This window comes from Schistocerca piceifrons, chromosome X (assembly GCF_021461385.2).
Source record: "Schistocerca piceifrons isolate TAMUIC-IGC-003096 chromosome X, iqSchPice1.1, whole genome shotgun sequence".
Lineage (NCBI taxonomy): Eukaryota > Metazoa > Arthropoda > Insecta > Orthoptera > Acrididae > Schistocerca > Schistocerca piceifrons.
In genome coordinates this window covers 707,237,445-707,525,802 of record NC_060149.1, presented here as the reverse complement: position 1 = coordinate 707,525,802, position 288,358 = coordinate 707,237,445, and the positions used below count along the sequence as shown (strand labels likewise).

Genomic DNA, 288,358 nt, shown 5'->3' with positions numbered 1-288,358 from the left:
ACCATAAAAAAATAATAAATAAATTAAAAAAAAAACACCTCTGTATCAGGTCAATGTTATTTTTATTTGTAGAGTGCTTCAGAAATTATCTGTTTATCACAATACTCACTGAACACACCTTAATATAAAACTGCTGAGGCTAGACCTCTAGTATAAAATAAGCCATAGTTCTCCCTTTGTGTTATCACCACAGTGGCAGCTGACCATTTTGCAGTTGAAAGTACTGACAACAATGCAGTCTAGTTTCTTAACAGCATCGTAATCATCATCTTAAGTTAGTTTAATTTGGATTTAGTGTATTAAACAGAAACTGTGTATTGTTCTGGCACTTGAGTTGGTTTAACACTTTGTCTTATGCCTAATCATTATTTCCTGAATGATACATTGGACATCAGAGACAGTACCTTTGCATACTGATGAACTACAGTTTAAAAATTTATGTTTCTATCAGTAAATAACAACTCAAACAGGAATTTTGAATTAGATTAGAGGGTCTGTAATGCAGCAGTTTCTGTCCTCAAAGAAGCAAGACCAAATGCTATAGAATCAAGTAGTGATTTATAAGTGAAGCATCAGGTGCTAAGTTTAGTTGGTGTTAATAGGGCATTTATAAATTATGTGCTGTTCACACATGTAATTTCATTTGAAGGCCACTAAAATTTTTTTATAAAAGTCTTGTACTACTGTTTTTATGCATATTGTTGTTTGATAGCTCTATTTTTTTAATCGTTCAGTGATTCAGTATTAGGGGAACAACCCGGGCAATATTGCAGTTTGCAAATGCCCCACAAGTGCTGAAGTGGAGATCCCCTGAATGTCAATGTGGCATGGTGTGCTATCTGTGTACAGTGTGTTTGCTTTGTGTGCTCCTTGCTTAGTGTGCTATGTACTGGTAAAACAAACTTTCAGCTTGCTCAGTACAGCTTCCATACGCTTCGATCGAAAGTATCTGAACACTCATATGTAAAGCAAAACTGACCACTAGATGTCATGAGAGGTGGGCCCACCAGTATGATGAGACAGGTATACAGTGTGTTAGTAGAGAAGCAGTAACTGCAAAATAGGACAGTCAGGAGAGCTCAGTGACTTCGAATGTGTACTAATCATTGGATTTGACACGAGTATCAAATTCATCAGACACTTAAATCCTTCTAAAGCTACCCTAGTCAACTTTTAATTTGAAATGGGAATGCGAAGGAACAACCACAGCTAAACCAAGACCAGGCAGACCTCTTGTATTGACAGGCAGGAGCCATAGAGCATTGTGGAGGATGTTTGTAAATTGTTAAATAACATTGGTGGAAGGAATCACTCGGGTGTTCCCAAACTTTACCAGTTAGCACAGTGACTGTGTAAGAAGTTAAAAAGAACGGGGTGCAGTGATCGAGCAGCTCCTCATAAGCCGTATACTTCTGTAGTCACTGCTAAGTGACGTTTAAGGTGATATAGTGTGTGATGTCCCTGGGTAAAGGATGACTGGAAATGAGTGATTTGAAGTGATGACTTGTGCTATACGCTGTATCAATCCAGTGGAACGGTGTGATTTTGGCAACTGCCTATAGAACGTTACCTGCCATCATTTGTAGTGAAGTTCGGATGAGTTGGTGTTACTGTGTGGTTTTTTGTGGTTGGTGTTTTCACCTTATTGCACGTAAAGCACTAAATATGGCGGGATTTTATGGTATTATTTACTGTGCACAGCACTGTAGAGGAACAGTTTGGAGATGATGATTGTATCAGCATGACAGTGCACCCTGTCATAAAGCAGCATGTTTGTGGTAACGGTTGGTGACTAACATCATTTCTGAAATGGCTGGCATGCCCAGAATCCCGACACCTATGGAATGACTTATGTCAATTTCTGCTCCAGACCCCAGTGTTCAACTTTACTACCTTCTCTGGTTTCAGCTCTTGTAGAAGAAAGAGCTACCATTTATCCACAGACATTAAGACACTTCATTGAAAGTGTCCCCAAAAAAGTTAGTTGACAGAAAAGGTGAAGGGTGTAGACACCCTGTATTAATGTCCACTAATAGGTTTCTGGATACATCTATTCAGATAGTTTGTCGTTATGTTCTTAAGAGGTACAACAGGTTGGTATGGAAACGTGATGACTGTCACAGGGTGAATATGAGGTAAATATTGACACAGTTGCTCCGCTAAAATATGAAAATTATTTTTCTATTTATATTAAAAGTGCATAATCCAGTAAGTCATAAATTGGCTTGAACACCATAGACCATTAGTTGTTCCTTTCATAACTGGTATGTCTGTGCTGTCTTATCACTACCGCCCTTATCCACCCCTCAAAATAAAATAATAATAAAAAACCTGTATTTATGGTGAGTGTTCAGTATGTTGATGTGGTGCAGTGAATCCAAATGCGAAGTAAATATATATTCCCACAACAATCCATTAAATGTTTCCTGGCTTAAGCAACGGCGTCTGTATTCGGAAAATATCTTTGTTTGCTCTCTCTCTCTCTCTCTCTCTCTCTCTCTCTCTCTCTCTCTCTCTACATGTTGGCCGGTAGTAAATTGTCAAGATTTGTTGTGCCCATTTCTATTTTTCCTTCCTGTCTTTTACCTGGTTTTCTTTTAGATTGTTGTTGTTTTTTGTGCTTTAATATTAGAAACACTAAATTTTACACCACCAGAATTGTTTTACATGAACAGCTGGCACTCAGATTTTAACAGGAATTGTATTACTTCTGTGGATATGCACCAGTGTGGCTGGTAAAGTCGGTAACAAGATTTCAGATCATTCTCAAAAATTGCTGGATACAATATTCCCTTCAATGGCCATAGTTTGATATTTAATGTTTCTTTTTCTTTTGGCTTCTAATTTATTTGTTGTCCTGCTCTGCAGGTTTGTATCACTCTTGGAGTATGCAGAGGAGGTCTTAAAGTGCACACAGGTCATCGTATGTTTCAAAAAGGAACGCAGTGACAGGGGTAAGCCAAAAATTTATGTTAAAGTTGCACATATTGCCGAGATCTGAAGACAGCAGATTTTCTCATTTTGTCATTGTTAATATCTGGAAACAAAAAAACTTTCACAATGTTTCATTGGGAGTATTTTTACTTGCATGGTCAAAATCTGACTCGAAATATGATTTTTGTTTCTCCTAAATTTATTATTGAATGTTCTGTGGTTGGTTTTGTTTCAGCTCTCTTAATTCGGACCTTCATGTTCCTGGGCTTCTCAACATTGGCACCTGGACATCCACTGATTCCTAATGCATCTGATACAACCAATCTCTACATGTTATATTCTATTGACTAGAAATATTTTATTCTGGTGACTGCTGCCTGTAGCTTGCCCAGCCATACCTGTAATTTTTAATTCCAGTTGTTATGCCCTGAGATTGGATAAGTGAAACAGTAATACAGCTTGAAATTGTTACACCCATTAATTTCCCTGTAGTGGTAAATTGAAATTGTGTTTGTATATTGTTAGAAAGAAGATGCTGACAATGAACGGAAGTAACTGCGTATCTTTATAATGAAAGATTTTTATTGGACATGGCTCGGAAAGTGTGTTAACATATATAGATTAAACTTAACATTTTTATTTTTAAAGCTGGTTGACAAAAATCTTTAAGTGGTCTACACCAAAATGTTTACATTCTTGACTATGCATTTCATTTGCAATAATATTAGGTTTCTCATTTGCACACTTAATAAGTTAAAAGTTAAATGTCTGGATAGCACTAATGTTAGCAGTTGTAGTCGCTGTGTAGCCCTAATTCCTTATATTTATGTAATGGCTCTTATTCTTTTTGAGGCTGATTTTAATTAAGGAAAAATTTTTGGTAAACATCTCAGGATACAAACAGCAACTTTGGTGGCTGGTAAATAAAATGTTCATTGCTATTTGTTATAAACTTTCAACAAAAATGAGTTTTATGTATAGCATGTGAATTGTGATATTATTTATATTTGTTATACTGAGGCTCTTCCTTATTATATTTTGAAAGATCAGTTTTGTCTGATCATTTCTTAACGTTGTTTTACTTTTGTGTTGTTTTTTCTCCATTTATTTGGTAATTCAGGGAATGTTTTGCATAGACGAGGGCATGAAGGTGTAACAGAATTAATGAGGTTTAATAACAAGGTGTTCAGTTAACAGGGTGTAATAATTGTGGAGTTGAATCTTGACACATTTGTCTGGCAAGCATAGGTGCTCATCTGTGATTCCATTCCAGAAATTTGTTAGTTTCTTTTAGTATCTCAAGAAAGAGCTTTTAAAAGTTGGATTAGTTAGGAAGTGTTGCAGTTAATTTGTTTGTTTCAAAAATGTGCACCGTCGGTTTAATGGCAACAATGCTCTCGTGAACAACTGCACGGAATCTCATATATACAATATTCCAATATTGTTCTCTCTGCTGTTATAGTGACAGGCAGGAGAGGTATTTAAGATGTTAATACATTATCAGCCCTTTCACCCACTCTGCTTCGTTTGATGACACTTAAAAGCAAAATTAAATAACTGTGTAGTTCAGTATTTACAACACTCTCTGTTTTATGTCGAAATACATATAAAGTTACAGAATGTTGATATGCTGCCCCCGTGCTGATTGGAACTTAGTGTAGTAATTACTATATCATCAAAGTTAACAAAAGTATCTTGTCCTCCATTCCACTTTTATTTTGGAAGTTATATTTTCTTATTCTACCCTTGTAATGGCCTGGACCTTTATCTCAATATCCACATCTTGCATCTTGTTTAATTTACTACTTCAGATATACTTTCTAAAAGGTTTTAATTGTAACTTTTTATTACTATTATAATTACTACTGTTACTGCTATTATATGATAATGTAATATCTCATTTATTACTTGGGCGCAGATGTGTATTGTTTCTGTTGGTATAGTTTTAGTGCAATAAACTTGTGCCACCTAGCAGAATTTTTCTCCTAAAGTTCAATCATTGTACACCAGCATTATTTTGTAGATGTTACTGTGGCTTACTGTCAATATGATTTACATTTTCTTATGATTGCACTGTATGAGTTACATTAAATTTTGCAAAAAAAATTATTTTTTAAATTATTGTGTGATGTTGGAGTCAGTAATTCTTTGGTTATATAATGATAAGAATTAGTACTAATTACACTCTTTCAACTAAAAAGGTTTCTGACAATGTCAACTGGTGTTTTTTTTTTTTTAAAGTCCTGTTGCTTTGTATGTAGAGCAACTGATTTATCGTATTGCTTCAACTGTGTTATTCTCAAACCATAATTAACTGTATGGAGGAAGGTACTTAGTGCCAATATAATTTTTCCCGTCTATCCCAGTCATGAATAAATTGTGGGAAAAACAGTTACATTGTTTCAATTTGTGGTGATATCATTTCTATATACCTGTAACCACCATCGTAACAGACGAAGAATAAGAGTTTTGCTGTTGTGTGATATTAGTTTCATTTTATTTCCTCTTCAGTGAAATATTTCATTAGTATCTTAGCTCCACAAAGCAGTTTTAAGACCATAAGAAATGGGGTGCAGTTACTAGTTGTACTGGTCTTTTATAGTTATTATTGCTGTCAAGACATTTCTCCCTGAATTCTATAAACAGTGAGAACTATATTGTCATTCAGCTTCAGTGCAGCAAATTGTTGTAACAAACAATTAAGTGAACTTAAAACAGAAGTTTGCAACTACTTAATGAACCCAGCTTACATTTTATGATGACTATTGTTTCATTCATTGGTATTGTAACTAAGGCAGTCTGGATTTTATTGTTTCATTGTAATGTAGTATTGTCATACAGAATTGTTAGAGGTATCAAGAATATTAAAACTGGTTTGCTCTGTCAGTTTTATACTTCAGGTAATGGCAATTGTGCAACTTTCCAGTTGAGATTTAAAAACAAAATAATGCACAAAGTATCTTGAGAGTTTGAATATTTCATTTGTAGTCACTTGAAAATATATGTGAAAAGATTAAAAATATGCCTTCCTGCTAGCGACTGCATTCCCAGGGCCAGTAATAGGTATTTTGGTACCCAAGGCAAGTAACTTAATTTCCCTGCTCTCCCCAACACCGTCTTTCCCTCAACCACCCCCCTAATACACCTAAAATTCAATGTTACATTATTTTTAATGGTTAAAATCATAATGTATGAGAAGTTGGTTTAGCAACAATCTGAGGAATTAGGTTAAAAAAGAAGTGTCTGTAGACAGCTGAACAAAATCAAAATACATGTCCAAATTTTGGGAAGTAAATGCTCAGTTCGGCTGACATAGAATAAACTGATTGTTACCCTTACTGTTTGACTGACTAGCTAAATGTCCACAAAAAATTTTATACATATCATTGATTGGAATGTGTGTCAAAATTCTTACATGAACAAGAGTGCATGGTCAGGTAAGTATGGTATGGTTTGGTATGGTATGGTATGGTATGAAGCGAGTGTCAACATGCACTTGCAGAAAGATTCTTTATTATCTAAATATCATTCTTCTTATGGTGAATTCTTGTAGCAGCTGGTGGCAGTGGAGTTTGTTGACCAGCATGCATAATTGTTGAACGGGTCAGGTGCTTGTGTGTATCCGCAAGAGTAATGCTTTTATATTCTACTGACTGGTAAAACCACTAAGAACATAGTTACCTTGTATTGTAGCTCTGGCTATTTGTGCTAAAAGAACTTGTACTTTCTAAAGGCATGGCTCATTCAAGATAATAGGTAGTATCTGTTCTTGCATTTGGTTGCCATAAATAATTCTTCCAGCCATGTAAGTTGTCAATGTATCCCACCATGGGCTAAGTTTGCCTGGTAGTTCGTAACTTACAAATGCCCTCGGGATCATGTAAACGGGGAGTGCTGCAAGGAACTTTGCCAATAACAACTGACTTGTGGTATGGTGAACCCAGAGTTGGGAAGTTCATCAGTGCATAATAATGTATTATCACAAAATATGAGAATATATCATCTGAAATAGTGCTTAATGCATTCTCTGAAAATTATTTCGAGCAGTTAGTTCATGAGCCCATGTGAATAGTAAAGTTGTGAAAACACCCTTGACCTCTTAGCAACAAATAATCCTGAGTTAATAATGAGCATCAAAACAAATTCAGGGATTAGTGAACACAGGGTTGTTGTAGCAAGATTGAATATTTTAATCCCCAAATCCTTGGAAATAAGTGAAAAATATACCTATTAAAAAAAATAGATAAAAATTCACTTAACACTTCCTGAGAGACAATCTCCACTCATTCCAAATTAATAATATAAGTGTAGACCAGATGTGGCTTAAATTCAAAGAAGTAGTATCGGTAGCAATTCAGAGATTTATACCAAATAAATTAACAAATGACGGAGCTGATCCACCTTGGTACACAAAACGGCAGTTGCAGAAACAACCAAAAAAAAAATGCCAAATTTAAACAGACAAAAAATCCCCAACATTGGCGATCTTTTACAGATGCTCAAAATTTAGCGTGGACTTCAATGCGAGATACCCAAATGAAACCTTGTCTTGAAACCTGGCAGAAAAACCAAAGAGATTCTGATCGTATGTTAGCGGCAAGAAACAATTGATGCCTTCTCTGCATGATAGTAATGGAGATACTATCGAAGACAGTGCTGTCAATGCAGAGTTACTAAACACAGCTTTCCGAAATGCCTTCACAAAATAAGGTGAAGTAAATATTCCAGAATTCGAATTGATAACAGCTGCCAACATGAGTAACGTAGAAGTAAATATCCTCGGAGTAGTGAAACAACTTAAATCACTTGATAAAAGCAAGTCTTCTGGTCCAGACTGTATACTAAGTAGGTTCCTTTTGGAGTATGCTGATGCATTATCTCCATACTTAACAATCATATACAACCATTCGTTCAACGAAAGATGCGTACCCAAAGACTGGAAAGTTGCACAGGTTACACCAATATTCAAGAAAGGTAGTAGGAGTAATCCACTAAATTACAGGCCCATATTGCTAATGTCGATATGCAGCAGGATTTTGGAACACACATTGTGTTCGAACATTATGAATTACCTCGAAGAAAACTGTCAATTGACACAGTCAACATGGGTTTAGAAAACATCGTTCCTGTGAAACACAACTAGCTCTTTATTCACATGAAGTGTTGAGTGCTATTGACAAGGGATTTCAGATCAATTCCGTATTTCTGGATTTCCAGAAGGCTTTTACACTGTACCACACAAGCGGCTCATAGTGAAATTGCATGCTTATGAATATCGTCTCAGTTATGTGACTGGATTTGTGATTTCCTGTCAGAGGGGTCACAGTCTGTAGTAACTGACGGAAAGTCATGGAGTAAAACAAGTGATTTCTGGCGTTCCCCAAGGTAAGTGTTATAGGCCGTTTGCTGTTCCTTATCGATATAAACGATTTGGGAGACAATCTGAGCAGCCGTCTTCGGTTGTTTGCAGATGACGCTGTCGTTTATTGAGTAATAAAGTCATCAGAAGATCAAAACAAACTGCAAAATGATTTAGAAAAGATATCTGAATGGTGCGAAAAGTGGCAGTTGACTCTAAATAACGAAAAGTGTGAGGGCATCCACATGAGTGCTAAAAGGAACTCGTTAAAATTTGGTTACATGATAAATCAGTCTAATCTAAAAGCTGTAAATTCAACTAAATACCTAGGTATTACAATCACAAACAACTTAAATTGGAAGGAACACACAGAAATTTTGTGGGGAAGGCTAAGCAAAGACTGCGTTTTATTGGCAAGACACTTAGAAAATGTAACAGACCTACAAAGAGACTGCCTACACTACACTTGTCCATCCTCTTTTAGAATACTGCTGCGTGATGCGGGATCCTTACCAGATAGGACTGAAAGAGTACATCGAAAAAGTTCAAAGAAAAGCACCACATTTTGTATTATTACGAAATATGGGAGAGAGTGTCACAGAAATGATACAGGATTTGGGCTGGACATCATTAAAAGAAAGGTGTTTTTCGTTGCGACGGGATCTTCTCACGAAATCCCAATCACTAACTTTCTCCTCAGAGTGCGAAAATATTTTGTTGACACCGACCTACGTAGGGAGGGATGATCACCACGATAAAATAAGGGAAATCAGAGCTTGTAAGGAAAGATATATGTGTTCATTCTTTCTGTGCGCTATAAGAGATTGGAATAATAGAGGATTGTGATGGTGGTTCGATGAACCCTCTGCCAGGTACCTTAATGTGATTTCCAGAGTATTGATGTAGATGTAGAATATTTAATGGCCCCAATGTGGTGTGATGTCCCAACACTCCTTTTAGACCTGCCCACTGTTTTAAGTCTATGCTTGAATAAGCAACATCATCAAAATGAGCTTTGCTCTAAAGCAGTTGGTAGCTGTTGAAGCAAGTTTGTCAGCAATTGGCAACACATGCGGCACTTGTATCCAAGTTGTACTGTGCTTGATTTTGATTCTGGTAAAATACTCAAGTTTTTAATGAGGTATTCATGGAATGTATATCTCACAAACACACAACTCTTTACATGTTTCATTGGTTTTACACTCACCCAATCAAAAAATCTGGACAGTCTTCTACATCTGAAGAAGTTAGTAGTAGTTGCAGAATCCGTGCAATGGTAAACAGTGTAATTGCCTTCAAAAGGCACAATTTCTAATACTGATGATTCCAAGAGGATTAATCTAATGTTATGAGTTACCTAACTGCTTATACTAGTCTTCATAACTTTCTTCCAACTAATCTCTTTCCATCCTTAAGAAAGAACAATCATTCATAAGCAACAGCCAAATGAAAATGAGAGAGAAGAAAAAAGTAAATAAACTGTTTAGTATTTCAAAAGTAACAGCTGTAACTGTTAACATGTATCGACAAGACGGTCAGTGCCTTTCTGGAAAAGTGTTTGCAGTAGCCAAGGAACCATGGTTTTACCCAGGCGTGCACCTCTTTGTCCAGCGCAGATCGACAGCCATGAATGTCTTTCTTCGGGCCTTCAAAAATATGGGGAGAGATCAGGACTGTATGGAGGATATATAAGGGCTTCACAGTAAAACTGCAGCATAATCAAAATAACCTTGGCAATATGTGGCCGGCTAAGTCACACAATGTGACTTGTTGGGTTTGCCTTCAGAAAGGCCATTATGCCAGCCAGTGCTCAGATTGTGCCTGGCTTAGTTGTGGGGAAACTGTGGGTTCTAAGACTTCGGAATAGGCCAAAGTAACCTTAAGTTTTGTTTTTATTAAGTAAAACGATTAACTGCAAATAATTAAAGTTTAGGTGACAAGTTAGAGAAGCTTTTAGATTATACTTGGATTACGTGGAATATGTGTGTTTTTGGAACCAAGCATGTTCAGTAATAAGGTTGATGTAACCAGTGGTAACCCAGCTTGTACGAAGTATGGCATGGTGTGTTGCAGCTGAGTAGGGTGGTTCAGAATTCATGTCTTTACATTATGGTGATTGACCCACAGCAGCAATGTTCAGAGGTGCCATACACATGCGAGATGATCATCAGGTGAGGCACCAGTTCATTCCAGGTTTGCCAGGAGACAGTGCACATAATAGCAGTAAATCTGCCAATGGTGTCTGTAGAAATTTGTGACAGAATAGTTTTACGAAGTTTCTTAAAGGTGTGTTATGGGCAGAGTAGATGGAAAGCAACTGTGACGCAAGAAGTAAGTCTGTGGTATTGGAGATCTCAATAAAGGGGGGCCACTGGAATACTTGTTTTCTGTTGGAATGAGAGGTATCTGTGGAGATACTGAGGTTTACTATGAAGTATTGGAGAGTTATTGTGAAGCTAAGAAGTTAGAATTATGAGTATGACGGAAGTATTGTGTACGTTTATTGATGTATTGTGAGTTTGAAGTTTGTGAATTATGTTCATTAAGAGTTCTGCCCGGTCAATACATATAGAATGCGTCAATGGAAAAGCTACCACAGATATCTTTATTTTGTAGAAAGTTTTCATTACTGATTTAGATTCACAATGGTAAGACGACAAAATAGTACACATATAGATAAATGTAAAAGAATGCCTGGTTTCATTTTGGTCTCAGCGTCAGAATGCGTATAATGTTGTTTTGTAAATGCAGGATGTATCTTAATGTGATACATGAGAACTTTTCTAAATGTTTTTCTCTGTGATTGGTAGATGTCAGTGAGGGGAAATGAGAATTTTAGCATGTTAATATTAAGTGGGGAGGATAGTGAGTTTACACAGATAAGACATTTCTCCTGAACCCCATTCCTTTCCCATGATGTGAAGTGACGTAGCTGCTAATGGAACTCAGAAAGTGAGTCGAAGTGAAGAGTGTGTAAATGAGGACATATGGACTCAAGTGTGAGCCAAGTGCTAACATTACCAACAAGGAAAAGAAGTATAAAATAGTGATAAACTGTCACTGGGAATTGAACCATGAAAAGTATGTAATTAAATTTGTGCCTGTTTTCAGCCAGAATTCGAGGGTGAATTTTCTTCAAAAAAGGCAAGAAATGTAATGGGATAAAACTCTAGGAGACCTTGGAGCAGAAGGTGGAGTCCAGAACAGTAATGAGGCCACAGCCAGACAGCAAGTCCTGATCAGTGAATGAGTGATCAGCCCACGTGTGCCGGAACCAGCCACATTCACCCTGTCGAACAATGCCCCTGCCGATTAGTGCAATTCAACAGATACCACCATGCCTTCATGCCAATGACCTGGGAGTGGAACAGCTTTCAGGAAGCTTTGGCAATTTTGCTGACTTCCACATTAAAAACACGTGGACCCTCGTCTTAAGCTTCCGCTGCAGTTGTTTTCCCATGATAACAAACACATAGGCTCTTCTGCAAACTCAGTGCTGAGCCACAATGTTAAAATCCCCCAGCTCCAACACATAGGCACAGCTAGGCCCTACCGTGACATTTAGCCCTTGCCAGTTGTCACTTTACGTAATGATGTCACTACACTTGCTATCTCTAGGCTATGAAACAGCAGCATCCATCTGACTGCCTCAGTTCAGGGCTGCCTGCTACTGTAGCTCAATGATCCAGGCTAAGTTGTGGATTCCAGGGAGAAGTGAGGGGCAACATGTTGTGGTTAGTGAAAGTGCGGTTGGAGGAGGGATTCTTTGTAGGACAGAGAGAGAATGAAGTCACAACCAACCATTTCTGTGCACGACACTGTCCTTTGGCACATGGCTTAAAATTTGGTGAATGGACACGTGCCAGGAGCATACACTTTTCATTATACATAGTTTATCAGTGTATATTTCCTATTCTGATGAGAGCAGCCATCAATTTAAGTTTCTGCACTCTATTTTGGCAATAATAAGACAAACATGGAATACATTTTAAAACTATATGTGCTGTGGAAGCTAAAGGTCAGCTTTGCACACTTCAGGGCTTTTTGATATGTATGTATTTATATTAGTCTTGATCATTCCCATTTAGGAAAGGGTGAACTTGAGCCAGTCAGAGCCTCATTTCAATTTCTTCCCAAAACTCTTCATTAATTCACTGTGTTTTTTCCTTCCTGTCATCTGTCTATTTGTTGCCTGTTGTTTCTTTCATTGAGGCTTGTTATAGTTTCTTATTTATGATTTTACTTCTGAATCATTTTATTTCCTCAATTTCTTTTTCTGAAATTTTCAGTTGTTGTAGGTCTTGTGATCAATCTTACATAGATGTCTGTAGAACTGAAGTACCTGTTCCTACATTTATCTATGATGATGTCTGTGTGTTCGTAGAGTTCCCTTGTAGATCATCGGACCTAGGTTCCATCTTGGAGAATTGTACCATAGATTTTTCAGAGAATTTTTCATTCTTGTTTCTTTATGTCATGAATTTTTATCATCCCTCTCATTACCGTGGTTTCTGCTGCATACAAGTCTTCTGGTAAAACAACCATGTTGTAGTTTTCGTTACAAGATACTGCTTTTTTGTTGTAGTGAGTCCATGTCAGTTTGTATGCCTTTTGCAGTTTGAATATTCATTCTGTATTGGAGATTGTGTTCAATCCTGTGAGTTGGATGGTTTCTCCTTAGCACCTGTGAGATTTTTCCATACTGTGTTTTCAGTGAGAGTTTTCCAGTTGATGTGGCATGAGTTGTTTCGTAGTAAATTTGTATTCCAGTTTTATAGGAGATTTCGTGTAGTTTATCGATTGCTAGTTTGGCTTCATTTATAAGTTACTTTAAGAAGTGAGATTCCCCTGTAATTGTGAAGTAGGTGTATCAAGGCAGTCCTTCATTCTTTTGGGATTTTCTCAGTTGATACATTTTTGTGATCCAATCTGCACAAATTTACAATAATTCCATCTTTGCCAGGTGCTCCATTGTTTTTCAGTGATCTGATTATTTTCGCTATTTCTTCATGTGAGAGTGGAAGTGAATCAGGATTTGGTGCTGATTTTTTCAAATCTTAGTTGATCAGATGGCTCTTCACAGTTGAGGAGTGTCTTTGGCTAGAACTTCACAATTATTTTTTGTGTTAGCTTCCAATGATCCATACAGTTGTTGAAAACATAGGTCAGGAGGTTGGTAACCAGTTAAATTCTCTCTGAAGGTCTTGTAAAGATTTCGGGTGTTGTTCTTGGTGAAACCTTCTTCTATTTCATTCAGTCTCTTATTATTGAAGTTGCGTGTTTCTTGTTGAATAATTTTACAGACATTTTTCCATATCTCTATGACTTCTTGCCCCTCTCCTGTTGTTTTATGACTATTAAAATATCCATGTTTTAATCTTATCTTCAACAGCTCAATCACGTATGATGTTCCACCACGTATGTTTTCTCCTTCTTGAGGGGTGACCTAGATTTATTGTGTGCTTCATTATCTCCATGAACTCAGACCAGCTTGTGGTATCCATCCCATAGATTTCTTAAGCGATTTTCTTCTTGTTGAATTCTATGATCAGTCCAGAAATTCTAGATTAACTCTCGTTCGTTTCCCGTTGGGCTGAAATTTTACTTTCATTTGGGGTCAAGTGTGGTCTCATTCAAATAATCCTTTCCTGGTATTAACACTGAGGCATTCTTTGGGATACCTCCTAGGGATAATGATATGGTCCATCTGGAATTCTGTTACATTTGAACTTTTTATTGTAATACCACTTTGTATTCGCTGTTCACTGACAACTATGTACTGTTTTTGTAGCCTCAGTAGCCCAGGCTTGAAATTGAACCTGAAATGCCTAATAAAAACAGCAACTATTGGCAGAACCATTAGTAAATACTATGAGGAATTGTCAGAGTGTTTTATTGAGGGATTTTCATGTTTTAGTTTCTGTGTGGGTTTCTGAAATTGTGTTGACATAATTTTGAGGTTAAAATTACGGAAGAAGCTTATGAGGTGTTCACCATTTTTATTGGTCCTGTTGTGATCAGTATATGGTCCTGTGATTCTCCTATGGTTCTTTTCTTTTCCTAACTGCCCATTGAAGTTCACCTCTTAGAATCTTGAAGTGACTTTTAGGAATTTTGTTCGTGATTTCTTCCAGGCATTCCTGCAAGTGTTGTAGCACTCATGGATGTTTTGTGTTTTTGTTATTTGTTGGTCTCTGCATGTTAATCAAGTTGTACACTTTGTTTCATGATGTCATTGACAGTGTTGAGAGTATTTCTGAAGGTGATGGCTTGCAGTGCCAGAATTTTGATGCTGAATCTGTAAAGCATATTCGTTAAGTGTTTCAGTGTTCCAGATTTCAATGGAATGTTTTAAGTTTAATGTTCCACTGATAAATTTTTGTTTTGTTGTTTTGAGAAACTCTAGTCCTTCTTTACATGACATGTCTGGCCCCTGGAATCCTATGATCAGGACGGAAATCCAATTTATTGACTGGGGCGTAGAACAGTGGAAGTCTTTCCTGTTGTTGTGTCATGGTTGCTTCAAGTTGAAGATTGTTTTTTGGTATCTGCAATGGAGATCACAAGATTTTAAGACTTAATTGTTGAGATGAAGGCATAAGTCTTAACACCTGCAGCAACTAAGTGAACAGACACTCACAAACAGCCGCTGGACACCACATCAAAACTGATAGTATTTCATCTGCCCTGGGTATTTCTTTTCCTTAGTACCACCCATATGTGGGAGACTTTCCCGTATCTACCACCCGGGGAGGTACCCAGTGGGGGATCTTGCGCACACGTGCGCGCGTCCACACACGCACACATACACACGCGCGCGCGCGCGCGCGCACACACACACACACACACACACACACACACACACACACACACCAATCTTGCGCACGCGCGCACAAGCGTAAGCGTTGGTATGTTAATAGAGACACTAACAAACACAAACACACACACAAAATTCAAGTTTTCGCAACCCACGGTTGCTTCATCGGGAAAGAGGGAAGGACGAAAGGATGTGGGTTTTAAGGGAGACGGTAAGGAGTCATTCCAATCCCGGGAGCGGAAAGACGTACCTTAGGGGGAAAAAGGGACAGGTATACACTCACACACACACACACACATATCCATCCGTACATATACAGACACAAGCAGACATATGTGTAGTATAAGACACTTGAGGCCGCAAATGTTGGAAAATAGCTCAAAAGTGGATGACAAATGTTGAAAATGTGACGCCACAGATGACGTACCTTACCACACATGCAACAGTTGAGCCTGTCAATCTGTCACATCTTATCATTCCAATATAAATCAAGTATTCACGTTGGTGTGGCTCTGCACCTACGTGCACGACATTAGCGCGTAGGGCTCAGGGTTCGAGTCATGCGTCTAGCAAGCAGTATTTTTTCATTGTATAAGACAACTGTGTGTTTATGTAGGGGTATTAATTTATTTACCCGTCTCATGGTCTGCACTGGTTTATTGCAAAGTATAGTTCAACTGTAATGACCTATATTTTCTTTACTACGTAATGTCTGTAAACAAAAAGAGAAGGAAACATAAAATAAGAACAGCTTTTGCATGGTTATAGTGACAACAATAATTTTGTAACTTCTACATTTACAACAGATCACATTTATAAAAGGTGTGTAAATTTGCATCATTTGTTTGAATACAAGTATTGCGTCATTCAATCATCCCTTCACACATGTGCTCAAAAATACCGTCCATATTGTATATGTGACATCAGATGCTCAACATTTGTCCACTTTAGCGGTATTTCCCAACATTTGCAGCCCCATTGTCTTATATTAAATTACTTGTTCAGCATCATTTACATTGCCATGGTGTTTTTTAAATGTTAATAAGAACCACCCTGTATATCAGAAATGCCATGACTTAGTTGTTTAAAATCTAATAAATATTTATTTTGTTTGAATTGTATTTCTACTGTTTGTTTTCCATTTTGCTGGTATGATTTAATGATACTATGGGCTGTTCCTCGAAACCATGGTCATCAAATTTTCTTACTTAAATGTCATGTCAGCTAGGTCAAAATCTTTCAAAAAGTCACAAAATATACTAAGAGGATTTTGGCCTTCACCTAATTCCTGTGGGATTATGTTGTCATATTTTAATCCTGCTTATATTGTTGATTTCCTATCTAGAATCCAAACTGTCTATCATTAATTATGTCATTTCTTCCAAAATATGAAACAAATCTAATGTATATTATTTTTTCAAGAACTTTTGAGAAAATGTGCAGTAGTCTAAGTGATCTGTAGTCACCAGAGCACATTAGATCTCCAATTTTGTATAGTGGCAGGACTGTGACTGTTTTCATACTGTCTGTGAAAACTATCTTCTGCCAGATAACTTGGTGGAAAGTGGTTTGCCCATTGCATTTGGTGTTAACTTAGAAAGGATCCCATTAATGCCAGTGGTTGTTTTATTATAAAATTTCTATATCACTTTTGCTATCTCTTGCTCTATTGTAGGATACAAACAATATGATTTAATGGTGGAGTACTGCTTATTTTTAAGCACCTGTAGTGCTTGCAGAGGATCACTTTTGTCATTTTGTGTTAGTCTCTGGCATATGATGGAAAATACACTGATAAGCCAAAACATTATGACCACTGCCCACCATGATGTTGGAAGCCATCTGGTGGTGTTGTACCCATGTGACACAGTAACAAAAGTATGTAAGCGGTGCAGACACGGACAGGGGATCATCCTAGTGAAAATATGGGCTGCAAATGGGGAAATCCATTGAGATAAGCGACTTTTACACACAGCCTGTGAACGAGTATCTCAAAATAGCAAAGCTGGTCAGATGCTCATGACAGTAACTCGTGAATACCTACAGAAAGAGGTAGAAGGACAGTGAAACTACCACTAGGTGCTAAATGGTCGAACGTCCATGACTCTTCACAGAATGTGCGGTTTGAAGGCTTGTCTGCTATGTAAAGTAGAATCGATGGCGATCTGTGGCATCTCTGCCAGAAGAGCATAATGATGGTGCACCCTCAAGTGTTTTAGAGCACACCTTTCAGCATACATGGAGCTCCAAGCAGACCATCCCTACATGTTTGCATGTTGCTCCTACAACATCATCAGTTATGATTGCAGTTGGCATGGGGCCGTCAGGATTTGACCGTTAATTAATGGAACCATGTTGGCCCTTTGGGTGAATCATATTTTTGCTACACTAGGTCAGTGGCCATCTCAACAAACATCGTTGTTGAGATAAACGACGGCTTTAAACATGCAGTGCACCATGGATGTTGGCTGGTGGGAGCATTATTATGCTATGGGAGACATTCTCCTGTGCTTGCATGAGACCTACGGTAGTAATCGAAGACACGCTGACAGCTGCAAACCAACAGCATCCCTTCATGCTTGATGTCTTCCCCAATGGCGACGTCATCTTTCAGCAGTGTAATTGTCTGTGTCTCAGAGCCAGAACTGTGTTGCAGTGGTTTCGGTAACATTATAGTGAACTCAAGTTGATGTCTCAATGACCAAATTTGCCTGGTGTAAATCCAACGGAACCCATCTGGGTTGTTATTGCGTGCCATCACTGCATACACAAATCAGCGGTCCATTATTTACATGAATTACATAACCTGTACTTAGATATCTAATACCACATACCACCACAAACTCACCAACAAACTGTTGGATCCCTATGCAAAATCAGTAATGTATTTTCTTCTAAAGACAGACAAACAAGCTGTTAAACAGGTGTTCATAATGTTTTGGTCATCAGTGTATCCATTGAAAGTACTACTAACAGCTACAGTATCTCCTATGACTGTATTATTTACTTTGAGATTTAGGCATTTGTCGTTATTGTGTGATAAATTTTCTGTTTGTTTGTTAATTATCTTTGTTGTGCTCCTGATTTTATTTGATGAATGAGAAATGTTTTCCACAATTTTTTTGCATCTTTTAGTGTCATATTGTAAGTATTTTTGTAACCTTTATAATATTCATATAAATGGTCAGGCCTGCGTAGATCTTCACTAATACAGCAAAGATGTTATTGTTTTTCACGGGATACAAATAAACTGTTCATCAACAATTACACATGCCCATGATTTTTCTTCACTGTTCATGTTTTACTTGGTAGGCACTCTTCTATAGCCTTCAGGTAAATATCCAATAAAATGTTATATTTATCATTTATATCATCAGAAAAGTACGGTTCTGGCCACTTTTCATTTTCCATTTTTTTCATTAGAAACTCTATGTTAAAGATGCTAATGTCTCTGTAAGAGAAATAGTCTCGAGTATCTACTGTCACAGCATCTTTTATAATTAAAGTCTGTGAATTGTGGTCTGTCTCATTTCATTTACCAGGCATCCTTGGATTCAATATTTATAATTATAAAATCAGTGGCAGATTGAGTATTCGCGCTCATTCTAGTAAAACTGTTAACAGTATTATGAGACCCATATGTTGCCAGTAGAGTGTCAAACTATGTTTTAAATTGTATGTCTGATAAAGACAATATTTAAATCCCCACATAAAATTAGTTTATTATTCCATAAGTTTGATTGTACCCTATCCATGATTTCTATAAATCTATTGAAATTATCACTTGGTGCCCTAAATACAGACACTACATGGTCCAGTCACATTAATGTGACAACTGCATATGTTTGATGTTAACATGCAATAATCCCTCACAGACGGCAACTGGTAGCACTAGCAGTGGAAGATATATAAGGCATGACAGGAGGGGATATAAGAAACAGTGCAGTCATTGTCGTAATGTGGAAACGGAGCAATTTATCAAACATCCAAAAGGGCATGATCATTGGCTTTCAGGTCAAGGGTGGAAGCATTTCTGAAATCGTAAAGTTTGCAAACTGTTTGTATGCCACAGTGGTTAAAATATACCATACATGGCAAAATTGTACTATCCAAAACCGGTGCCGAGGCAACTGTGGTGCACCATGGGCCATTCATGATGGTTAATGATGGCTGTGAAGATGTGTATGGGCAAATAGAGGTGCAGCTGGCTGCCCAGATGAACCAAGGGGCTACCATCAGAGTCTCCTCAAAGACCGTTCAGCGAACATTGCTGCATCTGGGCCTCTGCAGCAGGGGCTTGATTAATGCACCCATGCTGACTACTGTTCATTGGCAATGAAGGCTGGAATTTACATGCCATTACTACAACTGGACATCCACTGAGTGGTGACAGATAGCCATATCAGATTAATCATGGTTTATGCCCCACCACGTGTACAGTGTGCAACATCTGAAAACAAATATCCTGCATGCATTATGGTATGGGGAATGTTTTTGTGGCTTTCTCTGTTTGATTTTGTCATTCTTGAAAGTACAGTGGGCCAAACAAGTAAGCATCTATCCTTAGGGACAATGTCCACCCCTAAATACAACTTGTTCTTCCTCAGCAAAGTGGCATCTGCCAGCAGGATAATACAATGAGTCCCACAGCTCACTTTGTGCGTGGTTAGAAGAGTACTAAGATGTGTTTACCATAACCCCTGGCCATCAAACTGCCCTGATTTAAACCCAATCAAGAATCTGTGGGACCACATCAATTGAGCTGTTCATACCATCGATCCTCAACAGAGAAACCTAGTGCAAATGTCCACAGCACTGGAGTCAGCATGGCTCCTCATCCCTGTCAGTAACTTCCAGAACCTCATTTACTCTCCTCCTGCATGTCTCATGGCAGTCCACTGGGCAAAAGGTGGTTATTCAGGCTTTTGAGAAGTGGTCACATTAATGTGAGTGCACAGTTTGCAGCTTAATTTCTGTATAACAGGGGAACTGCTGCCACTGGGTACTTTATGCTTTCAGTTACAAATTGCAACAACATCCATTACTGAACTGCTTTCTGAAAAGGTGTGATATTAATTTATAGTTCTCTGTTTTCATATCCTTAATTTCACTTTCTCTCAGCCAATGCTTTGTTATATGTAAAAGCCAAGCGGTCTGAGGCGTCTTGTCACGGTCCGCTCGGCTCCCTCTGTCGGAGGTTCAAGTCCTCCCTCGGGCATGGATGTGTGTGTGTTGTCCATAGAGTAAGTCAACTAATAGACTGGTCAACTAATATGATCCAGCTTGGTACTGCATTGTAAGTGGAGTTTGCACTGTGTTGGAGGCAGATTAGGGGCCAGTAAAGCTGGAGCTAGAAGAAGTTTGGGCGATGGGAGTGGCTCTGTGTCCATGGGCTCCAACACAGTGGCCCAATCATCTGTCTACATTTCAATGGGGTAACAGGGGCACAGATTGTACCGGCGAATGGGCAACATGGGCTTAGAGCTAGCTGCACGGTTGGTTGTTGCTGGGGTGTCAGGGCCCTTGGTCAGAGGTAGTGGTGTGAGCAGGGGCACTTATTGTGACTGTAGTCATGGACAGAACTAATTTTGGTAATGAGTCATTAGATCATGACTAGCCACTACTTCAAACACATGATGTATCTGGTAGCCTGCAGTGACCCTTGTGTCCACCTCTGGCACTGGTCACATTTGTATCCCCAGACACTGGTGCCTTGCATATAGGCTGACATGTACTTTTGCTGGGCATGCTACACAGGATGCAGGAGTTCAAGTATGGTTTGTTGTTTGCATCCATGCAATATTTCATCCAGATTGTCCCCGGTGATGGGGGCAGACTAATGCATCGCGAAGAAACTGTGGAGCATTTCCTCGGTCGATGTCACATGGAAAGCCTTATGCATTTCAGCACTAAATGTCCATACCATCCATTTTAGCCACTGTGTTGCAGTCTGAGGAGAAGGGGAAATGGTCAGGTGCTCAATACTTTTGTGGCAAGAGAAGGCCCCAAACTGCAATGATATGATGTGGGGACCATTGTCAGACACCAGAGTGTTGGCACTCCTTCATTCACATAAGGTTGTAGATAGGGTGTGGATGGTAGCACGGGTGGTTGTTGACAACATTCATGCCACAAAGGGGAAGTTAAAGAGAGCACCCACCACCAACAAACCACATAGCTCCATTAAATGGCCCAGAAAAATCAATGTGTACTCTCTCCCATGGTTGGTATGGGCATGTCCATGGAAAGAAACATTGAGCCAGGGCTGCCTGGTTTAAGGATCACATATAACAGGAGCAGCATGCAAATTCAATTTCAGCATCAATACCAGGCCAGTGTAAGATATAATTGTGTTCAACTATCAGCAGTTTTCATAAATCCAAGACTCATTGTGGCCAGTCAGTCTATTCAAAATCAATTGCTTTGAATGAAAACTGCTTTGTTTACCACAACCTAAATTTATGTAACAGAAGTTGGTTTTGATATGACATAATAGATACTTTTGACCACTACACAAAATTACTTGAAATTATCTATCCATTATCATGTTGATCCTTTCACTTATATTTACCTTCCCAGCTTTCTTTGTGTGGTTAAAATTTTCATCTTTGATTTCTTTTTTAGGTATTATACCCAATTTTACCCATGTGTACTGGAAAGCAGAACCATCTGTTATTCACAGTGACATAAGAGACTTTGTGGGGGATGTGTTCCATCAACTAATCCTGCAAAGCCTGATGTGAGAACACTGCTTATCTTAATTTTGATACTAGTTTAGAAAATCCCTTTGAAACAACTGGTGAATTTCAGTCAAAGCAGGAGGTCATAGTACCTTGCTTGTGACACCTAGTTTCACTTAAAAGACTTTTATGTTAATTATTATTAATTAATTAAAATATCAATGAAGCCATATCAGTAACTTTCATAATGCTAGATGAAATCCGAATAGAGTTTTGTAATCATCTGATGAAATGGAACTGTTTGATTTATGTCGTTATAGTCTGTTAAGTTTTTATTTTTGTAGTGATATTTGTTTTTGGGTGTTTCTAGCCCTTTTCACTTCGTTCAACCCAGTTCAATAAAAACATTATAAACACAATGTGTATGCAAATCGGACCAAGTATTTGTGAGGGATTCCCAGTGTCATTTAGATGCATTTAATTATCTATATTTGAAAAAAAAGCTATGAACATAGTTTGAATTTACACAGTACTTAATTTGAATCATTAGCAGTGTTATTAATTTGACATAGGGGTTGTTTGGTGCCATGGGAATGTTGCTAGCACCTAGAATAAACGCAGCCACATCTCCTGAAGGCAGTCCTTCGCTTTTTAGCCATAGCACTGGCATTCTCACTGGCATTTGCATTGTTTTTGTGTATTGGCAATACTGATTCACCAGCTATTCAGTGCACTGATGTCATGTTGTTTGTAAATGTAGCAGAAATAAACCAAGATTATTTTAAGTGTCTGTTTATTGTTTATAAAGCTTAAGTATCACCACAAATATTCATATGAAACTGTGGACCCACACTTTGGACAACAAATGGCTGTAAACTAAGTATGTCCACAGGAGTTGTGCATTTGCGATTCTATATTACTAGTGAGGGCTCAGTTTAATGCCAGTTATAATAAACAATTGATAGTTCTCAAGTATATGTGCTTACAGGCTAATGTCTTCATGCTCGTCATTCCACAATGCAAGGCATGAAGGGGCTGTAGGATGTCGGACTGCAGCAGGGGCAGAATGATGACCCAGCATTCAGAGTCATCAGTGGCCAACGTTAAGGCACTGTGGCACTGAGTCTGTGTTGCATCACAAAATTGTTAGAAAATTCCAGGTGTGCAGTTTTCAGGGCCGCTCTGACTGTGCCACTGTCAGAACTTAGTACAGAACTAGGTTCCAGGCCAACATTATGATTGCCTCATAGACTATCAATGGAAGTTTATCCAGAGTTTGTTGTAGGTACTGACTGAGTGCAAAACAATCCATTTCATGGTGACTGAAATCTGCATTGGGTCCCTAATAAAGGCAGGACAGGGTATCTGGATTGGCATATTGGGTGGTCAAACAAAAATGAATTTTGCAGCTTTACCCACTTAAAAACAACAGCCACCACTGCAGACAATGTGCTCTCTTTTCTGGGAGCTTACACTGATGCCCAAAAATCAATATTAAAAGTTTGTAGTCAATTAGCATATTTTATGGACTATAAGGTGCACTTTTTTCTTCGAAAAATTGTCCAATGTTTGATCTAAAATTCCTGCCTGTCTTAAAAATAGCCATGTACTCGATGCCACGGGAAACCTATCTCTGTCTGGCAACATTGGATTTAACTGGCAGCAGCAGTGCACTGATGTGATGAATATGAGTTGTGGGGATTCACAAGCTTGCTAACACTGTGTCCTTCCTGCCCCACCATCACAAGCCCAGAACACTGTCTAGCCTATGATGCATCATTGCATTCTATAGTGCCAGTAAACTTGAACTGACAGTGATTTGTCTTATCGGTAATAGTACACTATTTTTTTTTTTTTAGTAGCTAGTTTCATAATGGCAAAAAATAGAACGTATTCATATGATGCGAGCTATAAATTGAAAGTAATAATGTATGCAGAAGAACATGGAAACAGAGCAGCTGAGCAGCATTTTGACTCTCCACCAACAGAAAAAGTCATTCGCTATTTGTGGGCTAATAAAGAAGAACTGGAAAAAATGAGGAAGGCTAAATAGAGGACTGAATGCAAAATGGCTGAAACTAGATGATGATGTATTGAAATGTATTCAAGGACACTGTCAAAACGGCATTGAAATTAATACAAAAGTGATTCAAATACATGATCATAAGCTAGTATTGCGGTGGAACTTAACAGACTTTAAGGGTTGAGCTGGTTGGTGCTACAGGTTTATGAAGCCTCATGTGCTTAACGTGTGAACCAGAATCAGAATATCTCAGAAAATGCCACAAGAGTATGAAGAGAAAATATTATCCTTCCATTGCCTTATTATTCAAAATCGAAAGAAAGCAAGTGTGGAACTAAGCCAAATAGTGAATATGGACGAAACTCCTATGACATTTGATGTGCCAAGTAACAGACCTGTTGCCATGACAGATGCTAAAACTGTAACTATAAAAACAAGTGGACATGAAAAAACACACTACACTGTTCTCCTTTCATATTGTGCAGATGGTACTAATCTTAATCCAATGATTACTTTCAAGTGCAAAACAATGCCAAAATCTTCTGATATACTGCCAGGTTTTGTTATTCATGTACATGACAAGGGCTGGATGGACAAAACTGGTATGAAATTATGGATTAGCAGAGTGTGGGAGAGAAGGAAAGGTGCTTTATTGAGTAAGAGTTCTCTTTTTTGTGCTAGATCAGTTTAGGAATAATTTGAAAAATTCTGTGAAATAGAAATTGAGGCTGGGAAATACAGAGCTTGCTGTTATCCCTGGAGGACTTACTTCACAACTGCAATCTCTTGGTCTTGATAAATAAACTATGGAAAGTGTATATGTGAGAAGAATGGAACAAATTAATGATGGACGAAGCTCACCATGAATTCATGCTGAACAGAGCTATAAAATGACCCACAATCAAACAAGGGTGTCAGTGGATAAAACAGTCATGGTCTAGAGTGAGAGAAGACATTATTATTAAACCTTTCAAGAAGTGCAGAATAAGTAGTACTCTCAATGGCAGTGAAGACCATCTTATATATGAAGAGGACAGTGATGATGATGAAGAACAAGAAGAAAAAGAAGAAAGTCCAATTGACAATTTTCAGAGACTTAAAAGATCAGTTTGGTTTTGTAAACTAAGAATTCTTTTTAGCCTGGTTTTGCAGTCTAATCATAAAAGTGCTAAACATGTTATTTAAAAAAACTGCTTAAAAATTAAGATGCACGTTATAGTCTGTAAAACACAGTAACAGGTGTTATTTGCTGCCAAATAAATTCACATGAAACTTCTTTACTCTGTCAAGTATTCTAAAGCCTCCTTCTCAACTAGGGAATAGTTGAGTTGCACTGCAGTTAATGTTTAAGAGCTGCCTGACAATTTATGAGGGTAATTTGAAAAGTTCTTGGAATCACCACGAGAGGTCAGTGCTAGTGCAACGACTTGTTCATGTGATATTCATTGTACTGTTGCTTGTAAACACGTGCCACGTCAGTGTTCTTGGAAGAGAGCTATGGTGGTGACGTGGCTCTGTTGTTGTTCCCGATAGTGATTTGCAAAGATGGAAAAAATCGAGATTCGAGCAGTGATTAAGCGCTTCATAAAGAAAGGTGTGAAAGCAAAGGACATTTATACCGATTTCCAGAATACACTGGGGGACTCTGCTCCTTCATATTCAACTGTTTCCAAGTGGACAAATGAATTTACATATGTTCAGGAGAGCTTAGATTATGATCCGCGCAGTGGTCGGCCAAGATGTGTCACTACTCCAGAAATCATTGCAAAAGTGCACAAAATGGCCATGGAGGAATGCCGATTGAAGGTACATGAAGTTACTCACACTTGTCAGATGTCATCTGAAAGAGTATATCACATTTTAACTGAAGAATTAGAAATGAAAAAATTATCTGCAAGATGGGTGCCACGACTCTTGACACTGGATCAGAAACATGAGAGAATTGACATATCGGAACAATGTTTGGCCTGTTTTAGGAGAAATGAACAAGATTTTTTGCGCCAGTTTGTGACCACAGATGGAACATAGGTGCATTACTGTACCCTAGAGACAAAACAAGAGTCAAAGCAGTGGAAACATGCTAATTCACTGCCATCAAAGAAAGCAAAGACAGTTCCTTCAGCGGGAAAGGTCATGGCATCAGTGTTGTGAGATGTGAAGGGGGTTCTGTTTGTAGATTATCTTCCCACTGGGCAAACAATTACTGGAGAATACTGTGCTAACCTCCTGGACAAATTGCAACAAAAGATACATGAAAAAAGGCCAGGTTTAGCATGGAAGAAAGTCATCTTCCATCGAGACAATGCACGCCCGCACACATGTGCCGTCGCCATGGCAAAATTACACCAACTGAGGTACGAATTGTTGCCATACTCACCTTATTCACCTGATATGGCTCCATCAGACTTCCATCTCTTCCCAAAACTGAAAATTTTTCTTGGTAGACAACGATTCACTTCAAACGAAGTATTGATATCGTTGACAACTATTTTGCAGGCCTGGAGGAAACGCATTTTGAAGATGGGATCAAGGCACTGGAACATAATTGGACCAAGTGCATTAATCTACAAAGAGCCTACATTGAAAAATAAAAAAGTTTCAGTGATGTAAGTACTTTTTTTTCTATTCTGTTCGGAAAGCTTTTCAAATCATCCTCGTAGGTGACAAAACTGTCACAATCCCATACTGAGATGCATCCAGCATAAATGTCAACTGCAGGCCTGTGTATATGGCATCAAGTATTGTGCTGTTTTGAGGCAGTCTTTGAGGCATTGAAAAGCTTATTGGCGGGAAGCTGACCACATAAAGTTGACTACCTTTTTCTGCAGTTGATTGAGCAGGTACATGATCTTCACTTCTTAGGGAACAAACTTCGCATAGTAAGTGATCGTGTTCAGAATGCAATGTAGTTGTTTGAGGTTAGTGGCGACTTATTATTATTATTATTATTATTATTATTATTATTATTATTGTATCAGTGTGGTAATGTGTGGGCATAATACATTGCTACTAAGAATGGCCCCAGGTATTTAACAGTGGGTATGAAAAAACTGTGCATGCCTAATTGACAGCCTTAACCATTTTCTGAGAGGCACTTAAAAAGAGATTCAATTCTGGTTTTTGACGTTAGAGATGCTGTTCAGGTCAAGTTTACATGGCTTTAGGAACCACACATCATTTCACTAGTCTCAACTAGTCACTGGGCGACATCTAGGATTATCATTAAAACCAGTACACATTTCTTCAACCCTTAGATCACAGCATTTTTTTTCTCTATAAACTTGCTGCAGCTTTACCCAGTGTGCTTTCCTTTCTGTGATAGAATCTATTACCTCATTAAAGTTTGCCAAATATTTCACTATATGAAAAATCAAAATGTTGTCTAATACTGAAAAGACTGTTAATAAGAATAGTACTCAAGACTGATATGGTTTCTTGATTTGATTGTGCCTGTCTTGTCACTATCTGCTAGATAAAACAAAATAGGCCTTTCTAATGTGGCAGCAATTGTAATCCACGCCATTTACATAAATAATACAACAAAATATAATTCATGAAGTACAAATATCAGAAGCCTATAAGGCTTACCACAAGCAAAAAGTTTTATGTAAGGGAATACTTTCATATTTAATTCATATGCTCCAGTTTCTCAAGCATCAGATTGAAAAGCAGTAGTAGTATGAAATTTTTATACAAACTTGGGATCATCAAATAATCTGTGTGGTGTCCCCATTTATTCTCCTTCCTCATTCTAACAAACAATCTTGTCATCACTAATTCTTTAACTATTCCTACTATTGTCAAATTCAGGAGGACAACAGTTCAAACCTGCTTCTGGCCATCATAATTTAGGTTTTCTGTGATTTCCCTAACAAATGTTGGGATAGTTCCTTTGAAAGGGCAAGGCTGACTTCCTTCCCCATCCTTCCCTAATCTGATGGGATCAATGACCTTGCTGTTTGATCCCCTGCCCCAAATCAATCAACCAACCAAAACTTATTCTCCAGTTAACTTCACTAACCCTACCAGAACTCACGGGTTCTGTTATGCCGCATTTATTCTCCAGTTAGACGTTATTGCATGTTGATACAATGCATTTTCTGCGCTATTCCAAGAACAGAACTTAAGCGGTTGCTGACCGGGGACTGTACAACTGATCTTAGTAGTTTAGCATCTTGGAAAAAATTTTCTGTCAACATTTCATTTCCTTGAATACACTGAGAAGATAATATGTATTCTTTCTTACCTGTTATTCCTATTAGTCATTTGTTTCCACTCTGGTAGTCTGGATCTATGGATTTCAGTAGTAATTATATCAATGCTTATCATTGGCACACCCAATCAACCACATAAAAAACAGTGATTTGCATTCACCTGTTCGGGTTTATTCGGCTTAGCTCGTATAGCCAAGTCCCCTTTTGTCTGCAGGATCAACTTATGATTCATTCAGAAATCATCTTATAATGTGTTCAAAATTGTTCAAAAACCAAGGATGTATTTCAAAATCATATGAACAGTCGATCGACCAACGTACACTGGATGCTAGGCACTTTGTGAAACAAGGCTTTTTCTTCAAGAATATGAATTTGGTGCCCCCTGAAATTGCCACCTGGGGCAGATACCCTGGTTTGCACCCTCCTCCCCTCCTCCCTAGATCTGGGCCTGGTTGCGACCTTCAACTCATGTTTTTGCTGCTGTTGAGATAAGAGCTGCATGCACGATAGCAGCTTGCTGTTTGTGTTGCAGTTTTTGTTGTTCCAGGTGCTGTTGCTGTTGCTACAGTGACAGCTGTAGCTGCCAAAATTCAAGAAGCTTTGTTTCCATAGTACCAGCACTGGACTGTGAATGTGTTACAAACTACTTGATAGGATACTGCCTTGTCACAATTTCCTATGCACTCCTGATATGAAAGCATGCCATAAACAGAGCATGAATCCCTGCAAGCTGCAAATTGAATATACACCAATAGTGAAAATCAGATAGTGCAGAAAAGCGAGGTCATTTTATGCCTCATGATTTGACAGTATATTGAGCACGTCAAATAGCATGGAATGGCTTGTAATAGTGCAAGAAGCCCCTGTGATACACCTGTTCCACCTCTTGTGACTAGAGGTGGCAGCTGTCATAGTAGCAAGGGGCAACATCTCTGAGTCCCTATCGATACCTGCTGCAGGAAGAGATATTAAAGGCTGTCTGCTGAGGGGCTCCATATTCAACAATGTGCACTAAACAATGCACATAAAAGCACTTTCACCTGCACCATCATTGTATTTTGTTATTAGATCTGCCACAGACTGACACCTATCCTGCTCTAAAGGGTGGGTGATGCCCCAACACAACATATCAGGGAACTCATGAGTGAGTGTAAAAGTTCTACAAGATCCACTCAACCTGTGGCAGTGTAGAGCTTAACATTGTAGAACAAAGAAATGTGCACATTAAGCTCAGTTCTTATCTATCATGCTGACTATAGTAGTACCAGAAACAGTCATAAAGTTTTAAATACCACCTGAAATGTTAAAGAAAACAGATTATGCAAGCAAACTGGAAGAGTTTTTTCAGTCAGTAGAGCTACAAAAACTACATACAAGTCCAACAGCTAAACAAAATGATCAGGCTAAGCAGTTAGTAAACAAGAGTGCCAACACTTTTTCCTGAATATGTTGTAAGAGTATTCTTCAAATGAATCCTAGGGCTCCACAGCTGTATAACTTACCCAAACATCACAAATCAGAAGTACCAATCCGACCAGATATATCTGCAATACTAGCACAATATTATCAGTATGATCTTGAGAAAAAAACTTAACTTCACAGGAAAATATAGCATTAATAACAGTTTAGGTTCAGTAAACAAGTTAGAAGATGTTAAGATTTAAACAAATGCAAAATTGGTCTCTTTTGTTGTACACAGTTTCTTCCTGTGAAAGACTGTGTAGATCTTGTGTTACAGTCATTGTATTTACACAATATTAATCCAGAAGAACAGCTGAGCATAATTAGTACAATGGAATGTTATTTGAATAAAAATTATTTCTGCTTTCGAGGGAGCTATTATAAGCAAGTGGCATATTAACATAAAGGTCAGTATGGAGTTAGGGTTTCCATTATTTATTTCCTAGACATCAGCTTATAGATAGGAAATAGCAACCATAAATTTAAAATTTGGTGAAAAGACTCCTTTACTGACACATTCCCTAGCTTCTGTTCAACATTCTCCAGCCTGCAAACATTCAGCATTGCATCATATGATTCGCTGTCTCTTTTCCATCCCCACTTACAAAGGAGACTATGATCAGGAACTCAATGTAATAAAAATAGTAGCTACATATAATGAATTTGCTTTCAACATTATTATAAAAATTCTCAATAAAAAACTGAGTAAGCAAGCCAGGTCCCTACTAGAACCAGCGAACAATATAGATACACCAAAAAGTAAATGGTGCAGTTTACCTTTTATAGGTAAAACTTCAAACAGGATAAGCAAACTTTTAAAGGCAAAGAGTTTTGCTTCGTTTTTTTATGTCCCACAGACATTAGGTAGATGATTCTTCAGTTCAGAAGATAAACAACTTGCGATCATGAAAAGTGTGGTTTATAAGGTCATCTACCAAGATAGTGTCAGTCTTGCTGTATTGGATAGACTAGGAGGTCAATTTTTACTAGACTCAAAGGACAACATAGAAACTGAATGTTAATTCATCCTTTGCCAGACATTGCTTAAATAAAACCCAAAACTATATAACAGATGTGAAAGTCCTACACATATAGGGAAAGAGAGCAAAGCTCACTCATAAATACAGTACTAGAAATTAAGAAACAGATGCTTGTATCCCCACATTTTTTATTGAATTACCAATCTCAGTTCATTATTCACCCCTTTAAGACAAGGTTATAACATATACATAGGAGCAGAACCTTGGTGCCTTCATCTATGAGAGATCATGACAAAAATTCCATACCTGTGCTTATCTCTATGGCAATTCGTTATGGTAAGAACCTAAGTAACTGTGTAAAAATTGTCAAGAGAGATAACTTTTGTAGCTTAAGTCAAGAATCGACAGGTTAAGAAGTTGACACATTTATTTAAAAATGAATTTGAACAGTCACAACTGTAAGGAATTTCATTTTTTGTGAAGTTACTGGTTTTTGTCTGTTTTATACCATCTTCAGACCTACCACCATGATAGTAGATGATGACAGTGGATGGAGCAGTGTTAAGTAATAATAATAAAAAATTGTTATACTCCAGGAGAAATGTTCTCAAAAATTACTAACACATTCATCTTTGCTTGGTTCTCACAGATCAATTGTGTATTAGAAAACAGGCTTATAACCCAAAACCTAGGCTGTACAGTAATAATAAAGTTTATGAAACAAGGCTAAACATCTACTTCATTTAGTTAATACAATATACAATATTTGATCAACAACTTACAGTTGAATCAATTAAAATAAAAAATAAAGTTAGCTAATTAATTATTTGTTTGTCTACAGATTTACACCTACAGTTCTGATACGCATTGAAATCCTCACACCACAGTACCATTGCATGCTGCTGGAAGAACTAAAACAAAATGGTGCTGCATTGTCTAGTAATTCAGTTTCCTCGTTTGAAGGGGAACAACTCTGGAACAGTCTGTGCCGAGTTGGTGGATATATACATGAAAAATGTGCCATTATGTGGCACAGTAGTTAGTTTGCACAGATGCTTCCAGTGTGAATACAAAGAATGAACTGGTCAACCATCTTGCAGTGAAGTGGCTGTCCTGGTGCTCAAAGACCAGCTTGTCACAATGAAGATGATAGTAGAAAAAAGAAAATCAGTTTTAAATGTTTTGAACATGACCAAGCTCGCTAGGTTCTGCATCTACTCACACCTATTTAAAAACTCTTCTAAACTGAGGCAGCATGGGAAAGTTACATTGTGTCAGACTAATCCAGATGACTTCTTTAGCTGCCTAATTACAATAGATGATTGTTAGGGATATCACTACAATCACTAGACAAAGAACCAAGGCAAGCAGTGAAAACATATGTATGCCAAAAAAAGATTAAAACCTGTCAATCATTGGGTGAAGTGGCGTTTTTTTTTTTTTTTTTTGGGACTGCCACAGTGTGGTGCTAACACATTATGCTCACGAGAGGTAAACTGTTATAAAAGTATATTACCACAATCCTGTGGTGATGTTACAAGAGGCTATCAACATATCATTGTGGAAAGCTGTCTGAGGGAGTGTTTTAACTACATGATATTGCCCTACTTCATTCTACACAGGAAACAGTCCTATATACTATATAATTTTGCCATACCCTCCATATTCTAATGACATGGCACCCAGTGACGTCTTGCTCTGCTCTCAAATGAAGGAACCATTCTGTGAAAGGCATTTCTGGAATGACAACAAGGAAATTTCAAGGAGGAGCATTTCCTAAACAGCCAAAATGCACTATTTTAAAATAAAGGTTATTGAAAAGCCATCCATCACAGGGAAAAATATGTTGCATATGTAAAGGGTTTCATGGTCACAACTTGATGTTGTCTAGGTGATAATTAAAACTTTATGACTGTGCAGTGTATGAGTTCATGGGTTCAAATTCATCACCCACCTAAATTTTAGCAAAGCCAAAAATAAAAAAAGGGAGAAGTAATCTCAAAAGTGATTACAGTGTAATATTTATTTCAAAAGTACTGCATTTTCAAACTATGGCTATTGCTAGGGCAGCATAATGCATGAGGGTAATATTACAGCCATGAGCCAGCATTGGCAACAATATTGGCATCAATGTGTGGACTGAGCCTCAAAGGAATGAGGTTTGTCTTGAGTCTTGGGAAGTCCACATATTGCTGTTCATGCATGAGGGTTAACCTAACTGTCTCAATTTCTGAGGCTGGGCACAATAAGAAGATATTCAGTCACACAGAAGCAGCTTAGAACTACTATCAGCAACATGCTTGCTGGAAACTGCAGAAATTGTCATTACTATTGTGATGAGTATTTTTTTAAACATTTATTTTAAGTAATGTTGCATAGAAGAGAGGAAGACTAGTGTACACAATATGATTATCTCTTTGGTCTTTTTTGTGGTTACTTTTCTACATTTACATTTGTATATTTGCACTCTGCAAGCCACAACATAGTATTAATATTACCTGCCCCCCAGTGGTTCCATTCATGAATAGTATACAGAAATAAAAGACTGCTTTTGTGTCTCAGTATTTGTCCCGATTTTCCTGATCTTATTAAAATGATTCTCATGTAATATATATGTTTAGGTATCAGATATTCTTCCATTATTTGTAGTTGGAACTCCTTTTTTCATAGTTAGTGCTCTTACTGTTTGCTCAGCTGTTCATTTTGGACATTAAAAATTCTTTTAGGCAAAATCTAGTATTCCTTCACAACCAGAGTCCATTATGGATGTTTCCTGACTGTGCCATTAATGGATCTTCTGGCATGGGTTTACTAAATCACAAAACACATCTCTTATTTCTTATGTTTTAAGTAAATTTGAGAGAAGCAGTAATGAAGCCTCTTCCCTTTTCATCCGCACTTTCCTTGTAAACTGTTTGAGTTATTGCTAGATGCCATAGGTTCACAGCAGAAAATTCCAAATCCTACTGACGTGTTGCAGTCAGAATTATGGGCCACAGGGCTAAAGAGAAACTGAACATCCCATTACAGTGGCTGCCTGTTACAGTGATAATCACCAGTTAAAGGTGAATTATGCCAAGGACATATCCTTGGGTTTCAACAATAGCACTATATTAATAATAATAAAAAAAAGGAATGTATTGACCTGAATTTGGCTGTCAAAATTTGATTAACTACAATGGCACACTTAACTGGTCATTTCTCAGATCCCACTTGTACATCCACATCTAAACTTCGTGAATCATCACAATGTGTGTCATAGAGGGTATTTCTTATTGTACTACGCATTGCAGTTTCCTCCTATTCCATTAATGAATGGACCATGGGATGAACAACTACTTACACACGTCTGTGTGAGCATCTTCATGATCTTCACAGGATCAGTACCTAGGTACCTGAAAAATATATCTGTATGTCATTTCTGCCATAAGATGTGACATTTGAAATTGTTATGTAGATTTTCACAAGATATACATCATCTTTCTTCAGGCCAGTTCAGGTTTGTAAGCATATCCATTACACTCTCTCCCTACCCAGACAAACCTGTGACCATTCATGCTGCCTTTTCTGTACATGCTCTTTGTTTCACATCAGTCTGGCCTAATATGGCTCACAGAAACTTGTGCAGTATTCAAGTATGAGCCACACAAGTGTCTTTTCAGCAGTTTTTTCATAGACATGGCACTATTTCCAAGTATATTACCAATGAATTGAAGCCTACCATTTGCCTTTCCCACAACAGCTCCCAAGTGACTATTCCATTTCATTTCTCTACACATACTTACTGTTGCGTATCAATATGACAAGACTGATTCCAGTTGTGAATGATTTATCATGTGATCAGAGTCTACTACACTTTTACATTTTGTGAAGTGCACAATTTTACATTTGTCTACATTTAGAGTTTTCTGTTAGTCCCAGCTCCCTATAGCTATTTTGTCAAGGTCTAACTGGATATAACTACATTTCTTGTCAGATAGAATTTCCTTGTAAATAGCCATGTTATCTTAAAAAAATCTTATCCATTAAGTCATTAATGTATGACATGAAGCAGTTTTATTACATTCCCCTGGGATAGATATTACTTCTACATCAGAGGGAGACTGTCCATCCAAAATAATGTGCTGTGTTCTGCCTGCCAAGAAATCCTCGATTCTGCCACAAATCTGGCTATATTCCATACAAGCATTTATTTGGCACCAAATCAGATGCCTTTTAGAAAGCTGTAAACACTGAATACACCTGGTTGCATCTGCCCATGGCGCTTAGTATATCATGTGTGAACAGCACAGGTTGGGTTTCGCATGATTGATACTCTTATAATCCATGTTGATTTCCATGAAGAAGTTTATTTCATTCCAGATAGGTCATTATATTGGAACTCAGAATATGGTCTAGTAGTCTGCTGCAGATCAATGTGAGCACTATAGGGGATATATCTGTGAATCCATTCTACTTTATTTTCTGTAGGCGGATGTGACGTGTTCTCTTTTTCCAGTCATTTGTAACAGCTCATTACTCAAGTGACTCATGGTAAACTATGGTTAAGTGGAGAGCTAATTTGGTCATGGATTGTGTGTAGAGACCAACAGGATCCCCATTGGATCCTGGAGCATTACTGTGGTTTAGAGATTTGTACTCCCTAATGCACTAGACTTGCATCCAGGAGGCCCAGGTTCAACCTATGAGCTGGCCATCCAGATTTGGTTTTTCTATGGTTTCCCAGTTCACTCTATGTGAATGCTGGGATGGTTGCTTGAAAAGGACACAGTGACTTGCTTCGTCTCCAATAATAAAAATTCCAGGCAAAGCTCTGTCTCTAATGACCTTAGCTGTCTGTGAGATATAAAACACTAAACTTATTTCCTTACTTCTATTATAGCAGATGATCAATCACACACACACACACACACACACACACACACACACACACTCACTTCATGTGCAAATTCAACTGGCAGTGTTGCCAAATGTATTCTTTGTTTTGTTTCCTAAAACCAAACAAGAGAGCAATACAAAAACTTGACGTGGGACAGTAGTAAAGATTGAACCTAAGCCAAACCACATATAAAAAATATACAAGTAATGCTCTAAAGAATTATGAGAGCACAACTCTGGGCATCTGTCATACTCTACTGAGTAATAATTGAGGACTGAATGGCTTGCCAGATTCCAAATAATACCTTTATCTTCCACAAATTAAGTACAAAACATAACATCATTATACTCTTGATCATATACATAAAAAGGAGTGAAGTGTCTAACAGATAATAAAGTGGAAACAATCTCTTACAGAGAAGATGACAGCAAGCAGACACTTTTTATAACACTGTTTATTTATTTAAATACCACTGTTACTGGTTTGATACTGACAGGTTCATCATCAAATGGCTCGTTCACATTAAGATACATTTTACATTACCTTTCAATTTTTGTTCTCCCAGGTGATGAAATTTCCTTGAGGTGATAGTGCTGTTGAAAAATCCATGCCATTACATTCCAGTGCTGACTGCTTGTGTTCATGCTGCAGTGAAGACTGTATGAAGCACTTTCTTTATGTATATGTATACACATAATCTAAAGCACCATTCACACACCAAGAAGTTTCACCACTTGAAAGTGTGGAACATGAACAAACCATCTGGTGATGAACCTGTCAGTTTGAAACTAGTAATGGTGTTATCTAAATAAATAAATATCATTATAAAAGGTGGCTGGTTGTTGTTATCTTCTCTGTGAGAGTCACCTTATATTTTGTACACAGCCATGGACTCAGAATGTCAGTTTTCATCAAAATAGCAGGAAACAATCATTCATCCTGTCAACCTAGGTGTTTTTCTTTGGACTTTGAGAGTTTCAGTAATGTCTCTACCATCCATGAGCATTTATCAGTGCGTAACATCTATGTGGCATGCTCCTTCTATGTCTACAGTGTCACCCTCTGATATCTGTTCCCATTCTTCAATGAGAGCTCATGAGAATGCTTGCAGAATCTTTGGTGGAAGGCAATGACCACAAATATGTCTGTCAAGCAGGTCCCACATATGCTTGATGAGGTTTAGGTCAGGACTCACCACTGGCCATTCCATTACTTCAATGTCCAAGCTTTGTAAGTCATCCCTGCTGATGCCTGCCACGTGGTCCCTTGCATTAGAAGGTATTAAAGGCCACACATTATGCAACAGCCACCTCATGATCCAAAGGCTCTGTTCGATGTACTGCCTGGTGGTAAGGCAAACATGGCCATGGAAAACAGTATTCCATTTGAGTCCATAGACGTATCATGGCACCGCACTGAACAGATATTTGAATGTTGTGCAGGGGCAGTTGAATTTAGTGAAACTGAACTTCTAATTGTTGTTTATAGGTCCCCCAACTCTGACTTTAGAGCATTACTGCTCAAGCTAGAGAGGGTTCTTGGTTCACTTTATAGGAAGTAGTTAAAATTAGTTATATGTGGCGACTTCAATATTAATTTTGTATATGATTTTGCAAGAAAAAATATGTTGGTAGATCTCCTAAACTCATATCTACATCTACATCTACATGATATGACTGAGACTGTATTTTTTCCAATTAGGGTGCAGAGGAACAGTAGCACAGCCATAGATAATATTTTTATTCATTCTTCATTACTAGATGGGCATTCTGTTAGTAAAAGGCTGAATGGCCTTTCAGACCACGATGCACAAATTCTAACACTAAAAGGCTTTTGTACTCAAACAAATGTCACATATCGTTACAAGCTATGTAGGAAAGCTAAGCCAATGGCAACTGTATGTTTTTTAAATCTCATCAAGGAACAAGAGTGGCAGGACGTTTATAGTGCCGATAATTTAGATGACAAATATAATGCTTTCCTTAACACATTGCTCATGCTCTTTGAGAGTTGCTTTCTATTAGAACATTCTAAAAGGGAGACTGGGTGGCTGACTAGTGGGATAAGAATATCACGTAGCACAAAGCAGGAATTATATCAAAATATTAGTAGTAGTCAAAATCAAGCTACAGTAGCCCATTACACACAGTATTGTAAGGTGCTTAAAATGTTATTAGGAAGGCAAAGAGTATGTGGTACACTAATAGAATAGCTGATTCACAGAATAAAATTAAAACAATATGGTCAGTCGTGAAGAAAGTGTCTGGTTAGCAGCACAAGGATGATGATATAAGGTCAGTATGTAGTAAAAATATTTCCATTATTGATAAGTCAGATATATGTACAGTATTTAACAATCATTTTTTGAACATTGCTGGTGAATTAAATAAAAGTTTAGTTCCTACAGGTTATCATATGACTCTCTTGCCAAATGCCTTTCTGAGATTGATGTCTCCTCTGTGATACTGACAGTGGGAGAGATTGAGTCAATAATTAAATCACTGGAGACTAAGGACTCTCATGGATACGATGAGGTGCCTAGCACAACATTAAAGAACTATTCTGCTCATGTTAGCCCTGTACTTAGTCATATTTGTAGTTTTTCCTTTACGAATGGTCAGTTTCCTGAATGATTAAAGTACTCAGTAGTAAAGCCACTTTATAAAAAGGGAGAAAGGGATAATGTAGACAATTTTAAAAAAAAAAAATCTCACGGGATAGATAAGGATGGTTCTCTTTATTAAGAATGATAGTATACAGTAATATCACCTTGTACTTTAATATAATTTGATAAAGTACCATCAATCTTGGCCCAAACATTCACTCTTTCGTTAGCATTAACACGTCTCCTGTTTCTTGTATATAATGAAAATGGTTTATCAGTATGTACCACACCAGTTCCATAGTTCCTATCACCTTGTACACCAATAGAAAAGGTGCGATAGGCTATAATATCTCTGTCATAGTAAGATTCCAATCCTTGTAGTGCTTTATCACTACCTCGTACTACAGCAAGTGTTAACCATGAATTACCAGGAACAAGTTCAGTAGTGGTACATGAAAAATTAATCTTGCATCCAACAAATGTGATTGGACCAGTCAGTAGCTCCTCTTGAGAAACATTATTTGGAACAAAACTAAAAGTATCCACTGTCTTGTAGACTGGAAGTCTGCTCCTCCTGTATCTTCTGCGACGGTACGGCATGGCTGTGTGCTTCGTGCGGCTGCCTCGAGTCGACTGAGCATGCTGCTGCCTCAGAACAGGATGTACTTCCTGTCCCCCACCAGGCGCGCACAGCGCCAGAGCGCCTTATCAGTCCCGATTGCGCAACGCACAGTTTGATTTTCCAGCAACACGGGCCTAGTAATACTAGGGCCCGTGTTGCGCTCTCTCGCTTACACTCAAGGCCACGCGCCAGGCGGTCACGTGACACACACAGCAGCATAACGCTAAGTCACACAGCCATGAAATATAGACTGTGGCTGTGTGACTTAGCGTTATGCTGCTGTGTGTGTCACGTGACCGCCTGGCGCGTGGCCTTGAGTGTAAGCGAGAGAGCGCAACACGGGCCCTAGTATTACTAGGCCCGTGTTGCTGGAAAATCAAACTCTGCGTTGCGCAATCGGGACTGATAAGGCGCTCTGGCGCTGTGCGCGCCTGGTGGGGGACGGGAAGTACATCCTGTTCTGAGGCAGCAGCATGCTCAGTCGACTCGAGGCAGCCGCACGAAGCACACAGCCATGCCGTACCGTCGCAGAAAAACACTAATTCAGCTACTGAAGCATCTTTCTCTTGTGTGGGTTGCAGGGGTTACGACCCCTGGGGAGGTGGGTGGGTTTTATTTCATGGCTGTGTGACTTAGCGTTATGCTGCTGTGTATGTCACGTGACCACCTGGCACGTGGCCTTGAGTGTAAGACCCTTAAAACCCACATCCTTTCGTCTTTCCCTCTCCTTCCCTCTTTCCTGATGAGGCAACCGTTGGTTGTGAAAGCTAGAATTTTGTGTGTATGTTTGTGTGTCTGTCGACCTGCCAGCACTTTCATTTGGTAAGTCACATCATCTTTGTTTTTAGATATATAGTTAATACTTGGCAGAAATTCAACCTGCATTTGGATTGCACTTCCTTAACTCTTGTGCAGAAAGGTGTGTAGTATACTGCTGCATCCATTTTTAATAAGCAACCACAAGAATTCAAAAATCTTTGCAGTAATCCATACACTTTCAAATCGATACTGAAGGGTTTCCTCATGGGTCATTCCTTCTGTTCTGTTGAGGAGTTTCTTGAAAAATTAAGCTGATTATTATGTTATGTTGTTGATTGCGTTTATTTAAACCAATGACTTGATTTTTGGGTTAATAAACATTTTATTTTTATCTGTTATTACTTTTATGTTGTAATTTCATGTACTGACATGTTCCATGACCGTGGAGATTTGCTCCTCAATTTGGTCCTACAGAACTAGACGTGTAAATAAATAAATAAATAAATAAATAAATAAACAAGATCCACATGGCTGTCAACACTGAAGCCTCCCCTCAACAGCACAGAACCTTAGAAATCTGTCAATTTCCTGGACAACATTGGCAGGTACTGCTCACCATGGATCTTAGCACATAAAAACGGCCATCACCTGGCATCAGAGGATATCTGGGCTTGTCTGTGAATAACATGTTTTGCCTCTGCCAAAGGTGCCAGTTAGCATACAAATAGCAGAACTGAAGGTGAGCTGCAAGATGTTGTCATGTCAAGTGGGATACTCAAGGAGAACAACTGGGTTGTAAGGCCCTTTCTCATAAACTGTTCCTCACAGTCTGATCAGACATAGCAGCTCCAGTAGCTCATCTGAAATCATCTTGTAGCACTCTGGCAGTAGCCTTATGATGCCACAGCACAGAGATGGCCAGATGTCAATCTTCATGGGGGGTTGTAATGCATCAGCAACCTTGTCCAACTCACCTTGTGTACTGAACTGTCTCCCTGTAGCATGTCTGCGACCTACGGATGACATGTGGAAAGGCATTGGCATCTGCAGCAACATGACAAAGTCCATCCTTTTTGGATCAAACAGACTGCACTTGCAACTTGTACTGAATTAAAATGTCACACTGCATGTGCTTGTTTTAATACAAGATCCACAAACAACAACTGCCTTCTGAGTACATTACTAGAAAATACTGGGACACTGGTACTCACATCCTTCTGAGGTATCACCTGACACTGTAATGCATAACACAGCCAATAGATGCAGAATGATTTTAATTGTTGTCTACATTCAAAGCAAAGATCTCAAGCCATGCAATAAGATCACAGGTACTGCTTGTATCAACATACTGGACACTGATACACATGTTCCCCTAATTCTTTTGACATTTTGTGTTCTATTACAAGTCCATTTTATTATGATGTCCATTTATTGAAAATCCCCACCCCCAAAATCAAATGCTGGCTATGTCTATGTGTGTAGAAGAACTTTTTAAGTCAGAGAAAGAGTTCACTGATAATAAAATGCTGCCACTTCTCCACAGAAAAGCTTCAAAAGCTTAAACAGTGCTAACAGAAGAAAACAAGGCAAAGATCATTTTGGAAAAAGAACTGTCATAATTTTTGAAAAAGCTAACAATCCACTCTTGAAACTGGGAATTAACTTTAAGGACATGGATTGCAGAGTTCTGCAATGAAGATCTGTCATGTGTGAGAATTCTGTATGAGAATTATTTGCCATATTGGAGAATAGAGTGTCAGAAATAATAGAAAAACAGCCCTCAGGTTCAGTTTGCTAACTCTTTTGCATTGAATATATTTATCTTGTACACGATAAGAATACTGCATTATTTGCAATTCTCAAGTAGTGAACAAAACTGCAGAATCACTTCTTTTGTTTACTGTGAAGTAGTCATTCTTGAATTTTGCTAGAGGAATAATCTGAATGATAGGTGTATGTCTATAACACACATTTTTATGCATGAGAATACATTACTTTCAGCCATGTATCAAATTGGAGTTTATAGTATTTGAAAGTTTTAAATCAACTTCAACAAAAATGAGGAATTCAGTGATCAGTAGAATATAGTTTTTGCATGGTCCATATTTTCTAGTAATACATTACATTTTCACTTTTTTAAAAATTGAATACCTTTTTTGCAGTCTGTACAGTACATCATCATGCACAGTCTATGCTTACAGTGCACAAGAATCTTTATATGTCAGATGTACAATTGGTAATCCTGACTTCTTCATGTTCATTCTACTCTTACAGTGCACAAGAAACTGTATGCGTCAGCTGTACAATTAGTGATCGTGACCCATAGTCTACAAATAGAAGTGGTTTTATTTTTATTATGTGTAAAAACGTTTGCTAATGTCTATCACAAGTTTTATTTAATTTATCTTGTATAAAACACATTTTGAGAAATAATTCATATCATGAAGTATGTTTCCTTACTGTTTTATGGGATTTTAAAGATGATGCTTGATGTGTGTGTGTGAGGAGCTGGGTTGTTAGGATGCTTTACTGAATGTAAATGCATGAAAATTTTATTGTTACTGTCATATTTTGTTCTATAGATGCTGCCAAATGTGAAAATAATTACACTTGCAAAATTTTGAATATCGTTTTACGTAGGAGCTCACATATGCTACTCACCACTTACACAGCTCACTTCAAAATTTCATATGTAGAAGTATTTCACATTTTTCAGTATTATAGGACAATATACACCAGTAAAGACAAAATTTTAGCCTGTTTACATTACAGTAAAGTCACCACAATGATGCAGCACATACAGCAAGCAGCACACACAATAGGAACACACACTTGATAATGGGAATGTGTCAGTGAAATCACTGATTTTACAATCAAAAGCTTTCATAGGTCATATGGTAATAAATAAAATGAAATTTTAAAAAGCAGACTGAAGCCATATTTACTATCAAAAATGATTTTTATTTGAATTCATACTGTGATGATAATTCTTTGACTGGTGAGCCTCATGTGCCCTAGACAGCTTCTTTAGTCTTTATAGAAATGTATTCTGAACATAAGAAGTTCATCAGCAAAGCTGTAAGTGGAAGGAAAATTAACTTTCTACATTATGAATTAGACAGAATGAACACTGTGTTTTCATTAACCGTTTTCATATCATCATTGGTGATTATCTGATCCATGTGATTTGTGTCTCACACATACTCAGTTGTGTTGGCATATGGTGGACAGCAACTATAGCTTATTTAAATGAAGTAACAATGGTGACATCAGCTTTCTTCAGCAATAGAAAACAAACATTTAATTTGAGAAGCTGCAGAATAAGAATTCAGAGGAGAAACAATTATTTGAAACTATGTTCTATTGGGAAACTTTTGTCCATGATATTGTTGGCCTGGTTAAGTTGCCATAAATGAAACATGTTAATAATTATTAAACTTTATATGATATTTAGCAGGTAAGATACATGAATACGATTTGTACCAATAGGTTTTTATTTTTGCAGGATCATGCCAGCCAGCTGGCTGAACTCCTAACTTTACATGAGTGCTCCAAATATGCAACATCACATGTACTTTAACAAAAACTTGAAACTATGGAATAAAATTTTGAATCATATAAGAAGGAGAGTATTCTGAAGCAAAAGAAAAAGTATTGCATGCACTAACTACATTTCAACAAGCAGCAGGTAAAAACGTATTTGTCAAGTTAACTATACTGCAGAAAATATTAATATACTGAAAATCAAGGGTCCCAATCATTTAAGGGTTTGTGGTCTCAGTTTACACATATTATCCAAGGAATGTGATTTTAAATAATAGTGAGAAGGATGCCTAAACTGAGAAACTTTTAAGATTTTTAGATGCAACACTGCAGGCAGTGTGTCATAGATGTGTCACTTCAAGAAACTGGTTAAAGCACAGCTGAAAGGAAACAAACATGGGGGAGCATACCAAAGAGTGAGGTTATCAGATTAGGGAAGGATGGGGAAGGAAGTCGGCCATGCCCTTTCAAAGGAAACATCCTGGAATTTGACTGTAGTTATTTAGGGAAATCACAGAAAACCTAACCCAGGATGGCGGATGTGGGTTTGAACTGTTGTCCTCTCGAATGCAAGTCCAGTGTGCTAACCACTGTGGCACCCTGCTCAGTACAAAATTATGATAATAATATTGACTGCCATTTTGGGTGAGCATGAAGTGTTGATAGGGAGTGGATTTTATTTCACTGTAATGGTATTGCTAAAGATGGGAGGTATAACCTGAAAAAAGAATGTAATCCTGAGATAAGTAAAACATTTTCTTTTCAGCAATAAAACTCATATAAAATTAGTTGTAAAATGAGAGTTTTGTTTCTTTCCTAAAAGAGACTGATGAAACAGAGTAGTTAATGAAGCATTTGAGAACTGTCACATGCATCATACAGTAGTAACAGATTGAATATATGCAGTTTAAAAAAATGCTAATAATATATTCTAATTTGATCATAAACAGATGCTAATTTCGCCAAAAATAAGTGATAATTTGGGCAGTAATAGATGGTACATGTTCATGTCCCTGTTCCCAACTTAGAATGACTGATGAGTCTGTCAAGTTATACATGTAATTTTGTATAGAAAAAGCTGAAGTGTTAATTACATAATCAGTTATGTCTGTGGTTCATGAAATAGTTTTCCACACAGTGCTGTGTCAAGAGCTTATTTTTGTATTATTGTTGCTTCTAACCAAAGATTGTACAATTTATGAAAGCAGTGGGACACAAACTGGCTTGTACTAAACACAGAATCTTGAGTAATTATGGAACTTAATATATGTTGAAGTATTTAGAGTGTAAATTTAAGCTTTTTGCCCTATGCACACACTTCATTTTGTGAACTTCATATTACCACCAAATAGGGTGAGACACTATTGTAGTCTATTTATCTTGTGGTGAAAATATTGGAACTTACATTGTGCACTGAATGATATGCTCTGAAACATCTTTCATCAAATTAAACGCAAGTTTACACAAAGATGTTGATAAGTGAAAGTCACAAATAATGTACAGAAAACATTAGAAAAAGTGTTTAATGCTGTGTCTCATTTTTTCACAGTAGGTTCTCATTTCTTTTGAAACAATACAGATTTGTAACAATGCAACATATCCTTACTTTAAACTGTAATATTTTTAGCAATGGTATCACAGAAATATACTGTGCACATTCTAAACAACTTTGAATTTTTATTGACATGAAATATTGACAAAGCAATTTTAGTCCATGATCTCTAAAAAATTATATAAGGCACTGCATGCCCTTGACAATACACGCAACTGCAAAACAGCAGGTCTTGTCACACACTATGCTGAAACTGCACAGAACAGGAGTACATTTTTTCCTGAGCAGTATATATTACAGTCTACTTGCTTGAGTACTGACTTGTATAATAGAGGGAACAAAAAAGATATCAATGACACAAAATAATTATTTTAATATTGTGACAGACAAGTTGTGAAAAAGTATACTGAAATTTGTGATGGAGTTTGACAATATAAATTATTTCACATGTATGCATTTAATACATTAAGCAGCAGAGTGATGTAATAATATTGCTAATACATTTTTATAGCTTTGTACCTGAATGTATATTTTCTGTGAGTAAAACCACTCTGCCAGATGCACACAATCTACTTATTTTTAGAATTTGTACATTTCATATGTATGTCTAGTTTGTCATAGTTCTTCATAGGGTCTACATTTCACTATTTTTTGGACCAGTTGTGTGCAAGATTAATTGGTATTAATATGGGTGAATGTGAGTACTGTGCCATGTGTGTGGTCACTGTAAAAAAAAATGCAGCCTTTTTTCCTTTGAGATGCACAGCCCACCTATCTTAATGTTAATTTAAGATATTGTGCTACTCAAGTTCACACCAAACATTGTTGTTTTGAAGCATTCATGGTTTGCTTTTCAAAAATGAAGTCCTCTGTTGAACATCAAAAATACATAAGTTTGACTCTTAAGAATGAAAGAAAGAAAGAGGGCTCTATATCTGCAAATTGTTAAAAAATTATGGTATATTTCCCACAGAGAGATACTGCCTGATAGGCATATCAGCTGCAAAAAAGTGCTTTCAGAGGTGTACGATAATCTTATAGTTGTGCACTATAAATTATTTATTTACTCACTAAACTAATGAAAATATTTCTTTCACAAAATATTAGTATTATCATTAAGATTATGGAGAATTACAAATATAAATGCATTGACAGTGAGACAAATAAATAAATTTATTGTCCAGAATCACTGATTTATCTGAGCCTGCGCCCACAAAATCTGTAATGTACAACTTACTGCTCACTGTAGAAGCTGTCACAAATGAGGAAAACAGCAATGCAGGTATGAGGATCAGTGAATTTGTTATAAATGACTGAGTGGCTGCTTCCCACAAATAAAATAGGCTATGTTATTGCTGACAAAATTAGTGCCAGTTTTTCTGTTTCAAGTATAACATCTGTCTTTCTGCATACAGATAATTCAGTTTAATAGTCCATGAATGATAACTTGTTTAAATTTTTAAGAACAAAATTGTATTTATCACATGCCATATATAAGCAGGAACATACAACAGGTGTCTACACATAAATTTTTGATTACCTTACACCAAGTAAAGTTGTTTATATGTAAATGACATATTTCTCAGAGATGCCATCACCAGTGACTGTTACATACAAAAAAGAAAGATCAGTTTCAAATACACAACATCAATCAAAAACTGGTGCACAACAGAATTTTGAATTTAAAAAGAAGTGCCACATCCAAGAAAAAAATATTTTACATTTTACATGTTTGTAAGTAACATATGACAAGTGATTATATTCTCTTTCTTATCCAAGTTTCCCATTAACAATCATTTACAATCTAAGACACAAGATAGCACCAACATATAAGAGCTGCTAGAAAGTATGTCATTCATGTGTCACTTCAAGCAGCTTGTTTTTTTTTTTTTTTTTTTTCATGTCCCTACCTGTGGAAGCAGCTGAAAGTGTATTTGAATTCATTTTCAGTATCAACAAAACATAAGTTTGTTCTATGTAATAATGTGTATCTCTCTCTCTCTCTCTCTCTCTCTCTCTCTCTCTCTCTCTCTCTGTGTGTGTGTGTGTGTGTGTGTGTGTGTGTGTGTGTGTGTGTGTGTGTGCAACTTTTCTTTAGATATGGACCATATCACTAATTAGCTAATATCAGTAATGGTGGCAATTTTCTCGGTTAGTAAATTCTTCTGTCTTGCAGGACAGTCACTTGAATGAAAAACTGAACACGTTTGGTAATTCCAAGAGCCATATCAAGCACACACTAGAAGCTCTCACAATTCAGGAACTGATAATAAAATTTATTTTGAATTTTCAATATCTGAACACATTTTATAAGTCTGCTGGGCTGTATATATAACATTTCATGTCCTGTTTGTTCTCAGGTTCTTCTCTTCCAGCTGTATAAATACATCAAGATCTAATCTGAAAAAAAACAATGTTTTTCAAAATACCTTTTAGTATTTTGTGTTAACACTAAATATCAACTAACTTATAATATGCTATTGTTATTATTATCTTTATGCTCCCTGTTCTCCATATATTTTGTACAGTATTTAATTATTCCATACATTTACTTGTTTTAACATTGTGTTTCACTGACATTTCTATAAAAAGATCCCAAGGTTTATTCAAAATAAGATGTGCACCAATCTAAAATGCTATAGGGCCACCTGTAGTGGTGATTATCATGACTCAACCTATAATGGGCTATCCTACTATGCACAATACATTTAAAACAAGGTTCACAAACCAAAAATGAATTTATTGGAAGATACAAGTATTCTGGAAAGAAAAATCTTCTTGCTGAACAGCTGTTCCCCTGAATTCATCATAAAGATCCCAGTCAGCATGATATAAAATTAGACATGCCTTACTTTAAATCCATCAACTTCGTTAGAGCTCTAGAGGAATAGCCATATGTACTTCATGAAATAATAATAAATTTCTTTAGCAATACTAACCACTGACATAGAAAAAATTACAGTTACAGAGTTTCAGATGAACTGTGATGATTTCTCTATACTACATCAGCGATTCTTGTTGACACCATGTAATACAGTCCAATGAACTGTAAAAGAGAAGATAGCTTCCCTGTATAATTATTAACCCAAATAATACCACAAATAAAAAAATTACCTGCTTCATTCAACAAGAACATTGTAATGTCGATCATCCTCTGCTATAAGGAGCACCTGAGGCCAGCTCTCATTACTGTTTTCAGGATAACAGCATATGTATTCTTCTGTACCATACATTGAAGGTCTTACCACCCGTAATGTTACATGAAGTGTAAAACCCAAAAGGAACATTTCAATCTGCAACAGACATGAAGAAGCATAAGTAAATAATTGTTATTTATGCATTTTGATGTTGATTAAGGATCCACTTTTTGCTCATTTCCTAAAAAAAACTATGGGAAATATAAATATTTCAGAAAAATTTTCTTATTCTCTGAGGGTCATATCTTGTGGTGCCTGTATACGACAAGTTAAAGCTGTAGGATAAAGTGACTGGTCATAGCAGTTAACTGAACTACTCAATGAAAAATGAACAAGTAGAGATATTTCAGCCATAAAAAATTTAGCTATCTTCTTTTGGCTGTCATCAATCTCCTCGTTAAAGTTTTGGCCACTAATGCAGGTAGATTGTGTGTTATTAATTATTGCTGAATTAACAAGATCTAAAGTAAATGTTTTGCTGTTTTTATTTTTGTTGTAGGATTGGTTACTGATGTGGTGATGAAGTCACTGAAAAATGTGCTTTTCAAGGTTTCAATTAATATCTCATTTTCAAATGTTCTTTTACCCCAGTGTTTCACTGTCTTTTGCTTGTCATTATTAAATCAGTAATTGACAATATGGCAAATTGTAATACTTTATCATGCTTCTATTGAGATATTACAGTAAATAACTAAGTAGGTATTTGTATCAATCATACAGAAAAAAAGACTGATTGCTACTTACTGTTAGAAGACATGTCAAGTTGCAGACAGGCACAATTAAAAGACATTCACATATAACGTTTGGCCACAGCCTTTCTCAGTAAAAGTAAGACAAATACACACCATTCACATGCACACACAAGCAAGCACACCCCATGCACACATGACCACTGGCTTCAGCATCTCGGACTGGAATGCATCATGTGGGATGCAAGCAGAAATCTGGAGGGTGTGGGAAAGGGAAAGGGATAGTAGTGTATGGATGGGGGGAGAGATGAATGCTGCCTAGTGGAATTTGCAGGGACTAGACTGTGAACAGTTGCAGTGTCAGTAGGTTGTGCGGCAAAGAGGTAGGGGAAAAAAGGAGCTAAACAGGAGAGGAATGGGGAAAGATGGGCAGATGCATTGGCAGAGTGTGGCAAGCACTGTGGGAGACGAGAATAGAGAGGAGATGACAGCACAGAGGGGATGGAAACTATTGGTTGGAGATCATGGGGACAGTATGTTACCATAGGTTGAGGCCGGGATAATTACAGGAGCAGAGAATGTGTTGTAAGGATAACTCCAATCGGTGCAGTTCAGAAAAGCTGGTGGTGGAGGTAAGGATCCATATAGTTCAGGTGGTGAAGTATCCACTGAAAAAAAGAGTGTCATGTTCAGCTGCATGTTGTGCCACAGGGTGGTTTACTTTGCTCCTGGCCACAGTTTGGCGGTGGCCATTCATCCTGGTAGTCGGTAGTCATACCAATATAAGAAGCTGTGCAATGACTGCAGCAGAGCTGGTAACACTCCTTTGTGGCTGGTTATTGGGGGATGTTGGGAGGATTGTGGCTGTGAGCGGAAATGGCACAGAAGATCTGTTTACGGATTAGGTCTGGGGGGTAGTGCTTGTCGGCAATGGCCTTGGTGAGACCCTCAAGCATACTGAGCAAGGGAGTAGATGTGTGTGGCATATTTCTTTGTGGATTTAACTGAACCATACATTTGGGGTTAACTGCTCAGTGGTTTACTTAAACCCACAAAAAAAAAAAAAAAAAAACCATGCCATGTGCCTACTTTTGTATTTACCATCATGAGTCGATAGAAGCATGATTAATTATATTAACTACGCATACTGTCAATTACTGGGTTGATAATGCCAATAAAAAGACAGCAAACCAGCAATTATGGAGATTTTCCATCAGAAATGCTGAAAGATGCATTCAGTCAACACATCCACAAATAAATTTCCTCGTGAATATAAGAAAGAAGCATGATTATTTCAAGAGAAACTCTTAAACAAAAGAAGACAAAAAGCTTTTGCCTTAGGAATTGACAAGATAAAATTTTGAGTCATCAAATGAATATTTGAAAGGTTAATAGAAATGGAAGAAAAGACACTTTGTAACTACATTATTACTGGATGCAACACCCACTGTGGCTTAGGCACAAAAATTGTAAGAAGTTTGTCAAGTGGATCTGATAAATGGTATGAAAAATTTGTGTTGGAGAACTGGGAAAGGCAGAAAATGATGATGTTTGGTTTTGTAGAGTGTTCAACTGCCTGTACAAAGTCCCAATTTTTTCACAGTCCAATTTTTATACATAGTCCAATGAAGCCACTGTCATGAATAATGATGATGAGGAGGATGAAATGATGAGGACAACACAAACACCCTGTTCCCGGGCAGAGAAAATACCCAACCTGATCGGGAATTGAACCCGGGACCCTGTGATCCAGAGGAACAACGCTAGTCACTAGACCATGAGCTGTGGATGAGAGGCAGAACATGACAGGACAGGAATGGCTCAGGGTGTTCATGAAACAAAACCAACTCTCAGTGAAAATAGAAACGTGAAATGCAAGATGTACACAAATTGGATGGGGCAGAAGCAACCACTGCATAGAAATAAGCAAAGGTACTGGCTCAGGCAGCAGAGTACTTGAACCCGCTACATCTGCTGAAGGAGGTGTATGTGTGACAATAGTTTCAGTAATCAGTGTTTCAGAAACAGCTCCATCCTCATTATCTGTATTTCTTAGGATGTACTTTAAGAATCATCTGCTGCACAATGCTGTATCTGACTCTGGGGTTGGATCAACAGTTTCACTAGCTCTATAGCAATTCCTCAAATGTGAATAGCCTGGCAAAAAATCCTAAATTCATGATACTGGACACAAAAGCATAAATGTTACATCATATGCAAAAGATGATGGTATTAATTTGCGTGCTCTTCCATTTGACATGTGTGAGTGTTTGCTTCTTTTAAAAATTATGTAACACAGCATGTTTTGATCTTGTGGCAAGTACAGGAAGATCAGCCACAATGTATTAGTTTGCTGGACTGGCTGGCATATCATACTTTCTGACCTACTCCAACCAAACATTTGCAGGAGTTTTTGGGGCTGCAGTATTTAAACACCAAACAGAGATATATTTGCACTTGAAGACTATATGGCAGCTAATTTGACTGAACTACTTTTGCAAACGGATTCCTACCAAAAAATTGATTTGCCATCTCCTTCCATGGTTGATGTTTCTGAGATCATAACTGCAGACCTGAACATTCCTTAGCCTACTGAAAAATCTATCGGATTTGTTATCATCCTCAGCAATACATCTTTCTTCACAGGAAGACAGCATGGTGTTTTCTACAAGGAATTTTGTGACTGTGAAGGGCTACAGAAAAGATGCTACAACTTTCAAGGAGTATGTTGCTAAGGTTTTGCAAGTTCTAAAAGATGGGCTTCAAGTGTCATTTTGTGGATGTTCGACTAGAACAAGGAAAGTTTTGCCAACTGCTGGAAGATGTTTTGTACTAGAGACTGATGTTGTATTGAAATTACATAAAAAAGTTCAATTAAGATCAGCTCAGTATGCAAGTATGTCATATTTTCACTGTGATTTATGTAACTTTAGTTTGTATAAGCTAAGTTCATGTGAATGGCTGGATGTTAGTGTCCAAGGGACACAGTGTTATAGCAATCTACCCTGTTACTATCATCAGGTGATGAACTGAGTTTCTAGGAGACAGAATGGAAATTGTACACCCCCCCCTCCCCCCGACCTGCTGCTCAAAGAGTGGTCCACATCCAGTAGTGGGTGTGCAGGCAGTATCTCATCCCTGCCTTCTCACACCAATTCATTGCTATGTCTGTGGTTAACATAGGATGCTACATGCAGCATCTCCACTGCTACTCCACCTGCCCCCAATATCAGTTCATTGCAGGAGATCTGTTGTCTCTTCTTAATCAAATTAAGTTCAATTCAATTCAATTCAATTCAATTCAATTTTTATTATCACATAACATGCCTTATACAATCAAAGATTGTGACATAGGTTGCTAGACCTTACTAAGACTGTAGCCACTATCAAGACTGATCAGCTGTTCCCTTACTCTAATCTCAATAGATTCTTTAATGATGCATGCCCAGAAGTTAGACATCTGTGTCAGAATCTTAGTATGGTTATAATCCACTCCATGTAATTCTGATAGGCATGGACTGCTCACAACTATGTTTCATTTTGCTCTCTGCATTTGTTAATAGTTAGATTAGGCCCTTGTTTCAAATATTCATTGCTTAATACTCAATACAATTGTATGTTTAGAATTTACTTATCATGAGAAATATAAATAACAAAATAACCAACCAAAAACTGACTGGCTGAACCTAACCTTACCCTATGGTGGTATGTAACTCAAAGTCAGATCATTTTCTTTTTCAGGCAGTGAGCTACCAACTGTGACATCTAAACACATCTCACTCCCCATTTCAGAGCTTGCATGTAGTGCTGATTTTGGATTAAGCCCATGAGGTTACCCTGATTGAATAATCATTAATGGACTGACAATCAAAAGGAGGAATCCATGTTCCATTCTTGATCCAGCTCAAACTTTTAACTTATCACACACAATCAAGAAAGTATTTGTTAAAAGGAAAGTTACACATGGTTATGCTGCTAGATGTAGTAAGTGTCCAGTCAAAAATAAAACATTACATTCTCTCAAACAGTAAAGAATATATATTTTGTATTATGCTCAACACTGAATCCAAGTACTTGTGAGTAACTGGATGAAGTTTTTTAGAGCAGGAAACATTACATTAAAAAATTATCTTTAACTTCTTTGGTTGGATGTGTCCATTATTGTTGATAAAGTTAACACATAACACTCACTTGATGCAGGAAAAAAATAGAGTGAATCTCTTGGAAATATATTGCATTCCTACATCTTAATAAATTATTTTCCCACAACCAGTATTCTTTCTTAATGTTCATGATTTATTTGTAATTTTATAACATTTCATTTACAAACACTGATAGAGAATTGTGTAGAACTGAGCAAAATCCTTTCTGAACTGGACTGACTGACTACATGACTGAATTTCTGTGCTGTCACAGCTTGTGGTCACTTAAATAATATTATGACAATGTAAACAATGTTATTCTCATTATAAATTACATTGTATGTAAATTACAATGGAAAAATATCGATACAAATAATTTAAACATATGACGTCTAGGTCAGAAAAGAACAAAAACATATTTTGCACAAATCCATACATATTATAACAATCTCTCTCTCTCTCTCTCTCTCTCTCTCTCTCTCTCTGTGTGTGTGTGTGTGTGTGTGTGTGTGTGTGTGTGTGTGTGTCAAAATACTTTTAAAACTTGTTTTATTGCATAACAAACTGACAAAGTCTGACATACGCTAAGTGCCTAAATGCTGAAACAATACTGACTCTGCTTTTAACAATCATGAAGTTACATTCTGCATTGTTTAAACTGAAGGTAAATGAATTAAAATTTCATTGCTTTTACAAAACTGGTTATGAAATCTGAATCAGTTAGCATGTCAAAATATTGCAAAACTAATAACAAAACTGCATTACATATATACACCAAAGTGCCAAAGAAACTTGTATAAGCTTGCATATTCAAATACAGAGATATGTAAACGGGCAGAATATGGCACTGCTGTCAGCAATGGCTATATAAGACAAGTGTCTGGTGCAGTTGTTAGATCGGTTACTGTTGCTACAATGGCAGTTTGCCAAGATTTACGTGAGTCTGAACGTGGTGTTATAGTCAGTGCATGAGCAATGGGGCACAGCATCTCCAAGGTAGTGATGAAGTGGAGACTTTTCCGTATGACAATTTTGCAGGTGTAATGTGAATATCAGGAATCCAATAAAACATCAAATCTCCGACATTTCTGCGGCCGGAAAAAAATGCTGCAAGAATGGGACCAATGGCGATTGAAGAGAATGGGACCAATAACGACTGAAGAGAATTTTTCAACATGAAAGAAGTGCAACCCTTCTACAAATTGCTGCAGATTTCAGTGTTGGGCCATCAACAAGTGTCAGTGTGTGAACCATTCAATGAAACATCACGGATATGGCTTTCGGAGCCGAAGGCCCACTCATGTACCCTTGATTACTGCATGACACAAAGCTTTACATCTCATGCCTGGGCCTATCAACACTGACGTTGGGCTGTTGATGACTGGAAACATGTTGCCTGGTCAGACGAGTCTCATTTCAAATTGTGTTAAGCGGATGGACATGTACGAGTATGGAGACAGCCTCATGAATCCATGGACCCTACATGTCAGCAGGGGACTGTTCAAGCTGGTGGAGGCTCTGTAATGGTGTGGGGCATGTGCAGTTTGAATGATATGGGATCCCTGATATGTCTAGATATGACTCTGACAGGTGACATGTACGTAAGCATCCTGTCTGAGCACCTGTATCCATTCATGTCCATTGTGCATTCTGCCGGACTTGGGCAATTCCAGCAGAACAAAGTGACACTCCAAATGTCCAGAATTGCTACAGAGTGCCTCCAGGAATGCTCTTCTGAGTTTAAATACTGCCACTGGCAACCAAACTCTCCATGAACATTATTGAGCATATCTGGGATGCCTTGCAACATGCTGTTCAGAAGAGATCTCCACCCCCTCGTACTCTTACAGATTTACGGACAGCCCTGCAGGATTCATGGTGTCAGTTCCCTCCAGCACTAATTCACCATTAGTCGAGACCATGCCACATCATGTTGCAGCACTTCTGTGTGCTCACGGGTGCCCTTCATGATATTAGGCAGGTGTACCAGTTTCTTTGGCTCTTCAGTGTATATTCACAATAATGTTGTAATCTTTGCATTGCTAATTTTATAAGCACAGATTAATGTTTGTTAGTAACATAGCTCATGTGACTTTATGGTTATCTGAATCACAATTACTATCATTTTTTTTACATACAAATTTTGTGATGATAAATTGGGCTTTTGTTTACATTGACTTTAACATACTGTCACACAGAGGAAGGTGTAAGTAGCTGAATGATGAACACTAACTTCACTTAACGAAGATTTATCAGTACTTGCACATACAAGAGTGTGGAGTGAACTGCCTCTGGCCAGAACACATATGGTATATATACAGCAACAGAAAATTCCAGTACAATGATTTCTGCCATTTGTGGATACTTCTAGAATGTACTCAAACCGAATACAGAAATTAAAATGTTTCAGTTCAGGTGAGTTTTGAACTCATGACCCTCCAGGCAACAATCTGTTATTGTAACCACTACACTATGGTGACTGTGCTACTCAGCTTGTTCAGTGACATTGCTCCCTCCTTAAGAGAAGACCGTATCGGTGTTATGTCCTCCTAGTCCGGGAATGAGTCATTGGTCCTGCATACTCTGACTTCTGATGACTGATGTCCCCCCTGGCGGTGATCTTCATAGAACTTCCTTTGCCACTACATTCTTCAGTACCTTTCCACATGTTGCTTGTTGCTGGAGCTTCGGCTGTACCCAGGGTTGCAGGATTGTTATAGGGCTTCATTCGAAGGATGTGGACCGTATCTCTGATCTTTCGTCACCTTGTGTCGGGATCGAAATCTTCAACTTCATAAGTAACATCAGACAACTGTCTTACAACCTCATGAGGTCCAAAGTAGCGCTTGAGGAGCTTCTCAGAGAGACCAACTTTCTGAACAGATCCAAACGAGGTACCAGGCTGGTAGACAACAGGGCAGTGGCTATCGTCATACCTTCAGTGATCGTTTTCTTGAGCTTGCAGTGTGTGGAGATGAGCTAACTGCCAAGCTTCCTCAGCTGTGGTTAACACCTGGCTAATGTAGTTGTCATCCATGCCATCAGGAAGTAACGGAAACACAGTGTCCATCGTCGTCGTTGCCTCACGCCCATGCACCAGGAAAAATGGCGTAAATCCTATGGTGTCTTGTTTGGCGGTGTTGTAGGCAACCATCACAAAAGGCAGCACCTCATCCCAGTTGCTCTGCTCAACACTGATGAACATTGACAGCATGTTGGCCAAGGTCTTATTAAGGCGTTCAGTAAGCCCATTAGTTTGGGGATGGCAGGTAGTCATCATATGATGAGTAATGTTGCACTGGCAGTTTATCTCTGTCACAAGATTTGATTAAAAAACTTTCCCTCAATCCATAATTAATGACCTTGTGGTACCGTGTCTTAATACAATATCTTCTACGATGAATTTGGCTACCTCGAATGCTTTAGCTGTTTTCACGGCTTTTGTAATGGTATAGTGTGTCAGATAATCAGTGCAAACAATAATCCATCTATTGCCACTAACAGACATTGGAAATCGTCCAAGGAGGTCAATCGCAGCACACTAGAAAGGCGTTTTGGCTGGTGGAATTGGTATGAGTCCGCCAGGTGGTTTCTGAGGAACTGCATTTCTTCTCTGGCACTCTCGTCAGTGCAACACACAGTGACGGACACTCCTAAATAAACCTGGCCAGAAAAATCTCTTGCAGATTCTATCGTATGTCTTAATAAATCCTAAATGTCCGGCCTCAGGTGTGTCATGGAATTTCTGTAGAACATCTAAGAATGTGTGTTTAGGAATCACTGGTAGCCACCTCTTTCCAAATGGATCAAAGTTTTTCTTGTAAAGTAATCCATTAACTACCTTAAATTGTCCTTTCACATACTCTGACCAATTTAAGGCCAGCATAATTTGAGATATCTTGGCATCCTCCTTCTGCTCAGCAGAGAGATCCTGGAGTGCAGTGAGACAGTCACTACCTTCATCAAAGTCTTGATGGTCTTGCACAGGGTTTCTTGAGAGACAGTCTGCATCTTGGTGTTTTCTTCCACTTTTGTACACTATGGTAATGTCATACTGTTGAAGATGTAGTGCCCACCTGGTGTGAGTCGTCCTGTTGGATCCTTAAGATCTGTCAACAAACAAAGTGAATGGTGGTCTGTAACAACTGTGAATGGCCTTCCATAGAGATACTGTCAAAATTTGCACATGGGTCAGATCACAGCAAGTCATTCTCTTTCTGTAGTCGAGTAGTTTCTCTCAGCTTTTTTAAGTGTCCTAGAAGCATAGGCTATAATCTTCTCTTTTCATCCAAAATCTGCACCAGAACAGCAGCGATCCCATACCCACTGGCATCTGTGTGTAGTTCTGTAGGTGCTTTCTCATCATACAGACCAAGTACAGGGTCAGTCATCAGAGCTTTTCGCAGCACATTGAAAGACTCTTGTTGATCACCACCCCAGATAAATTTAGCATCAGCTTTTAACAACTCTTGGTGTGGCCTGGCTTTGATACAAAAGTATTTGATAAAACTACGGTAATAAGAACATAATCCGAGGAAGCTTCACACATTTATAATACATTTAGGAATAGGAAATTCAGTTATAGATGTCACCTTTTCTGGGTCTGGACGCACACCTTCGTTTGACACAGGGTGCCCAAGTATTTTGATTTCTTTTGCTCCAAAGAGACACTTTCTCGGATTAAGTTTCAGTCTGGCTTGTTGGAGACACTTAAGAATGGCCCTCCGTCTTCTTATGTGTTCATCAAATGTCTCTGAGAACACTATAATGTCATCTAAATGACAAAGACACATTGTCCACTTCAGTTGCCTTAGAATATTATCCACCATTCATTCAAAAGTTGCTGGTGGATTACACAAACCAAATGGCATTACCTTAAATTCATACAGGCCCTCAGGGGTGATGAGTGCAGTTTTCTCATAATCAGCCTCATCTACTTCGATTTGCCAGTATCCCGAGTACATGTCCATGGTTGAGAAAATCTTCAGACAATCTAGTGTATTGTCAATTCATGGAAGAGGGTAAATGTCCTTTTTAGTTATCTTATTGAGCTTCCTGTAATCAACACAAAAGCGCCAACTGCCATCCTTCTTCCCTGGTGGTGACCATGGGCTCTGCGAAAGCTGAATGATGTCATTCTTCATCATTTTCTCTACATCATCATGAATTATTTGACATTCCGTTGCTGACTTATGGTATGCTCTCTGGCTTATTGGTTGATGGTCTCCAGTGCTAATCTGGTGCTTCACTGTCGATTTGTCAGGTTTGCTCTTCACCTGTGGATTGAAGCATTCAGAGAACTCTTGAAGAATGGCAAGTAGCTTCTTCTGTTGTTCCTTAATGAGATCTGGTGATAGTTGAGCTAGAAGATCTTGTCTCGTAGTGGTAGCACTAATTTTGCCCACAGACTCGTCATGGAACGTTTTTATGATGCTCAGCTGTTCTGCAATTAACGGCTCAGCGTTTGCTACATACTTACTTCTTGGAATGGTCTGTGGTTCTTGGCGACAGTTAACTATCCACAATTCACCAAATCCATTCTTAAATGAGATGACCAAGTTATTCTTCAGTGGTATGCTTCTCTTACATTCCACTACAAGATCCATGGGTTGATGCATGGAATGACACATGACAGCTACCTTTCTAGTGCTGACTGCAGGACTGATCACTTCATCCAGCACACACAGTCTCCACAAACCCTGATGCGCATCTTCCTGTCCACAGTATCTCATCTCGTCTAGTATAATCTTCGAGCAATCACAATGTATAATTGCCTGAGAAGCTTTCAAAATGTCCCATCTGAGAATGACGTCATGACTACACTCTTGTAAGACAATGAATTCTAAGGGCCATGTTGTTGTTGTTGTTGTTGTTGAGGTCTTCAGTCCGGAGACTGGTTTGATGCAGCTCTCCATGCTACTCTATCCTGTGCAAGCTGCTTCATCTCCCAGTACTTACTGCAGCCTACATCCTTCTGAATCTGCTTAGTGTATTCATCTCTTGGTCTCCCTCTACGATTTTTACCCTCCACGCTGCCCTCCAATACTAAATTGGTGATCCCTTGATGCCTCAGAACGTGTCCTACCAATTGATACCTTCTTCTAGTCAAGTTGTACCACAAACTCCTCTTCTCCCCAATCCTATTCAATACCTCCTCGTTAATTATGTGATCTACCCATCTAATCTTCAGCATTCTTCTGTAGCACCACATTTCGAAAGCTTCTATTCTCTTCTTGTCCAAACTATTTATCGTCCATGTTTCACTTCCATACATGGCTACACTCCATACAAATACTTTCAGAAACGACTTCCTGATATTTAAATCTATACTCGATGTTAACAAATTTCTCTTCTTCAGAAACGCTTTCCATTGCCAGTCTGCATTTTATATCCTCTCTACTTCAACCATCATCAGTTATTTTGCTCCCCAAATAGCAAAACTCCTTTACTACTTTAAGTGCCTCATTTCCAAATCTAATTCCCTCAGCATCACCTGACTTAATTCGACTACATTCCATTATCCACGTTTTGCTTTTGTTGATGTTCATCTTATACCCTCCTTTCAAGACAGTGCATATTCCGTTCAACTGCTCTTCCAAGTCCTTTGCTGTCTCTGACAGAATTACAATGTCATCGGCGAACCTCAAAGTTTTTATTTATTCTCCATGGATTTTAATACCTACTCAAAATTTTTCTTTTGTTTCCTTTACTGCTTGCTTAATATACAGATTGAATAACATCGGGGAGAGGCTACATCCCTGTCTCACTCCCTTCCCAACCACTGCTTCCCTTTCATGCCCCTTGACTTTTATAATTGCCATCTGGTTTCTGTACAAATTGTAAATAGCCTTTCGCTCCCTTTAGAATTTGAAAAAGAGTATTCCAGTCAACATTGTCAAAAGCTTTCTCTAAGTCTACAAATGCCATGTATGGCCACTTATACCCATCTTCCTGTAGGTTTTACATATTTCCCATTATCCACCTTCAGCAGAGATGTTTTGCTGTCAACGAATATGGTTTTCTGCAACTGGTGACGGTAGTTCTCCGAAATGACTGAATATGATGCTCCATAGTCCACAAGAGCTTGGGCTGGTTGGCCATCCATGAGTATATCAATGCAGTTTCCTACCATTTCTGTAGTGATCAACAGTGGAGGATTCTTCTCTTCAGCCCCCTCACCTTCAAGGAAGGTCGCACCCTTTAGTTTTCCAGGTTGCAGTGGCTAGGTGATCGGCTGAAGTGGTGAAACGGTGATGGAGACCTTGATTGGCGAGCTGGGGAACATCCTCTCCAGCGGCTAACTTGCAGCGATGGTGACCTACGTCGCCCTGCACCAGCATCTTCTTGTTCATCTCCATTGTCCAGCAGTTGGCGTTGGCTAAGATCGGTCTGCTGTCTTCTGGCGTCGGCGTCATCAAATATCCGCTGCCTTTCTTGACAATAGCGCACCACATGTCCTGGGCATCCGCATTGGAAACATGCTGGTTGGTTATCCTGCGTCCTCCAGATGTCTGTCTTCCTTGGTGCCAAAACAGGTTCCTCATGTGGCATTGTAGGAATGTAACTTCACCTGGGTTTCGACTTTTTTACCATTTTACAGGGAAATGAAGAATGATAGATTGGGTTCAATGTCTGTTCCACTTCCTCCCTTATGACCTCTTGAAGGGTCTCAGTTTATTGCTCACTGTGCAATACAAGTGCCTTCTGAACTTCCTCACTCACTACCTGACGAAGAACACTTGTGAAATCAGTTTCTTCCTCCATCACAGACATCGACATTACGTTTGGAAGCCATTCAAACTTCTTGTGTGCAATTCTTTTTTGATTCAGTGTCTCGATATACTGGCACCATTTTATGAAGTTGTCAGCTGTCAAAACCTCCTTCAGGAGTAGGGCTTGATAAATGTCCTCAGCAACACCCTTCATGAGATGTGCAACCTTATCTTCCTCTTTCATTCGAGGATCCACTATTTTATATGGCTCCAAGACATCTTGAATGTAGGACGCTGTCGTTTCTCCTGGATGCTGTGCCCTGCACTTTAATTTATCCTCAGCCTGCACTTTCATTTATCCTCAGCCTTGGCATTGTGTGTTGCCAAAATACTTGCACAGCGCCACCTGGAATACTTCCCAGGTTGTGAACTTCTCCTCGTTGTTCTCATACCATTGCTTGGCAGTGATCTACAAGCAGAAAAATATGTTAGCCAAACAGACGGTGTCATCCCATTTCTTAAATTTGGCTATATGCTCATATGCCTTCAGCCACTTGTTTGGATCTTGGCCATCATCATCAGAGAACCCGGAAGGATGTCTCATGTGGTGGCATACAGTTGGTGTCATCATGATGCCCTCTTCTTCTTCTTCTTCTTCTTCTTCTTCTTCTTCTTCTTCTTCTTCTGTCTCCGATAGATTGCAGTCTGTTGAATATGGCTTGAACTTGGGTTTCTCACCATGTAAACGGCAGCTCTGTCATGGCCTGATGGGAGCCACTGTGTCATTGATAATGTGCGGGATCACAAGTTCCAATACCTGGCGTCTCCACCAGATAATTTGATGTAGAGGAAGGTGTAAGTAGATGAACGACAAACACTAACTTCACTTAATGAAGGTTTATTCAGCACTTGCACATACAAGATCGTGGAGTGAACTGCCTCCAGCCAAAACATATATGGTACAGAACATTCCAGTGCAATGATTCCTGCCATTTGTGGATACTTCTAGAATGTACTCAAACCGAATATAGAAATTAAAATGTTTCAGTTCAGGTGAGTTTTAAACTCACAACCCTCTATGCAACAATCTAGTATCATAACCACTACACTACAATGACTGCACTACTCAGCTTCTTCTGTGACAATGTTTTTAATTTGTGGGTTACTATCCTTACAATTCATCTTAATTTGGACTATATACATTACAAGTTTGGTTAATTTCATCAGTATATTAATCCAATAATGTTACAATACAAGCTCTTTCATTTACATAGCTTTGTGTAAGCCTAGTATTGCATACTTTGTTATTGTATCATACTTTTCAGTAAATTTTGTCCTATTCTGCTACATTACACTATGACACAAAAATGCCCAAAATTCATTCATACAGTATTTGTGAGTGAGAGCACATAGTGACTTACAACAAGCTTTACACTTAATTTCAAATGTTTAGGAAACTTTCTGACAATCCCCACAAAATGGGAAAAGGGGAAAAAAATTATTATTTATTACATTTTTCACTGTTCATGCAGTAAAACTGCCACATCAGGTGTGACATTTTAATTTATTACTTCTTCACTGTTAACTGTATTTGCAGTGCATTTTGGTGACACTATTCACATATACCATGGAATATACCTGCAAAATTATATTATTGTACACAAGTAGTTATTGAGATACAACACCAAAAACACTGAGATGTGTGAAAAACTGCCACATCATGCATGGTGCTTAAATCCACGTATGCCATTAAATGTATCTACAAAATCAAATAATGGAAATCCAGGATGGAATAATGACAATATTATGAAAAGGATAGATTGCTACTTACCATATAGTGGCAATCTAGAGCCACAGAAAGGCAGACCAAGAAGACTGCTAAACAAGTAAGCTTTTGGCCAAAATGCCTTATTCCATCCTGGATTTCCATTGTTTGATGTTGTAGATACATTTAATGGCATATGTGGATTTAAACACCATGCATGATGTGGCAGTTTTTCACACATCTCAGTGTTTTTGGTGTTGTCTCTAAATAACTACCTGTGTACAATAATATAATTTTGCAGGTATATTCACACACCACAAACATTCACAGAAACACAACTCTCACACACATGACCACAGTCTCTGGCTGCTGAGGCCAGACTTGGCCAGTTTGGTGTGCGTATATTGTCTAATTCAGAAGAAGACCTTTTAGCTGAAAGCGTACTTGTTTAGCAGTCTTTTTTGGTGTCCTATCTGCTACTCAACATCTCCACCATTCAGTGAGTAACAATCTATCCCTTTCATAAATGTACCTTCAAAATTATATCATTGCATGACACATAGTTAAGGAGATACGATGCCATAAACATTGAGCTGCATGAAAACAAAATTGAAGTGTGAAATTAGCCATAGATACAGGTGAAATATGTACACAGATATCTGTGAAATATGTTGAATATATGTGAAATAATGTGACGTGCATATGTGGGCAAAGCTGTGGATAAAAGCTGCTCCTATACACCTAAATCGATTTCAACCAAACTTTGTGCACATACTACTTACTATCTGAAAGAAAATACTGTGGGGTGAGAACCAGAAACCTCCTACTGGATGGAGGTGACAATGTGGAGAGAAGATGAGAGCGAGGAATAGGTGGACAGACAGAGAGGTGGAAGTAGGAGATAGACAGACAGAGGGGAGGGGGAAATGGACTCAGAAAGGGAAAAGTAAGAGATGGACAGAGAGAGGGGGAAGAGGAGATGGACAGAGAGAGGGGGAGGAGGAGATGGACTGAGAGATGGGGGAGGGGGGATATGGACAGAGATATGTGGAGGTGGAAATGAATAGAGATACGGAAGAGGAAGATGGACGGAGAGAGTAAGGGGGGGCGGGAGGGGGGGGGAGGGGGAGCAGATGGACATAGAGTGGGGGAGTAGTGGATGGACAGAGAGAGGGGCAGGAGGAGATGAGGGTGGAGGAGTTGGACAGAAAGAGGGTGGAGAAAGAGTTAGAGAGTGGGCAGATGCGATGGACAGAGAAAGGGGATAGGAGAGGATGGACTAATAGGATTGGAATAAGTACTTAGCCAGGCAACACTGGGTGCTCAGCTAGTTGCTTTATAAAATATAGATGCTTTGAGTGTCAAATCCTGTGTTATGAGTACCTTTAACAACTGATATTGCAACACAAATTGGTGCTAAAATACTAAAATTATTTTGATTACTACCATTTACAGAGGCTTCAATGCCAAAGTTGCATCCAACTACCTTATCAAACATGCTAAAGATTATTATCTATTGAACTGTTTCTAATTTCAGTGATCAGTCATGATGTTACACAGTGTTTTTCTAGGGCTTTCTATACATTAATTTTATGTGGAAATAACTGCACCAAAGAAGTCTTGCTATTACTCCTCCAAATTTGACAAATTACAAACTCATAAATTCTCTACCACAAATTTATATTTCGACAATGAAACATTATATTTACAGCCGGTAGGCACACAATTCACAGTTCTTTCATACAAAATTAAGTAATGAGTGATAAATGTGAAATGTAGTCATACAGTAACAATATAAACAAGAGGATACAGTGTAGCGTATATTTCATCTATCAGATGTATCGTGTAATACAGTAAGTGAATCTTGTACTATTACCTTACAGTAAGTAGTCTTTCACATTGTAACATAGTGTATATGAACCACCATTTCTTACAACTATGCAACAGACTTCAAAGCCATAATTGTGTGCAATATGAAAAAAGAAGGAACATCATCATAGGATTGTACAAGAATAGAATATCATCATTTAGAACTATCTGGTGGAACTGTCTTCTTAGACTGAAAACAGCAGCACCCAACTGTGCCTCACATGGTCTGTAATATAGCAACCCCCTGTAAACTCCCCCCCACCCTTTCCCACCTCCCACTTACTTACCTGTCCCAACCAGTTCTTTCTTCTTTGAAAACTGAACCTATTGTTCTTAAAGCAAGGATTGCTGTTGTACATTTTAAGTATCTATATTAGCTATTGAGACATGAACCTCTTGGAGGTAAATATGGAGTGGTCTCTCTCTCTCTCTCTCTCTCTCTCTCTCTCTCTCTCTCTCTCTCTCTCTCTCTCTCTCTCTCTCTGTGTGTGTGTGTGTGTGTGTGTGTAATTTTAAGTATTTTCCCTCATTACACAACACCTAAATTTGTAGACTGAAATTTACCCATATGTAAGCCTGAATAATCAAGAAAGTTTTTTGTTTATTCCAAATATTTCTGAGTAGCAAACTGATACAAAAGAGCATGTTATTACCTGCTCCAGTCCAGCTGTGTTTCCAACTTCAAGTAAATGATTTCTCATCAGTTCTCTGGGTGTTTCTGAAGTGTCTCGAGAGAACATTAACATAGCAAATAATGGAACATCTTCCCCATTTGTGTAGTTATGGTACAGTTCAATAGCATTTTTAAGCATATGTAGTTTAACTGCTTCCATTATGTGCAGGTCCATTGTAGGATCAGAATTTAAAATATGTGCTACTTCATCTTCTCTGTCTGCAATATGTGATGCCAGCAGACGAGGCTATAAAAATATCAAATAAGCAGAATACAATGTTTTATAGAAACCAGTTAAATAAAAGACATATGTACTGAATAGGTCCTTAATTGAAAAATCTAGTTCCAGCATGACTGCATTTGTGTATGTTTTAATGTTTTATATGCTATACAACAAATTGTCAGCATCTTCAACATAATACAGTCAGGATATTTAGAACAAACAAACAAAAATATTATTCAATATAAATAGATAAATAGTAATGTAATAAGGAACAACTGTCCATCATATTCAAAAAATATATATTAAATAAAATATGTTGTTATCATGATCACCCTGAAAACAACTGCGATGTGATAAGCAAACAATAAAACAGTAAGAAAGGATATGAATGTTGAACATCTCCAGTGTAATAACACATTCATTGAATGTGTAGTTATTGATCTTCCACTATCTACATAATTATATCCACATATTACAATGGGGAATCAGTTTTTGTATACCGTCTGTTAGAAATTTACCACCTGTGATAACTATGATGATGATGATGATTTCATGCACAGTTGTTCATTAAACATTTTGAAACTGGGTACACAAGTGTCATCATGATGAAATGTCTGTTCTTTTCAACTGCTAGATTAAAAATTTCTACCAACTTAATTTTTGCTTTTGTATTTCAAAGGTATGAAAGTGAATGTCTGCATTCAAATATGACTCCTGCATGCTTTTGAGCAGTAGATATAGTCTAATGAATTGAAATGTGAGCTATGTTGTGCATAACAAGGAAAAAGATTCAACTGTTTGTGTACTCAGAGTAAAATAAAAATTGGACATTGAGGATAACTATTTATAGTACATACAATTCTTATCTCTTTAAAATAAATATGACAGAATGTCATTAAAAACACTCTTTGCATAGTAATCCCAAGTAGTCTGAAAATACAGAGTTGCTCTTCAAGGAATACACTTCATTTATTTGACCAATGTCACTTACAGACAATCAGAACTGCAGGGGGGTTGTGGGAACAGGGTATGTGCTGGGGAGACAGATCCCACATTCACATCTCAGAGGAACAGGTGCTAGAGAAAAGGATTCAGACAGAATGGGTGCTGAAGCAGCAGTTGAAGGCATTAGTTGTGTGTTGTGCAGAATGTTCAACAAGGATGGCTACAGCTAGCATCAGTTTGGTGGTGGCTATCTATGTAGATAGACATCAGATTATTTGTCATACCCATATAGAACACTGCACATCAATTGCAGTGTGGCAGGTATATGTGACATAGCTATTTTCTCATGTAGCCAGATGGAAAATGTCTGTGACTGCATTGCAGTAGTAGATAGGGACTGGATGTATGGAACAGGTCTCGCCATTAGATCATCCACATGGGAATACCTATAAGCTACTGCTCTGAGAATAAGGATGAAAAATGGATACACTAGCACACTGCATTGAATAGGTGACAGAATATCGTTTATCTCCAGGGCACAGTGAGAGGTAGTAGAAGCCCTGGGAAAGGATGTTGTTGAGGTTTCCAAAATTTGGATAATATCAAGAGAGACACTGAGCAGAGGCTGATTTGCAGAAACGATAGATATGTTTGTATCATGGGTAGAACTGATACATGAGATCTTTTTCAGACCTATCTACTTCATCATCGGCTCTTTTGCCCTACCCATTTTTCTTGTCTGACACCAATCTGCTTGCGAAACCAATCAAAAACAGAGAAACAACCAGTGTATTTGTGCCAGTCTGGGAGGTGTAGGAGGGGGAGGGGGGGATGTTATCGTACAGGGTGTCCCTTCTAAGGGTCATGAGATGCATTTCTCTGATGTTTGGCAGATATCTGCAATTTTGTCTTTGCTTTGTGTTGCTGTTGTATTCCATTATGCACAAAATTATTTTTAAAGCAGAATTTTAGTATGACTGCGAAATCTTACACAAAACATTTTTTCACATTCTGGATTAATGCATTTTAAATGCTTGTACTCTCCACAGGTTGGTTACAGGGCAAAAAATGGCAGTCTCAGAGTTTTACCTCTCTCTCATTACAGAAGCTAGAAAAATATGCAACAAAATGGTACAAATCTGACAGAGGAAGACGTTCTGATTTACAGGAAGGCATTTTCCACATACTACTGTGAGTGAATTTTCAAAGAAAAATTTGCTGATGTGCAGATGTGTGGTTTCCATGAAACAGAAAGTGCACGAGGAAACTAGATACCAATGTAAAACTTGCAATGTACCATTATGTGTTCTACTCTGTTTCAAGACTTATCACACAAAGAGGCATTATTAATCATCGGGAACTAAGACTGATGTCATAGTTGAAATTATTTGACACTTGCAAATAAACTGTTTTGTTAAAAAAGAAAGAAACAAGATCCATAAAAATATAAAAAAAGAAGATCCATAAAAATATAAAAAAGAAGATCCATAAAAATATAAAAAGACAATATAAAAAACTAATTTTAACTTTGTCAGCACCAGAGGAAAGCCTGCATCAAAAAGAAGGCTTGGAGATAGATACAATGAGTGTAAAGAGTATTCAGACATTTCCCTCAGGTGAGAAGTTCACTGGCAAATGAACAGAAATTGTGTTCCAGATATTACAATATATGTTCTGAACATAATGTAAATGCACAGCATATATTGCACCAGTAAAACTAAACTCATGTATACACTTCTACTTATAATGAACTAGAATTATTATTATGTAATGTATATAATCATATGCAGATATTATTTTGATAGTGAAATTTACGCAAGGGCAATAAAGCAGGAGTGAAAATACATATTGTGCATTGAAACAAGTATTCAAATGCTTCAAGTTTCTGAATTTGAAGTACCCCTCCAGGTTATGAAATATGCTGGCAACAAACAGACTTGGTGTTTCAGAGGCTACAATATTTATTTCACATGTGATGTAAATACATAAGGTTCATTCCACCAGTTAAACAAAAACTATACATATGTATTCATCACTTTATACTGTGATGAAATTATTCCAACATGATGGATTTTTTGCCATGATACTTTCCTAAGGACATACTGAGTATTTAAAAAAGTATTCAAACAATTATGTTCTCACTTTGGAGTGTCTCTCTACATGAAAAAGTAACAGTATGCTGGCAAGAAACAAACTTGCTGTTTCAGATGATGCTACATATATATTTTGTACATGATTTAATTACACAGCATACACTGCACCAGTAAAACAAAAGTTGTATGCATTCATCTGTGTACCATGTAACGTAGACAGTTATATTTCGGTATTGTGATACTTGGCCATGGATATTGTGTGGGGACATATAAAAGGATTGAAAATACATAATACACATTTAAAAAAGAATTCAAAAGGTTCAACATTCTGAGTTTGAAGCATCTCTCTAGATGAAATAATGTGCTGGCAACAGGTGGACATGGTTTTACAATATATATACCATGCATGAAGTAAATACACAGCATACATCACATCAGTTAATAAAAAATTATGCAGATCTGAAAGATTTTGTATTTGGAAACATTGATTTCTGGCCTTGAAGTTTGCCAGAGAACAATTAATTTTATCTATGTAGCATACTTAAAAAGTATTCAGATGCATCAGAAGTGTTTTCTAGCAAGAAATTCCCTTCCCTTGTGTAATTTTTGAATGAATTGTTGTGCTAGCATGCACCAAGAAAACAGATGAACTAGAAGGGAGTGAATGTATGGATTCTGCAATTTTTGGCTTGCAAGCTACCAAATCAGCACAGTGCCAGGAGGCTAGCACAGGTAATATACAAGATAGGGAGCAGTCAAGGATGGAAGGGTCCAAGCACAGGTAGTCAGCTTAGGCTACAATGAAATCACACCCAGCTTGGCCTGTGGCAAACATGTCTGTAGCAGCAAATTTTATCAGTATATTTGTCTCATCAACAAACATTACAGGTTTCAAAGAGTCCTCCATTGTCCCCAATAAATCATTTATGTAGATCAAGAATGGCAGTGAACCAAGTGCCAAATCTAGTGGTATGCCACATTTAATGTTTCTCCATTCTGAATTTAAGCTTGTTCATGTCATATAATTTGCAAATGTGTTGAATGCATGTAGTCTACAGGAAGAATATGATACCTAAAATCAGTATTATATTCCTCAATGCACAGAAGAATTTTGTGCTCTCGCAATTTAAAAATTTATTATGGTGTATGTTTCTGATGTGAAATATACCTATATGTGTCCAAAGAGCATACAGAATGAAAAACCGTTTTGCAAACTGATCGACCTATCCCCATCATCTACTGCAAGTTTGTTGCAGACACTCCTTGGGGATATTATGAGAAGGTGACTACCATCCTCCCCAGATGTGTCAACATAAAACTTAGCTTTTCTCTAGTATGTTTAAATGCTTACCATATACTGGTTGATAAGTTCTATTACCAGGTAGTATCAGATAGCATGAAGATGAATTAAGAGATTTCCACAGAAGAGTTCACAGACTGGTTATACAGACATAATTAGGTTACCATTCAGAGTGAAATTAGGGCAGTGGTGGTTCATCCTATGGCACAACAGAGCAATGAACTCCACAGAATTATTGGCGCAAGAGAAAATTTTACAGTGCATAAAGATTTTCGACTTAAAATAATACATTCTCCTGCCTCCATGACATACAATTACGTTAATATGTATGAATATCCCTGCTGATGTCTATAGTCATGTTTGAAACTGGCAGTCAACTCTTATGTGCTCAACTCAACCCATGTACAAAATCCAGCTGCACCCGCACTCCTGGAGACCACAGTCCAGCTGCTGAGTTCATTGGAAAGGGCTGAGAGATGAGTGGAGGCCAGGAAATGTTTTATATCCTGAGCATTGGAGCAATGCTCCAGTGTGTATCCATGAGAGCCTCCACTTCTCCTCCTGCTGCTGCTGAACCTTGCCAAAGTGCAGTTCTTCTTCCTCCCCAGTTGATGCATTGATATGACACATAAATATCACATTTTGAATCGAATTCATATCTACACTATTCTGTGGCTTATAATATCTGTTGTGTCATTGATCCATGTGAGCTATTATACTTCTCAAACTGCAACAGCGAGAGTGTAGTCGACAATGACAGGCAGAAGTTTTACCATATTTGTTGCAGTAAAGTTTCCCATTCTATGATCAGTTTTTATAGTTTGTTATGTGCAAGAATTTGATATTGTTGTGTTTTTGAAGATACGAATTCTACAGTGTCTACAGTGTAATTCAGGATTTATGATATTTCAGTGCAGAGACTTAAGAGAAATTAGTTTCAGTTTACCTTTCCTGCCACTTGAAGATAAACTTCATGTCAAGGAACTAGGGAGACCAACACTGTAAATCATGTTAGTCAACAAAACTAAAACAAATGTAGACTGGTAATGTGGTTGTGATATCACAAACAAATTGTATTGTTTTCCATGTTTGTTGTTTCCAAAAAGAATTCCGGAGGTTACATTACTTGGACACTAAGAGGCAATGACGGTCTTGGACATTTACTGTATTACAGAAGATGAAGAAACATAAGTGGGCTAAATCACATATGGCAGCAAAGACAGAGCACAACCTCATAGTGAAACACAGTATCAGATGACAACTGGATAGTGCTTATAGGCTGTCAAGTGAAAGTGTGACACAATGATCAGGTTCACAAGAATTGTTATGTACTCTCAAAAATTGTGCATTGTATTAAATTTTGTGGTGCTATTGAGCTTGCACTTCATGGATATGACACAGTTACTCATCAAAGCCTGAAATTTCCACAGTCTTATAAATTTTACTGCTGAACTTGATGATATGCTTAATGATCACCTTTTGAAGCCTACTGTTCTCAAACACACTTCTAAACATATTCAAAATATTTACTTTATTGTATACTGGAGGTTTATGATGATCAAATAACAAAGGAAATTCCTGTTCCTGCTTTTGTACAAGTTATGGCAAGTGAAACAACTGACATTTCAGCAATTTCAGATTTTTTGTGGTTATCAGATACATTTTGTCTGAGGATAAACAGACAAAAAGGTTTTTGGGTTTCCTCATTCCTCATAAACATGACGCAAAAATGTTAACAGAATTGCTTAAAGAAACTTTACTGGATGTTGTGGACAATTCAGAGAAAGTTACTTCTCAGAGCTGCAATGGTGCAGATGTCATGAGTGGTCATCATTCAGGTATAGACTCTTCTGAAAGAGCATTTCAAGAATGCCTGTGTTGTTCACTGGTATATGCATAAGTTGAATCTAATTTTAGACTTAGCAATGTGTCAGAATATGGACATCAGAATTTTTATTACCTTAGTGAGCTTCTTAGTTTTTTTACATAATTATTCACAGTGAATCGCAACACTAATTGACATAGTGAACAGAAAAGTCCCTCTTGTTTCCAACATAAGATGGAATTTTAAATAAAGAAATGTGCAAATTGTGTAAGGAAGTAGAGTGTCACTTGCAGAATGCTTGGACAAAATTGAGCTTACATCTGGACAAATTACTATAATTATTCAAGCGAGAGGGTTCTGCCTAAAATTAGAGTATCCAGTATTTCAATTTTGGTTTCGGTGTTCAAACATATTATGGCACATGTTGACATTTGGTACAGTCAATTACAAAAAATGAGCAGTTGACCCACTGAACACACAAAAAGGGATACAACATTTCAAAAGAGCCATAAAAGATATACAAGGTAGCATCATTGACACATTTCCCACATCCAGAAAGTTGATGCATCCTGCTAAGAGACAGAGACAGGGAAATGAAATTCCAAAAACTATTCTTGCAAAAGAAGTGTATGATACAAATATTGCTGAGGTTGCTAAATGCTTAGACGTCATAAGGCATCTCCCTGCTGCAACTTAATTATGAAAAGTTTGTTTCATATTCTGCAGTAACCAAATAATATCTAAAACCAATCCAAACAACACAAATAAGGCTTTATTCATAAACCTTGAGACAATAAGAGAAATAAGTTTCTTGTGACTCCACACGTAACAAGACAAAAGAATCATACAGAATGTGCAACATAAATTATACAAAGACAAACTGACGTGAGTGGTACAAATGAAGAGAACGTAGTGAGACTGAGTCAGCACTGCTCTGCGTGTATATAGGTGTGAGTCAGTAGTAGATGATGACGCGGAAACCATCCCATGTACACACCTCCTACAGGCAGCCTCTACTGGCCTACCTGTGCTGATACAGTTGGCAGCTAATTTAAGTACATGTGCACATTGACACTACACTCAGCACACACACACTCAGATGCACTAGCAGCATCATACAGTATATGCAACTTGATTTCCAAAAATATTGCTGAAGAGATCTTGTGAAATATATCCCTTCCTAGGAACAATACCAGAGAAGGAAAGTTTGCTACTCACCATATAGCGGAGATGCTGAGTTGCGATAGGCACAACAAAATGATTCACACAATTATAGCTTTTGACCATAAAACACACACACGACAGAGGGCAGGAGAGAAGGTGTGGAGGGGGGAGGGGTTAAGTAGCGGAAAGGAGAAATAAAAAGAAATTAAAAGATGGTGTGGTGGTGAAATGACAAATGTGTAGTGCTGTAATGAGAACAGGGAGGGGGCTGGATAGGTGAGGACAGTGACTAATGAAAGTTGAGGCCAGGAGGGTTATGGGAACGTAGGATCTATTGCAGGAAAAGTTCCCACCTGCGCAATTCAGAAAAGCTGGTGTTGGAACAGGCTGTGAATCAGTCATTGAGATGAGGGATATCATGTTTGACAGTGTGTTCAGCGACAGGGTGGTCCATTTGTTTTTTGGCCACAGTTTGTCGGTGGCTGTTAGTGTGAACAGACAGCCTACATACAATGCAGCACAGTGGCTGCAGCTTAGCTTGTAAATCACATGACTTGTTTCACAGGTAGTCCTCCTATATAAATGATACCAATCATTTCCTTGACCGATTCTCCATAGTTCCTGTCCCTTTACCACACAGTGCCCTGCTCATCACTATTGATGCCACCTCCCTGTACAGTAACATTCCTAATGCCCATAGCCTTATTGCTATTGAACACTACCTTTCCAGACGCCCTATGGGTTCCAAACCAACAACCTCCTTCCTAGTCTCCATGACCGACTATACCCTCACCCACAATTACTTCTCCTTTGAAGACATTACCTACAAACAAATCTGCGGTGTGGCTACTGACATCCGCATGGCACCATCCTAAGCTAACCTATTCTTGGGCCATCTAGAGGAATCCTTCCTAAAAACCCAGAATCCTAAACTCCTCACCTGGTTCAGATTCATTGATGACATCTTTGCTATCTGGATTGAAAGTGCGGCCACCTTAATCACATTCCTCCAGAACCTCAACAACTTTTCCCCCATTTGCTTCACCTGGTCCTACTCAACCCAACAAGCCACCTTCCTAGATGTTGACCTCCACTTCAGAGATGGCTACATCAGTACCTACATCCATATCAAACCTACTAACCACTAGCAATACCTCCCACTTCGACAGCTGCCACCCATTCCATACCGAGAAGTCCCTTCCGTACAGCCTAGCCACCCGTGCTCATTGCATCTGCAGTGATGAGCAGTCACTCTCAAAATATACCGAGGGTCTCACTGAAGCCTTCACTGACCATAATTATCCTCCCATTCTTGTACAAAAACAAATCTCCTGTGACTTATCTTTCCAGTCTCCCACCACCTCCCAAAGTCCCACAGTCCGGCCACAGAGGAGCATTCCTCTCGTAACTCAGTACCATCCGGGACTGGAGCAACTGAATTATATTCTCCACCAGGGTTTCGATTACCTCTTGTCGTGCCCCAAAATGAGAAATGTCCAACCCATTATCCTTCCCACCCCTCCTATCATGGTATTCCACCATCCACCGAACCTACACAATATACTCGTCCATGCTTACACAACCCCGCTCCCAATCCCTTACCTCCTACCACCACCTACTTCAGTCCAGTCACTAACATCACCTATCCCATCAAAGGCAGGGCTACCTGTGAATCCAGTCATGTGATTTACAAGCTAAGCTGCAACCACTGTGCTGCATTCTATGTAAGCATGACAACTAACAAGCTGTCTGTCCACATGAATGGCCACTGACAAACTGGTCAAAAACAAGTGGACCACCCTGTTGCTGAACACGCTGCCAAACATGATATCCCTCATCTCAATGACTGCTTCACAGCCTGTGCCATATGGATCCTTTCCACCATCACTAGCTTTTGTGAATTGCGCAGGTGGGAACTTTCCCTGCAATACATCCTACATTCCCATAACCCTCCTGGCCTCAGCCTTCGTTAGTCACTGTCCTCACCCATCCAGCCCCCTCCCTGTTCCCATTCCAACACTACACACACCGAGCGAGGTGGCGTAGTGGTAGCACACTGGACTCGCATTCGGGAGGACGACGGTTCAATCCCGCGTCCGGCCATCCTGATTTAGGGTTTCCATGATTTCCCTAAATCGCTCCAGGCAAATGCTGGGATGGTTCCTTTGAAAGGGCATGGCCGACTTCTTTCCCCATCCTTCCCTTATCCGATGAGACCGATGACCTCGCTGTTTGGTCTCTTCCCTCAAACAACCCAACGCAACCCAACACTACACAGCCGTCATTTCACCACCACAAGTTGCGTTTGCATGAATGTGTGTGTGCGCATGTGTGTACGTGTGTCTACTGCTGACAAAGGCCTTTATGGCCAAAAGCTATAATTGTGTGAATCATTTTGTTGTGCCTATCGCAACTCAGCATCTCCGCTATATAGTGAGTAGCAAACTTTCCTTCTCTGGTATTGTTCCTAGGAAGGGATATAGTTCACAAGATTTCTTCAGAAATATTTTTGGAAATCAAGTTGCATACACAGTATTATGCTGCTAGTGCACGTGAGTGTGCTGAGTGTAGTGTCAATGTGCACATGTACTTAAATTAGCTGCCAACTGTATCAGCACAGGTCGGCCAGTAGAGGCTGCCTGTAGGAGGTGTGTACATGGGATGGTTTCTGCGTCATCATCTACTACTGACTCACACCTATATACATGCAGAGCATTCCCACCATACTATCCCTCCCCCTCACCGTCCCTGCCTCCTCCTCACTCCCACCCTGTTGCCACTCCCATCATGCACTGGTGCTGCTGCTTGCAGTGTGGTTTCAGTTCTCTGAGATTGCAGGTGTGTGTGTGTGTGTGTGTGTGTGTGTGTGTGTGTGTGTGTGTGTGTGTGTGTAGGCCATGCTGATTGTTGGTGCAGCATCTTATGTCTCACATTACTTCCGCTGATATAATTAAGCTTAGACCTTTATACTGACCATGCTCCCTGTGTCAGTTCCCGTATTTTGCGTGTTATCTCCCGCACTTTTCTGGTGTACATGATCTTATGTCTCTAACTACGAACCCCTCCCCACTCCCCACACTTTCTCTGTTCTATCCCTGTTCGCACCCACTATATCCATCTTATCCAGTCACATCTGCCATCCCCCTTCTTCACGCTTATCTGCCCTTAAACCTGCTACCCACAGTAATATACATATATTTATTAATGATTAGTTATTCTCTACCTTGACCCTTGTGACTTCTCACCAATTTAAGTGAGTTTTTGCCTTCCACTATCGTCACCTTCCTCAGATTTAACTCGTTTTTTCCCCCCCTTGTGCATCCATTTGTCCTTTTCGTACTTTTCACACGTATTTAAGTTTATCTTTGCGTAATTTTTCGGATGTAATTCTACTTTCCAATGTAATTTTTCGCATTTTTTTGCACCACCATGGATCCTTGCTCCTTCCATCTGCATCAATACAGAAAAGTTTCCTTATCCATAGCCAGATCCCAGTCCCACATACTGTTCTTGCGTTGTTGCTTGGCTCATGAAATCCCTCCTAATGGTCTTACCTTCATATTACCCCTCCTTCCACAATGACCTCCACATGTTCAGATTCTGCCAATCCTTAGCCCTCACCAACATAGTCCTGCAAAACCATATCAACAAAGCCCAATCCTCCTTGCTGTACCTTCTCTCCATCTGCAAAATTCTCCTACTATGTAATCCCAAATTCCTGGAACCCATAACACACACTGAAACTCTTGCCCTGCAAGAACTTGAGCAACATGCACAACACCACCTCAAAAAGCTCTCCATCCTGCTAACTTCCTACTCCTGCCTCGGAGTACCACTGTCCACTACTTCTACAACAACCTCCAAACCTCCCCCGTGGCCCCTCATAGCTGACAAATCCTGTCCTGCAGAGCTACCACACTTACACCACCCTCCAAAACTCCCTCCCATCACCACATAGAACCCAGAACCTAAACAGACCTGCAACACAGTTATGAACCTTTCCTCCAGAAACCTTAGTCCCACAGAAATATCAGTCCTTTCCAAAGGCCTCACCTTTTGCCCCACTCCCAAATTCAACCATGCAGACCTTCTCTCCTTCTCCCAGTCCCTACAATGGAAACACTTTTCACTACCAACCCGACCAATCAGACTCAACCAAAGACCAATATTGAACCTTGCCTAACTCAGTTCACTCTTCCATCCAACTGTGCTCCACCCCCAATGCCTCCAAACCACCCCCTGTTAACTTTCCAGAACTTCTTAACCTCTAACCTTATCTCACCACCATTCCCCAAATCCCTCAACATGCAAACTAACCTTACATCCGCAGAAATAACCACAGTCCACCATCTAAAAACTGAGCCCAACCTTATAATCCTACCTGGAGACAAAGGTTCCACCATCTTTGTTTTGAACCGCAAGGATTACATGGCTCAAGGACTCCGTCAGCTGTCAGATACTTCCACCTACAAACCATGCCACAGTGATCCCATTCCAGTAATCCAGCAGGATCTCCAGTCACTACTCAAATCCTTAGGCCCATCCCAGAGCCTCTCCCCAGAGTCCATCTCTCTACTTACCCCTACCACTCCCCGCACTCCCACCTTCTACATGCTTCTATAGTCCATAAACCCAACCACCCAGGACGCCCCATTGCGGCCGGTTACTGTGCCCCCACTGAGAGAATCTCTGCTCTCATAGACCAACACCTTCAACCTATTACCCAGAACCTATCCTCCTATATAAAAGATACCAACCACTTCCTCAATAAACTCTCCATAGTTCCTGTCCCTATGCCACACAGTGCCCTGTTCATCACTACTGATGCCACCTCCCTGTACACTAACATTCCTAATGCCCATGGTCTTACTGCTATTGAACACTACCTTTCCAGACACCCTATCAATTCCAAACCAACCACCTCCTTCCTAGTCTCCATGACCAACTATACCCTCACCCACAATAACTTCTCCTCTGAAGGCATTACTTACAAATAAATCTGCAGTATGGCTATGGGCACCCACATGACACCATCCTATGCTAACCTATCCTTGGGCCATCTAGAGGAATCCTTCCTAAAAACCCAGAATCCTAAAACCCCTCACCTGGTTCAGATTCATTGATGACATCTTTGCTATCTGGATTGAAGGTGAGGACACCTTAATCACATTCCTCCAGAACCTCAACAACTTTTCCCCCATTTGCTTCACCTGGTCCTACTCAACCCAACAAGCCACCTTCCTAGATGTTGACCTCCACTTCAGAGATGGCTACATCAGTACCTACATCCATATCAAACCTACTAACCACTAGCAATACCTCCACTTCGACAGCTGCCACCCATTCCATACTGAGATGCCCCTTCTGTACAGCCTAGCCAACCGTGCTCATTGCATCTGCAGCGATGAGCAGTCACTCTCAAAATATACTGAGGGTCTCACTGAAGCCTTCACTGACCATAATTATCCTCCCATCCTTGTAAAAAAACAAATCTCCTGTGACTTATCTTTCCAGTCTCCCACCACCTCCCAAAGTTCCACAGTCCGGCCACAGAGGAGCATTCCTCTCGTAACTCAGTACCATCCGGGACTGGAGCAACTGAATTATATTCTCCACCAGGGTTTCGATTACCTCTTGTCGTGCCCCAAAATGAGAAATGTCCAGCCCATTATCCTTCCCACCCCTCCTATCGTGGTATTCCACTGTCCACCGAACCTACACAGTATACTTGTCCATCCTTACACAACCCCTGCACCCAATCCCTTACCTCAGAGCTCATACCCCTGTAACAGACCGGCTGGCCGGAGTGGCCGAGCGGTTCTAGGCACTACAGTCTGGAACCCACGACCGCTGCGGTCGCAGGTTCGAATCCTGCATCGGGCATGGATGTGTGTGATGTCCTTAGGTTAGTTAGGTTTAGGTAGTTCTACGTTCTAGGGGACTGATGACCACAGCAGTTAAGTCCCATAGTGCTCAGAGCCATTTGAACCATTTGAACCTGTAACAGACCTAGATGCAAGACGTGTCTGTTACATCATCCTACCACCACCTACTTCTGTCCAGTCACTAACATCACCTATCCCATCAAAGGCAGGGCTACCTGTAAATCCAGTCATGTGATTTACAAGCTAAGCTGCATCCACTGTGCTGCATTCTATGTAAGCATGACAACAAACAAGCTGTCTGTCCACATGAATGGCCACTGACAAACTGTGGCCAAAAAACAAGTGGACCACCCTGTTGCTGAACACGCTACCAAACATAATATCCCTCATCGCAATGACTGCTTCACAGCCTGTGCCATATGGATCCTTCCCACCAACTCCAGATTTTGTGAATTGCGCAGGTGGGAACTTTCCCTGTAATACATCCTATGTTCCTGTAACCCTCCTGGCCTCAACCTTCATTAGTCACCGAGCTCACCAATCCAGCCTCTCCCTGTTCCCATTCCAGCACTACACAGCCGTCATTTCACCATCACACCCTGTCTTTTAATTTCTTTTTGTTTCTCTCCTTTCCACTACTCAACCCCTCCCCCCTCCACACCTTCTCTCCTGCCCTCCATCTAAACTGCAACACTTCACTGTCGGCCACTCCCAACATACTATCCCTCCCCCTCCCCGCCTCAGCCTCCTCCTTACCCCCACCCAGTCACCACTCCCATCATGCACTGGTGCAGCTGCTCGCAGTGTGGTTTCAGTTCTCTGAGACTGCAGACGTGTGTGCAAGTTGCGTTTGCGTGTGCGTGTGTGTGTACTGGTGACAGAGGCCTTAATGGCGGAAAGCTATAATTGTGTGAATCTTTTTGTTGTGCCTATCATGACTCAGCATCTCCACTATATGGTGAGTAGGAACTTCCCTTCTCCGGTATTGTTACATTCCATCCTGGATTTTCCATTGTTTGATATCCCTTCCTTGGATGCAATAAACTGGAAACAGAGCTTCAAACACTGCATATGAGGAATGAGTTTAGAACTCTCACGGGTTCTGTACCTCTTCTGAAATCCCTGCCTGAAAATAAGTTTCAGGAGCCCTTTGGAGAAATAATGAAACTCCAGAAAGTGATAGTAACAATACTGATAACAACATCAGAGGAGAGGTGATTTTTCTCTACCCTGGAAAAAACAAACATTTTTCTGCAAACTACTGTGAGTCAAGAGAGGTTAACATCACTAGCAGTAATCTCCATCAAGAAAGATTTAGTATGCAATACTGTATACTTCAAAGAATGTCTTATTGACAGATTCTCTGCTTGTGAGGAGAGGCGATTTCATAAAAATATTCATCAAAAAGTAAGTGTATTTCTCAACAATATTTATTTTGTTATTAGTTTTTAGCCTTATATTTAGTTATTTGGAACACTGAAGTCAATTTTCCTGTGAACCCCCATATAAAATCCACAAACTGCCATTAAAGCAAGGTATTAGAATAGTAACTGGTTATATCTTTTTAATATATCAGCGAAGGATGATATTAATAAAATAAGTAAGTAAAGTTGCAAAAATGTGTATTCAAAGAGGTGCATAAATTTCAAATGCAAAACAATTGTTACATTTTATTAATTGTGTTCACCTTTGTAACTGAGAGATAAGCACAGCTGACTGTAATGCGGAGGATCCAGGTCCAATTCCTGGTACTTCCAGCTATTTTTCTTTGTGGGGTGGGGAGGGGGGGGGGAAGCACTTGTATAGGGGTGCACTCAGCCTCATGAGGCCAATGGAGGAGCTACTCTACTAATTAGTGGTGGATCCAAGCTCAAGAAACCCAACAACAATCGAGAAGGTGGTGTGCTGACCACATGTCCATCCAAATGGCATCCAATGACACAACAGGCACAGGATAACAGGGCAGTCAGTTAGGCCCGATTGATACATCTTGGGCCATAAGTCAGATCTTTACTTTACCTTATATTAATTTCAGATTGATTACGGCTGTCTAATCACAAGATATGTATTTTACAAACATGAATTGGGTCACAACATATTGTACAGTATTAATATCATTATGCACATTAAGTAAATTATGTTTAAAGAAGACCACAGATACAAATATGTAAGTAATGAGCGAAATTTGAACATGAAATATTTGTCAAAAAGAAATCTTTAAAGTGTATTGTGGATTTAGTACACCATCAGTTGTATTGAATTGGCAAAGTAAGATGGATTGATACAAAGACTGTGACAGACTGGCAGAATGGAGTTATTTGCTGTATCAATGCAGATGCATTTACAACAAATGGTGTACCACTCACAGCCATGTAACATGGCTTAGAAACAGTGCTCATACAATGATTCTAACACACAGGGATTGGAGACAAATGTCATGCCTTGGCAATAAGAACTGGTTTCATATCCAACAGGAATTGCTGATATCAGAGTATTCAGGACCATCTCAACCAGTTTTTGAGTGAATATTGTGAAGGAACCTATGTGCCGTGGACATTTGGAGACATGTACCATGCAAAAAGTGATATTTTCAATGGCCCAAATAATACAGAATCTGTACAGTAGCTGACTGGAGATATGTATCATAGTCCAACAAGTCACTAATCTGGCTCTTTTCAAATGATGCAAGACCTCAAGTTCACTGACAGTCCAAAGAAACATTTAATCTACAGTGTGCAGATGGTGTAGTTCAGGCTTGCACTGGTTCTGTTACATTTTGTGGATGTTTTTCATACCATGACCTCTCTCCACTCATCCAGATTACATTGAATGTGAAACAGGATGATTATTTCCATACTACCATAGACCAAGTGCTGCCATTTCTTCTATATCAGAGTAGGTCATCGTGCGCCAAACTTCATGCAGGTCTGCTGTGTGGGCCACATGCAGGTCAAAGCTTAGCCTGTCTTGGCTTTGCTCATTCCTTCCCTGAAGAACTTGATACAGCATGATATTTCATTTAGTATTGTGGTGTGGCATTTTTTGGTTGCAAAACTCTTTTTAGTTTGGCAAAATCGTGGTGTCAATGCTGTTTACCCTTTGCTATTAGTTCATGGTATGAAGGACGTTGACAGGACCAGTAGCTGTTTGCAGAAAGAGAGGCAGTCTAGCAATCTACCATCACAAGCCTTTAAAAAATGAATGGGAATGACAGAGGAGAGGGGTGAGAATTCTCAATCGTATTATGCAGTTGCATAAGCAGTAGTTGCTGCAAATTTGCTATGAAATGATATTGCAATACCATGCAGAAAGAATCTAGACTTAGTTGACAATGAAAGAACAAAAAATTGCAATGATTGATACATGGTATCCATTGTTCTATATGTCAAGAAACACTTTGTGTTAAATTTGCAGGCATGGGGCTCTTGAAAAAATTGGTGGTATGAATAGCAAGATTTTGGAAGTCACATGCATTCCACTGCCAGTTGCAATGGTTTATGATGGAACTGAATGAAGAGTATGAAGACCTCATATATTACTGCAAGGGACATGCCTGGAAAGAGTTTTTTATTTAAAACCCGCTATTGGTGAATTTATGAAGGAAAAAAAGAGTGCAGGAATGAAAATTAGAATAACCAGAAAGGACTGCAAAGCTTGCATTTTAAGTGAACTTTACTGCACACTGCCTGCAGTAAATCATTGCAAGGTGAGAAACAACTTCTTTCTGGTTCAATGAGGGTGCATTTAAAAAGAAAATTGCCTTATAGGGGCACATTTGACGAACAGAGTCCAGTCTCCTAAGCTCACTGTGACTAAAGAAAACATGTGACCTGGAAATAAATGCAAGGAAAGTACCTAACATTTTGAAGGCACTGTCAATCTTACACCTGTTTTTAAGACCTTACTGCTGGTAAACCTTTCAGGATGTTTTCAAGACCACCATTTCAGTGGAAAGCACCCCTGTGCATGTGCAACATAATTCCTGTTTTAATGTCAAATCCTTTTACATTATAACTGTCCAGAATGTATACATTGCTTTCCTCAGGTTGAGTTTCCATGTCTCCATAATGAGGTTGAAAAAGTGCATCAATTCTGCTCAATGTATCTGTGTGAAAAACCTTTTTCCACTATGAAATTAAATAAGTCACAATTAAATGGCAACCTGAGTGTGAAAATCCTTGAAAATGTCTGGGTCTGTTCATATGTGACAGTTTGTACTAGATTTGACTTCAGCATGCCAAAAATAATACTGAAAATTTGTTATCTTTGTGATCAATGTTGTTGAGAAATGTGAAATATAAAACCAAGTTGCATGCAGTGTGACTGAACTACCATTTAAATTTGCACATTCACAGTTTCCCCTCTTACCCTCCTTGTGCTCAGACAGCATGGTGTGGCAGGGGGGAGAACTGTGCAGTGAGGCTGAACACAATGGCACTCATGCCAGAGCACGACTCGCAAGCTGAATTCTTAACCACCCCTGTTTTATATGTTCATGGTGAGTATGCTGTGAACACTCTTGTCTTCCAAGTTGACAACAGTTGTGTTTGCAGGGTTTCACATGTACCCTCCTGTTTTGACAAACACTCAGGTACCCTATCACACCTCCAATGGCCAACTATATCACCTGATCTTAATCCCGTAGGAAATGTCTGACACTATTGGGAACAGTGGGTGAAAGGAACAGTGGGTGAAATGTGTCAGTCATCATCCCCACAATTTAGTAGCTCTGTAGGCTCTAATCATCAATGAATGGCCTCAGCTGAATATTGCACACTTGAAGAAACTTGTGGACACTCTCACTTATGAAACTGGGGCCATTACCAAAACTAAATGCAATGATAGATGATATAAGCATGACGTCTCCTGTGAGTGACTAACTTAATGGATTCTGCTTGAAGACACTTGAATAATATCTGTAACAGTTTGTAGAATCACATACTCATATCAAGCCAGCACTAACCTGGAATTTAAATATATACATGACAAGCTCTACTCAAATCAGAATCACACCACTAGCTTCTGACTCAGTCATGAAAATGGTGAAATGATAAAATATCATCTACATTACAATACAACAAGCAGGACATCTATTACACTGAAAAGGTTATAAATAAAACTTCTTCATACAATGTAGCCTTCTGTTGAGTACTTCTGCTTCTAATTTGGTGTTACATGCACATTATTCTACACTGGAGGACTGTTATTAATATTTAAATCTCAATGTGAATTTATTGGAAAATTTGTTTAGCTGTAGATACTTTTCAACTAGATAACTGGGTTCAGTGAGGTGAGCAATACAGTGAGGTGTGGACAGGGAATATTTGTTCTCAGTACTTATTAGATTAGATTAGATTTACTTTCATTCCAATTGATCCGTAGTGAGGAGGTCCTCCAGGATGTGGAACATGTCAGAAAAACAACAATACATGACAAATATTTACAACTAAAACAAATAAGCTAATGTACCATTCCACAGGTCCCAAGTGGAATGATCGTCATTTTTTAATGAACACTAAGAGTCATTTTACAAGTACTAACTGCACTGTTCTTATACAAGACATACTCTACAAATATGGTGGTAAGATATTCCACTTCCATATAAAGTACTTAAATACAGAATACACAGCAATGTATTTACCATATTATCTAGGCTCTGCAGACAGGATTCAATGCCAAAAAGTACATTACTTCCTTCGTATGGTAATCTACCAGCAAACGTCCAATCTTGTACCAAATTATGCCCTTCACTGCTCATTAGATATTGTAATGTACTGTAAGCAGAAGGCACTGTCAGACCTTGTGCCAAAACTTGGAAAACTGCTGCTCTAACACCACAATAGTTGTCACCACGTATACGCCGTAAATGAGAAACTCCCAGTGTTGATGGTATTTCAGCATACCCCTGAAAATAATGAACTAGTCTTTAGTTATTATCAAAAATTTCTGTAACATGGTGGAAATATTATTTTTCATGAACAGTCAAGTAAAATGTATCTCCTCTGAGAAATATAAGGAGTGTCCATAATTAAAGTTACAGTTTCAAAACGCTTTAGAAAGAAAACCACTGCTCAGAATGACATTAAATTTGAACTGCACATTATTGGCACAGGGGCAAACATCATGAGGAACAAAATTAATGAAAATTTGACTAGCAGATGGCACTGTAAATATCAAAATATGCACACCAATAGATGGCTGTTCCTCAGTTTGTCTGAGATGACCAACATGACTTTCTCCATGAAGGATCACATGCTGCTGGTAGAGCTCTTTTAGAAGAAAGGTGACTGTGCACCAATAGCCATGCAGAAATTCCACACATTCAATGGTATGAAAAATGGCATTAGTTTGATGTCTGCTAAGGGTCTAGAGAAAAGGATCACAAAATTAAACAGACAGATTCTTTTAAAACGCAATGTGACAGAGGGAGGAAAGCAATTGATCTGATGTCTGCCAAACACATGGCCACGTAATTGCATGAGGGGTCGAGTGGTGGTGTGCAAACATACAGTGCATGAGAACTTGCCTGAATGTTGTACATGCCTGTGAGCACAGTGCATAAAATCCTATGAAACATCCTGTTTTACTATCCATATAAAATTTTCCACGTTTGGGAGCTGATTCCTGTTGACGTGTATGCAAGACAAACATTTGCTCTGCAATTTCTTGCTTACATGAACATGGAGAATGAATGGCCATGGACCATTCTGTGGACAGATGAAGCCCATTTCCACCTCCAAGGACATGTCAGTACGCAGCATTGCACATTATTATTATTATTATTATTATTATTATTATTATTATTATTATTTTAAGGAGAAGAGAGCTGCAGGTCCTGTTACATGTACCATCACTGATAAATTCTATGACAGTCTTTTGCACATCAGTGTCATTTCAGTCCTTCAACAGCATGGATGTGTAGATAGGATCACTTTTATTCAAGGTGGTGCTCCTCTGCACATAGCACAGCCAGTGAAATGGCTGCTGCAGAGGCATTTCAGAAATGCTATAATCATCAGCCATCATTTCCCTACAGCCTGGCCATTCAGATCACCTGATTTTCATCTGTGACTTCTAGCTGTGGGATTAGCTGAAAGATGTTGTGTTCAGTGCCTCAGTTATGAACATAGCTGAATTGAAGGCACACATTGCACAATGCATTCTGAATGTCATCCCTGAGACACTCCAATCTGTTGTGGAACAGGCTGTTACTTGATTGCAGCCTGTGTCAGACAATGGTAGACATCATGCTGAAAAGTCTTGTGCCAGGCTCATAGCGATTTGAAACAGTTACTGTTTAGCTTTTTATGTAGTTTTTGGCACCAGAACAATTAAAAAAACTGTCATTTCACTTTATATACAGTTTTTGGACTAAGAATGAATAAAAACTGTTTTTTTTTCATCTGATGTGGTACAATCCTGCCATGATAGATGGGCTTACCTTACTAACTGTGCCACAACTGCTGTCACCAGACTTGTGCAGACACAGAGATTGAATGGTTTAGATGGTGTAATGTGCAACTCTAACCATAGACAATGTATTGCAATTCATCAATCATTTGTAGCCAACCCCATTTACATTAAGAACCACTGCCTCAGTAATATGATATTCAAATTTTGACATCATTCTGAACAGTGGTTCTCTTTCTACAGTATTTTGAAACTGGAAGTTTAATTATGGTCATCCTATATTACATCACTTTATTCAGCATTATTAACAGTGACAGATATATGGAAATACTAAATGTTATAAATTAAGTTAATCTCTCCAAAGTAATAAAATTTGCGGGAGTTTGAAGTAAGCTTTGTGTTAAACATTCACATTGCTTGAAGGGGTTTCATGCATTGCACTGAATGGTGTTATCAAAAATGCACAGTTTCCTTTACATTATCTGATGCAGTGTCAGAGAACTCCACATGCAGTTATTATGCTGAGAAAACCTCAAACAGCACATTATTCACAGTTTATTTCCTAGTGACATTCTGCTGCCCTAACAATGTACAAAATATCCTGGTCCATCCTTATCCCACGTCTACTCCCAGTTACTTTAACATGGGTCATAACCTTGTGGAAGATTCAGGTGCAAGGCCTGTTCTATATATTCCACTCAACAGCTCCTACTCCAGACCTATAAATGACACATTTTACCCTATAGAAGCTGGATCACTGACAAATCCATGCATATCTTATAGCTTTGATGCAGCTTTTGCACAGTTTTTTATGTAGGTATTACCATCATCAAAATGAAGCCAGATTGGAGATGTCAGCCTATTGGTAGAGTATACCACTAAGAACAACATAATCAACTGAGGTTTACCAACCCAGATGTCATCTGGATCTTCATACTAATACACCCTTTTCTGAATAAATGTGTACATCATAATCTCTGTCCACCACTTTCCTCCACCAATTTTTTGTATGTACACATTATATCATTCATAGGAGAAATGTCACAGTATACCATGTAAAGCTATAGAGCCCTCTGTGTTGCTGCTTACCCCTGATCTTGATGAAATGGATATTATAGGACTTTTATATTGTGAGTGATGAACACTATGATTTATATGATGTCTAAATTGTTCATTATTGTATCATCAGACATAGCTCACATAATTATGAAATAGTTTCATATTTTGAACTTTATGGAAGTATTATTTTATTTTGTTATATGACAACACACAATTGTACCTGAATCTTCATTTTGTACTATGTCATATATTATTATATTTACAATTATGGTGTGAATTCCATGTATGTCACCTGATTATGTTTGGACTGCCATATTACTGTGAATGTGCCTGGTTCACCACAAAACCTGAAAATTACACAGGGGACATATGGACTCTATATTTCAATAGTATTATAGTTGTTGCATAAATTGTTTCATATTTCACTTTGACATTGTATATTAATGTATCCAGCATACCTTTTAATTGTAACACAGGATGTAACCTTTGAAATGTATGGAAAATCAATGTATCAAAGATGTATTAAGTGATTTTCTTTTGTTTCATATCACATTTTTCTCCAGTAGTTATCTATAGTGCCATTAGTGTCCAGATTCTTTTCTTGTGAGTCACTATACACACAGTTCTATCAGTTAACTCTTCTACTTTGCACTGACAGCACTGACAAGATACTTTGTATCAATCTGTTCCACAATATGTCTAAACTTGTAATTGTTAATATTATCTGCATCACTGTTTTGTCATACTTTCTTCCTGTTTATACAGTATCATACTGTCTTCAGTAGCTTCCCCTATATCTCTCAGTTTACATTTAGATTTTATTAGTAATGGTAACAAGATAAATTGTATTAATTCTTTGATCAGGCAATGTAGAAAATAATGACTGCTAGTATATCATATACACTGAAGCACCAAAGAATCTGGTATAGGCATGCATATGCACATACAGATACGTAAACAGGCAGAATATGGTGCTGCAGTTGGCAATCCTATATATGACAACAAGTGTCTGGTGCAATTGTTATATTGGTTACTGTTGCTATAATGGCATGTTGTCAAGATTTAAGTGAGTTTCAATGTGGTATTATAGCCAGCACATGAGTGATGGGACACAGCATCTCGGAGGTAGCGATGAAGTGGGGATTTTCCAGTATGATCATTTCCTGAGTGTACTGCGAATATCAGGAATCCGGTAGAATATCAACTCTCTGACACTGTTGCTGAGAGAAAAAGATCCTGCAAGAACGGGACCAACGATGACCGAAGAGAATCATTCAACATGACAGAAGTGCAACCCATCCACAAATTGCTGCAGATATCAATGCTGAGTCATCAAGAAGTGTCAGCATGCAAACCATTCAGCCAAAAAACATCATCGATATGGGCTTTCAGAACTGAAGGTCCACTCATGCACCCTTGATGACTGCATGACTCAAAGCTTTATGCCTTGCCTGGGCTCATCAACACTGACATTGGACTGTTGATGACGGGAAACATATTGCCTGGTTGGATGAGTCTCGTTACAAATTTTATTGAGTGAATGGACGTGTAAGGGTATGGGGACAACCTCATGAATCCATGGACCCTGCATGTCAGCAGGGGACTGTTCAAGCTGGTGGAGGCTCTGTAATGGTGTGAGACATGATACATCTAGGTACGACTCTGACAGGTGACATGTATATAAGCGTCCTGTCTGATCACCTGCATCCGTTCATGTCCATTGTGCATTCTGATTGACTTGGGCAATTCCAGCAGGACAATGCGACACCCTATACATCCTGAATTGCTACAGAGTAGCTCCAGGGACACTCTTCTAAGTTTAAACACTTCTGCTGCCCACCAAACTTCCCAGACACGAACATTATTGAGCATATCTGGTATGTCTTGCAACGTGTTGTTCAGACAAGATCTCCATCCCCTCACACTATTATGAATTCATGGACAGCCCTGCACGATTCATGGTGTAAATTCCTTCCAGCATTACTTCAGACATTAGTTGAGTCCATGCTATGTGGTATTGTGGTGCTTCCATGTGCTCACGTGAGCCCTACACAATATTGGGCAGGTGTATCAGTTTCTTTGGCTCTTCAGTGTAAATGACTTTTTTCTGATACTTTTTCTTCTTTGTACTGTCCTTTTGGAGGTAGCCAGTGATCCAAACTCAACAGGATATAAACAAAATGTTTTTGGACCAGACAAACATATAATCCAATTATACAAACAATCCTGCAATTCCTCTGTACATATGGATGAATCACTCGCACACACACACACACACGTGCTGATGCCAGATCACATGGCAAAACACCTGCAGCAGATTTAAAGGCTGTTGCAGATCTCTACAGTCACTTGTCAACCAGCCAATGTTTACAGCAAGCTCTCCAGTATATCTATTGGCAACGACCCCGTGCTGCATGATTTTCTCTTGGACTTTGTTGCTAACTGCTGACAACACTTTGCTAGCTCTGGGCTTTTCCTGTCTGCCTAATACAGGACTGTCTTCACTCGTTGCGTTTGTGGTAAACAAACTGACACCATATCGATATGCCAAGAGCGTGGTTCATTCTGAGTGTTTCCTAGCTGAACCTACTGTACAAACAGTATTCTCGAGCGTGGACTTGTGAGCTACTCAACAGACTTTCAGAGTACTGCATTGAACATAAGGTAACTGATTCCAGGAGTCTTTTGTGTATTTCCAGAAGAGTCAGGAGCTATTACTTTGTGTGATTTTATTGTAAATAAGTTGATCTTCATGAAATCTGAGTTGTTGACAAAGTAGACTTACAACAGTGTTATCGAAATTTTTTTGGAATTGCAGCTCACTGCACCAGAATGAGACTTGTCATGATGTTGTGCTGAGTGTTTCAACCATAATGGACCAGTAGTTTCTTGAGCTATGGAAATGAAAGCTCAAGTAGCAGCACGAGCTCATGCAGAAGTTGACATATCTAGCACATCAACAATCACATCCAGCAGTTCCAACTTTTCAGCCATTTAATGAACTCAAAAGGACTGGGAAGAGTATCAAAAGGTTTTAGCACTTTATTTTCAGGCAAGTAACATTCATTACCCTGAGCAACAGCAATCCTTTCTATGAAATACAAATTAACATCTCTACTATCTTGTGCAAAAGTTGGCTCCTTTATCTAACCCACCATTGCTGCCTCTCACAAATATCCATTTGCTTTTAAGTGAACAATTTGCCACAGAAATGCATATCATGACAGCTTGTTTAAAGTTCCTTCAATATCTTAAAGCAGCATCAGATAGTTACGAATCATGAATGGCAGACCTACAAGGCCTGAGTAGAAGATGCAAGTTTATATGTTCTTGTGGACTATTCTACACAGAATCATTAATATGTGATGTAGTGATTAGATTAGTACTGGATATTGAAGTGCATTACAGCAGTCAGGTTCCTCTCTAGAAGTTTTGCATATTGCTACAGCATTCAAGATACCTCAAGCACCTCAGGCTACAACTTCCACATACTGTGAAATATCATAACTATCATCTCAATCAGCAGCTTAGTTCATCTGGGCATGAGACTAGAGAAATGTCACACAGTACAGGTGACAGTGAAGTAGCTCCCAATCAACCAGTCAGGAATCAAACCTAGGAATCTAGTGCCATTACAGGTATTCCTCCTGGCCTTAGCAGATTGTCAGCAGACTGCCCAGTTGTCCTGGTTATTTTTACACGCTACACACAGCTGCCGACATCACATTATAATTATGTCTGTCAACAGTGTTTTCAATAAGGTTTTAAAGCAGATGTTTGTCAGTGCCAGCTGTGCAATCACCAGTTGAGTGTGCTAATGCAAATAAACATCATAGAGTCAAGTCGTCGTATTTCTCTACAATCAATCTTCCAGAAGCTTATTCTTGACTTCCTTTGGATGAAACTTCCAAAGCCAGTCTGGTACTGAATACTCCTTTTGGCCTCTATCATTATAACAGGTTACCTTTTGGTGTTGCTAGTGCACCAGCAATCTATCAGAAATTTTTAGAACAAACTATTGCCAACATTCCACAAAGTGTCATTTATCTGGATAATGTAGTAGTGACAAGTAGAACTGTGGAAGAGTGTTTATCAGATCTGTGGAAAATATTTTCATTTCTTATAAAAGTGGGGTTAAAATGTAACTTGTCCAAATGCTCCTTCTTTTAGGCTTCTATTAAGTATATAAAATGCATCTTTAACCAGGAAGGACTTAAACTAATGTCAGAGAATGAAAGCCTTTCTCATATTCCAGTACCAAACAACATAAAGGACCTGCAGGTTTTTATGATCAAGGTTTCTGTTATGCCCAATTTATTCCCAAAACTGCAGTGATAGCTCATGTTGAATCGGTTGCAGTGAAAACATGTCCCTTACCAGTGGTCCATGAATTGTCATGCAGCATTTCTTAAACTGAAGAAATGCCTCCAAACTGTTCCTTGGCTGGCCTTGTATCATCCTCATTTATCTTCAGTGTTGACCATGGATGCATTAACATATGGTGTTGGGGCTGTACTGTGGCATAGGTACCTGAATGGTTCAGAACAGCCTATTGTGTTCACTACAATGGCAATCACCATGGCACAAAAAATTATTCCCAGATAGAGAATGAGACATTGGCAATTATCTTTGGTGATCAAAAGTTCTGAGTTTTTTATATGGTAACAAATTTCATATGGTCACAGATCAGCCAACCAGCTGATATTTACAGCAAGATCACCAGTGTATCTATTGACGGCAACCCTATGCTACATCCTTTTTCTTGGACAGTGATTTGAACTTCATTGTTAAATACCAATGACATTTGGCTAGCTCACAGATTTTCCTGTCTGTCTATGGGAGGACCATCTTTGCTTGCCATTAAATAGATGATTGTGTTTTCAGTGAACAAACTGATGGCATATGGATACATTGAGAGTGTGGTTCATATCTGAGTGTTTCCCAGTCAGAGCTACAAACAGTTTTCTCCAACACTGATATGTGAATTATTCAACAAACGTTCAGAGTACTATACTGACCACGTGGTAACCACATCCAGGAACCTTCAGTTTTATGTGTTTGCAAAAGAGTCAAGAAATATTATTTTGTGTGATTTAATTGTAAATAAGCTGTGCTTAATAACATCTGTATTGCTGAAGAAGCAGACTTACAACAAAAACCATCATAACATTTCTGATAATGTAGTTTACACTCCTTGTGAAGTAAGAGTGAGGGGGTGAGCAAATTATAAAATTACTGTGACTTTCTGACCATGGCACCAATGCACACTCATCTGCACTGCTCACTACAGAGAGAGCTGATTTCTGACATGACCATGCCCCCCCCCCCCCCCCAAAAAAAAACAACTAGGAAGTGATGAACAGGTGATGGCAGTTCCTGATAACCAATCAGTGTAAACTGGGTTGAATTAAACTGTAAAACTTTCTGGAATGTATCACATTATGAGGGAACATGACACCAATGATGCTGATTTATTTTTCAGGTGAGGGTTTTAAGTTTAGTGGCTTTGCTGATGTTATTTTTTAAAACCAGTAGGCTATATACTGGCACTATGTTTCATGTTTCCTTTTCAGTATCAACAAAACACATGTAAAATTACTTTCTGTATGCACTCATCACAGTCATCTACATTAAACAGATATTCTTAAGACATAAAATACACATTCTATAAAGGAAGAGTGCCACTGTATTCAAAGAAAGAAATCCTCCCAGACATCAATGCCATATTACAGACAAAGCAGTATTTCATCTCACTAGTAAATTTTTTACAAATTAAATTAAACTGTCAACTTTTTCAGTGACATTTGACAACCACATCGAAACCTAGATGAATTGCAACAAAATATGACCATATTGGTAAATGGATGTACCAGTCAATTTTGAACAACTTTACTATAAATAAATGACAGTAAACTGAAGACATAATATTTAATTTGAATGTTGCTACATATGACAATGTAATAGTTGATGTCCTAGCATTTCTGTCTAACCCCATGAGTATATCTATATTTGAAATTGGGAAACATAATACAGAATCTCTTAATGTTAAAATTTGGTTACTTCCTGAAAGACTTACGGATGTTCAGCAAGTGTAATGTTTGCTGAAGAGGCAGGAGTTATATTGGGAAATCCAAAATCACAAAATGAACTTAAAAAAATGTGTTTCATTTCCTCCTGTTGTGTTTATGTTTCTGGTACATTCTTAAAGGCAAAATTAGTCATATTCTGTTAGTTATATTACAGCATCAGCTACAGCCATGCTACTATCTCCTGAACCAAATTTTTCATTTAACGAATGTGATCAAAGTAAGCAGATCATCCAAGTCATATAATTGCATTTCATAACCAAGCACATATCTGATTCAAATAGCAATTACCAAACTGCTACATGCTCACACTACTTCAACCATGTTATGATACATCAAAAGACCAACTGCATTCCCATTCATGGCACACAGGAGAGCAGGAAGAAACAAAATGAAACTCCATAGGTTGAAAGGGTAAGTGATGTTATTTCAGGGAATACTATATTGACCAAGTTTACAAAGAACTTGGCAGTATGAGCCCACTTATCAGTATGACATTGCACCACCTCTGACCTGGATACATGCACTGATTCACTTGGGAAGGGTATCGTAAAGCTGTTGTATCCTCTACTGAGGCAAGCTGTCCCATAACTGTTGTAAATAATCTTTGCTATATTGGATTCTGGTACTGGGATGGTGTTGATGTCCAAGCTAGTCCAACACGTCTTATAGGTGACCGATATGGAATCTTTCTCACCACAGGAGTACCTCAATGTCATGCAGACAGTTCATAGATACATGTGCCATGTGTGAACAAGCATTGTTCTCCTGAAAAATGGCACTGTGATACTGTTACATGAGGGGTAGCACATGAGGATGTCAGTGACATACCACTGTGTCATCAGAGTTACCTCAGTCACTACCAACTGTCAGCTGAACTCGTATATGATGGCTTGCCTCACCATAATGCCAAGAGTAACACTGCTCTGTATCTCCAAAACATTGGAAGAATGAGACTTCTTCCCATGTCACTATCATACTTACCGACAATGGTCATTTAGGGTAGTATAGAGCCATGATTCATTGCTGACCACAGTGTGTCCCCAGACACCAGCAACCCATGTTTCCTGGTCTTGAGACCACTCCAAACACAGCTATTTGTGTTGGTGGGGTCAATGGCAGGAGATGTGTGGCACTGTGATTAGTTATTCCCTTATCTGGCTGCTGCTGGTCTCTAACCAATAGTACAGGCTAACACATAATGTTGCAGGGAATCTGATAGCTTTTCTCAAATGGCAGGTGCATTTTTGAAGAGGTTAAAATGTGCTTGATACACAATATGGCAATCTTCCCTTATGATGGTCAGAAATGGTCAACTGGCATCTTGATGATAAGTATGTCTGCCCTCACATTCCAATTCAGTCTAACATTGGGCCATTGTCAAATCCAAATGCCCAAAAATCTGGATATTGCTTCATTTGACCAGGCAGCTAAATGGAGCCAAATGGAGACTTACAATGAGGCCCTGGTCAAACACTGTTAGTTACTGTCTCACACAAGTGTGCAACAATTACATGTTCTTCACAGTTATCATTCAACATGTGATGCTGTTCAGACACCTTATATGTACTACCATGCCTGATAACAACACTAAACACAACTCTTATGGCCACTCCACCTGCCACAGCAAATTGCAACTCTAATCCTTTACCTAACTACTGATGCTATGTACGCATAGAAAGTTATGCTGACATATGAACACATTTCAGATCTGTTCCAATTGTAAAAATGGCAGCATTAAGTCTACAAGATCCTGAACATGGATTTCCACAACAGTTTACTATCTATCTGAACACCTAGAAATTTGAACTGTTCAATTTCACTAATCATATGCACATTCTGTGAAATTAAAACGTCAGGTTTAGTTGAATTGTGTGTTAGAGAACGTAAAAACTTAGTCTTACTGCGATTTAACATTATTTCCTAAAAGCCATGAACTTATGTCATGAACTGCACTATTTGAAACTGAGTCAGTGTTTCACAAAACATCCTTTACTACCAAGCTAGTGCCATCAGCAAACAGAAATATTTTAGAGTTACCTGTAATACTAGAGGGCATATAATTTATATAAATAAGGAACAGGAGTGGCCCAACACTGAACCCTAGGGCACCCCCCCCCCCCCCCCACTCGACCATACCCTACTCAGACCCCACATGACAGCCATTCTCAACACTGTGAATAATGACCTTTTGCTGCCTGTTGCTAAAGTAAGAGGTGAACCAATTGTGAGTTACCCCCCATATTCCATAATGGTCCAACTTCTGGAGCAATATTTTGTGATAAACACAATCAAACGCCTCAGTTAAATTAAAAAAAATTAGCCTAGCATTTGAAACCTTTTGTTTAACCCATCCAGTACCTCACAGAGAAAAGAGAATATAGCACTTGTTAAATGACTTCTAAAGCCGAACTGTACATTTGATAGCCAATTGTGTGATATAAAATGATCAATTTACTTACATTCACAGCCTTTTCAATAATGCTTTGTTTTTCTTCGCTCAGAGCAGTGTTCAATGCTTGATGCAGTGGTAGTCTGTTTTCTTTGTTAATTACATGATCTTAGACCCCAATTTCAGTAGCCTCTTTAAACACACAATCTCAGAACAAGGAAGATTATGTAGCTTGGTTTTGTTGTTATTGATAATGTAGCCTGTTTTTATACTATGGCCAGCCATGGCTGATTTGGTAGTCTGTTGTAATTCAGCACAGCATGTTCATGGCCCCACTCTTCTACTGTGGGTACAATTTCTCTGATGTATGTCTTGCTGCACTGACGGGGATCTGGTAGACCACTGGTTTGCAAAGGCCAAGATCATCATCTACTGAAACTAATAGTGTCATCCATAGAAACAACATATTATAACATGCTAAGCTACTGAATAGTTCATTTTTAATTGTATAACCAGTTATATTTTGACAATTGTTTTATAAGATATATGTGACATCTAGTATTGACAAAAACTGAACTGGGAAATGGTCTCTGATTGAAAACTCTCATACAATTAGAAATTAAAAATAAATTATTCAGCAGCTTATGTGTTGCAGTATGTTATTCCTATGGTTTATGAAAGCTGTAGAGGAGGATATTAGTGTTTAACGTCCCGTCGACAACGAGGTCATTAGAGACGGAGCACAAGCTCGGATTAGGGAAAGATGGGGAAGGAAGTCGGCCGTGCCCTTTCTAAGGAACCATCCCGGCATTTGCCTGGAGTGATCTAGGGAAATCACGGAAAACCTAAATCAGGATGGCCGGACGCGGGATTGAACCGTCGTCCTCCCGAATACGAGTCCAGTGGAAAGCTGTGGAACACAACCAATGATAACTACTTAGCAGGCTCAAAGCCTTAGAGGGTGGGTGAAATATACATGTGACACTGTATGGCTTCAAAATTCTGCTGACTTTCATGGAGGTATTGCCAACAAATTGCATGTTCACTATTGATTGGTGCTCTTCTTTTTCTTTATGCAGTTGTCTAGATATAACTTGACTAAATGCACACCTCACTACTTGTTGCCATACCCATTCCTTCAGAATGTTTTCTCCAGGTGCTTCACCTCATGTGGAAGGCTGTCTTAGTTACAGATGAACTCCACCCTATGATTAAGTGTCCATGAAATGCCTTCATACTGGGAATTGTGGTGACTGGAGGCATGTATATACAGATCATTGTGTGTAGGCTTTTAGTACACATTGCATTCCAGCTTCCTATCTGGTTTCTATTTCACCAGGACATCAAAAATGGGAGGATGCATTTCTGTTCCACCTCAAAGGTAAACTGTATTAGGTTAACTAAGTTGAACTGATGGAGAAATTCACCTAAGCTGATACATCCATGAGATCAGACAATGAACATAATATCCACATAATGGTATTGATTGATTGATTGATTGATTGTTTTATTGGTCCATTTCATCATTTTGTACATAGTTACAAATTGATATTGAACAAGTCAGCAGGTTTGTTTTAGTTGGGCTTCCTCCAGGGCCTTCTTCTCAAAATCTTCCATGAGCAAATTTGCCACAAATTGCGACACATGAAACCAAATGGTGAAGCCATCCATCTTTTGATAATTTCTGTCAAACATGAAGTAAGTTGAAGTGAGCACAAACTCAAAGAGCCTTGTCAGGTTGGTCCAGAATTCCTTGCTTTATCAGTTCCATGCATTTTTAGTGGTGCCCTGGTGATGAGGGGCATTATGTGAGAATTCACCAGTAGGTCACTATCACTAAGTGGGAGTTCTTGTGGAAGTTGTACAAAATGAATGGAATTATGGCTGCAATGTTGGCATTTCCCCACAGACAGACTCAGGAGAGTGGTCAAGTGTTTGGCCAAACCATATATGTAGTTGCTCCTATATTGCTGACTATGAGCCTCAGAGGATGCCCTCTTTGTGGACTTTTGGCAGTCCATACAGCAGTGGCAGAGCAGCAGCTTGTGGTTGAAATTTCTTGACAGTCTTGTCACTGAATGTACTTTGTAGAAGTTTGATGATTTTTCTCTGGACTTACCTTGTTCTATTTTCCTGTGTGCTGCATCATCAAAAAGTCCATAAACTTTCTGTTTATATTCTGAGTGCAGGAGTAACATTGTAACATTCCCTTTGTCAGCAGCAGCAACGTATGTCTTGGCCAAAAACCTGTCTGCATTCCTGAGTCCATCTGTGGGGTAATGCCAACATCACATCCATAATTCCATTCATTTTGTACATCTACAAGAACTTTGCCTCTGTGATAGTGATCTGGTGGTGAATTCTCACATACTGCTCCTCTTCACCAGGGTACCACTAAAAAAAAAATGCATGGAATTGATAAGCAAGAAATTCAGGACCGGCCTGATAAGTCTCTTTGAGTTTGTGCTCATTTCAACTTACTTCATGTTTGACAGAAATTATGAAAAGATGGATGGCATCACCATTAGGTGTCATCCATCACAAGTTGCGACAAATTTGTTCATGGAAGATTTCAAAGTTTCAAGGCAAAGGCCCTGGAGCAATCCCAACTAAAACCAACCTATTTCTAACATTACATGGATGTCATGTTCATTTTTTGGCCGCATGGATGGGTCAACTTAGGTGAATTTCTCCATCACTTCAACTTAGTTCACCCAGTACAGTTTACCATGGAGGTGGAACAGAATGGTATCCTCTCATTTTTTTATGTCCCAGTGAAACAGAAACCTGATGGGAAGCCGGGACACAGTGTGTACTGGAAGTCTACACACATTGATTCATATATACATTCCATTGCTCAGCATGAAGGCATATTATGCACACTTGTTCACGGGACATGATCCATCTGCAATGAAGACAGCCTTCCACCTGAGTTGAAGAACCTAAAGAATACATTTCAAAGGAATGGATACAACAACAAGTAGATAAGGCATGCATTTACAGAGGCTATACCAAGGCAACAGTATGAAGAAAAAGAGGACTACGAATCACTAGTGATCATCCCTTTAGTTGGAAAAAGCTCCAGAAGAGCCAGCAGAATCTTGGCGCAACATAATGTCAGTTGTGTATTTCACCCACTTGCTAAGACCTTGACACTATTGGTTTCAGTAAAGGATGATTTACTGAATTACTCCAGGCCACTAATTCAACTGTGGTTGACACTAGCATAAAACTGATCATACTATAGAGTATAACAAAACCAAGATATATCTAAAAACAAAGATGATGTGACTTACCAAACGAAAGTGCTGGCACGTTGATAGACACACAAACAAACACAAACATACACACAAAATTCAAGCTTTCGCAACAAACTGTTGCCTCATCAGGAAAGAGGGAAGGAGAGGGAAAGACGAAAGGAAGTGGGTTTTAAGGGAGAGGGTAAGGAGTCATTCCAATCCCGGGAGCGGAAAGACTTACCTTAGGGAGAAAAAAGGACGGGTATACACTCGCGTGTGCACACACACACATATCCATCCACACATATATATAATACAAAACCAAGATACTTAGACAGCCTTCCTCCTCCTGGGATTGCATGATTAAAGAAGCCATTAAACGTAGATTCCAAGAAGGTGTAATTAACAAAGATAGTGGCCTACAATTGAGTCAGGCATGAAACATTGCATTGACCCAAGAAACAGCAAAGCATTCCAATACAGTGAGGTCCACACTCAGTGGCAACAGTGTAGAGACAAAGTGCTGCAATTCACAGCTGGCATTGCTAAGCCCACCAGCACCACAATTTATGACAGTCATTTCCACAGACAGTGACAGGAGTGGAGTGATGAAGGGGATAATGACCAATGTACACACAATGCTGCCCTGAGCAGAGCAGCCATCATCAGGAACTATCTGATGAAGGAAACACGTCGGTTTGCAGACATACCCTGGAGAACTTATGATATGACCCAGGAAAACACTAGAGGATTCTGCAAGATTTGTTTACATCATTTACAGCTAAATCGACATCTGTGCTCTTGCCTGCCTTAATACCTCTGCCATATAGCTACCAGGAAACAGGAAAACACAGTCAGTTGTCACATTGACAAGGGTACTGCATTGATGAACTAATAATGAAAAGAATTTCCTGGAGACTGAATGGTGCAGTCACTGCACTGCCTATGTTGCCATCCTGTGGTCAACCATATATCTGGTCTTTGATTATAGACTGTGCTCCTGTCTACTCCTCCTTGTCACTCAGCCCACCGAGGCAAAGGCTCCACACTGGTTCCATAGGGAGTTAACAGTTATGAACAACTGTCCAGTCATGTTTGAACTCTTCTACATGAGTGTTTCATTGTTCAACAATCTTCTCACTACTTTCTGGCTATCTGCTACTAGTTATTGCCTTCTCTAAAGGAAGCTGCACCCACAGACTGATGGGCAAAAGCTACTTTCCTGCATTAAATCTGAAATCTGATATCAGAAGCAAGCATCTAGTGAGTACAGAGTTACTGCCTAATTGATGCCACAGGTGTAAGTTATCACACATTGATGCATGAGTGCTGTTGGCCAGCATGTACAACCTGTTTGTTGTACATCTCACCATGGATGGTAGTGCACAATTCCAAGAATCTGGGAGGTAAGAAACACAGTATGCAATACAATGTGCATCATCTCTTAAATGAGTCTGTGCAACTATGACTGGATAAGCAGGGTTTGACTTAGGGGTTAAGTAAGTTGAATACAGCGAGAAGGGTAGAGATCCCATCACCATCTAGTCCATCCACCAAAGCACTGGAGTTCACAATGTTGAGTTTAATTACATCATTGAGAGGATATCCATGGAAGAAATAAAAACTTCCTTGAGATAATTTTAAGGCTGCTGTGTCCTTGGGTAATTGTTCAAAGGAATAATGGTAGAGTGTAGCATAATTAAATGGTCTGTGTCTATTCACAATTTGTTATGAGAAGCTGAGACACATGGGAATCTTCACAGAGCTGAAATGTGGACTACATGAGTAAAAGAAAAAACTAGGCAGAAATGCAGTTGCTAAATAACATCTTGATAAGGCATGGTGAACCATATGAGGAATTTGTAGACCACATTTACAAAGTTAAAATGAAACAAGGAGAGCAGAAGTGTATCATTTAGAGATCTCAAATGCCAAACACTCAATTTTCTTCAGGGAAAGAAAGATGTAGAGAAAAGTATCAACAGGTTTCCCAGATGCCTTACAAGCACAAAATACACCCTAACATATGGCCATGAGAATGCACGAGAATGTTTGGAGCTGTCATTACATAGGTCACACGTGACACGATTTAAGGATGCTGCCCCTATCAGCCACTATAGTTGGACATACCTAGATAAACCTTTCCCTATCCCTACCGCTAATATACCTATCAGAACTATTCTTTGAAATCCCATCACCCGCAAAGTTAACCTACCTAAACATCACTCTTGACCTAGCTTTCCCCTGGTGCATCAGAATTGCCTGAATATATGAAAAATAACACTTTTCACAGGAACACTTTGTAAAATAATTTGGCATTTCATTTCATCTGAGGAGACCTTTGGATTGATTTTTTTTTTCTTTTTTTTCTTTTTTCTGCCTGATTTTTAGTTATTAATTATAAAGAAACAGTAGAAAATAGTAACCCTATTTTTCAGTACTATATGCTTTTCCTTTGTGGGTGAAAGAGGTATTGGTAGGAAATGGCTGGAAAGGGGGAGAGGGTGGGGCAACTCACTCAGATCTTAGGTTGACTGACAATAGGTGTATCCCTCTTAATCCAGGGCCTACATGTGTGCCCCATCTTTCCAAAGTTCCCCAACCAACCCTTCTTCCCTCCTGGCAGAAAAAATACTGTTTTCAAAGTTTCTTTGCTATTTTCTAGTTCTAGCACTTCTATAGGCAGTATTATGAATTGTAAACTTCCAAAGGTAAGTACTGACTACCTGTTCTGCAATTTTAACAATTTTCTCAGTCAACATCTTGTCTTTGTCACTGAATATATTTGTGAACAGTTGATATTAATGTAAGCACTTAGCTCTTTGACAAAAAGTTTCAGTTAAAACTACAAAAATGCATTTTAAATGTAATAGAATAAAACAAATATTGTCCAGATGGATATTTATTGTTTAGTTATTTTATGATCAGCTACTCTCACATACGTATAACATTGACATGTCACTGAGTTTATCTGAATTTTGGGTTTCTTTTGGATTCACAGTCATTGTTTAATTTATAATGAACACATTTATCATTCCTGAGCTATGTGATTCATTGGTAAATTATTTGTCACTGTTACTATAAAAGAAATTCCAACCACAATTCAAAATTTGAAAACACATATTTTCCATTTCTCAGTTTATCAACAAAAAACTCTGATGTAAATATACAAAAAGTTTTCTGCAAATGTAGATTTGACATTTTCTCTGATATTTTTTTGGAAAATATCATGTTTAACTGATATCAACAAATTCTTTAAAAACTATGGTTATACCTTCAGGATTGTCTCGGCTTTCTTTGTGCTTCCTTTCCATTCCTTAAGAGCATATTGCAGCAAATCTACTTTGCTACCAATGTTTTCAGTAGTGGGCTCTTTACTGTGCTCTCCCAAAGGAGAAGCAACATCTGAATAAGAATTTTCAGTCATAGGTGTTGAAATCTCACTAGTATAGCTACTACTGTAGGCCACCGATTTCTCATACACTTCTCTGCAAAAATTGTGAAAAAATGTTACAATGAGTACAATAGTTTTAGATCAAGCATTTTTGAATAAATAAATCACTTTTATATGTGTAATCAGTCATCTGATTACAAATATCAAAAGAATATCCCATATGAAAGAATAAAATATTGAAAGTAATTACAAAATAAAGTGGAAATAGCGTGAAAGATGTTTGTGATATTTCTTTTAATGTATTTTTCTGTTCAATTCTAAACTGCTTAAAGCACCCCAGACAGTCAATAATACATCACAATAATATAGTGCTTCAGAATGCTGGACAATAAAGATGCTGTTCTGATAATTGACCTTCATTACTGCAAGCAGAAAACACACACACCCCCCACCCAGAATTTGGAGTATAAAGTCTTATTTCATCACAAAATTCTTATTCTCATACATTTCTAGAAGTGATGGCTGTTTGCTGGCTTTATGTATCAAAGTAATGAACCTGTAACAAATATTTAGTGTATAACCATAAACTATCTGAATATATACAGGATGAACATTAATAGAACTGACAAATTGCATGGACAGATTTCTGACTGGAAATGGAGGAAAAAAGGTCCTAGGAATATGCATCTTGAAATTCATCATTGCTATGGTCTTGGCGCTAATGAATGAAAGTTCCTCTGCCCACATACCATGTATTCCTTGTGTGTTGCTGGCAGAGTGACTGAAGCAGCATACTGTAACCATCAGAATGGCCTGTTATTAATGTCAGGATGAAGCTGAGATGGTGTTTGTGTGTGGCCAAGCAGATGGAAATGGTCAAGAGCAGAACCCAGTCCTGCAAATCTGGCATATGCACAGTCTGCCACCTCCCTGCACATTCGTCTGTGTGAAAGACCCTTGATCACACAAATGCCCAAATATTGCTTGAAATTTTGTGTGGTATGGTTGGTACCTGTGAGGGCACTTGTTTAGGTATAGTTTTGCTGCCTCACTGGAGCAATTAAGACAGTTGGCCACAATATTGTCAATGCCTGCCACATGTCATACGTCAGTTGTGAATTGTGCAAGATATTCTTGTTGGAGGAACTTCCAAGGGGAAATTTGGTTGATTTCTTTGTGGCTGAGACCTGTGTAGTGCTGTGTATCATGGCATACCTCACTGAGGGTGCTGGAAGGGTGGGAATTCAGTGTGGAGGTCGACAAAGGCACTTAAATAGGATAACTGTCTAATGATGAAATGGGTGCTTGTGCAGGAGTCACAGGATATGGAGTGTTGGGAAGTGTTGTTGACAACCCAGCAGTTTGCCATGTCAGGGAGAAGACCATAGTTGGTGATGAAATCAGTCCTGAGGATGGGGTCTGTAACATTGGCCATGGTAAAGGTCCTTGTGAAAACTCTGCTGAGTCTGAGGTCCGTACAATGGGTGTGGGAACAATGAGTGGCAAGTGGTGAGAAGTTTTCTGCAGTGAGGAGTAGGGGAGAGAACGGATGGTGGCCAGCCTTGGGCAATAGCTGGCAGGGATAGACAGAGAGGTCTGAGGCATTTTCAAGGAGGTAGGATATCAAGGAGAGTGGGCTACAGTTTGGGTGCCACATGCAGGGTGCCTAGCAGCTGGTGGCATTGTTGACGAAGTGCTTGTGTTACCAGCCCTAGCTGCTTGCATGTGGGTTACCCTGTTTGCTACTAGTAGGAGGGTGGAAGTTGTGCCTGTGTGGGCAGATATGCTGGTGGCTGTGAGCAGGGGAAGAGGGAGTTTGCACATCATGCCAGATGGGCACATGCCAGTCAAGGACATTACTGTGTAGTTTCAGGCATGGTGTGGGATTAGATTGGTATTCATTCACCAGGCAATGGTGAGTTTGTTCATCTCCATGATCAAGCAGTTAATGAGCTCTGTGATTTGCACAGAATTGTTGGAGTGGCTTTGGGGAAAGAAACTGATTCCAGGTGCATGTGGGGCAGCTTTACAGAGGGGGCTGCAGCATTTTCTTGTGGGGATCAAGATGTGTGCATCAAGTGATTCAAACACCCTGTTAGCAATTACGGCCACCACACTGATGTTCATGTAGGCATGTGTGGCCACTGCCGTATGGACAACAGCAGGCAGGCACATGAGCCAATTTGTGAGCAGCAGGTTATTTGGCATTATCATGGGTTCATCAAGAGTGTTAAGATGTTGCAAGAGCTGTGAGGGCTGCTTATCAATGCATTCCTCTGTTGAAAATAATACTCATATGTGATGTATCTCTGATGAGATGAACTGGCCTATCAGTCAGTCTCTGAGAACATTGAATTTGCCCAGTTTTCATAGAGGAATGATGATGTCGTGCACTTCCACAGCAATCAGGGGATCCAACTGTGTGACCATCAGCGAAAACTGTGTAGTGTTGCTAGCCACTGAAGAGCCTGCAAAAATTACTTCCATGGAGGGAAATCACAGCCAGGGGTCCGAGAATTGAAGGGTGGCAGGTGGATCACAGCATAAACTGACTGAGTGGGAGAAGGCAGTATGTGAACAGCAGCGGTGCCATTTTCCACAAGCTGCACATACTGGTCGAGTAATGTGTGTAACACAGCCATTGGGCTCCATTGGAGTCACCAGCATGGGAACTGTTGTTCGTTCAACTAATTAATTTGCTCCAAATAAATGTTATATAGGAATTGATGGGGCAGGATGTCTCAGCACATATGCCAATAACTTCCTACGTATCACAAAAATCATTTATTACATTGAAAGAAATAATCTCATTGACAAGCTAATGTGGTCATTTTGACACTGATATTAATAACATGCACAAATCCTGAATAAGAAAATGTTTGACGCCACATAGGGAACTACACATAACATGTAAATCCCATTAGTTCTGAATTCAACACTGGCGTGGAACAGATAAGTGTCACATTAAAACAAAAAATATTAATAATTCTCTGTACCACACATGTCAGATAATGGTTTCTTGCAATGCCTATGTTAACTGATCTCTTTCGTTTTCATGATCAATATAGTTCATTGACCTTACAGTATAAAAATTGTTCATAAATAACATTGTAAAATGGACAGTATTCCTAGTATGTAAATTTCTAATACCATCATTGTCCAGTGCATTCATGGAAGAGCATAGTTAGTATAGCAGCACATATGTATGTTACCGTGTCACCTCTTTGCCAAATGATATAAGGTTTAGAATGCAGTTTGTACCATTGATTCAGTTCTGATAATCAGCTACTCTGTGCACATAAGTCCAAGGTGAGCATTTTTCTGCTTGCATGAAATCACCTAGAGCCCTTTGTTTGCCTACCACTAGCTCTCCATTGGCAAATGCTGTGCACTGCTATGTTGCTATGTATTACCAAACCAACTTATCCACCCATCGTCTTCTGGCTTGAACAAAAACTAATCACCCAGCAAGCCATTAAATGTCTGATATCAAAAAACAAACTTATTTTTACAATCACTAACACAACTTGGGAGAGCAAGTCCCATCATGTGGGTTGCTAGGCAACTCTACAGAAAGTGCTATCGAGAAGATTGCCTGATGCTACATGGCTTTTTGGGGAAAAACCCACGCTTGCCAAAGAGAGATCTACTACTGTTTGATGCTATGCATGGTCTCAAATGTGGAAATGTGGTGTGTGCGAGTTGATGTGTCATCTGCTTGGATGGATGGGGTCTACAAAAACGGATCTGCACATTGCCACACCTTAAATGAACACACACTCATATGTAAAAAAAAAAAAAAAAAAAAAAAAAAAGGGTGCAGCTCCTTTTGTCACCAAATGCAGCAGAGATAGTGATCTCCATCTCTTCTTTTTCTTCTTCTTCCTCACTTTTTCCTATCTATTTCTCTATTGGGTCAGCATTATTATATGTATTTTGACAGTGTAAGGGAAAGTTGGTGTGTTTCTGAGAACACCACTCCCTCCAGGACAAAATTTTTGTATCATCACTGTTTACATCTAAAGTAAATCTCATGTTCAAATGTGAAAACATTTTACATATGCTAGTGTAGTTTGCTATGATGAAGGGACATGGGTAACATCCTGGTATTTACCTAGCTGGATGTGAGGAAGCACCTAAAAACCACATCCGGGAGATCCCTGAAATGCTGCATTCATGTGTTTGACTATCTGTGTTGGTCACTGATGTGGCTTCCCATTTGGATAGTTTTTTTTCTTCTTATTCTTCAAGTTATAGGTTAAGAGGTGCTTATCCAAACATCAAATAGCTTTGAGGATTTTTGTGACTATACCAGTGATTGCAGCTTTTTGTAAATGCAGCAGACTAAAGGTGATAAACTACTTAAAGTTGAATATGAGCAATAACAGGCTGTCAAATTTAGCTACCTTGCTGATAGAACATGACACAGCTACTAAATTTGACTTCAATAATGTAATCCATCAAGCAAGAAAATATGGAGTAAAATTATAATAAAACATAATTCTTGAAATGTATTCTCTCAGCTCCCAATTACAGCCCACTTTCTTTTATTTCTAATTCACAATTTATGAAGAGTAAATCAAATTTGCTCTTGATTATATAACATAGTATAATCGGTGTACAATAGCTCCATATACATCAAGATATAAATCTTGTTTTACTTTTAATTTTTTCAGGAAGTTTAACAATCTGTAATTTATTTATGACAATAATGCATTTAATTTTTGTGTCCAGTATTTTTCATCAATTAATTAATTAATTAATTTCTATCACAGGAAAAACTGACTACAGCCACAATCATGCATTGAAATAATTTGTGCTAGACTGGGACTCAAACCTGGATCTTCTGTGTGATGTGAACAGTTGCCCTAACCACCTCAGCCATCTGGACATGCTTTCCATCTGACCCAATTTTCAACCTGTCACAGGCTAAAATCATTCATTGTCCATTCAACTACTTGTTCGCAGTGAATCCAATATTTCCACAAGGGGCTTGGAACCTGTTGTGCATCTGCACTTAAGTTGCCAAGGCAGTCATGCCTATAGATGTACTATATATACAGGGCGATTCATCTGCTCCTACCACCATTATTTTATGCAACCCCTAATGTTATACCTGGCCTTCAAAATCCAAGGGCAAGATTTTCATATTCTTGCATCTGCTACACTCTAGTCATACAGGGAAAAAAATGAACAGGACCTTTTTTCCAGGAAATGTAATGTAGCTGAATTTTGTACTGGGATGGTTTTTGAGTTATTCACGAAAACATACAAGAATGACCTTCAAATGCACACTTAGTCCCACACTCAGCCCTCATTGGTCAGGGCTCAGGAAGTTTAGTATGTTGTTCATTTAACTCCATCCTACAACTATACAAAAATTTTTCATTCTACGAATTATTTCCCACATTCAACTTTTTTTGGTCTTCGTTGACTGGTCTTATTACGCCACTGGCTTAGCCGACCACTCATAATTGAAAAACTGACATTTTTGTAAACTTCAAATAACAATTTTGTGAATTTTAATAGCATAAAACAAACAATAACTTTTTGTATTTTCCAGGCCTTCTGACTACAAAATTACTGTGCCTGTAAGAGTTAAGTTTGGATCAAATTGTCAATATAATTAGTTTTAGTGTAACATTTGCAAAAGTCATTTTTCTTCCATTACAATCACAGGCATGTTTAAATTAATAATGTTAATGAAATAGCCAACTATGCTGGTGGTGTAATAGCCAGATCCACAGAGACCAAAAACATCTAACATCGGGAATACTTCGTGTATTCGGAAATTTTTGTACACTGATAGGAAGGAGTGCCATGACTGACAGACTAGAAATCCTGACTGGTGAGGGATAAGAATCATGGTGGAGGTGCATTTGAGGATTCTTTTGTGCGTTTTTCTTAAGGAAAATTGTGGCTTACAGTTAAAACGTATCCCAGCACAAAATTTAACTACATTAAATTTACTACAAGAAAGGTACTTTTCATTTGTTCTGTAGGACTAATAGTTTGTGTGTAATGAGCAAGAGAATATGAAAATCTCACATGGGGTTTTTTGAAGGACAGATATAACACTGCAAGTTGTATAAAATGACAGCAGTAGGGGCAGCTGAATCACCATGTATGTGTGGTGTCTGCTGTTGATACAGCAGCCATAAATATCAAATTAAAAAAAGAGACCAGCTCCCACAGCAATTGGGTATTGAAATAATCTGATGGTGGAAGTTGAAAGTTTGTGACAGACTGGGACTCAAACAGAGACCTCCTGTTTAACGTGAGTGGCTGCTCTAACTGCCTCAGCCATCTGGACATGCTTCCCATCCAACCCAAATTCTCAACCTGTCACACACTAAAAGCATTCACTGTCCATCCTCCAATTTGCTTGCAGCAAGTCCTGTCTTCCCACAAGTAGCTTGGACCCTGTTGTGCATCTGCACTGAAGTTATCAAGACAGTTGTGCCTACAGACATACTGTAAATATGTGAGATGTCTGTGCTGTTGGACGTGTTGTGCATCTGCACTGAAGTTCTCAAGGCAGAACATCTGTATGCATCACTGCCTTCACAGCTTCAGTGCAAATGCACAACAGAGTTTGAGCCCTTGCAGGAATACAGGATGCAATGGAAGCAAGTAGGTGAATGGACAGTGGGGGCTTTTAGCATGTGACAGGTTGAGAATTTTGGTCAGATGGGAAGCATGTCTGGATGGCTGAGATGGTTATGGCAACCACTCGCATTAAGCTTCAATTCCTGGTCCAGCACAAATTTTCGGCTTTCACCATCAAATCATTTCAGTGTCCAATTATGGCTGAAGTCAGCCTCTCCTTTGAAATTTGGCATGTACTGCTGCTGTATCAACAACAGTGTGGTGTCTGCTCCATCAGGCACATCTGTCAGAACAGACACCATATTCATATAGTTAATTTAGGTAATATTTTACAAAAATGTTTTATTTTTACTAAATCTACTTATAAAATAAAAATATTGCTAAAGTGAGATTAACTTTCCACTTTCTGTCCATCCACAAATCGTCATGGATTTAGAAAGAATGGTTTGTGCAAAACTCAAATTTGCCTTTTCTCACATGATAGCCTGCAAACCATTACTGAAGGTTAACAGGCAGATTCCTTATTCCTAGATTTTTGGAAAGCTTTTAACACAGTGCCCCACATCATACTGTTGACAAAGTTTGAAGAATATCAAATTGGTTCCCAGATACAAGAGTGGCTCGAAGATTTTTTAAATAATAGAACTCAGTACATTATCCTGGATGTTGAGTGTTTATTTAAAGACAAGGGTATAATCAAGAGCGATCCAGGAAAGTATTGAGTGATTGTAAGAGGTTACAGGAAGACTTAGAATTTCTATTTAGTGTGATGAGTGACAGCTTGCTCTAAATGTAGAAAAGTGTAAGTTATTGGAGATAAGTGGGAAAAGTAATCCTATAATATTCAGATGTAGTGTATGTGGTGTACTGCTTGACATAATCATGTCGATTAAATGTCTAGGTATAACACTGCAGACTGTTATGAAGTGGAACAAGAACACAAGGGTGGTAGTAGGGAAGGTGAATGGTCAGTTATGGTTTATTGAAGGAATTTTAGGAAAGTTCATACTAGTCTCGAGACAACATACAGCACTTCTTATTAAATAAAACGGTGAACTAGCGAAAAACTTCTTTCAATAAAAATTTTAAACATAAGAATGCCCTTGTTTAAAAATACAACTTTTTAATTCAGTAACAATCTTCTAGGGTTTGCCGACAGTAACGTGCCCAAGACGAAAAAATTACTCCCGGATCTGCGCGAACGAGTTCGAATATCTTCTAAGGGGGAGCAGCTGCCCCCCCTGCCCCTCGCTGGGTACGCCCTTGTACATTCGTATGTCCAGATTGCCAACGAAGTAGGCCTCGACCTAATATTAAGCTCTTCAGTGTGGTGTTCGGGATGTCAGTTTTCTTGGAGTACCAGTACTGTATTATCTCATGTTGAGTTCTTTATTATGGCACAATGCCATACGTGCTAGAAGATGAAAACGTGCATTTGAAATGCAGCGAACAGTTGAAACTAGCCAATAGTGTGGTAAACACTTCGTTTCAAATAAATTGGCTATCTCAGCGGAAAAATAGATCAAAGCAAAGCGACAAAAGTAACTTCATTATTCTGCAAGGCGATTTATGCTTGACTGTCAGAAAGGTGGAAATAAAATCTGAAACTAATAACACATTTTAGCCTTCCGTAATTACGTGAATATATTTTAATTCACTTGAAAGCTCCCAACCACAGAAATCACTGAGCAGTAAACGAAGAGCAAACAGCAAAATAACTAAATGTAAACAAGGCTCACGTGTAGACTAGCCCCCCTGGTCTACGATATTTCAAACCGGGGCAATAGTAGACCCGTTTAGTTATCCAGCGATTATTCTCTGGTTAGAAGTTCGTACAACACGTTTTCCGCGCTACTCTCGTAGTCTGAATCTATGGACTTCGCTAGTATAAACAACGATGATCATTCGCATACCCAATCAGTCACATAAACAAACAGCAGTTGGCATTCACCCGTTCGGCTTAATTTCACTCGTATAGCCCCACCCCCTTTTGTCTGCTGGAAAGTTTATTTCTAGATGCGACGAAGATTCCCCTGGCAGAGACATCACGTACACTATGCACACATTCAAAAATCAACTTATGATTCATTCAGAAATCAATTTAGAATGTGTTCAAAAATTTTCGAAAACCAACAGGGATGCGCTTCAAAATTATTTGAACAATCGATAGACCAACGTGCGCTCGATGCTAGGCGCTTTGTGACAAGGTTTTCTTCCTTAAGAATATGAGTTTGCCCCCGCCCCCCTCGAAATTTCCGCCCGGTTCATATACCACGGTTTGCTGCTTACACAGCCAGCAGCGACATTTCAGTAGCCAGAAGCGGGAGAAGGTACTACGCATACGCGACTCAACTGCCCATTCGCATGAGCCCGCCCGTTACTGCTTAAATGGATCTAATGTAAACAGTTGTGACGTCACGCACATCGGAGGTAATTTTGAGGTACGAAGCATTACATAGTCCTTCACACATATTGCTGTTGGTAGACACTTGTAAGAGCTCTGTGGTTTTTTTTTTTTTTTTTTTTTTTTTTTTTTTTTTTTTTTTTTTATGGCGCATTTCCACTGCAAATTAAGTTTTATTCTCTCGTTCATGTAATGTTGTTGCAGTATTATTCTGCAGTGGCGGGATACAGTAATATCCTTTGTTAGAGTATCAGTTCTTACCAGTCAAAATTACAAAAAATTAACTGAAAACTAAAGCAATGAAAAATTCCCGGTTTTCTCCCGGATGAAAAAATTCCCGTGTCTCTCCCGGTTGTCCCAGGTCGTATACACCCTGATAAGGACCCTGAAGACTAGGTGAAAGGAGTTATTGCTCATATAGAGGCAAAGAAACAGTTGTTTTCCGGAGATCACCGCCATCAGTGTATCGTGTGTGCCGTCATGTTTAGTGTTCAGTTTCGCCGTCACACTCCATTGTTCACCAGTGCCATCGTCTTCTTCAGTGTTTGTGCGTCGTGTCAACAGTTCGTAGTGTGGATTGTCATCGAGTGTGAACGGCTTCTTGTGTTTTTATGTTCATGTGTCTACTGTTTTTTCCCGCCGTTTTTCTAAGTGATGTCTCTTCTCTGTTTATTTCCTTGTACTCTCTTCGGCTGAAGAGCGGCGTATTGTGCTGCTGCCAGCCTACCTGCCTGTTCAGGTGTCAAAATAACAATAAAGTAAAAAAAAAAAAAATTGTTTTTCCCTCAGTCTGTATGCAAGTAGAACACAATCAGGAATGACTAGCAGTGATACAAGGTACCCTTTGCCATGCACAATATGGTGGCTTGCAGAGTATGTCGGTAGATGTAAATATCTGTGACACAGTATTCCACCATCATACTTAGTGATGGTAACTGAAGCATGTCCAGAGTTTATGACATTGGAAGTAGAGGGCATTAACAATTCTCCAACTTGTGACCCCCAGTTCATGCAAATCATACTTAATCAATGGTATCTGAGTTTCCAAAGGGTTCAACAAACTGCAAATGCAGCTAAAGCAGTGATCAAAAAGCTAACACAGCTATTATCAAATAAATGCATTAAAAAAATCTAGGGTCAATGGTCTGAATGATTAATAATAATTCATAAATGCATAAACTACATATAGTATTCTCACATGTTCAGAAGTGTGGTCAAGAAAGATATCATCATTTAGTTCTGTAATTTAATCACAAGTTCACCTCGTCATTGCATTTTTCTGGAAAGCTGTATTGTCACTTATATATAAAAGTAAAACCAGACTTAAAAAATAAAAGTAAAAAAAACTTACTGTTGATCCTGTATGATAGGCTGCTCTGGACCCATATCCCAGTCTATGTAGGCTGATTCTTCAGCATTGCTGAATATGTGTGGTTCCTTGTTTTGACTTCCATCAGCGGGTAACATATGGGAAGTCACTGATGTACTAGAGTCAAGCATGAGGCTCCCAAATCCACTGCTTTCCATTCCAGAATACCTTTGAGAAATTAATATATTTTTAATCAAAATTGATAGGTAATAATTAGTAGAGCCATATCTCCCATTCTAAGACACATTCTGAAGAGTTATGACAAACTGTATAACAAAGCTCCAATTTCAATGAGTTTCAGCATCTTAGGCAAAAATAACTTCTGTGAAGGGGTTTAAAGCCACTATGCCACTGTTTTCGAAAAATAATTGAGGTTGAAGATCATGATGCTCCTTTTGGGACCAGGTGGAATTGTTAGAACATTCATAATAAGGAAGTTTGATTAATACAAATCAGGCTATAATCTAGTAGATTCTGAGAAATCAGATAATTAGCAATATCGACACCTCACAGACATACAATACTTGAGGAGGAAAACCTATGTTGACTAGGCTGATTGCTAGATTATATAAGGCCTGCATTCAGATCACAGTAAACTTCAGAGTACATGCTGTTTGCAATATTTTTACTCCTTGGCAACAGAATGAAAACTGTTGTGAAATTTACATATAGTTATCACAAAGTAAATAAATTTTATTGTGATAAAGGGGAAAAAATATCAGCATACATGCCCACATTAATTTATGATATGTTTTAAGCCTCAGTACAGAATGTACAATTGTCATTGACTTTTCAGAGTTTATTTTCTCATCTGAATGGGATAAGAATTGGTAGATGTGATGCACATGTACAGACAAACAAATGATAATAAATTCAGAAAAATTGGATGATCTATTCAAGAGAAAGAGCTTCACAAATTGAGAAAGTCAGTAACATGCTGGTTCACCTCTTATGCTAGCAGTTATTTACCTTGGCACTGATTGATAGATGTGGATGTCCTCCTGAGGGATATCATGCCAAATTCTGTCCAATCGGCATATTAGATAACCAAAATCCCAAGCTGGTTATAGGGTCCTGCCCACAATGATCTAAACACCCTCAATTGAAGAGATCTCCATCAACCACACTGGCCAAGGTAGAGTTTTGCTGAAATGTAAGTGCAGGATGGCTTGCTTTGAGGGCAACAATACAGGGTATAGAATATCGATGTATCACAGTGCTGTATGGTGCTGCAGATGACAATCAAAGGGGTCCTGCTGTGAAATGAAATGGCATCCCAGTCCATTACTCATGTTTGTCAGGCCATATGGCTGGCAATAGTCAGGTTGCTATCCCACCAGTATCACAGGGGGGGGGGGGGGGGGGGGGGGTTGGGGTGTGGGGGAGGTTCGTCATCTCCAGACACATCTTCAGCATGGAATCTTACGGACTGAAGTAGAATTCTCTCTGTGATGAGTCCCACTTCATACTGAGCACCTATGACCAGTGAAGATACATCTGGGGATATCCCAGATAACAGTGGGATACTAATCTAACTGTTGCCCACAATACAGCTGACAACCATGAGTGATAATCTGAGGTGGTGCCATTTCATTTCAGAACATGACCCGTTTGGTTACCATCTACTGCACCCTTACAGCATAGCGGTACATCAACAAAATTCTATGCCTTGTTTTGTTGCCTTTACAGTAAGCCAACCTGGGCTTATATTTCAGCAATATAATGCCCACTTGTACACAGCAAGAGTTTCTATTGCTTGTCTTCATGCTTGCCAGTGGCCAACAATGTCGCCAAATCTATTCCCAATAGAAAACATTTGGAGAATTATGATCAGCGTCCTCCAACAAGTTCAGGATTTTGACAATCTAACATGCCAGTAGGCCAGAATTTGTCACAATATCCCTCAGAAGGACATCCAACAACTCTGTCAATCAATCTCAAGCTCAATAATTGCTTGGGGGTCTCTTTATGTCTTAGAATGCATACTTTTTGTAAATCGTGGGAGATGTGATTGCACTAGAACTGGCAGACACGCACTCTTTATCAGAGTTCAATTAATGACCCATGATTAGATAAAGACAAAGTAGTGATTAACACAAATTTAGGAAGCTATGCTAGGTTTAAATAAATTATAGGACAGACACTACATTGTGCCAGCTCATCACATGATGTCAGGACTGCAGTTCAGCAGGAAGTCTGGTGGAGTGGATGGAGGGGAAAAAGAGGAAGAAAGCAAGGGAACAAAAGTGAAGATTGGGAAAGAGTGGCTGATGGCGCAGAGGGAGGCAGCAGACATGTGGGATAAGAATGAAGGAGGGAGTAGCAGCAGGTGCAAGGGACAGGAAGGCACCACATGAGCACCTGAACTGGTGAATTCATGTTGGCCACAATAATGATGACGTGGAAAGGTGGATTTTGGAAGGGGTGACAGGACAGAAGAATGGGTGAGTGTTGGATAGAGGGTGTGGCTGCAGTGGGTTATTGGAGGATGAGACAAGGAGGATTATGGGGACAAAGAATGTGTTGCAAGAATAACTCTCATCAATAAAGTTCAGGTACGTTGGTGCTTGAGCAAGGATCCAAATTGAACACATTGTGAAGCAGCCACTAAACTCTAGCATTTTGTGCATAGCAGCGTGTTGTGCCACAGTTTGGCAGTGACCATTCATTCTGGTAGATTGCTGGTTGGTGGCCATGTCCACACAAAATGCTATGCAGAAAGTGCATCAAAGCTGGTATATGTCATGGCTCCTTGGGCATCTGACGGGATAGGATAGGATGGGATAAGGTAAACCTGTGACAGAACTAGAGTACGATGTGCTGAGTGGGTGAATCAAGCAGGTCTTGCATCTGGGTTAGGAGTGGGAGTGGCATAGGAATGAACCTGGATATTGTGTAGGTTGGGTTGATGATGGATACCTTTTTAAGAGGGATAAAAAGGATTGTGGGTAGGGTGTCCCTCACTTCTGAGCATGATGATAGATGGTTGGGTTGATGATGGAATACCTTTTTAAGAGGGGTAAAAAGGATTGTGGGTAGGGTGTCCCTCACTTCTGAGCATGATGATAGATGGTGGAAGCACTGGATAAGGGCATGGTTCAATTGCTCCTGACCAGGATGATACTCGGTGGTGAGCAGAGTGCTTCTTTGCAGCTGATCCTTTGGGATGGTGGGAGGATTAAGGGCATGTGAGGCTATGGAGTACAAAATCTGTTTTAAAACTAGATTTGGGGGATAGTGCCTGTTTGTGAAGGGATTCATGAGAGCTTCAGGATACTGGATAAGGGATTTTCATCTCTGCAGATATGCTGATGATAGGTGTTTAGGGTATATAGTAGCAATATTTTGCTTTGGAAGCCATGACAGCTGTCAAAATGCAGGTACATTTGGTGGTTAATGGGCTTGATGTGAATAAAGGTGTAGATGGACTCATCAGAGAGGTGTAGTTCAACAACCTGGAAGGCAGTACATTGGGCTGAGGAGCAAAAGGTGAAGTGAATGGGAAATAAGGTGTTGAGACTGTGGAGGAATGAGGATAGGGTATCTTGGCCGCCCTAGGTCCAGATCATGAACATATTGTCAGTGAATCTGAACTAGACAAGGGGTCTGGTGTTCTGGAGGCTAGGAAAGCTTTTTCTAGGAGGCCCATAAACAGACTGGTGTTGGAGGTCATGCCACAAATTTGTTTATATATCTTCCCCTCAAAGGTGAAGTAGTTATGTGTGAGGAATTAGTTGGTTAGATATATAAGAAATTGGGTAATGGGCTGGCTTGGAGTTGTAAGGACATTGGGAGATATAGTGTTCAGTAGCAGCAAGGTCATGGGTAAGGGGGATGTTGGTTTACAGGGAAGTGGCATCTACAGTATCTAATAGGGTTTTGTGTGTGTGCTGTTCTTTCTTTTGTTGAAAGGTTTGTATTCTTGGGAAGGGATCAGGGGAAGGGTGGTGAGACCAATTAGAAAGTAAGGAATTCTTGGAAAGTAAACAGGGGGTGGTTAAGTGGAAGAGAGGGAGGGTCACAGTTGGATGATGGTATGAACTGGGAGAGGTGAGGTAAAGTATTAGAAATGGGTTGGCTCTGGCTGGAGGGATGGTTAGTAAAGAAGCTTTTTCACAGTAGAGATTTGGAGAAAGCAAGTAGATCTTTGAAGTACAAATGCACAACTTGTTATCCAAAACAAAAGTGACAGTTGATAAATAAACCCATACCACCTGAATTACCAACATGAAAAAAGAAGACTTTTCTCTGTAACCAGATATATCTCTGTAGCCAATAAAAACTTATATTGAATGTTTAATTCAAAGTTGTCATCTAAAATATTACTATGCCTCCTTAGTTCCCCACCATGTTTTTCTGTCTTTATGTGAAAGTTAATCTCACGATTAATGTACAGCTGTCTGGGGAAGATTTGTGTATTCTATTCATGAATATTTCATGCAAAGTGGATGAACTAAAATGAATTAAAGTCACCCACTGCTTTTTATTGCCTGTATCTGAAGGCTAATCTCAGGAACTACAGTAGAGATAATGACAGCTTTCACTGATCAGTAGACTGAATCACTAGGAAGATTTTCATATTTAATTTATGACCTTTACTCGAGGCAAGTCATCCAGTTGTAGATACTTAATTCTAGCTATGCAAAGGTGGGGCAGGTCACTAATGGATTTTTATGTATCACAATGTTTCACAAAGGACAGCAAACATTTTAGGAGGTCATAGTATAGACTAATTTAAATAAAACATTCCTTACAACGTGTCAAATTTTTATTGGTTATGGAGATACAACTGGTTACAGAGATAAGTTTTCATTCTGCTTCTTGGTATTTCAGTTGCAATGGGTTTATTTATCAGATGTCATTTTTGTTTTAGATATCATGTTGCAAAATTGTACTTGAGTTTATATAATTGAATTTTTCAACTGTGCTTGTGATCTTTTGGTCACTTCTATTGTATCATGTAAGTATGCCACACCCATTTAAAAATGCTTAGTAGGCTGGTATGGTACTTGTGTTTTGTACTGGAACATCACTGCTGCACATGGTGAATACTCGACGACTTCCGGATCACAAATTGACAGATTCAAGAATGTTTTCTAATGATTTCACTAAACTGCCTGAGAATGATGCAAAGCAAAGCAGTCATATTTGATTTGAATGCGCAAATGAATTGAGTGTAGATGAAGTATAAGACATTATTCAGCTGGTAGAGCATAGTCCTTCAACAAGTACACAAAGAATTTCTACACATATCAATTTTTCTCATACAAAAATGTGGCAGGCTACATACAAGGTGTGTCCAGAACATAAGTCAAATTAATCCATAAAGAACAGGTTACTGGAAATAAAAGTTAAATGTTTTGTATTCTTAAAAATAGCACTCTTAGACATCAATCCACTTTTTCCACCAGCTCAGATAGACTTCCTGGAAAATGTTAATGGGAACCTCTTTCAGACACCTTGTCATGGCAGCTTTCATGGCATCCAGCATCCCAAACTGATGGCCCTTTAAGGTTCACTTTCTTTGAGAAAACAAAATGAAGTCTGCTGGTGCTAGACTGGGACTGCACAGTGGCTGGGGCAGCATTGACGCATTGTGCATGGCCAGGAACTTGCTAACAATGAAGGCAGTATGAGACATCACATCATCTCGAAAGTTTGTTTAAACATTGTGAAGTTCTCAGAGCCAAATTACCCTATCTTAACACAAAACTGAATAGGCTGTTGCTGTTCAGTGAATCATGGTATTTTGATCTCTCAATGTGTCACCTGAACACAGTTACACACTATGAGCAATCTGCATTGGGCAATGGCCAGTAAGCAACTGGCAAGGAATGCATTGCCTTCCCAAGCCCTCCACTAACTTTTCCTCCACCAGTCACAGCAATGCAACTTTCTGAGTTGACAGAAAAAATCATTCAGCTTACTTTTTAGACACACACTGTACACATGACCTCTATCCTTATCATTTACAGCAGATTCAACACTTTCAAGGAGGAGATGAGGGCAGAGACTCGGAATTTTTTGTTGTCTAGTTGAAAAATGCTGAGTAAGCACAGATTACTGTTTATTGATGTACCCACTGTCACTTGTGGCCGAATCAATAAGACTTGTTACTCACATTGATGATCTGAGGAAAACCAGTATGTCTTTGTTGGCATATTTTTCAAGAATGCTTATCTGTAAATGTGTGGTGTGGTACAGTAGACAATCAGTTTATTGGATCTGTTATGTTACCACATCATCTACACTTTTTTGCAAATGAGATCCCAGCATTATTGGAAGAGGTTCTTTTGGCTACAAGGACAAATATTTTCTTCCAGCATGACTGGGTCCCTGAACATTGTAGTCATCAGGTGAAACATCATCTAGACCTCACATTCCCTGGAGGGTGGATTGGCAGAAATTTCTTAGCTACCCAGGTCCTGTGACCTTTCACTTTTAGATTTTTACCTGTGGACATGACTGAAAGGCAAAGTCTAAAAGAAAAAGTAAACACAAGAGACAAATTGATTGCTTTCATCATGAACAGTGCTGCCTTTGTAAAAGGACACCAAGATGATCTCAGAAGAGCTACACATGGTGTTGTCAAGAGAATTCAAAAATTCATTGAAGCTGGAGGCAGAATATATGAAAATCAACTTTGCCTTTGCTGAACACTTTCAGTGAGTATTTATTTGGATTGTTTTACGACAGCTGTATCTCTGACAAAAATAAAGAAACTGTGCACATGTTATTTGGAATGTTTTACTTAACTCAGTCTACGCTACTACATACTAAAGTATTTACTATTGTTTGCACACATTTTTTGTCTCATTGTCTTCTTCAGATTCGTTTTTGAGGAAAACACTGCAAAATATGCATTCTGCACTGAGGATCAAACAATTGTTACCAAAGTACCTAGCAATGTGCACTAATTGCATGTTTTTTTAATTAATTTACAATAACAATATGAAAATTTCATGACAGACTCCATTCTATTGCTGACCAGGAACTAATATTCCAAGATATGTGATTCAAACACTTTCAGGGATGTGAGCAGTGATCAGAATGCAAGTCTTACATGACTCGGAAACCACCACATCCAACCAGGACTTTCCTCCTTAATTATATCTCTATGAACTGAAATCACTGATTCTGTGATTTCTTGGGCACTATTAAACTGGGTGTATTTTATGTATTAATAAAATTCCCTTATTTTTTGTGCATCTCTTCCAAAACAGACCCTTTGAGTCTGATTTTTTTTTTTTTTTTTTTTAAACAGGCATGTGGTGACTTAAGCATTTGATATGAGTTTCTTCTGAGTGCTCACCCCACCCCCTCCCACCTACCCACATCACTGTGCAGAGCTTGTTGAAATTTGTGAGTAGCAGAATCAGGCCAGGAATGGTTAAAAATTTTACACAGGCGAAAGAGAACAAATTCTACATTTGACATCACTGCCACTCATACTGGTCAATTAACACCAACCAGTCACTTTCATTCTGATGAATTGCTTTTAACAATGAACACATCTTCAGTGACAGTATGGCTTTACATTTTTAGGAATTTGATGTAAGCAGAGTTCATCAATGCTTATCTACATTTCTACAGTAAAATAATTAGGTAAATCACTCTAATAAAACACAGTTTCAAAAATGCTTCAACTGTTCCTCCACACCCTCCTTGCCTTCCAAACATGAAGAATCTGCTGCAGTGTTTTCATCTACTTATCTAATCTCCACATCACTTCATGCTGCATGACTGATGGTTATTTTTAATTGTATCAAACATTATTGTTTCTTCCCATTCTATTCACTGATGGAGTGTGAGAAGAAGACTCTAAATAACACAACAATTCTGTACAGAACAGTGAGTTTTGAATATTGGGCAAAATTCCAAACTTATACCTCTCACGTCATAAGAGTATACTTTGATTTCGACATCACTGGTTATACACAATGCTGGTGACTACTTTGAAGCTCAGTAAAACTTTGAAACATGTATCTATTTTGTATGAGCTGTAAAAAAAATAGTTGCCACTATTATGGCGGATACAGGGATTAGTGAACACGAGGTCATTGTAGTAAGGCTCAAAACCATATCAACCAAAACCACTAAAAATAAATGCAAAAATATCTATTTAAAACAGGAGATAAAAATTCACTTGATGCCTTCCTAAGTGAGAGTCTCCATTCCTTCCAAGCTAATTATGTAAGTGTAGACCAGCTATGGCTCAAATTCAAAGATACAGTATTGACAGCAGTAGATATTCATATCGTGTAAGTCAGTAAGTGATGGGACTGATCCACCACGGTACACAAAACACATCAGAACACTGTTCCAGAAGCAATGAAAAAAGCATGCCAAATTCAGAAGAATGCAAAACCCCCAAGACTGGAAGCTCAAAATTTAGTTTGGACATCAATGTGAGATGCTTTTAATAGTTTCCGCACTGAAACATTGTCTCAAAATATGTTAGAAAACCCAAAGAGATTCTGGTCATATGTAAAGTACACCAGTGGAAAAAAAAAAAAAAAAAACAACAGTCAATACTGTCACTGTGCGATAGCGATGGAAATGTTACCCATGATGGTGCCACTAAAGCAGAGTTACTAAATGCAGTTTTCTGTAATTCCTTCACGAAAGAAGATGAAGTAAATATTCCAGAATTTGAAACCAGAACAGCTGTTAGCATGGGTGACATGAAAGTAGATATCTTAGGTATTGCGGAACAACTCAAATCACTTAATAAAGGCAAGTCTTCCAGTCCAGATGGGATACCAATCAGGTTCCTTTCAGAGTATGCAGACACAATAGCACCTTTCTCTTAGCAAACATATACAACCACTCACTTGACAAAAGGTCTGTTCCTAAAGACTGGGAAGTAGCACAGGTCACACCAATATTCAAGAAAGGAATTAGGAGTAACCCATTGAATTACAGACCCATATCACTGACCTCAATTTGAAGTGGGATTTTGGAGTATATACTGTACTCGAACATTATGAATCATCTTGAAGAAAATGACTTATTGATACATAACCAGCACATATTCAGAAAATATCATTCTTGTGCAACACAGATAGCTCTTTATTCCCATGAAGTTGCTGTCAACAAGGGATCTCAGGTCAATTCAATACTCCTACATTTCCAGAAGGCTTTTGATACCATTCCTCACAAGTGCCTATTAATCAAATTGCATGCATTTGGAATATCATCTCAGTTGTGTGACTGGATTCATGATTTCCTCTCAGAGAGGTTACAGTTCATAGTGATAGATGGTAAATCATTGAGTAGAACAGAAGTGATATCTGGCATTCTGCAAAGTAGTGTCATAGGCCCTCTGCAGTTCCTGATTTACATAAATGATCTAGGTGATAATTCTGAGCAGCCCCCTTAGATTGTTTGCAGATGACGCTGTAATTTACTGTCTAGTAAAACCATCAGACAATCAACTCCAATTACAAAATGATCTAGAGAGAATTTCTGTATGGTGCGAAATGTGGCAATTGGCACTAAACAAATCCGATAAATTTTGGGTATACAATAAATAGCACAAATCTAAGGGCTGTCAATTTGACTAAATACCTAGAAATTACAATTAAAAGCAACTTAAATTGGAAAGACCATATAGATAATATTGTGGGGAAGGCAAAACAAAGACTGCGCTTTGATGGCAGAACACTTAGAAGATGTGACAAACCTACTAAAGAGACAGCCTACTTGTCTGTCCTCTCCTGGAATATTGCTGCATAGTGTGGGATCCTTACCAGGTAGGATTGATGGAAGACATCAAAAAAGTGCAAAGAAGGGCAGCTCGTTTCATGTTATCGCGCAATAGGGGTGAGAGTGTCACTGATATAATAGGTGAGTTGGGGTGTCAGTCACGGAAACAAAGGCGGTTTTCTTTAAGGTGAGATCTATTTATGAAATTTCAATCACCAACTTTCTCTTCCAAATGTGAAAATATTTTGTTGACACCCGCCTACATAGGGAGAAATGATCATCATAATAAAATAAGAGAAATCAGAGCTCGAACGAAAATATTTAGGTGTTCCCTTTTTCCCACGCGCCATTCGAGAGTGGAATGGTAGAGAAGTAGTATGAAAATGGTTTGATGAATGCTCTGCCAGACACTTGAGTGTGAATTGCAGAGTAACCATGTAGATGTAAATGTAGATGTAGATGTAGAACCCTCGTATATGGTTGAGTAACCATGTAGATGTAAATGTAGATGTAGATGTAGAACCCTCGTATATGGTTGTACAACAAAGGCATTAAATACCAATGCCAGTACTGAATTCATTGTGACACCTTTGTCACAAGCTGTTGTCAATAGCCAGAATAGTAAAGTTTGCAATTTTACACAGTGGAAGAAGCGGCCTGAATGTAGGTAATTAACAGTTCTGCACAACCAACTAGCTGCTATCATACTTTCTCCTGTGTTAGTGAGGCTGTTTTCTGTGACTGCTGGGCGCTCAAACTAATTGTATTTTATGTGGTGGGAATGTTATCTACAACAATTAACAAGCACGTGTCTATTTGGTTACAAAATGAACGATCAGAGATTTTGGTCATCACAGAAAATAGTTTCATAAGGGCACACATAACAAAGTTTGCCCATACCAAGACCTTTAATATGCTTCAAATTATTGTGATTTTATAACTGTAGAGATACTTGAAATCAATTCATCTTCCAAAAATTTCTAAAGGGATATTGAGTGTGCCTTGTGTGTGATTTGGAACTGCATTCTCAGAAGATAGCAAAGAGTGCAAAGTAAACCCAAAAGCTTTCCTGAGAGTGCTGTAGTCTTAGGTTGCTGGTTTGAAGTCAAGCTTAACAACTCTTGGTCATGACAAATTGCGATCTAAAACATGGAGATTTGAGTTTCACTTTCACTTGGGCACCACTATAGCAGCATTCAGTAGTAGTTATAGCTGTGGCTAACACAATTTGATTCATGGGACACATTTCTGTAATTGGATTCTATCCTGTGGCAATATGGGTAGTGTTAATAACTCCCAGAAGCTTGAGAAATAATTTTAGATTGACATGGTTATTCTGCTGAGAATATTTTGACATTGCCTCTCATTTTCTAAAATTAGACAGACAAAAATTTGAAAACAATAAATGATGACACAAAATAATTGTAAAATGTTACCCAGAAATCTTAGGTACCAGTCTTTTACAAAATTTCAGACTTTTCCAAAATATATAATTTTGCAATCCCAAGAACCATATGATGGAGAATAACTAATAATAAATTGATTTCAGCTACTTAATCATAGTCAGTGGAAACTTAATGAAGATGAATTTGAACTAAACAGTCCATGCACTCTAATCAAAAGTAAAATTGAAGTTTCTCTGTAAGCTGAGATTGATGGCATCAGAAATTTCCAACCAAGTTGTGTTGTTAGTTATGAAGTTGGTTAAAGTACACAGGAATCTTTTTTTATTCTTTGTTAAGTTGCTGAGAATAACTGTGAAGGCTATCAGACTAAAAGTACAAATATTGCTAAGTAGAAGAAATATCAGTTTGAAAGAGTAAAAAAGAAAGCAAAATTTATATATTTGTTTCCAGTGGAAAATAACCATTATTTAGAATTAATTACAAAGAATGACTCAAAATAAATAGCTACATAAAAGAGAGAATGTACAGTAACAAACATACTTCTCTATTGAGCAAGTATCAGTACCACTCCTTGTTGAGATGAAGCTCGTCATAGCACTATCTGCACCATCTATGAGAAAATCATCTTTCGCAAAATCCTCTTCCATTTGAAGCTCTGCTTCCATGTCCATTTCCAATGTTTCCAATGTGTGCATAAAGTCACCATCAAGTTTGGTATTACCATTTTCTTCTGTGAACTCTGTTAAATCATCATCCCATTCCAAGTGCGCCATCAAGTCATCTTCACTTGCAGCAGTTGTTATACCTGTATTTTCATTTACTTTTATAGACTGACGATAGAGTAAATAATCTGCATCATTACATTTGGCACTTCCTTCCTCAATATTTACGCCAGCTTTGATATAGTCACTAGCACTATTTAGTCCTTCTGATTCACTAACACAAATATTTTTTGAATTACTAGGTGATTCACAAACTTCTGTACTTATTACATGATTTGGAGAATCCCACTCAAATGACTCAGCTGATCCAAAGCTTCCTTGTTTATTATCAGTATTTAGACATGCATCAGAAAGTTCAGAAGATGTGCTATTGTTTATAACAGTAAGGCTGTATAGTCCTGCAAAGCAGGCCCGTGCTCGCTGCTCTTTCACATTTTCTGCTTCCTCTTCAGGAAGAGCATCTTTTATATCTTGATCACAAGTTGCTCCCCCTTTCATTAAGCTGGACATGCCAGGTAAATTTCTATTGCATTTAATTGTCTCAAAGTCTTCACTCATGTTGTCACAGTTACTTTTTATCTGATTAATTACCTGCTGTATGCCTTCAAAACGAACCATTGTACTTGTTCCCAAAGAAATTTCTGGTAAAGACAAATCTAAGCTAAGTTCTGAGCAGACACTATCCAATGACCCTTCACTTGGCATCCCCTTGGAGAATCCAAGTGAGTCATATGATTCATCTCTAATTAAATGAGGGGTATCTGTCACAGTTTCTCCACAAATTCTATCTGTATGCAATGGCATTTCATGACAGGCTTGACAATAAAAATCTTTATCTTCAGAAAAAGATATTAGCATTGGTTCCTCTTTTGACTTCAAAAGTTGTACTTGCATTGATTGGCATTTTCCTATTTCTCTTGAACTTGGTGTATCCTGAGGAATGTGACTTCCTACAACAGCAACCTGTAATTAATAAAGAAAAATAAGGTATATTTAGGAAAGATTTAAAAACTACCTTTAATCTACTGACAAATATTTGGAAACCTAGAAATGAAAAATTAATTATCAAGTGACTCTCAATGGTAGAAATCTATGCTGGCTTGATTAAACCATTGTCAGTTATCCTTTCAATAATCTTTTTCTATTTAAAATCAGAACATGACATTAAAAACTAAATTTTATTAGGCTGGCATAAATTAGTTTGGTTTTTCTCATCAAATGCCCCTTTTTTTAAACTCATGAAAAAAAACAGCTTTGATTTTAAGATATCAGATTTCTGCATTCCCCCCCCCCCCCCTTTTTTTTTGTCATTTGTGCTTAAACAAAAATCATTGGAAGCTTTGGAGGCAATGACATTTCATCAAATTTTGGCCATTTCTAAATGGTCATATTTTCCTTCATTATGATTGATGAAGACACTTACTTACCAAACCAACACAATATGGCACTACTAATAAAGCAGACAGTATGATGATGACGCCTCAAGCATTCAAAATGTGTACTTCATGTTTAAAGCAAAAAGTGAAATGTGAAAGCCATTAAAAGTAAAGCACAGTCATTCAACTCATTCAGAATTGTAGACCACAAGACACACTAGAAGTTAGGATGGAACAGGCACCAACAACAGGATACATGTACATGTTGTTACAGTGTTACAGTAGGAGAGGAAGCTGATGAGTAAAAATTTCGAAAGGACAAATTATCAATAAAGGCATAAGTGAAACTGGTAGATAGCCATAGGAATCCTAATAAATATACAGATATGAGAAAATCAGTTAATAGAATCTGAAGCACGAAAAAAGACATGAAATGGCAAACAATGTAAAACAATAGAAATGAAGAGCAAAAAGAGATACTGAATACACTTGACTACAGACAATTAAGCTGAGCACCAAATAGGGTAAACAAACAATGCCGATGAGAAATAAGAGGCATACAAAAAAGAAGATATAGGTATAAGTTGAAGCATAAGGTGGAGGGAATGCAAACAAGTGCTGAAAATAAACTTCAAACAAGTGAATATCTCAAGAGTTGAGAGTGGGAGAAAATATTTTTCATGGTTCTTTTTGTACAAAAGTCACCCAAGCACTTAAACTGTGTTACATGGTTTGTTCATTCAAAGAGTATTGTTCATCCATTCATTCTGGTTGAAAGCCAAGTGATCTTTATGCTAATACTGGTAGCTGAATGGGTCATGCCAAATTGACTACTGAATAGTTCTCACACATGAGATTTATAACATAGGAGCTTCAACAGATGCAGCATAATTCTGATTCTGTGGCATGGATAAGTGTCCTACTGAAAAATGACATATCTGATGGGAAAGACATCATAGAAAAGATGCAAATGGTCAGCAATAATATCACATCTAAGCCACAATCAATTACAAAATACAAAGGCAGGGTCATCGAAGATGTTCAACAGTTAGTTAGATTTATTACTGACATTAGTGTACAACCAGAACAGAACTGACCTCCTGGATGGAGAGTGCAGCTATTCATTAGAAACACTGAATACTTCAGAATGCTGCTATTTACACAGACATTGAATGTTCCACAATATACAAACATAATGAACATAAGATATTTCAAAAACCTCCCATAAATGATTAAATCTAAGTATCAAATAATTCCTGGCAGTTGGGTTCAAATTGGCAAACTGCAGCACACTAGGCAACAACACTAACCGTTACATCATGCAGCATGCATCACAGACTCATGGCATTGCTCCTTCTCCTCAAACAATTGTGAGTCACAGTTTCAGAAGATCTCACTGAAGCCAACTATGATAGCCTGGGTGAGATAGTCAGTGCAGACTATTACCATCAATTCCCATTTGTTGAATTCAGAGACCTCCCCAAGAGACTGATTCAAATCCTGTGGAATGGTGCTGCCACAGGTGGAATTGGTATCGGCTACCCTGGAGGTAATTGCGACATGAGCTCCCATCAGTGGCATTCCTTACAGTCACTCACATACTGTCTAATGAATCAGTAGAGACCTGGACAGCAGCACCTGAATCTTATTCTGTCTAGAGTCTTCCCAGTTTTCACAAACACCACGTGCCCGGATGTTGGAGCATCTTTGAAATACTTCAGGACAGCTGGCCGTAGATGGGCTGGGATGATAAGCAACCATTTTCACCCTGCTGGATCATAGTTCCTCTTATACAATACTCTATTAATTAATTGTAATTCTCCTTTGGTGAGTTCCTCCTCCTTCCATGCTTCTATGGTTTTCAGCAGTGTTGGCCATTCCCTCTGTGTAGCAGCAATGCCATTTAAAGCAGCAATGATTGAGATTTCACCTGTGCTTCCATGTGCTACCAAACAATTCCTTGAAAAACAGTCAGCATTGTTGTGTTTCTGCACATGTTTGTATGCCACTGTGATATCATACCCATCAAGCTTCAGTGCCCATCCCACCAGTCAACCCAACAGATCATTCAGGTTTGTCAGCCAGCACAGGGAATGGTGGTCTGTCACAATGAAGAATGTTCTGCAAGACAATATGTTCAGAACTTGTCGATGGATGAAAGAACTGTAAGGAACTCTTTCTTAGTTGCAGAGTAGTACATCTCAGACTTGTAGAGTACTCTGGAAGCATAAGCTGTCACCTTTTCAGCACCTTTCTGAATTTTTACCTAATCACAAAACCACTAGTGTTAGTGGGAAGTTTTGTCTTGGCATTCTTGCCACATAATTCTAAAACTGGAGAAGATTTAAGAACTCCTTAAGCACAAGGAAACATCTTTCTTATACCCCACTCTAGGAAAATTTGGCATTTCTCTGCAGTAGTTCTTGCAAGGAATGTACCTTGCTACGGAAGATCTTTATAAAATACTGGTAGTGTGAGCACATTCTGAGAAAACTTCTCACGTCACAATTGTGCCAAAGGGTCAAAAAATCTGTGACTTCTCTTATTTTCTCTGGATTGGGACTGACTCCATCACTATTCACTAGCGACCCCGAGAGTTTTATTTCTTGGTTGGTGAAGAGATTCAGGCAGAGGCCTGCAGTTTGAACACACTTCAACACAATTGTAAGGTGGGCAAGATGTTCTTCAAAGTCTTTGAAAAACTGACAACGTCATCCACACAGCAAAGACATGTCATCCATTTAAGGTGTCAAAGCATGTTGCCCATCATACGTTCAAAGGTAGTTGGAGTGTTACACAGTCCAAATGGCATAACTTTAAGCTCATATTTTAGTGATCAATCTCATCAATCTCAATTTGTTAGCAGCCTGTCTACATGTTGATAGTGGAGAAATACTTTTCTCCTTTCAAGCAGACTAGGATGTCATCAATACACAGCAGTCAATAGGCATCTTTTTTCATGATTTTGTTCAGTTGTTGGTAGGGCACAAAGACGCCATGTGCTGTCCTTCACAAAGATCACAGGAGAGGACCAAGGATTCTCTGAAGGTTCATATGATGTAATTTTGCAGCATCTTCTCCACTTCCTCCATGCTTGTCCATCGTTCAATGTTGACATTCTATATGACTGCAGGCTAATTCATGGATAATTCCCAGTGTGGTGTTTGGCCATAGGCCACTTGGTCTGTGTTTTCTCCACTCTGGATTTGAAAGCATCTGAAAATTGATGCAGAATGGTTATCACTCACCAACATTGCTCCTCAGTCAGGCCAGATCCTATTGGCAGTTCAATAGTAGCTTACGCCCCTGCATTGTTTGTGATGGTAACGTAGCCAATGATGCTAAGGTGACCTGACTGAACTTATTTTGATATCCCTACACACATCCTTTAGGGATGAATTGTGGCTGCTCATGATAATTAGTGATCCAAAGTTCATCTTGACCACCTACAATGCTTATGATCATTACTGGCATGTAGCTTTCTTTTGTGAGCCCGAGTTGCCCTTAGTACTTGACAATAGCTTCATGGTTGAACTGAGTATCCTGATTGATGATTGGAACTCATCTTACTGATGATAGTGGGATAACAATGTCTTCAACAGGAAACAACCATCCAGAACAACCTTTGCTATTTATGCTTGCTGGAAAAACTTCTTCAATCTGGAACTCGGATCTCCCACAGTCTATGACTGTCTATGATACCTGCAAGAAGCCCCATCTGAGAATAACATTATGACTACATTCTGATAAAATGGAAAATTCTAAGGGTTGTCTTCTGACAATGGAAGTTATTTTAGCAATACATGTACCTGGCAGCTGGATGTATTTCCCATTTGCAACTTTCATCACAATTAATTTTGAATCACAGAACATAGTCTTCTTTAGCTGATGAATATAAGCACCCAACATTACAGGAAAAAAAAAGCCTGAGTCAAACAGTGCCCTGACAGGTTGGCCATTGAAGGTCACACCAATGAGATTCCCTGACATGTTGGTGATTTTTCATCCATGGAGGATTTGTGTCTGGGGCAGTCTAACCTCCAAAGATGGTCGCCTCACTTAGTTTTCCAGAAGTCAGTGGTTAGGTGAGTGGCTGGTACCTCTATACAGGGGTGAGGAAGGCTATCGCATGTTTGGCAGTATCCTCTTCCAGGGTATGGAGATTGACTTCATCTCACAAGTCAGTTACAATCAACTGCAGCTGATTTGTGTCAATAGGACTGTTGTGATGGTGGCATAGTAGACACTGCAAACTCAACTTCCTTCTCTGCAGTAGCATACAATGTGTCATGGGCATCTGCACTGGAAATACACTCACAAGTTGTCCTCTGTCTTCCAAATGTCTGTTCTTTTGCTGGGCATTATACTTGGTGTAGAAGTTGGTTGTACCTGTATCAGACAGATACTGGATTGTCATTTAATGATTGTGGCATTAGTCTGAGTTGAGCAAGTCCATTCTTCCTGCCACATATGGGTGGTGGCAGAGATTGGTGATAACGACTGATAAAACACTTCTTTAACATTCTCTAATACCTCCTGACCAATTGGGTCAAAAGATACTGGATCAATAAATAGTGGGACCAATATCCAGCATCTCCAAGATTGTCATGTCTAAATCACAATCAATTCTAAATCCAAAGCCATGGTCATCAATGAAGTTCAACACTTAGTACTGAAAGTACATTTATTACTGACACCAATGTACAGTCTAAACAGAATTGACCTTCTGGATGGAGAGTGCAGCTATTTATACAAACATTGAAGACTATGGAATGCTGCTAATTGTCAAAATATTGAATATTCCAGAATATATTAACATTATGGTCATAAGACATTTCAAGAAACTTCCAGAAATGATAAATTCTAAATAGCAAATAATTGGTGAGGTCAGGTTTGAATGGGTGGCCAGCAGTGCACCAGCCAGTGATGCTAAGCACTACACTACACTACACTACACTGCATGCAGCACAGCTCACAACAATAACATTGTCCCAATGTGGACACATTTACTCTTACGTGAATTTTGTACAAGGCAATCTATATATACAACCAAAGGGGCTTACTCTGGTTTATGTACAACAAGAGATATATACAGGAGTCTCCTTTGTATTCCCAAAGCACAATACAGTGCACATTGTATCAAAGTTCTGTCTATGACCTACACACCCATGATATGAAAACCTGAGCCAAGCTGATGGTGAACTCGCCACAGTCTCCAAGGCAGCAACCACTAGGGGAGAAGACACAAGCAGTTCAAGGTCCATAATAGTTGTCACTAAGAATATTGGTGGGTTGATGTCCATGGGCATCACTGTGGAAGGCCAAGGCAGGATGAGGCTTGATGGAAAATGCATAAGTCACCACAGGACTAGAGGGTCTGCCAGGGTTGGAGAAGCAGGAGGCTACTGACCAGGATGGCAAAGGCAAAATTGACTTCAATGGCGCAGGAAAAGTTCATGGGCAGAGGTCACCATATACATCATGGATGAATGGCAAATGGAGATCATCCTGTGGATCCAGGCTGAGTGGTACCTGAACTGATAAGCACACTCCGGGGTCCCGAATCAGAAGGGAAAGGCCTTAGCACTGAAATGTGCCAGGAAGTGGGTACAGCATATCCAAGAGGGTAGGGTGAAGGTAATCTGAAGCCACTCGGCCATGCTGTAGCTCCTGATTGGGCTGGCCCTGCAACTGGCTAGAAAACTATAGAGGGCATTAGGAGAAGTGTTACACATCTTTTGGGTTTAAAAAATATAGATAAAGCATCCTCCACAACTGTTGTAAGCCAGGGGAAAGGGTGTGATATGAAGGAGTTGAGTCCTACTTCACACCAAAGGAGGTTAATGCCACCCCAATATTAGGTATCAAAGTGCATGGGGTGCCTTCAAGGGAAAAAGACTTTTCCAAGGATGTGATAATGGTGGCAGTAGTGACCTGAAACATGTGGAACTCAAAAGATAAGTGAGAAAAGGAATGGATCATGACTGACCATGTGGACTCCAAAAACAGGTCACCAAATTCTAAGTCGTTATGGTCCCATGGATCTTGACATTGGACCAGGGAGAGAACAACTGGGATGGTGCAAATTGATAGGCCTGATAGCAAAACATTGTCAGATCAGGTCCACAATGTCAGACCAAATACTTGGTCAGAATAAGTGTTGCACCAAATTTTTCTCCCAGAAGATGTGCCAGTTGGCAGGGTCCAGTAGATGCAGCACTCATGGTTGATGAGCAAGGTGTTGTATTGTTGTGTTCCTGCAGGTGGCAGCTCTGACACTGCAGGATTTTAAGGGAAATGGTGAGATGGTTAACTCCAGATGTGAATCAACCTGGATACACCCCATTTAATGTTGGTCTAAGGCCGAGTTAGGTTCTATGCAGAATCAGGACAGTGTGTCTGCATTTGCATATCATGTCACTGTTTGATAGTGGATAGGATAATGAAAATTAGACAAGTACAGCGCCCAGTGCTGGAGGCAATGGGCAGTCCTGTCCCAGCGGATTAGTGTCAAGATCCAGTGTGCCAGCCAGTCTGTGGATGGTTTTTAAGGTGGTTTTCCATCTGCCTTGGTGAATGCGGGCTGGTTCCCCTTATTCTGCCTCAGTTACACTATGTTGGCAATTGCTGTGCAAACACTGTCTACACGTTCGTGTACACCATAATTACTCTACCATGCAAACACTGGATGTTCTGGCACATAATTGGAAGTTACATACTTCAAGATGAATATAATAAGTCCAATTCCAAGGAAAGCAGGTGCTGACAGATGTGAATATTACCGAACTATCAGTTTAATAAGTCATAGTTGCAAAATACTAACATGAATTCTTTACAGAAGACTGGAAAAACTGATAGAAGCTGACCTGAGGGAAGATCAGTTTGGACTCTGGAGAAATGCAGGAACACACAAGGCAGTGCTGACTCTACAACTTATCTTGGAATGTAGGTTAAGGAAAGGCAAACCTTCATTTATAGCATTTGTATACTTAGAGAAAGATTTTGACAATGTTGACTGTAAAACTCTCTTGAACTTCTGAAGGTAGTGGGGGTAAAATTCCAGGTGCAAAAGGCTATTTACAACTTGTACAGAAACCAGATGGCAGTCATGAGTTGAGGGGCATAAAAGGAATGCTGTGGTTGAGAAGGGAGTGAGACATGGTTTTAGCCTATCCTTGACATTAATAACTGACAATGGTTGAAGAAGAGAGGATATAAAAAGCAGACTGGCAATGGTAAGAAAATAATTTCTGAAGAAGAGAAATTTGCTAACATCAAATATAGATTTAAGTGTCAGAAATTCTTTACTGAAAGTATTTGTGTGGAGTGTAGCCATGTATGGAAGTGAAACATGGATGATACACAGTTATACAAGAAGAGAATAGAAGCTTTTAAAATGTGGTGCTTCAGAAGAATGATAAATATTAGGGGGGTATATTGTGTAACTAATGAGGACGTACTAAATAAAATTGGGAAGAAAAGAAATTTATGGCATAACCTGACTAAAAGAAGAGATCTGTACGTGGGACATATTCTGAGACATCAAGGGATCACCAAATTTGTACTACAGGGAAGTATGGAGGGTAAAAATTGTAGAGAAAGACCACAAGATGAATAGTGTAAACAGATTCAGAAGGAAGTTGCAGTAGCTATTTGGAGATGGAAAAAGTTTACACAGCATAGAGTAGCATGGAGAGCTGCATCAAACCAGTCTTTGGACTGAAGACCACAACAACAACAACAACAACCACCACCAAAGTTTGCATAAAGCATGCCAGAAGTCAGCTCTTTATCTCATTTTTTATAAGGCATTAATATGCATAAGAAGCAGCAATTGTTATTTCAAGTTTTCTCTGGCACTTTCTTTGTGAACAGTTCATTTGTAATTCAAATTTTTTGTCAACATATTTTTGGATTAATATATCATAACTAACCATGAACTAAAGAATCACACTAAGTTTCAGTCTACACTGAGAATGAACCAATATGTTTAATATTATTACTGCCAAAACATACAATCATCTCCTAGACAACTAATGCCATTGAAAGGCAAGTAATTTCATGAATTACATACAACAAATTTATTGTAAACATACTTGTAAAACAGAACATTAGTGATATTCACTGTGGTCACAGGGAACAACAATTAAGTTTAACTGAATGATGTCATCTAGATACTTACAGTGTGTCAGTTGCTATTACCATAGGCAAAGCAAGGGTGTATTACATAAGGTAATCTTTAAAGCCTGGAAAGGAAAGATTGTTGATAGCAAGGTGGCCACCTGAAATGTGTGCCTTTGCATCACAGCTAGTTCAACAGGTAAGAGAGTTCTGACATGTCTACATGGATGAGTCTGTCTAGCTCTGTTTTGAGGGCACCCTTTAGAGCAAAGGTCACCAGGTGAGCTTTGAAAAACTATGGGGCAGCTGTCACTTTAAGAGTTCCATGATCTTCGCAATCAATTGGGGGACTGCCTTCCATAATCCAAGTGAGAAGATTTGAGCATATCTATCACAGAAAGTCTTTAAGACACCACAGAGCCCTTTGGATTAAATGGTGTGCACTGTTTGATGAACTGTAAATCCAAGAGTGCTGAAAGAGTCTATCCAAAAAACATTGTCCACTTTGTGGTAGGCAGCCATCAGAAAATTTGTGGAACAAGTGACTTGGCTGTAAGTAAATAAAACTAGAAACTTTTCTAGCAAAGGCACACAATGATATCAATTGGCCCAAAGATTTGTCTCAGCTGTGTGCAAAGGCAGCAATGCTGAACTTAAGTAATTAGATTGGTTTAGCATAGGAGAACCAGTGTCCAAGAGTAACCTCACAGGGTGTTTGCCAGTGAACACATCCAATAAATTTTCTGGGTTGCATTTTGAAAAGTCTGCACTTCCATAGGTTGATCACTTACTTGGTTCACTTCTGAGGGTTGGGACATATTTTCAGCACAGCTGCTAAAACATACCCACAAACCCCTTTTTACTACACCTACTGCATGTTGCATGCTGATGGGACACACACTGGCAGTGGGGGGGGGGGGGGGGGGGAGGGGTTGGAAACAATATTTACAGCCTGGTAATGATGTTGCTGCTGATGCAGCTCACTGCCATTGATACAGTTGTTTACAAAGTTATCTGAACTGCAGAGCAGGTGATGGTTCTGCCAGAGCTACCAAGACACCAGAGAGCTGACTGCTGTGATGTCTTCTTCTATCTTAAATAAACTTTGGACTGTGTGGGAAATTTTGTGGGCTCAAGCTGTTTGAATTAATTCAGTCACAGAAGAATCCAGTTTCCTCAACAGTGGTTTCTCATTTCTGAGTTGGGATTAAGACACCCTATTATATCCTTTAATAAAGATTCTGCACAGTTCTGTATCTACAAATATTTGAAACTGCATTGTTATGGCAGGAAGCGAACGTTCAGTGAGTCTGGCTTTTCTGTTACTCCTGTCCCTAACTTCCAGCTAATCATGATCTGTCCTTTATCAAAGTCACTTAAGCAAGCTGATTTCAACCATTTTTAACATGGTAACATGGAGCTGACCAAAAGATTCCTCTGTCTCACCAGAACCTACTATATATCTATCATATGCCTTAGAGCTGACTTAGGGATACTTGTGTACACATCAAAGAGATTGTCATAATATCCTGGCTGATCAGTGCAAGTATAAAATTAAGAATTAAGAAGATGAAGTGAATGAAACAAGTACCTGATGTCCTGATGCAATATTCATCATATCGCTTAGTTTCCTTAAAAGCCATGTGGTCGGCTTCTGCTGTGGAGCTGAAGTCATGTGGCTAGGACACCTCCACCTGAGTCGTGGATGTCGATGCCTGCTTGAACATGGTGCCTTGTGATGAACAGGGCAGTGTCTGACACATCGGCACAGTTTACTTGGATCTGTGTCTGCCTCACTCTAGGACAAAACATAATAATTGTAATTGAAATTGAAATTTGGATTGACATAATGGAGGTGCATTATCCCCCATATCTATGACTTATGAGAGGGAACAGAAATAAGCTACATTACAAATGTACAAAATATAAATGCACAAGAGTTCTTCAACTAATGTTAATACAGAACAGACAAAGTTACTTGCATATGCAATCTCTTCATATACTCTTAAGACACCTAAATATGGAACCTGTCTTTGGCAGGGACAAGACAAAATTTCCAATACAAATAACAGTTAGAACTGTTATTGTCTAATGTACATTACTGGATAGAAAAAAAAAACAAATCAACATCAAAAAGTACAATAGCTGTTGTGTTCTGTCTAAAGAATCCATCTGATAGTATATTAAATTCAGAAAAAGTTAAATAAAAAGTCACAACTCCCACTAGATATTACACAAACACTCAGAAGGAGTTGTTTAGTAAAATATGTAGATATAATTTTATTTTAGACTTATTGTTACATTTCTGAAAGTGACTGAGAATTATAACACAGTCTAACTCAATTTATTTATTTGCAATTCATTTGTATGTCTTAAGAAATAGTTTGTTACCACAGGTGTAGTAGTATATAATATTCATTCATCCTTCTTCTTCTTCTTCACTTCTTATTGTGTAGTCCATTTCACAGCTGTGGTATATGTCGTCATACCACATTCCTCCTTACCTTTCTATACCAGCCTGAGTAGTCTGAAGAAGTGCATCCCTTATACAGGTAAATCACCATCAAAACTGACACTAACTATCAGTACTGGTAGAAAGGAATATGTATGTCATATGTACACTGTCTGACCAAAAGTATCTGGACACTCCTGTGTAACATAGACTTGACCACCAGATCATACGAGTTGTAGACCCACCAGCATAACAGGAGGTAGGCAGTATTTTGTTATCAGTAGACAAACAGTAATAGCAGATAGGGTTGGCCCAAATAGCTCACTTACATCAGTTGTGAACTAGTCATCGTATGCCACCTGGGTAACTAATCCATCAGGACTGAGCAAGGTGGTGAAGTGGTTAGCACACTGAACACACATTCAGGAGAACAACAGTTCAATCTTGCATCTGGCCATCCAGATTTAGATTTTCCATGATGTCCCTAAATCACTTCAGGCAAATGGTGGGATGGTTTCTTTCAAAGAGCATGGCTGATTTCTTTCCCCATCCTTCCCTCATCTGATGGGACCAATGACCTCACTGTTTAGTCCTCTCCCCCAAATCAACCAACCAACCAAATCCATCAGGGACAATTCAGCTCGTCTAAGGCTCCCTAAGTTGACTGTTGATGATGTGATTATAAAGTCAAAATATGAGGGAACTACAATGACTAAACCAAGACCACGCACATCTCATGTACTGATGGACAGAGACTGTCAGTCATTGTGGAGGGTGGTTGTAAAATATCACGTGAAATCAGCAGAAGGAATCATGTGTTCCAAAGTAATACCAGCAGTACATCAAGTACAATGGCTGTGTGTAGAGATTTAAAAAGGGTACAATGGTCAAGCAGCTCTTCAGAAGCCACACATTTCTGTAATCAGTGCTAAGCGACACTTGAGATGGTGTGAAGAGTGATGTCACTGGACAATGAAGGACTGTAAATGATGGGTTTGGAGTGGCGGTTCATGCAACTGTGCTCTACCCTGTGACAATTGATGTTTGGGCTTGGCTTGGTGAATACCTGGAGAGCATTAACTGCCATCATGTGCAGTGCCAACTGTGAAGAGTGGAAGAGCCAGCCACTGTGGTTGAGCTGTTCTAGGTGCTTCAGTCTGGAACCGTGCTGCTGCTACAGTTGCAGGTTCGAATCCTGCCTCGGGCATAGATTTTATTTATTTATTGTTCCGTGGGATCAAATTAAGGAGAAGTCTCCATGGTCATGGAATGAGTCAATACATGAAATTATAACACGATATTAGAAACAGGTAAAATGAAATATAAAAAACAATATTCAGGTGACAAGTCATAAATTTAAATAAAGAAAATCAACAATGTAACACTGGAATTTGCTTAATTTTTTAGCTCTGCCAGGAGCTCCTCGACAGAATAGAAGGAGTGAGCCATGAGGAAACTCTTCAGTTTAGACTTAAAAGTGTTTGGGGTACTGCTAAGATTTTTGAGTTCTTGTGGTAGCTTATTGAAAATGGATGCAGCACAATACTGCACTCCTTTCTGCACAAGAGTCAAGGAAGTGCATTCCACATGCAGATTGGATTTCTGCCTAGTGTTAACTGAGTCAAAGCTGCTAACTCTTGGGAATAGGCTAATATTGCTAACAACAAATGACATTAAAGAAAATATATACTGTGAGGGCAATGTCAGAATTCCCAGACTATTGAATAGGGGTCGACAAGAGGTTCTCAAACTTACATCACATATAGCTCGAACAGCCCATTTTTGAGCCAAAAATACCCTTTTTGAATCAGAAGAATTACCCCAAAAAATAATACCATACGACATAAGCGTATGGAAATATGCAAAGTAGACTACTTTTTGTGTTGAAGTGTCACTTATTTCAGATACTGTTCTAATGGTAAATAAAGCAGCATTTAGTTTCTGAACAAGATCCTGAACATGGGCTTTCCACAACAGCTTACTATCTATCCGAACTCCTAGGAACTTGAACTGTTCCATCTCGCTTATAATATGCCCATTCTGTCTGATCAAAATATCTGTTCTTGTTGAATTGTGTGTTAGAAACTGTAAAAACTGAGTCTTCTTGTGATTTAGCATCAAATTATTTTCCACAAGCCACCAACTTATTTCATGAACTAGGTTATTTGATACTGTTTCAATATTACACACAAGATCCTTCACTATGAAGCTGGTGTCATCAGCAAACAGAAATATTTTTGAATAACCTGTAATACTAGAAGGCATATCATTTATATAAATAAGAAACAGCAGTGGCCCCAGCACCAACCCTTGGGGAACGCCCCACTTAACAGTGCCCCATTGGGACTGAACATCACTACCACTCTCAATATTGCGGAGAATTACCTTCTGCTTTCTGTTCTTAAGGTAAGAGGCGAACCAACCGTAAGCTACTCCCCTTACTCCATAATGGTCCAACTTCTGCAGTAACATTTTGTGGTCAACACAGTCAAAAGCCTTCGTTAAATCAAAGAAAACACCTAGTGTTTGCAACCTTTTATTTAATCCATCCAAAACCTCACAGAGAAAAGAGAATATAGCATTTTCAGTTGTTAAACCATTTCTAAAACCAAACTGAACATTTGACAGCAAATTATGTGAATTTAAATGCTCCAGTAACCTTGCATATACAACCTTCTCGATAACTTCAGCAAACACCGATGGCATAGAAATAGGTCTATAATTGTCAATATTATCCCTGTCTCCCTTTTTATAAAGTGGCTTCACTACCGCGTACTTTAATTGGTCAGGAAACCGACCACTCCTAAAGGAAAAGTTACATATATGGCTAAGTACTGGGCTAACATACATAGAACAATACTTCAGTATTCCGCTAGATACCCTGTCATATCCATGAGAGTTCTTGGTCTTTAGTGATTTAATTATTAACTCAATCTCCCTCTTGTCAGTATCATGGAGGAGCATTTCAGGTAACAGTCTCGGAACACTTTTTTCTAATAGCGCTATATGATTCCCGGTTGGGACTAGGTTTCTATTTAGTTCACCTGCTATATTCAGAAAGTGATTATTAAATACTGTACATATATGCGACTTATCAGTAACACGGACATTCCCACTACGCACTGATTCTATATTCTCGACCTGTCTCTGGAGACCAGCCACTTCCTTTACAACTGACCATACGGTTTTAATTTTATCCTGAGACTTAGCTATTCTATCTGCATACCACATACTTTTTGCCTTCCTAATAACATTTTTAAGCACCTTACAATACTGTTTGTAATGGGATGCTGCATTTAGATTTTGCCTGTTTCTAACGTTTTGATATAATTGCCACTTTGTTCTACAAGATATTCTTATCCCTCTAGTCAGCCACCCAGGCTGCCTGTTTGTGCTAGTACCCTGTTTTGAACGTTCTAACGGAAGGCAACTTTCAAAGAGCACGGGAAAAGTCTTGAGAAAAGCATTATATTTATTGCCACTCTTGATCCTTGATAAGTTTTACAAAGGTCTCTACAGCAACTGGATCAGCTTTCCTAAACAGCTGATGACTATATTTAACACGTGTTGCAGCACAAAAATCTTTTAGAGTTAAAATTTGTGCATCATGATCTGAAAGGCCATTCACCTTTTTGCTAACAGAATGCCCTTCTAGTAATGAGGAATGAACAAAAATGTTGTCTATGGTTGTTCTACTGTTCCCTTGCACTCTCGTTGGAAAGAATACGGTTTGCATAAGATTATATGAATTAAGGAGGTCTACCAGCATCCTCTTCCTTGCACAATCACTTATACAATTAATACTGAAGTCACCACATATAACTAACTTTTTGTATTTCCTATAAAGTGAACCAAGAACCTCCTCTAGCTTTAGCAAAAATGTTGTGAAATCGGAGTCTGGGGATCTATAAATAACAACAGTTAGAAGTTTAACTCCGTTAAATTTAACCACACCTGCACAACATTCAAACACCTTTTCAGTGCAGTTCTTTGAAACATCAATTGACTCAAATGGGATGCCGTTTTTCACATACATGGCTACTCCCCCACACCGCAAAGAGCTCCTCGAAAAGCTGCCAGCCAACCTGTATCCTGGTAAAGGAAGCCTCTGAATCATCTCCTTATTTAAGAAGTGTTCAGATATACCAATAATTTCAGAGTCAACATCTATAAGCAGTTCACTAACTTTATCTCTAATACCTTGTATATTTTGATGAAATATACTAATTCCCTCATTACTCGGATACCTAAGCTTTGTCAAAAGTGGTTCCTTTGTTAGAGAGACTTCCCTTAAGCAGGAATACATATCAGCTGACTTCAATCTAAAAAAGGTGCAGCTCTAACACCCACTACTGTAGGAATTTTCCCATGAGTGATCCCACCAACCCCACCTATGCTGTCACCTATAAGCTTTGCCAACCTCCCCTTCCCATACCTGTTGAGGTGCAGGCCATGTCTAGTGAAACCCGTCCTGCTGATGGACTCCACCGACACCACTGAAATGTGACCCATGCTTTCTGTCATCAGCGCACCCCCAAGTCTCATGTTATTACGCCTGACAGCTGTATTAAGATGAGGCCGATCGTGACGGTGAAACAGTTCCATGAAATGCACATTCGTGTTGCCAGTCTTAGTGGCTATCTTTTCCAGGTCACCATCTATGTCATACTCCCCATCCCTATCAATACTGTTACCAGCCCCACCCACAATCACTACCTGATCCTCTTTAGTAAAATCCCTACATAACCCCCCTATGTTAACAGTCACCTGAGCCAATCCTGCATTAGGCTTCACAATGCTGGGGACCTGGTACTCACTCCCCAGCACTTCCTGCAACTGCTGGCCTACACCTCTGCCATGAGAACTACCTAACAGCAGAACCTTCTTCTTCCTCTTCGACTTTGCAATTGTTCTAGCCACCGTAACTACTGAGGTCTGCTGCATACTTCCTACATCTACAGCTACTAGAGATTCCTCTCCACTAGACTCTGACAGTTGGTCATATCTATTGTAAACACCAATAGTAAAACTATCTGAAGATCTTCTTCTCCTAGCAGATCTCTTGCCAACAGCCAGTTCCCATTCCCCAACCCCCTTCTCCCTCCTCATCCTATCTAGCTCCTCCTGTGCGTTTTTCAACTGCACCTGATGTGTGTGATGTCCTTAATTTAGTTAGGTTTAAGTAGTTCTAAGTCTATGGGACTGATGACCTCAGATGTTAAGTCCCATTTCTAAAGAGTGGAAGAGGTGGTGTTATGGTACGGGGGTGTTTTTCACAACTAGAGTGTCGTCCCCTTATTCTGTTCAGAAAAACACTAGATTTGTAGGTGTATGAACACATTTTACAGCATTGTGTACTGTGTACAGCAGAGGAACAATTTGGAGGTGGTGATTGTGTATATCAGCATGACAGTGCACCTTATGATAAAGCAGCATTTCTGAGGTTATGGTTTGTGGACAACAACATTCCTAAAATGGACTGGCCTGCTCTCCTAAACCCAATGAGACACCTTTAGGATGAGTTACAATAGCAACCTCACTCAAGGCCCCAGCATCAATCACCACTATCTTCTCTGATTTTGGCTCTTGAGGAAGAATGGGCTGCCATAGCTCTGCAAGCATCAGATTATGTGCTGCATCATCATTTTGGGAGCTGCATATCTCTAATTGGTCTCTTGCAAGAGTATTAGCAGATATTTGTGACACCTTTAGTGCTCTCTAGCTGTTTATTGGTATCAGTTTTAAACAGAGGTTTTCCTTCCAGGGCTAGAGCAAACAAAGTTGTAAAAGGTGGAGTCTGGAAAGCTCATTTTGTTCCAGCATAAGGAATTTTTCTGAAAACTTCCAACTCTTAGTCTGTCCTTCCCTTAACAAATATATTGTATTCTCTACTCCATACAGAATGATTCCTCTATCAGTTAAAATGCTACAGGGGAGAGTAATAGAGGCTTAGTTTCATGTCCTAAGAATCCACCTCAGCTGCAATTAGGTCTACCTGTGTGCAGCAGTGGTACGTCTGAACATCTGGCATTTTAAGCATAAAACATGATTTGGTGTAAATACATGTATCTGAACACACTCTTTATGTGTTCTGGCAATATAAATCTATTTAAACAGTTGCTATTTTTTTCTCTTGAATGCGTTAGTAATTTTCTTTATTTTTAATTGTTCATTCTTCCTGAAGATCTTTCAAATTTATATCTACAATATCACAACATCCTTACAGAAGCTGAGTGTGTTATACTGTTCGCAGATTACATGATTGTATCTCAGATTGTTTTGAATAATTTTATTGCTTGTAGCAGTCTTCATCAGAAGGTTGCTTGTACATGGTCTTTTCACAGCTTTCAGGGTAATTCCTAATCCTTCCACCCCCTTCTGAATGTAAAATTAATTAATTTATTTAGTCTGAATTCTGGTGATCCATCTTGTGAATATACCACAGAGTATGGAATGAGTCAGTTTTACCAGTACAATACATTTCTCTCAAAACTGGCTTCTCGTCTTACAATAATTACAATAATAATAAATTATCTTGATACAATACTGTCCTGTTTTTATTTTTGGGTTTTATTTTATTTGAGACTTGTTCAGGGGTCCCTCCTCTTAAAGTATCTATATTTAATTTGGTTTTAGTACTCTCTGGTGGGTCTGGTGGGACACCCAAGACAAATGCAAGTAAGGTCTAGCTGGTGCCCCTGCCGTTAACTAATTTGCATTGGCCGTCATCTAGCCCATTGATTTGAAGTTCACATTTAGGCTGACATTCTTTTATAGACGTTTAAACTGTATTCATGAGCCAGGTGGTTCAGACAAGCTCCCTAAAACACACATAATGCTCCATTAGCATAGCAAACAGTGGTCATGGAAGCATGGTGGAGCTTACAATAATGAAGGACTGACCAGTTCTCAGCTTAAGAAACATGGGTTTAGCAAAACCACACTGGAATCCATCTAATGTTGACTGATCTGCTCATATTTAGCATCACCCAGGTGGATGCATAACTTAGGAATGCTAGGGATATACAGGGTGATTCAAAAAGAATACCACAACTTTAAAAATGTGTATTTAATGAAAGAAACATAATATAACCTTCTGTTATACGTCATTACAAAGAGTATTTAAAAAGGTTTTTTTTCACTCAAAAAAAAGTTCAGAGATGTTCAATATGGCCCCCTCCAGACACTCTAGCAATATCAACCCGATACTCCAACTCGTTCCACACCCTCTGTAGCATATCAGGCGTAACAGTTTGGATAGCTGCTGTTATTTCTCATTTCAAATCATCAGTGGTGGCTGGGAGAGGTGGCCGAAACACCATATCCTTAACATACCCCCATAAGAAAAAATCGCAGGGGGTAAGATCAGGACTTCTTGGAGGCCATCCAGAACTTTTCCCTTTGCACAAACACCCATTCTCTGTAAACTGTTTATACCAACGTTTAATACACCACCTATCAGGAGGTTTAACACCATACTTCGTTCGAAATGCACGCTGAACAACTGTCGTCGATTCACTTCTGCCGTACTCAATAACACAAAAAGCTTTCTGTTGAGCGGTCGCCATCTTAGCATCAACTGACGCTGACGCCTAGTCAACAGTGCCTCAAGCAAACAAATTTACAACTAAATGAAACTTTATAGCACCCTTAATTCGCCGACAGATAGTGCTTAGCTCTGCCTTTTGTCTTGCAGAGTTTTAAATTCCTAAAGTTGTGGTATTCTTTTTTAATCACCCTGTAGTTTGCATTGAACTCACACATACCAATGAAAAAATTTCCAGTCCCTTTTTATTTAAATCAGCTTACCTGTCACACAGGTAGAAGGTGAAACTAAGTGAAATCACAGTTGCACAAAAATGTGTATGCTCTTCATATCAATGAATGATATTTCAATATCATGTCCCACTTTTAAAGTGATTTCAGTATTTAAACATGGAATATGGCTTTAGGAAAAAAGTAGAAAATAAAAAATTGACATCACTGAATATAGCCCTTTAAGAAAACTAGAAAGTGTCATGGCCAAACAGAATAAATTAGGAATGCACCAGAAACATTAATTACAGTATCTAAAATTACAGTATCTAAAACATACCTCTGAACTGTGAGCAGACCATTCCACTTTTTCCTTTTCATCAAGTGGGCCAAAGTAACAACCCTGAAAGAAAAGCATTTGAGCAATGATAAAATAACCTTCTGAATTATCAATGTTGCGTGTGAACAACGTATGATAAATTTCACATTGCACACATACAAAAAAGTACTTTTGATACATTTTTGCCCTATTGTGAATCCAACTGTGAGCATGTTAAGAGAAGGATAGTTGCTACTCACTGAATAGCAGAGATGCTGGGTCACAGATAGACACAACATAGAGAATGTCAGAAAGTGAGCTTTTGGCCAACAAAAAAAAAAAAAAAAAAAAACACACACACACACACACACACACACACACACACACACACACACACACACACGAGACCACTGTCTGTGGCTGCTGTGGCCTCAGAGTCAGAGAGAGAGAGAGAGAGAGAGAGAGAGAGAGAGAGTTGTCAATGAATAAATGACTACTGGTGTATGTACAATAAAATCTTCTTGGGTTGACACGTGAGTCAATGTGTTGTTCGCTGGCAATGTTTCAGCAAGTTCCTTACTTGCCATCTTCAGGCAAAGTGTCGGGTTCACAGCTTGTCTGGATCTTTATAGCCACCGGACCAAAGGCTTCTCTGCATCCTTGGCACTGGTCAGGCCAATCAGACCGAGCAGAATCAGTGCAACAGCACGTGGTGGGGGGCGGCCACGAGCGCCGGGTCCTAGTGTCTTGTCTCGGTGCGACCTGTTTATTCCTTCCGCCACCAGTGACCTGCCTCAATCAGTGTGCTCTCATCTTATTCTTACTAAAGTTGTGTTCCACGTGGTGTTGAGTTGCAAGCCACTAACCTGGTTGACCAGGTTATCACCAACCTATATCGCCACTGGCTCTTTAATAATAGAGTCCCAGACACCTTTCAGTCTACAAAATCTCTTCATTTCTTCAAATTGAAATGTGTGTTCTTCGCTGAGGCTGTGCCCCACTACTGCAGATTTTTCATTTTGTCCAAGGTGAACACTTCTCACGTGTTCACAGATGTGTTGTATGATCCAATGCTGCATCTGTCTAATATATTGTTTTCCACATTCACAGGGAATGCTATAGACATCCAGTGTTCTTAGACCCACGTTGTCCTTCATTGAGCCCAGCATATTCCTGATTTTTGCTGGAGGATGGAAGATGGTTTTTATCTTATTCTTCTCCAGTATCCTGGCAATCTTAGCCAGGAGAGGCAATGTGTACTGGAGGAATGCTAGACTTTGGTTATTCTCTTCTTCCTGAAGGCCCCCCTCCTCCTCCTCCTCCTCCTTCTTCTTCTCCTTCTTCTTCTTCTTCTTGCTCATCTTGAGAGCACATCTAATCTGCATTTCAGTGTAGCCATTCATCTGAAAGGTTTTCTTGAGGTGCTTAATCTCAGTAGAAAAACTGTCCTTTTCGCATTTGTCATGAGCTCTGCAGACAAGGGTAGTGAGCATGGATTTCCATTGTGCTGGGTGATGGCAGCTGTTGGTGTTGAGATACAGGTCTGTGTGTGTTTTCTTTCAGTAGACCTAGTGTCCCAGTCTGCTGTCCATTTTCTTCTTTATTAGGATATTGAGGATGAGTAGGCACCCATTTTCTTCCAATTCCATTGTGAACTTGATATTCTCAGGTATGCTGTTCAGATGGTTGAGAAATTCCATTAGTGTGTCCTTGCCAAGTGTCCAGACCATGAAATTATCATCCATTTACCAATAAAAGACCTTGGGTTTAAGGCATGCTGTTTCCAAAGCGAAATCCTCAAAGTATTCCATGTTCAAATTGGTGATACATGGTACCGTTGGGGATCCCATAGCGACTCTATTCACCTGTTGATAAAACTTGCCCCCACACTGGTAATATGTGGTCGTGAGTGCATAGCAGAACAAGTCCACGGTGTGTTTATCAAAATGATTCTCCAGTAGTTTCAAGGAGTCCTCTAGTGGTACCCGCATGAAGGGGGATGTAACATCACAGCTTACCATAATATCATTTTTGTCAAGACACCACTCCTTGAGTGTCTTAACAAACTCTGTGGAATTCTTGCTGTGGTAGGGGCATTTACCCCCAAGAGGCTTGAGTAGTTGTGCTAGATGTTTCGCTATTGATTGTGTCTACTATCAGGCGTAGTGGTACATCCCTCTTGTGTATCGTGGGGAGGCCGTATAACCATGACTGAACTGGAGCTCTGGGGTAAAGCCTCTTTACTAAGTCCTGGTCCAGACCTGAGTTGTTGAGAAGACTAATGGTCTTTCTAGCCACAGCTGTTGTAGAGTCCTTCTCCACTTTTTTGTAGGTCTGGTCCTGCAGTAATGAAATAATCTCTTCATGAGGGTACCACTAGAGGACTCCTTGAAACTAGTGGAGAATCATTTCAATGAAGACACAGTGAAATTATTCTGCCATGCTCTCACGACCACATATTTCCAGTGTGGGAGCAAGATTTATCAACAGGTGGATGGAGTCACTATGGGATGCCCACTGACACATGTATCACCAATCTGTATATGGAATACTTTGAGCATATCACTTTGGAAATAGCATGCCTTAAACCCAAGGTCCTTTATTGGGTACACGAATGATACTTTCATGCTCTGGCCACAAGGACACTCTAATGGAATTTCTCAATCATCTGAGCAGTATACATGAGAACATCAAGTTCAAAGTGGAAATGGAAGAAATTGGGTGCCTACTCATTTGTGATATCCTAATAAAGAAGAAAATGGACAGCACTCTGGGACACTCGGTCTACTGAAAGGAAACATGCACAGACCTGTACCTCAACACCAACAGCTGCCATCACCCAGCACAATGGAAATCCATGCTCACTTCCCTGATTTTGCAAAGCTAATGACAAATGTGACAAGGATAGTTTTTTTACTGAGATTCAATATCTCAAGAAGACCTTTCAGATGAATGGCTACAACAAAACACGGATTATACATGCTCTCAAGATGAGCAAGAATAATAAGAAGGAGAACCTTCAGGAAGAAGAGAACAACAAAAGTCTAGCATTCCTCCCATATGCGGGGCCACCCATGGCCAATATCACTAGGATACTGGAAAAGAACAAGATAAAAACCATCTTCCATCCTCCAGCAAAAATCAGGAATATGCTGGACTCAATGAAGGACAACTTGGGTCTAAGAACATCAGGTGTCTACAGCATTTCCTGTGATTGTGGAAAACAATATATTGGACAGATGCAGTGTTGCATCACACAATGCATCTCTGAACATGTGGGAATCATTTGCCTCGGACAGTACAAAAAATCCACGGTAGTGGAGCACAGCCTCAGTGAAGTACACATGTTTCAATTTGAAGAAACAAAGAGACTGTGCAGTTTTTGGGACTCTATTATTAAAGAGGCAGTGGAGATATCGGTAGTGACAACCTGGATGGACGCTTCCAACTCAGCACCACATGGAGCACATCTTTAGCAAAAATAAGATGAGAATGCACTGATAGATGCAGGTTGATGGCAGTGGATGGAATAAACAGGCTGCACCGAGATGAGACGCCAGGACCTGGTGCCCGTGACTCCCGCCCCCCCCCCCCCCCCCCAACATGTGCTGCTGTGCTGATTCCTCTCATGCCTGATTGGCCCAACTGGCACTGAGGATGCAGAGAAGCCCATGGTCCAGTGGCTATAAAGATCTGGACAAGATGTGAACCTGACACTTCGCCTGAAGATGGCAAGTATGAAACTTGCTGAAACATTGCCGGAGAACAACACATTGCCTCTCCTGTCAACCCAAGAAGATTTTATCATAGAGATTTGCTGAGAATGCCTGCATTCTCAGAGTACCAGTGTAGTTTGTATAAATTTGAGCCAAAAGAAAGAAATACCTTGAGTTTATAAAAACAATAGTAATGAAGGTCATTAGAAGGCTGCAACATAGTCAATAGCTTAAAAAATGACTGTACAAGGAGATAACTGGGTATGCATTATGACTACTGTGATACTGAATTCCACCTGGTTGCATTATGGGCACCTGACATGGTAAGGAAAGTATATAAGTGAAACAAAGACAAATGAGGAAACATGTTGACATTGATCGTTATGGACCGGCACCTAGGAATGACTGTCTAGGAAATGGTGAAGCTAGTCAGCTGCTCAAGTGCATTGTCATAGTATATATGGGAAATGGTTGGAGGATGGTGAAACCACAAGCTGCTGTACATACTGCCTCATCACAGAACATGGAGAAGGCGGCTAGTCTGTTGTGTACTGCAGGATAGGAAGTGGGAGCTGAGTGGTAAAGTGTTCACTTTGTACGTGAAAAACCCCAGTATCTGTGCCAGATCAGATCACAGAGTACAATGTTGGTGCAGGCACTAATGTTTTGGAGCACACTATTCAGTGCACATTGTTTAATATGGGCCGCACAGCAAGCAACCCCTATGTGTTCCCTCGTTGACCCAGTGACACTGTCAGTTATGAATGCAGTGGGCACAAGATCATTGAGATTTGACCATGGATCAATGGAAACATGACACTTGGTCAGATGAACCAAATTTCTTATTATACCAGGTTGGTGGTCATGTCCAGATACCCAGTCATTCAGGCAAATGGCAGCTCAGAAAATGTACCGTATCATGGATGCAGGATGGTGGGGCCAGCATTATAATAAGGGGGGGGGGGGGTGATTCATCCAAGCATCCAATGGACCAAAAATAGTAATTGAAGGCAACATGATAGATGTAGACTACATGAACATCATTGTCAACTGCCTGCATCCTTTCCTTCTTCAAATCTTCCCCAATGTCAATGGCATCTTCCAGCAGGAAGACACAAGTCCGGAAGCATGATACTGTAGTTCATCAAGCATGATAGTGAACTCATGTTGATGCCTTGCCAACCAAATTTGCCTTATCTGACCCTGATAGAACACATCTGGAATGCTCTAGCGTAAGCAGTTCCACATGCACAAACCATCAGTTTTACAGTAATTTTCAGTAATGGAATGACCTGTGCACAGACAGCTGGTGTCTTATACCTCTGGACATCTACCAAGGACTTGTTGAATCCATACCACAGAGAATCACTGCTGTACTTGGACGAACAAGCTATTAAGCGAGCATTCATAATAGTTTGGCTGATCAGTGTACATAAAATGAATTAAATGGACTAAAGTGAAATGAATGGATCGGTGATGATGAAATTTGTGAAGCTGCATGAAATAATATCAGTGCAAACCATTCAGGCATTCTACATTTCCATTTATTTCATTACAGTGAATTTCATGCATTATATGTATATATCCCTTTTGACAGGGAAAGCTATCGTCCCCCACTGACTCCACTCACCCAGTGGTGCTTTCACACATACCTAGTGTTTGTAAATCATCATCATAGCTGAAAAAATGAATGAATGGCAATGAAAGTCTGAGTTAAGTCAGGAAGTATGCTCAGACAGCATAATATATATTAGACTGTTTAAGGACATTATAAAAACAGTCACTAGTAACATCATAGATCAAAAAACAGATCATCAAATGCACCAGACGCTCCTATTTAAGGGGTTAACATATTTAACAGTATCAATATTGTTAGAATATCTATCAATGTTGACTGCTTGCAAGAAATGTTAACAACTTCTAAAAAGCTGCATGAATGACTATCATGTGGCAATAGAATGATCAGGCATATTTAATTCATCAATTTTTTTCAAACTGTACATGGAAAGGCAGTTACCAAGCTAACTGAAAAGCCATTTCATATAGCAATTTCACTGCAACTGTTGTCTGACTTTTATAGTGGCACGATCACCAACTGATGGTTCACCCATACAATGAACACTGCCAAATTATATCCAAATGCAAGTTTGTTAACGTTGTTGCAGACCATGTTGCTTAGCATAACATTGCCAATTTCAGAGGATGATTCACAACCAAACTCACATGCATCATCTCTACAGAACATACACTATTATCAAATCATGTTGCTAACAAGACAAGCCAAGAGATCTGGAAATTTAATTTGACTGTGGACACTATGCTTGAGATAGAGAGTTATTGCCTATATGATGTAAGACATTGAGCCGATACACTTAAATCCAATGTTCTTATCTGGATATTCAATGTTGTTAATTAAGCTGGACTGTAAATGCAGCACTTGAAATAATATTTTGCATCATATAGACTGAGATAAGTGGTAATCCTAAACTACTTAAAAAATTTGCTCAAGGGCTTTGTGCAGGCATTTTCTGGGACAAATGAGATCAGAATTACTACTACTCATTCAATAGGACTCAGCACATTGAAAGTGCTGCAGATCATGTCAACAGTACAGAATTTAACATTTAATTCATAACAGAGATGCAGGTCTTAAATTTTTTGTATACAGCAGACATTATTCTGAAACAATTGCAGTCTCCTACATAAAAATCATCTCTTCATATATACATTGAGGTAGAAATATTACTGTACCAAGTGTTTCATTTACATAACTGTCACAGTTGTAATCACATGAAAGGAAATTAAGATTAGAAACAGTTTTACAGATTTTATTTTATACATTCTGTACAATATTACGAACCTGAATGTCCACATCATCTTCCTCTTCAACATCTTCAATCAGTTCACCATGAGCACAGCTGTAGGCAACACAGTATTTTGAACGCCTTTGTGGTGAAGGTGAGGAATCAGGAGAGCCAAGTCGTGACCTCGACCTCGGCCAGTAGTAATTGTACAGTTTATAACAGACTAAGCTCCCAACGCCCAACAGCAGAATGACACCGCTTGCTTTCACTGTAAGAGACAAAGAACCTTCATAAGACACAAGATATGTGAAGAAGGATGGGAACAGAAAATTTTACATTTGCATCAGAGCAACTGTTCAATGCAGCAACAGCTAGTCTCAGTACACTGAAGGATGTATCATTTTTTCCTGCACTGTCTCAGATATCTCGGTTGTCCATTGTATAATCCCTACTGACCAAGACCTCTTCAGCTACTGCTGGAGTTCCATACACTATTGAACGCATATAACCCTGTAGGAGGAAATGCAAAGGAGTGAGGTCCAGTAATCATACTGATTATGGTACCTTAACTCCACCTCCCCCTCCCCCAACCCCCTTCTTCCCTGCCTTTCAATCCATTGATGAGGACATCTGTTGTTCAGGACTTCACGGACATTAATATCTAAGTAGCATGGTGCACTGTAGTGTTGAAACCTTATTCATTTGTGAACAGCTAGAGGCACTGTGGTATCACATCTCAATGAGCATCAAGCAACTTACCCTACTCAAATGAGGTGGCAGGAAATAAGGTTCTACCAGCTGGTCTTGTACTGTTCCAGATCACAAGCTGATAAAACATAAATGCTGATGATCTGACATGGGTGTGGGGTACAGATTTTCACCACTCCAGGCACAGAAGTTACATGCGCTGAGCCTGACAGTCATATCTTTGAACTTTTACTATGAATTTAATTTGTTTCTATAAAGTAAACATAAAATAAAAAATAATTGCATAGCATTGTTGGATGGGATACCCAGAGAAATAAGTTCAGTCATCTAACCAGAAAAGGGTTTCGCCCTCAGAACACAGTGGCTCCTTTCCTTATGGTGTCTGAGAGTTGTGTCTATCTGTTAAGTGTAGTTGGTTGTAATGGATGTGTGTATAGTGAAATATCCTGCTTGTGTTATATGATGACAAAAGAAGGGAGAGGGTGGAACCCAATGCTGGCCTACTTCTTTTGAACCAGCACAGAGCTTAAGTCCACATTTGATGAATGGATCACCACAACATTAGTATATGCCCTCACTCAGTGAGACACTGTGAGAAGTTTGGCATTTAATACAGGTGAATTATTTAATTTATTAATTATTAATTAATAAATTAACGGATTATTTAATTCTGGTGAACAGCAAAATACTGATGATGAAAATTTCATCCACAACTGTGTATTAGTTGCCTCAGTTATAGAGACAGGTATGTTGCCATTAGGGGTAATTATTTTACATCAGTAAAAAGCTAAACATTCATTCATGAGCATTAATTCTTTATCTCACAGTTACCAATTTGCGATCCTCTTCTGTCTGTGTAATTTTGACCCCAATAATTTACGAGATCAAAAAGGTGTTATTACTGGGCACTACTAGCTAGTCATGGATGGAATGTCAGAAATGGCACAGAACTCTTTGAGAACTGATTATCTGGTAACTTATTCTTTTAAGTAAAGTACAGGGCTTACAATATTGCCTGTAATTTGGGCATCTTTGCCAAAGGATCTTTGAAAAGAAGATCATGTGGTAGTAGTAGGAGTGGGGTGATATGCTCTGGATGATGCATTATGTGTAAAGTGTTAATGCATGGCTTGGAAAATCACTCAGAAGAGAAAGACTCCCTCATGCACATTAGGGTTTGCATCTGAGTGCTTCTGGTAAGAGACTAATTACACAGATAATTGCCATAATCACCCAGTCTGACAAATGCAGTATCCATTCAGTCCTAGAGATTTCCAATGTGTTCTCTAAATGGAGCTTAAGAATATTCATAGTTTCTACCATAAAAGACAGTCTCCAAGTTTTCTAAGCAGATTCTTGCATGATATGAGGCATCTTTGTTTGACAGTCTGCCTGTGGTTTCAAGGCTTTTTTACACTCTCCTCCCAGTTAAAAAAAGTCCATTTACAATTTACACTCCCTCCTTTGTTATACTATATGTCTCCTGTTAGTCTGATGTCATCTGAGCAGTATTCATGTATATACTATACAGCTTCCCATTATCCTATTAATGAACTTTAGCCTGTGAATTTACCAGGACACATATCTACACATCGTGAAACAAGTCTGCCAGATAACTGGTGGAATTGTTTCATGTCATTAAGCACTGGTTGAGTAATTAAATCGTCCATAACATAAATATTTAATCGCTCTCTCATTAGCATTTCATGTGGATTCGTACCGACTGTGAGGAAATTCTTTCTTTTCAACCTGGCCAAAAACATTTGGGGTTTCTCCTGTTGCCCACTCACAAAAACATATATTACACCGATGAAGTCTCATGGTTGGAGATGCCTTTGAAGTCGAGTGTCTCCTACAGTTGTGGGCAGTCTGAGCTACTCCCTAACATGTTCTATTTGGGACAGATCTGGGAATCTTGCTGGCCATGGGAATATCTGAGAATCATGCAGACAGTTCACAGAGATACATGTTGTATAGAAGAGCATTACCCTGTTGAAATACCACCAGGGTACTGCTGCATGACAGGTAACACATGAGGACACAGGATGACTGTGACGTGCCAGTGTGCTGCCAGAGTTCTCTCAATCACGACCAGACATTACCTGAAGTCACACCCAATGGCTCCCTGCTCTATGATGTCAGGAGTAAAACTCCTGTGCCTCTCCAAAACATTAGAAGAATGGGACCTCTCCCAAAGTCACTGGCATACTCGCTGACGATGGTCATCCAGGGTAGTGCAGACCATAATGCACCACTGAACACAATGTGAAGTTATTCTCCGATCCCACTCACAGCACCACCCCAAACACAGCTGTTTGGGTTGTCGTGTTACTGATAACCTACTCATGGGACAATAATTCCCTTGTCTGGCTGCTGCTTGTCTTCAACCAATGTTGTGTGATGATACAGGATGTTGGTGGGAATCCATTACTTATTTTCAGTTGGCAGGGGCAGATGTGAAGGGGTTACGATGTGCTTGGTGCTCATTATGACTATCCTTCTTTGGAAATGTCAGATGTGGTCGACCAGAACCTTGATGCGTATGCTGCCCTCACGTTCCTACTCAGTAAAGTATCAGGCCACTGTCACCTTCGAATGCCCCACAAATCTTGACATTGTGCGATTTGAGCAACTGGTAAAATGGAGCCCCACAATGAGGCCCTTTCGAACTCTTGTCAGGTGACAATAACGCCGTCCCACATGACTATGCAACATCTTCGTGTCCTTCACAGTGATCACTCAACAACTGAAAGTGTTCACACCCCCTTGTATTTTCTACCAAGCCTGGTTACGACACGAAACATGAACAACGTTAATGCCCTCTGACGGCCGCTCTGTCTGTCACATAGAATAGCAACTCTAATCATTCACATACCCACCGATGGTGTGTATGTGTATGAGGTTAAAACTGACATCCCATCTTTTGTCAGGCAGCATATGTATGGATTGTAATAGAAAGCCATAAAGATATATGATTTTGTCCTCAAAAGAGATTGCATATCAAATATCTGTACGATCCATAGTTCAATTTGCTATAGTATATGGGCCCTGTATCAGGTTGGAGCAACAGGGAACACTGTATACAAAGAAGGGCGATGCTAAACGTCACAAGTTTGAAACTTCCTGGCAGATTAAAACTGTGTACCCGACCGAGACTCGAACTCGGGACCTTTGCCTTTCGCGGGCAAGTGCTCTACTACCTGAGCTACCGAAGCACGACTCACGCCCGGTACTCACAGCTTTACTTCTGCCAGTATCTCGTCTCCTACCTTCCAACCTTTACGGAAGCTCTCCTGCGAAACTTGCAGAACTAGAGTTCGAATCTCGGTCGAGCACACAGTTTTAATCTGCCAGGAAGTGTCATATCAGCGCACACTCCGCTGCAGAGTGAAAATGTCATTCTGGAAACATCCCCCAGACTGTGGCTAAGCCATGTCTCTGCTGTATCCTTTCAGGAGTGCTAGTTCTGCAAGTTTCGCAGGAGAGCTTCTGTAAAGTTTGGAAGGTAGGAGACGAGATACTGGCAGAAGTAAAGCTGTGAGTACCGGGCGTGAGTCGTGCTTCGGTAGCTCAGATGGTAGAGCACTTGCCCGCGAAAGGCAAAGGTCCCGAGTTCGAGTCTCAGTCGGGCACACAGTTTTAATCTGCCAAGAAGTTTCATATCAGCGCACACTCCGCTGCAGAGTGGAAATCTCATTCTGGTCACAAGTTTGTTTGACTGACGAAAAAGGGTAACATCATTCTGAAAATCTCAACTCGGAGACATTGGAAAAAAGATACCGTACATCTTACGAGAATGTACTTGGATAACTGAAAGAAATGTCTTTCAGGGTTAGAAACTAAAAATATTCTTCGGACCCCTACATATCTGAACAGTAGAGTATAGCTTATGCAGACGAAAATCAGGCAGATAACAAACAACTCGCACAGAAGAGTATAAGCAGTCTTTCTTCCTGCACTTAATTCCTGAATGGAATGGGAAGAACTGTATGCTACAATAAAAATTACCGTCTGCCTCACACTTCACAGTAGCTCGCAAAGTATAGATGTAGATACGAAATGCTGTTTACCACGAGCAGCAGCACATCATGTACAGCGACGTGATATGGTGTCAATGATGGTGGTGACAAATGGCTCTGAGCACTATGGGACTCAACTGCTGAGGTCATAAGTCCCCTAGAACTTAGAACTACTTGAACCGACAACACACACATCCATGCCCGAGGCAGGATTCGAACCTGCGACCGTAGTGGTCGCGCGGTTCCAGACTGTAGCGCCAGAACCACTCGGCCACCAGCGGCCGGAGATGGTGGTGACGAACTCCATTTGAAGTAAATGACATTCTTTTGCGAAGCTGTTCTCAGACTTTGGAGAGCGATTTAGCCACTTAATGCGAAAAAATACTCTGCTGTTGAAATTACTTCCTAACGAGACAACCTTGTGCAGTTGAGAGTTTCACAAACTTTATTATTACTGTAAGACCTACGTTTTGGGTTATTGAAAGGATTCCCAGCAGCTCAAACGGTCGTAAAGGCGAAACGTAGACACACCACATATAAATGTCAATTAGTAGATGACCGAATAAGTTTGGTCAGATAGTGAGTAACTGATCTTGGCTGCGTGTGCAGTCAGCACACTACTGGCTTTATTTGTGTTCTCACACTTACGTAGTTTCTAGAATAGCAAGAGCTGCACATTCTTCCAACTGTCCACTACATAGTTACATTGCCTCACACATGGCACAGCCATAGCATCATTGCATCGCTACCACCCCATGGAAGAAGATAATGTGAGGCCACTGTACCTTTCAGTGTTCACGTCCTCTATGCAAAAGAAATCGTTGTATGCGCTGAAGCGACAACAGCAACAGTCTTCACAGAGGATATGTTGAGTGCAGTCCTCTGGCAATCTCTTCCGTACTGTACTGTGGGACGCAAGTGACGTGTTCCACTGATGGTGCCTCTAAGGTGCACTCCTCCACCGCAGAGCTTAGTTACTCGAGGAAACTGGCTGCTTGCAAGTATATTGCAAAATATTACCTATTTACAAGTTCGATGCAGTGGTCACTTTATATCTAATTGCTGGGAAGGCTAGCTATATGACAAGTTAGTGACGGAAAGAGTCAGATTTCACTATTACGGTGTTCAGTATGCATCAATGATACTCTGGCAACTCAAATCGACAAACCAAGCACATGGCAAAGAACGCAAATATTGCGCTCTTAAAAATATAACGTTCTCAATAATGAAACTTCACATCATAATCACACACTTGCAAGGGCAAAAGTTGAACAAGAGATTCACATGAACATATTTTAGAGGTAAAGTCGCAATCTCATCAATCATTGGAAAATAAATAAATAACCTCGGAAATCACATCAAATCAGCGAAAGATCAGAGAAAACATTTTACTGGGCAGAAACGGTTGACGAGATTGCAAGATACGATCCCGGCGTGGGTGGTGAAATGATCTGAATGCAACTATAATGCAGAAGCCCGCGACTTGATGTCTCCCAGCCAAACAAACAAATTACTTCCACCAGACGAGACACAGTTTACGAATAAGAACCATTTACTTTACCTGCAACTAAACTAACGTTGTCGTTCCACTTTATATCTCTAAACATACGAACTGCTACCGAAAATTTCCGAGTATTTGAATACGACATGCAAATAACCAGCAGTACAAACTACCGTCGCTAGGTGGTATAACTGTGTCTTTCAACTGCCAATCTGCTACACAAAGTCATTGTTGAGTTCATCAGTCGAAACTTTGTTGCCAAGTTCTTCACACCGTGTTCTACTGTGAATACAAATTTCTAAGCGGCTGACTCGAAGAAACGACTGGTCGATATGATGTTTTGTTTCAACCTCTGCAAAAGTACAGCTGAGGCCCTCTGCATGTTTATGGAGGTTTTTGGTATGCAAGCTTTGAGCCAAGCGAGGACATTCGAGTGATTTAAGCGATTTAAAGATGCCCGATAGTCTGTAGATGATGACGAAGACTCGGACCGATTGTTACCATGCACAAACCCGGAAACGATTGCGAAAGTGCGTGAAGTCATCCACAACGACAGAGGGCGGACAACTCATGATGTCTACGAAATCATTGAAATTTCGTACGAGATATGTCAACACATTCTAGCAGTTGAACTGACCATGAAACGAATTACAGCAAAGTTCGTTCCTTGTCTTTCGAACGCCGATCAACAAGACCATTATATTCAGGTATGGACTGAACTCCAAACAATAGTTCTAGATGGTCCAAATTTCCTATCCTGTGCCGTAACTGCCTATGAATCAGCGGGGTACTGCTATGATACCGAAACACGCCAGTTGGTCGACAGCGCAACGGCGGCCCGGATAGTCACCCATCCTAGTGCTAACCACATCCGACAGTACTTAACTTTGCGAATCTGACCGGAACTGGTGTATCCACCGCGGCACGGTATTTGATACGTTCTTTAAATCATACTAAAGCCAATGTACAGTAGCTACACTGACAATAAGACAAAACTTTAGCTTTATTTTCAGTTTATGCAATTTATAACGTATTTACTACATTGACACATTTAATCTGGTCTGTGCAATATTTTCCGTCAACATAGTTCATTTAAGTAATTATACAATAATTAATTTCCATTAAATCTACTAACAAATTTATAGTAATTTTTTTTTGGGGAGGGCGAGACGCAACCTTGTCAGGTCTGCCAGGGACGCAGGATCACCCCAGTATGACCATGACAGAGACTTCCTGTGCAGAATTCCGTATCTCTTGCTTTCGAAACAGAATTTTTGTGAATATACGCGTTCTTCCTAATCAATGGAAGCTGCATGTGTTGACTTTTAATTGTGAAAAATCATTTAACGCAACAATGTGAATGCTAATTTGCAGCCACAAGGCTACCAGCAATGGAAGACGTTTTCCAGTCAAGACAAAAGTGAAGTTCTTAATGAGTCAGACACAGTTATAAAAAAAACCTTCAAGAGGCGTCGAGCTTCGTTTAGCCCTATATACAGGATGAACCCGAATTCCACAGACGAAATTTTCGGAGGCTGTTCAGATATATTTTCTGAGTATTTTGGTATAAAGGACGGGTAGTCTCCGGTAGCTCGTTACAGAGTAATTGCATTTAGTTTGATTTCTAACGCCCATTTGTATTTGTCTCTGCACAACACTGAAAAGATCCGCATGATAGTCCCAGTGTTGATGGTATGCGTTGTGTCTCTTGTTTAGGGGGAAAAAAACGTGTTCCATTCAGTCACAGTATCAGCTGTTGACAACTTTATTCTTCGCCCTCAATCTTGCCTTAGTGCTGCTCTCTACAGTCTTGGTTTAGTTTTTCCGGCAGTGTTACTTGTCTGATAACTGTGATACACAACAGTATGGATAGGTTTACTTATTATGAGTTGGCCAATATGCATCTTGTATATGGACTCACTGCATGCAGAACAAGAGCTGAGCAACGACGCTATGTCGAACGGTTTGTTACCGCAGCGACGGCAATCACACCACAGCGTACGTATTTGGTTTGATGGTTGTTATATTACTTTCTCTTTTATTTGAACAGATTTGTGATTTCATATTACAGGATTTTTTACTGATGTGAAGGTATTTTCTAAGAAAAAACAGAAAAATTTCATAATTACATTATTACTTTGTAACGAGCCACTGGAGATTATGAGTTCTGACGCCAAAATACTCAGAAAATATCCCTGAACAACATTCGATGTTTTACGGCGGAATGGCTTACAAGTGATGTAAGCTCCCAAGGTTACTTCGTTCTATTTCCATTTTTTTCATTCACTTATACTTTGGACGAAGAAAGGTTTATTTTAAGTTCTTTCAGAATTACCCACATTTCCCAGTACTTTCAGATATTTTATCCATATGTTTCTCACAGTCAGCTGCACAAGAGAAAGATTTAACCTGTAACAAATGAAAAATTATTTAATTATGACATAGTTCCGAAATCTCATTCGGAGCCTTTAATTTTCCATATAGCCAAAATGCTGAAATCAGTATCATACTAATTAAATTCGTTACGTATGGAAAAGCTTCCAGGCTTTATAACAGTTATTCACAATTACCAGAAGCTGCTTCTCACATACTATTAAGAGTCGCTAACAGGAGTTATAATACCCGCGACTAAATGGTTCAAATGGCTCTGAGCACTATGGGACTTAACATCTGTGGTCATCAGTCCCCTAGAACTTAGAACTACTTAAACCTAACTAACCTAAGGACATCACACACATCCATGCCCGAGGCAGGATTCGAACCTGCGACCGTAGCACTCGCGCGGTTCCAGACTGAGCGCCTAGAATCGCTAGACCACCGCGGCCGGCTGCGAATAAATGCCAAGGAGATTGGCCGGGATGGTGTGAGTGAATCAGAGGTGACTGAGGGAGCTTTTGGATCGTTGCCTCGGTTGGTATTTATGGCAAACAGCTCACTTCTCAAGTGCTCAAAACATCTTTTTCTAGGAAGAGGAAGTATCGTAGCATCACGAATGAAAATTAAAAATTGAATATTTCTCTCGCAGGTTGACAAAATTTGCTTACGCACAACAAGGAAAGCGAAGAGAGATGTGTGGAACAGGCATGTTCAGATTGTTATACCAAAGACAGTTTGCCGAGAATTTTATTGTTTAATGGTAACAGACAATCGCAGAAGCTATACTAACCTTTTTTTTTCTTTGAAAGTTCTCTTTCATTATATTTCAGTAACGGCACTATGCAGCTGATTGTTGCATAAGTTTATAACAGTGGCAAGTATCCCTCCAAACGGTGCTAAAAGGGGTGTCAAGTGTCAACCGATGTTTGTCTCTTAATAGCAGAAGTATTTCCATGATTTTATTGTTCTTTTATTTCATAATTTTATAATTTTGATAGTTAATAAATTCATTAACTCTGTGCAGAGGAAACAGATGTGCAGTTGCACTTAATTTTGCGATTATGGATAAATCAAAATAAATTTCAGCCAGAAAAGTTGCCGTTGTTTCTTTGCTTCTCAATAAAAAGTGATACATGCAGCGAGAAATGGATAAAAATTAAAACAGAAGATTTCGCAGAAAACTGGGTAGAATCAAGATTTGGTAAGAAGGAACTGTTCAGACGCAACAACAGGGCAACTGTGAATCAAAAGAATAATTTACCCTAGACCAATGAGAAAACTTGTAACAATGGTCACGGACATTTCCCACCAAATGAAACATTTAGGTGTCGGTGTGTCAGCCGTAACGGTAAGGAGAAGATCGCTCCAAGCTGGTTTAAAAGATTGTCGTCCGAGGAAATGGCAGATCACATCTGCGATGAAAAATACATGAGCTCAATGAGCCAAGGAACCTCTGGAATGGTTCAAATGGCTCTGAGCACTATGGGACTAAACATCTCAGGTCATAAGTCCCCTAGAACTTAGAACTACTTAAACCTAACTAACCTAAGGACATCACACACATCCATGCCCGAGGCAGCATTCGAACCCTCGACCGTAGCGGTCGCGCGGTTCCAGACTGAAGCGCCTAGAAACGCTCGGCCACCAGGGGCCGGCCTTCTGGAATGATAACTGAGCGAAGACAGGTATATAATTAAGATTAATGAAGGAAATACACCGATGAGCCAAAACATTGTGACCACCTGTTTAATAATGTACTGTTCTACTTTTCAAATGCATTACAACAGATATTCTGCTTGACATGGGTTCTACAAGTCCTTGATAGGATTACAGAAGTATGTGGCACCAGATGTCTACGCATAGGTCAAGCAATTCCAATAAATTATGGGACGGTGGTTTACGGGCATGCAGCTGGTGTCCAATGTGTTCCAATGCGTACAGATCAGGCACATTTGCTGGCCAAGATATCAATGGCAGCTCACTATAATGCCCCTCAAACTACTGTAGCACGATTCTGTAGTTGCAACGCCAACAGCTATCCTGCTGAAAGATGTCATCACCATATGTGGAGACTTCAAGCGTGAAGCGATGCAGGTGGTCTGCTATAATGTTCAAGTAGTTCACTGCTGTCACAATGCCTTCGATTACCACCACAGATCCCATGGAAGCCCAACTCAGTGTACCCCATAGCATAACTCTGCTCTCACTGGTCTGCATCTGTGGCGTGGTGCATGTTTCGTGCAGCCATTCACTTGGATGATGGCGTGTAAGGATCCAACCATAGGCGTGGTGTAACAAGTAATGCAATTCATTCGCCAGGCGACACGTTTTTATTGATCCACTATGAAAACCCAGTACTGTGTCCACTGCAATCATAACTGACGATGTCGTGTCAGTGGAGCTCCATGTTCAACAATGACCTTTGAACAGTGTGCCCAGAAACCTTGAGCCTGCACCAGCATTGTACTCTGCTGTCAGACCTGTCAAAGATAGCTACTTATCCTGAATTACGCAGTGGGGGATCCATCGACCTCTCCGTTTTGTGATGAGACGTGATCATCTAATATCATATGGCCTACTCTTTGTTTCACCATTCTTCAACCACTATCCATTGGTACTCATGATAGTAGTAAGCCAACAGTCGACAAGATTCACCGTTTCAGAGATTCTCGTTTACAGCAGCAGCACCACATCAATGTGCTCTTTGTTCAAACCACTTATATCAGTGGACTTCCGCATTTGCGGTCTGCATCTTCCCTATAATGACTATTCATCTCATTCCGCTTACATTCTTTCCTTACTGTGTCACAAGCCCATGATACCACCAGGAGGTATTCAGCCTCACATGGGCAATAGTCATAATGTTTTGGCTCATCAGAGTACATTTTTCCTTTGCTGTTCTTTGTGATAATCTGTTAAGACTCAAGATATTTTAATTCAGTAATAGGCATTTATAAGAACTTCATTTATTTATCAGATTCAGACTTTGGTGTTTATGACCAAGGTGTGCTTCACTGGTGAATCCATGGTCACTGTAAAGCAGAAAAACAGTCAGTACATCATTAGGGCTTCAGAAGAAGCATTAGAGGAAGAAAGTATTCAAAAGTAGTGGAGCAAAGACAGAACGAGTGTAATTGTTAGTGTAGGTTGCATACATTCAGGAGCAAACCCATTGTTATGCTAACTGATTTGCGATCCCCTGAGGATAATCGATTCTCCTGAGAAGTCCCCAACCCCTCCCTCCACTTGATTTATGACCCCCTGAGGACAATACATCCTTCTGAGAAACCCCCACCATCCTTATCCCCCTCCCTTCCCATTAACCTATTGTGCTGTTTTTCTCCCCTTCCCTCTAGGAAATCCCCCAGCCTTCCCCTCCACCCTCCCCCACCAGAAAAAAATCTGGAAAATCACACAGTCTGTGCAGAGCTGTTGGTGAGGAAGGTGCAAATATATCCCTGTCCATTAACTGAACGTCCTAATTATGTAATTGCACTGTTGCAGATTGGAGATGTTACCTTGTTGGAAAATTTTCATGTGTGTGTCCACCTTGATGTGCAGGGATCGACCGAACTAGTGCACAATGCCATCACCAGAGGATATCCCACAGCCCAACCCCTTCCCCTCCCACCCCATCCATCCTAGAAAAAAATGGCGGGAAAAATCGTTCAGTTTGTACTGAGCTGGTGGACTGGAAGGATCTCTTGACAGAAAATTCAACTACATGCAGAGGGCATAATAAAGCATTGTTTATTTACAAAATTCAATTTGCATACCAATTCACAGGGATTGGAACTCTTTATTTAGCACGAAAAGCTCATCATTCCCTGCTGTTTATTTAATTTTGGATGATGTAGGCCTTGTAAAATACATAAAAAAGAAGTAACTACATACATAAATAGGTAGCTTTTTTCTTATTGCACAAAGAATACTGTCACGAGATCGACATCAATATAAAACAGTCACTGCACATAATTAAACTGTTACATATCACGCTAAACATCTGCCAAAAAACCTTCTGATTGCATCATCCCCTGTATGAAATAATAATTAAATCAACACCCTATGCTGTCAACAGGCATTGATATATATCAACGGGGACAGTTGAAAATGTGTGCCCAAGCAGGACTCAAACCCAGGATCTCCTGCTTATATGGCAGACACTCTACCCATCTGAGCCACCGAGGGCACATAGGATAGTGCGACTCCAGGGATTTATCCCTTGCATGCACCTCATGAGACCCACATTCCAAACTTAATGTCCACACACTACATTCGTAGTTCCCCTGCCCATTACACTCATTACTCACGGCAGACAATCTTACCAAGTCCCATAAAAGTTTTGGCAATATGTGTGTATCTGCACAGAAGAAGAAGGTCAATGGCCCATTAGCCTTAACTATATGAAGACTGCATCTGTTCTTTTGGAGATGTCCAAAAGAACAGATACCATCGGTGACCATGCAGCGCTCTAGAATGAAATGATAATTAAATCAAGACCCTACACTGTCAACAGGCGTTGATATACACCAACAGGGACAGTAGAAAATGTGTGTCCCGACCAGGACTCAAACCCAGGATCTCCTGCTTACATGGCAGATGCTCTATCCATCTGAGCCACCGAGGCCACAGAGGATGTGCGACTGCAGGGATTTATCCCATGCATGCTCCCTGTGAGACCCACATTCCCAACTTAATGTCCACATACTACATTCATTGTGCCCCTACCCATTACACTCATTACTCGCGGCAGACAATCTTACCGAGTCCTGTAAGAGTTCAGGCAGTACGTGTGCATATGCACAGAAGAAGAAGGTCAATGGCCAGTTAGCTTTAACTATATGAAGATGGTATCTGTTCTTTCCTGGTGTCGAGTTAATTAATTAGTCAATAAATTTGGTAGTCCATTTGCACTGTTTCCAAGACAACCACAGCCCAGCATTTTGTGGAGGGCTGGGGATTTACCAGGTATCTGCTAGTTTCTTGAGCACAAAAGAGGGCTTGGTGTGGTTTCTGGTGGCATGCGACAGATGTTCGCTGGTCAGGAAGTAACTACTGGAGGGAGGGAGCGAGAGAGAGAGAGAGAGAGAGAGAGAGAGAGAGAGAGAGAGAGAGAGAGAGAGAGAGAGAGAGAGAGAGAGAGAGATATGTGTTTTTACAGGAATTTCCCAGTACTGAATATCAAAGTAGTTGTATTTCCTGCAATGGGATCCTTCCAGTACACCAGCTCAACACAGGCTGAGCGATTTTTCCCTCAACTTTTTTCTGGTAGGGTTGGGGTAGGAGAGGGTGATGTATCCACTGGTGGTGGCATTGTGCATTAGCTCAGTCAACCCCTCCATGTGAAGGTGAGCACACACTCAGATATTTTCCAACAAGACAACTCCTCCATTCTGCAGCAGTGTATTATGTAATTAGGATGTGTAGTTGCTGGACAGGGTAATATTTGCACCTTCCACAGCAACAGCTCTGCACAGACTGGTGGTTTTCCCACCAGTTTGTTCTGGGGTTGGGGGAAATGGGGGAGAGGAAGGCTGGTGATTTCCCAGAGTGAGAGGGTTAGGGGGAAAAGTAGTGCAATAGCTTAAGGGGTAGGGGGGTTGGGGAAGGGCAGGGGGGTTTTCTCAGAAGGGTGTGTTATCCCCAGGTGGGGATCATAAATCAAGCGGAGGGGACAGGCATGGGGTTTCTCATAACGACTGATTATCTATTGGGGTTCATAAATCAGTTAGCAAAAAAATAGTCTTGCTCCTGAATGTACGCATGTGTGCAACCTGCACCAACAAATTGTGCTCGTTCTCTATTTGCTCCACTACTTTCAATACTGTATGAAAAACATCCAGCGTCAGTAATGGTGTGCTGTGTGAAGTCTGTTAAGGAAACTGCCAATCTGCATATTGATGAAGGCACATTGAAGCAGGGACAGTATAAGAAAATGTTACCACAAATCAGTGAGTGGTTCCCTACTGAAGTTGGCATTATCATACATGACAGTGCGCAATATCATTAATCAAAGAGTGTACTCAGGCTCTTGAAAGAAAGTTAACTGAGAGTTTCGTTCTGGCTTGGAAAAATTCCTGATATAAACCACATAGAAACATATGGGGTGTTGCAAAGAGAAAAATCAAGAAATCTGTAGTTATAACACAGGAAAAACTGAATCAAAAGTAAGTTGATATATGGAATAACGCTATTTCAACAGAAAAACCTTGTGAAAATTTGAAAGAGTATACCAAGGAGGATAAATAGGTTAGTAAAAATGAAAATGACGTTTAGTATTAATTGCTTCGATTTTAAGGCTACTTTTGCAATATTGTAATTGTTTTACTAAGGGAAGTTGAGTCCAATACTTGGAGTACGTCTGTAATACGCTAAGATCTTAAAGGAACTACTTTTCAAGTATCAGATGCTCGTAACCATTGCTTACGTCGTCAATCCAAAAGGATCCGATATTGATTTTGTTTCTGACATATAAGCGACATCAGCTCAGCAAATATGGTGGCAGCTTGAAACAAATCGTAATGGAGCAACATTCACATGTCAGCAAACAGTTTTTATCACCCTGATATGTCGTGCACGTGCGTTGCTATTGTAACTGTTCCCGTACCGATCGGAAGGTTACGCCTGCCGTTGTATGTAAATAAACACACAGTTACCATGAGCACTACTTATGGGTAGAACGCAGCACTCGAATGAATTCCAGCATTTCAGTTGAAAGTAACGCAACATTTGCTACACATCAGAGACGTCTGTAGAACAGTAGGGTGAATATCTGTCATACCACGATCGACAATCGCGACCAATGATCGGGTTGCACCATCACGTTATGGGGAGAACGCTTGTTCTCGTTAACCAAGGAATTTGAGGAGTCGCCCGCATCTCGTGGTCGTGCGGTAGCGTTCTCGCTTCCCACGCCCGGGTTCCCGCGTTCGATTCCCGGCGGGGTCAGGGATTTTCTCTGCCTCGTGATGGCTGGGTGTTGTGTGCTGTCCTTAGGTTAGTTAGGTTTAAGTAGTTCTAAGTTCTAGGGGACTTATGACCACAGCAGTTGAGTCCCATAGTGCTCAGAGCCATTTGAACCATTTTGAGGAGTCAAAGTTATGTGGTGTTGGGATGCAATCGGTACCAATCGACAGATGGTGTTGAGGACTTACACCTCGCAGACCGTCCACATTCTACAAGTGGGCAGGATGATCGATGTCTACGACTTTTGAGTCAAAGGAACTGTGGTCTGAGTGCTCCAGAACTAAATTCGGAGTGCGAAGAGGTTGCAGGATGTCATGTATCGCATTAAAGTGTTGGGAGACGACTACACGGTGCGAATTTCCACTCCCGACGACCATAGCCCGCACCATGTAGATCATCACAACCCAATGAACTCCGTTACAGATGGACAAGAAATAATAGAGAACGGACGCGACAGAATTGGCGTCAGGTGTTGTTTACAGACAAATTTCGGATATTTTTACACCCTGAGAATCGCAAACAACATTTTTGGAGGCAAGCTGGCAATATCGAACGCCTCCAACACTTTGTCCCACATGTGTAACAAGGTGATGGTGGAGTGATTTTCTGAAGTGACATTACATGGGGCTACCGTATACGTCTCGTGGATGTTGAGGGCAATCTCTGTACTCTAATGTAGAGGGAGAGAAGATTCTACAGTCAATTGTGGGGTAATATCGCCAAAATTTTGCTAACAGTTCACCTTGATGGATGATAAATCGTGTGCTCGTCCTGTTGTTCTCGTGAACACGTTCCTTCAGGATGCTAGGATCACCAGAATGGAGTGGCCTGAATGATCCCCAGGCATGAACCGAATCTAGCATGTGTGGGATCGATTGAGACGAGCTGTTTTTGGACGTCGACAACAACCACGTAATCTGCACTACTTACGCAGAATTGCCGTTGACGAGTGAGATAATCTGGACCAGGGCTGGCATGATGATATGATTGATAGCATGCCACGGCTGCCCAGGGTGGCCGAGCGGTTCTAGGCGCTTCAGTCTGGAACCGCGCGACCGCTAAAGTCGTAGGTTCGAATCCTGCCTTGGGCATGGATGTGTGTGATGTCCTTAGGTTAGTTCGGTTTAAGTAGTTCTAAGTTCTAGGGGATTGATGACCTCAGAAGTTAAGTCCCAGAGTGCTCAGAGCCATAGCATGCCACGACGGATTCAAGCCTGCATCCGTGCAAGGGGGTGTTCCACCACGTATTGACGTTGCTCAAGATTGCTGCGAAAAACCACTCATGGGAAACAGGCGATTTTGTCGCTACCGGAATGTTTCTTTAATTGGTGATCGGGACACACTGCAGCTGATTATGTCGTCAGAGCCAATTTTTGTTTTCTGTGCCACGAACTTCGAAATGAAAGGGTGATACAAAGCTATTGTTGATGTGTGTTTCTAAATCTAATGTTCGAGCCTTTCTTCAGAATATTTTGAAGTAGAGGAAAAAAAGTATATAAGAATTGTCCCACACACCTTCCCTCCCGAACAAAAACAACGACGCATGCACGCCTGCCACAACTTGACTGAAACGCAAAATGCGGACAGTTATTTTCTGGAAAAAAATATCACGGGTTCCGATGCTTGGCGTTAGCAATATGAACCTACCACAAAGCGAGGAACTGCAGAAATTCACATGAAGTGTTAACGCTTTCATGACATAACTAACATTCACGTCCTTGTGAAGCTCGAACTGAATAATATCCCAAAGAACTTTCCTGACGGTTTCACGTGATTTTATGAACGCTCTGTGCGTTGCTCCCAAGTGGGGGGCGTGGGGAGGCCATATAGAACATTTGAAGCATTGAAACTACTATCTAAACTTTTCACTAGTTTTTATTAATCCAGTCTCTAAACTTTTTTGACTGATGGGGCCATGCAACAGAACTGTAACCCAGTATATTTTGTTTTCTATGATGAAGTACTCTTTCTGCGAAGAAAGTTGAATATCAGGACACAACTACATATACGTATGTACTCCGCTAGTGTACAGTGATGGGTAAAAGATACTTTGTAACAATATTATCATTTTATGTTATATTCCGTTTTCGTACTAAGCGTAGAAAAAATGCTCTCTGTTTTAATTAAAATCTGACCGATTTAAACTGATGGACAAGGATACAGGTACATCTATAATTGGACTCAGATGGACAGTGACAATGGTACACCTATAATTAATCAATAGTTATTAATTAAATCAAAGCTGTTTAAAGCACTGAAGAAGACATTTTGGTAATTTGTGTGGTTTTGACAAGAGTCACTGCAGCCTTCCAAATGTCTGAATAACCCTTTTTGCAGTGCAGAACGCTGCAAGACGTGCTGGAAGAGAGTCAGTCAAGTTATGGAGGATACCAATAGGGATGCATAGTGATCCCGACTCGAGTGCCGAGGCTACCTGTGCTAGGTTTCTCGGTTGAGGATCCACGGCATGAACAGAATCAAGGTGGTCCTACAGATTCTCGATTCAGTTCAAATACGGACAGTTTGGGGGCCAGGGGAGTTCGATAAACTCATTCTGGTGCTCCTCAAATCGCGCACGTGCACTGCGAGCTGTGTGGTAAGTTGTATTGTCCTGCTGGTAGATGCCATCATATCAAAAATTGGTTGGTTGATTTGCAGGAGGGAACCAAACAGTGGGGTCATCAGTCCCATCGGATTAGGGAAGGATGGGGAAGAAATTCGGCCATGCCCTTTCAAAGGAACCATACGACATTTGCCTGAAGCGATTTAGGGAAATCACGGAAAACATAAATCAGGGTGGCCAGACGCGGATTTAAACCATCGTCCTCCAGAATGCGAGTCCAGTGAGCTAACCACTGCGCCAACTCGCTCGGTCATCATGCCGAAGGAAAACAAACTGCATGCAGGGGTGAACATGGTCCCCAAGGGCAGATGCATACTTGTGTTGATCCATTGTGCCTTCTAGAATGACGAGGTCACTCAGGGAATGCCACGAAAACATTTCCTAGAACATAGCGCTCCTTCTATAATGATTATGTTAATTGAGGGTACTCGGTGAGTGATAACTAAGATTACGCAGTGTTGGGGAATATGTTGCCACTGGATTGTGTGTGAGAGAGGGTAAATAAACTGGAGGACAGAGAGCTTGCTACGTAGCGTCCCTGGTGACGTGGAAATACATCAGGCACGTAAGAAGACGGCCGCTGGTCGATCCCAGAAGTCAAAACGGAGAGCTGTGATTGTCCCAAAACACATGGAAGCACTTCTCTACCCTGTGCCAAGGTAACAAAGCGGCAGTCGGAAAGGTATGGTGAAGCTGAGCGGTTGCGTGTCGACCGTATGTCCTGCTGATAACTGTAGAGTATGCCTTATCCTTTAAACTGTGGCACTGTTTAGAGTCTGTTAAATGTAGCCGTCACTATTTTGGTGCGATATGCGAGTTTAAGACCGTTGTAATCTGCATACGGCGCAGAAGGATGATAAGCGATTGTGTAAACCTGTTTTGTAAACCACCACAAAGAAAATTACTAGAATAAAGAAATGCCATCCCTTCAAAAAGAACGTGCTCGATATTATTCGACTACTAATTCATGTCAGACCTCACACCATTCTACACCGTTACAGTCTTTCAACTAGATCCTGAGTTTGGCGAATCCATGACCAAGACTTCTACTGTGCAGAGGGAACATCATCATCTGAAAGACACAGGTCAGCGTATACCCGGCACCCACAGCGAGATACAACAGCCGTGCATGTCTCCATCATCAACCTCGCCGATTTCAGACGATCTACCAACGGGTTCTGTGGCCGGTCTTGCTAACGCAAGGGGAGTGTTAAACTTCCTTGTTTTCTTCCAGACTTAGTGGAAGTCCTGTTGTGCTATTGGTGTACCAACAGCAGTCAGCATGGGTGCATGTACCAGGCGAAGGCCCATACGCAGCAACGTTCGCTGAGAGGTCGTCGAGGAGACACTGTTGGTAGGCCCTTTGTTAATCTGGGCGGTCAGTGGCTCAACAGTTGCACTTCTGTTCGCCCATACACACCTCTGCAGCAATTGTTCCCCCTGACATCTCTGGCCCATGGTGCACCATAGGTGACTCAGCATTGATTTTGGATAGCGCCATTTTGCCACGCACGGTATACTCCAACTACGGTGGCATGTGAATAGTTAACAGACTTAGCTATTTCTGAAACGCTTCCAACATTGGCCCGAAGCCAATAATCAAGCCTTTTTTGACGTTAGATAAATCGCTCCGGTTCGCCATTACGACAATGACTGTACTGTTTCCGCATCCCCCAACACGCTTTCTAGGTATACCCTTCACTGCTGCTCTGCCACCAGCCATCTATGAGTGGTTATTGCACGTTGACGTCGAACATAGGCAGTGGTCACATTAATGGAGGAGGAGGAGATTACTGTTTAACGTTCCGTCGACAACGAGGTCATTAGAGACGGAGCACAAGCTCGGATTAGGGAAGGATGGGGAAAGAAATCGGCCGTGCCCTTTCTAAGGAACCATCCCGGCATTTGCCTGAAGCGATTTAGAGAAATCACGGAAAACCTAAATCAGGATGGCCGGACCCGGGATTGAACCGTCGTCCTCCCGAATGCGAGTCCAGTGTGCTAACCACTGCGCCACCTCGCTCGGTGGTCACATTAACGTGAATGGACTGTGTACTATCTACTATATATACCTAATAGAACAGTGTGATTTGAAATTTTAAAATACATCCAGTACCAGTGTCCTCTGGCAGCTGTAACGTGGGTTACCTACATCTAAATCCACAAAGGGACTCCTCAAACCACCATACGCTACAAGGTGGAAGGTACCTTGTACAATTGTTAGACATTTCCCTTTCTGTTCCACTCGCAAATGGAGCGAGGGAGAAACCATTGTCGATATGCCTCCATACGAGCCCTGATTTCCCTTGTCTAGTCTTCGCGGTCCTTACGTGAGATGTACAGGGTGAGCACAAAGTCTTGCACTGATTATAACAATTTATTACAGAATAACCGTTTATTACAGAATAATCGTTTATATTTGATGCCGTTACATAGGTTAGTGTTACTAGTTTTTTTAAGACCACTTACGTTAGTAAACCTCAACGTGTGCTCCCTTGGTAGCTTGGAGAATGTCAAGGCGGTATTCCATTTCCCGCCAGGTGTTTCGTAACGTGTCATGTCACAGTACCCACAAAGGGCTAGCCTTCGGTTCGTCGACGTTAGCAACTGGTGTGACGAAGACTCTGTCCTTGATATAGCCCCAGAAAAAAAGTCAAGCTGCGTAATGTCTGGAGAGGGGAGTAATGTTCGGATCGGTGGATTGGAAGGAACGGTCCAACACCCTGGCCACCCCGCTCTCCAGACATTACGCCTCTTGACTTTTTTTCTGGGACTATATCAAGGACAGAGACTTCGTCACACCAGTTGCTGACGTCTACAAACTGAAGGCTAGGATACAAGCTTCTGTGGGTACTGTGACAGAACATATGTTACGAAACACCTGGCGGGAACCAGAATACCTCCTCGACATTCTCCGTGCTACCAAGGGAGCACACGTTGAGGTTTACTAATGTAAGTGGTCTTAAAAAAACTAGTAACACTAACCTATGTAACGGCATCAAATGTAACTTATTATGTCAAACAGTTATTGTGTTAAAAAAATTTATAATCAGTGACTTTGTGCTCACCCTGTACTTGGTGGCAGTAGGATTCTTCTGCAGTCTGCCGCAAATGCCAGTTCTCTAAATTTCCTCACTAGTGTTTCGTGACAAGATCGTCTTCTTCACACCAGGGATTCTCATTTGAGCTCAAAGACCATTTCCGTAACACTCGCCTACTGACGGAACCTAACGGTAACTAACTTAGCAGCACGCCTCTGAATTGCTTCGATGTCTTCCTATAATCCGACCTGGTGGAGATTCCAAACACTCGGGCAGTACTCAAGAATGGGCCGCGCAAATTTTGTGTTCATGGTCTCCTTTCCAGACCAGCTAAAGTTCCCTAAAAGTCTATGAATAAAGTGAAATTGGCCCTTCGCCTTTCCTACAAACAATCTGATGTGGTTGTCTCATTTAATATCGCATTGCAGTGTTACGCCTATATATTTAATCGACCAGACTGTGTCCAGAAGCACACCGCTAATACTGCCGTCGAACATTACAAGATGGTTTATCCTTTTCATCTGCATTGGCTCTGAGCGCTATGGGACTTAATATCTGAGGTCATCAGTCCCCTAGAACTTAGAACTAGTTAACCCTAACCAACCTAAGGACATCACACACATCCATGCCCGAGGCAGGATTCGAACCTGCGACCGTAGCAGTCGCGCGGTTCCGGACTGAAGCGCCCAGAACCGCTCGGCCACCGCGGCCGGCCATCTGCATTAATTTCCATTTTTTCCACATATAAAGCAAGCTGCCATTCATCATATCAAATCTTATATCAACCTGCAGTCAATCAAGGACAACACTTTGCCGTACACTCAATGTCATCAGCAGACAGCCGCACTTTGCTCCTCACCTATGCGTCAGATCGTTTATGTACTCGTATATAGAACAAGAACGGTCCTGTCACACTTCCCTGGGGCCCTACTGACGATACCTCTGATGAACAACGTACTGGGTTCTGTTACTTAAGAAGTCTTCGAACCACTCATATATCTGAGAACATGTTCCATATTCTCGGACCTTATCTTGTGTCGGCCACGTTTTCCTTGTTCATCTTTCCGCGCCTCATGTGCGGCACTGTGTGTGTGTGTGTGTGTGTGTGTGTGTGTGTGTGTGTGTGTGTTTTACCTTCATGCAGCATCGCTATTCAGTCGTTGCTCCAATAATGCTTATTGTGTTTTTGCTGTATAGTTAACCCTTAACTTCAGACTAGACTCCCTTAAAACTGATCTTGTATGAAATTTCACATTAAAAGCATTTCGTTTGCAGTGAGAAGCAAACCTTTTGTGTCATAATAAAAACAAGACAAAAAGTATTTGTTCCGGCTAACTCCACCTACACATTACAAAAATGAAATTGTAGATACCTGCCCAGTCAGCAAATAGAATTCGTCTAACAGCTCTTAGATACACAAAATATAAGAAAGAAGCTACAATTTTTTTTTCATTTCCCTTTCGTCTGTGGGCTGCCAGGAGGCAGGACTGTCCTTTGAGTCAAAAGGCCTCGTTGGCTGACAACCCTCCTAGGTATAAGAGGTGAGTCATGGGCACTCTAAAACTGAGGTATTGTTTGATAGTGCTGTATCGTCGGCTGTCGCCTTTGTCGCACGCGCCAACCACGCAGCAAGATGGCTTCATCATCTTCTCCTCTGGAAAGAGGGCTGCTATACCTTCAGCTGTCTTCCACGACCCAGCCACCAACCACACAACAGTGTATCGTTGGCTGTTGCCCTTCCAGTAATCCAGCAACACAAGTGCTGGAGATCATATTGCCGAGGCATCAGGTGACGTTACGCTCGTTGTATACAGAGCAGCTATCGCCGCCACTATGTCGCCTCTGCGAGTCACTCGCCATCACACCTTCCCTTTTTTTTTTTTTTTTTTTTTTTTGGTAGGGTTTAAGGGCGCTCAACTGCTGAGGTCATTAGCGCCCAGTCACTGGTGTTAGACCAAATGGAATCTGCTAAAACTCAAGGGGATGGGGGGGACACCAGAAGTACCTGACAAAGATGCAGATAAAATAAGTAAAAAGGTTAAATGTCTTTGGACAAGCCAGTTAAAGTTATAAAACGCAGAATACGAGCAGCTGCTCGAGCGTCATCAGCTAAAACATCCGGTAAAGTAGATGGCAGGGACAGGATAACACGAAATTGACTAAAACGGGGACACGACAATAAAACATGGCGCACTGTTAATGCCTGACCACAAGGGCACTGCGGGGCTGGATCACCGGAGAGCAGGTAGCGGTGGCTAAACCGGCAATGCCCAATCCGCAACCTGGTCAGAAGGACCTCCTCGCGCCGAGATGGTCGGGAGGAGGTTGTCCAAGCAGTTGGGAGCGGTTTTACAGCCCGGAGCTTGTTTCCTTGGAGGGATGACCAAGCATCCCACCACAACGACACAAGCTTCTTACATACATCCCCACGAACGTCAGATGACGGGACACAATGGGAGGCTGGCCGAGGCAGGAGGACTGCAGCCTTGGCTGCAGCATCCGCAGCCTCATTCCCAGGCACTCCTACATGTCCGGGAACCCACAGAAAGCTGACAGAACCACCATTATTAGCGAAAGAATGGAGGGACTGCTGTATCCGTTGAATCAAGGGATGGACCGGATAGGGAGCTCCAAGGCTCTGAAGAGCACTGAGTGAGTCAGAGCAGAGTACATACGATGAATGGCGGTGGCGGCGGGCATACTGAACGGCCTGATGGAGAGCAAAAAGCTCGGCCGTAAAGCTGGAACATTGGTCGAGGAGCCGGTATTTAAAGGTGGCGGCCCCGACGACAAAGGCACAGCCGACACCATCGTCAGTTTTGGAGCCATCGGTGCAAATAAAGGTGTGACCGGCAAGTCGAGCACGAAGTTCGACAAACCGTGAGCAATACACTGCAGCCGGAGTATCCTCCTTCGGGAGTGAGCTGAGGTCGAGATAAAGAGGAACCGGAGCCTGGAGCCAAGGTGGTGTCGGGCGCTCACCCTCTCTGAAGGTGGTAGGGAGGGCAAAATCCAATTGTCGAAGCAGGCGACGGAAGCGGACTCCGGGGGGCAGCAGGGCAGACACATACAACCCGTACTGACGGTCGAGAGAATCCGCGAAGAAGGACTCGTAAGAGGGGTGGTCGGGCATAGACAACAGCCGGCAGGCATACCGACACAGCAGTACGTCGCGCCGGTAGGTCAATGGTAACTCGGCAGCTTCAGCATAAAGACTCTCCACAGGACTAGTGTAGAAGGCTCCGGTCGCAAGACGTATCCCCCGATGGTGGATGGAGTTGAGCCGGCGTAAGAGGGATGGCCGAGCAGACGAGTAGACGAAGCTCCCATAATCCAGCTTCGATCGGACTATGGACTGATACAAGCGAAGCAGGACAGTGCGATCTGCTCCCCAAGATGAACCGCTAAGAACTCTTAGGACATTAAGGGAACGTGTACAACGGGCCGCCAAATAAGAGACATGTGGAGACCAACACAGTTTCCTGTCCAACGTGAGCCCTAGAAACTTAGTTGTGTCCACGAATGGGAGAACAACGGGACCGAGATGTAAGGATGGCGGAAGGAACGCTTTATATCGCCAAAAGTTGATACAAACTGTCTTCTCTTCAGAGAACCGGAAGCCATTTGCCACGCTCCATGAGTAGAGGCTGTCTAGACAACGCTGAAGGCAACGCTCCAGGAGGCATGTTCTCTGGGCACTGCAGTAGATCGCGAAGTCATCGACAAAGAGAGAGCCTGAGACATTAGGTGGAATGCAATCCATAAATTTGGATTGATCGCGATGGCAAAAAGGGCTACGCTCAAGACGGAGCCCTGAGGTACTCCGTTCTCCTGGAGGAAGACGTCGGACAATACGGAACCCACACGTACCCTAAACCGTCGATCCGTTAAAAAGGAATCAATAAAAAGGGGCAGGCGACCGCCTAGGCCCCACCTGTGCATAGTGCGGAGGATACCTCCTCTCCAACAGGTATCATAAGCCTTCTCCAAGTCGAAGAACACGGCTACCGTTTGGCGCCTTCGCAAAAAGTTGTTCATGATGAATGTCGACAAGGTCACAAGGTGGTCAACAGCGGAGCGGCGGCGACGAAAGCCGCATTGGATATTAGTAAGTAGTCGTCGAGATTCAAGAATCCAGACTAACCGAGCATTAACCATGCGCTCCATCACCTTACAGACACAGCTTGTAAGAGAAATGGGGCGGTAACTAGAAGGAAGATGTCTATTCTTCCCGGGTTTGGGTATAGGAACAACAACGGCGTCACGCCAACGCATGGGGACTTGACCTTCAGTCCAGACGCGATTGTAGGTACGAAGAAGGAAGCTTTTGCCCGCCGGAGAAAGGTGTGCCAGCATCTGAACGTGAATGGCATCTGGCCCCGGAGCAGAGGACCGGGACAGTGCAAGCGCACGTTCGAGTTCCCGCATAGTAAAGGGGGCATTATAAGTTTCCAGATTCAGCGAGTGGAAGGAAGGTCGCCGAGCCTCTTCTGCCTCTTTCCTGGGAAGGAAGGCAGGATGGTAATGGGCGGAGCTTGAAACCTCCGCGAAAAAGCGGCCAAAGGCGTTGGAGACAGCCACAGGATCAACAAGGACCTCATTACCTGAGGTCAGGCCAGGTACCGAGGAGTGGGCCTTAATGCCAGACAGCCGGCGCAGGCTACCCCAAACGACAGAAGAGGGAGTGAAACTGTTAAAGGAGCTGGTGAAAGAGGCCCAACAATCTTTTTTGCTGTCTTTGATGACTCTACGGCAGTGCGCTCGGAGTCGTTTGTATTCTATACAATTCGCCAACGTAGGATGGCGGCGAAAGGTGCGTAAAGCACGTCGTCGAGCACGGATAGCGTCCCTACAAGCCTCGTTCCACCATGGGACGGAAACGCGACGTGAAGAGGAAGTAGTACGAGGAATGGAACGTTTGGCAGCATTGATGATAACAGCCGTGAGGTATTCGACCTGACTGTCACAACTGGGAAAATCGTGGTCCGGAAAGGTCGCCAGGGAGGAGTACAGTCCCCAGTCAGCTTGCAGTATGTTCCAGCTCGAAGAACGTGGGGATGGGGTGTGGTGCAGGAGACGAACGACACAGGGGAAGTGGTCGCTCGAATAGGTGTCAGAAAGGACATACCACTCGAACCGACGGGCAAGAGTGGCAGAACAGATCGAGAGGTCCAAGTGGGAGTAGGTACGAGTAGAGTCCGAGAGGAAAGTCGGGGCGCCGGTATTAAGGCAGACAAGATTGAGATGGTTGAAGACATCCGCCAAGAGTGAGCCTCTTGGACAGGACGCAGGAGAGCCCCAAAGGGGATGATGGGCATTGAAGTCGCCAAACAATAAAAACGGCGGGGGAAGCTGAACGATCAGGTGCATCATGTCAGCCCGACTAACAGCAGATGATGGTGGAGTGTAGATGGTACAAACTGAAAAAGTAAAAGCAGAAAGAGTAATGCAGACAGCTATTGCTTGGAGTGGGGTGGTCAATGGGATGGGATGGTAATAAACATCGTCCCGAACGAGCAACATGACCCCACCATGAGCTGGGATACCGTCCACAGGGGTGAGGTCATACCACTCCGAGGTATAGTGGGTAAAGGCAATACGGTCAGTCGGGCGCAACTTGGTTTCCTGGAGACCAAGGACGAGCGGACAGTGCAGGCGGAGGAGCAGTTGTAATTCCTCCCAATTAGATCGAATACCTCTTATGTTCCAATGAAACAACGCCATCGCTAGTCAAAAGGTTGGGGGAACGAGACGGGGGAAGAGCTGGTCACCTCGACGGCTGCGGAGGGCCAGGTTGCGAGGGAACTATGCTACAACCGACGGGAGGCGGATCCGGTTCCATCGACTCGTCGCCAGCTGCGGCCGCTATCCCTGGTTGTGTAGGACGGGCCGCATCATTTGCCGACGAAAGGCCGGCGGAGCGCCTGGCAGCAGAGCGTCCCGGCGAAACTGAGGACGGCCGGGAGCAGCGACTCACGGATGGAGCGTCAGACGAAACGCGCCGGGGTGGAGAGGGGGATAGAGACTTCTTCTTGGAAGCCTTCTTGGAAGGCCGAGGAGGCACAGGGATGGTGGGCTGGACCCGAAGAAGGTCCTCACGCGCGGGGTCCGTTTTGGAACGCCGGACCTCGGAAGCTGGGGTCCGGAACGTTTCCCCGATGGACACCTGAGAAGAGGATCGCTTCTCAGGTGGCGTGGGGGGAGGAGGAGGAGGAAGGGTGGCCCCTGGGGTAGAGGGGGTGGGGGTCCTGGGGGAGGAGGATTTGGAAGGGAGGGATTTGGGAGGTGGAGGCAGAGCCCCCTGATGGGCGGAGGAGGCGGAGGGGGGACAGGATAGGGGTGAGGATACCGCAGAAGGAGTGGACACAACTGAGGCAAACGAGGTGGTCAATGGCATGGGATGGAGGCGGTTGTACTTCTTCCGGACCTCAGAATAAGAGAGCCGATCCAAAGTTTTGATTTCTTGTATCTTTTTCTCCTTCTGATATGCGGGGCAGTCTGAGGATCTAGGCAAGTGGACGCCAGGACAATTAACGCACCGAGGTGGTGGGGTGCATGTATGTTCCTCACGAAGAGGACGTCCACAATCGCCACAAAGGGGCTCAGCCTCACACCGTGATGACATGTGCCCAAAGCGCAAACACCTAAAACAGCGCATAGGAGGCGGGACGTAAGGTCGCATGTCACACCGGTAGCACATCACCTTTACCTTCTCCGGGAGAACGTCCCCCTCGAAGGCGAGGATAAAGGCCCCGGTGTCGATGCGACGGTCTTTGGGGCCGCGCTGGACTCGCCGGACGAAATGCACGCCTCGGCGCTCCAGGTTGGCCCTGAGCTCCTCATCCGATTGTAGCAGGAGGTCACGATGAAAAATAACCCCCTGCGTCCTATTTAGTGCCAGATGTGGGACAATGGATACTGGGATGTCCCCTAGGCGGTCGCACGCCTGGAGCGCCGCCGACTGTGTGGCGGAGGTGGTCTTGATAAGGACGGACCCTGAACGCATCTTGCTGAGAGCCTCGATTTCCCCGAAGACGTCCTCAATGTGCTGAACAAAGAACATGGGCTTGGAGGTGGCGAACGTCCCCCCATCGGTTCGAGAACAGACTAAATAGCGGGGGAAGTACTTCGCCCCAAGCCGGCGGGCCTGTCCCTCCTCCCATGGAGTGGCCAAGGGGGAAAGGGCAGGAGAACCAGAACTAGAAACGGTACTTTTTCTTTTGAAAGACTCGGCCGCAGTGCGACCTGATACATGTTGACGTTTCATCTGCGAAACGTCCGCCCCGATGCCACCCACTCCGACCAGGGGCTCTCCCCACGGGCGCCACCCAGCCGCAGCAAGGGCCACCTGGCAGGATGACCATTGCCGGGAGTCCTGATGCCCCAAGGAGACGGGCATCTACTCCTTGGCCGACGTGGGGAGGGTGCAGCTCAGGTATCGGCAGTACGATCCCTGTGTTGTCAGGGGGCTACAACCTAGAGGGTACATGACGACCCCACCACAACGGGCTGGCTACCGTGCTGGATTTCTGGTGCCATGGAAAGTCCATCATGATCGCTGGTGCAGATGGAGATGCACTATGGGCGTAACTTGGACAACCCATCAGGCGTTTAGGCCCAATTTGAGGAATAGTGGGTATGGTTACAACGCCGGTGCAATGCTGAGTGCCAAGGTCTTAGTGCAATTAGGACCAGTGGCACACCACGTAAGGTGTCCTTCCCCAAAAGGCTCGTACTTCTGTAGAATTTCGAAAAATGGAGGTCAAACCCCAAGGGGGACCATCACATGGAAGGCCGAAACGGTTGAAACTCCTTTTAGTCGCCTCGTACGACAGGCAGGAATACCTCGGGCCTATTCTTACCCCGGACCCGCAGGGGGGACACCTTCCCTGGCTATATACAATGATACCCGGTCATTCTCCAGTTAATCGAAATCGGGAGTTATAGTTCACTGTTCTTTGGGCTTAACGCCGACTGTTACACTGTTCCTCAATCAGAGTTCCATTCGCCAAGCGTGCCGTCAGTGGCCCACCAGTCGGGGTCTGTTGCCTCACACTGCATCCAAATCGCCAAGTCATCACGAGTGCACCAGCCATGGACTACGTTCAGGTATGAAAATTTCTCTGCTACGTCAGTAATACCCTGTTAAGACAGACCAGGCAACGTCCCGTCACTACGCTAGCGTAAACGAAGACAGAGCAGACAAGAATATATAAGTAAAGTTTCATTGTACTTTGGCTCTTTGGGCACATCTCTACATTAGTAGCGTGCATCCCACACTCAAGAAACGTCAGATAGTATCACAGGTTTCCGATGTCAGAAGCTAGTGACTCAAATAGTCAGACAAATCTATTCTTCCAGTGCAAAATGCTTACAAGAATTTGCTAGTATGTCCTGTGCGCAGGTATGAAGATCTGATCAGTTTTCAGCTTCGTCAGGGAGTGTTGTGGCTTACTGAGTAAGCCGGTCTTTGATAGGCAAAGGCTTTGTATTGGTTCGTGCTGCTGCTGCCTACGTGGAGGTGACTTGGTGAGGTTTCATTAGAATTAATTAAGTGCATTTGTTTCCGTGGAAACTGGAAGTGGCTCGACTTAGGAGTTATTCTCCAGGTATGTAACTCTGAACTGACACCTTGCTTGGTGTTTGTGAAGATTTCTGTAGAGGATGCAAGGAACAAATAGAAGGCGATGTATTGACTGATAGCAACGCACGTTTTCTAATCCAGTGGTCGGATCTTGCAACCTTTTCAGCGATGGTAGATTGTGCACGACATTTGTCATTGGTACTGGAATAGTGACAATTTTAGTCCTGCCTCTCAGACCAATACGAGGCTATCTTCCCTTATTAAGACCGTTTTACGAGTGTAAGAGTGCCGAGAAGTCATTCGACTTACATTTCCTTGCTAATTAGTCTAATAATTCGCCATGTAAAATGCTACGTGCCGCTCATCACTTGGAATGCGTTGATTCTGACCGCGGACGCGAGGGAGTCTAGGCAAAAAGCCATTGCATCTGGCAGGACGAGACAAGGGAGCGTTTTGTTCTTAGATTTACAGCCTACACTGACAAGATAAAACAATATGACCACTTACTCTATATCGTGTTGGTTCACCTTTCGAACACCACACAGCAGCGCAACGTATTGGGTTTTTTCTTAAGAACTATGTCTCATCACAACCTACGCTGTAGCACCCTTATAAGCTTTTCCAACTGTTTCTGACAATCCTGTGTATTACTAACCAGCCGGCGGCAGTGGCCGAGCGGTTCTAGGCGCTTCAGTCCGGAACTCCGATGCTGCTACGGTCGCAGGTTCGAATCCTGCCTCGGTCATGGATGTGTGTGATGTCCTTAGGTTAGTTAGGTATAAGTAGTTCTAAGTCTAGGCGACTGATGACCTCAGATGTTAAGTCTCATAGTGCCTAGAGCCATTTGAACCTTTTGAAATATCTAGTAGTAACTATCCAGATTGATGTGAAGAAGAATGACCACATATAACAAATAGCGGCAAAATCAGAGGCTTGAGTGAGATTCATAGGAAAAATGTTAAGTAAATGTAACTCATTTACGATGAAAGTGGCTTACAGTGCGATTATTCGACCGATTATTGAGTATTGTTCGCCAATCTGTGGTTCTTACCAGATAAGGCTGGTAGAAAAGATGGAGAAGATTGAACGACGAGCAGCGCGTTTCGTCACGGGATCGTTAATGGGCGCGAGAGAAATGCCAAGATGCTCAATAAACTTCATTGGCAGACGTTAGAAGAGAGGCGTTGTTCATCGCGGAGAGGTTTACAATTGAAATTTCGAGAGAGCACTTTTCGGGAAGAATGGGACGTGTTACTACCTTCCACATACATCTCGCGAAATGACCACGACGAGAAAATTTGAGAAATTAGAGCGAGTGCAGAGGCTTACTGACAATCGTTCTTCCCATGCGCCATTAGTGAGTGGAACAAGGTAGGGAGGTTCAGTTAGTGGTACCAGAAGTACCCTCTGCCCCGCGCCATTAGGTGACTTGCGGAGTATGATATAGATGACTTGCACCAGGCCAATGATCCACACAAAATTATTATTATTATTATCATTAAATAATAATATACACATAATAAAGTTTTTACGGAACTCTCAGAGCGAGAGTCCTATTCACATTTGTCCCTGTGGTTTTATTTTTTTTATTTTTTTTTTCAAAGATAACTAAACGGACAGCTGCTTTTTGGAGTTAGTGTTACATTTTTCTTTTGCCCTGAGTGCACGGTTTTTCTCCGAAACACACGTGATGCCCTCTTCGCCAGCACACGTCCAGCTCGGTAGGACGTACCAGTAGGTTTCTACCGGCAGCGGGAGATGGGAATATACACAACCTCCGGCCAGCCGTGTGCTTTGAAGGTTAGCAAACACACGAACAGCCGCGAGCTGCTGACACAGTCTGCACCCAAAGTACTTCCCTCATACAGTGAAGGAGGTGGCGCAGCGATTAGGATACCAGACTCGTGTCTGGCCATTTAGATTTAAGTTTTCGGCGATTTCTGTAAATCGCTTACGGCAAATGCCGGGATGACAAGCCCGACTTTCACACTTAATCCGAACTCGGAATCCAAGGACCTCGCCGTTGAAAAACGTTTAACCAGTATTTAACCACCAGCACTTTGTCAGTAACGGTGCATGAGAGACATTTCACCTTTCAGACAAACCTCTCTTGGGACTGGGTGGACTGTGTGTGAAATGAGTGTAGAGGTCATAGTCAGATGGGGCATAGACAGGGTGGTCCTGATCTACAGGGACAAACGCTTTGAGGCGATTCCCTGCGCAAAATGCAAGTCGTTAGTTACATCCATCTGAAGTCTCTTAATGTCAGTGGTGGCAATCATAGCTCGCATAATGTTTTCTAGCTTGTTTTGCGCAGGGTTCGTTACATTTTTACCCCATACGGTAAAAATGTAAATTCGTTTGGCTTGAATGGCTGAGAGTGATGTTCAGTCATCTCTTTGTAAGTTCTTTCAATTGGACGCCACTTCGGCGACTTCTGCGCCCTTGACCTGTCTCTGTAATCCTACCTCGGAGAGCCAACCTACAATTTAACGTGGATCCGAACTATGTTGTCTTGACAACATCGAAATGTGAAGCCTAGCGTGAAAGCAAGCGAAAAAAATTCGGCGTCTGACCGGGATTCGATCCCACGACCTTACTGTCTCCAACTCGCATTTTATCACTAGATCACCAAGCTCGACACCTTACAACGTACTTGCCTTTGCTAAATTTAAGTAGCTACGCTTATCTGTAAATTACCAGCCAGGATAGGCGAGAGCGCTAACGCGCTGCTTCCTGGACTCGGGTAGGCGCGCCCGGCGGATTAACGACGACGGCCGGTGTGCCGGCCAGCCTAGATGTGGTTTTTAGGCGGTTTTCCACATACTAATACGTGAATACCGGGCTGGTCCCCACGTCCCACCTCAGTTACACGACTCGCAGACATTTGAAACACATTCACACTATTTCACGATTTACACTAGACGCAGACAGCTGGGGTACACTAATTCCGGCCCGGGGGTATGGGGTGGCGGCAGGAAGCGTGTCCGGCCACCCCATAAAGTAACCATGCCAAATCCGTACTTAACCCTGCTGACCCTGCGCACAATGCGGTTTAAGGCAGTAGCGAAAGAAAGAAAGACACTTATCTGTAAATTAGCAGCCCATACATATGTTTAATTTATCTTTGTTTATTCTTTTCTATTTGCATATGACCTACCATCTAGGGCACAGACAGGTCTGTTTTATTTCCATTTGCAATTTCACATAGGCGCTAAGTTACAGCACATAAATAACTCACCAATTCAATCAGTCAGTCAGTCAGATAAACGTTTTAGTGTTTATGCTCTGCAACATCAATATTAATAAAATGATGCTAATCTAAAGCTATTCTCATTAAAGTTGCTTTCTGAGAAGAAGAAATACGGGACAGATTTATTAAGAAGAAGAAAGACGACCAATGTTATAACGCATAAGAAGTAACTGCCACCAAGGTCGACCTTTTGAAACTTGAAGCCGTGCTCTCCTGCTCGGCTGTTGCTTTTATTGTACTAGTGTGTATCTAATGCTAATAATGTAATACGGATAAAGTAATGCAATAACATAAAATCTAATCTGTAAGTTGTATAACTATTTTCACAAGACTATTGTTGGTCAAAAACCGATCACGATGTAGTCTATCCACAAGGGATGGTCGCCATGTTGTGCCCAAGGCACACTGTAATCCCTCCCATTCTGCACCTGCCATACGAGGACAAGTAATGGACTCGCAGTAACAATCTGTGTCATCCCGCGCCATTGGTCGGAGACTAGCAGCACCCAGACTAAGGACTTACCGTCATATACACAGGCTGCCGTTGACACCACAACACAAACAGCTACTTTGGAGTGGTGTTGTGACTGTGAAGCATGGACTGCTAATGATTGGCGTCTCAATGTGATCACCGATGAATCGCAATTCTGCACTACCCCGAATGGCCATCGTCGGCGAAGATGGCTGCGAGCTAGGGAGAAGTGTCATTCTTCTAATGTTTTGGAGAGGAACAGCGGTGTTACTGGTGACTTAATGGTGTGGGGAGTCATCGGGCACGATTTCAGATCACGGCTGCTAGTGACAGAGAGAACTCTCACGGCACAGTGAAACGTCACCGTACGTTGTTTATACGAACTTTTGGATAAAAACATAGGTCGTCTGCACGCTAAGGCTCTAGGGAAACGGTTGCATTTTTCCTTACCAATACTCAAGAATGTCGCAATTAATATCTTTTCTGTTGGAAAAACCAAATTTAAGGTCGAATTGAAAACTTCAGGCAAGCCTAATTTCTTAGTCAACACTGTAGCAGTGAAGTCTAAAAAACATATAAGTTTGCATTCCTTCTTTCGTTGTTCGCTAACTGAGAGTAATTAAAAAAGTAGATACAGAACTTGAAGCAGCGGAGATTTTGGAAGTCGTGCAATCTATCGTTCCAGTTTTGGATTTTCGCAGATTTACGAATAGATATGATAAAGAAGAAATAGTAAAACCGCAGACCTGCTTGTTAACTCTAAGACTTTACCGGAAGTTTTGCCTATTCATGGAACTAGATGTTTTGCACATCATTATGTCAGGCAGTGCATTAATTGCCGCTGTGACAGGGGACAACACTCATCCACGAATCTGTCCTATCCTGAATGTCATATACGGCGACCAGCCCAAGCACTACCTACGTTCAATAACCTTCATTTCAGGAATGCGCTGACTGTTGCTCGCGTGCCAACTTCCACGTCCGTCACTGTGGGAAATAACTTTTCTTGCCTTCGCCGATCATTGCTGGTCAGCCAAATTTCAGCGCTCCAGTTTTTCAAGAGAGACACAAATTTTCCCGTCGCTGACCGGCACAAGCAAGCAGGATCAACAGCAAGGAAGTAGGGACCGAACCCAATCTGTAGATGTGCCTCAGCAGGCAAACACCGCTCACAGATCTTACCGGCGACAGTCGGAGAAGCAAGCACGGCACGTGAGTGGTCTCAGTACCGCACCCTGGTACACGCCACACAACATTCAGCCACACTTATGTTATTGACTTTGTAATCCAGAGTATGCGACAAAACAGTGTTATGAACGATACCGATATCCGGCATCTCATACAGGGTATATTTCATCCTCTGTCTGCCTAAATTATGAAGTCTATAAAAGTATTTTAGTGGAACGCTAGAGCAGCCAACTTCAACAGAGGAAGTTCGCAAAAAGAGTTATTCATTAGTTAGCCAGAAGTATTCCTATTATGTGGAACATGGTTCAAATCTCAGCAGACTGTTCATTTTAAAAATTATTTCACAATAAGGGAGAACCTTCTCAATGGGAAGGGTGGCGTTGTTATATTGGTAAAACATTCGCTGCCGCATCTACTTTACCCTCTCAATATAAGACACAATGACATCGAATTAGTTGCTGTGTGGATACAATCTGCTCACAAAACCTTTTCAGTTGTCTCGTTGTATAAAGCTCTCCACAACAGTATCCTGGAAGACGACAGGAGACACTTTATAAGCCAGCATCGGCCTCCATTTATAACAGGTGGAGACTTGAATCCCCATCATGTAGCGTTGGGAGGAGACATGACAGACAATTATTGAAGATAATAATCCAGTGATTGTCAACGACAGAGCTTCTACAATGTTGTATTCACCTTTCAGTAGACGTTCTGCAAGAGATGTAGCACTTTGTAGCCCCTGTTTTAATAAACTTTCTAACTGATACGTTAAAACAGATTTCATCGGATCCGATCATCTCCCAAGAGAGTTCCATGTTAATATAAACGTGGATACTACACAAATATGTTACGCTAATAGTAAGTGGAAAACTGCGGAATCCAGCTCGAGCAAATATTAGTATACAGTTCGACAGAGACACGAAAACATGTGACGTGACTTACGGGCAGAAGATGCGTGCCAAGCCTTAACAAATGCTAAGGAATTCGCAGCGGAGGTCAGTATTCCTTAGTAAAACGAGTTATGAAGCAACATTCTCCTCCTTGATGGAATGTTCTCAAGAAATTGCAAGACGCTGACTTGCTTTGAAAACTTATGGCCAGAATTCCACACTGGATAACTTCTACAAACATAGCAAGCATCTGATACAAAACAAAAGCTATTAGAAATAGCCAACGACTGCCTTCCACTCTTCCTACTATCACAGCCTCGTTAGTTAAATTTATCAATATGCCCACTCTTCCCACAACCCCTTTCTTGAGGCATCCGTCTCCTGTTGAAGATGTCCACATCATATACTACTTCGTCCATTCTCTCAAGATGATCTCAACGAAGCTTAAATCATCGAGTGACAGCTGTCCTAGCATTGATATTATTCATTAAGCGAAAGATTTTTTCTTTAATATTTTAACCGGTATTGGATGCAACACGTTCCCGTGTTAACATTGACGACGCGAGTCATAATTCCAATTCTGAAAAAGAGGAAAATATCCTAATATGGCCTCTAAATAACAACCGATCAGCTGCGCGGAGTGGCCGCGCGGTTAGAGGCGCCATGTCACGGATTGCGCTGCCCCTCCCGCAGTAGGTTCGAATCCTGCTTCGGGCATGGGTGTGTATGTTGTTCTTAGCATAAGCTATTTTAAGTAAGTTTCAGTAGTACGTGCATCTAGGGACCGATGACCTCAGCAGTTTGGTCCCTTAGGAATTCCCACACATTTGAACATTTTTGGACAACCGATCGCGTTGTGGTCATGTGTTGCAAAAACATCGGAGCGAATGATAAAAAGAAGAATGGAATGGTGGCTTGAAAATAGTAATTTGATGCCTCGGAGTCAATACGGATGCAGAAAAGGCAAGGAGACTACGGGCAATCTGTATTCCCTTGCAATGGATATCACGACAGTTCTTGACGTTAATGGAGCTTATGATTACGTACACTATTACACTAATCTCTTGGACGGTCTGGCATAATTCGGAATTCCTTCGACGATGGTTTATTGTATTAGTATTTTTTTCTTATTTTTCGTCTGCTTTTGTTCTACATTGTTCGTTGAATTTGTTCAGGGCGGACGTCCGATGACACCCGTTCATGTTCTTCGTTGATCCATTCATTCAGTTTATTATTATTATTATTACAGAGGGTAGCTAACCCTCTGACCGAACACGCAGAGCTACCGCACCGGAAGTACACTGGTCGCTCTAGGAACTATCTACTATAGACTCAAAGACATCCCAGAGTCTCCTAAAAAACATTGAACGCCGCAGATGGAATGAAACAACCAACTGTTATACGTGGTGAGTCAGCTAAGACAGGCCACCCCAGATATATCCAGAATGAATAACTACATATAGGTGCGGTTTTTGCCAAGTTATCGTGGACAATATGGTGAATTCCCAGACGTTCGCAGGCAATTTTTGTCGTGTATAGTCACCGAATTACGACACCGGCTTTGATTTTTTTCCTAATGGAACTATGTACTTTTTTCTACGGCATTTGAAAGAAGTTTCCTTCAACGACACAACATGTAAGGGTCTTGGTCAAGTAGTGTCAAGATAGCAGCGCCGTAAATCACTGTCTCGCCGTCAGGTGAAGACGTTCCACAAACGCCTACCCTATTATACCAAATGCAAGCAAACACGTAACTCATACGCTTTGTGTATTTATTATTACAGCTGTCATACCAAGTGCTCGAAATTTTGACCTTGAGCATGGCTACACGCTGTAAAGTGAGTCTGCAGAAACAATATTGCACGTTGAATTTCGAGTCAACGGCAGCAGAGGACCGTGTTATAAGGCATTTCATACCTTCGGGAGACGTCAGTGTTTTCTAATGGAAATGGAAATGAGCGTTTGGCGTCATTGACCGGGAGGCCCCTTACGGGGCAGGTCCGGCTGCTTTGGTGCAGGTCTTATTACATTCGATGCCACATTGGGCGGCCTGCGCGCCGGATGGGGATGAAATGATGATAAAGACAACTCAACACCCAGTCCCTGAACGGAAAAAACCCCTACCCAGCCGGGGATCGAACCCGGGCCTGTAGGACGGCAATCCGTCACCACTTTTTTGTTGTTTTAATCTCATTTTGTTCGTTTTTTTTTAGTTCGTTGCATCTGCTCGGAGCGGACGTCCCAAGACACCCGTTTCAGTTCGTCGTTGATCCATGAACTCAGTTTTTTTATTACAGAGGGCAGCTAACCGTCTGATCGAACACGCTGAGCTACCGTGCCGGCACCACTCAGCTATCGGGGCGGCCAGTGTTTTCTAATAGCCCTCTTGTTTTCATTTTCGCCGCAGATAAAAGTACAGACCATCCATTTTCCGTGGATGCAATTCTACGCTGCCATCCGCTGTAGTGAGGAAGTTGACTTATTAGCGAAGCAACCTACGTAAAGACGCTGTTATTAATCTGAAATTGCGGTATACAGACTAGTTACGTTGGATCAAAAGCCATGGAAGAAATCAATGACGAGAGATGTGGAACGTATCCCTACAAACTAAAGGTGGTTATTATACGGTGTTTCAACTTCGAATTCCTACAAAGCCGTGGCTTACGAGGAAATATTTTGTACCGATCAACGATTTCCACCATCATTCCACTCCGCTTCAACACATCTCTTTTCCTCTTCATCTCTATCGAATCAAAATTTACAATTCTCCTGCATTTGAGTGTGATTCCAAATCGGAAGTTAATGTAAACTACATCTTGTTTTCGTGGCCCGAATTTGACTATGATAGGTTGGACTTTTTGGAGACACTGCTGAGTGTGAGATACCACCTCCTTCACTCAGCTTCTTCTCTTCTGTTTTGCTACAGACATTCGCTTTTATAAATTTATTGCTAATTTCCTTAAAAGTACTGGGAAAAATTTGGAGGTTTTAATTGGCACGAGTTTTTCATTTTTTTGTCTTGCTTGTGATGCAATTTAAGCAATGGTGTGAACTTATAAATCACAACTGTCTAATTTACTTCTAAATCTGTTTGTTAATAATTTATTTTGAACAAAACAGTGACAGCTTGAGCTCTTATATCTGTAAATATGCATTTATGTATTCTCTTCATACAATTCAGTGTACTTAGTAACCATGTGTTTTAGATGCATAGATATAGTACATACTCTGGAGGACGAATAAATAAATAAGAATATGTTGAGGGAATACAAGGTTCAGCAAGATTCCCAAATCTGTCATCGAAAGGACATAAGTGGGACCAGCTTCCCAACCAAATCAGTGCGTATATCCAGGTAAAGGGAGTACAACGTCATACTGGTAAGTGAGCTCATATTGCAAAGTTCTTTGTAAATTTGACTCGAGTTTGTAATGACTTAAGTAACATCACTTCCCCTCTCACCCCGTGAAGTTTCATTTCATTGTTTCCTCCCCTTATGGATGCTCCATGTTTTTTGTTAGGTAATGTATTTTTAAAAATTTAGTGTCATCATTCGGTAGCTACAAGCTTTAAAAAGACCTTGCATTGAGAGATTGCAGGGCACTCTCACTTCTAATATGGTGTTATGCTGCGTAATGTTCTTAGGGAAGTTGATCTTTATTACTTGGTTTCTATACCTGGATACTATCTGACTTCATACATCATGATGAAATGGTGGGCAGTAGTTAACGCTCTTGCTTGTGCGCTCTAGTGAAGGAATAGCAGTAAGCTTTATCTGCGTTCAAAGGAATAGGGTGCCGATTTAAACGACTGCAGTAAAAGCGTACGGCGGCTTAGGGCCGAGGGGAGCGTTTTTCGGCGGAACCTGGGTGAAGACATTTGCGGACTGCCAAGTTCCGCGGTCTCATTGTGCAGCCCACACGTTGGATGTCGCCGGTCGGTCGGCAGCCGCGTCCAGAAGTCGCCGCTGCAATGGGCAGAGCATTGAAGACCGGCAATAAAGCAGATTATGAGCCCCAGTTAGGCAGGAAGCCGATGAGACGACTGTGAGCTTTCTGCGAATTTCTGTGGGACAGGTCACTGGCGCCCAGACGTCCAGACTTTGTTACAAAACATATTTGTGAAGGCACGAGGCTTTTAGCGAGTTTATAGCCGTTCTTTGGAAAGTTCGAAATGGACACAACAGGGGAGATAATGATTTTTTATGGAGGGCTGTGGTTCCATCAAGGTCATGTTGTTAGCAAAAGACACAGCATAAAGACGTGGGAAAGAGGATGCGAAATTGAATCTTTTTTCCCTTTTCTCCCAATTAACTTTAAAGTCTCTGTTCGGTCAAATCTGTGTATGCAGAGCAAGGGCCAGTCTCCCATCTTCGAATGCAGTGCTCCAGCTTGTGACTGGCTTGTGCTAAAGTGGGACTAGTCTAAGATGTAAATGTGCTTTGCTACTGAGCTGCTGACTAAAGTGGAGAGAAAGAGAAAAGGACACTCTTGTACTGGCGCTTCACTAGTAAAGAACTGCAGGTCTTTTCCTAAACGGTGAGACTTGTGTCCTTTGAAAGTGTGCCACTTAGAACCTGTGCCAGTAACGTTCTGAACCATCAAAGGTACTGCTTCTAGCATCACGCACACAACGAGTGAAGCGTGGGTGTACTTATTTGTTTTGGGTCAACCATTTTAACATTTGACATATTCTGTCACGCATAGTCGTGGGACGGAGTCAAATTGGTTTGACAGACCAGCAAACGGGTCCACCAGCACACTGGAATCCACCGGGGTTTCAGAGGCTTATAGGTAAGTACCTGCGTTCCGAATTAGCCGAACGCAAGACCGCGTACTTGCATTTTTCATGCGAGCGCCATTAATAACAGATTGCTGCTGTCCATGACTTCAGCCGCCAAATGCATCGTGATGTGCCGCCCAGCAGGAGGGTAAAGTATTCGCTGCTACGGCGTAGGGCTCCGATATATGCTTCTCAGCATCCTGTTCTTTTGAACTATATTTTTCTTTATGGAATAATAGAGTACTGATGCTTGATAGTAGCGTAGTTTTTGGGTCACATCCCGGATTCATGTATATGAAGTCAGATAAAGCGATTAGTGTCCTGGTTAGTCTCGTGTGTCGATCCCCAGCTGATCACTTTGTTTACCGTTGACCCCATATTAGTGAAAGCGTTTGTCAAATAAAAATGTTCGTGTGACGTTCCTTTAGCCATTTTTTTATCTTTTGATGTTAAGAATGAATAAATCTATTGTTATTTAGGTCACAACTCTTTCCTGTGTTCTGATTAACATTACCATTTCCATTTTTTTAAATTCGTTATTACAACTGAAAATAGCAAGCTTGCAGCATATCTCACATGAGCAATTAAAAAGTAACCTATTTTAAATGTAGCATGCAGTTTTTGCTTGTTGACCGAAAGTTAGCTGTGACATTTCGAAACCGATATAAGTAAAAATATACACATTTCTACTGAAATATGTTGGAGGGGGGAGGGGGGGGGTTACGGGCCCTGTGACCCTGCCCTCTCCCCCCCTTGGACTTGCGCCCTGCTGAAATAGTGGGAAACCTCCACTAACGCAAGCCGCAATACAGAGATAATCAGTTTTGGACTGGCTATAACCAGCTCGTAGTGTGACACTATTAAACTGTCATCCCATTCACCAAAAAAACAGCGAAATATCAGTATCTACTATTCAGTTTCATTTCAGTACATTTCGACTCATTTGAAATAAATAGCTACAGGAAGTGTGTAATTCTGCCACATAATAAAAATGGCAATGATCATTCGAAATCGGTAATGCAATTATCATTCTCTGCCATCGTGACTAAATAACAACTTTCTTTGTATACAGAACGCTGTTCTCCATTAGACGATATTTTAGTGTTTACTGAAGAAACGGGCTGTTCTGCAAGAATGCTGATAAGAAGTCTAACATATTCCAGAATTACAGATTTCTGTTTCCACAACAGATTTTTTCTATAATATTATTCACAGGAATCTGAGATTTATAGAGATCAGAGTTATAGTGTAGCTTTCTCGTGATAAAAATAGACATGATGTTGTTACTATCGATCCCCAGTTATTTACAATGGACGTGTCTGAGACGAAATTGACATTTAGATAATTCTGCAGTGGAAATAGTCTTAAAACAGCACATTAGTCCACAGCTGACATCTGTATAAACAAGAGCACAGATATACAAATTAATGCAAGTGAGTGAAATGGTTTCTGAATTTAGAGGAAGAGAGAAAAATATCGCTAATGCTACAAATAAATTCACTGATGCTTTAAAGGGTAATTGAATTCAAGAACTGTGCGATAAGGGCTAGGAAAAGCAATTCCACAGAAATGGCAAACTGATTTTCAGCTTCGCGTAGCCTGAGAGCCCGTGTTTTCATCAGTTACAGTTAGGCGAGCAGAGGCAGCGTCTGCGCATAGCAAAAATTTGTGGTTTGGTTTACGGCGACAGTTACACGCGATAGCAGTGCTGGTGTTACCGCGCACGAGCTGAATTCACGTTATGTTCCCCGCACGGACGGCTATAAGCTATACTTGTCATCTGTTGGGCGGGTGCTCATTCCTTACACGCCAAGGCACATGCGCGACTTCACGCCGCAAGTAGAATTAACAAGAATTGCACAGAGCTGACAACGGTTGCTGCTACTTCTAGAAGTCTTTAGCTTCAAATGCCCGACCAAGTCGCCCGCTGTTTCCATGAAACAGTGTGGAATTTACCACAGAGTAGAAATACACTGTTTGATCAAAATATCTGGCCACCTATTAGAGAACATTAATATGGGGTTTGTCTAACCATGCCTGTATATCGGTTGAAGTCCGTTGGGACTCAGTCAATGAGGTGTCTGAATGTCTATGGACGAATGGCAGCCCAGTCTTCCTCTTAAGATCCGTAACCAGTCAAGGTACTGATGTTGGACGTTAGCGTCTGGAGTGAACTCTACGTTCTAAATTATTTCAAAGATGTTTCCATTGGATTCGTATCGGGACTCTGGATAGGCCAGTTCATTTCAGGAATGTTACGTCCACAAACCGTTTCTTAATAGATGCTGCTTTATGACAGGGTGCATTGTCACGGTGATGGAAACAGTCATCGTCTCTGAACTGTTCCTTTACTGTCGCATTTCGCAGTGATAGAGGGCAACTGGTGTTGCATCAACATCAGCGTTCCCGGAATAGCCGACGTCAGCATCTGGCAATTGTACTTGTTATATTTTGATGACATCAGCATCAGCATTCCGGGAATTCTGACATCATCGCATCCGGAAAATTGCAACAAGGCCACGAAAACATCAAATCACTGCCTCGTGAGCCCCCCCCCCCCGTTTCCCGCACCACGCCGCCGCACACAACGCTCCACCGCGCATCTCAGAAGTGCTCTAATTGAATTGCATGAGGTGCTGTTTAAACAGTTTAGCGTAAGTTGCGGAGCTACGTACGTGCGTCGACGCACCATGCTCTCATCCAATTGTACTGGGCCCCATGGGCACCAATGGCGTGCAAGATCAGCTCCCACCCCTCGAGCAACTGTAATATTTATAGTTCGACTGCATGATTGTAATCATTTGCCGTCTGTAATTTGTCCAGCATGAACTGCTGCCAGCAGCTGACAGCCGGACAGAAGTAGTCCGACAGTAAGTATCTGTCAATTTTTTTGTCATCACAGTATGGTTATTTTTGGCAAAAACCCATCAATCTGTGTGCACGCGTCGCAGCACGCCAATGCGACGACAGGGTAGCAAAGACTTACAGGACTACTGCATGTGTGTCTTACAGACCTATTGTGATAAATTAACAATGTTATGGCATTCTGTACGCACTATATATGTTTAATGTGTTTATACTTAAGTTTTCTTGTTATTATTACAGACCATGATCTGGTGCTAGACGAGGACATGGATGTGTTCTGCGACTTTTGTAGGGAGCACATTGTGCTCATGTGGGAGCGATCTAGATGCTTGTAAAACCATAAACTGGTAGCCAAGATCGCAGGGATTCTTTTTGTTCCATGATTACCGGTTTCGGAGAAACTAAAGCCGCCATCATCGGATCTTAGGACACATACAGGTTACAACATTGTTTGCCTTGATGTTGTAAACTGTATGTGTCCTAAGATCCGATGATGGCGGCTTTAGTTTCGCCGAAACCGGTAATCATGGATTAAAAAGATTTCCTGTCATCTTGGCTACCAGTTTATTGTTTTACAATGTTCTGCGACTGCCTCACCAGCGGCAGCCACTGTTGACAGTACGTCTTCCCGACATGTCGGACCTGTTGTCGTTCGAATGTACAGTGACACAGTCACAGCAGCAACGATCCACATCACAAAGAGCACCTAATCCAATGTTGACAAAACTGCTGGACGAAGACACAGGGGTATTACACGACCTCCTAGTTTTGTTGTTCCTCGGATGTGGAGACAGTTTATAGAGACAGAAACTGTGTTCCAAAGACTAAGATAGGGCCGACCACGTGTGACATCAGAAAGACAGAACTGTTATTTCCCTCTAAGGGCACGACGGTACCGCCTTAGTACTGCATAGAAACTTGCATCCGACCGAGCAGCATCCGCTGGGCGTGTTGTGTCCAGACACAGAATGCTTCGCCACAGTGGCCTCGTCGGAGACCTGCTGTATGTGTACCTATGACACGTCTTCACAGAAACGAACGTCTAGAATGCCACCTGGGCGGTTGAATGCTGGACCAATGTTCTTTTCACAGTTGAGTCCCGATTTGGTATGGAGAGTGATTCTCGACGTATTCGCATCTGGAGGGAACTTGGAACACGATTTGAAGACCCAAACGTTGTGAAAAGAGACTGATATCGAGGATGATCCCTTTGGTGCGGGCAGTGATTATGTTAACCACTACAACACCTCTTCATGAAATTGAACGGGTGAATTGGCTAGGTTTAACTGCTGTAAGGTATCGTGACCAGATCCTGGGATCTCACGTGTGGTTGTTGCGAGCAGCTGTGGGCCAAGACTTTGTACTGACGAAGATAATGCTCGACTTCATAGAACACGGGTGGTTGATGTTTCCTTGGAAACGAAAGATTTGCACGCATGGCGTGACCTGCTCGCTCTCCAGATTTGAATCGCATAGACGATGTCTGGGCTGCACTAGGGAGACGGGTTGCATTATTTTAGCATCCACCTACCATTGTCCAAGACTTGCGAGCAACTCTGCTGGAAGAAAGGGCATTATTGCCTCAACATGAGATTCATTACATCATTCACAGCATGCCCTGCCGTTGTCAAGTTTTTATTGCTGACAGAGGTGCTCATACGCCATATTAAGCACATTAACCAATTGTCAGAACGTGTGTGTGTGTGTGTGTGTGTGTGTGTGTGTGTGTGTGTGTGTGTGTGTGTGCGTGTGTGTGTGTGTGTGTGTGTGCGTGTGTGTGTGTGTGTGTGTGTGTGTGTGTGTGTGTGTGTGCAAATCTGTTAAGCTGGAAAAAAATAAGAACATTTTTGTCTACCTTAATGCATGTTGCAGTTGTTTACGTCCTGTAGTCTTTACGTTGTTTCTACTTTGCTGTCATCTATTGTCACCTGTTCGTACTGTTTTGTGGTAAAATAAAGGCAACCTTGCAAAATTTCCGTTTGTTGTTTTAATTTTCGACACCAGTGTACAAAGGTACGGCACCTAAGACAAACTACCTGCATAACTCAGCCACTTCTCACGAGAGAGGAAAATCTTTTGAAAAAAAGCTGCTTAACTTGAAGAGATACATAATGTGGTGTTTATAATTTTTTTTCGTAGGTGGAAGAGTAGAGGAGATATGATAGTTGGATTGTATATTATTTACCTTTCAATAATACGTTTGAAAATGCGTACAATGCATTAGGTTCTCTTAGGTTTGTTTATGTATCAGGATCCGTTAATTATGGACTATCGGTTACGAAGAACAGGTACGCTGCGTGTTAGCTTTAGTGTATAGGTTATATCGAATGTAAACAGCATTCCACTCACTGCAGGTTTCGTGTGGTTATTTGTTGCATGACGACTATCAAATGTAAACAACATTCCACTCACTGCTCGGTTCGTTTGTTTATCTTTTGCGTGAAGATCATTAGACTGTGCCTTGCTGTAGCAACGAGTAGACGACGTCTCCATAAAGTTATCAGATCTTCACAATATTCTACCCAATAGCTGAGAAAGCGAATGTCGCCAAAACACGAGAGCAGTAGTGCGACCGTATGCTGAGAGAGAGCCTGATCGTGCAGCACCTTAGCGATCTGCCTTTATCAACATAATACACTCCTGGAAATGGAAAAAAGAACACATTGACACCGGTATGTCAGACCCACCATACTTGCTCCGGACACTGCGAGAGGACTGTACAAGCAATGATCACACGCACGGCACAGCGGACACACCAGGAACCGCGGTGTTGGCCGTCGAATGGCGCTAGCTGCGCAGCATTTGTCCACCGCCGCCGTCAGTGTCAGCCAGTTTGCCGTGGCATACGGAGCTCCATCGCAGTCTTTAACACTGGTAGCATGCCGCGACAGCGTGGACGTGAACCGTATGTGCAGTTGACGGACTTTGAGCGAGGGCGTATAGTGGGCATGCGGGAGGCCGGGTGGACGTACCGCCGAATTGCTCAACACGTGGGGCGTGACGTCTCCACAGTACATCGATGTTGTCGCCAGTGGTCGGCGGAAGGTGCACGTGCCCGTCGACCTGGGACCGGACCGCAGCGACGCACGGATGCACGCCAAGACCGTAGGATCCTACGCAGTGCCGTAGGGGACCGCACCGCCACTTCCCAGCAAATTAGGGACACTGTTGCTCCTGGGGTATCGGCGAGGACCATTCGCAACCGTCTCCATGAAGCTGGGCTACGGTCCCGCACACCGTTAGGCCGTCTTCCGCTCACGCCCCAACATCGTGCAGCCCGCCTCCAGTGGTGTCGCGACAGGCGTGAATGGAGGGACGAATGGAGACGTGTCGTCTTCAGCGATGAGAGTCGCTTCTGCCTTGGTGCCAATGATGGTCGTATGCGTGTTTGGCACCGTGCAGGTGAGCGCCACAATCAGGACTGCATACGACCGAGGCACACAGGGCCAACACCCGGCATCATGGTGTGGGGAGCGATCTCCTACACTGGCCGTACACCACTGGTGATCGTCGAGGGGACACTGAATAGTGCACGGTACATCCAAACCGTCATCGAACCCATCGTTCTACCATTCCTAGACCGGCAAGGGAACTTGCTGTTCCAACAGGACAATGCACGTCCGCATGTATCCCGTGCCACCCAACGTGCTCTAGAAGGTGTAAGTCAACTACCCTGGCCAGCAAGATCTCCGGATCTGTCCCCCATTGAGCATGTTTGGGACTGGATGGAGCATCGTCTCACGCGGTCTGCACGTCCAGCACGAACGCTGGTCAAACTGAGGCGCCAGGTGGAAATGGCATGGCAAGCAGTTCCACAGGACTACATCCAGCATCTCTACGATCGTCTCCATGGGAGAATAGCAGCCTGCATTGCTGCGAAAGGTGGATATACACTGTACTAGTGCCGACATTGTGCATGTGCTCTGTTGCCTGTGTCTATGTGCCTGTGGTTCTGTCAGTGTGATCATGTGATGTATCCGACCCCAGGAATGTGTCAATAAAGTTTCCCCTTCCTGGGACAATGAATTCACGGCGTTCTTATTTCAATTTCCAGGAGTGTACATACATTTCAGGAAACAGGAAACGTCGAAAATAATAATAGTAATAATAATAACGTTAACGGTTCAAATCAATAACCGACGAGCGAAGTGCAATTGACATCTTACAAGGGAACCTCCCCATCGCACCCTCCTCAGATTTACTTATAAGTTGGCACAGTGGATAGGCCTTGAAAAACTGAACACAGATCAATCGAGAAAACAGGAAGAAGTTGTGTTGAACTATGAAAAAAATAACCAAAATATACAAACTGAGTAGTCCACGTGCAAGATAATTAACATCAAGGAGAGTGTGAACTCGGGAGCGCCGTGGTCGCGTGGTTAGCGTGAGCAGCTGCGGAACGAGACGTCCTTGGTTCAAGTCTTCCCTCGAGTGAGTCGTTTAATTTTTTATTTTCATCACCTAGAACCGCTCGGCCACTCCGGCCGGCGTGGAAATACAGATTTTACATTGTATCGGCAGGTCACCCGAGAATTCTATAAATTAAAAATACGTCGTCAAAACAACAGATCGCATAACATCATGTCTGTCACATTTAGGTGCAATGTAACGATCCTTTTCCAAGCAGATCCAGAGGTGATTCAAGATTTACAAACAGATTTCTCGTGTGTCCCTTAATGCAATCAATGGTTTCGATTCTGACATTTTTGACCAGTAAGATGGCTGTTTGCTGTTACTACGGCTGGCAAAAGCACCACCTTCCCAGCGGTTTATTTTGCTAGTGTTTAGAATATGAATAAACTCTGCGAAGAGTCATTGTCCCCATGACAGTAACTATGAAATGCAAAGAATGACTGTACTTCTCTAGAGATGGCTATCTTACTGGCAAAGATATACACAGTGCTTATAATTAAACATTCGCAATAAAGCATTTTCAGCCATAGCAGCAGTAACCTCTTCAACAATTTGTTGTGCATTGGCCGTTGACCTTTCACAGGAGCAGTTCTTAAATCGCCAGTTAATTCGAACTTCAGAATCATGTTCTTCAACCCCGGTGCGGAATGAGGACTTCTCTGTATTCCTTCAATACATCGATACTCGCGAAGAGCAGCAGCAGCACTACTGCTGTCCTTTTCATAAAACAGCTTCATGAATGAGGCGCTGCTCACCTTGTCCAGACCCATGTTGACTGTCGACAACTGTAATGCACAGCCAGCCGTTGTGGTCGAGCGGTTCTAGGCGCTTCAGTCTGGAACCGCGCGACCGCTGCGGTCGCAGGTTGGAGTCCTGCCTCGGGCATGGATGTGTGTGATGTCCTTAAGTTAGTTAGGTTTAAGTAGTTCTAAGTTCTAGGGGACTGATGACCTCAAATGTTAAGTCTCATAGTGCTCAGAGCCATTTGAACCATTTGTAATGCACACTGATGCTTGTGTTTCAACCCTATGTCGCCACGCCAATACCGGTGCCTAACGGCAAGTCATGACACCAACACTACTAACAATGCAAACCTGCAGCGCACAATCTGGACATCATTCCTATAAAGCTGGGTACACGTTTTTCCGTTCACACTGGCTCAAGTAGCGAAAGTTGAACTATAACCACCCTGTATAATGCAATAGTAATGCTGTGTGGCGTTGGACAATTATGTTTCATGTTTCACGTGTAATTTTAAAAGGCTTATGACTCACAGGGCAGTCCACTGTCCAACAACTGCTGTATTCGGGAAATATAGGCGGCTACCTGAAGGAAAGCGATATGACGCACAACCGACTAGCGTGCAGCAAGACTCATTCGATTTCGTACTTCTTTAATTACACAGAGCGATTATTCGCTAACTGAATGCAATGTAATTAGCGTGTAATTATCCTGAAATATGGTCATTAAGATAATTTGATTATTATTTTAAATTTCATTAATGTATTATGATTTTCAAAATTTACTAGTATCTAATGAGTTTCCTTTTCAGAAACATAATAATAATATATGTATCTAATGTCTGTTTATTTAACACATATGTTTCATCATGCGAAAAATTGTTCAGAAAAAAAGATAAGATGCTGAGAACGCGTGCAGTGACCAGGGAATGAAACGATGACTGTGCCGCGCTAGTCCACCCAAGGGCAGCAAGCACTAAGCAGCACTTACAAGGGAACCTCCCCATCGCACCCCCGTCAGATTTAGTTATAAGTTGGCACAGTGGATAGACCTTGAAAAACGGAACACAGATCAATCGAGAAAACAGGAAGAAGTTGTGTGGAACTATGAAAAAATAAGCAAAATATACAAACTGAGTAGTCCATGCGCAAGATAGGCAACATCAAGGATCCCGTGGCTAGCGTGAGCAGCTGCGGAACGGGAGGTCCTTGGTTGAAGTCTTCCCTCGAGTGAAAAATTTATTTACTTTATTTTCGCAAAGTTATGATCTGTCCGTTCGTTCATTGACGTCTCTGTTCACTGTAATAAGTTTAGTGTCTGTGTTTTGCGACTGCACCGCAAAACCGTGCGATTATTAGGCGAAAGGATGTGCCTCTCCAATGGGAACCGAAAACATTTGATCGCAAGGTCATAGCTCAACCGATTCCTTCACAGGAAAACACGTCTGATATATTCTATACGAAGCCGGCCGCGGTGGTCTAGCGGTTCTAGGCGCTCACTCCGGAACCGCGCGGCTGCTACGGTCGCAGGTTCGAATCCTGCCTCGGGCATGGATGTGTGTGATGTCCTTAGGTTAGTTAGGTTTAAGTAGTTCTAAGTTCTAGGGGACTGATGACCACAGATGTTAAGTCCCATAGTGCTCAGAGCCATTGGAACCATTTTTTCTGTACGACACTGGTGACGGCATGTGCGTCACATGACAGGAATATGTTGTCGACCCATTTAACTTGTACACTTGGCGAATGGGTAAAAAGTTTCTTCTACCTTGCCCGATTTAGGTTTTCTTGTGGATGTGATAATCACTCCCAAAAAAGTGATGAAAACATAAGAGTTTGTCACATAAACTGCAACAAATGAATGCAACAGTTTCACAGTCGCACAGTTTTCCCTATGCTCTGTCAAAACATATGTTTTTAACGTTTTCAAATTTTTCCGTTTGTAGACCGACAAATCCTGCAATGTCCAAACATATCTAAACATGTCCTGGAATTTTGGAGAGTGGAGTTGATTATGTGTGAGTGCCTGAACTTTGATAATTGTCTGAAAATAAAAAATTAAACTTTTCACTCGAGAGAAGGCTTGAACATAGAACCTCTCGCTTCGCAGCTGCTCACGCTAACCACGGGACCACGGCGCTCCTGAGCTCATATTCTCCTTGATGTGGCCTATCTTGCACATGGACTACTCAGTTTGTATATTTTGCTTATTTTTCTCACAGTTCCACACAACTTCTTCCTGTTTTCTCGATTGATCTGTGTTCAGTTTTTCAAGGCCTATCCACTGTGCCAACTTATGCCTAAATCTGAAGGGGGTGCGATGGGGAGGTTCCCTTGTTAGGCACATCACTCGATCAGCTAATTCAGTGGTTTCGACTGATAATGAATTAAGTAGCGTTTAGCGTGAATAGCATGAACAGACTAAATTTCACGCAAGAAAACCTTATATAGTTACTTTCATCAAAATTATAAATTTGATATCGCGTAAGGTAGGCTTTCTTCAACTACTTTTGTATTTGAAGCACGGGATGATTCTTACAATTAAGCTATGGCCGATTTCCTCCCACATCACTATCTATACGAGTCTGAAATATGACACATACGACGGGAATGGCTGAAGTGTGTGGTAGAACACTGGTGAAGCTCATTTATGTAACTAGAATTGCTGGGTGACTAAAGAAACATGTTGCATAAAAATGTGCTACAGCGATTGTATCGGTTTTGTCAGGAAGTTATGCAATAGAACATAGCTGAACTTTAATCATATCTTTTGGTGACACAGGAGATGGTGTTAAAGGGCTCTGTAAAAGCATCATAGCTTGGCGACACGAAGAATTTGTTTTCATGCCGTGCACTTTGTTTCCAAACAAATGGAAATCGTGGTTCGACATGACGGAGGAAAATTCGCGGCAGCCTGTAGGCATTTCAGCGTCACTGCAACCTGAACTACTAACGTCGACCCACTTACCAGACTAGCGCGTCGCTATTCGTACTGCGCATTTTCCTTTTACCGTCCCCTCTTCCTTGTGACAGCGAACATCTAGTGTCAAGAACATAGTACGAGCCCATGACGGGTAAAAACAACTGGGTAATGTCGCTAGTCAGACCAAGAGAAGGCATGGAATGGTATCCGTAGCTTTGAAATGGGCGCCCTTTGGAGTAGAAGATGTTGTTGACCTCTAGTTAAACTTTTATCATTGGCAATGTTCCCTGCTGCTCTAAGGCCCTTTAAATACAGCTCTTTTTATGTGTCTCTAACACGGCCGTTCTAAGACACATTAGCTCATCTCATGCCCCTCTATTGCCGCGCATTGCAGGGTGTGTGTGAACTCTGCGTCATTTGAACTCAATATTCACGCAGCGTGTTGCGAGACTTACTAATTCCTGTACCTTGGCAACTCATTCAGAATAGAGGTTCGTGACGGAATTCATAATGGCATTATCTTAAAATTTTATGAAAATTTTATTAGTCTCTAGATGCCTAAAAATATGCATCTGCATGTCATGTATAAAGACGCTGAAAAGTCTGTATTTGTGTACAGTCATTTCCGGAGTTAAGGGACGAATTTAAGTACGACAGTCTTCAATGAGACAGAAGATAGTTTTGTACTTTGTTCGTTCGTATCTGAATTTAGTGTTGGACAGTGGGGGTACTGCTAGTAGAAAAAATTTACACCGAAAGGACGAATGTAACTAGTTAAATTGCGTCAAGTTGTGAAGAACATACACTCACTGAAAAAATAAATACAGAGTAATGAAATTTCGTGAATACATTTGTCTACGTAACATATTAAAGCGATTAACATTGCAAGGTACCTGGTCAATATAAGCGCTCGAGATAAACCAATACGAATGTGGAATGTTGGTACATTAACAACCAGTGTAAACGCCAGAATATTGAATGCAAGCATACAAGCGTGCATGCGCTGTATTGTACAGGTGCCGCATGTCAGTTTGTAGGATGGAGCTCCATGCCTGTTGTACTTAGTCGGTCAGTACAGTACAATTAACGCTGGTTGTGATGACGCAGGAAATGTCGTCCGGTGGTGTCCCATATGTGCTCGACTGGAGACAGATCTGGTGATCGAGAAGGCCAAAGCAACATGTCGACACTTTGTAGAGCATGTTGGGTTACAGCAGCGGTATGTAGGCGAGGGTTATCCTGTGGGAAAACACCCCATGGAAATTTGTTCACGAATGGCAGCACGACAGGTCGAATTACCAGACTGACGCATAAATTTGCAGTCTGGGTGCGTGAGATAACTATGAGACTGCTCCTGCTGCTATACGAAATCGCATCCCAGACCACAACTCTCTACGGTCGCAGGTTCGAATCCTGCCTCGGGCATGGATGTGTGTGATGTCCTTAGGTTAGTTAGGTTTAAGTAGTTCTAAGTTCTAGGGGACTGATGACCTCAGATGTTAAGTCTCATAGTGCTCAGATCCATTTGAACCATTTTTTGAACCACAACTCCAGGTGTAGCTTCAGTGTGTGTCTAGCATGCAAACATGATAGAGCATGCAGATGGATAGAGCGTCTACCATGTAAGAAGGAGATCCCGGGTTCGAGTCCCGGTCGGGGCACACATTTTCAATTGTTCCCGTTATGTATATCAACGCCTGTCGACAGCTTAGGTTCTTGATTTAATTATCATTTCATTCTAAGAGAGCTGCATGATCACCGATGGTATCTGTTCTTTCCGAAAGAACAGATACCATCTTCATGTAGTTAAGGCTAACCGGCCATTGAACTTCTTCGTTTTGGTCTGGATGCACACGCATTGCCCGAACTCTTACTGGACTCGGTAAGGTTGTCCGCCGCGAGTAAAGAGTGTATGTAGTGGGCAGGGGCACTACGAAAGTAGTGTGTGGACATTAAGTTGGGGATGTGGGTCTCACGGGGAGCGTGCAAGGGATAAATCCCTGTAGTCGCACTATCCTCTGCGCCCTCGGCGGCTCAGATGGATAGAGCGTCTGCCACGTAAGCAGGAGATCCCGGGTTCGAGTCCCGGTCGGGGCACACATTTTCAACTGTCTCCATTGATGTATATCAACGCCTGTCGACAGCTTAGGGTCTTGATTTAATTATCATTTCAGGTTAGTTCAGGTCCTCAGCTGGCCTCCTTCTAACCAAGACGCAACGATCACAGGCATCGAGCCAGAACTAGCTTTCATCGGAAAACACAGCAGACCTCCGCCTTGTCCTCCAATGAGCTCTCGCTTGACACCACTGAAGTCGCAAATGGCGGTGGTTTGGTACCAGTGGAATGCGCGCCACAGGACGTCTGATTCGGAGCTGTCCTTGAAGTAACCGATTTGTATCAGTTGGTTATGTCAGCATATCCAGTACGATGCGCCACTGCCATAAACCGAACACGATGGTCTTCCCTCTCAGTAGTGCCACGTCGCCGTCCGGAGCCCGGTCTTAACGTTACCGTACATTCCCGTGACCACCGCTGCCAGCAGCCATGTACACTGTCTACATTCCTGCCAAGTCTTTCTGCCATATCGTAGGAGGAATATCCAGCCTCTCGTAACCTTATTTCACGACGTATTTCTACTCGGTGATGTGTTGATAATGTTGTCATTGTCGCTTTGAAGACATTTACCAAGCGAGATGGCGCAGTGGTTAGCACACTGGTCTCGCATTCGGGAGGGCTATTGTTCAAATCCGCGTCGGGCCATCCTGCTTTAGGTTTTCCGTGATTTCGCTTAATCACTTGAGGCAAATGCAGGGATGGTTCCTTTGAAAGGGCGCGACCGATTTCCTTGCCCGTCCTTCCCTAATCCGAGCTTGTGCTCCGCCTCTAACGGCCTCGTCGTAGATGGGACGTTAACCACTAATCTTGTCCTTCTCCTTAAAGGCATTCTTGACTAACATTAACTTAACACATCCAATGTCAAAGGAAACTAACGGTCACAACCGGTACAGCGTGTATTCAAAGCAAACCCGATATGCATCCTCGCAGCGGCGCTACTAGTGCCACTCTTATGCAGCTGGCGTGAAATCTGAATAGATATCAAAAAATGGTTCAACTGGCTCTGAGCACTATGGGACTTAAAATCTGTGGTCATCAGTCCCCTAGAACTTAGAACTACTTAAACCTAACTAACCTAAGGACATCACACATATCCATGCCCGAGGCAGGATTCGAACCTGCGACCGGAGCGGTCACGCGGTTCCAGATTGAAGCGCCTAGACTGCACGGCCACACGGCCGGCTGAATAGATATCATCTTTCAGATGTAGAAACACGCCTACCAACTTTCGTTTATGTCGCATAGCTCATTCTTGGTGTTCCGATTTTTTCCGTTAGTGTGTGTTGTAAAGAACAGTGTAGTTAGTATGGAAGGGAGCACAAGCGAAAAATGGTTCAAATGGCTCTGAGCACTATGGGACTTAACATCTATGGTCATCAGTCCCCTAGAACTTAGAACTACTTAAACCTAACTAACCTAAGGACAGCACACAACACCCAGTCATCACGAGGCAGAGAAAATCCCTGATCCCGCCGGGAATAGAACCCGGGAACCCGGGCGCGGGAAGCGAGAACGCTACCGCACGACCACGAGCTGCGGACTGCACAAGCAATTAACGTACAAAAGTTTACTTTGAAAGTAACACATCATGTCGAAGCACACTTATTGTACCGATGTTATTTGTCAGACGTGGTGAAAAATTTTGTCATGTGTGGAAACTGTGTGTTTTAAAATTAGTGGTCATTTGTTGCAATCAGCTTCGTGGCGCCTGATAATTTGTGGCGGCACATGCGAATGCTTTAGAATCAAATGAGTCAAATAATTACATTCCCCCTCTGATATTACCTCTGGTACTGGCCAGTCTTCTAATATTATTCTCGATGATCGAAAGAAGTTTCTTCGTTCTATGTACTTGGTTCGCGGCATGACAGTTTTAAAAATTAAATATTGAGTCACTGTCACAATAACTCAAGTAAAGTCTCACTTGAACAGTGACCTAATTTATTAATCACGTCAGTGAAGTTCAGTACAGTACATGTTGCTCTCATGGCTTCCAAAAAGAGAATAGTCTACTCCTTGCTCTGCTGGGCCCTTCCCAGCAGCCACTGTGTGACGTCACATTCGCCTGGCACAGAGGTTGCGGTCACTAGGCTATTACTACTTAAAATATATGGTACCAGGCTGAGACAATTACCAGAGATTACATTTAAATTGAGGCTATTACTCGTAGTGCCATACTCATATCAATTTTCCTTCAATTTGAAGAAAAAAGAAGGACCTAGAGCTTTCAGGTATAATGACCGTGCTTTTAATTACGTGAGCTACAGTTGTGTTTCAATTCACTATGTCTCTCGCAGTACGTACTCTTGTAACTTTCAACGTAAACCATCGCAGCCAGAATAAAAATTTCAATAGTCACTTTGTGTCCTCAGGGAGTCACACCTAGTGATACGTGGCTGGCGACCACGGGGCCCCGAGCTGAGTCCTGGCATTGCTTCCACTTACTTATGCCAGGCTCCTGACTTTTATTTTTCCTATCTGGCCACCCTCGGCCAGCTCTTGTTCTTTTCCGACCCTGACGCTATTAGGTTTCGAGGGCTAGGGGTCTTTCATTTTCCAACCTATACTTCTCATGCAGCGTCTGACCCGGAGCGGGCGGCTGCAAAAGGCGTCTGTATCCCATGTTAGGGGCGGCCTCCAGAACTGCGGAAGGCAACGGAATACCACCGCAGATTATCTTCCCTGCATAACGCAGTCTCCATTTTATGCAAAAAAATGGCTTCCTCTCATGTTAAATCAGTGTCCGGAGGTAAAATAGTCCCCCATTCGGATCTCCGGGGGGGGGGGGACACAACTTGAAAGGAGGCAAAAAATCAAAACGAGAATTGGTACCTGGAATGTCAGAACTCTGCTACAAGCAGGAAAACTAGAAAACCTTAAAAGAAAGATGGAAAAGAATCATATGGACCTCGTAGGAGTTGCTGAGGTAAGATGGAATGGACATGGAGAGTTGCAGTCAGATGAATATGTATTCTACTACTCAAGAGGAGAAGTAAAAGGAATTAATGGAGTAGGAATGATTATGACAAAGGACTTGGCTAAATGTGTGGAATATGTAGACTATGAAAATGACCGGGTTATTGGTGTAAGGCTGAAAGGAGCACAAAAAGATTTACTGATTGTCCAGGTGTATATGCCAACTTCAGAACATGATGACCAAATTGTAGAGGAAACGTACAATGTAATAGAGAGAATAATGGACGAAAATAAAAAATGCTGCAAAATAGTAATGGGAGACTGGAACGCCATTGTGGGAGAAGGGAAAGAGGGAAACATAGTAGGCAGTCATGATCTTGGAAAGAGAAATGACAGAGGTGAATGGTTAATTGACTTCTGCAGGGAAAGGCAGCTGATAGCGGCAAACACATGGTTCAAGAACCATAAGAGGAGGCTCTACACTTGGAAATCACCAGGGGATAAATATAGAAACCAAATCGATTTTATACTGGTAGAAGAACGATACAGGAATGGAATCAAGAAGGTGCACACATTACCAGGTGCAGATATTAATAGTGACCACAACTTACTTATAGCAGAAATAGAAATAAGAGTGAAAAAACTGAAAAAGGCGACAATGGTGAAGAAGTGGGATCTAGAGAAGATAAGGTCCAACAAAGAACAAATTACAGAAATGCTGTCTCGGGACTTTCTAAACACATTACGAGACAAAGAAGCGCCTGATACTGCCAACGAGTACTGGAATATGCTGAAAGAAGGAATCATTAAAGCAGGACAGCAAAATATAGGATATGTAAAAGGGAAAAGGTCAAAAAAACCATGGGTCACACAAGAAATGATTTCCAAGATGGAAGAGAGAAGAAAATTGAAAAACAAGAACACTGAAGATGCAAGAAAGATATACCGAAGGTTAAATAACGAACTGCGAAGAGAAACAGAGCAGGCTAGGAAAAATGGCTAAAAGAGGAATGTGATGAAATTGAAGAACTGGACAGGAGGGGAAGATACGACCTACTATACAACAGAGTAAAGACTATGACATGGGAACAAAACAGAGCAGGAAGTGCTACTATGGGAATTTTGAGTAAAGACGAAGAGGTAGTGTACAAAAATCGTGACGATGTCCTCCAGAGATGGGAAGAATATATAAAAGAGCTATATGACACAAATAGCAAACCAGAAACTCTGGAACTTGAATCACACAACACTGTAAGTGATGAAGAGAAAGGACCGACCATCATAATGGAAGAAGTAAAGTCTGCCATTGCTGCAATGAAAAATGGCAAAGCAGTAGGTACAGATACAATACCGGGAGAAATACTAAAATGCTTGAACCACAATGGAATAAGAGAAATATTGAGGTTATGTAATAAAATATATGACAGTGGTGAATGGCCTGAGGACTTTTTGACAACAGTAATGATTCCATTACCGAAAAAACAAGGAACCAAGAAATGCAGCGAGCACAGGACAATCAGCCTCATTTCACATGCAGCCAAAGTGATGTTAAGAATAGTTAATAAAAGACTTGAAAAAGTAATACAGGAGAATCTCGGTGAGGAGCAGTTTGGCTTTAGACGGAATACGGGCACCAGAGATGCAATAGGGCTCCTACGAATCTTGGGAGAAAGGTTTATTGAAAAAGGAAGAGACCTATATATGTGCTTCATCGATTTAGAAAAGTCATTTGACAATGTGGTTTGGGACAAGCTGGCTACTATTATGAGGGAAAAGAGAGTGGACTGGAAAACCAGAAGACTTATAAACTCATTATACCTTAATCAAAAAGTTTCAGTTAAAGTGAGAGGAGAAAGTACAAACTGGATCAGACTAGGGAAAGGAGTAAGACAAGGATGCTGTTTATCACCTACTCTTTTCAACCTGTACTTGGAAAATATGATTTTCCAATGCTCATTAGATGACAAAGAAGTAGAAACTGGAGGAAGAAGAGTAGGGTGCTTGAGATTTGCTGATGACATGGTCCTTCTAGCCACAGGGGAAAAAGAATTACAGGATTTGGTGGACACCATTGCAACTAATGGAAAAAAATATGGAATGAAAATTAACACAAATAAAACAAAAGTAATGGCAATAGGAGGAAATAAGGAAATAAAAATTGTGCTGAATGGAGAAACACTAGAACAGGTGCAAAATTTTAAGTATCTTGGAAGCAGGATAGACACCTACTGGAAGTGCACCACAGAAATTAAAACAAGGATAGCAATGGCAAAAGAGGCGTTTTATAAGAAAAGGAGAATCTTCTGCAGCGGTCTGGACAGAGAACTCAGAAAGAGAGTCATAAAATGTCTTGTATGGAGTGTTCTTCTATATGGCGCTGAAACATGGACTACGAGGAAAAAAGACAGAGAAAGGCTGGAGGCTTTTGAGATCTGGACATGGCGGAAGATGGAAAGAATAAGTTGGATGGACAGAGTAAAAAATGAAGAAGTACTGAGAAGAGTGGGAGAGAAAAGGCAGTTACTAGATGTAATAAAGAGAAGAAAAAGAAATTGGATTGGGCATATATTAAGAAAGAATGACGGACTGATAAAAACAGTTTTAGAAGGTTATGTAGAAGGGAAAAGGAAGCGAGGAAGGAAGAGATTCCAGATACTGGATGACATGATGGACGGTACAACATACAGCAGCCTTAAGAAGGAAGCAATGGATCGCAGAAAATGGAGAGGCAAAGGACCTGCTAATATAGCAGATAACTGATGATGATGAGTCACTTTGTGCTGAGAAAATTCTGTGCGCAAATAGGATGCTGCCCTCTACCGATGTGATGAATTATAGAGTTAGTCATTTAAGTGCTGAAACAGATTCTCCATCCCAGGAATCATTGTAACCAAAACTTGAAATGGTAGATTTAGAGTGTTTGGTTTCATAAACGCTCCTATTAGTAACTGCTGACCTTTCCAGTAGTTGACTACGCTGCCGTCAGCGTCTGTGACGTTGGGAACTGCGGCTGGCCTTTCTGAAGGTGTTGGCTGAGGTCAGGTCGGGGTCGATAGCCCGCCAGCCCACGCTCGTCCTGTTCGATGCTCCTTACTGCAGTAACGCAATCGGCAGTACTGGCTACATCTACAAGCACGGAGCCGTCACAATCGATGACGTGCTCTACGTTAATAAACTACAGCGTTTCTATATCCGCTCTAAGAACTCAGTTACGTCGCGAGGTTGCGAAGTGTTCGTTACGGTAATACTTCACCCGCGTCCTTATCTTCATCAGCCAACCCAGTTTGCCTGGGACTACACACGTGGACAGATGTAAATAATACAAGGAGTAACTTAATAAATTTACAGCGTAACTATTTGAACTTTGTACTTTTTGTGTCAACTGACAATCCGAATTAACGGAAATAGATTAGCTGAAATTTGTAGCTTTTCCTGTTCTTAATTTCAAAACCCCACACAGACGTACGAGGTGTATTCATAAGGATTTATTAAATAGCAAACACCTTCATAATATTCCGCTAGGTCACAAACCGGCTTTCGCCTTCTTGGACCATCTTCAGGTGATCACTACACATTGCAAACACAATTCTCTTGAATAAATCACCCAATGTTTTTGAAATTGTAATCATTTGTTTGTATGTACATGCTCATCACATCTAACTGTTTCCATACAATTTGGATAATTCCATAGCGGTGAGACATTTTTTTGTCTTACGGTCTAATTGGCATATTTGTATATTTTTGTCTTCTTGGTTCCGAGAAGTTACGTTTTGCAACGATGACGTTTAAAAATTTTATATTTAATTGCATGGTTTATATTCTTAACTTTTAAATTATTCTTTTTTATCACGTTTGTATAACTAGCACATTTTTGAGATGTCCCTTATTTAAGAAAGTAGCAAGATATGCAGATACTGTCTAACCTTACTATACAGGGTGTTACAAAAAGGTACGGCCAAACTTTCAGGAAACATTCCTCACACAAAAATAAAGAAAAGATGTTATGTGTAAATGTGTCCAGAAACGCTTAATTTCCATGTTAGAGCTCATTTTAGTTTCGTCAGTATGTACTGTACTTCCTCGATTCACCGCCAGTTGGCCCAATTGAAGGAAGGTAATGTTGACTTCGGTGCTTGTGTTGACATGCGACTCATTGCTCTACAGTACTAGCATCAAGCACATCAGTACGTAGCATCAACAGGTTAGTGTTCATCACGAACGTGGTTTTGCAGTCAGTGCAATGTTTACAAATGCGGAGTTGGCAGATGCCCATTTGGTGTATGGATTAGCACGGGGCAATAGGCGTGGCGCGGTACGTTTGTATCGAGACAGATTTCCAGAACGAGGGTGTCCCGACAGGAAAACGTTCGAAGCAGTTGATCGGCGTCTTAGGGAGCACGGAACATTCCAGCCTATGACTCGCGACTGAGGAAGACCTAGAACGACGAGGACACCTGCAATGGACGAGGCAATTCTTCGTGCAGTTGACGATAACCCTAATGTCAGCGTCAGAGAAGTTGCTGCTGTACAAGGTAACGTTGACCACGTCACTGTATGGAGAGTGCTACGGGAGAACCAGTTGTTTCCGTACCACGTACAGCGTGTGCAGGCACTATCAGCAGCTGATTGGCCTCCACGGGTACACTTCTGCGAATGGTTCATCCAACAATGTGTCAATCCTCATTTCAGTGCAAATGTTCTCTTTACGGATGTGGCTTCATTCCAACGTGATCAAATTGTAAATTTTCACAATCAACATGTGTGGGTTGACGAGAATCCGCACGCAATTGTGCAATCACGTCATCAATACAGATTTTCTGTGAACGTTTGGGCAGGCATTGTTGGTGATGTATTGATTGCGCCCCGTGTTCTTCCACCTACGCTCAATGGAGCACGTTATCATGATTTCATACGGTATACTCTACCTGTGCTGCTAGAACATGTGCCTTTACAAGTACGACACAACATGTGGTTCATGCACTATGGAGCTCCTGCACATTTCAGTCGAAGTGTTCGTACGCTTCTCAACAACAGATTCGGTGACAGATGGATTGGTAGAGGCGGACCAATTCCATGGCCTCCACGCTCTCCTGACCTCAACCTTCTTTATTTTCATTTATGCGGGCATTTGAAAGCTCTTGTCTACGCAACCCCGGTACCAAATGTAGAGACTCTTCGTGCTCGTATTGTGGACGGCTGTGATACAATACGCCATTCTCCATGGCTGCGCATCAGGGATTCCATGCGATGGAGGGTGGATGCATGTATCCTCGCTAACGGAGGACATTTTGAACATTTCCTGTAACAAAGTGTTTGAAGTCATGCTGGTACGTTCTGTTGCTGTGTATTTCCATTCCATGATTAATGTGATTTGAAGAGAAGTAATAAAATGAGCTCTAACATGGAAAGTAGGCGTTTCCGGACACATGTCCACATAACATATTTTCTTTCTTTGTGTGTGAGGAATGTTTCCTGAAAGTTTGCCCGTACCTTTTTGTAACACCCTGTATACGTTAACACAATGTTTTACCGTGATTGACATTAGAATGGTTGTGTGATCATCCGAAACTAGTTAACGTATTCAGTTTAGTGTGTTGTTTTTGAGATAGGCAGTTAAAAGGTTTTATATACATTTAAAAAAATCTGGAAATAGATACATTTAACTAAAAATGGAAAAATTAAGATAAATTTACAACTGTTATCTAATATTTATAACTGAAAGTTAATTTATCAACCAGAGGAGGGAGGGGAGAATTGAGTTTCGTCACTCAAAAGTAAGCTATCATTCTGTGTCATATTTTTGTTTCACATATTTTTAGTAGGATCATCTTTCAACGTTTCTTAACAGTATGTACAACTTCACAATCTACATCGTACGGGTGGTTTTGTAGAACATTAGGAAATTGTTACCTGTTTAATATTGTTGTCATGTTCTGCCAAGTCATCATAAATTGTTATTGTTGCTGTTGTGGTCTTCAGTCCGGAGACTGGTTCGATGCAGCTCTCCATGCTACTCTATCCTGTGCAAGCTTCTTCATCTCCAAGTAACTACTGCAACCTACAACCATCTGAATCTGCTAAGTGTATTCGTCTCTTAGTCTTCCTCTACGATTTTTACCCTCCAAGCTGCCCTCCAATACTAAACTGGTGATCCATTGATGCCTCAGAACATGTCCTACCAACCGATCCCTTCTTCTAGCCAAATTGTGCCACAAATTCCTCTTCTCCCCAATTCTGTTCAGTGCCTCCTCATTACTTGCATGATCTACCCATCTAATCTTTAGCATTATTCTGTAGCACCACCTTTCGAAAGCTTCTATTCTCTTTTTGTCTAAACTATTTATCGTCCATGTTTCACATCCGCCGGCCGGTGTGGCCAAGCGGTTAAAGGCGCTACAGTCTGGAACCGCGCGACCGCTACGGTCGCAGGTTCGAATCCTGCCTCGGGCATGGATGTGTGTGATGTCCTTAGGTTAGTTAGGTTTAAGTAGTTCTAAGTTCTAGGGGACTGATGACCTTAGAAGTTAAGTCCCACAGTGCTCAGAGCCATTTGAACCATGTTTCACATCCATACATGGCTACACTCAAGACAAATACTTCCAGAAAAGACTTCCTGACACTTAAATCTATAATCGATGTTTCTAAATTTCTCTTCTTCAGAAACGATGTCCTTGAAAGTGCTAGTCTACATTTTGTATCCTCTCTACTTCGACCATCATCAGTTATTTTGCTCCCCAAATAGCAAAACTCATCTACTACAGTAAGTGTCTTATTTGCTAATCTAATTGACTCACCATCACATGATTAAATCCGACTACATTCCATTATCCTCGCTTTGCTTTTGTTGATGTTCATCTTACATCCTCCTGTCAAGACACTGTCCATTTCGTTCAACTGCTCTTCCAAGTCCTTCGCTATCTCTGACAGAATTACGATGTCATCGGCAAACCTCAAACTTTTTACACTCCTGGAAATGGAAAAAAGAACACATTGACACCGGTGTGTCAGACCCACCATACTTGCTCCGGACACTGCGAGAGGGCTGTACAAGCAATGATCACACGCACGGCACAGCGGACACACCAGGAACCGCGGTGTTGGCCGTCGAATGGCGCTAGCTGCGCAGCATTTGTGCACCGCCGCCGTCAGTGTCAGCCAGTTTGCCGTGGCATACGGAGCTCCATCGCAGTCTTTAACACTGGTAGCATGCCGCGACAGCGTGGACGTGAACCGTATGTGCAGTTGACGGACTTTGAGCGAGGGCGTATAGTGGGCATGCGGGAGGCCGGTTGGACGTACCGCCGAATTGCTCAACACGTGGGGCGTGACGTCTCCACAGTACATCGATGTTGTCGCCAGTGGTCGGCGGAAGGTGCACGTGCCCGTCGACCTGGGACCGGACCGCAGCGACGCACGGATGCACGCCAAGACCGTAGGATCCTACGCAGTGCCGTAGGGGACCGCACTGCCACTTCCCAGCAAATTAGGGACACTGTTGCTCCTGGGGTATCGGCGAGGACCATTCGCAACCGTCTCCATGAAGCTGGGCTACGGTCCCGCACACCGTTAGGCCGTCTTCCGCTCACGCCCCAACATCGTGCAGCCCGCCTCCAGTGGTGTCGCGACAGGCGTGAATGGAGGGACGAATGGAGACGTGTCGTCTTCAGCGATGAGAGTCGCTTCTGCCTTGGTGCCAATGATGGTCGTATGCGTGTTTGGCGCCGTGCAGGTGAGCGCCACAATCAGGACTGCATACGACCGAGGCACACAGGGCCAACACCCGGCATCATGGTGTGGGGAGCGATCTCCTACACTGGCCGTACACCACTGGTGATCGTCGAGGGGACACTGAATAGTGCACGGTACATCCAAACCGTCATCGAACCCATCGTTCTACCATTCCTAGACCGGCAAGGGAACTTGCTGTTCCAACAGGACAATGCACGTCTGCATGTATCCCGTGCCACCCAACGTGCTCTAGAAGGTGTAAGTCAACTACCCTGGCCAGCAAGATCTCCGGATCTGTCCCCCATTGAGCATGTTTGGGACTGGATGAAGCGTCGTCTCACGCGGTCTGCACGTCCAGCACGAACGCTGGTCCAACTGAGGCGCCAGGTGGAAATGGCATGGCAAGCCGTTCCACAGGACTACATCCAGCATCTCTACGATCGTCTCCATGGGAGAATAGCAGCCTGCATTGCTGCGAAAGGTGGATATACACTGTACTAGTGCCGACATTGTACATGCTCTGTTGCCTGTGTCTGTGTGCCTGTGGTTCTGTCAGTGTGATCATGTGATGTATCTGACCACAGGAATGTGTCAATAAAGTTTCCCCTTCCTGGGACAATGAATTCACGGTGTTCTTATTTCAATTTCCAGGAGTGTATTTCGTCTTCATGGATTTTGATTCCTGCTCCAAATTTTTCTTTTGTTTCCTTTACTACTTGCTCAATATAAATACTGAATAACATTGGGGATAGGCTACAACCCTATCTCACTCCCTTCCCAACAGGTGCTTCCCTTTCATGCCCCTCGACTCTTATAACTGCCATCTGGTTTCCGTACAAGTAAATAGCCTTTCGCTCCCTGTTTTTGAGCCCTGCCACCTTCAGAATTTGAAAGAGAGTATTCCAGTCAACATTTTCAAAAGCTTTCTCTAAGTCTACAAATGCTAGAAACGTAGGTTTGCCTTTCCTTAATCTATCTTCTAAGATAAGTCATAGGGTCAATATTGCCTCACGTGTTCCAACTTTTCTACTGAATCCAAACTGATTATCCCCGAGGTCGGCATCTATTAAGCTGATAGTTCGGTAATTTTCACATTTGTCAACACCTAATTTCTTTGGGATTGGAACTATTATATTTCCCTTGAAGTCTGTCTCATACATCTTGCTCACCAGGTGGTAGAGTTTTGTCAGGGCTGGTTCTCCCAAGGCTATCAGTCGTTGTAATGGAATGTCGTCTACTCCCGTTGCCGTGTTTCGTCTTAGGTCTTTCACTGTTCTGTCAGACTCGAATGACCAAGAACTAAGTGACAGACCATCTCTGTGCGAAGAGCAGGGTATCGCATGAGAAGTGGGGGCCCTGGTGCTCGAAACCCAGAGTAGCACAATAAAGCTGATAGTGGAAAAACTGAAAAATCGTTCATATAAATTTTCAAAATTTTGTACTACATTTTGAACATTACGAAGGTCACCACCCGCTGAGTTCCTCGACTACTTACACCCGTTCAAAAAGTCTGCCGAGCCGAGGAAGCAGCGAAATGTTGTAGCGATGTGAGACCAACACACATCAGGGCAGCACATCGGTAGTAGTCTACAAAAAGGGCTGCACTGCTAAGACGCTATCCTTCTTTGAAGAAAATAATGTTCAGCAAATAGATTCTTGTCCAACTGAGACATACGCGAAAGAACTGAAAGCCTGTCTTGAAGATTGCCCTAATGCTTTAAGCCAGGACCTTACTACTTAGGTGAAAATTATGAACCGAAAGTCCCCAACTTTACGCGTTCAGATTAAGACACATAGCTAGGCCATCCAATACGATCTCTAATGGAATAGGAAATCCAGATGAATCGATCTCCAAATATATATTGAAATTATTGCTTCAAACATTCGTATTTAAGGAAAGTTTCACAATCCGTCACAGAAAAGAACTGGTTCATTTGCTTAGTGATATAACCTTTTCCCATGGCTATATCTTGTTATCTTTGGATATGTAAATATCGCTACTGACGAGACCATCACCCTCATACAAGATAATCTTTGTCAACCGATTAAAATGCAATTACTACAGGCAAAATCTGCACAGATCAAAGCAGGTCCTATTTCTTCGGCATTACGTAGTCGATGTTTGTATTATCTCTAACGGTTCTGCAGTCGACATTCCGTTGTTGGTGGAGGACTTCAACTCATTACACGTAAATATGATTTTTACTCATGATGATGACAACATTCTTAATTACCTGGACTTACAGCTGCAGATCGAAGGGGATAGAATCTGCAAGTGATTCAATTATACGTTCTTCCTATTCTCATTCCTACCGGTATAAGACGAGTTCCTTCAAATCAATGATACACCGTACCAGCGAACTTCCGCTAAGCCAGCCATCCGTAGAGAAAGAGTTAGCTAATATAAAACATATCGGGATTACAAATGATTACAACCCGGTGATAGATGATGCTTTGTACAAACAAAAGTCCTCGTCAAATGAATCAAAAATCCCAATAGGCTTTTCGGTCTCCAATAAGAAATTTGTGAAGATCTCTTTTGTAAGAAACCTTTCATATGGCCTAGCTAAGCTGTTTACGAAGCAGGGCATGGAAGTTGTTTTTTTTTTTTCATCGGTTAACAAAGCTTAGAACTGTTATATCCATAACGAACAACCATGCGAAGACAAATACGTAGGCTCCTGCGTATAGTATTGAGTGCTATGGCTAGTATGCATCTTATATAGGGCAAACCGACAGAATGTTTAGAATTAAATGTAATGAGCACTAACTAAATAAGAGAGGACTAGTTAAGCACCACTCAGCCTTTGCTGAACGCCTCAAATCAAGTGACCGTCAGGCACCAACATTGAGTAATAGGAGTGTGTTGCACACCGTTCCCAAGGGAAAGAAGATGAGTTTGTTGTAAGACATGGAAGTGTGATAGCAAAGACAGGCTGCTGACCGCTCAGTTGGTTAGTAAAAACCAGTAATGATGCCAACTATTAGATCCCTCCCATGGTATTGCTTACTTCCAGATTTGGCCAGCTTAATTTTTGTTCATTCTCTCTTCAATGCTAAGGCGCGTTTTTGTCTTATCGTATATTCTCTTATCTCTGGAATTTTTAAGCAAATCAAGATTTCTTACAATGGTTTTGTTCTTATTATTATGTGACAAACAACGTGCATGCGTAGAAGACATTTATTATGCTAGCTACTGGTTTTTTTTCCTACAGTGTTTTACTTAAGGTTCTCTATCACAGTTCACAAACTAATATATTAGCTCTACAGCCATCAGGCATTTGTGACACATACCTCGCACAGGTTGTTTCGTCGGCCACGGCATAAAACTCCCTTATACATTTGCTATTATTTTATTATAGTCGCTGTATTCTCTTTTATCATACTATTATGAGCATTCTTGGATGTGGCACTGATTCGTCTTGGACTACTATATTTTCTGCGTATTTTTAACTATTATTAGCAAGTTTCCGTTTGTTCTTTGCATTTTTTTTACCTAAAATGTGATTTCTTCTGTTTTTAATGTGGCATATATTTTTGGAAGTTTGAGGTTTGTTTGTTTGGTTGCTTGATTTGGGGGGAGGAGACTAAACAACGAGGTCATCAGTTCTATCGGACTAAGGAAGGATGGGGAAGGATCTCGACCGTGTCTTTTCAAAGGAACAATCCCGGAATTCGCCTGAAGCGATTTAGGGAAATCGCGGAGAACCTAAGTCAGGATTGCTGGACGCAGGTTTGAACCGTCGTCCTCCGGAATGCGAATCGAGTGTGCTAACCACCACGCCACCTCACTCGGTGAAGCTTGTTTGCACTAAGCAATTTAGTTAGTGAAATTTGTTATGTTTGAGTCTTTGAACTATCTAGCCCGTTCCCAGGGTAGGTTTATTGAGAAATAGTCAGCACAGATGCAGAAAATATCGTTCTTCTGAAACACAACTAGCTCTTTATTCTCACGAAGTAGTGTGTACTATCGACAGGAGATGTCAAATTGATTCCATATTTTTAGATTTCCATAAGGCATCCGACACCATTCCTCACAAGCGTCTAATAATCAGATTGCGTGCCTATGGAGTATCGCCTCAGTTGTGTGACTGGATTCGTGATTCCTGTCAGAAAGGTCACAGTTCGTAGTAATTGACGGGAAGTCACCGAGTAAAACAGAAGTAATATCTGGCGCTCCCAGAGGATATGTTATAGGCCCCTTGCTGTTCTTGATCTACATAAACGATACAGTAAACAATCTGAGCAGCCCTCTTAGATTTTTTGCAGGTGATGCAGTCATTTATCTTCTTGTAAAGTCATCAGATGATCAAAACCAATTGCAAAACAATTTAGACAAGATATCTGTATGGTGCGAAGAGTGGCAATAGACTCGAGATAATGACGAGTGTGAAGTCATCCACATGAGTACTAAAAGAAATCTGCTTAATTTCGGTCACACGATAAAGCACACAAATCTAAAGGCTGTAAATTCAACTAAATACTTAGCGATTACAATTATGAATAACTTAAAGTGGAACGATGATATAGACAATGTGGGAAAAGCAAACTAAAGATTGCGATTTATTGGCAGAACACTGACAAAGTGCAACAGGTCTGTTAAAGAGACAGCTTATACCACGCTTGTCCGTCCTCTTCTGGAGTACTGCTGTGCGGTATGGGATCCTCATGAGATGGGACTGATGGTGGACATCGAAAACGTTCAAAGAAGCGCAGCTCGTTTTGTATTATCGTGAAGTAGGTGAGAGGATGCCACGGACGTGCGTGAATGGGGGTGGCAATCATTAAAACAAAGGCAATTTCCATTGCGGCAGGATCTTCTCGTGAAATTTCAATCACAAACTCTCTCATCCGATTGCGAAAATATTCTGTAGACGCCCACCTACATAGGGAGAAATGATCATCACGATAAAAACAAAAGAAATTAGAGCTCACACAGAAAGATTTAAGTGGTCATTTCCCCACTCGCCGTTCGAGAGTGGAACGGTAGAGAAATAGCTTGAAGGTGTTCCGATGAACCCTCTTCCAGGTACTTAATTGTAAATTGCAGAGTAGTGATGAATATGTGCTAGCGCGTCATATCCAGTTGCACGCCTCATAGTCCTTGCTCTTGTGCTGGGCGGACCTACTGAGCCGATCTTTTTCTGCTCTACATCCACTTCTTGTACACGTGGTTCTGTGCTGTGTACGCCATGCTGAATCTGCTTTATCACACGTAAGGTACCTAACTGGTCTAACATTTTATCTGCTTTAGATTCACATCCCTCCCACCACCCGCAGTTAACCTTGGTTAATTTTACTTTCTACTTGTACTTCCCGTTTAGGTCCTTTACGTTTTCGATAAGACATTTCACGACCAGATGTTACGTCTAGACTCTTCTTATTCTTATTTAATGCCATTCAATTTAAGGGATGAAGCTTGTCCTACTGTCCAGGGTGAATCACCTGAAACTTGCACAGCAAAAATTGCGGAAATGACTAGTGTTATTGATGTGCAGCTTTCACAGAATGGTTTGGTAGTCAGGGCCTCGTATTGTTAGCCAGTCAACATATTGTAATAATACTTAGAAAATGTATTTTTTGTGCAGACATACCTTTTTTAAATGTAACAACGCTTACTGACATTAACAGACTAAAAGTAGGGTAAATTAGAATGTCAGTGGTGTTTGTTGGAGGATTCTAATGCGAGTCGTTTGCAAGATATGGTATCTCGAAAAGTTCCCATAGCAACAATTATACAATACCTGTGGTAGCACACAATAAAGAATAACGTAAGTGCATATATTAATTATGTGGACTCTGACCAGTAACGAGACAACTGGCCATCACAGATTGTGTTCAAAATGACCACCGGCAGCGGCAATACACGCTTCCAGTCTGGTACGGAATGACTGCTGCATACCTGCTAGCAGTTCAGCGGAGATGTCCGAAATGGTTCAAATGGCTCTGAGCACTATGGGACTTAACATCTGAGGTAATCAATCCACTAGAACTTAGAACTACTTAAACCTAACTAACCTAAGGACATCACACACATCCATGCCCGAGGCAGGATTCGAACCTGCTACTGTAGCGGTCGTCTGGTTCCAGACTGAAGCGCCTAGAACCGCTCGGTCATACCGGCCGGCGGAGATGTCCGAGCAGGCCGCAGTAATACGTCGTTGTATGTAATCGGGTGTAGTTGGTAAGTCGTTGTAGACAGCATCTTTCAGCTTTCCCTACAGATAAAAAGTCTACAGGAGTAAAATCTGGGGAACGGGCCAGCCAAGGTACACGTCCTCTGCCAGTAATCCGACGATTTGGAAACAATTCGTACACTATGGGTTGGAGAGCCATCAGTTTGGCACCACAGGTTCCTCCTAGTCTGTAGAGATACTTCTTCTAGCATCCGTGGAATATGGTGTGTTTGGAAGCTGCGATACTTTTGCGCGTTCTGTGTTTCGTCTATGAAAAACGGGCCTATGAGCCAATGGTTCACTATCCCACATCACACGTTTACATTCCATGGACGCTGACGTTCCACCTGACGAAGCCAACGGGGACTGTCAACAGATCAATAGCGCATGTTTCGGCGGTTTACCTGCCATGATTGATAAATGTGGCTTCATCACTAAACAAGATACATCAGGAGTATCCTGCCTTAATGCCCATGCACAGAAGTTAACACTCTTCTCATATTCGCTTCCATGCCGCTCTTGATGGAGAGAGATATTGATAGGGATGCAACCATTGTCGATGGAGAATGCGTAGGAGACTTCCTGACTCATGCCACTTCCTCGTGCGATTGCGCGGGAGCTAACGTGCGAATCAACTACAACAGCAGTAAGAACATTAATTTCCCTCTTTTCTGTCGTCACTTGTTTCCTTCTGTCACGTTGTGTAGTTGTTACGCTATTAGTTTCACATAACTGGTTAAAGAAGTTGATAAATAATTGCCGAGATTGGATATCTTGCCGCATACACAGTACAAGAACGAACTGCATTCTTCCTACGATCTCCATACACCATGAGCATGTAGGCTTTTTCTGCTTTCGTAAACCCCGTCGTCCCCTCATGGCCTGCTACTTGGACTGCCACACACTGATTAGCAAGGTGCAATGCACTCAAGGAACACACTAGCACAATGTAAGCAAACATAACAACATCGCACGTAGCAACTACGCAGGTTGAATGCCACAAACAAGTGTCAGCGTGGAAACTTTGTAAAATGAGATATCTCGTAAACGACTCTCACTAGAATCCTGCAACAAACACCACTGGCATTACAATTTACCCTACTTTTAGTTTATTAATGTCAATAGGTATTGCCACGTTTAAAAAATTGAACATTTGTACAAAAAATACACTTTCTAAGTGTTATTAAAATTTGTTGACTTGCTTTCAATATGAGCCCCTCACTACCAATCCATTCAGTGAAAACCGCACATCAGTAGCATTTCCCATTTCCATAATATTTGCGGTGGGTATTTTGTTGATTCACCCTATTACAATTTATGCACATATCACTGTCCCTTTTACTCATGGGTGCACAACTTAGAACCATGCCTCATTCTATTTACCGTTTTGTCATCGTAATTTTTTGTTGTATTGTCTCTAGATAATCTGATGACGCATTACAAGGGCGATACGCTCAGCCATGTCCATCCGCTTGCATACCATCTGGAATGCATTTTGATAAAACCTACACAACAAAATGGTCTTGCAAGGCAGCCGAGATGTCAGGTTCAAATGTTCAAATGTGTGTGAATTCCTAAGGGAGCAAACTGCCAAGGTCATCTGTCCCTAGACTTACGCACTACTTAAACTAACTAACTTAAACTAATTTAAGCTAAGAATAATACACACAACCATGCCCGAGGGAGGACTCGAACCTCTGACGAGAGAGGCCGCGCAATCCGTGACATGGCGCCTCTAACCGCGCGGCTCCTCCGTGCAGATGTCACTCCTAAGGAACAGGTCGACAGTAAAGCGAGTTAATACTGCACTGTTATCCAGTTCCGAGCTATGTTTAAAATTTCAAGTCTGTACGTCAGTGGAAAGTTAGTTTCAAATCAGTTGCAGAATTTGTACCAAACAGACAGACAGACAAGAAACTGACCTAATAAAAACATGTTAAGAAAAAGCTGAAGATCTATTGGAAGTAATAAAGTGCTGCAATGGCTAAGAAATGACGAGGGCTGTGCAAAATAGGAGAAAATTGTTGGAGCGACGAGAAATAGCCATTAGATCAAGCTTCAGTAAAATCCCAGTTAGAAACAAACTATAAAATATTTCATGAAGCGCTAGAGGCATTTCGTGGCCACCAGCTGGGTTCCCACTAAACTCGTTTATTAGAGCATCGTGTAAAAATTTGAAGTAAATCGGTCAAGAACGTTTCGAGATTTTTATGCAACAATGTTTCTCCTTTCTATATTATAAATAGATTTATATCTTATACATATCAAAATATATAGCCTATGTCCATCAGAGTGTTTATTAGAGTATCGCTTAAAATTTTGAAGAAAATCGGTCAAGAACTTTTCGAGATTTTTAAAGGACGACTTGGCTTTATGAAAGCCGGAGAAGTGAATTATTACATTAGGTACATAGGTGAATCTAGAAACGCTTTACAATCAATTCACAGTTGCACATCTGTGACAAATCCAGCGTACTGGTACCGTTCATGTCTGGTTCATATTACCTCTCCCGAAAGTAATGCGTTACGCTAACACAAATCATTTTACATATACGACCATTCGGAGAAACATTACCTCCGAAAAGATCCACTTCGTAATTGTAATGCAAGGTTCGTTATGCAACTTATGTACTGGACGCGGAAAGCTAATAGACGAATCAATACTGAACGTTACACAGAGTGGGGCTAACAGGTAATCATTAGAGCCTAGAGTCCGACAGCAGTGCTCCCGGTTCGATGTGGCGCACGTTGCGGCCACACGGTCCGCTGAAAACACAAAGTGAGTTAAAACGGAGATATGCCGCTGTGCACCCTTCTTGCACCGAAAACAACCGTCATAACCTGTAGATTATCCGCAGACGACTATTTTAACCAAAGTATTCCGTAGATTCCTTGAGCAACGAGCTTTACTCACTTGGTGAGAAGGGGGGGGGGAGAGGGGAAGGGAAAAAGAAGTGATTCACGAAACTACTGTCCAGTCACATTCAAGCACGTATAGTGAAGAATGACAGAGCGTACTCTGAGTTCAGACATAATGAAATGTCTCGAACAGAATCAGACATGCTAAACCCAAATTGTGCGTTCTTCACATGACAACCTGAAAGCCATTGATCAAGGCAGCCAAGTAGATGCATTATTTCTCGACTTCCGAAAAACATTTCACTCGATAGCACACCAATGTTCATTAATGGAAGAACGAGTGTATGGAGGAGCAAACAAAATTGAAAGGTTTGAGAGTTTCTTGGTAGGAGGGGTGCAGCCTCTTATCATGGATAGAAAACCATCAGCAGACGTAGAAGTAACTTCAGGTGTGCCCCAGGGAAATGTGTCAGGACCTTTGCTGTCCATGGTGTATTTAATGACCTGGTACATACTTTAATAGCAACCTCAGACTTTTCGCAAATGAAAGAATTATCCATAATGAAGTACTGTCTGAAAAAAGATGCAGAAATACTTAATCCGATCTTGATAAGATTTCAAGGTGTTGGAAAAATTGGTAACTTGCCTTAAATATTCTCCTCATTTTTCTTCTTCTTTCCATGCATTAATGGACCATGCACTGACGACCAGCTGATGCATCTCTATTCTATGAATCGCAGTATGTAGCAGTTGGTCTGCACTTTGAAATCTTGTCCACTGCTTTATGTTATCTGACCACGAGACTCTTCTCCTTCCTTTTCTTCCTTTCACCCTCTATCTCCCTTTCTATTGTCAACTGTAGAAGTATATATTTGGTGTTCCGTAAGGTAAGTCCCGAGTATGCAGTTTTTCTTCTTTTGAATGTTGTTAACATTTCTCGCTTTTTGTGTTTTCTTCGCAATATGTCGTTATTAGTTATTCTTCCTGTCCATGGTATTTTAAACATTTTGCGGCAAATCCACATCTCGAAGGCGTCGATCCTTGCTGTTGTTATATTTAGCGTCCATCCTTCAGAACCATATAGAAGTACAGAAACGATGTAGCATTTTACAAATTTAAATCTAAGAGTTTGGTCTAGGTCTATGCTTACGAGAATTTCCTTGAATTTTATGAAAGCGTTACGGGGGTTCTCTATACGATATTTTATCTCTATGTCTGATTTCCAATCTTCTTATAGCCATGTTCCAAGGCACTTAAACTTGTCTACTGGTTTTACTAAGCAACCATTGAATCGTAAATTTTCATTTACAAAGGAGTAGAGCTGTAGTTTGACAATCAAAAAATGCGCCTTTTTGTTGTTGATATTCAGACCTACTGCTGTGATCCTCCACTATGTTGTGAGTTGTTTAAGGTCATCTAAATTATCAGCACTAATTCCTGTATCATAAGCATAGCGAATGTTGTTGATGAAGACTCCGTTAACCTTTTGTGACTATTTCTGTATCGCCAAGCGCAACCTGAAAGATACATCTGAGTAAAAATTCAATAACATGGGTGACAGAACGCCTCCTCTTCGGGTTCCCCTACAGATATTAACGAAATCGATGACCTGATTATCAAAATTAACCTGAGCTGTCTGATTCCAATATAAATTTTGTATATAGCGAATGCCTTTCTGATCTATATTCATTCTTTTGAGAATTTCCTTAAGTTTATTATGCTGCACTCTATCGAAGGCGAATAACACAAAGGCCTATATTTTTATCCTGATCAGAGTAGTTTTGCACAGAAACTGTAGCGCAACTACTACTTCTTTTGTACCTGAACCTTTCCTAAAACCAAACTGTGTGTCACCAATGAATTTCTCACATTTTTCATACAACCTTTGATGGATGACATTCAGAAATATTTTCAAGGAATAGCGCATATGACTAATGAGTCTATGATCTCCACATTTTCACGCATTCTTCTTTTTTAAATGTACAGAAACGTGAAACTATGCACTTCACAAAACGAAAAAAACACGAATCTTATGGCTAAAATATAAAGTATTCACATCTGGAATCAGTCAACATATATACACACACGGAAAAAAATCACACACCAAAAAGTATTAAATGTAGGGTAATGAAATTTCGGGAATACGTTTGTATACGTAACATATTTAAGTGATTAACATTGCAAGATCACAGGTTAATGCAAGCGCGAGACAAATCATTGCAAATATGGAATGCTGGTACATTAATAACCGGTGTAATGTCAATTGATTTGAGAATCGATATAATTACGCTGTAGTCACTAGTGCGAATCAGTTCATTTCGCCAAGGTTTACCAATGCACTGAACTATGATTGACACAAATCATGATGTTTAAAGGGTTGCCTGTGACAATTTGAAACCCTGCTGAATTTTGTTTTATATTTCGTTCATGTTATGTGCATAGTGTAAGAAAACGTTATATTTTAAGCATTTATTTACAGATTACCATTATTTTAGTGATATTATATCATAATAATGAGTTACTTACTATTTTCAATTAACGAAAGACACATATGTGAAATGGTAAACTAAAAAACAGAACCCAAAAAGAAAGAAATTTAAACGTAAAATAACATTTGAAAACACAAAAGTAATATAGGTAAAATAAATAACTAGACTAATAATGAATATTTACATATTTTAATTAGGTGTGTTGAAAACACTTTGACAACATATTGTGTTGAACTTGTTTTCCAAACATGGTTTTACAGAAATCAGCTTTATTACACATGGATGTGTGTAGCTTGAAAGCTTCTTTAATTTATGCTGAAACAAAAGTTTTAATTTTTCAAAATTAATTAATGTTGGTGGGATATTTTACAAAAATTCAAATTATTACAAAATTCGATTATACAGTTTTCAAGAACGTTAACAGCATATCAACTTTTATATGAGAAACATCTTTTATATATAATCGTTTCGAAGATATTTCCTCCAAACCTAACACGCCAAATTACCTTTCGGGGTGTGTTTTACCCCTGAAAAGTGAAATTTGGCACAAACGAAAAAATACTTATTACATTATTTTGCCCCTTCTATACACCCGCCAAGTTTCATCCAGGACGTTTATTGACGCTTGGGAACGTCCACTCGTTAGTATCTAACACATGGGTGAGCATCTGGCGGCCCACGGAAGTAATTGGGGGGGATAGAGACCGAGGCACTGTAAATATCTGAAGATGGAGTGAACATAAAATCGATGTCATTTTATCTTTTTTTCGTCGTTCTTTAGTAGCTTACTTGCTGAATAACACGAATGTACTCTCAAAAAGTCGTGTTTTAAAGCATAATTTATTGGCCTTTTCGGGAAAGTGGCGTCATTCATATTGATGAGTTACTCCATAAACATTTATGTCACTGACGCCACAACTCTGACTTGACGAGTTGGCTTGCGAGCTTAAGTCATCAAAGGTCACCCATGCCCAATCTAACATTTTTGAAAATCTTGGCTGGACTCTTTGAAATTTCTAAGTTATCAAGGATAAAATACAGGGAGCGAAAAATTGTCTACAACTAGTACAGAAAGAGGACTGCAGTTGTAAGAGTCGAAGGAGAGGAAAGGAAGTCAATAGCTAAAAGGGTGTAAGATCGTGTTGTACGCTGTCTCACATGTTATTCAATTGATAAATAGTAAGCAAGGGAAACCAAGGAGAAATTTCAAAAGGGATTTAAAGTTCGGGGACAATAAATTAAAACTTTTAATGTTTGCCAGTGGCATTGTAAATCTGTCAGAGACAGCAAAGAGTTTGGAACATCGGTTGAACGGAATGGATAGTGATTATAAGAAGATAGACAGAGGTTTTATGGTAGACACCAATAAAAGTTAAACTAGGATAGTGGAGTGTAGTCGAAATAAATAAGGTAATGCTGTTGGAATTATATTTGGAAAAGAGTTTTGCTATTAAGGAAATAAATAATTGAAGACGGGAGAAATAAAGGGCATGTAAATTGTAGTTCGGCAATTGCTAGGAACACATTTCCGAGAAAAATTAAATATTTTAATACCGAATATAAATCTGTTAACAAATCTAGAATTATTTGTCCGTAATGTAGCATTATACAGGGTGTCCCTCCTAAGAGTCGTCAGGCGTATTTTCTCTGGTGTTTCGGCAGATATATGAATCAGCCCAAACAAATACTGCACATCACATCTTTCATGCGGCGAGCAGTGGCGACGGAAAGCGTCGGTTTCTTTCCCATTGCAAACAAAATTATTTTTAAAGCCGGATTTTACGTGCCAATTCCACAGACCGGTCCGAAATTAGTCTAGTGCGATGCTTGTTTTATCAATATGTATTAACGGGGACAGCAAAACAGGAAGAATAAATCAGTACTCCACCAGCGACTGAACAGTGCTGCTGCACGGCAGTAACAGTGAGTGCGGGCTACGGTGGTGCTGTCGCTGCTGGAGTACTGGTTAGGGCTGTTAATAAAATATCGGTATATAGACATTTTTCCAAAAACTATCGATATATAGATCGGCTACATTTTTATTTTATATTATATTTCTTTCACAATTTGCAGAAAATATTTGAAGTTGTTCTTTTGAAATTGTAGTAGGACTTAAATTTACTTTCTCTGTGTGAAGAAGTCTTACTACTTTTTAAGCTTTCATCATGTCCTGTCTCTCTCTTTGATTGTGTGAATCAAGTATATGTGGCATGTGGCCCAAAAGAACAACACATATTGAGGGGGCGGGGGGGGGGGGGGTGAATTTTCAATGTGAAGAGAAAGCACACCAGTTTCGTTAAAAAACAATGTTTAACGCAACTAATGTGCTATTTCTTCTCATCAACATTCTTCAAAAACAGTTGCTGAAAATGATGAAATGACAAGATTGCTCCTTGAGGTGGGCGGAGACATATGGGGGGGGGGGGGGGGGAGAGGGGAGGGGGGAAATGCTGACGAAATCTGCACCCAGTACTACCAACAGAAACCGCAACTTAGCTTCACCACGTAGTTTTGTCGCCAAAACTGCTAGTCGCTGGCGTTTGCAGGAATGATATTAAAAAAAAGGGCAGTCGACATGAAGCGTTCTGTATAAATCCGTTAAGTGACGACATCGTACAATGGACCCATCAGACACCTTTTATTGTGCCACTTACATGCAGTTACCACTGTTAGCACGGTGATTATCGCCAGGCGTGAATTTCCGTCGGTTAGCTTTCAGTTCTTGCTCTAAGGGGGATTCCTGGCTGCTAGCTTGTTAATTTGCAGAATTTCTAATGATAAATCAACACTTAAATATACAGCTCTAAACACAATACATTTACAATGTGCAGCCGATATTTTTATAGGTAGGTACGTCGATATTCTTCTGCTTGCATTTCGATATCTTTTCCGATATATGGGGAACCAATAATGATATTTTTTTAATATCGATATATCAGAAACCCAAAATTTTTTAAAATAACAACCGTCCTAATGCTGGTTATCTTTCATGTTTTACTGTCTGTGTTATACTTTTCGATGAAACACGTATCGAACTTAACTAATATGGAACTGCTCTATCGAATGAGCACATGAAATTCCGCTTTAAAAATGATTTTGTTTGTCATTGGAACACTCCAAAGCTTTCCGTCGACACTGTGCGTCGCATGAAAGAAGTGGTGATCACTACTTGTCTGGGTTGACTACAGCTACACGTTCTAAAACGAAACTGCAAAAAATCTGTCGAAACTCCGGAGAAAGTGTGCCCGACGTATCATAGGGGGGGGGGGGGGGGGGGGATAACCAGAGTAGAAGAGAAAGATAAACGATAAACAGTACAGGCAAGGAGAGAATACAAGCTTTTAAAACGTGAATCGCGAAGAATAGGAATTTATAGCAAAATTTGACTAAGATAAGAGGCACTTTGATAGGACAGATCCTAACACTTTGATAGGACAGATCCTAAGACATCAAGGATTAGTTAGTTTTGTAAGGGCCAGATTTTTTAGTGCAGGAGGGAAAATGAGCCTAGAGGGAGAGCAAAGCTCGACTACAAAAAATGGCTCTGAGCACTATGGGACTTAACAGCTGAGGTCATCAGTCGCCTAGAACTTAGAACTACTTAAACCTAACCAACCTAAGGACATCACACACATCCATGCCCGAGGCAGGATTCGAACCTGCTACCGTAGCGGTCGCGCAGTTCCAGACTGAAGCGCCTAGAGCCGCTCGGCCACTCTGGCCGGCGCTCGACTTCAATTAGAGATTGAAGGTAGATGTAAGTTGCAAAAAATATGCAGGGATTAAGTGATTTGCAGAAGATAGTGTAGAGAGTAAAGCCGTCGTGTCACGGGGAAAGGCAGCTAACACTGACGCGGACTGGAAACAGAACGTCACGAGAGTCACCGCCGTCGGCAAACAGGACGAGCTCGTTAACGTGATTTTGCGCTCTCAGCGCTCCTCACCGGCAGCTGGCGGCTTTATTTTGCTCGCAAACCACACAGTTCGCTTACGAAAATGGATGTGTGTAAAATTCCTACGTTAGCTTTATTAAAACGCATATTTCCTCGCTTGTCCATATACTAGTCATGTTGTTCCGTCTGTAGTACACATGAATAAAAACTTAAATATCCATGATTATGTAAAAAGACAAGGAGGAAAGATACATGTCCAGGACATCAGCTTATAAATGCTCACAGACTCGAACAAACTCACTCCTGTCAGCAAGTGTACTTATATTTAATAACATCAAATATTACAGAAATGATTTCTATTAATTCAATAAGGAAGTCCCACAACCCTCTAGAAAATGCGAAAATGGAAAAAGAAATGTGAATACAGCAGGACGCGAACCCACTATCCAATGTTTCGTAATGTGGCGCACCTACTTTATGCTGCGCTGAAGTTCTCTGCAATGAGTGGCCTTGTAGTTATGTTAAAGTCTTGTGAAGTCTAAGCACCGATATGTCATTAATACGTTTCTAATGAAGCTACAATGAGCTGTTGCCATAAAACTGGGTAGTTCACGCGAGTTAAACACTAAAATATCAAATTACGAAAATTCTTTAGCCATCAATATGACGTTTCCCGTCATTTTATTACAACAAATCGTACTAATAACGAAGCGTTCTCGACAAATTCAATGTGCTGCTTAGACACAGCACATAGTATAAGTTATGAGATAAATTCCACCAAATATGAGCTTCAGCTGAACGCGAAAAATACGATATGGCGTCTTGCAAGTTCTGTTTGTGACATAGAGGGCGTTCTTGCTTCTTATTGGTACGTTGCTGAAATATCCCAGGACTTATTTTGTGTTTGACGTGACGTAGCGTCTCCTCTACGTGAAATAACAGGAAACACAAAACTCGTAGAGCGCCACACCAACGTTAGCTAACTCGTCTCGTGTGACGATGGCTTAAGTGTAGGCTTCCGCAGCCTCTGTGAGTGCCAATAATACAGAATATTTCAAAAAGGACTTTAAAAATTCACATAAATTTATTGAAATAAAGTATAGAGCTGGGTTTAGTGTTATTTTGTAGGGAAACACATCAAGGTTTTTTTTTACCTTAAACTAAAGATTTTGTATATAGCTTCCGTTGGTTATCTCGTACCCATCCCATCGGAAGTCAATTCCTTCCCAAACTCGGTGTAGCATTGAAGGTGTAACTTGCTCAGTGGCGGCGTAAATTCTTGGTCTAAGTTCAGGTAGAGAAGCCAGCACAGGGGGTACAAACACAATATCCTTGATGAATTCACATAAAAAACCGAGTGGTTTCAGGTCAGGGGAACGTGGGGGCCATGCAGTTGATGCATCACAGCCAATCCATTGACCTGGAAAGCGGTCACTGAGAAAAACCCGGACGTCAGCCGGGTAGTAGGGTGGTGCGTCATCTTGCATTAAGTAAACATTTCGTTCTTGGTCATCCTCATCGCTCTGTGGTATCAAAAATTGTTGTAACATATCCAGGTACACATCCCATTGATGGGTCTCTCACGGAAAAAAGGGGGACTGTGCGCTTTGTTCTTGCTCAATGCATAAAACACGTTCAGTTTAGGGGTATCACGAACATGTTGCAATGTTCGACGTGGATTTTCGCTGCCCCAAATCCTACAGTTATGGGCGTTAGCCTTGTCACTTAAGTGAAAAGTCGACTAGTCAGAAAAGATGATTTTGTCCAAGAAATGTTCATCCTCATGTAGTCGATTTAACATACCTGCACAGAAGATCTTGTGAGTAATACTATCAGTGTCTTTTATTGCTTACACGATCGTCAGTCTGTACGATTTCAAATGCAGACTGTTTTTCAACACACGCGAAACAGTCGTATGTGGGATTTGCAGTTGGCGAGACGCACGCCGGTTGACAAAACGTTGTCTCACTCACTCAGCGACGTCCTCAGATGTGCTTGGACGGACGACCTGTTGATTTCCCATGTCTTACCGAGCACCCTGTTTCTACAAAACATTTATGCCACTAATAAATTGTAGGCCTACTAGGAGGATCTTTAGCGAACTTGGTACGGAAATTACGCTGAACTGTGTCACCGACTTCTATTCTTCAAACCAAAACACACAGCTATGACGCTCTGGTCCAGTGAAGGCAGCCATCTTTAACACAATTGCCGCTAGCGCTCCATACGGTGCGATTCGGCGGTAGCAAACTACGCCAGACGAAACGTTATATATTTCCCCACAAATTGACACTACAATCACCTCTGTAGGTACTATGAATAAATTTACATGAATTTTCAAAGTATTTAAGTCCTTTTTGAAACACCCTGTATTCTTTTGTGTATGTGACCAGACTGTCAATATGTATAGTTCTACACGTCGGCCACTGTTGCAAATGGCCTTCCATGGGGTCTTGTGTTGACTGTTGAATGATAAAAACTATTTTCCCACTCAGCATTTAGCACCACGCCCTGAGAAAGGCCATTTGCAACAGTGGCCGAAACTTACTGACAGTGCGGTCACGTACCCAGAATAATTTTATTGATAGCGTCGAGAGCTTCATCAAGACAGCTTTCGTAGGAGGGCCGCATCAACCACAACGACCTAACATTATACTAAGCGATTTGCGAATCTGTTCCTAAGACAATGTTACGGACCATTTTACGACTGTCACTGATGAAACTGAGATTAGCGATCATGATATCATTATAACAACTACAGTTACGGAAGTTAATAAATGAGTCAAGAAGGCTAGGAGAGCGTTTCTGCTAGAAAGAGCGGATAATCAGCTGTTATCCTTTCACTTAGACAGTGAACTGACATCACTTACTTCCAGTAGATGGACGTAGAAGATTTAAGGGCAAATTTAAGCAGATTATAAATATTGGTCTGGAGAGTTATGTGCCTAGTAAGTGGATTAAGGATGGAAAGACCCACCATGACTTAGTAACGAAATTCGGAAAATGTTTAGGAAGCAGATGCTGTTGCGCTCTCGGTACAATACCGTCATTCGAACATCGGACAGACTTGCGTATGGACGACATAGTAATAAGCATCCTGACGTAGAGAAACAACTGAAAGATTTCAAAGCAAATAAGTCACCAGGTCCAGATGGAATCCCTATCTGATTTTACAAAGAGTGGTCTATGTGACTTGCCCCTTACCTAGCTTGTATTTATCGTGAATCTCTCGCCCAGCACAAAGTCCCAAGCCACTGGAAAAAAAGGATAAAAGAACGGGCCCACAAAATTATAGGCCAATATCGCTAATTTCAGTTTGCTGCAGACTCCTTGAATGTATTCTCATTTCGAATACAATAAATTTTCTTGAGAACGAGAAGCTTATGTCCACGAATCAGCAGGGCTTTAGAAAGCATCGCTCGTGCGAAACTCAGCAGGGCTTTAGAAAGCATCGCTCGTGCGAAACTCAGCTTGCCCTTTTCTCACATGTTATGCTGCGAACTATGGATGAGGGGCAACTGGTAATTCCATATGTCTAGATTTCCGGAAAGCATTTGATGAGGTGCCCCATCGCAAGTGTTAACGAAGGTGCGAACATATGGAACAGGTTCACAGATCTGTGAGTGGTTCGACGACTTTTTAAGTTATAGAACCCAATATGTTGTCCTCGAAGACGAGTGTTCATCAGAGACAAGGGTATCGTGAAGAGAACCCCAGGGAAGTTTAAGAGAACCGCTATTGTTCTCTGTATACATAAATGATTTATCGGATAGGGTGGGCAGCAATCTGCGGTTGTTTGCTGATGATGCTTTTGTGTACAGGAAGGTGTCGAAGCTGAGTGGCTGTAGACGGATACAAGATGACCTAGACAAAATTTCTAGTTGGTGTGATGAATGGAAGCTAGCTCTAAATGTAGAAAAATGTAAGTTAATGCGAATGTGGAGGAAAAAAAAAAACATTATGTTCGAATACAGCATTAGCAGGGTCCTGCTTGAAACAGTAATGCCTCTTAAATCTCTGGGCATAACGTTGCAAAGCAATATGAAATGGAACAAGCATGTGAGGACACTGTCGTAGGAAAGGCGAATGCACAGCTTAGGTTTATTGGGAAAATTTTGGGAAAGTGTGGTTCATCTGCAAAGAAAACCGCAATCAGGACGCTGGTGCGATCTATTCTTGAGCACTGCTCGAGTGTTTGGGATCCGTACGAAGTCGTATTAAAGGAAGACATCGAAGCAATTCAGAGGTGGGCTGTTACATTTGTTACCAGAAGGTTCAAACAATACGTAAATGTTACGGAGATGCCTCGGGAGCTCAAATGAGAGTCCCTGGAGGAAAGGCAACGATCTTTTCGAGTAACACTAGTGAGAAAATTTAGATAAGCGGCATTTGAAGCTGACTGCCAAACGCTTCTACTGGCGTCAACGTATATTGCGCGTAAGGACCACGTAGATAAGTTATGAGAAATTAATGCTCATACGGAAGCATACAGACAATCGTTTTTCCATCCCTCTATTTGCGAGTGGACAGGAAAGGAAATGACTAGAAGTGGTGCAAAGCACCCTCCGCTACGCGCTGTACGGTGGCTTGCGGAGTAACTATGTAGATGTAGAAAAGGGCAATACAATTTAGATCTTAAGAAAAAGACGACAAATATAAAATACGAGGTGGGAATTAATGTCTTTCTTAAAAAAAAAAAGGAATCGGTTAGGGAGGCCACAGGAAACTAAGTCAGGATGCTAGTAATGGGATTTGAATTCCGAAAATCATAAATTTCCCATACATTAAGCCACAGAGAAAAACTGTGGCCGGTATCTCTGTGCGCAGGACATCTGAACACAGTAAGAAAACCGGAGATGTTGTAAACTGAACACCAATGAACACTCCATCCTTTAACGAGAAACGTAAAATGTAAACCATCTTCGCTCAGTCCCTGTTAGTTCGATAGGGAAGGTGTTTGGTAAAGGTAAGGCTCGGTGGGAGAATTGTGTCGCATTTTTTAATGGCACTGGGTATAAGACTACAGTGGGGCCTATGCTAGAGTACTGCTCCAGTGTTTCGGGTTCCTATCGAGTTGAGAGGCTGGAGGATTGTGACAAGTAGATACAAAACAGAGTTAGTCAGCTGCCCCGATGTAAGTGTTTTGTGCAACCCGCAACGCCTTCAAAAACCGCGTGCGAAATTTTCGTATTCTCTCTCTTGTTACACTCAAAACTACTAGTCCTACAGAAAAATAAACAGGCTCTATTTGTAGGAAATTTCATGTAGTTAAACTTTGTACTGGGATACGTTTCCGCTGGAGGCCACAGTTTCCAAGTTATTGAAGGAAACCTCATTTGAAGGTCACTTTTGTACGTTTTTCTTGAAGAATTTAAAAACTATGGCCTTTAGCGAAAACGTACCCCAGTATATTTAATTTCCTACAAAAAGATCCTGTTAATTTTTTTTCTGTAGGACTAATATTTTGCGCACAGAGGGCTAGAGAATATGAAACTTTTGCTTATAGTATTTGAAGGCGTTGTGAGTTGCATAAAACTTATAGGTTGAGGCAACTGAATCACCCAGTATATGGAAGTGCGACAGAGATGTGAGAACGGCCACTCTGTTTTCTCAAAACACTCTTGGGTATATTTAGGGAACGTGTCTTAGAGTGATACCGTTCAACAGTGCTATTGGTTTTATCAAATGTCTTCATATAGATCACGAGAACATAACAACAAAACTTAGAGACTGAATGAAGGAATGCAGATAGCCATTTTTCCCTCCTCCTACAAGCGAACAGAATTGGAAAAGAAGTTACTAACAGTTCGTTTTTATCACGTGAAGTTCCTATTGGCATGGTGTACTGTACTTTTGGTTTGCTTTGCAAATGCTACTTATAAGTGATTCAGTAGCTTCAGCAACAGAGAATTTATCATAATGGAGTTCAGTGGAAGCATCCATATAGACAGCGCAAATCACGCCCACAGTATGCTGCCGTGCTAACGTTGTAGACAGAGTACTGTTGTTGCCTTCATGCAGCTCTCCGTGCTAGTCTATTCTGAGCAAGCAACGGCTCTGAATAACAGCTGCAGCCTACATCCCTTTGAATTTACTTACTGTAGTCTACATTTGGTTCCCTTCTACAGTTTGCAGCCCCCCCCTCCCCTCACACTTTCCTGTATGACAAAATTAACTATTCCTTAATGCCTTTCAAACGATCACTTTTATAGTCAAATAGTGCCATAAATTTTTCTCCCCAATTCGATTTACGACTGGACTTCAAAAAGTGAATTACTGAATTCCACATTACTATGCCAGCCCAAGCAACTTTTACTGAATGCTCCACTACACATGAAAGCGACACGGATTCATGACGCCATTATTCAGGATAGTCACGAAGTCTCTGTAAACAAATGTCGGAACTTTCTGCCAATCGTTCAGTTCCTCGGCGATAGATGTTTGCTCCTTGGTCACAGAGCCATACGGGAAAAGCTGTGTGAATGTGCTCATCGCTGGAAAATCTGTGATTGCTGTGCATCTGTTCCTCGATTGCCTACACATCTTCGTCTCTGGTTGATGTCGATTGTCTTCCTTCCCGATCAGCATCACTCATGTTTGTGCAGCCTTGACCAAATTCTTGGTCCCATTTGACTACGGCCGGACGCGACATTGTATTTGATCCGTGTTCTTCCAGAATTTCATAGTGAACCTGTGTGCAATTCAGACGTTTTTCCCACAAGAATCGCATTGTCTCACGTACTTCAACTTCACAGTACGTTCGCAGTTGCCACGCCATCTAATGGCTCTGAGCACTATGGGACTGAACATCTATGGTCATCAGTCCCCTAGAACTTAGAACTACTTAAACCTAACTAACCTAAGGAGATCACACAACACCCAGTCATCACGAGGCAGAGAAAATCCCTGACACCGCCGGGAATCGAACCCGGGAACCCGGGCGCGGGAAGCGAGAACGCTACCGCACGACCACGAGCTGCGGACACCACGCCATCTGTCGCCCACAATGTGATGCATCTGTTAACCGTGCCACAACAGAACAATGTCTGCAGGATACCCAGACACGTAGCCTCTTCTGACAATGCGCCGCTCCTGTTGTGTGGGGCGACATGTGTAACCTATTTTTTGAAGTCATTATTAATTATCGGATACACCCATTTAATGAATTCTTTAGTAGCACGGCATTTCAAAAGCTTCTATTATCTTATTGCTGAACCGTGTATTGTCCATGTTTAACTTTAGAATATACAGGGTGTTTCAAAAATGACCGGTATATTTGAAACGGCAATAAAAACTAAACGAGCAGCGATAGAAATACACCGTTTGTTGCAATATGCTTGGGACAACAGTACATTTTCAGGCAGACAAACTTTCGAAATTACAGTAGTTACAATTTTCAACAACAGATGGCGCTGCGGTCTGGGAAACTCTATAATACGATATTTTCCACATATCCACCATGCGTAGCAATAATATGGCGTAGTCTCTGAATGAAATTACCCGAAACCTTTGACAACGTGTCTGGCGGAATGGCTTCACATGCAGATGAGATGTACTGCTTCAGCTGTTCAATTGTTTCTGGATTCTGGCGGTACACCTGGTCTTTCAAGTGTCCCCACAGAAAGAAGTCACAGGGCTTCATGTCTGGCGAATAGGGAGGCCAATCCACGCCGCCTCCTGTATGTTTTGGATAGCCCAAAGCAATCACACGATCATCGAAATATTCATTCAGGAAATTAAAGACGTCGGCCGTGCGATGTGGGCGGGCACCATCTTGCATAAACCACGAGGTGTTCGCAGTGTCGTCTAAGGCAGTTTGTACCGCCACAAATTCACGAAGAATGTCCAGATAGCGTGATGCAGTAATCGTTTCGGATCTGAAAAATGGGCCAATGATTCCTTTGGAAGAAATGGCGGCCCAGACCAGTACTTTTTGAGGATGCAGGGACGATGGGACTGCAACATGGGGCTTTTCGGTTCCCCATATGCGCCAGTTCTGTTTATTGACGAAGCCGTCCAGGTAAAAATAAGCTTCGTCAGTAAACCAAATGCTGCCCACACGCATATCGCCGTCATCAATCCTGTGCACTATATCGTTAGCGAATGTCTCTCGTGCAGCAATGGTAGCGGCGCTGAGGGGTTGCCGCGTTTGAATTTTGTATGGATAGAGGTGTAAACTCTGGCGCATGAGACGATACGTGGACGTTGGCGTCATTTGGACCGCAGCTGCAACACGGCGAACGGAAACCCGAGGCCGCTGTTGGATCACCTTCTGCACTAGCTGCGCGTTGCCCTCTGTGGTTGCCGTACGCGGTCGCCCTACCTTTCCAGCACGTTCATCCGTCACGTTCCCAGTCCGTTGAAATTTTTCAAACAGATCCTTTATTGTATCGCTTTTCGGTCCTTTGGTTACATTAAACCTCCGTTGAAAACTTCGTCTTGTTGCAACAACACTGTGTTCTAGGCAGTGGAATTCCAACACCAGAAAAATCCTCTGTTCTAAGGAATAAACCATGTTGTCTACAGCACACTTGCACGTTGTGAACAGCACACGCTTGCAGCAGAAAGACGACGTACAGAATGACGCACCCACAGACTGCGTTGTCTTCTATATCTTTCACATCACTTGCAGCGCCATCTGTTGTTGAAAATTGTAACTACTGTAATTTCGAAAGTTTGTCCGCCTGAAAATGTACTGTTGTCCCAAGCATATTGCAACAAACGGTGTATTTCTATGGCTGCTCGTTTAGTTTTTATTGCCGTTTCAAATATACCGGTCATTTTTGAAACACCCTGTATTTAATGTTAACAAATTTCAATTTTCATAAATAGATTTTCAGATTGCTTTATACACTCTATTTCGGTCATAGTAAGTTATTCTGCTGCACAAATAACAGCACGTATATACTACTTTGCGTGTCTCATTTCCGAATGTGATTCCCTTGGCGTCGCTAGATTTAATTCGACTACACTCCCCTACTCCCGTTTTACTTTTCTTGACATTCGTCTTATAACCGCTTCTCAAGAGGTTCATTCCATTCAACTAACTACTCTTACAAGTCCCTCAACTACTCTTCCAAATCCACAGCCGACTTTGACTGAATTACGTTATCAGCAAACCTAACTTTTTAAAATTTCTTTTCCCTTTCCAAATTTCTCCTTGGTTTCTGTTACCGTTTTCTCAGTGTTCAACTGAAGAACGTGAGGGATAGGCTACAAACTCTGATTCACTTCCTTTCATGGCCTTCGACTGTTATAACTTCAGTCTGTTTTCCATACATGTTCTAGATAATCTTTCGCTCCCTACCGAGCGAGGTAGCCAGTAGTTAGCACACTAGACTCGCATTCAGAAGGACGACGGCATCGTGATTTAAGTTTTCCGCGGTATCCCTAAATCACTTAAGGCAATGCCGGAATGGTTCCCTCGAAAGGACACAGTCGACGTCCTTCGCCATCCTTGTACCCCGACAGTAATAACCTCATTGTCGGGGACGTTAAGCACTAATCTTCTTTCCTTTTGCTCCCCATATTTTATACCTGACACCTTCTAAATTTTAAAGAATGTATTCTAGTCAACAATGTCAAGCATTTGTACTAAGTTTATAAATGTAAGTGAGCCGTTCTCCCGTCTGACTTCTAAAGTATGTTGTGGGATCAGTATTGCCTCGCGTTTTCCTACATTACTGGATGGATAATATACACATTTGTCAACACGCGTCTTCTTTGAAATTTGAATTATTCAAAAATGTTCAAATGTGTGTGAAATCTTATGGAACTTAACTGCTAAGGTCATCAGTCCCTAAGCTTACACACTACTTAACCTAAATTATCCTAAGGACGAACACACACACACCCATGCCCGAGGGAGGACTCGAACCTCCGCCGGGACCAGCCGCACAGTCCATGACTGCAGCGCCTTACAACGCTTTTTTTTTAATCTCATTTTGACCGTTTTTTTTATCTGCTCGGGGCGGACGTCGCAATACACCCGTTTCAGTTCGTCGTTGATCCATTAACTCAGTTTTTTTTATTACAGAGGACAGCTAACCCTCTGACCGAACACGCTGAGTTACCGTGCCGGCAGAACGCTCGGCTAATCCCGCGCGACTGAATTATTCATTCCGCTGGGAATCTTTATATTCATTCACCTAGTGTACTTTGTTTTGGTCGCGCGATCAGTTCATGTGGTAAAAATTGAACCACTGTGAAATAGAAGAACGCATGGTTTCATGTAGAAGCCAAAAAACAGACAATTGAAGTTGCTTTAGATAAAGTGAAACGTATCTGGTCAAAATAAGAATAACTTGAGTATTAACGCGACTGCAAAGAGATATTTTAAAAACAAAAAGACAACATGTAATGGAAGAAATATTGCACCCTTATGCCGGCAGCTGTGGCCTAGCAGTTCTAGGCGCTTCAGTCCGGAACCGCGCTGCTGCTAATGTCGCAGGTTCGAATCCTGCCTCGGGCATGGATGTGTGTGATGTCCTTAGGTTAGTTAGGTTTAAGTAGTTCTAAGTTTAGGGGACTGATGACCTTAGAGCCATTTGAGCTCACTTACGAGAACCAGTCAGATGTTAAATTAAAACTTAAAGTATTATTAAAGGTCCGTCTTACAAGCACAATGAACAAACACATTTATAGGTTTGATAGTTTAATGTACTTAGAACTAATTGGAGTGACAAGTCATTAACAATTTTGAGTTGTTCGTGCAGTGTTTCCGCCCCTTGTCTTATTTTTTATACACTGTAATAAAAAATACAGGATGTCCTCTTGAATTGTACAGTGTCAACGTTTTGTTGATAACCACGTGGCCTGCTCTTAATCTATAAATTGTAACATCTCCATCCGCTTAATACCAGAATTAAGAAGCAATGAAGTAGGAGGTATATGGCTCTTGGATAGCACAGTACCAAGTTCCCTTGATTTTAATGTCCTCATTACACAACGACGACAATTCTTCGTTTGCCTTAACTGCAGGCGACCGATAGTAATCACACAGCGGAAGGGATGGTACACTGGGTGCGAACTGTTGAACGTTTTTGGCAAGTTGGTCTACGTGCCGGTATGGTCCAGTACCTAACACTTTAATTTTGCCTCATGTCTCGGAATTTTGACTTGGTTGTATAAGCCACTTCCCGAAGCGATTTGGTATGAAATAAATAAATACTTATATGGGTAAAGGCACATAGTTACATTCAATGTAACAAAAAGGCTGACCAACCAACAAAACGAGCAGTATCTGAGGGGCAACAGCACGATGATAAAAGCCAAACACTTGACTATGTCTCACTTAAAGCAAAACTCTATAAAAATGGTCAGAACTTCGGCAAACGCTTGATCTGGGAAAATAAAATACTTGTAGCCATATATTTCGTGACAACTATGGTACTCGACAGCTAAGTATTCATGAGAAAATTTTGGAATTATATCGAGATGAAATTTAATCATGGCTGCTTTAAAAAAAATTTTCCTAATATTGTGGTGGATACGCAAACTATTCTTGTGGCGAAGACGATAATATAGACTACGTTTTCTCTGTGCGTTCACGAAAATCAGTGAAATCATGAAAATATTTGTATGCTTGAATGGTTGACTACCAACCTTAAACCCACCGGTAGAAAGCCGGACTGTACAACACCGAGATGGAGGGACGGGCATTGCTGTTAGTGGCATTTACCCAAGTGCACTCCAAGCATTTCCCTCATTCGTGCGTTAGAACTTGACGGATAAACATCTTCGTTCTCTCTGTTGGTGTTTACTGCACCCCACCTTTCCGAGCTTGTTGCCTACTCCAGACATAAGTGACAGATGTTTTGTACACGCCTAATACTGCATCATAATACAACAGTCTTATACTTTCCAATGTAAATAACAATTGTAGTTTTATAACTGGGTCTCTGGTATCCGTCTGTTGCATTATAATATATTACAGTTACTTGATCATAGTATATTACAATTATACACATTATATTATATTTTTGATGTCGTCATATGGGTGGGAAAACGCTAGGAGCTACTGCAAAACGTGGAGGAAAAGGCGGAGGAAGCCGAGAATGTGGAGGATCACCAACTGCACTAACCGCTACCTGTTGATGATGGGGGGCGAGGAGTCTGATGGTCAAATTGCAGAGACTGAACACTATACTGTCTTAGATGAGGATACCACCGACGACGGCATCGACGACCGTAACAAATGTTATAACTTCTACCTCGGAAAGGGCCGGCCGAAGTGGCTGTGTGGCTCTAGGCGCTGCAGTCTGGAACCGCGAGACCGCTACGGTCGCAGGTTCGAATCCTGCCTCGGGCATGGATGTGTGTGATATCCTTAGGTTAGTTAGGTTTAACTAGTTCTAAGTTCTAGGGGACTAATGACCTCAGAAGTTGAGTCCCATAGTACTCAGAGCCATTTGAACCTCGGAAAGGACAGCGTCACCGAGTAGATGAAAAAGCCCGCAGAAGGTAAGGACGGGATCTTGGAGCATCATCAAAGAAGCTCCTGGACCAACAAGAAACGCAAGGAATGCAAAGACTCCCGAGGAAGCCCTTAGTGCGGCCGCAAGGAGGGCAGAAAGACAAACTACGTATGCAAATCCTGCGCTCAGTACATTCGTCTCGCCAAACATGTGACCTTCCTTTGTCCCGACTGTGTGCCTGAAGCTGAAGCACCTGCCAACTGACTAAAAGGCCGTCTTGAAGGACGAACACCGGCACAGATATTGAACATGGACGTTTATTGTATGTTGGATTTATTATGTTCACTCTAATGTGTTCATCGTCACTTGTTATAAAGATAAATATGTTGTTTATTGTACATTGAAGAGCTAAAGAAACTGGTACACCCGCCTAATATCGTGTAGGGCCCCCGCGAGCACGCTGAAGTGCCGCAATACAACTTGTCATGGACTCGACTAATGTCTGAAGTAGTGCTGGAGGGAATTGACACCATGAATCCTGCAGGGCTGTCCATAAATCCGTAAGATTACGAGGGGCTGGAGATCTCTTCTGATCTGCACGTCGCAAGGCATCCCAGATATGCTCAATAATGTTCATGTCTGGGGAGTTTGGTGGGCAGCAGAAGTGTTTAAACTCTTAAGAGTGCTCCTGGAGCCACTCTGTAGCAATTCTGGACCTGTAGGGTGTCGCATTGTCCTGCTGGAATTGCCCAAGTCCGTTGGAATGCACAATGGACATAAATGGATGCAAGTGATCAGACAGGATTCTTACGTACCTGTCATCTCTCAGAGTCGTATCTAGATGTATCAGGGGTCCCATATCACTCCAAATGCACACGCCCCACACGCTGACATGCAGGGTCCATGAACTCATGAGGTTGTCTCCATACCCGTACACGTTCATGCGCTCGATACAATTTGAAACGATAATCTTCCGACTGAGCAACATGTTGCTAGTCATCAACAGTCCAATGATCTACAGTCCAATGTGGGTCTGATGGGCCCAGGCAAGGTGTAAAGCTTTGTGTCGTGCAATCATTAAGGGTACACGAGTGGGCCTTCGGCTCCAAAAGCCCATGTCGATGATGTTTCGTTGAATGGTTCGCACGCTGACACTTGTTGATGGCCCAGCACTGAAATTTGCAGCAGCTTGCGGAAGGGTTGCACTTCTGTCACGCTGAACGATTCTCTTCTGTCGTCGTTGATCCCGTTCTTGCAGGATCTTTTTCTGGCCGCAGCGATGTCGGAGATCTGATGTTTTACCGAATTCCTGATATTCACGGTACACTCGTGAAATGGTCATACAGGAAAATCCCCACTTCATCGCTACATCGGATATGATGTGTCCCATTGCTCGTGCGCCGACTATAGCACCACGTTCAAACTCACTTAAATCTTGATAACCTGTCATTGCAGCAGTAGCAACCGATCTGACAACTCAGCCAGATACTTGTTGTCTTATATAGGCGTTGCCGACCGCAGCCCTGTATTCTGCCTATTTACGTATTTCTGTATCTGAATACGCATACCTATACCAGCTGCTTTGGCGCTTCAGTGTAATATGTTATCAAGATACATAACTTGTTCATTGTAAAATGTTCTAAAGCTATGATAAAGTGTGAAAAAGAAACGAAACGTAAAACAACAAAGTAGTAGAGATCTTACACGGAAAATCAATGAGGCAGGATAGTTGTAGGCATTGGGGTGTACTGCACCCCACCTTTGTGTTGGTGGTGTAGGATCCACCTTTCCAAGGGAGGGTTAAGCTTATCCATTCTGGGCGTCAGAGAACATCAGGACTGTGTATTAAATGAATTCTAACCACGAATAGTTACAACCAGTCACTTATGAAATACTACCGCCCACAGGCAGCATATGTTGTCATTTGTATACCATGTTGGATACTGGCCTGTTTCTCGTTACTACATTAAACAGTAAGAGAAGCAATTATCAAAGATAGTGCATAGTGGGTAACTATGTGAGTAAAAATCTGTAAAGGAGACCGCTTATAAAACACTAATACGACCTATTCTTGAGTACTGCTCGAGCGTTTGGGATCCCTATCAGGTCGGATTGAGGGAGGGCATAGAAGCAATTCAGAGGCAGGCTGCTAGATTTGTTACTGGTAGGTTTGATCATCACGCGAGTGTTACGAAATGCTTCAGGAACTCGGATGGGAGTCTCTGGAGGAAAGGAGGCGTTCTTTTCGTGAATCGCTACTGAGGAAATTTAGAGAACCAGCATTTGAGGCTGACTGCAGTACAATTTTACTGCCACCAACTTATATTTCGCGGAAAGACCACAAAGGTAAGATAAGAGAGATTAGGGCTCGTACAGAGGCATATAGGCAGTCATTTTTCCCTCGTTCTGTTTGGGAGTGGAACAGGGAGAGAAGATGCCAGTTGTGGTACGAGGTACCCTCCGCCACGCACCGTATGGTGGATTGCGGAGTATGTATGTAGATGTAGATGTAGACTATGGAAGCTGCTTGTGGAATTAAAACACTGATACCAGCTACGCTACTGCATGAAGCAACCTCCAGTGCGCAGTGTCACGCAGTAACAGTGATTTTGTGAACTTCTGCACAGCTCATGTTAAGATAAGCCTGAAATGGCTCGGAAACTAGATAATGAAAGTAAAGTAATATTTCATAGATGACTGCTCGCCGCTGTCAGTAGCTGGAATTCCAATACCAGCCCGCCTGAGAACACTACTGGTTTCGAGTTCGTAATTTTTTTCGTCATTAAAGTAACAGTGAAATTAACATGTGATAGAATGCAGTCTGTGTTATACGATTACAAAATATTGAAATTATTCTCTCTGTGTGTGTATGTGGGTGTTCCTCTAGAGGAAGGCATAAGGAGGCTTTTACAATGCTCACGTTCCGCAATGACTATTTTTCGTGTTAAGTCGTAAAAGGTCAAGGAACGATAATAAACAGAACAGTTCTGTAGCGGCCTTAGATTCTTTTTTAGAAGTCACTGACTGCAACAACAGTTCCTGTGAACAAGCAGTTCTATGTTTCAAAGATACGTTACTCCAACAGATATGAACTTTGAGTCAGATTTTACGGGGGAATGAAAAGGCAGAAATGTGGTGCTTTAATTAGTGGAATCTACGGATACGTACCTCTTATGGTCAGTTACTTTTTTTACGGTTTTGCATTAGGTACAAGAGGTGACAGGAAGAGGACGTGACTCTGCAGTACCACTGGACTCGCTCGTACATGGGGGCCGCATCGCTGCGCATTGCACAGTCACGCTTCTACGAATGCCAAGGACGGCGAGAGTAGCGCATCTCGTCAAACACTGACAGTCCCATGCTGTGATGGCTACCAACTAGCAATGCGGCGCAACTTAACGGCGGCGGTAGCCGCACGGTGTGGCCTCACGTGATACGGAATCGTTAGAGTTAAGCCATCGTCACATGGGGCGAGTCAGCAAAAGTTGGCGTGACGCTCTACGAGTTTTGTGACGTCACCTCCTGCTATTTCACGTTGTGGAGCCATTTTGTCACGTGAAACGCAAAATAAGTTCAGCGATATTTCGATAGCGTGCTACGTAAAGTAGAGCCAATAAGGAAGAACGCTCTCTGCCTCACAACCAGAACTTGCGAGATGTCATATTGTATTTGTCGTGTTCAGCTGAAGCCCGTATTTGATGAGTTTTATGTTACACCTTATGAACACATGCTGTTTCTAAACAGCAGCATATTGAATCTCTCAAGTACGCTACGTATTGGTACGCTTTGTTATAATGAAATGACGGGAAACTTCATATCCGTGGTTAAAGAATTTTTGTGTTATAACTCGCGTGTTAAGAAAGTACACCATTTTCAGGCAACGGGACGTTGAAGATTCATTTAATACATATTCATAACATATGACCGCTTAAAGCGTTCACAACACCATAACATACGTATGGACGCTCATTGCAGAGCTTCAGTGTTGCGTACGAGTAGGTGCGCCACGTTACGAAACAGCGGGTAGTGGGTTCGCGTCCCGTGGCATCCACTTTTTTTTCATCTTATGTTTTTTTAAAGTTAAAGGATTTTCTTATTAAGTTACTAGAAGTAATTTCTGTAATAGTTAATGTTATGTAACTATAAATGTGCTCTCTATCAGGAGTGAGTTTGTTCAATTTTGTAAAGAGATGTCCTGGACATGTGTCTTGCCTTCTTGGCTTATTACATGATCAAGGATACCGAAGTTTTTATTATTGTATACTTCGAACAGAACAGCATGACTAGCATATGGACAAAGGGAGGAAATGTTTGTTTTAACAGAGCTAGCGTAAGTCCATTTTCGGAAACGAACTGTGTGGTTTGCGAGCCAAATAAAGCCGGCAGTTGTCGCTGGGCAGCGGTGAGACCGCAAAATCTCGTTAAACAGCTCGTCCCGTGTGCCGACAGCGCTGTCTCCTGTGACGTTCTATTTCCAGTTCGCGTCCACGTCAGTGTTAGCTGCCTCGTACCATGTGGCGATGGCTTTAGCGAGTTCAGCTGTACACGGAAATAACGTGTCAGCGAACGAGACATGACACCAGACTAGGTGTCACGAAATAGAGTTCGTATTTCCCACCCTTCTTTTGGGTCCGGACATTGGACCGGCTCTGGTCAAGTTAGATATACATATTTCCTTAAAACTTAAAAAATTTTAAAGTAACATAAGCGAATACATGTAACTATATTTTACGGTATTAAATGATGTATGGTTGTGTCACAATTTCTTATCCAGTGTTATTGACATTCAATTTTATTTTAATCAGTCGACAGTCTAAGCACACACGAAAAATATACTGAAATATGAATATAATTGCTCATTTACGTAAAGGTGTGTTTATATATTGCTTCACTCAAAACACATCAACAGAAAATGAAGAAATGGAAGAAGGAAGAAACTTTGATTGACTGGGATGGGTTACAGTTTGTAACTATGTTAACAAGGCTGAATAGCTTAACATTTTTGCTTCGTCTCATTGCGAGGGCACAGTGTAGTTGGTCAGTCATATTATAGGTCTCGTAGTGAGGGCAAGCTCTCGTTCGGTAATCATATTACAGGTCGCGCCGTTAAGAGGTTAACTGGGCGTAATCAAATCAAATCCCAGACTGACTTGTGACTGGCTTTCGTGTACTTTTCCTGAGCAATTCCACGCGATCATCACGACTGTCTTCTATTGTCAGTTCCGACCCAGGTGTCTTTCTTTTACTTTCTTGCTGCAGACAGCACATTAAATTATAAGAATGAAAGGTAAAGGAAGATAGTGATGTATATTGAACTCCAGGGAACGCTCTAATTCAAAGTCTTTAACGTGTTGGAAAGTTTCATTGAAATATTATGTCCTTAAGTACGAATTGGATTCTCACTAACGTGCACTTAGTCCAGAAAAAGAACAATATCTGACCCTTGCCGAATTTGTTTAGCAACTTTTTTGAACTGATAATTTTATTACATCTAGTAAAGCGCTCCTAACATTCTGACACTTGTTTAAATATTTCTATGTTAAAACGGCTTCATAATACGTTCAGTATCAGTACGTTACTGAAACGCTATATGTCTTCCTCCAACTACTGATGTGACTGAAGTGTTTTATGGCTTCATGCTGACTAAATGGTCATAAATAAGTATGTTCCCATTCTAGAAGGATATTTTTGACTCAGAAACGGGCGGTTCGGGCAATAAGTGGTGTGAGTTCACGAACCTCTTGTCGACCTCTGTTCACGAGTCTGGATATTTTGACATTGGCCTCTCAATATGTATATTCCTTATTGTCGTTTCTTGTTACCAATATTAGTTTATTCCCAAGAATGAACAGCTTTCACTCGGTTAATACTCGGCAGAAATCAAACCTCCATTTGGATCGGATTTCCTTAACTCTTGTGCAAGAAGGTGTGCAGTGTACTGCTGCATCCATTTTCAATAAGCTGCCACTCGAATTCAAAAATCTTAGCTGTAATCCACGTGCTTTCAAATCGAAACTGAAGAGTTTCCTCATGGGTCACTCCTTCCATTCTGTCGAGGAGTTCCTTGAAAAATTAAGGTGATTCTTATTGTATTGCTGATAGCGTTTACTTAAACTTATGGACTGACCTTTTTTTTAAGGTTCATAAACATTTTATTTTTATCTATTATTACTTTTATGTTGTAATTTCATGTACTGACACGTTCCATGACCTTGGAGATTTGCTCCTCAATTTGGTCCGACGGAACTTGACGTGTAAATAAAAAAATTAAAAAAAATGAGAATGTATTCTTCCTGAATTAGTCACCACGTTATTATGTCACACAGCTCTCAGGAACCTGATACAATGATACTATTACACCAGCATTTAATCACGTAAGCCATGGCCCAGACAACCTACTTTGCTTGTTGAAAGATTGAAACGTTTAATTCAAGTTCAGAAAGTATGTGAATTGTGATGGTCCGTGAAACTTCCGTACATGAGAAAGTATTTTACACCGGCCTGATACAGAATCTTTCTCGTTAACTACGAAAATGTTTGCAGTTCCCGTTAACGGAAAACTACGATTTAAGTAAATCTCTGTATATCTGACAATGATTTGTAAAATTTCCCTGTCTGTTTCATGAAATCTCAATATCTCCAATAGGATGCAAATATTCCACATGTGGTGTTCCACAACAGTTACACTAAGAATGAATGACATGATTTTTTTATCCATTACAGCTGCTACTTAGAATTTTTATATCATTTCATAGCCGGCCCCTGTGGCTGAGTGGTTCTAGGCGCTTCAGACCGGAACCGCGCTGCTGCTACGGTCGCAGGTTCGAATCCTGCCTCGGACGTAGATGTGTGTGATGTCCTTAGGTTAGTTAGGTTTAAGTAGCTCTACATCTAGGGGACTGATGACCTCATATGTTAAGTCCCATAGTGCTTAGAGCCAGTTGAACCATTTGAATATCATTTCATACTTGTTATGATCATCAAGAATATCTTCAAGCAGTACCTGCATTCTAGCGTCGACATCCACTGATTAGTCAGAACATAATGACTAGCTACCTAATATCCGGTATGTCCACCTTTGGTACGGATAACAGCGGCAACGCGTCGTGGCCTAGAAGCAGTAAGGTCTTGGTAGGTCGCTGGAGGGAGTTGGCACAACATCTGCACACGCAAGTCAGCTAATTCCCGTAAATCCTAGGGAGGAGGGCGATGAGCTCTGACGCCACGTTCAATCACATCCCAGATGTGTTCGATCGGGTTCACATTTGGCGAACTGGAAGACCAGCACATCAACTGGAACTCGTCGCTGTGTTCCTCAGACCACTCCATCACACTCCTGCCTTGTGACATGGCATATTATCCTGTTGAAAAATGTCACTACCGTCGGGAAATATAATCGTCATGAAGGGGTGTTCGTGGTCTGCAACCAGTGTACGATAGTCCTTGGCCGTCATGGTGCCTTGCAAGAGCTCCACTGGACCCATGGTTGCCCACGTGAATGTTCTCCAGAGCATAATAGAGCCGCCGCCAGCTTGTCTCCGTCCCGCATTACAGGTGTCAAGGAGCTGTTCCCCTCGACGACGACGGATTCGCGCCCTCCCATCGTCATAATGCTGAAGGTATGGTGATTCCATCAGAGCATGCAACACTGTGTCACTGCACCAACGTCCATTGACGATCGTCACGTGCCCATTTCAGTCGTAGTTGCCGAAGTCGTGGTGTTAACATTGGCACATGCATGGGTCATCGGCTGCGGATGCCCATCGTTAGGACTGTTCGCTGCACTTTGTATTCAGACACACTTGTACTCTGCCCAGCGTTTAAGTCTGATGTTAGTTCCGCCACAGTTCCCGTGTCCTGTTTTACAAGTCTGCTCACCCTACGAAGTTCGACATCTGTAATGAGGGGTGCCCACCCAACTCCACGACGTCTGGACGCTGTTTCATCTTTGTTTCGCCCCGCATTGAAGACACTCAACACTGCTCTCCTCGAACACCCGACAAGTCGTGCAGTTTCCGAAATGCTCGTTCCTAGCCTTCGGCCCACCACAATCTGCCTTCAGTCAAACTCGGAAAGGTCGCGTGCCTTCTCCATTCTACACGCGGACAGCACGCTCACTAATACCACATCAACATGCACGTTGCGTGTTTCTGACTAGCAGTCATTCCTCGACAGGTGACGCTGCTATCGCCTGCACGGGTTTATACCGATATTAAGTTGGTGGTCATAATCTTCTGGCTGATCAGTGTAAGTAACTAACCCGGTTCAAATGGCTCTGAGCACTATGGGACTCAACTGCTGAGGTCATCAGTCCCCTAGAACGTAGAACTAGTTAAATCTAACTAAGCTAAGGACATCACAAACATCCATGCCCGAGGCAGGATTCGAACCTGCGACCGTAGCGGTCTTGCGGTTCCAGACTGCAGCGCCTTTAACCGCACGGCCACTTCGGCCGGCCACTAACCCGGAATCCACGTATAACATACTTACGCTAGATATTTGGCGATCTGCCAAAACATTACGACTCTGTGTACTTCATGAATGACATGAAGGTAATACTTATACAGGGTGATTTTGCTAAATGAGGGCCGGCCGCTGTGGCCGAGCGGTTCTAGGCGCTTTAGTCCGGAACTGCGCTGCTTCTACGGTCGCAGGTTCGAATCCTGCCTTGGGCATGGATGTGTGTGATGTCCTTAGGTTAGTTAGGTTTAAGTAGTTCTAAGTCTAGGGGACTGATGATTTCAGGTATTAAGTCCCATAGTGCTTAGAGCCATTTGAACCATTTTTTGCTAAATGAGGAAAAACTGCAGGTAATGACCCGTGAGATGATAAGGAGCAAAAAAGATCATATTGGCATATGGCCAGAAATGGGTTCCAAGGCAAGAACACCCATTTTTCCGGCCAGGGCGGCCGAGCGGTTCTAGGCGCTTCAGTCTGGAACCGCGCGACCGCTACGGTCGCAGGTTCGAATGCTGCCTCGGGCATGGATGTGTGTGATGTCCTTAGGTTAGTTAGGTTTAAGTTGTTCTAAGTTCTAGGGGACTGATAACCTCAGATGTTAAGTCCCATCAGAGCCATTTGAACCATTTCAACACCCACTTTATAGTGGAGATACAAGATGTCTGACAGTGTTATTTCAAGGACTGAAAGTAGGCATGATAACACAGTAGGCAAGTGGGAGTTTTCTGTCTGTGGTAGTGTTTTAGCTCCATACTCGAGAAGTCAGCAATGGTGTCCATGATGCTGGTGCGCCTACACATCGGTACTAGGGTGCTCGTTCCACTTCATGTCGCTTTGCAACGTTACGGTTAGATTTGTAGGATGTGAGGTCCGCATAACTGGTGGACCTCACATCCTACAATTTTAATTGCAAACACGGTCAACACAAGAAGCTACAAATCCAAATGATGAATATTACGTTTAGATATTTAATAGAAGTTACTGTGTCAAGCAGCATACCGCTAATACAATAAAAATTTAAATTTAAATGTCGTATGGTACTGTTGTCTGGAATGTCTCACGGGTTGGGTCGAGCCGCCTGTCGGAAAGTGTGTTGTGCTCCCTCCACGCACAGTGGCCGCTTTCCTTGTGGTTTCGTGAGATTTGTGTAGTAATGTGTATTTATCAAGTGTGGTTAGTGCGATGGATGCGTGTGTAGTGTAGCGTTGTAAATGTGTTCTGCGATGATGAAAGAATTTAGAGGGTGAAACCCAATCGAGGCACGTAGCCAACTCCTCTCGAATAGCATGAAAAGTGTCGCCAATCTTAACGTCCACATCCGATGGACAAATCACTGTTAACAGTGTCACGTGCCCTCACTTTATGAGACACTGCGGAAATATTTGGAATTTAATCCAGGATATTGGAGCAAAGAGTCGACTACGGAGGCGGATACGAATACTGTTTCCGAACATTACAGTATTCTTTTTCCTTTTCATGTGAATTAACTTACACGTTCCAGCATTTAGAGCAAGCTGCCATTCATAACAATATTCAACGCGGATAGTTGCTCATTTACTGTTTACTGACAAATGAAACTGTGGCTGTTAAAATGTTTCTTCCTCCAGTTACAGCAGCATAGCATTCGTTGTAATGGTAACGTGGTCACGGAATGAGTATAGGTTGGGGAAGGTCCTCGGTTCCTCGATCGAACTGGAGGCTCGTCGCGGTGGTTGGTACGGCCGTAACACAAGAAAAAGTTGCTCACATGTATAGAAGGAAGTGCCCAGATGGAGGAAACAGTGTATACCGTACATGCTTAGCTAGCAAAAACTGCTGCAGTTCGGAATTCTCGGTCAGGTGAACAATTACAGTGTACACAATCAGGTAAAAAGTATCCGGACACTATAGCGGACATTAATAAAGAGTGAGTCCACCCTTCGCCTTTTTGACTGCTTGAGCTGTGCTGGGGACACTCTCAATGAATCATATGAATGTCTGTGGAGAAATCGTGAATTCTTCCTCAAGAACTGAAACCGGAGAAGGAAGTGATGTTGGAAGCTGGGGTTTGGAGCGAAGTCGATATAATTTGCCCAGTGCCCCACTGGATACAGGTCAGGATTCTGGGAATGCCACCATTTCAGAAATGTTATTATCCACAAATCATTGGCTCACAGGTGCTACTTTATGATAAGAGCTACGGTCGCAGGTTCGAATCCTGCCTCGGGCATGGATGTGTGTGATGTCCTTAGGTTAGTTAGGTTTAAGTAGTTCTAAGTTCTAGGGGACTGATGGCCTCAGAAGTTAAGTCCCATAGTGCTCAGAGCCATTTGAACCATTTATGATAAGATGCACTGTCATGCTGATGCAAACAATAATGTCTCCGAACTGTTCCTCTACTGTACACAGTAGACAGCGCTTTAAAGTGTGTTCATATCCTTCCACATTTGTCATTCTCTTAAGAGTAACAAGGGGACCACACCCTAGCCACTAAAACAATCCATACCGTGACACTAATTCCTGTGTACTTCACTTTCGGCACTACACATGATGGCAGGTAATGTTCTCCAGGCATTCGCCAAACCCAAATCCTTCCATAGGATTGTCACAGCGTATAGCTCAATTCCGTGATTCATCACTCCACATCAGTTGTTACCACCAATCCATTGTCCAGTGGCGTCGCTCCTTAACTCACCTCAAGCGTCGCTTAGCATTGCCTACAGAAATGTGTGGCTTATGAGGAGCTGCTCGACCACTGTACTCCGGTATTTTTACCTCCCAACGCAAAGGTATTGTGCTAACAGGACTTCTGATAGCGCTTAGGATCTCACGGGTGGCTCCTTCCACTGGTTTCATTCAGTTTACTACAAACACCATCGATAACGATAACGTTGGAAGCTGAAGAAGTGAATTAAGATTTGTGCTACGGCCGGGACTCGGACCCAGGTCTTCTTGCTTACTAGGCAGATATGCTGACAATTACACCACCAGAACATTATGGTGAACAGAGCTGCACGAACTACCCAAGTCAAACACCCTCCCCTACACAAACTCCAATTCACATCTCCCCTTATATTGTCACTATTACCAGGGTTCTCCGACGTTGGAATAGCACCCCAGCACTGGACGTAATGGAGAAGTGCTGTAGCACATGTGATCGTATAGTTCTTAAATTAAAATTTCCCTGAGACATTTAAGTTTCTAACTTATCTATGATAACGTTGGAAGCTGAAGAAGTGAATTAAGATTTGTGCTACGGCCAGGACTCGAACCTGGCTCTTCTTGTTTATCATATCAGTGACACTTTCTATCCTAGTTTGCAATCACAAAAAACAGCTGTCGTTTTTTTAACTTTTTCGATGTCCTCCGTCAATCCTAATTGCTGAGGAACCCGTACCACGCAGCAATACTCCAGAAGAAGACGGACAAGCGCAGTGTAGACTGTCACTTCAGTAGATGTGGCATATATTCTAAATGTTCTGCCAATAAAGCGTAGTCTTCTGTTCGCCTTCCACACAACTTCTTCCGATTTATAATTATGAAGCTAGAGGTTTGTAACAAACTTCATTAGGAATTGAACATGTCTAAGAACAAAAACCTGAGAAACACTAGAAGATTATAATGCCCAGGGAGGAGCGTGTTCGTTTACTGTTTTCCGACATTAGACGGATTTATATCTGGTTGCCATGTTTCTTTCTCTAGCTGCAGCGATGTAAGAGCCATTGTTATGGCAACGTAGCCAGAAATCAATTTAGGTTTGGGGAGTGCTCTCGATTCTCCGATTGTACTGAAGGCTCCTCGAGTTTGTTAGTACGGCCGCAACACAGGGAAACGTTGCCAACCGGCCTCGAAGGCAATTTCCCGAGTGGAGAGATCTGTGCACCCTGTACTAACACAGTTAGCAGAAACTGATGCAGTTCGCCATTTTCGATGAGTTGAATAAGTACGACGTACATCGATCAACTTTTTTATAAGTTTACATTTGAGAATCTATTGCCAACATCTCCAAAACCTCTGATGAAGCCTTCTGCGGTAGGAGACGAAACGTCAGCCACAAAAATATGCCTTATGCCACGAACCATCTCCCACAAATCACATGTCCTCAAAGACCAAACTACTCAGTTTGAGACCTCTAACACTCTATAGTTTTGACACTAGAAGTGTGAGACAATTTACGTTAGCAAATTAAGCACTGTAAGAATAGAAACCTGAGGAACGCACTAAGATCACAATGCCCAGGTAGATGCTGGTTCGTTTACTGTTTTCTGACGTTGTACAGAATTGTGATTAGTTACAATGTTTCTTTACACATACATATGTGTGGTAGGGAGTTCCTGTGACTGTCTGTTTAGTATATAAATAAAAACACAACCACACACCAAATTTTTAAGATTTTATTTCCTACGCATTTAGGAGGCTTTCCTTCATCATCAGTTGGCAGTTCCAGTGCTTAGCTCAGGTACACCGCTCCTGGGAATCCAGTTATGCTGAAATATCTGTGCGTTTTCGTTGCGTACTCTCCCGGAAAGAACAGCATTTGGGGTTAACACATTCCCTGTTTACAAGTCCTTTTTGTAAGTTTATAAACAGTGAGTGTGTTGAGTTCAAATGCAGTGCTCTTCAGGAAAGTACACAACGAACATGCACACGACTGTAGATATTTCAGCATCATAAGCGTTGGATCCAGGGTTCGGTTCTGCGGAAGGGGGGCACAGTCTCTTTTCCTCATTTAATGTTCCACAGATGTCTAGGATTTTAATAATAATAAAATATATAACATGTTTTAATATCATGGTAATAATTGAAACTTCCTGATTGATTTAAACTGTGTTCCGGGCCGAGGCACGAACCTGGGACCTTTCTCTTTCGCTCGCAAGTGCTCTATCAACTGAGCTACTCAAGCACGGCTCGCGACCCACACTCACAGCTTTATTTCCGCCAGTACCCCACCTCCTACAGCAAGTTTGGAAGTTAGGAGTTGAGGTACATGCGGAAGTAAAGCTGTGAGTGTGAGTCGTGAGTCGTGTTTGGACAGTTCAGTTGGAAAAACTTATCAAGTGGTCTATTCGACAGTGTTCTGTGGCTACGTTTCTTCTGCGTTTGTTTGGTGGGTGGCACTCTTTATTTAGACTGTTAATATACATTTTGACGAACTAAGTGAAGAAAGCCACCCAATCGACCAAACGTGAAGGCGCCAGGACCTAAAGAGATAAGAAATTAAAAATAAATAAATAAACTGGTGGAACACTTGCCCGCGAAAGCCAAAGGTCCCAGGTTGGAGTCTCGGTTCGGCACACACTATTGATCTAACAGGGCCGGTCGGAATGGCAGAGCGGTTCTAGCGCTTCAGTCTAGAACCGCGCGACCGCTACGGTCGCAGGTTCGAATCCTGCCTCGAGCATGGATGTGTATGATGTCCTTAGGTTAGTTAGGTTTAAGTAGTTCTAAGTCTAGGGGACAGATGACCTCAGCAGTTGAGTCCCATAGTGCTCAGAGCCATTTGAACCATTTTTGAGTTAAGTCCCATAGTGCTCAGAACCATTTGAACCATTTGATCTAACAGGAAGTTCCAAAATAGTGCACACTCCGCTGAAGAGTCAAAATTCATTCTGCAACCATAATAATTTGTTAACAAAACTGGTCAGTACAGTGTTTTTCAAAATGGTTCAAATGGCTCTGAGCACTATGGGACTTAACATCGGTGGTCATCAGTCCCCTAGAACTTAGAACTACTTAAAACTAACTAACCTAATGACATCACACACATCCATGCCCGAGGCACGATTCGAACCTGCGACCGTAGCGGTCACGCGGTTCCAGACTGAAGCGCCTAGAACCGCACGGCTACACCGGCCGGCTACAGTGTTTTTGCTTTTTGGGCGGGAATCCCCTATGCCCCGCCCCCACCTCCCTGGGATCCGCGGATGCAAGATCTTTGGTTTTCTAGGGTCACTGACTGAGCTAAACGCTGGAATTGCCACCCGATGATGGAGTAAAGCATCCCAAACCTTTCGCAGAGAAATAAAATGAAGCGACTGTTTATACTGTGTTTATATTATAGCGTTTGATCCTCCAGTTGCAGCGACGTAAGATCCGTTGTTACAGCGACGTTATCAGCGAAAGCGTGTGTGTAGGAGAAGGTTCTCGCTTTCTCGGTCCAACTCGAGTCTCCTGGGGACGGTTGGCACGGTCGCAAGACAGGAAAATGTTGCTCACCTGCCTCGAAGGCGAGCGCCCAGGTGGAGGAGAGCGAGCAAATCTCGAAGCCGAAAGTGCCGGCGACGGCAATCCAGTCGACGTCGACCGGCGGCCCGGCGGCGGAGCAGGCGAAGGCGTCGGCAAGGTGCGGCAGCGGCAGCGCCCGCTCGTGGCGCGCGCACAGCGAGTACAGCGCCCCGCACCAGTGCGGCTCCACGCTGAACGACAGCATGGCGAACTGCGCGCCCGCCGCCTCCAGGCGCCACGCGTCGCCCGCCACCCGCACCTCCAGGCCCAGGCCGCCCCCGCAGTCGCACGCACGCATCCGCGCACACGCCCCGCCCTCCCCGTGCACCTCAATCGCAGCCTCGGACGCGCCGACCGCTACCGCCGACTGCACAACTCGCCGAGCGCCTGGCACGAGCAAACGCTGGGCCGAGGTTGCGCACTCGACCTGACGTTAAGGTACCGGCGCGGGCGACCGCTTTAACTGTGCGCAGCTTGTGCGAGGACGGCAGCGGGCAGCAGCAGTCGAACTTTCGTACAGCGATCGACGATGTACAGCGATAAATGACGCGCCGCCTTTCTTTCTCCACAAGCCGAAGCACGCGACATTGCTTCCGACACTCTCAAATAACACCAGCCGAAGAGAGAAATCAGTACGCACCCACAATCCAGTTTAAATGGAGCGAAATTTTGATGGTTCGAAGGCTATCTGCTGTCGCATTTCTGACTCACGCTGATAAAATTTTTATTTGTGATGTTAGGGACTACACAAAGTATACTGACTCACAACACGATAGCGGAGTTCACTCTACTCACGATTCTAAATACATTAACAAGAGACCACTATTTGAACTAAGGTGTTATTGCTATACGACGATTATTTCTCGTTTCTTGCTATTTAACTACCGATAAGTTCACTCTGAAGTCTTAAAATACGACACACGATCACTGCACTCATGTTTCCGGTCCATGTAGTTTTGCGGAGACATGTGATCCGTTGATCTCTACGAACAGGAAAAAGAAAGAGAACTCAAATTAAAACAGTTTCTAGCAGTACTGGAAAACAAACAGCATATTTACAATATAAGAAGTTCCCATTGCTTGAAACAGCTTATTTATTTTCCCGTAAAATATACCGACTTTAATATCCTTGCGTATTTAAAATATAATTTAGATGCAAGGCAAAATTGCTAGACTCTGGCATATACATATATTATGGTAGCGATAATGGGATTTCTTCATAACTCGTGCAACGAAACGAATGGAAAATGAAATAACAAATTCCATCCATCGCCCCATATTAGCGAATTTTACAAATTTCACATTGAGGTGACAGAAGTAATGTGATAGTGGTATGCACATACACTCAGTCACAAAAGTATTCGGATAGCACGTAACGGCGCATAATTTTGCAGTTTGCCGCATGAACAAATACAGAAATTGCACTTTGTACTGTATTTGGGACTCTGGGTACGATGTCGCAACGTGAAACACGCGTGAAATACGAAGAATTGTTGTTGGACATGTGTCTGTTACGTAATATTTCCTGAAAACGGCATGGGAAGGTGCAACAAAAGTATTCGGACAAAGGCGGACAACGTGAGAGAATAGTTCATTCCGAGACGCACAGAGGGTGAAGCGACTGCAGTGTGTCCGACATTTCCGCAAGACGATAGCGATGATTAGTAAACACGTATCGCGAGCCTGTGCAGGTCGACGATGGGACGCAGAGGGAAGTGTTCTACGTTGAGCAAAGGCAACTTGTCGTTTATCATCACGCGAAGGGGAAAACCTGCAGGGAAATTGCCGCAATAGTGAACATGAAGAAAAGTACAGTTCACGACATTATTAAACGGTTCGAGAAAGAAGATCGATTGGAATTCCGTTGCAGTACAGGACGGCCACGGACATTTTCACAGAGAGATGAACGAGTGATTGTGCGAAAGGTACAGCAGAATCCGAAAATATATGCCACACGAATTGCAAGTGAGGTGGAGGGAGACCTCGGTATAAAAGTTCATCCCGAAACTGTGCGGAGAGTACTACGACGATCGCAGTACCGTGGTCGAGTGGCACGGCGAAAGCCATTCATAAACGCAGTGAACCAGAAGGAACGTATGCAGTTTGTGAGGGAATACGCCGAATACGATCAGGCTTGGTGGAATCGGGTGATATTTTGCGACGAATGTAAATTTACATTATGGCAAAGCGACGGAAAGGCAAACGTGTGACGAAAGACCAATGAAGAGCTGAATCCCAGGAACCTCAAACCAACAGTAAAGTTTGGAGGTGGGAGCATCATGGTGTGGGGATGCATGTCCGGCAGTGGTGTGGGTGATTTAGTGTTCATTGATGATACGATGAACAAGGAAGCGTATTTGAATATACTGCGAGGACATTTGAAGCAGAGTGCACGACATCTAGGTATTGCGAACAACTTTCATTTTTATCAGGATAATGACCCCCAAGCATACCGCGCATATTGTACAAATGTGGTTGCTCTTCAAATTGCCTGAAAGCATTGCACCCCCCTCCCCAATCACCAGACCTTAACCCAGTCGAACATTTGTGGGATAAATTGAAACGGGCCCTCCGCGCGGACAACATCTGTACGAAGGAGACCTTGAAAGAGAAACTGCGCCAAGAATGGGCAAATATAGGCCCAGATTTCACGAATAAACTCGTGGAAAGTATGCCTAGTAGATTGGAGGAGGTATTAAAATGAAAGGTGGACCCACAAGGTATTGACATTTTCGTCATACAACTTATGAATATTTATTGGACAGGGTCCGAATACTTTTGTAGCAGCAGGGTGTGCAGAATGTTTCATTTTTGCTGTTAATTTTTCTGTTATTTATGTTTTGGAAACGAAATAATACAATAATTCTTTTGTAGTTAATGCTGTTACGCATATATATTGTTAATAAATATGTTTGGGTTTCATAGTCACTGTTTCTCGAGTACTCATTGTGAAACTTCCCATTGTCCGAATACTTTTGCGACTGAGTGTATACTGATGGCTGTAGTATAGCGTTCACAACGTGCATTGGCGGTGCTGTCATTTGCATCAGGTGATTCATGTGAAAAGGTTTCCGACGTGATTGTGGTCGCACGACGGGCATCGCCGGACTTTGAAAGCGGAATGGTAGTTGGAGCTACATGCATGGGACATTTCATTACGGAAATCGTTTGGGATTTCGATATTTCGAGATCCACAGCATCAAGAGTGTGCCGAGAATACCATATTTCAGGCATTACCTCTCACCACCGACAACACAGTGGCCGACGGCCTTCACTTAAAGACCGAGAGCAGCAGCGTTTCCATAGAGTAGTCAGTGCTAACAAATAAGCAGCGCTGCGTAAAATAACCGTAGAAATCAATGTGGGACGTACGACGAGCGTATCCGTTTGTAAAGAGGGGCGAAATTCTATCTACATCTACATCTACATCACATGGATACTCTGCAAATCACATTTAAGTGCCTGGCAGAGGGTTCATCGAACCACCTTCACAATTCTTTTTTATTCCTATTTCATATACCGCGCGGAAAGAACAAACACCTATATCTTTCCGTACGAGCTCTGATTTCCCTTATTTTATCATGGTGCTCGTTCCTCCGTATGTAGGTCGGTGTCAACAAAATATTTTCGCATTCGGAGGAGAAAGATGGTGATTGGAATTTCGTGAGAAGATTCCGTCGCAACGAGAAACGCCTTTCTTTTAATGATGTCCAGCCCAAATCCTGTATCATTTCTGTGACATTCTCTCCCATATTTCGAGATAATACAAAACGCGCTGCCCTTCTTTGAACTTTTTCGATGTACTCCCTCAGTCCTATCTGATATGGAACCCGCACCGCGCAGCAGTATTCTAAAAGAGGACGGACAAGCGTAGTGTAGACAGTCTACTTAGTAGATCTGTTACATTTTCTAAGTGTCCTCTCAATAAACGCAGTCTTTGGTTAGCCTTCCCCACAATATTTTCAGTGTGTTCCAAAAATGGCTCTGAGCACTATGGGACTCAACTGCTGTGGTCATAAGTCCCCTAGAACTTAGAACTACTTAAACCTAACTAACCTAAGGACATCACACACATCCATGCCCGAGGCAGGATTCGAACCTGCGACCGTAGTGGTCGTGCGGTTCCAGACTGTAGCGCCTTTAACCGCTCGGCCATTCCGGCCGGCTCTGTGTGTTCCATCCAATTTAAGTTGTTCGTAATTGTAATACCTAGGTATTTAGGAGAATTTATGGCTTTTAGATTAGACTGATTTATCGTGTAACCGAAGTTTAACGAATTCTTTTTAGCACTCATGTGGACGATCTCACACTTTTCGTTATTTAGGGTCAACTGCCAATTTTCGTACCATTCAGATATCTTTTCTACATCGTTTTGTAATTTGTTTTGACCTTCTGATGACTTTATTAGTCGCTAAACGACAGCGTCATCTGCAAACAACCTAAGATCACTGCTCAGATTGTCTCCCAAATAGTTTATATAGATAAGGAACAGCAAAGGGCCTATAACACTATCTTAGGGAACGCCAGAAATCACTTCTGTTTTACTCCATGACTTTCCGTCAGTTACTACAAACTGTGACCTCTCTGACAGGAAATCACAAATCCAGTCACATAACTGAGACGATATTCCATAAGCACGCAATTTCTCTACAAGCCGCTTGTGTGGTACAGTGTCAAAAGCCTTCCGGAAGTCCAGAAATACGGAATCGATCTGAAATCCCTTGTCAATAGCACTCAACACTTAATTTGAATAAAGAGCTAGTTGTGTTTCACAGGAACGATGTTTTCTAAACCCATTTTGACTGTGTGTCAATTGACAGTTTTCTTCGAGGTAATTTATATTGTTTGAACACAATATATGTTCCAAAATCCTGCTGTATATCGACGTTAACGATATGGGCCTGTAATTTAGTCGATTACCCTAAATTTGGAGTTAATAGGCTATGACAGCAGACGACCGAAGCGAGTGCCTTTGCTAACAGCACGATATCGCCTGCAGTGCCTCTCCTGTGTACGTGACTATATCGGTTAGACGCTAGACTACTGGAAAACCGTGGCCTGGTCAGATGAGTCCCGATTTCAGCTGGTAAGAGCTGATGCTAAGGTTCGAGTGTGGCGCAGAACACACGAAGCTATGGGTCCAAGGTTTCAACGAGGTGCTATGCAAGCTGATGATGGTTCCATAGTGGTGTGGGTTCTGTTTACATGGAATTGACTAGGTCTTCTAGTCCAGCTGAACCGACCGTTGACTGGAAATGTTTATGTTCGGCTACCTGGAACTTCGTGTTCCCAAACAACGATGGAACTTTAATGGACGACAATGTGCTACGTCACCGGGCCACCATGGTTTGCGATTGGTTTGAAGAACATTCTGGACAATTCGAGCGAAGGATTTGACTACTCGGATCGCGCGACATGAATCCCGTCGAACAGTTTTCGGGACATAATCGAGATGTCAGTTTGTGCACAAAATCCTGCACCGGCAACACTTTCGCAAATATGGACGGCTACAGAGGCAGCATGTCTCAACATTTTTGGAGGCGAATTTCAACGACCTGAGTCCATACCACGTTGAAGTGCCGCATTACACCGGGCGAAAGCAGCTCCGACACGGTCTTAGGAAGTATCCCATGACTTTTGTCACCTCATTGTATCAGTCAATGTACATTTCTAATCACAGCTACATCTTCAAGGCTTTAGCTATTTGCTGAAGAATCTCCAACACTATGGATAGTAGTATCTGTTGGAGTTATAATTAAGTTAAATCGAGAATCGCGTAAAAATGACGTTTCAACATGCAGACACAAGAAATATTTTACACTGATCGTATACGTACAGGTTGTCCCAGGAGGAATGATCAATATTCAGGTATGTGACAGGAACGATTATTCGAAGCAAAAAGTTCAGTAAACATGGGCTCAAACACGCATACCTTAGGAGCTATGAACACTGTCTCAGTAGATGTGTTTCACAGTAGCGAAGATAAACAAGTGCTTATGGCTCTTAAGGCATGCATTTTTAGAGCCCATATTTACCATCCTTTCTTGCTTGGGATGGTCGTTCCTGCCAAATCCCTGAATACAGGTCATTCCGTCTGTGACACCCCACTTTTTGACGCGTTTTCGCTGCATATGATTCCAAATTCTTCCTCATGTTAATTACACAACACACGCATAAAATACTGTTAGGTGAATCTGCATAGTATATAACATAGAAAAAATTACATTGCAAAGTCATACACGGTGAAACAACACCTTTCATGGATACGGTGTACGAAAAATTGAAAAAGAGATCTTAAATCGCACCTCGACAAGAAAGGTGACACAAATAAAAAAAACGGCAATTTTTAGTTCTTGTCACTGAAAAATACATGTGAAGTGTCCCCACGTGCACGAAAAAATGTCACGTCTCTATCACACAGTTTTTCCACTTCAGGGCAGTTGTGTCAGTTTTGTTGCAGGCTATACTCAATGATTCGACAGGGCAAGAACAGTTTCACCTGAGCTTTGCTACTGGCAGTTGTGCGTGGGTCATTCAAGGGGAACGACGCGTTGTGAGTTGTGGAACTTCTCGTGTGTAAGGTAAGTTGAATGTAATTTTTAATATCACTGATTATTACAATGTCTGTGTTTCTGCAGTATCATTGATTATTGCAATGTCTGCATTTATGCAGTGTCTGTATGTTACATTACAATGTCTGGAGGAACAGACCCTGTTTCGACAATTACAGCTGTCGTAAATATCACAAAATTTCGTGCGTTGCAGCGTACAAGAAAAGAAACAGAAATTTCTTCTACCAAGGAAATTCATATTGAATCCCTTTTCTCGGCGAAAAGTATTTCTGCATTATACAAGCCCATTCATGAGTCTATGGTTTCGTAAATTGTGTTCCTTAGATTGTACGAACTGATGTTCATTATTAAATTCTATTAAGTTTCATAAATTACAATTCTGTATTTTGTATTTTTCTAATACAACAATTTCAACTTGTTTTTCAATTTTTATTTTTATTTGAAGACAAATTTTGCCTGATAGAGGTTCGAATGTCGTATTATTTAACTGCAAGTAAAAGAAAAATATTATTTGGGGTAGAAAAGTGGCAAAAGTATTACACAAGGGGTCATAACAAGAACGCAAAAGTTTTTAGGAAACCAAGGAAAGTGACACAACTGAAAGAATTAATTAATAATTACCTGGTAACACCTCACATTCGATGAGTACAGAACTACACGCCCACATTACTGTTGTATAGGTTATAATGTAACTTACTGCCAAAATTACTTACTTAAAATCTAAAGGACGCTTATATTATTTCAATGTAAGTTTCTTAGAATTCTTAAAGTTGATTTTTCTCAAGTATTGCATTTTTGAATTGTGTCACTGCTGTTGCCGGGGTGCGATACGTTACTTATGCTCTCGGAAGTAGTACGTTAAACCGCAACTTTTGCCATTTATCTATTTAAATTCATTTGCTACGACAAAAATATTCATCTGAAGTCCTGAAGATGAAGCTGTATTTCCAATGATATTGGGAAATAAAATGCATCGAAGTAACACAGCAGACAGAATTTTCCCTACATACTTTGCGTTAAACTCACTGGTCGCAGTGAATGAAAGCTGGCATTTTCGTTCGAAGAATACTGTGGCAAGCATCTTCTGGCTACGAGTAACATAGTAAAGTCATACAGAGAAAAGATTTGACGGAAAATGCGCGAGGCAGTGTGCAGCTATGCATACAGCAGTGTGACGGTTCTTTCAGGCGCCGTGCGCATGACCACTCTCTCGCTGACCCTGACCTTGACCTACAAAATAAGCTCGTCAGAAGGGTAATGCTTTTACAGTTCACGAAATGCACGTTAAGGCGTTCCACAGAAAAATAAACGTACGCCTTAAACCTGCTCTCGTTGCTACGTGCTCTAAATGCGAGAACTGTTCCCAAACAAAAGCGTGACAACTACTGTACGTATAGACTGCAACCAACACAGTACTGAGGATAGCGTGTGTTAGCTGCGCGGCGTAATGCGGGCGTGTTGTGGCACGTGTGTGCGAGCTACTTACAGAGCAGAGAGCGGAGTGAGTTGTGCGGTGCGGACGGACTCCACGGCGAGTCGCCGGCTGCGAGTGTGCCGGACTCGGCACGGCACAGCACAGCGCGCCACGTGCGATCAATAAATAGAACGGCCAGTCCCCACCAAAAATACCGCCGCGTCACCACCGGCCACCGGCAGGACTACCGGTGCCGGCTGACGGCTGACGGGCTCTTCTAGCACCCCTCGTACTCCTCATTACAAGTACACACAAATTCCGGAGGGCAACAATTCCAGTTTATCTGTGGCTGAGACCGCAAAAGCCGGTTCCAGAAATGAGCCCGAAACCCGCGAAGCACAAGTGTGGCACACTTACGATAAAGGGGAACGTAGGGTAGTATCGCGCACGTAAGCGTTTATGAAATTATAATATTTTCTGAAGGTTTTTCTAGACCATCCTTCACACTTTACAATACTACGGTACGTTACTTAGTTTATATAACAAGTCGTTGTTACGAAAACTCTCGAGAAGTATTTGACCGATTCACATCTACACGGTAGTCTAATGAAAATTCAAACAGGACTAGGCTATATATGTTTCTATATACCGGGTGATCAAAAAGTCTGTATAAATTTGAAAACTTAATAAACCACGGAATAATGTAGATAGAGAGGTAAAAATTGACACACATGCTTGGAATGACATGGGGTTTTATTAGAACAAAAAAAACACCCAATATTGCTAGACGCGTGAAAGATCTCTTGCGCGCGTCGTTTGGTGATGATCGTCTGCTCAGCCACCGCTTTCGTCGTGCTTGGCCTCCCAGGTCCCCAGCCCTCAGTCCGTGCGATTATTGGCTTTGGGGTTATGTTGAGGAATGATGGTAGACATATTGAGCATTTCCTGTAAAGAACATCATCTTTGCTTTGTCTTACTTTGTTATGCTAATTATTGCTATTCTGATCAGATGAAGCGCCATCTGTCGGACATTTTTTGAACGGTTGTATTTTTTTGGTTCTAATAAAACCCCATGTCATTCCAAGTACGTGTGTTAATTTGTGCTTTTCTATCTACATTATTCCGTGATTTATTCAGTTTTCAAAGTTATACTGACTTTTTGATCACCCGGTATATATGTGATATATAAAAACATTATTATCAAAAATCTCGGAAAGTTTATCTATTTACTTCCAATTTTTACATGTTATCCAAATGAATATCCAGACAGGGAGAGGTTATCGGACCGAGTGAGGTGGTGCAGTGGTTAGCACACTGGACTGGACTCGCATTCGGGAGGACGACGTTTCAAATCCGCGTCCGGCCATCCTGATTTATATTTTCTGTGATTTCCCTAAATCGCTCCAGGCAAATGCTGGGACTGTTCCTTTGAAAGGGCACGGCCGACTTCTTTCTCCATCCTTCCGTAATCTGATGGGGTCCGCAGCCCGGGGTCGTGCGGTAGCGTTCTCGCTTCCCACGCCCGGGTTCCCGGGTTCGATTCCCGGCGGGGTCAGTGATTTTCTCTGCCTCGTGATGACTGGGTGTTGTGTGCTGTCCTTAGGTTAGTTAGGTTTAAGTAGTTCTAAGTTCTAGGGGACTGATGACCATAGATGTTAAGTCCCATAGTGCTCAGAGCCACTTGAACCATTTTTGAATCTGATGGGACCGATGACCTCGCTGTTTGGTATTACAACGCCACGCTTTGACACTGTCGTGTATATATATATTTTGACACTGTCGTATATATATATATATATATATATATATATATATATATATATATATATATATATATATATATATATATATATACGACAGCGTCAAAGCGTGGCGTTGTGATACAGTTTTTCGCACCGCGCGACACGGTAGCACCGTGGGAGAGGAAAGGGTTGGGTGGTGGGAGAGGGGGGGGGGGGGGGACGGGAAAGCAGTCCTCCCATACGCTCCCTTCTGCACCACGCATATCGGGAGTGGTAGTGTTGGTCGTCCGAAAAATATTGTCTTACTAATGAACTTTATTGTCATTGAGTAGTGGTTCGTTTCGCGCCATTTAACCTCTCGATCTTTTTTCATTATTACATTACATTTTTAGTTCTTTTTATTTTGTTATTGTTTTTCTTTTGTCTAGAACAATGCACAGTTCAGTCACTGGTGAGCCATTATCCACTTGGATTATATCTTCTGCTCCACAATGTCTTCAAATCGTAAGAAGGATTTGGATTTTTGGGGGAAGAGACCAAACAGCGAGGTCATCGGTCTGTAAGAAGGAACAAACGATTCATTATGGGGATAGTGAAATGGGAAGTAATAAGTATCATAAAATCATGTGATCAAGATGCGAGGCGGGAAATTTTGAATATTATACGGTGAAACAAGGTTGACTACGTGCACGACTGTTTCTAACATTACGCAGGACTATGCGGTCTCTTAGAGCGGCAAAATTTTAGGGGCGGCAAAGGGCGGGAAAAATTAATTTCAAATGAAACAGAAAAAAATGAGCAAATGAGGAGAAAAAATGAGAAACAAGGAAAGCTGAAACATGGAATTACTTCGAAAAGCGTACGGAGCAGTTACTTAATAAATATTTGCCTACTTTGACGAAAGTGGACATTGAAAAAGATGAGAATTATTTCTCATTCTAAAATTATTACAATGAAAACAGAAACGAAATAACACCACGATTACCGAAATGATCTAGTTTGATGCTTCAGCATGTTTCCGATCAGTATAACATCATTTCTAAATTCAAGGAACAATTCATTCACACCAGAAAATAGTTCCACACCTTTGTTAGTTCATTTTCTTACAATTAAGTAAAATAAATAATTAATGCAAAATTTCGTTGCACTAGCATATTCAGTTGACTTGTTTAAAATGTTGCTCACATCCTTCTTATTTCAATTATTTTGGAAAATTTCAAAACGTGAGAGGAAAAAATAAGAAACTGAGGGCATTTGTTCTCCTCAACCAGTTTTAAGGAAATTGAGAACAAAGCATGAAAATTGAGAACTGTCTCGAGGAAATGAGGATTAGGAGATTTGCATTGTTGAGACTCTGGATGTTGCTGCTGCTGGATGGGGAGGGGGGGGGAGGGGGGAGGGAATATCAGGGAGACCGCTGGTAGTAAAAATGAAGGGGCGTCATTTTTCGATTCTCGTACAGGATGGCAAAATGTCTAACAACGGCCCTGCCTATGCTGACATTTCTGTACAATCTGTCTCAAAAATTCTAAATGTAGGTGTTTCCATGAATGTATCCCCATTGTGCCCCTGCTACAAAACGTCCAAGATCTGAATTATATGAGCTTCACTGTGATTACTTGGATATGGATGTAATAAAAGACTTTATATTACATGCATGCAGATCATATTTTCACTGTAAGCTAGAAATAGTCTATAAACCCTCCCTGAATGACAACGTTTTAATTGACGCCTGGTGTACAAAAAAAGTATTTCATTGGTTGTATACACGGTATAAGTATGGATAAACTAATTACACAAAATTATGGTTCAAATGGCTCTGAACACTATGGGACTTAACCTCTGAGGGCATCAGTCCCCTAGAACTTAGAACCATTTAAACCTAACTAACCTAAGGACATCACACACATCCATGCCCGAGGCAGGATTCGAACCTGCGACCGTAACGGTAGCGCGGTTTCAGACTGTAGCGCCTAGAACCACTCGGCCAATCCGGCCGGCCTAATTACACAAAAGTTACACAAATGAAGAATGCAGTCGGTATTATTCCGAAAGTATGAGTATCCTGAGAGAATATGATGGTATGATATAGTTAACTTGCTGAAATGTATTGCTGACAAAGGCAGGCCTACATTCACGAAAATCTTTTTTTCGAACGACGTGAATTCTTCCCCGCAAAAGGCACACCTGGCTAGCTTCCGCATTGCTGTCGCGCGCGCTATTCTCAGCTGCTGACAGTACATCATGGATCATTTGTTTTCTTTTCTGATTGACAACTATTTTAATCGCGAATCACATATTGTCAGTTTGGCAAGCCATAGGTGAGTAACCAGCGTTTGCATGTGCGCGTCTCTCCATCTGAAGGGTACGCTCGTCATTATTTTAATATTGCTTATATGAAGAACAGGAATAAAATTCTTTGGTAAGTTTCCATTTCAATCGTTCAGTGTTAAAAATACGATGGGTTACGGGGATTCAACCAGAATTTCAACATAACTGGCGATTTATTTTTGTGTGAATTGTTAACCTTTTTTTATTCGAAGAAGCATTACCTTTCACGAGTAACGGCTATATTTCTCTTGTTAACAGATTTAATTGTACTTCTTTTGCCAAACACGACGTCATTTGCACAAATTCACCTTGCAGTAGCTACTACGACAGAATTGTAAAAAAAAAAAAAAAAAAGGGTCTCATTAAACAAGCAATTGGCGACCTGAGAAGTCAACAGCTTATGGAAAACCTCATTGTCTCGGTTTGCAGTAACATAAGAGAAGAAGTTTAACGGTTATTTTCAACTAGGAAATCTCGATTCACTAGCTGTCGATGACTCTTAAAAAATTATGGTCACTGTAGTGAAAAAAATAAAATAAAACTATAACTTCTGATATATCGCCACAGATAAGGATGTTCCTTGTGTTAACGATTTGACAAAAAACTGTCCTCCTTGTGTGCTATCATTTTCCACAGTATCGTTTCTATGTCTCGAGTAGTTTAGGAGACATAATGGATGTTGTGAATATTTCATTCTCGGGGCGTTCGATGGGGAGTGAACGCGCTAAATGCGATCCGTTTTCTCTAGATCGGAGACATGTAGATACCTCCTCCCAAGTCTGAAGAAAAATTCAATATGTTAGCTAAATTTTATTCACGGCAACGTATGGCGTAATATGCACCAAACGCAAAATCATAGCGATCCCTATTTTTCAGTGCAAGCTTTTCGAATTAAGCGCACTGTCTTATTGAAATGTGGATATCACAATAAGTATGATCATTAGCGAGATGATGAGCACTTCACCACGAAGCTGACATATAACGCTACAAGTAACGCAAAAATCAATTACTTTTACCAAATAGTCTGTAGAGTCGTTTGAGAAAGATTACAGAGTGCGTGCTTTGATTTTGACAGCGAAGCGCGTCGCCAACCGGCGCGAGTAAAGGATGTGTACGCATCTCAGTATGCGCAGAACCCGCGCGGCATGCGCGGAAAGTACTCATCGCGCAGTGCTGTCTGTCACTCCACACGTGCTATACGCGTCTCGGTTTGTGTTTAGCTTGACGTATCTGATAGCAGAAGCTGACGGCACGCCTGTAATATTGCTTTTATTAAATGGAGAGAGTCACAGGCCAGAGGGTGCAGCACTAGGCCGTAGCAGTGGAGACAGCCGAGCACAGCACGGCAATCGGCTACGACAGCATTCTGAGCCTCGGGCAACCCCGGAGGCGAGAAGTGCAAAGGAGAGATTTATAGCCAGCATTACGGATGCCTCGCAGTGCAGCGCGGCCGATGACCTGGATCAAGTGCAAGTGCTCAGTCCCTACACAACCCCGTATTGTCTCCCTGTCCGTAAGGTTTCCAGTGAAGAGACGCTACCGAATGGACGATACCATTGGTGCTACTTTCTTGTATTGTCTTCCAGCAATACTAAATTTTCAAAAAAAAATTAATATTCTCAAATTTTGTCTTTAAAGTTTTCTTAATTTTCACCTGTTACACTAAATAAGGCTGCTTAAAAAGCAAAAGATTAATGTCTTTGCATTTAAACAGAAATACTTTACTGTTAGTATGAACCTTTCGTATGCTTTGCTAACTTCGTTGGGGTCTGGTTTTCTTGCTATTTTCTTGCAGCTTCGAAAACAATATTCCAAGACATTTAAAATGGACTTAAACTAAAAAATATTGTAAAAATCATGATTTTTTTTAAACAGTTTATATCATGCATAGACAAACTTTGTAAGAATTATAAACTGGTAGGGATACATGAAAGGGATGTGTGTACTCTTTTAAGATCTTGACACTGAGACTATTAATGACAATGTGAAAACGAGGGAGCCATTGCAATCGGTGATTAGATTTCTATTTATGGGATGTTTCCAGCACATTTTCGTCAGTTCTATTTTTTCTCCTTCTTTTTATTAGACTGGGAAACTTTTCTTACATTTTCGCAAATTTTTAATTCTTGCAGGTTTTGGAAACGTCTAGTGAGGGGATGTAAGGGTAAAAAGGTCGATTCTGTCCAAGCCAGATCGAATCAACCCTTACACATCTTTGGCCAGCGAGTTAACGTTGCTGATGGGGAATCTCCATTGTACTAGAAGGATGCTTCGTGGCACCAGCCATTTGATTTGGCGCATAAGTGAGTCAGTCCCACCTGAATCTTCGTGAAGAGAGGATGAAGAGTGTGGGCCTGGTACGTGTTCAGGAATAGAAGGCGTTAATTTGTGAAACTGAAATTATTTAATTAATCAGGGGATGATGTTGAATTATAGACGACTGTAAGGAAATTACCAGTAATGGCAAACTCGATTCAAAAAGTGTTGCTCATGAATGCGGCTGTAGATCGAATGTGATTGGGTTCCTAGAGATAATCTCGCTTGTAATTAATGTACAATAAACTGAGTGTTGTTGAACAGGTGTGAACTTCAATTAACATGATCATGTTAAGGATAGTGCTTTGGTGGGCGTTTTCATTAATATAATACAAATTGTAGACAAGCATGTAGTAATTCCATGGAAGTGTTTTGATCACTAAATATTTATGACGCGTTTAGAGAAATAATGATCAGATACAACATGCTTAGGAAAGCTCATACAAGAAAGCAATGCAAGGAGAAAGAACAATCTCATGTGCAGTTACCGTTAGGCGTATTATCAAAAGATGTTATTTTGAGACATCGCATGTTCAGACTTGTGTCGCAGCGAAAAATTAAAATATTGTATGCGAGTGTATCTGTTAAAGAACAGAATGACGTGTGTTGGGTGACGTTAGGTGTATTTTTTATATATACATGTATCTTCCACTGGTAAAGAGTGGCTGTATGACTCGTAATCTACGCTTTAGGTCTGTATTTTGCTTGTAAGCAGAGACTCGGTCATTTAAACAAAGAACAGTTTCACCTGGGCAAACGTAACAACAGAACAAGCAGCTAATTTACGTAAAATACGCATTACGTAAGTGTACTGCACCAGCTACGGATGGTTAGTACATCTGTTGGCAGATGACGGTACTTATCGATTCCACATCGTTTCCATAGTTACTAACTGGTGTCCTTCTTGCGAGTGGGAATTCATAATATCTTTGACTAATGGTGGAACGTACATCGGCTCCTTGGTTACCGAGTTGGTGTCCTACCGGCCGTCTTTGCCACGTTTAGGTTTACCAGAAGGCCCTGCAGAGGGCAGCCCGACCCTGAAATGGGTCCTGTCATTGGGTAGTGTCTATTTCCCTATTTTAACGCCTTTTATAACGCATGTCTCTATTTATAACATCAAAACATTATTCGTTGTTTTCTCAAGGACCAAACTCCCAATAATCATACATGCTCTTCATACAATGTAATCAAGTCTCATGGCGATTGGCTACCAATCACTTTATACGAGAGACAATGGATGGGGCTTCCGCAACTTAACTACCAGCAGTTGAGATATATGTAGCTCCCCCACACGGCTCCTGTACGAACTCACCCCTTTCCCCCACCTCCTCCTTTTCCTTCAACATCTCCGTATCCTTTACACTGTCCGCAGGCTTCATATCCCCCCACCCCATGGTTTCCTCCTTCCTCTCCACCCCCGCCCGTTGCCGCTCCTCCATCGCTGTATTCCTCCCTCTCTCCACCTCCACACCCTCCATCTCCTTCATCAGGGCAATTTCCAGTGCCTCCCCCTCCCGGATCTTGAACTTCGCCGTGACATATACCCTTCCTTCCAACTATAACCTGGCCTTGTTTCCCCCCCCCCCTTTCCCAGGGCCCCCTTTTTCCTCACCCTTCCTTCTCCCAGAGCAGATTTTCCTCCTTTCCCCCCTGAGCCCCAGCATCCCTCATCCCCCTTTCTCACACCTCCTCCTCGCCTCCTTCCCCCTCCTCCCATTTCCTTTGTCCCCCCAGCCCACGCAGATCCTCCCAGGTTTTTATTCAGTATCAGTGTGCTATGTTAGTGTTGTGTTTCTTTGCCGTTCTACAGTGTCATCTAGTGATGTGGGTTTTAATTGTGTGCTCAACCTGTTTATTGTCCATGACAGTTCCTTGCTATGCTGCCTGTGATGTGGCTGATTTACTTGTTCTACAGACTTTTATGCTCCGGCTGTACTTTGCCTGGTGCCTTTTAATGTAGTGCGTGGGTTTTTTGTGGTGTAACATACATTTTTAGATTTTTATCTCCAATTCACAATCACCGCTTTGTATGTCTCATTTGCTTCTGTTTCGCCTTTTTTGTTTCTATATTCCGCTACGTTATCTCCTTTATATTGTTTTTAAATGTCTTCCTGTCTATTTATGTCTCTTGGCTGAAGAGCAACGCCTATGCTGCTGCCAGCCCGCCCCTGACAGGGAATTGAAATGACAATAAAGGGAAAAAGACCGTATGTAGCAGTGTTCTCCACGCCTGCACAGATGGACCTGCTCCACGCCAACGATTCCTGCGGTCATCATGGATATAAGAGGTTGCTTTTCTGCTACATTAATTTATCTTAGAGTCCATTTAGATTGTAACTGAAGCATTATGTTTTACACTTCTTCATAGAATGTAAGATCTGAAGATGATTTCTTACAAAGTCGAAAGCGATCATCTAACAATAAAAATAAACAACTTATATGCGATCACGAATGTGTGTATTGAAATAATTTACAATATTATATAGCTTTCTGTTTTTCCTGGAACAGGGTCCCAAAAACTCTTTCTAGTTATCCTAGTATCAAAAGTTTCACATGAAGGACCACCTTCCATATCGTTTAAAAGGCTCATTTTTCCAGCAAAGATATCTGGCATGTTCATTTGCTGAAACTTATCTACCAGATGCTCGAGGCAAACATCATCATAACCAATCTCAGAGCCCACAAATACTGCTATAAGGAACCTATTTTCATTATCTTCTGTGTCAACCCCACACCCTCAATAAATCTGAAGAAGGGCATTGTTCCACCAGGCTATGTTTTATTTATTTATTTATTTATTTGCAGTACTACATTGCTCAACACAATTAGAGGATCACTTTTTATAAACTCCGTAATTGTCTCCCATTCTGACGAATAAGTTTGAAATTTGTCTCAAAGGTGCCTACAATCTTCCACTGTAATGGTGCAAAAGCATAGCTCCGTACGTTACCTTTGGGATCGGTGACACTTCAAACAGCAACGTGACGACAAATGCGAAAAAAAGGTCTGAGCACAGAAGTTCACGTGAGGTGTAAGGTAGGTTAATGATGTCACATTGACACAAAATTTTGCCACAATTATGTCCAACGCCACCGTGGACGTTTCACACGATGGAAAGGTCGTAACATTCCCTCTTATTCACATTTCACCCCTTCTTTTGACGCCTCTGGGATGGAGGTCAGAACTGCGATTCTTAACATTGAAATCACGCGGTTTTCTTATGGGTGGCGTAGGAAAACATTTCAAATACACGGCCACTCAGAACCGACATTATACCTCACATGAACTACTGAGCACCGGCTTCTTTTTCGCATGTGTTTTAAACCTCGTCAAGGAACAAGAGTCGCAGGATGTTTATAGTGCTGATAACATAGACGACGTTTTAATTTCACAGAATGGGCATATGATTAGCGAAACTGAACAGTTTAAATTGCTAGGTTTTCAGATAGTAAATTGTCGTTGAAAGCCCAAATTCAGGCTCTTCTTCAATGCTGCCATTTTTACTATTCGAACGGTATCTGAAGTAAGTGATTGTTCGACACAAAAATTAGTCTACTTTGCTTATTTTCGTTCACTTATGTCGTATGGTATTATATTTTGGAGTAACTCTTCTCATTCTAAAAGGTTATTTCTGGCTCAGAAACGGGCGGTTCGGGTTCGCGAACCTCTTGCCGACCCCTGTTCACTAATCTGGGTATTTTGACATTGGCCTCCGATTACGGATGGCCTACTAGCAGGTGCTTAGGACTTTCATCATGTGTTCTGTCTGTGCAGGTACATTTTTAAAGGTGCTCAACAAACGCTGTTGCCGAAATAGGTGGTCTTAGAGGGATCTTTACTGTCGTTTCTTGTTAACAATATCAGCTTATTCCCTAGAACAAGCAGCTTTCACTCAGTTAATACTCGGTAGAAATCCAACTTGCATTTGGATCGGACTTCCTTAACTCTTGTGCAGAAAAGTGGGGAGTATACTGTTGCATCCATTTTCAATAAGCTACCACTCAAATTCAAAAATCTTAGCAGTAATCAATACGCTTTCAAATCGAAACTGAGGAGTTTCCTCATGGGTCACTCCTTCTGTTGTGCCGAGGAGTTCCTTGAAATATTAAGCTGATTCTGATGTTATATTGTTGATTGCGTTCACTTAAACGCGTGGCTTGACTTTTTTGGGTTCAAAAATATTTTATTTTTTTCTGTTATTACTTTTACGTTGTAATTTCATGTACTGACACGTTCCATGATCTTAGAGATTTGCTCCTCTATTTGGTCCTATGGAGCTTGACGTGTAAATAAATAAATAAATAAATAAAAAGCGTCGACGAGGCCAAGAATGACGTCGAGGGTGCCACGCTTTTGTGTCACTGCAGAGGAAGGTTGTAGACACCTTACAGCCAAATTTCAAATTTATACGTTGTTATGAGAGACAATTACGGTGTTTAGAAAAAGTAATACTTAAAGTGTGTTGTGCTGTGTAGTTTCTGGCACTGTCCATTCTCAAGTGCATCTATACCACATTCAGGTGACAAAAGTCATAGGATACATCGTAACATCGTGTCGGACCTCCTTTTTCCCGGTGTAGTGCAGCAGCTCGACGTGGCATAGACTCAACAAGTCGTTGGAAATGCCCTGCAGAAATATTGAGCCATGCTTCCTCTATAGCCGTCCATAATTACGAAAATGTTGCCAGCGCAGGATTTCGTACACGAACTGACCTCTTGATTTGCCCCATAAATGTTCGATGGGATTCATGTTCATCTGGGTGGTCCAATCATTCGCTCGAATGGTCCAGAATGTTCTTCAAACCAATCACGAATTATTGTAGCCCGGTGAGATGGCGCATTTTCATCCATAAAAATGAAGTTCACGAATCGCTGCAAAAGGTCTCCAAGCAGCCGAACATAATCATTTGCAGTCAATGATCGGTACAGCTGGACCAGAAGGACCCAATCCAGTCCATGTAAATACAGCCCACATCATCATGGAGCTGCGTAACACTCGGACCCTACCATTAGCCCATACCAACTGAAATCTGGCCTCATCTGACAAGGCCACGATTTTCCAGTCATCTAGCGTCCAAACGATGTGGCCACGAGCCCAAGAGTGGCGCTGAAGGCGATGTCACACTGTTAGCAAAGGCACTCGCTTTCTAGTGGTCCGTTTATTTTGGTTGGTGATCCATCACTAAATTGTGTAACGTTTTCGTCATGAGTGACTTCAGCTCTTAGTTTTCCTAGCAGGTCCTAACGTAGGCTATCCTAGCTTGGACGATGAGCATTTAAATCCCCCATAATTAACTTAGGGTGGTCCATTGCACTTAGGAATGACCTAACCTCATCATTTAACATCTGATAAGTAGGAGCTCTGTATAAAGAAAGTATATTTGAAATAAATGGTTGTGGCTTTTCATAAGTTACTTTGAGAAGCATCTTTTTTTTTATTTCTTGATCGTGACTATTTTCGAACACCTGAGCCCATTTTCAAACCATCCGTATCGCAAAAGTGTGACAATATGGTGATAGCCTATGTGCAGAAGCTTCCCCAGCAATGATGATCAAAGCGGCACTATGACCGACTCAACAACAGCAAATAGATAACATAGGACGGATATTAGACAACTCTAGAGAATTTTAATATCCGTCCTATGTGGTCTATTTACTGTTGTTGAATCGTCCGTAGTGCCGCTTTGATCATCATTGCAAGGGCAGATTTTGCACATAAGCTGTCGCCTGTATTGTCACATTTACGACACGGATGGTTTAAAATGGACACAGCTGACCGAAACTAGTCACCATCAGGAAATGAAAAAGATACTTCTCAATGCAGCTTATGACGGCGCTACAACCGTTTATTTCAATTGTAAAACAAATTCCAGATCTGTTTTTCACCTGTGACATGCTGCCAGTTGGTAGAAAGTCACTACTGGCCATTAAAATTGCTCCACCAAGAAGAAATGCAGATGATAAACGGGTATTCATAGGACAAATATATTATACTAGAACTAACATGTGATTACATATTCACGCAATTTGGGTGCATAGATCCTGAGAAATCAGTACCCAGAACAACCACTTCTGGCCGTAATAACGGCCTTGATACGACTGGACATTGAGTCAAACAGAGCTTGGATGGCGTGTACAGGTTGTAACGGAACATATTAAAGGCTTTACTTTAATGAAGTAAGTGATACCCTCCAAATTCAACCAGTTTAACGAGTATTTATGATTATAGAAGAGTTATTGTGTATGTTAACACAACATGTCTCCATAAACAGTCAACCCATTAAATTATACTGAATAACTGACCCACACAAAAGTTAATATCACTTGATCACTGATACAGCAAATGTCATCATGTAAAAACACTAAGTTTATCTTAAATAATTAATATGAAGTACGAAAAATAGTAGCCAACTTAGGTATTTTGGATCCCCTTAAATAAAAATCACCCAGTGAAACCTATTTGTTCACTAGGAGCGTTTTCACTCAGTATTCACGTAATCAATCCTATTTTAGACGAAAACCAATGTAATTCTTAATAATTCATGTTACTTACTTATTTATGCAAATTAGAGAAGTCAATTGACAAACTTCTAAAAAATGGACTTTTTGTAACAGAGAATTATTCTGTCAAGTCAACAAATCTGACTGTCATTTTCATAACATGTTAAATTATGTCACTCGATGCAAATTAATAACTTATCTGCACAAATTATGATAACAGATGTACATGTGACTTATAAACGATATCTCTTTTTAGTAGTTCTTTGACAATGTTATAAATACAAGCAGCAAGAAGGGTCAAGGAGGCAGTCGGAATGTCACTTTGGTAGAGTGTGTTTGTGTGTTATTGTTTGAGGTGGATAAACAATGCAAAGATCATGTAATGGAAGTACTACTTTGTGTTGTGTCATGGTCTTTGGTGGACAGTGGGTTTAAGATGGCCACCAGAGTAATAAATATTTGAAGGTTACATATTTGTTGGTTTTGCTCGTTCTTTATCATCAAAAGCACATAAAAAACACGGGACCTCATGTTTTTAACCCTAGACAACCAGATTTAGAGCCAGCATCAGCATCGAGACACAGCAGCGATCCAGCAAGCAGCAGCGATTACTACAACGCATTTTAATGGCGCCAACCAAACATCAAGTGCTAACAAGCTCCGTAAATGGGAGTGAAATAGTGCGATTACAGCAATTAGCAATATCAACGACTAGGCGACCATTACAAGGTACAGCTGCCCATGCAGCTTCAACACGATACCACAGTTCATCAAGAGTAGTGACTGGCGTATTGTGACGAGACAGTTGCTCGGCCACCATTGACCAGACGTTTTCAATTGGTGAGAGATCTGGAGAACGTGCTGGCCAGGGCAGCAGTCGAAGCTTTCCTGTGTCCAGAAAGGCCCGTACAGGACCTGCAACATGCGTTCGTGCATTATCCTGCTGAAATATAGGGTTTCGCAGGGATCGAATGGAGGGTAGAGCCACGAGTCGTAACACATCTGAAATGTAACATCCACTGTTCAAAGTGCCGTCAATGCGAACAAGAGGTGACCGAGACGTGAAACCAATGGTACCCCATACCATAACGCCGGGTGATATCCAGTATGGCGATGACGAATACACGCTTCCAATGTGCGTTCACTGCGATATCGCCAAACACGGATGCGACCATCATGATGCTGTAAACAGAACCTGGATTCATCCGAAAAAATGACGTTTTGCCATTCGTGCACCAAGATTCGTCGTTGAGTACACCACCGCAGGGGCTCCTGTCTGTGATGCAGCGTCAAGGGTAACCGCAGCCATGGTCTCCGAGGTGATAGTCCATGCTGCTGCAAACATCGTCGAACTATTCGTGCAGATGGTTGTTGTCTTCCAAACGTCCCCATCTGTTGACGCAGGGATCGAGACGTGGCTGCACGATCCGTTACAGCCATGCGAATAAGATGCCTGTCATCTCGACTGCCAGTGATACGATGCCGTTGTGATCCAGCACGGCGTTCCGTATTACCCTCCTGAACCCACCGATTCCATATTCTGCTAACAGTCATTGGATCTCGACCAACGCAAACAGCAATGTCGTGATACGATAAACCGCAATCGCGATAGGCTAGAATCCGACCTTTATCAAAGTCGGCAACGTGACGGTAGGCATTTCTCCTCCTTACACGAGTCATCACAACAACGTTTCACCAGGCAACGCCGGTCAACTGCTGTTTGTGTATGAGAAATCGTTTGGAAACTTTCCTCATGTCAGCACGTTGTAGGTGCCGCCACCGGTGTCAAACTTGTGTGAATGCTCTGAAAAGCTAATCATTTGCATATCACAGCATCTTGTTGCTGTCGGTCGAATTTCGTGTCTGTAGCACGTCATCTTCGTGGTGTAGCAATTTTAATGGCCAATAGCGTATATTCACTCTAAGGATTCTCGAGAGAATTGTGGCATCCACTGTTTCGAAATCCGTTTCTACAGGACCACGGTCAGTTTACCTATACTGTAAACCGTGCTTAATGAGTACTGCAGTGCCTGCATGTTTGTCAAACATAGCCCTGCACAACGCACAGTGGCCAGGAATATTAAAATATGCTCCTGGCCGCAGCCAAAATTCAGCAAACGTACAGATTGGTACATCGTGTTCACCCAAGAAATCACAAAGATAGTTTTTGTTGTTATTTACAGAGTGAGTATTACAAAACATTATCCCACTAAGCACATCCATCATATAGACAGAAAACGTAGTGTTTTAATAGCTGTGTAGTGTACAGTACCGCCACCTGTACCACCACAGGCGTTTGTTCGTTTTGATGTGAATAGCCTGTGTCAGCTAGAGACCTCAGTAATGCCGCTGCGTTCATTCCTGCAGCAGCACAGGCGAGTACGGCGTTCATTTGTAAATTATTGTTTTACGAGCTCGAAGCTCGAAACAGAAGCGATTTATTTCAGTCACTTGTGTGCTTGTCCGCCAGTTTACCTGAGTAGTTACGTGCTTACCTACCATGCAGCGGTTCCAGGTTAGAGTCCAGGCCTGGTTGGAGGTTTCCTCCGCCTGGGGACTAGGTGTTGTGTTATTCTTTAATCGTCATCGACGCCCAAGTCGTCCAATGTGGCGTCACCTGAAATAAGACTTGCACCCGGACGGGGCCTCCCGGCGATGAATGGCACACGATCATTTCATTTCATTTATTACCTTTGTGATAAGTAGTTTAATTCTTAAATTTATTGTGTGTATGTGTGCTTACCAGACACAGTCTAGCGTTTTAATAACTGTTTAGTGTAGAGTTTTGCTGTCTTTAGCATGGAAAGGGACTGTGACTGCTATGCTCGGATGCAGGTTGAGTTACTGACTCTTCACTCACAGCACCAGGCAGTGCTACATTTGGTCACGCAGCTTGAGACTGTTGCCAATGAACATCGCTGTCGAGGACCGGATGTAGGATCCGAAGGACGTTCAGCAAGTCCCACATGTCACCTGATCGGTCCACTACTGTACCTGCCCCGGTTACTGCCACACTAAGGTTGACCCATCACCCGTGGGCGCATGGGAGGTCGTCCCAAGAGATAGAAGGCAGCGAACGATTTTTTGCGTGGCCGATCGTAAGGCTTCCCAAGTTCGTCTGACTAACAAGTTTAAGGCGCTGTCTGTGGCCGATGAAGATCCTGATCGATATGTAGTCGCTTTTCCTGTTTCAGAAGATCTGGGCAGCCATAGAGGATGGGAGGATTGGTAGTTGGGAGCTTAAATGTCAAGCACGTGGCTGACGTGGAGGGGAAGAAGTCCAGTGTGCACACTGTGTTCATACCGGGGGGAAAGCCATCATAGATGTCGAAATGGATCCTTTCGGATGCCATGAAGAGCATAGGGTGGTGGCTGATGTCGGTACTAATGATGTGTGCCGCGTTGGACCGGAAAAGTGCCTCTCTGGTTTCCGGCGGCTATCTGGATTGGTGAAGACTGCCAACCTGAAAGCAGAGCTCATAACTTGTAGCATCGTCTGCAGAACCGATTGGGAACTTTGCTACAGAACCGAGTGGAGAGTTTGAGTCAGAGGTTGTGTGTAGGCTGCAGCTTTTTGGACTTGCGCCATAGTGTGGTGGGGTATCAGCTGCTGTTTAATAGGTCAGGGGTCCACCGCACACGGGAGGCAGCTACACGGATAGCAGGGGCTGTGTGGAGTGGACTGGGCGGTTTTTTAGGTTATACGATCTCGGGAAAGTACAAAAACGGTTTCAGTTTTAAAGAGTGCAGGTCAAAGAAAGGACAAAGATAGACAGAGGAACCATAAGTATTGTAGTAGTACATTGTCGTAGCTCTGCTGTGAAACCACTAGAGCTCCAGGCGCTACCAGAAAGCGCTGAAGTACAAATCATTATAGGTTCTGAAAACTAGCTAAAGCCGGAGATAAGTTCAGCCGAAATTTTTGCAAATGACCTAACGTTGTTCAGGAAGGATAGATTAAATACAGCTGGTGGAGCCGTGTTTGTGGCTGTTAGAAGTAGTCTTTCTTCTAGGGAAAATGAAGTAGACAGCCCCTCTGAGTTAGTATCGGTAGAGGTTATACTTGACAACCACAATAAATTAATAACTGTCTCATTTACCGACCTCCCGCATCTGATGATACAGTTGCCGAAAAGTTCAAAGAAGTATTGAGTCTCATTTCGAATAGATACTTCTCTCATAGAGTTGTACTTGGTGATGACTTCAATCTACCGTCAATACGTTGCCGAAATTACATGTTTAAAGTCAGTGGTAAGCATAAAACATCGTTCGAAATCGTACTAAAAGCTTCCTCCGAAAATTATTTCGAACAATTAACTCAGGAGACACTCGACGTGTAAATGGTTGCGAAAACATACTCAGCCTCTTAGCAACAAATAATACCAAGCAAGCAAATAGGGATCATTACGACGGATGCAGTGATTAGTGACCATAAGGTCGTTGTAGCGAGATTGAATATCGTAATATCCAAACCCTCCAAAAATAAACGCGAAATATATCTATTTAAAAAAAAATCAGGTAAAATTTCGTATGACGCCTTCCTAAGAGGCGGCATGCATTCCTTCCGAACTATGAAAGCGTAGACTACAGACTAGATGCGGCTGAAATTCAAACAAATAGTACCGAAAGAAATGTGGAGATATATACCATGGTACACAAAAAACGTCACAACATTGTTGCAGAAGTGACGTAGAAAAACATACCAAATTTAAAAGAATGCAAATTCTCAAGATTGGCGAAGTTTTACAGAAGTCTGAAATTTAGCGCGAACTTCAGTGCGAGATGCTTTTAACAGCTTCCACAAAGAAAATCTGTCTCTAGATCTGGCAGAATATCCAAAGAGATTCTGGTCTTACGTGAAGTATATCAGCGACAAAACACAATCAGTACCTTCACTGCGCGATGACTATGTTACCAATGACACTGCCACTAATGCGGAGTTACTAAATTTGGTATACCGAAATTCCGTCACCATAGAAGACGAAGTATTCCTGAATTCTAATCAAGAACTATTGCCAACATGAGTGACTTATTAGTAGATATCCATGGGGGTAGCAAAGCAGCTTAAACCACTTAATAAAGGCAAGTCCTTCGGTTCAGATCGTATACCAATTGAATTCCTTTCAGAGTATGCTGATAAAATATAAGGGGACAGTCAAACGATAACGAGTCAGTTGGAAAAAGTAAATAACTTGTTTATTATTTCAAAAGACATTACCATAATTGTTAATATATTTATCCCAGTGTGAGACAAGACAGAGAATGCCTTTTTCACGGAAAAATGTTTGCGCTGCCTACGGGACCACGATTGTACCCAGGCGTGCAGCTCTTCGTCCGAAGCAAAAACGACCACGAATTTATTTCTGCAGGGCTCCTAAAATATGAAAAACGCATGTCGAGGGATCGGAACTGTACACATGATGTGTAAGACCTTCCCAGCGAAACTTATACAACTTACAACCTGTGTTCTACAACGTGTGAGTCCGCCCGAAAGTTGCCAATGGTTTCGAGTTCGTTGCAGAAATTTCGCTGGGAAGCCCTTCTAAATCCTCCATACAGTTCCGATCTCTCTCCATGAGACTTCCATATTTTTGGAGCCCTGAAGAAAGACATTCGTGGCCGTCGTTTTGCTTCGGACGAAGAGGTGCACGTCTGGGTACAACTATGTTCTCGTAGACAGCCGCAAACATTTTTCCTTACTAGCATTGACAGTCTTGTCTTAAAGTGTGATAATCGTATTAACAGGTATGGCGATTACTTTTGAAACAATAAACAATTTAATTATTTTTTCCATCTGTCTCGTTTTCATCTGACTGCCCCTTATCGCTCCATACTTTACAATCATATACAACAGCTCGATAGACGAAAGATCCTCACCTAAAGATTGAGAAGTTGCTCAGGTCACGTCAATACTCAAGAAAGGAAACAGGAGTAATCCTATGAATTACGAACCCATAGCACTGTCTTCGATTTGCAGTAGGATTTTTGAACATACACTGTGTTCGAACATTATGCAATACGTCGAAGAAAACGATCTGTTGACATACAGTCAGCACGGATTCAGAAAATATCGTTCTTGTTAAACATGACTAGATCCTTACTCTCACGAAGAAATGAGTGCTACCGACAGGAGATCTAAACTGATTCTACATTTGTAATAAAACCTTCTTAGGCATTAAGCCACATCAGGTGGTTAATATCCCACGAGCTTTCATCCGAGCTCTCCTCGGTCACTGTCAAGTGGTAAATGACTGTCGTGCCGCCGTGGCCTCGCCGTTATATAGCCTCGCTGCTGGCTGTGACGTCACTGGTGCTCACTTCCTCGCAAAATGTGGTAACGTTTTTGTCTCGCGTCCGTCGTTACTGCTTCAACCTCGTAATGGCCGGGTACCAGGCTGTGCTGAGCTGCAAACCGCCGTCCTTCTTGATGATGTTTTCAGATATTTTTATTTCTATAGTTTCTTTTATCACGCTATCCGAAAATCCCTTCGTCCTCATAATGACAAATGTTTGGTCGATCAGAATTCGGTGTCGATTTTGTAAATCGTGTTTTGCCAGATCTGATTTTTCAGGATAGCGTAGGAGTAAGCACCGCTCGTGTTCCGTCTGCGTCGCTCCACGGTGCATACTGTTTGGTCGACGTAGTAGCATAAAATAAAAATAAAAATAAAAATAAAAATAAAAAAATAAAAAAGGTTCAAATGGCTCTGAGCACTATGGGACTTAACTTCTGAGGTCATCAGTCCCCTAGAACTTAGAACTACTTAAACCTAACTAACCTAAGGACATCACACACATCCATGCCCGAGGCAGGATTCGAACCTGCGACCGTAGCGGTCCCGCGGTTCCAGACTGTAGCGCCTAGAACTGTTCGGCCACTCCGGCCGGCACGTAGTAGCAGCCACACTGCCATGGTATCTTGTACACTCCAGGCGATCTAAGCCCTAGATCGTCCTTCACGCACCTCTTCAGCTGTCGTATTTTTGCTGCGGGCCTGAACACCGATGAAACGTAGTGTCTCTTCAGGAGCAGACTAATCTTTCCCGCCACCGTGCCACAGAAAGGCGAAAACGGAATTTTCTTGCTCTCATTTTCGGTGATGTTTTTCTTGCGTGTCTCATCACAAATAGTCTGTGGTATCTGACGCTGACTGTCACCATTTTCACCGAAGACGTTTCGGAGGTGGCTTATTTCTAGTGGCAGATTTTCAGCGTCTGAGATGATTTTAGCACGGTGGACAAGGGTCTTCAGAACGCCACGTTTTTGTGCCGGATAGTGGTGGCTGCGAGCATGCAGATACCGATCCGTGTGTGTAGGTTTTCTGTACACATTATGGCTAAGGTTACCATTGGTTTTCTGGGGAACAAGGTCGTCAAGGAAGGGCAGTACACCATCTGTCTCTACTTCCATCTTGAACCTAATGTGGTCGTGAATGCAATTCAGGCGTTCTAAGAATTACTCCAGTTTTTCACGTCCGTAGGACCAGATGATAAAAGTTTCGCTAACGTAACAATAGAAGCAACCTGGTTCACCTGCAGTCATGTCCAAAGCGATGTCTTCAAATTTCTCCATAAAAAGCTTGGCTATGGACTGAGATAACAGAATTCCTATCGCCACACCATCCAACTGGTTGAAATACTGGTCACCATATAGGAATTACGACCATGTCAACGCATGCTTCACATATTTCTAGATTTCCAAAATGCTTTTAGTACCGTTTCTCTCAAGCGGCTTCTAATCAAATTGCGTGCTTATGGGGTATCGTCTCAGTTGTGCGACTGGATTCGTGATTACATGACAGAAAGGTCAGTTCGCAGTAGTTGACGGAAATTTATCGAGTAAAACGGGAATAATGTCTGGCGTTCCCCAAGGAAGCGTTATAGACCCTCTGCCGTTTCTAACCTTTATAAACGATTTAGGAGACAATCCGAGCAGACATCTTAGATTGTTTGCAGACGATACTATCATTTACGGCCTAGCAAACTCATAAGATCAAAAACAATTCACAAATAACTTAGAAACTATATCTGTATGGTGCGATAAATGCCAACTGACTCTAAATGAGGAAAAGTGTGAGGTTATGAGCACTAAAAGGAATCCGTTAAATTTCGCTTACAAGTAAAATCATACAAATGTAAAGGCTGTCAATTCAATCAAATGCCCAGGAGTTACAATTACGAACTACTTAAACTGGAATGATCACATAGATAACGTTGTGGTAAGGCAAACCAAATATTAGATAAGATTGGTGGAGGATATCAAAAAAGTTCGAAGAAGGGCAGCTCGTTTTGTGTTATGACCAAATAGGGGAGAGACTGTCACGGATAACGCGACTTTTGGTGGTAATAATTAAAACAAAGCCGTTTTTCGCTGCAGTGAAATCTTGTAATGAACTTTCTGTCACCAACTTTCTCCTCTGAATGCGAAAATATTTTGTTGACACCCACCTACATTGGGAGAAATGATAATCGTAATAAAATAAGAGATATCAGAGCCCGTGCGGAAAGATTTGAGTGTTCGCTTTTCCCGCTCATTGTTGGAAAGTGGAACGGCAGAGAAATAGAGTGGAAGTTGTTCGAAGAACGCTCTGCCGGGCCCTTAACAATGAATTGCATAATAAGTCATGTACATGTAGGTGTAGCACACGGAAGTTTGGACTGAGCAGAAGTTGTCTGTTTCGTAGGATGCTACACACATCGAAAGAGGTTAAGTTATTTATTACTACGCTTACATTCGAAGGGAACAAAATAAATTAAATCTTTTGTTTTCTTTTAGTTGCCTGGGTGCTTAAGTTCGTTTTTTCTGGTATCCAAGCACTGTCGGAAGTAAAGGAGAAAATATTACGTATTATTTTAGCAACGATGGCGCAAACTCCGTCTATCAGCTCTTATCTGGTTTCAGCGTTTGTGGTCGCCAGGGGTTTTGCGGCGGATACGGATTCAGCGTAATTAGCAGAGCCGAATATGTGGGACGTACCATGTTTTTTGGGAGTGTGGCTACACAGGGCCACAGATGTGTGTGTGTGTGTGTGTGTGTGTGTGTGTGTGTGTGTGTGCGTGCGTGCGCGCGCATTACGTACGCGCTTGACCGAGAGATCGAACAGGCTTACTGAATTGAGCAGTCCGCGTAAGTGAAATTCCGCTGCCCTGTGCATGCGTCTGCTGCGGTACGAGAGGAGTAACATCGGCTCTGGGGGGAAGGTGCAAATTTCTGCATAGGGATTTGTGACCACGAGTCAGTTGGTCATAACTCCACTGCATGCTAGCCTTCCCTCTAGGAGAGAAAGTTGCACAGAGCAGCCTACACACCAGGCGGAGAGAGACCGCTAGCAATTCGAGCGGCAGCATAACAGGAACTATGTTAGGCTTAACACATTTTTTTGGGTCCAACCCAGGCCATATTACAATATTTTTGGGGTCCAACCAAGGAGGTATTTTTGAAATAGCTTTAAAGATTTAAGAGTTTGCAAAACAACCGATTCCTAAATCGCTTTGAACTTTTCTGAACATGTTTTGAGTCGCCTGCGTCTTCACACCAGCAAAATTACTGTTTGTGTAATCAGCAGCATAACAGACCAACTTTTCTGCAAGTTTTTATTTTTTACACGCTACAAAAGATACTGAGTCACAATCTGAGCAGTTTCACGTGACACTCTACCGAAATTAACGTTTAACTCGAATTCTCTCCTCTAAACTGAAATATCTTACAACAATCGGAACATGTTTCACTGTGGCTCTGTTTGAGTTGTCCATTGTTACAGCTGCATAATTGTTTTTCAAAGAACACAACACTTCAAATATAAATGGTCTAATAACGTTAGCAATAATTGCCTCCGTTTTATTGCTACCAGATGAAAATCTTGGGTCATGTAACTTTTTAGCCAGTTTAGATGTGCAGTCTGATGTGTTGAAACCGAGGTCGTGTCTGGCAGTGTTATATGAAAAAGTAGCCCCTTTAGGGGACATTCCGGATCACCAATTTCTCTCTTTGGCTTTAAAGGAACCTCTTACGTTTGGTGAACCAGTTGCGTTAATATCACTCCTATGTTTAACTGTTTTTACATGGTCTTTAATGTTACGGTTTCCTTTATGTGCAGTAGAAATTTCTACAGTACATAGTATGCAGTAAACACATTCATTGTTACTACCATTACACAATTTCAAAAATTTGTATTCCTGTTTTATGTTAACATTAAACACACCCTTTATTTTGTCCATTGCTAAACGATGAGACAAAAAACGAGTAGAGATAAAATGATCAAAAATGTATAGAGGAGTTACTTCACACACACTAAAACACCATAAACACAATGCCAATGTTGTGTTGCCAAACGACTACGGTAAGTGAAAAGTTGTGACGGAACCTGTAGCCACGCCTACGCGTCGACATGTCGACATCATCGCTTACTCCAAGGTCGGCTGAGAGTGGCACAGCCGTAAAAGAATGTTTAAAAACGCAATGTCGAACATGCAGACATACGGTTTAAAAAAATTCTTGCCAAGCACAAAATTCTCAAACCCTGCACATTTATGCAACTGTCCGGACTAATCCCAGACGTATAGTCAGCCTAACTATGTTGCACGTTAGCAATCATGTGAAACAAGTATGGTGCAGTTTCATTGTTGTTGTTGTGG

General features: G+C 41.2%; 2 protein-coding genes and 1 non-coding gene across 3 annotated transcripts in view; 2 read left to right on the top strand and 1 right to left on the bottom strand.

Moving 5' to 3' along the window:
- LOC124722629 (ornithine decarboxylase antizyme 2) overlaps positions 1-5,325 on the top strand; it is a 41,647-nt gene extending 36,322 nt beyond the window's left edge. Inside the window, exons 5-6 of the mRNA XM_047247763.1 lie at positions 2,869-2,954; positions 3,170-5,325. Coding sequence (XP_047103719.1) covers positions 2,869-2,954; positions 3,170-3,285 — 202 coding nt within the window. The 3' untranslated portion in view covers positions 3,286-5,325. The remainder of the gene's footprint in view (positions 1-2,868; positions 2,955-3,169) is intronic.
- A 40,979-nt stretch (positions 5,326-46,304) lies between these two features.
- Positions 46,305-257,004, bottom strand: LOC124721278. The gene is made up of 11 exons (XM_047246163.1): positions 256,838-257,004; positions 150,308-150,519; positions 143,753-143,815; positions 134,797-135,003; positions 123,527-124,671; positions 111,855-112,040; positions 101,371-101,584; positions 83,552-83,815; positions 64,456-64,722; positions 47,543-47,721; positions 46,305-46,828 (listed from the first exon to the last, which is right to left on the bottom strand). The coding sequence occupies exons 4-10, from the start codon at positions 134,878-134,880 to the stop codon at positions 47,548-47,550; spliced, it is 2,334 nt and encodes a 777-aa protein (XP_047102119.1). The 5' UTR covers positions 134,881-135,003; positions 143,753-143,815; positions 150,308-150,519; positions 256,838-257,004; the 3' UTR covers positions 46,305-46,828; positions 47,543-47,547.
- On the top strand, positions 203,613-203,687 carry Trnat-cgu. Its single transcript has one exon. It is a non-coding gene; the product is annotated as a tRNA-Thr (tRNA).
- Positions 257,005-288,358: the final 31,354 nt, after the last annotated feature.

Bases quoted from the DNA above. Each gene is read 5' to 3' on its own strand.
- LOC124721278 (XM_047246163.1), bottom strand. From the start codon at position 134,880: ATGACTTCAGCTCCACAGCAGAAGCCGACCACATGGCTTTTAAGGAAA. The intron at 101,585-111,854 runs GTAAGTTTTTTT...CAATTTTTGCAG, and splicing joins CCTATCATACAGGATCAACA to AGAAGTGTATGAGAAATCGG. The intron at 47,722-64,455 runs GTAATAACATGC...TGTCTGTTGCAG, and splicing joins ACACAGCTGGACTGGAGCAG to ATTGAAATGTTCCTTTTGGG.